Here is a 288,358-nt window from a genome sequence, read left to right on the forward strand (position 1 = left end):
CAGGGGGTGTTCAGACACAACTGTTTTGAACTGGACAAGATGTTACTACTGAGAGCGGTCTGTCAGTGATCAGCCATGACTGGGGGAGGTCACCGATCACAACACCTTGCCACGGTTAAAGACCTTCATCAACTCCGTCTTTGTGACAGTGTTCACTCCACCAGCTCCATTGCACCAGGCGCTAGCACGGCGCTGCGCAGTCAGACCACCAGCAGTCACTGCAGACACAGTTCTGTGACCGCCAGACTCCTGCCCAGACTACATTTGAACCTAGATATCGACAGCTGGCCGGGTGTACACCGGCGCCGAGCACTCTGATGTCCGTCTGGGGAGGTCAACGCAAAAAGACGGGTGACCAGACTGGCGACAGTGCAGCGAATTAAACAAGCTCCCGAGGTGTAACGCAGTTGATAAGTGCTGCATATTGGTTGATTTCTGCATTTTGTTTCTTCATTTTCGCAAAGCCTGACACCAAATGGATTAAGTCACCTCATCACCTGTGCTGAATCATCTTATAGATTTTACGCTATCATACATGTGTTCATATGTTAGTTGACTGTGTACATGAGCAAGCAATAATACAGAAATATGGTTGATGCCAATCCATACAACGTCAGGCCATTACACAACATGAACAGGTGCACTGCTAACCATGACATGGCAGTTCCTGGAGGGTGAGGGATAAGGAAAAAAATGTTTGAGATTCCACTGTAGTCCCAGCCAGTGCCCATGAAGAGGAGGAAGAACAGTTTTCACTATTTAGCTGTGGAGTGCTAAAGGCGCTCCAGTGTGTCACCATTCATGTATAATAAATTCATCAAATCGACACTGAACATGTGAGGAAACTGGCCAATGCTTCTCACAGAACTCAACAGAAGGAACAAATTTAAAAATCAAATCATTTCTTTTAAAATGCAAGCAAAGAAACTCAGCCTTGGCCACAAGATGCTCACATGACGTAAGTTGCAAGTTGAAGCAAGTCCGAACTGGCACTAGCACCAGCCCAGAGCTAACAAGTATAAGACTCCTAGCAGCACCCACCCGGCTCTATTTAATGTACCTTTGGTTATGTGGGTATAGCCTGTTAACCAATGGCTGGCTTCACATCAGACAATTATGTTAATTGTTTGCCTGTTGTCAATCAACAGGTATTGATGCAATTGATGAAACAATAGGTAGGTTTGAATTAGATTGAAGACAAGAAGCCCTTGAACATTTAACATTGTAACGATTAACAAAAACTAACTATTAATAAGCATTCAGTTTCTAGGGTGTCCTTCACATATGGGGTGTCCTTCAACATATTTCCATGTCCACAATCTGTGAACTCTATTTTATTTCTAAAAACATCAATGTGCTGACACACTTCTTTGATATTCAGACCTAATATTTTATTACTGTTGTATTATACGCATATTGTGAGGTTTTAATTACCACACAGCGTATGATTAAATGTGTTTTATTTTTATCAACCCCAAGGCTGAAGTGAAACGGCTTACAAGAAAAACTGCTGTCATCTCAAGGTCATATCAATACAATTATCATATAATTATCATAAGCAGACGAGATCGCATTATGTTCAGTGTGAGTGTCGTCTGAAGCTGCTTTTGTGCTGAGATTCCTGAATGCGCAAGAGGCAAGAGCAGAAGGATGGGGGTTCCGTCCCGGGCGACCGAGGCACGCGCGGCATCTCAATGAAGCGATTCGAGCCCCCAGGTCTCCGTCTCTCCGGCCGTTCGTGCCGCTACCCCGTGAGGTGCTCCCGCACAACCTTTCACCGGCTCCGGCCTGCATGCCCTGTCGTGCACCACCCGCAAAGTCAAGAATGGGTCACTCGCTCCAGCCACGCGGCGGGAACAATGACACATTTATCACACCCCCGCCGTGTCTTTCACTTCGCCACCGTCAGACCGCGGACGTGGGACAGAGCTCTCCCCCTGATCTGTATCTTTGTCTCTAATAAGCCTGTGGGGCTGCCACACTGACAGCATTGTTGGGCGAGATCTAGGGGTGATAGGGAGCCTCGGTTGGGATTCCTACAGGGGTTCATTAATGTAACACCCTCCGACGTCCATATCGACTCCCACCCCTGTATTATGTGTCTTTTTTTTTTTCTTTTTTTTTGTAGGGCACAGCATTTCAGTGCATTTTGGTCTGCACTCCTCATATCAACAGAATGCCTGGAGCAGTTAATTAAATATTTATTATCACTCTGAATAGAACAAGCAGAATGAACATTTGATCTCTTAAAGCAGCTAAGGAAAAGGCCGAGCAGAATAATAAGGAGTTCAGAAAAACAGTTCACTAGGAAAAATTCTGCAAAATGATGTTTATGGTGCTTACTGAGGAAAGGAGGCAAGGTAATTCTAGTTCCTGTTTTGGTTCTGTTGTCAGATGTTGAGAAAAAAAAAGAATTGTGAACACTGTTCACAATGTCCAGGTGTTTGAGTAAGACTTTCTTTGCATAGTTGAATAGTTTCTCTTTGCAAAACACCATAAGAAAGTATGATATTGTGCAAGAGTCATACCTCTCTGACTGTCAGAATCATGTCAGTCAAAGCAGTTTCACTTGCAAGATTCACAACCAAATTGCACTAGATTAAAATGAAAATAGGAAAAAACTTTATTTGTCCTTTTTTTGTGAATTTGCCCTTGCTGAACCAAAGCTAGAGTGAACACACAGGGGGAAGACACATTGCTGACTTTCTACACATGAACAACAAATGTTTAACCAATTTACAGAAGCATCAATGTTATTTACAAAATTTGACGAACAGGGGACAGGCTACACCCATTCTAGTCTTCCTTACAGCTCAGGAAGTGGTTGCTTGAAAGTATAAACAAATTGAGACCTCCTTTCCTGGAAGGAGGCGCAAAGCTGGCAGCCCTAAACACCAGCAGCCTGAGGGGGGATGCAAACGCTCCCTGTGCACAGCATCTGCAGGGCTGTTTACCTGCTTCCAGGCCAGGTTTAGAGCTTGCTGCAGTACCTGGAAAAGAAACACCTGCAGTTACGCTGTCTACCTTTACCGCTTGGTTCAATCTGTTAACTCCGAGCAGCATGAAAGAGCTGCTCACCTGTATTGAATGTTGAAGATCAAACACACGCTAAGATACAGCTCATCCCAGGGACTGCCATTCGGGTTTTACTCTATAAACCAGCAACTATCTCCTTTGTCTTTTTGTGTTGAGAGCTGTCTGTGTACCTTTGAGTAAAATGCTCTGTATCCTGAGTAGCTTTACTCATATTCTGTTAAAAGACCAACAAAGGCTGTGTTTGTTCACTGCTTTAGAGCTGTTATAGTAGTATTTTCAACACTGTTTACCTCTGTAGGCAACTAGTGGTTGTAGGCTGTTCCACATAGTGCTTCAAACATTTTTCTAGTACTGAAGCGAGTGCCACTGGTCTGTAATTGTTCATTTCTGTGTGTTCCAGTTTCAGTGGGATGTTTTTGAGGGGCTTGCTTTGTTTGGGGAATGCATGTTCATACTCTGAAATCAGAAAAACACAGGTGAACACAGGTGTTTGTAATGCTCCTATAACACAATACCCTAAAGGTGGTCTGTTCCCAGTGATTTGCATATATTTAGATGGGAGAAGGTATGCTTTGCATATTCATTTAGCAGCATAAACAGATTCCCATCTTTTACAATGCCAGGTACTGCCAAATTTTCCTCTCTTTTCAAATAACCTGTGTGACTCTTTTGAGGTTTGCCCATGGTGACCATGCACCTTGAAATTTGGAGCGAACTCCCAGGGTGAGAGGAGTTCGGCATCCGCAGAGTTTTTGGCACCCGGCCAAGGTGAGATGCCTTTTGAGATGCGGAACTAAAGACAAATTGGACATTGAAGTGTGTTGCACTGACATTGAACCAACAATTAAAGTACCAAATAAACACGCTCTATATTCACTGCACTTACTCATGTTGCAGTCCATTATCTCTGCACAATATTGGCAGTGAATGTAATAAAATGCTCATTTTCTGTCAGTCCTGAGATCATTACATCCATTCAGTTTTCCTCTATTGATTGTTCAAAGAAAGACAATATACTTTGGAATAAAATATATATTTTCTGACTAGTTTGACAGATTAAAACAGGTTCTGTTATGGCATGGTTGGACCACATATTAGGGTGACTGAGAACTTGCAACCTAATAGCATACAAACAGAAGGTTCAGGCACAACTTTCACGTGTCTTGGGAGAACACCCCAGCTCCCCTCTAAGCCATATGCTCCTAAACTATGAACAAAAGTGTAAAGGCCCAGTCAGCATACTGGCTGGTTTGGTTCTTTCTTTCATTTAGCTTTTAATGTTAGCCTGAGCCTGAGCCCCTCTCTCTCTCTCTCTCTCTCTCTCTCTCTCTCTTTCTCTCCCTCTCTCCCTCCCCCCCCCTCCTTCCTCTGTCACTGCCCATCCCCCATTCCTGGGGAGTCTCTGGAATCACTAGGGGGGTTGGGGGCAAAGCAGCAAGGGGGTCGTTGGGATCATCCCACACAGACGTCTGTTTGCATGTCTGTCTGAATTCAGCGGAGCATGTGATTGGCAAGCTGCCGCGCTGAAAGACAGAGAAAAAAGGGGTAACAATTCAGTGCCAAGAGTCATAGCATTTGTGACATCACTGGGACATGTTGTCACCATCTTTATATTGGATGGAAATATGAATATTTACAAAAATATGCTTTTATTGTATAATATGCTGTCTCTCAACAAATCTGGAAATCTGGGAAAGAAGGCAGGTGAAGAAAAACATGAGAATGGGTGGCTGTTGGCCCTTTTATTCATTAGGCTCGGTTTGCCACACATCATTAAAAATTGCTATTGATCCAAGCATAGTGAAAACATAATTTCCATGTTTAAGGTGCATCAAAAATTAAAATTATTTGTCTGAGGTTATCTCAAATATGGAAAATCAAATTCCAGATAAAACCAGAATTTGATGAAATGTTGCTGGGAATAATTGGCACCCAGACTGATGGCGTGAGATCTCGCCTGCACCCAATACACACATACGGACCTCAGAGCATTGCACATGCAGTCATGCCAAATGAGCCATGGGTAATCCTGCATTAAACTGTACAAACATAACAATGTATTATTATGTTTATTTTTATGTATTATTATGTATCTATGAAACTTGGCTTCTGTCCAATTTCATGTCAACAGGTTAAAACATGAAATCTATACAGGACCTTGATAAAGTCTCTGTTGTTGTCAAAATTGGGGATAGTATATGTTCTGGTATGTTTGAAAGTGTTAATATACTGTAAAAATTTATGTCAAGGTATTAAAAAATATAACGTGTGATACAAACCGAGTTGATTATATGAATGCGGGGCTATCGGGCAGGTAGATCTGTAGTTAGAATGTTTGCATGGTCTTAAGCTCAGGAAATGAAATAACACAGATCTAAAACTGTTTTGATTGATACAGAGGTTGACGTTTTCTAGTGATATAAAGCGACATTTTTAATGCCTCCTGCTAGCCAAACAAAATCAAAAGGTGTTAAATCAACTTCGAAGTAAGCACACAGGGCTTTCTGTAATTGCAGCATGAGACTTACATTTACACACTCCAGAACATGCACGTACAAGGGAAAGTAAACACTCCAGCAAGAGCGAGTGTGCTTGCACATCAGCAGCATTGTTGTGCTTGTGGTTTTAAAGAGCTTAGCCAATGGACCAAATAGACAAGCAACATTATTGCATTTTATTAAACTCGTGTAAACAGCACAAAATTACCTTGTAGATGGTACCCTGAATGGGGGTTTGAGTTTTGCTCCGAAGCAGTATATGCTAGATTGTTTTACTAATGTTAGATTCGGTGACCTGGATAAAAGAGATTTATTTAACAAAGAGGGCCGTACGAAGGCCAAACTGCCTTCCAAGATTGCAATACATAATCCACAAGATGCTTAAGAGTTACAGTTCAGCAAGCCACTAGGCTTAAGCCAGACTAGATTTAAATTGATGGTGAAGTTAAAGGTGACACTTGGTTTAGGTTACAAACGATTGTTTCTGGAGAGGTGGCGAACCTGCCAGTCGAGATTGATACTCCTCAAGGAGAGAGGACCTTCTCCTGCCCTGAGGGAGACCTAATTGAGGAGCACAGTTCTCTGGGAAAATCACTCCGTAATAAATAAAGAAAACAGTTCAGGAGTCAATTACGGGAATTACACCACATGGAGCTGCCTCGTTTTCTTGCCTTAAACCAGGCCTTTGATTGTGTTCTCATTACTTCGCCCATCTCTAGCTCACCCCTGGGTCATTCCTCTTGAAGCTAAGAAGGGCTTCTTTAAGCAAATGCTCTCACATGTTCTGAATTTTGTGGATATGCCAATGTGCCGAGGAAATTAGACCTTGGCCACAGAGTTCAACAAAGGCTGACAGGGGAAGTTATATTGGTCACAGACAAGCATCTAATTGAGTCAATACTGATTATTGTAATTTGATGTGTAAGGAAAAAAAAACGGTCTTGGGCTGTGTGTTTGCCTCCTTTGAATGTCGGGACAATTCCCTCACATTTCACTACAACAACTGGAATGCATGGATTAGGTCACCCCTTGAAAAACATTCCATGCTACCATGTGCACTGCAGAACAGACTACAATTTGTCCAGGGTGTTTTCTCAAAAGCCAGTAGTTCTAACAGAGATGCAAAGAGGGGAACTACAAAACTAAAATTCTGCAAACCTATACATGACATAAACATGACCTAAACACACTCTTGATCCTTGAAAACAGTCAGACCCTTTGTTTAAAGCTTTCATATAATTTTAGAATGGAAACCCCAAGAAGCAGAATTACCATTATGTAATTTAATGTAAATTGAACCAGATTCATTAGACACGCTAAGACCCTCCCCAGCAGTAAATCAAAGCTTTTCTTGCATTGTTCTCCCTGACTTCACAGTAGCCTTAATAAGCAGGCGCTCATCTGTTTGCTGATCTTGAGATACTGGCATGGCAATATCCTTGAGCTGCTGCATCTAACCTACCCTATCCATGATCTAGCATGTCCAATTGGTTGCTATGCATTATTGCACTGAATAAATTAATAATCAAATGGGGTGTTTTATTAGTTCAGCTTCTTAGCTAACAAGGGGGTTGAATTGTGAACAATAGTGTTGCCCTGGGCAATACAGATGGAATGAGAATGAACCAATGTCCTTGTGTCCTTCAACAGTGAGGTATTGTCCATTATTAAGGGTTTTCACTTCAGCATTTTTGAAAATTGAGAATGTACATATTTACACATATCTGTGTTGCTGAATACAATCAGAAACTATAGTGAGTATACCGAGCACTGTTTGTGAGGCAAAGTTCACAGTCATTACTATGCAGGATCTGAAAAAAGGTAACAACCTAAATCCACTTTGACATTTGGGGTTCCTTTAGAAACCTCAGCCGGAAGTGTCATGGGGAAAAGCACAGGCTTTGGTAAAGGAGCTGATGTGGAGCTTTAGAGCTGCACAGGGCCTCACACCAGGGCAGGGACCCACACGCAGGGAGCCCTGCATCACACACACACACAGAAAATGTCAGAGGAAGAGCTTCCAGTTAATATTGTTTTAAATCAGTGGGCGTTCAGACATCTGATGCAAAGTGACAGATTCCTCTTGTCAGTCTGCGTGATGATTCAAAAGCACTGTTGTGTGTATGTGTGTGTATCTGTAAGCACTGTATGTGTACACAAAATTGTAGTATATTTCTGTGTGGTGGGTTTCCTGATGTTCAATGAAGCCATTAAATGTTCACAAGGTGAAACTGTTGTGTCATGTGCACTTTGAAATATGAACCTCTTCTTATTTAAATGAGAAACAAAAGAAGTCTTTTTGCTTGTTGCCGTAGATTCAATATTTTTCCACTTATTATTGGTGGTTGTTGTTCAAAGTTGGGGTGGCTTGCTGTGTTGTAATGACTATTGAGACCTGAGTGATGTAATACTGTCCATCTTGAGACTGTAGCTCAACTAGCAAACAGGCTACCTGGTTTGACAGTGAAAACATGAAGTGGACAAAACAGAAGATTTTTTTTCTTTTTAATAAGAAATAGCTGTAGCCAGGATACATCTGTGATATGCAAACTAGGAAATGTTCATCTCTGGGAGATTCAAGACATTTTGCTTTCAAATTTTCAAATTTTCAGTAGTTTAAAAAAAAACTGAGACCCCCCCCCCCCCACCACCACCACCACTACCACCACTGAGGCTGAAACACAGAGCGAGTTATCTGGCTGACAAGTTTATCTATACTAGGAAGAAATATTTATGCTAGGCTCAAACTGTATGGCTGCATTGAGTGGCTTAGCTTTGACTTTATTAGCTAATATATGTAAAGCTACATATTAAGGAGACTTAGTGGTGGTTGGTCTTTTCATTGAAAACATTTGTGGGTGACAGATCCATGGGTTGATGTTTTACAAATAAAGTGGGATGAAAAGGGTACTGCTGCTGAACAAACTGATAGATTTTATTTTTCTATAGATAGTTATGCAAAAAGCTTTCAACACAACAAGCAATTCCTCCTCCAGCTGGCATTTAAGTTGTCAGCATTGAAATTGATTTCTAATGCAGCAGAACATGAAATATGTTTGTAGATGTACAGCATCTTTTCTGGCAATTTCGTTTTGACATGGGTGGTCGATATAGCATTTTAAATGCACCTAGTCTAGACTATGCACAATATCTAAGGAGCCCATCCTCCATAGTAAGACACAACTGCTCAAACTCAGTGACACAAATGCTCCACTCCTCCCTGCTGAACTGGATGGAGTGTTGCTTTTCTCCTGCTTTTGTCTGTGCTTTTGTTCAGGCAGTGTGCCGTCAAGAAAGCATTCACGCATTCTGTTCTGCAGCCAGCCAGCATTGCCCTGCTGGGGAATGCTGGGTAAGCATGCAGTCGCCTTTAGGCTAAGAAAAGACATTTTAAATCCTGGGATTTAAGATGTCTAGAAAACACTAAAACACTGAAAAGGTTTTCAGTTAATTTTCCCTCCTTTTCCCACTTTGGGAGAAGCTGGTGGCACGCTTTAGGGAGTTGGATGTACATATTTCTTTGCTTTAAGCAGTTTTGTAGGCTTTGCAATAAAACCTTTACTACAGCTTGTTGTATTAACATTTTTGCTGCTACCACCTTCTTTTCGGGTGGTGGCCAAGCATGGCTGGGAAGGGGTGTTAGAGGTTTTTATATATTAGCATTATGGTGTTAATGATAATATTTGCATACTTTTTGTGACACAACATACACTACACTCTGACCAAAAAAAATCACTATAAATATACTAGGAATTAATATTTAGATATACTTTACATAAAAGTCATAAATGATTGATTTCCTTGTAAAAAGGTTGTTATCTCTAAAATACAAATGAGCAAAATGCATTTTCATAATATTCTAAAATGTTATAATGTAAATCTCTTTACCCCAAAACAAGAATTTTGTCATTTAAGGATTTCTTTTCTCTCATTTTAAAGTTATTCCTTGGTGAGGGTCAAGAGGTACTGAGACTTTTTTCTGCAAGCTCAGAGATCAAGAGAGTTGAATTCATTTCACAGTCTGTAATCATGTATTAGCTGAGCTCAGAGAAAAATGACCAGACTTCTGTGTAATGAAATATGTATGCTGATACGAATGCACCCATCATGCTATTGAGGTCATCAATGCAAATGTTAATAAACGCTAAAATCGGGTTGTGCAAGCTGATGGCCTCAGCACATATATTGTTATTGATAAAATTATGGATTGGAATAAAGATTAAGATGTGTTTCATCAAATATGGCATTCAATCCCTAACTTTTTACATACATTGTAAATCCTGTGAATAAAATGGTTGTGTTCACATTTGGTCCTGCTCTCAAAACAATGTGGACAGTTAAAATTTTAATTGTGGCAGGAGTTAATGGAGTTAAGATATATTGCCCCTCTTCCCACAGCACTATCACTGGAGCTGGGCTCCAGGTGAAAAGGCAGCACTCTTAAACAACCTTTTCAGGCCCCACCCAGCCAGCCATTTAGTGGGTCTACACATGCCATTTATATCGGGGAAGCACCTCAAAACAGCAGTGAGTGAATATGAAACACTGGCCATTTCATCACTGTGTATGTGTGTATATATTCATGGGAAATACATGGGCCAGCACAAAACATGAAGCCTGCAGTAATAGCCTTTAGCTGCCACACTGAGACCGAAAAACTGACATTTTACATTTTTGAGTCCTATCCTATCAGCCTTTTTCAGTGGTAAAGCGAATTTGAAACATCAAGAAAGACATGATTAATGTGAAGCACATGAATTAATTCAGATAGTATTAATGATAATAAAACACAAGGTGTGGCAGTAACCAGTGGGATGAAAACATTAAATTATTTTGTAAGAGGAGAAAGCCCTTTAATATAATTAGATTAATATGGAAAGGCTTCCAGGCTCCACTGTTTCTGTGGTGGCGGAGATTGAATCTTGAAGCGTTTAGCTAGTAAATTAACATGGAGATGGATGGAGAACACTTGAGGAAAAGGTCCAATCACAAGCCTTTTTTTCACCAGTGTCAGCAGGAGACAATGTCTGCCACATGTGACTTTTAATGGAATAGTCACATAAATACAACCACAGCTCTGCCTAATATGCCACTAAACCCTTTCCTTGTTCAAACCTTCACGTGTGAGAAACAAATGTTTTTCTTCCACTGTTTGCAGATCTTACCGCTCTAGGGCATGTTTTTCTAGTATGCCCCCACCCCACCCATTCTCTCAGAACACACAGTATGAGTTTTGAAAATCATAAGCATGTGTAATGCCAGCATACCTGTGACCTTATATGAGTTGGCCAGTGTGGAATGATTGGTATCAGGGTTGACGTACCACGCAGAATCTGAGATCGGGTAGTCTTAGTCATATATGTCACCACTTCAGGAGACAGCAATGATTACTACTATGAGTCGCCTATTAGCAAACCTGCTGTATTTTATTGCTAACTTGATCAGAGGTATTTAACCACAGAATATAACTTGGGGGCATGGAAAACCATCTCTTATTTAAACCAAGGCAAACAGTATCTTTTAATAATCGTGCTTCCAGGGATTTTTACGGTATTTCTCCACAGAAGATCAAATATTTCACCCAAGGTCTCACCACAGCTTAGTCAGCTCCTCATCCCCTTGCCTCTGTCCACCACGTGCCTCTGCCTTACTGCTCCTTGGGTGGAGCTGTTGTGACTTTCGGCTTCTGCAGCTTTATCACCTCTGCTTGTTGTTGTTGGTTCTACAGGAAATAGCTTGTCGGAAGCAGCTGTTGGCACCCTACACCATTGAATTGTCATTTTTCATTGGCTGTTGGCAGTCTTTCATATTCATAGCTTACGAAACCTGACATTAAACATGATTCTGGCAAAAATGTAATTTAATTGTTCGTCAGAGATGTTAGAGATATTATCATATCTGGTAAACTCCTAAAAGATCTGCACTCCATTTATGATTTCTGTTTTCATATGATGAGACAGAGAACTAATTGTGGCAAATTCCCTAAAAACGTGGAAGGGCTATTGTTGGAGCTAAATCATTGCTAAAATCATACTGTGCTCTGAGCTCAAGGTTTATTATCTAACTAGTGCCTGCTTTCCCTAATGAAAGCCAGGAAATAAGGAACTCAGAACAGGAATTTTGAGTGAAAACAGAAGAACATCAGTATTGTATATAAGGCCTACCACAAATATCAGAGCATCCTGTTCAATCTGCATGCATTTAGCATAGAGATGTTGCAATGCTTCTGGGGCTGGCCTTCAGTAGTTTTGTTTTCCTGTTCTCCATCTAAACTCAATTTCCAATTTCCTGGTTTTCAGGTTTTAGTCGAATAAGCCATGCATATTGGATGCAGAACCCTAAGGAATAGAGTGGATAGTTTCTGGTTCCTTCTGAGAAATGTCGAGGTTTGGCAATTTCATTCAAGTAATCAGAATGTCAATGTCTCCCAGCATCTATTCATTCTGATTGTATCTTCATCTGTCAAGTGATGGAGTCACCCATGTCCACAGTGCTGGAAACCAGACTCAAAGCCCTGACTTGCAAAATGAAATGTGCGTATGTATGCTTATATGCTTATATAACATATCTTCATCCACAGGAACAAACCACTATACCGAGCATCCAGTCTTAATGCAGCAGATTCTGCAGGTTAAAAAAGCCAGGCTATGCTCCTAGAAGAGATGGCTTAAAGTAAATGCTATTGTTCTTTTTTGCAGAGAAAGAAAGGACACTGCGCCACTGATCCGGCCACATTGTTCGCTGACGTGCAGATCTGTCTTTTTCAGCGCTCACTGACGGTGTCTGCGTGTCACATAAAAGGGGGCTGTCCCTCAGAGAAAACCAGATGGACGAGCAGGCTCGAGCCATCACCAGGAAGGAGACAAATTCACTTTAGGCCTTCACATTAATATTCAGCTGAATCAGTGCCTCTGTGTAATCTAATCAGGGACCTCGAAGTATATGATGGGGTCTACTTAAGATTCAGCAAACGCACATACATATGCTAAGCTGCCAGCTGTGGCCTACACCCTCAATGCTGATGATGGTTCTTTGTGAATGAAGACTTCATCCACCCGGAGGCCAAATGTATTTTAATGCCTTCTAAGAAGGTGCCAGCCGCGGTGTCTCTGTGAAAATGATGCACCAGAGTGAATTTAGGGCTTGGCGGCATGTCGCCACCTTGCAACCTTGACACTCATCTCTGTGCGAGTTCAATAAAATCGTTTTCGTGGCGAATCTAAAAATGATTTGAAACTTCAATAAAGTCTCCATCACTTCCACACGTCTCGCTGCCTGTCACCTTTGAAGGCAATAAAGTAGCAAGTGAAAGTGTCACCGGCTCCTGAGTGTGACTGACATTCTTCCCATGTCTCACCTCTCATTCTTCACACGACGGCTTTCTCACATCCTCTCTGTCTGTCACTCAGTTACTCTCCTTCAACACAGAGCTTCAGATTTGAATTTAAAGTAGATATGGAGCTGTGTCTGAATTAAAATGTACAAACATTTTGTTTATTTTGAAAATTTGGGTCATCACCAGCAGAGATATGGGCTCATAAAAGGCATGAAATTTCACCTTTGAAGATGCTGACTGCAGACTGTTTGCCTTCTTGCTACTAAGTTTGTCTTCTGGCTTTATTGATGCTACGTTCGGTTGATCTGTTCTGTGACATTTCTGAATACTTCCAGTTTTATAACAAGACAAGACTGAGCCAGGCCCTCAGGACAACAGCAGTTTTCAGAGCATACAACCTATTCACAAAAGTTTGTATTCATGGAAAAATAAGTATTTCAACATTTACCTCAGGGGACGTTTTTAGTTCAATTTACCAAGTACAGACAAAGTTGAGGGCCCATACAAGGCTGATTTACAAAAATTCAGTACATGCAACCAACCTTTTCTGTGGGTTGTATATGACGGATCAAACCACTGGGAGAATCACACACTAACAGAACAGCAAGCAATCTTTTCAAAGCCACTCTTGAGCTAACCACATCTTCAGAAACTACTATTCTATTCTATGAGCTGCATGCATCAATTGCAAAAAAAAAAAAAATGTTTTTAGAAGATAAACAGGTTTGGGAATTATTTTTTTTTGTAAGTAGGTGATTCTGGTGTCCCATTTGAAATCTTGACCTAACTATTTTCCCATTCAGTCCAAACCACGAATCATCCTCGTTTCAATGTCCCTCAGCACTGGTGACTAATGGTCCTGGAGTGTGCGGTGGCAGTCATTCTGTGTCATACAATGAGAACATACCCCTAAGGACAGGAGACGGGAGCCACATCTGAGCACAAATCAAGGTCAGGACAAATATAGTTTAGGTCATATCTTAGTATTCCACAAAAGCAAGCCTCCGTATCATCTGGACTTATATCCCCCAGTACACACCAAGGCTTACGTTAGCTCAAAAGAGGCATGCATAGAACTGTGAGAGTAAATTATATTATTTCCACCAAATATTTTTCTTGTTTTCTATTTAGATTTACTTTTCTTAGCCTACAAGGAGTGCCTCATATCAGTGCAAGCCATTACCTTTATCATGGGTGCCTGCTAACTCATTGCTGTGCTAGGGTATGTTCATGTCTGGTTTATTGTGCCTCACTTGAATTTATCATTCACTTTAACCCTCAATTCAGCTAAGATGACTCTGGTTTCACCTCCATGTGCTGCGTGCCTACATTCACTTTGTCTCTTTTGCATGGACAGTGAAGGTTTCATTTACTAGAAACGGTTAATGCATGCACCTAAGGTCAATTTGATCTTGAACCATAAAAGACTGGGGGACAGCAGCATGACAAAAGGAAAGAGCAGTGGCCAGGACAGATGGCACAGGAGACTGGGGCAGACGACTCACGCGCCGTTGTCGGGGGGTTGGAGACACACCGTCCCGGCTGTCTAACAGGAATGAGGCTGATGGGGGAGGTTCCGCAGCACCACACATGCTGAGTGCAGAGACGGATGGAGCAGAAGCTGTCCACGCCCACCCCGACCCCCAGCCCCTCTTCTGCAGGGAGCCTCAGGCCTTAGACCTTTCTCCCAACCCTGAAGTATGAGTGGACGAGCCCATACTTCATGCAACGTCACGCAAGTACATACTTGAGGACGTATGGGAAGGGTGTTATTTGGTAGTGTATTTGGGACACACTCTGCTGTTGACATTCCAGCGCCTTCACTCATGATAGAACAAGAGCCATATCCCCCTCCCAGCCTGAAAACGAAAAAAAGAAACAAAACTTTATTGCTGTAAAATCTTTTTGTTTTGACTCTTGACAAATGCCACTTGATAACCGGAGAACTATCACAGTGATTCAGACTAGTTTGAGCCTTAAAATCCAGCTGCAAATTTGTCTCCCTGTTCACGTCTAATTAAATGGCAAAGGAATCACTGAGCCCAGCTTTACCAGTGTTTGTGTTTGTGTGTGAGAAACATTTGTACAGTAACATTCAATACCATCTGTGGTACATCTGGGTAAAAATATGGAGCTTTCGGTGCAGATGCACTCAAGCCTCATGCAAATGCACACAATTTGGTATAAAACCAAAGAAACCCAATATCACAAAACCAAAGTGAAGAAGTGTACATGAATGTGCACTCTTGGGAGAGGAGCAATCAAGGACCATTAAAGGTTTCTTATTCTCGTTTGGGACATCCTCAAACATGTGACGTGATGCCACTTTGAGGAGAAATGTTTAGAGCAAGTGAGCAAAAATGAACCAGCACTGATTCACCTATATCTATCCCCCAATTTAAAAAAAAATCTTTATGTCTTTTGTGAAACCTAAGCATTAATACACTTCTGTGGCCATTTCTTCAGAGTGTTAATGGCGCAATCCTTTGTTTCTTTTGTTTTTAGTTGTCATGAGGGAGAAAAACCCATGATTCCACTTTGTTTGTGAATTGTTTGCATTATTATGAGAGAGGATTACCATTAGCTAAGATGCCACTTCTTAGTGATAATTTACCTGGGTACAAGTGTAATGAAGAACATTCTGTATTAGTTAAGGGTACTGCATGATTTCTTATCCATATCTAATTTGGGCAAGTTGTGACATATTGTAGTTTCATTCCACTATATCCTGGAGTTTGTTTCCTGTTTCAGCTAAATTTTGAAATGAGCAGAACAGGGAGGGTAGTCACAGAAAAAGTAAATGTTTCCCAAAGTATTTCTGTCTGCAACAAACACTGCTTCACTTTGTTGTGCTGACAATCATCTGAGACTGGTTTGAAATCATCCATTCTCAGATACGCCATAAAATTGTGGCAATTTCTCAGATTCTGCCTCAGATTTGCCCATGGAAGCCTTTGTTTCTCAGTAACGGGCGCCACCGTGGATCTTAAATTTTCATTTGAGTTGTCATCCCACCGCATAATTTTTTAAAGACTGTTTACTTATCTGACAGAGTCCTCAAAATGAACTGTGTTTTTGGGCTGCCATACATTTATAAAAGCAAGCATCTGGTTCACTCGGGGACTGGGCTGAAAGTAAGAATGACGATAACCTGGTAACAGCAGCGGAGGCCTGTCAGTCTGCACCAACCCTCCATATGCGTGTGTGACATTATGTGGAGAATCCGCGGGCGCCAGGAGGAGACGCACTCTTCGCCTCGCGTATAATTAGATGTTCAACATAATTCTCGGGATTCATGCAGGGTCCTGGCGCAACGCTGGGCAAATATCAAGCGGAATCTGGGACACGCGACGCGCTGCGCATTTGCAGCAGGCTGCTCGGGACCGAGGGACGGCCCCGCCAAGCTGTTTATAGAATCCTCCGGAGGGAAGTGACTCAGAATCTGGACCTCTGCGGGAGCCGGGGATGCGGGGTCTCATCCCGAGACGGCGAGGCTGTCGTTACGGGCAGGAACTCGACATTGTCTCCAAGCTGCCGCCTGTCACTGCAGGAAAATGAACTGGTCACGGAACAGAAGCATGAGCAATCAATGCCATATTGTCTGAAGTCATATCTTTGTTGTTCTGTCCCTGCTTCTCTGTTATGGAAAATCAGTTATGGCCACTAAGGATAAGAATTGTTTCTTCAGTAGGACAGCATAGTACAGTAACATACACAGTACAGGACATGTTGTAAAACAGTCTTGTAAAGCTTAGTGCTGATTAGTGTGGTATAGTGTAGCACAGAATTATATACCATACTTTGGTATCGTATAGACCCAAATAGAATTGTATAGCATAACATAGAGTAATGTGTCATGTTATGGTATGGCACGGTACAGTATAGTATTATATTGTATAGTATTGTAGTGTGTTTTATAATTGTCTCAGGTAAAAAAAAAAAATATATATATATATATGTTATGTATGATTATATTGTTTTGTCACTTTGAACAGGATTATGATCCTTTATATGGGACAAAAATACTAATATTACATCTTGTGATTAAATAAAAAGTATCACTTTTATATTAATGTCACATTTTTATATTCCTCTGGGATAAATTTTGCAACCCAGTTTTTTATATTCCTGTGCTCAAAGGAGTAAAATGTTACATAGATGCTAGTATTGCTCTGTTGTTTGCCTTTTGGTATGCAGAGTGATGAACTTGAAACAATTTCAGGCCGAGGGGGTTCCAGTCCTCCCCAGTATCAACTCTCCTTTAGTGGTAGATATATTCAAATTACTGTCAGTCTGTACAGTGTAATACAGTGTACATTGCACAATCATATTCAATGCAGTGCTAAAAAAGTGGATCAGCTCCATGTTTTGGTCTCCAGAGTATACAATGAATTTTCTTCAAAACACTTCTTGTGTTTTACCAGAAATACATTTAAACTGTATTTGCACCAACACAAAGAGGTATCAGATGTTGCACACCCGGGAAATGAAATAATAGTCTTATATGGCCAGTTAGATATATTGTGTTGCATATGTGTTTATTTCAATAACCACTAACTCCTTACCCAAACTGGTGTTTAATTTCAGCTCACTTGCATCAAAATGGTATTTTCAATTACACTATGCAATCCATTTGTTCACTTTTGACCATGGATTTTTCTGAAGCATCTAAATGGAAGAACTAAGTGTTTTCTAAGTGTTGCCTTGCCTTATGTCATGAAAATTCATGTTTCATGCAAATGAAATATGGACAAAGTGGCCCATTTAGACATGTTTGCATGATATAGCCATGCTTAAGAGATCATCTTTTGGTAAGGAAGTAAGACATCACAAATGTAACACACTGGAATAAAAAAAATGACAGGCTGTTGCTTAAAGACACATCCACAGCACTGGACAGAAAGGTGGATCATGGCACATATGTGGTTTTTGTAATACCGCATTAGAGACTGAGCTTTGTATGTTGAAATTTAAAACCGAAATCACATGGATCAGTGGTTCTCAAACTGTGATGCACATTCCATTTCACAGCAAGGTTGTAGGTACTGTTTGTGCAAAATATTAACAAAAAAAAAAAAATCACAGAGGCCATTTTTAGCTGCTGCATTTTAGTGCACTGAACCAAGAACAGCAAGGCACATAAATTGATGAATTATCCAATACTGGTGCTTATATTTTATTTCAAATGGACTTTTAATGCATTTGAAGCAAACCCACGTGAAATACCATATCAATGTGCAAAGCAGTATAGGGAGAAATGGCTTGTCAGAACTTACAATGGGCTTTCCTTTCCTGTCATTTCACTTGTGTGCTGACCTTCTCTTTTAAGAAAATTATCATTGAAAAATATTCTCAAGTATATCGTCATGGGCATGAACATTTCATTTTAAAGAGATGCATTTTGGGATGCAGGCATTAGAGCTTTGGGGGGGATTTCTAATTCATGTTTTCATGGTTCTGTCTTGTATTTTGCTGTGCGTAGCGGGCCTCGTTTGTCACCACAGCATTCCAGCCCTAAGAGCTGTGATACCACTTCACTTCCCCCCACAGCCACGTTCTTTTGTCATCCTGTTTTCAATCCCCTAAGTCGTCTGAGCTCAGACATCCAAAATTAGGTGGTAATTGGAGCCAGATGTGACTCTGGAACTTGTGTCAAGCGTTGTGTGACAACCGACCGTCCAGCTCCCTTTTCGGCTCACGCGTTTCGGCTGTTGCTTTGTTTTTGTGTTTGTTTTGTTTTGTTTCTCTTCCAAAAAAATGAGGTTTTATTCATTTTTTATGAATGATATTGTTTACAGAAATGTGTCACATTTGGTTTGATGTTTGTATTACAGCAGAGAGAATGAAAGAGATAAAATAGGATATTGGCGGATACAGGAGTGTTCGATGCTGCTGTCATGGAGAAGTTGCTGTGGTAATACCAAGCACCCCCTGTAGCAGTGAGACACATCTAGATCTCACTGCCATTTGCTTTTTAAGAGACTGCATTTCAGCAGCTCTGGACATGTTAGCCTAGTCTTTTGTTTTTGGTCGTTTTCCCTTTTTGAGTTTTTGAAGAAACTTCTAGATCTATTATTATTATTATTATCATTATTATTATTATTATTATTGTTATTATTATTATTATTATAACAAAAACCTTTTCCTAGTTGCCATACAATAATTAGGACTTCCCAAAGATCCGTCTGGAAAATGTCTAAGGATTGTGGTCCAGCATTTCCCCAAAAGATGCTGCATTAAATAAAAACCTGCTGTGGAAACTAGGCAAAGGACTGAGGAAAGAAGATTATATAAACAACAAGATATCTCTGTTTGCCATTTCACTGTTGTTTTTTTTTTTTTTTGCTCGTTTGTTCTTGCAAACCAGCATGAATTCATCTTTCCACTGGGTAATTTAAAAGGTTTTAAAAGCCTTTCAAGGTCAAATGTTTATTTGTGAAAATGATTTTTTTGGATAACATCCTTGTTTATGAGTGCATCACCACCAATGAGAAATTTAGGATGCAACTTGATACATACAGTATATAACACACATATAATTTTTTTGTTTTTTTAACCTGGATGTAGTGGGGTCATTCTTTCTTAGATGCATGTGATGAGTGTCACGGTACTGGCTGATGGAACAAGAGGAGAGGAAGCTGTGAGGGGAGAAAGGTGTAAATGCAATAGAACATTGGGTCCCCTCTCCCTGTATGTAAAAACACATTTCCTGGAGTAGGACATTTCCTGGATAGGGGATCCAGAGCAGACACAGTTCAAAATTTCCTTGTAATTCCTTTTCATTTCCTTATGTTTTTAGTCTAGCATTAACTGATGTAGGAAAAAGGTTCAGTACAAGTTCGAAAATCTTTTCCTCTAGAGTTGTTTATTTGAAATGGCATAAGTTCACACTAGGCTTCGTGTTCTCTCACAAAATAAGAACATAAACTTAAAAAAACATGGTTATTTTGTTTTGATCTGACTGAACTCTGTCTTTGACGTATTCATATTCAGAGGTTTTGTCATCATTATCTAGCTGTTTTTGATGTTAAGTGCTTTTTTGCTTCCTAGCCAGGTCTGTGGTGTTCTTTTCTTAATCAAAAAGGGAGAATATTTTGGAAGGCCTACAGTTATGCATGGAATGACTTGTAAATGCTTCAACTACAGTGTTTTTCAGGTGATGACCTCTGGCTCTTATGGCATGCTATCTTTCATTTAATTATCATTCTATGATTGTTTATGGCTTTTTTCCCAAGAGAAATGACATGCAATAACCCTTTCAAAAAATACTGTATCTGTCACTTCTAATGTTGGGTCTGTTGTCTAGTGACTAGTCGCTATGGCGAATCAATTTTATTACACAATTATATAATTACATATTTACATTTACATTACTTTTTTGCTTATCAGGGGCTCGTATCCAGAGTGATATACAAAGTGAGTACATTTAACATAACGTTGATATTTTTTGACAACCAGCAGATGTTCTTATCCAGAGCAACTTCAGAGCGACGTCAAGCATCCGGCATGAAATGTTACACAAACAAGAACAGCACCATCCACACATGAACTATAAAAAATACCCACAGTGTATGAGTTTTACTCAGCTTAAATCAGTTAGATGTGCAGATAATATATACATCTTATATATAGTTGCTCCACAGACCCTTATTCAGACAGATCAGCACAGCTTATGTTTTTTTTTGTTTTAGCTATTATCCATTTACACAGCTGGATATTTATTGAAGCAATTTAAGTTCAGTGCCTTGCTCAAGGGTACAACAGCGGTGGGATTCAGTCCTGCAGTCTCTTGGGCTGGGTCCCTAACCGCTCTTTCGCACTGCTACCAATACCCAGTAATAAGTACAGATGGAAATATATTGTGTTTTACAAGTCAATGGAAAACTGCATTGCCCTTCACGCAATCATGGAGCAGAAGGGTGCAGAAGCCACCCAGAGCTCGCATCATTACATTTCAGACGCATTGCACCGGGGTGCAGCGCTGTGATTTTGCAACAATTATTCCTCCTGGCCACGAGCCTGGTCTCTCAGCGGTAATGATGTCTGCAGGGCAAAGTACATAAGTGTAAGAACGTAGCAGAGTTATCAGCACTTTGTGTTCAGTGGCAGACTGAGCGGAAAGTCTTAATTAAATACAAATGTTTATCTGCGGTACAGCCCCTGCAGTCTGCCTCCCTGGACTGGTGACAGTATAAACCGCCAAAGACTGATACAAGTCCTTAGTTTCATTACATTTCATTACAGGAAAACTCCTACATTCTCCCCTCCTCAAGCCATGGCAGACAGTCAAAGGGAGAGGGGGGAGAGGGGGGAGAGGGAGGGAGGGAGAGAGGGAGGGAGGCAGCAGAGAGGGAGAGAGAAAAGAGGGAAATCGTTTCACTGCCACACTTTGATCTCCTCTGGTTTATGTGCCTGCCTTACTTAATACAGACAAGTCATTCACTGGGCACACTTTAATAACTTTGTTTTTACAGACCTTCGTTTAAAGGACAAAACAGAAATTGCCTTTTAAAAAAACTCGCAGCCCTGAGCCATGAAAGGGGACCAATATAAGCTTTTAAATCTTTTTTAATTTTCGCCTTTTTCAACAACATGCCAGATACTCCACCCACTCGCAGCACTCCCCCTGGGATGGTCCTGCGCTGGAGGTTTTTAATGAGGTGCGAGACGTAACGAGAGTGACTTTAAACAGATACAACGCAGGCTTATCCACCCGGCCGCGGCTCAGGCCGGGGTCCTGGCTCGGTCCACACAAGCGGGGTCTTTCATAGCGCTGGAGCAATTACGGCATTCCACCACACCGCTGGCCAGCTCTCGGCAGCGGCCAGAGAAATTTGGATTGACGTGCAGAACATAGCTCCTCTCTGTGTGCTCTACCTGCACACCAGGTGGCTGTATCACAGCTTCACAGCTGTGAAAAAGGAACCCAATTAATCTGCATTAAAGGATGTGTTTCAAAAACGTGTTCTTTAAATACGCTCCGTGCTAACGCACTCTTACCAAAGGTGAACCATGATCATATCACCCAAGGGAGGCATTCATCACCAAAATGGACGCTGTGTCCTTAATCCTCACATTTTTGGGATTTCAGTGACTGCCAAGCTTACAAAGGCGTGTTAGTACAGAAGAAACCTAGCACTTGCTTATTTGTTGCTCAAAACAAAGCACCATAGTAGTTAGATTGAATTATACCCCAAGACTTGGGCTTTTATCCTGGAACCTTTTTATCCTTCATAAATCTGATTTTTTAAATTCACGTTCCATTCTGTCCTGTGCTTTTCCCCACTGCACAGCACTGTTCTGCTGGTGATAATATGATTATAAAATCCTTTGAAACTCACTTGCAATGTAGTTGTTCTTGGCCTTCAATGGAACTGTGGGTTTCTACCGGTATGGTATATGCACAGATGCTGAAGGTTTTTCATAAATTTCTACAAAATGTTTTCAGTGGCCTCAAGTGCCTTATTGAGAGTGTTTAATCCTCGGAATGATATAAGAGAATATTTGGGTGAAATATCACCCCACAAGTGACAACCACTCTGATTTATCAGGTGTCAGGCATTTTGTAGAAAGATTCAGTAAAGGGCTTGTTTGGTATGGTGAACTGGGGGCTTCCCTCAGATGAAAGAATTTGGGGTGTATTAAAATGGAAAGATGATGATGTTGAACCACGACAGCGAATGCTACATTGTCTATGAAGGGCCATAACAGGCCTCTCCACTGCATTTCAGAGAGATGTCTACCTCACTTTTCCTGTATCAATTCAGACACAAGGAGTCCTGTGTATAAAAATATGAGTATAGTGTGTTAAAACATTTGCACAGTACGTGAAGTGAACTTGCATATTATTTTTCTGGGTTCAGAGAGGGGGGTTACAGGATTGGACTCTTAAACAACTGCAATCAATATGGTATGATCAGAAAACTCAGCTAGTTAGAGAACTGTCTAAATATAGTCATTTGTAGTGCTCTTGATGCCATGATTGCCTTATAATAGTAACATTGACTGTATACGTGTAATTGCCATGGTTGTTTTCAGAAGCGACCATCACTTACATACTAATTGACTAAGCAGAATATCAATTTGGATGGTAATGAGTAGCTACCCAGTGGCATACATTTGGACTCTCTGGCAGTGCTTTGCCTCTCTGAAATAAGCATTTAAAGTTCCTTTCCATAAAAGGCTAAAAGTCCTAGAGACTATTGTATACAGAGGAGAACAGATGAGTTCAAATTTGTATTTGAAAGCATAAACACGTACTGCTTGTAGTTACTTGTAGTTCACATATTTAATAGAATTATATTTAAAAGATATTACTAGCACACCACATCTCCATTAAAGAAATGAATGGAAAATATTTCCTAAAGCCTGTATAACACATTTATTTTATCATATAGTTTTCATTAAGATTAATGATATCAAAAAAGATCCAAAGATCAAGATCTGACTCATCTAATGTCAAGCTTACAGGATAATGTTCTGGATTGTAGCAGAAGTGGGTGTTTCCAAGGATGGAAGTTCCATGTCTCCATGAATCTTCAGTATCAGGCCTCATGCAACAGATAGGTGTCGGGCTGATGCGTAATTTCAGCATGCATACACTAAATTTCATCAAGAACCACAGCAAACACAAAACAGCTATTACAATCTTGAAACCTAAAATTTTAATGTGTGCAACAAACATTACCCTGTTATTAAGTCCTGAGCTGACGTAGCCACCACGTTATGTGTCCACAGTGGTAAGTAGGTTTCATGATATCAAGTGGGCATTGAATTGATCTAGATCCTTAAATTGTGTAGTGTGTCACGTGCATATGAGGGATGATAATTGCTCTTGCAATCACCCACCAGCAAAGAGTGAATTTCTCACATACTTGAAATTTTCACTGATTCCTGTTCAGCATCACGTTCCACCAGCTGTGAGGGGACTGCCAACAGCCAATGAAAGAAGTTAACATTAAAGCACTTAATGTAGCAAAAAGAAACAGCTGCTTTCTGTGAACTGTTTGCTAAGGAAACACAGCACGAAGCAGCAGGGGGTAGGTAGGTATGGTAAGGCACTCAGAAAGGGTCGAATGCAAATAAATATTTTAGCATTGATGATTTATAGCCAGAGGTTATAAGGATGTTTTATTGTTGAATATGTGCAATTACAGTAGTATATTGGTACAATGGTGCTGGTCTTATTGCATGTCAGGTACTTACAAGCAACAGAAATTGCTCTTGTGAGAACCTACACACTTTTTAACATTTACAATGAGCTGCAAAATTTTCACCAGAATCAAATGTAGCGTCATCTTTCAAAAATAGAGCTGACAAGGATGACTAGCATCAATCAATGAAAAATGACCATTCAACAGCATAACGCTCCAACAACTGTTTTCTGCTGAATGGCAACAACTAAAGAACCACCAGAGAGCTACGGAAAAAGAAAGACATAATGGCAACAAGACGAAGGCATTAAGGCGAAAACATGTCGGACAGAAGTGGAAAATGAGGATCTCACTGAGCTGTGGTGAGAGCGCTTAGATTTATTTGATCTACTGTTTATTTGGTGGCACCGAATGGCTCGGAAACTGTAGCCACATCCTGAGGTGGCGACACTCACCACGACTCCCTGATTTTAGGTCTTGCAGCGGTGCATGTGTCAGCCCAGACTCCGGTGACTCCACAGGACTGCAGCCAGCTGCTGCTGTGACAGACGCGTGCTCTGTGCACTCGCTTATGACTTTTAAAAATCATACGATGCGATTGAGGATTTAGATTCCTTCTATTCTTGGATGCGTGGTTGCATGGCAACTCCAAGAAATCTCCATCATTTGTATTGCTTCAGTAGTTGTTTGTTTACAAACCAAGCCATGGAGAAATGTCCTTGCTGCTGATGTAAATTGCATTACCCGCTTTAAAAACCGTGGTACAGTGTTTACATACACGGAACATATAATCACAGGTTAGGAATCGATAATGTGCTGAATGAATTTGTAATTCTTGGAGGATTTTTTTCCCCTCTCAGCATTGCTGCACTCATAACCTCACTTACATACGCTTTCCAGATTTGTGCTTGATTTAACATGCACTTTATGAATATGTAATACGGCCTAATGGGATTTGTTTTGGTCCGCCGTGTTTAAATCACTTTAATTATTGTCACAACTTTTCAACACGATTTTCCACCCCTGCCAAACTCCCCAAGGGTGGAGGGGATCAGTGCGTTCTGACGTTTAGAGCTGCTGTGAAATCAAACATGCTGTCTTGCATGAGATTCTCCGCTCTTCCTCCTACCTCCAGAGAATGACGTGCCTGTGTCGCACGGTATAAATCAAACAGGGTTTCCTTGGGATCTTCTGATTTAATGGTGCTGACTTTGTTTTATGTATCTGTTAATAATATTTAGCTGTTACAGCGGTTATTACAGCCCTGAAAATTATACATCTGCAAGAAAAAAAAACTCTCTGTGAAAATTTTAATAATTGATTGCTTACATGAACCAGAAAATTCAAACACAGAATGGACTGGTTACAGCTGCATTACACTTTCTTGTTAGAGTGCAATTATATATTGTGCATAGGAAATAACTTTTGAATTTGTCTGTACCCTTGTTCTTTGTCTTTATGTAAATATGTTGATGGGTTTCCATGGTGATATAACATTCCAATGCGGTGGAGGTTTTAATCAGACAAACCCAAACTGGTCTATGTTATTCAATGCACATTATTATTATCGCTTGTTCAGGACAACATACATAACTTCCTTTTTATAAATTTCCCTTTACATAGCTGGATATTTATTAAAATGTAAAGATTAAGTACTTTACACATGGGTAGAATAGCAATGGATTTAGACCTAGTGACCTTTAAAAAAAAGAGATGGACAACTAAAGCAACTAAAATGGAACTAAACATGGCACTCAAATCCTTTCTAAAGAAGATGGCTTGGATCATATTCATACTAAATATAACCCACAAGACATTTTTCCACATGGCTCTTGGTGTCTTTAAGTGATCCGTAGGGAACTATCCATAAAAAAACATTTTTTTTCAATAGGGTCTGTATTTTTCTACTCTCTCATATGGAAAGCTCCAGCTAGTGGTAAGGCCATCTTGGGTCATGGAATGAAGAAGCAGGGCCAGGCTTACAGAATAGGCTTACAGGGGTTCACAATGCTCAGTCATGAGTGTAAGCACTTGATACATACCATAAAACATGAATTTTACATTTTTGAAGAGAGCTGCTGTTTAAGACTTCTACTAGATCGGTATGGATCCAAATTAGCCATGAGAATATAAGATGTAGTCAGTCCTCATTTTGGGGATGGGGGGTGGTCATAGACTGACCAACTAGGGTGCTCTAAGTGGGAGGCAACAAGTTCTCCTGGTCTCGGTTTGGCACTTCACCACACTAACCCGTAGAGCTGTGCCATGAGAAAAAGAGGTGAAAGTTCGCACAGGCTTCTGTCTGATTACGCTCCGCGGATATTCTCTCCGTTTGTTTGGACTGATAGATGAAGAGAACATGGAAGCACGTCATAGGGCAGACCCTCTCCTCTTGTTCCCTGGCATCCGTTGAGAGGCACTCCAGGAAGTACGCACTCTGTCGGAGGGGCTCCTCCAGTCGGCAGAGACGGCGGGCCGGGGGGGTGGGGGGTGTGGAGAGGTGACTGATGGTCTCAAGATCACTTCAAAGCAAGGAGCACCCTTGCACCTACATTGTCTTGCCTGTGACCTGCTCACGGCCGCTGCGGTTTCTGCTCCGCGACTCCTGAACTCCTGCGATCCAGACGCATTCTTCTCAGGTCGATAAGAGCCTGTGCTGTGCGGATGCCCCAGTCCACAGAATATTAATGTGGGCGTGAAGTCAGAGATATGAAACACACAATGCACGAAATACAATAACCGTTCCTTGAACCCATGAGCTGACCCCACAAGCAGCAAGTTGCCTGCTACACAACTACTCCAATAGAGAGTGAAGGATTCTCAATCTGAATGGTTTCCACCAAATGATCTTTTTATGTGTCTAGTCACTCACATACCAAGAGCAGGGTGTCTGCCAAGCAACAGCAACACCACCAAAAATATTCAACCTTCTATCTGCCCTTCAGAGGAAAAACTCTCAACTGCTGTTTTCTTAATTGTAAAACTCACACAGTAATGGGGCTCAGGGGTTTTCCTGTCTTTGAGACAGAGAAATCGAATGACTAGTTAAGAGAATCTCTTTCCAACCTCTGTCCACGACTCTCCTTTGAACTGCAGATCACTTACTGCAATCTCTTTCAGATTTATGGAAATGAGGATCCACACGGCTCCTTGATATTCTCTTTTAATTAACCGAGTTGGTGTAGTCTGATGCCACAGCTGCTCCTGCAACTGCTGGCATTTCTGAGTGCTTGGTCTTTTCTGCCCTTCGCTTGTCCTTCACCACCCCAGTCCTGTTTGCCTGCTTGCTTTACCATCTCAGATCTTTATTAAGATTTGTCCTTGTTTATCTCCACCACATGCTCTGGGTTCAATGGTGTTCAAGTTTGTCTGCCTTGGTTTGTCGTTTGTCTTTTTAGTACAGCAACAGCTGTGATGGGGCAGGGAGCAGTGGACAATAGTCAGAACGCTGTACATGCACACATGGTAACCATGTTACCACACACTACCTCACATGCTAATGTGCTATCAGACAATGTAATGTGCTTCAGCATGCAGTATCCACTTTGTAAACCTTGTTCCCTACAGGTAATGTGTAGTGTTTGCCCCAAAAGGTTAATAAGATTGCCATTTATGTGTTAAAAAAAGCAACAATCCGGACGTAGCTGTCAAAACAACCACACACCAGGATGACATTTTGATCTCTGTCTCCTGCAGGACTACCAAAGTCCACCACAGACAGCATTAAGCGCATGAGAGTATTTGCTGTATTAATATCAAGCGCAATCAGGCTAATCTTATGGCGCAATTCCTTCCAAGGCTAATTCATCACCTGGAAATCAACGCTCAGAACAGTGGAGACATGCTGCAATGGCAACAAAAGGCCTCAGGGCTGAGTCACTACAGAGATAACCCCTGCATTGACTACCTTACGTGACGATATTATCTCCGTCTCATCCTCAGAATGAACTGCAGAGATACTTTGAGAAATCCGCTAAACATCAAGGAGTGTTCTGAATGAAGCGGCATTGCTTTCTTCATCTCTCAGAATAGCCCATACCACCAGATTCAATAGCCCTCCAGCCTTCATACTCGCTGTTAATGCCATTGGAGCACCCGGAAAGAAAAATGATCTCAGCTAGCTGTGCTTTGAATCAAATGTTCATGCAGTAAAGTCATGCCTCAGACTATTTCTTCTGGTCATCATTCATGTTACTGTAAAAATCCATCACGCTATTGATCCCAGTTTTTTTTTTTTTTTGAGCCAGCTTTGCAGTCTTTGTAAACATTTCAAAGGCCAAAAACAGGAAGTTATAGTGCTGTAAATAACATTCCAGACGCTGGCGGGACAGAATGAAGGCAGTCAGTCACCAGACTGGAAGAGGGAGAGCAGATAAAGGCTGAGCTATTGCTAGGGGTGGATTGCTTTCTGGCAGGGAGCGCACAACAGCACAGGATGCCAGTCTGATGGGAAAGAAAAGGTCATGGCCCAGCCCAGCATCCGTGATAAAGATCACAGACAACCTCATGACGGGGAGATAAAAGCACTTCTTTCCAGACTACACATATTGCCTGTACCCACCTATTCTGTCTGTCTGTGCCACGCAAGCTCTGTATGAGTGTGTGTATATGTGTGTGCGAGTGTGTGTGTGTGTGTGTACGTGTGTGTGTGTACGTGTAAGCTTGTGTGTGTCTTCACATGCGCGTATTTGTGTGTGTACATGCATATATGCAAGCATGTGTGTGTGTGCGTGTGTGTGTATTTGCAAGTGTCTGAGCTTATTTGTGTATTTGTGTGTGTATTTATGTGTGAATGTGTACGTTCACACGTATGTGTCTGTCTATATGTGTGTGTGTGTTTGTACATATTTGTGTGTGTGCACATGTCTATATGTGTGTGTGTGTTTGTACATATTTGTGTGTGTGCACACGTCTATGTGTGTGTATGTGTGTTTATAGATGGGGTGTTTTCTTGACTCCCTGCTGCTCTCCTGTCAGACACTTTAATTAGATAAAAGACTGGGATTAAAGGAAGTTCCTAGAAGAAACTTCAATGTGGCTCCGTCGAAAATTGATTTATGGTGTATTAGCAGCAGCGGTGAGCAACATTTACTGCGGGAGACAGTATCCACCCCATCCCCCCTGCTGCTCTCCTTCCTGACACTAAAGTATAAAACAGGGTGAGGCAGGACCCTGCTGTCACCCGGGCCGACACGCAGACAGTCCGGCCCAGAGAGTCTACAGCAGGCCCCTCTACTCTCCACTCAAACTGGGTCTTTGATGGAGTCTCCACACCCCATCGCTGCTAAGTATTAAAATGAGAACTCGAGGACCCTTTCAGCTTTCTGTGCTCCGAGCGGGGGGATTTTTTTCCCTCGATTTCGGCTCATTGTGCAGGTGTTAATGGAGGGCTTTTGCTCTGACAGACGGACGGCAAGATTATGACCACCCACTTTGCAGAGGGCTCCCGAATTTAAGAGCCGCACGGCTAAGCCTGAGGACAAGATGCTCACTCCCTCTGATTAATTCATTTCTCTCCTCTGTGCTCAATATTCATGACTGTTAGCATGTAACCCTCAAAAACATATCTTCCCTCAGGAAAGGGTGAGCAGACCATGGATTTCGGGTTGAATTGGAAAGGATGGCCCGTTAACTTTTCCATCAAAATCAGGAAGAAATAAAATGGGTCTTCTCAGAAAACTCCCAGCCATGATAAATAAACTAGTGGCAAAAAATACTCATTGAAGTCAGAATAACAAACCTGAAGCCAGGCAATAAAAAAACTTTTTTGTGTGTATTAGTCACAAACTGAACTGAGTTGACTTTCATTAAGGCTGTGCAGCAGTCTGCTTTGAACAAGATGAAAGACATCAAGCCATCTTAATTTGTACAAGCTTCAGTTTTTAAATACAATAAGGCCTCCATTTACATGGTGAGCGCGTTTCTGAAAAACACTGCACAAACAGAAAACAAGTTAATAGATATTAAGGGTTCATGGGAATGGCTTAATAGACTATCTATTTAAGTTATCCCATTCAGGTTTTGTTTTTAAAGATTAGTTAAATGCAAACTTTGTACTGACCTTTACTGCTGTGATGAACGAAGGTGTTTTGTCGGTCATCCTTATGATGAAATCAAAACCCACTCATGTGGTGCCTACCCAGCATTTCTTTACACAGTATTTTTTCTGGTTCTTTACAATTGGTGTCTTTCTTTTTGAGATAGTTTCGAACTTCATTTTAAACAGTCATTAAAGGTGATAAAAATGAGGTAAAGGCAAGCACAACACACAAAGTTTATGGGATAGTATTGAATCATATAGGGCCAGTGTTTTTCATAGAGCCAATGTTGTCAGATCATGTTGGGCGTAAAGAAGGAGCTGGATTTGGGTGGTGTTTACATTCCTTCCATTATATGACTCACTCTGATTTTCTTTAGTATATTTCCCATTGCAATAAATATCCCACAACACATAAAATATGATGAAAAAAGCATTTCCTGAATAATAACATACTGGCAGCTGGATACCAAATTATTACAGAAAATAAAACTAAGAGTGAACAAGAAGTGCTGGTACTAGAAAACATACCGGAAAATGATTTTGAAAATTTTACTTGAAGATCATCACATTTCTATCGGAATTCCATTTAACAGTCTGATTACAATATAACGAAGGATGATGTACAAGGATGATGGACTCACTCCTTTGAATTGCGTGAACTATACATAGCTTGGGAGCAGTTAGTTTGGTCTGACAAAAGGCCAATCTTGAAATGGCAGATCACTTTTATGCATATTTTAAGCAAGGATTTAGGTTTTAGGAATGGTTTGAATGCATCTGTGTTTCTCATATGGACACGACCACTGGAATCAGTCCATTGTGGCACTAAAAGCTTTGATTTCTGTATAGAAAGTTGCAGAGAGCTTCACTTTGGGCAGATCCTGCGTTCCTGTTGCAAGGATTTTTGGAATCGTGGCCCATTAGCTCAATGTTAGACTCCCCACAGTCATTTTCTGCACTCCACAAAGAAATTCAGCAAAGTCAGCATTTCCCAAGCAGCAGTCTTGAAAAAGACCAGCAGCCAATTCCTAACCACTCCCCCTTCCAAAAAATATATAAATTTACCTCAAATTACCCACTAAAACCTCAACCCCCATCTGTATTTGAATATTTTATATAATGTTTGACTCTTTCTTGTGATTGTGCCGAGAGCCCTGTTTCCTTCCAAGGATTTTTTAAAACGTTGTGTTGAATACAGGGCCTGGAAGCACAGATATTGTATAATGAGTCACCAAGCATTTTCAGTTTTTGAATGTTACACTTCCATGAAAGAAATAAAAATTAGGAGATGTGAAATATGGCTCTAATCTGACACACAAATCTAACAAGGCATTGATATCGGACCCAGATTAACGCTTGAAGAAGATTAATCCATTTACAACCAATTAATTCCTCAGATCTCTGTTTTCATCATCACTGTACGGCGGCAGTTGTAGAATCTGTTTGGAATGTAAGGAGGAAAAGCCCTTTGCCTAATCTGCCTGAATAGAGCAGCACTTATAAAAATCAGATTCCATTTCTGCAAGGTTACTGTATTTCCTGTAGGAAACAAATATTAAGGGTCATGAGAAGGTTTTTAGAAACATATTGTGTTTTTAATGTCAGAAGGCCATTCTTTTTGTGGTTTGCTTCAAAGGTTTAATGTTTAGTATTGTGGTAGGTCTCACCTGACTTCAGGGCTCTTACCCCTGTGTAATTACTTTGAATTTGCAGATACCCAAAACTGCAATACAGAACTTAAGTAGTTTGTGTTTTTACACATGTGTAGGTTAGGGTCAGGCTAAGAACATAACCAGTAACAACACTAAGTAATCCCATGGAGGTGATTGCAGTTGTAATTACCTAGTAATGATCTCCCTACTGGATATTACAATTAGGAAGGTTTTTTTTTAATCCAGAACAAAGAAAACTCAAAATTTAAATCTGGTGTTCATAGTGTTCATAGCATTGTAAGAGGTCTGTCTATTTTATATCATTTTACAGAAAATAAATGACAAAACAAGCAGAAACAGACAGGACATATACATAGACTACACATGTATCCAAGTGCATATATACATATATATATCAGCTTCAACATCATTACACCTGTGAGAGCCGATAAGCAAACTCCACACACCCACCAAACTAATCAAGATGAGTGAGGAGGTGCAGCACCACTTGCATTTGCTCTGTAACTCATCTGCTTGTAGGATCAGAAAGCTGAGGAAGAAGAGACACACAGACACTTCTGGTCTAATTACAACTGTTTTCCATTCTGGAGGTGAGTGTGAGCCAGGACTACCCAAAGTCTGGCAGAGTTTACCAGCGTGGCACAGCTGACTTTCCATTACGTTATCCTCAAAACAGGCTGGTGTTCTGGTAAGCATGTTGCCATGTGTGGAGTGGACAGTAGGCACATGCAATCTTTCTGTCAACTTAAACACACTTTATTGGTGTACATCATGCAGTACAGCACAGACAAAACAACATCAATACTTGGTTCAACCAAACAAGCAAAACAAAGGAGAAATAACTCACAGAGGAAGGAGATTCAATATATATTTAATTTGCAGTTTACAAGTCAGCCTGCTCCATACTGATGTTCAAGAACTAACTCCCTTGGTTGCTTCCATAATTCCTAGCTGATTAAGTCGTAGTCTTATTACCCAGATTGCATCTCCTGTTGTGTTTACCTGTTTTTGTTTCTCTTTGCTCAACACAATTGAACTGAAATGTCACATGGGCAACACTGTGATGTGGGCATTCAAGGAGGCGGGAAGTGCCTATTAAAGTTGCACTGCTCTGCTTAGATGTTCTGAAAATTGCAAATGCTCTCCATGTGAGACACACACCTACCCAGCATAGTTGTAGTAAATTTCACTGGTCCCATTTCATAGGGCATAGCTAGCTAACCCTGCCTACATCCTGATTTAGGGGGTCCAGCGACACTGCTTGTGCGGAGGCTGCCCTCCCAGCCCATGACATGCACAAAAATGGAAAAGGGCATTAAGCTGACTTCAGAAACACTGCAATATACTGTGACATACTGATAGAATAAGTATTGAAATTCCACAGTGTTATTACAGTATAATCACTCATATTCAGGACAATTGCTGTTCAGTGGAACAAACCTGCCTATGTTTCATAACTACAGAATGCTGGGATTTCTCTGTGAATTGAAACTATGTAAAATGTTTGTAATACCACACACAAATGAGTTGCATGTATGATCCATACTGCTGTTTGAATATCCACAAAACATCTGCAATTTTTGTGGTTAAGTAGATGTTTGTGAGATAGGTGCTGACCTGATCCCTCTCATCTGTAAAAGGCCAGAAAAAAGATTAAAGACCTGCTTGTTTCCTCAAAGGTGCAGCAAATGGTCAGATTGCACATTAAGACATTGACTTCAAGACTGTCTCATGCAGAGATTCCAAAATTGTGAAATGCAAATGCCATGGTTTAGACAAGACAAATGAGCCATTCTAGATGGTAAAAGTCATTTAGCAAAATATTCAACAGAGTTGTGTAATACTGTGGAGATTTACAAGGCCATAAACACATTCATGTTTATTCCATTCAAGATTTGAAAGATTGAAAAAAAAAAACCTGCAAGGAAAACACCAGTGTCTCTTTGTAACTGAAGTGTGTGCATGCAGTGCATTGCAAGGGTCTTGTTTTCTATGCCTTCAAAAGTGTGTAATTAATGAGATTTATTGTAAAAGTTTAGGAGAAAAAAAACATTGCCTAACCCTGCTGGTTCTTTCTTGTGGGTTTAACGTTCTGTCTGGGAGATGCTGTGAGTTAAAGCAGTCATGCCCAAAGAGTAAGGAAGAATTCATATCTGAGCTGGGCGTGGGAGCTGTCCTATTTTTTATTATTCTAATGATTTGGCTTTTTGCTTTTTTGGAGAGAAGTCCCTTATTTCATATTATTAATGTGTGCTTTTTTTTCGGCTGGGGGACAGACTGAGAGCGTGTTATGTTAGGGTACATTGCCTTTGGTAACGTAACAGAAATGAGCTGGATTCGCAGTACGGAAGAGTGAGGCCTTGCCCAATGTAATTGAAGAAAAATATTGCAGAGAATATTCCATTTTGGGCTCCTCTCAGTTTACATTATTATTCTAATATGACTCCAGTTTAAAACGCATAAAGTATCTTGCAGACTCTCCAACCATGATTTAAATAAAGCGTGCTTTTTATCTTTTATTGACATGGAAACTTTGAGTTGACTGTTTTTTTGTCTCAGCTATCCCATATATAACACATATCATGGTGCTGTTCTACAAGAGCTCCAAAGAAAAAAAATCCTATCTCTTCATCACCCTTAAGTATGAAAATTAATAATATGACAGCCACAGCCAGCAAGCACAAACAGTTTCGTCTACATCACTGCTTTCTCTATAAGAGTAAACAGAACATTGTGGCTGGCCTAGCAATGCTGTGTAGGCTGACGTTTTCCTTAGTGACTAAATCTTTTTTAATATGAAAAAGAAGAAAAATAACAATGCCTTTGAAGGAATGCTGCTAATTTGGAAGTAAAAAAAAACTCATACCACAGATTCAAAGTCAGGTTTGGTGGTTGTTTAAACAATAGTCATGTTTCTGTTGCGCACTAACTCCACACGGCCCATCCATTATCAATGAGAGCCTCCCAGAATGAGTCATGGATGCGGTCTGGGTCCCCAGCCCCTGCACTTTCCTTTCCTGAGCGTTCCCAGAACAAACTGGAACAAACAAGCAGATTAACTGGGACTTTGGTAAGGGATTCCCCACTACCATTGTCCTTGACTGATTATAGCTCCACCCTCTGTCCTCTCACCACTTGAATGTGCCTACATCAGAAAGGGGAACAGCAGCAGGAAAAAACCCAACGACTGTCAAGCTTGCAGCTAGCTTCTGAATGTGTTGAGCACCATACCTCGTCATCCAAAATGTAACTTTCCATTATAAAGAAAAGTCAGACACCACTGACATACGTGGCTTTGAATAGCTAACTGAAATACCATAAACACAGAGCAGTGTGGAAGATGCCTTAGGATGCCCTCATACCTCAGTCCTCATCTTTTTTCACCAATTCTCAGTCCATCCTTAGGGCTTCTTTTTGATTGGTGTTCAGTTTAGAATGCTCAGTACAGAAGTGTCACCTGTATTTTCACATACATTTGAATGGCAAAATGGTCATTAGATGTGATACCTTACAACAAGGAAATGTGAAATGACTACAGGGGCGTGAACAATTCATTAATCCTCTGTTCAGGTTTTTGTCACAAACACAACCGCTTCATCTGTTACTATAATGAAGTGCAATATCTTTTGCCTAAGAGTCAATGGTTGAGTTATATGTCAGTCTTCACAAATTTGACAAATCCTGACCTGCTTTATTTTTGACAAAAAGCACAGGCATTGGATGCAGCTCATATTTGGCAGTGGTAGCTAAGTCATTAACAGTTCATCATTAATGAATTGGGTGAATAGTAAAACTGTAGACCATTTCATCAAATTCACACAATCTCATATGTTTGGTTAGCCATTTTCTTTTCATGCTGCAACTAGCTGACATGTCATCATTAACATTAACCCAGTGCAATGAATGGAAATTGTCTAGCAATGGTCTGTGATCATGAGGTCATGTTTGTAGTGAAATAATTTATCACTAATTGTTAATAATGCACGTCTTTCCAATGTGTTTTGAAGATGTAATTAATGTAGAGGATTTCTAACACTGCTTTCTGTATGTAAGTAGAAGGATGAATCTGTCAGAAAATTCTACTATCAACAAATGTGGAAATCAACAATAATTGAATGCAAACCACAATCAAGAAGTGATAGTTAAATGAAATGAGAACTTAAGCATGAGAATGCCCTAAAATGTCTTCTGTAGAGCAATCGCAAGGTTAGGAAAGGACTGCAAGCAGGCAAGGGAACAAGAGCATTGAAATAGTGGCAGTGCTCCCCTTCTGCCTGCACTCTGCACAGAAAGCTGGGTTCCCTACCCCCACCGCCACCCCGCCCCCACCTCCATTCCCCAACCCCCACTGACACGGAGCAGACAGACATAAAAGTGCCCACAGAGGAAGAGGGGGGCGGGGTAGGCTTTGCGTCTCCCGGAGATGTGTACTCGGTGTAAGACACTGGGAGCCATTTCCCCCTCCGATTTTCCCCAAAACACACACCCCTGTCCTCTCCCTGCCGCTAATCCCTCTTGCCCACAGCCCAGTGGTGACCCGGAGATCACTGTAATGGCCTGTTTGTTGAGACTCAAAGCGCCCACCCACCAGCCTTTGAATTGACACCATTGTGGTTTCCAGCGGGTGAGCAGGCAAAGGGAGAGGGGCCACGAGAGGAGAGGCAGAGCCCATTGCTGAGGGTTACTGCCCCTGTGGCTGCAGGGTTTGCTTCAGCACGCAGGGGAAAACCAGAGCCATCCACACAGCAACAAAATGGCTTGTGGACATGACAAAATGGACTTTCATGCCATTTTGCACTTCTTGTGGGCCTGCTTGACAAAATGTGTGACCTCACAATTTCAATGCTATATGAAGGACATCTGATTTGATACAAATTATCCTCTGAGATCCAGACATCAGCATTCAATTTGAGATTGATTGTAATACTTTTTGAGTTTTGTGATTGGCTGGCCAGCCAAACTGAAATGCTTCTTTCTCATTTCCTGCAGGTTGGTCCAGACAGGCCCCCACTGCGGCCAGCGTGCAGCAGGTTGACCCGGAGGAGCTCTGGCCCACTGTTTGTTTGGATAGTCTGCAGCCGCTCTGACCATGTTCACGTACGATCAACAGGCCCGACCGCAGCCTGAGCTGCGGGGGGAAGCCCGGCTCATTTATCATCCAATCATTCGTCAGGGACAAACGCCCTGGACGCCGGCCCATGGTCGCCCTGGGGGACGGGCTGGCACAGTGAGCCCAGAGCCACAGGCGGAGGGGGCGGCACGTCCCAAAGACGCCTCTCTCTTGTCCTGAGCCGCAGGGTGTGTTGTTTGACTGAGGTGAGACCGACACACCCCCCCCCTCCCCTTCCCCCCCAAACCCCAGTTTCTGCTGTTTCACTGAGGTGGTGCTTCCTGCCCTGGAGAGACTGCGGAGTCTGAGAACTCAACACAGAGCGCTTTCTCTCCGCATTCTGTCTCCTTGTGGTTACCCGCACGATAATGCCTCCAAACCTTTCAGCGTGGTTGCCATTAAGCAACTCTGACAGAAGATGGAACCGGAGCCAATTGTGTCAATGTGATTAAAAACATTCTGAACATTTTTCATTCAGCCTTTGAGAGCTGAGGAATAATTGTTAATGAGTTCCTACTTAATTGTCATCGAGTGCAATCTAAAATGATATTCACTGTTTAAGAAGGAAATGGTGTATAGACTATATATATATATATATATATATATATATTCCATATGTATGTATGGATATGGATATGTATCCCCTAAGCAGCAAATCAGATGAATTTTAAAGCCTTCTAGATTGTCTGAGGCATTTGTCCAGTAGTTACAGACTACTGGAAAAAGAATAATAATCAATGTATGTCATGCACTTTATGAGCAAAATAGCCATTATTTGTAAACTGACTTTTATTATCATCTCTGAATTGCATAACAGACAACCTGAAAGAAAACCAAGTCTAGTTCTTGTGTGTGTTTGTTTTAATAACCTTCCTGCACTGCCAGAAACAAATGCAGTTTGTGTGTTCACATTTTGTTGTGAATCATTTACATATTTGAAGCCATTCATTAGTGCCTTGCAGCTGATTGATGCAAATGCCCTGTGAAAGTGGTCAAGGAGTGACATTATTTCGGTTCCAGAGAGCAGACAAATGCATTTGGTTTGAGCCTTTCTTCGATTCACACGCAGCCATGGCTTCTGCCTTGATTACCCGGCCGCTGGCTGGTTTATCTGCATTAGTGGAGAGCCGGGATTACCCAGGGCAGGACGTCGCTGTAACCTTAATGCCTGCAAGTTGACTTGCCCTAGGACCTGTTACAGCTTTGTCACAGAGCAGGGGGAACAGGGCTCAGCATTTCAACTGTCTGCACCGCGGGATTAATGAGCAGAGTGCCGGTTTTAAACCACCGGTGCATTTCCTTACCTAGTTTCAAACTGGGGGACGGCTCTTGTCTGGGGTTGGCTGTGGAAGGTGTAAGCAGGACTTTGTGAATTTAGGTCTCTCGGACAGTGTGGACAAAGTAGGCTTATAGGTCTAATCCTGTGAGCAGACATCCACATGACAGGCAACAGGAGGAGGCCCAGCAGCAGTCTAGACATGGACAACATGGAGTAGGATTGTAGACACATCTACTCAGGAGAGCTCTGCGCCAATTACAGAATTGCAGCAAAGCCTTGTGTAAAGTTAAAGCAGTGGCGGCAACTTCCTTAGGAAAAAAAAAAAACGTGCTCTTCGTGAGTTTATAATGTTAGTGACAATGAACAGCACAGCCCTGAGGCCAAACTTTCTTTACAGGTTTATATCAGTACTCCCTGCCTGTCATCATGCATGTATGTCCACGTCCATGCAGAAGGGTGAATATTCCACCCAGAGTGCTCTCTTGCTGGCTGGTCCTGGTACTATCCTGGTGTAGTAGTGGGTTTCTCAATTGGCTTACTGCATTTATTCTATATTGTTCCCCCACCCCATCCCCCAACCTCCCACTCCCATCGAACAGATGCCAGGGAATGATACAAGTTTCCACATAATGGTGTTGCTGCTGGGTGTTTTTATGTCTGCAAGTTTGCTGACACAATTATCAGTTTATTCGGGGAGGTATTCCAATATGTAGTTCTTTATCAAATGAAATATAGATCATGAGGATTTTTAAATGTCTGGGAGCACAAAGTATAAAAAACAATGTGGAACAGGGGAAGATGATAGCACAGGAAATGTGAGATACCACAGGAATGACCTTCTACTGGGGCACCTCTGTGTCCGATGAACAGGAATGGTGCTGGGGACCCAGTAAGACACAGGGCAGAGGACAAGTCTTTCCCATAGAAAACAAAAGCTGAAATATTTCATTTCACAGCCAGGAGAGATATTGGTTTCACTGGAGTGCTCCACAGGAGTGCAACTTGATTATGAACACCTTCAAGATTATGGTCTTCCTCAGAGTAAATCACTGCACCACAACAATAAAACTCTTCATGCTGTGACTATCAACACTGAAGGACCTGTTGAAGTCATTTTAACTGTATCTGCTTTTTCCCAGAGAAGTTTGTCTAGCGTGTGTTTTGACTCTGGGAAAGACTACCATCGGTTAACATCACCATAAACAGACACAAACAGGTTTTCAACAGAAAACAACTAAAAGAAGCATATTTTGGTACAACCCTGCTGACTTCTTGAGGAACGAACTTCAGCCCTATTTTCCATTTTTCATTTAAATATATTACATCTAAATATATAAATAGGTGTACATATTTAGGTGTTAAACAAATTTTATACAGATTTTATTTTAAAAAAATCTCGATTTCACTGTGTGAACCCCCTACCTCTCCAAAGTCTCCAAGTAATTCCATCCCTTCCCTGCTTGAAGGAAAAAAATGGCATCTGTTTATAGTTGAGTGCCATTGTGGATGCATAGAGGGTTGTGCTTTCAGGGCCTTCTGAAGTTTTAAAGGCCTGTTGATTTTATAGGCTCCTGAATGCCATTATTATGGCTTCCTTCCTGTGATGTCAGAGCTTGTTAATGAGAGAGGAAGGAGAAAATATTCCCAAAATAGTTATTGCAAATAAGAGACGAGGAGCAGATGCGCAAAAAAACTGTGGTGTAGTCTGACTTAGGAAAAAGTGGTCTTTCTAAGTTTAGTTAAAGCCTGTTGTAATCTGAGAACATAATTACACAACGGGCACTCTCATCGAGTCAACCTGGCTTCAGACACAAAGGAACACACCTGGTTTAATTGATTATGGGAGTACAGTTGAAAATGCAGCTTTAGTGGCAGTTTAGACTGAAGGAAAATGATTAAACGTTTCTGATCATGCATAAAAAATCAGCATTTGTTTAGTTAGATTACAAATAAGAAAATTGTGCACAAATTTATTTTGCTCTCTTGTATTGCATAGTCCCACCCATTTTCATGCAAATGAAAAGGGAGAGTGGCATGCAAAATACAAATTAGCAATGCAGCCGACTTCCAACCATGAAATGGATTTCAGTTCTTTCAAGGCAGTTATAATGACATTAAAATACCTTAGTGTGACAATGATTGCAGGAATGGACGTAGTCTTCTCCCCTCTTTTTGATCAATTTCTTCAAGTTCAAAATTTGATATATGTTTGATTATCAATTTGATATCATGTTGATATATGTTTACGCTACCCCTGCATGCATATGTAACTGAAAAATTTCTTTCCCTTCTTAATGTTATGCCATGACTGTGGTAGAGCTGTATCAAATACTGATAACAATCAATTAATGAATGACAGATTTTGAAGTGGGTCATTCTTACAACATAAACTTACAAATTAAATCAACAGGTCTTTAGAGCAAATCTATTCCATGGTTACAGTTAATGGATGGTGCTTTTAGAAATAACCCCTAAAGTTCATTAAGGGTAGATAATTGAGTATTTCAGTTGGTTGCTTGTGTTTGATCAATCAATGGTAAATCAACTCCAAGAAGTTTACTTCTGAGTCAATGTCAATGGCTCAGCGTATTCATGAATGCAAAACAAACAAGACAATAATGTGAGAAACAGAAATGAAAGGACATCTACAACCACCAATTACCGGTAAGAAACGCTGTTGTTTTTGACTTTTTGATCTTGAACAAATCTTACAGATGAATATTTTCATTGTTGCCTTTATCAGAATGTGGGCCTGGTCACTGATCAAAGGACACAAAACGTGTATCTCTAAGTAGCAAAATTAAATATTTGTCACGGACGTTTAACAACCAAATTGTCTTCATATATTGAAATATTGATGAAAATTAGCATGGGTAGATAATGTACAAAAATCATCTTATGTTTATGCTTGTTATGCTATGTTCATTATGTTGTGGTGAAATACACAGTACTGTCTCAATTAATTGTTTTTGATTTCACAATAATACTTGTCTATAACTGTTATTTTAAAATGGACACATGCATTTACATTTGAATAAAGAGGAGGGGCTTTTAAGCTAGTGCTTACCTGACATCTAAAACAGTGACATAAAATTGCATGGTTTTGATTGTAACTTTTGCTTCTACCTCTCATCAGCTCAGCATCTGCATGACCTATCCTGTGAATACGGTCTGACAAGCACTACCAATCTACCAGCTACCAACATTACATTAATGTTTTCTTATTTTAAAGAAATGCAAAGATATATGTAATTTCTCACTGGTGTGTGATGTTTGACTTATACCTTTTCAATGCATAACCTGTATAGACAACCTGTTGTATGTAGAGACATGACACTTGGTAGTCAGTTGTCTGTCCTGTGAGGAGACTTTGGCTGCCGCAGACCAATAGTTTCGTTCTTAAATGGGAATATTGCAGTTTTTGCTATACTTCTTTGTGTGACATTGCTTGATGACACATGTCCTTACAGTAACTGTCCTTTCCATTGTTGTAACATGTACAATGGAACTAACGTCATCTTATGTCAATTAATTTCATCACTAAAGGGATCGTTTGATTAACATTTTGCTCACCGGAATCAAACTGTGATTGCAAGATATGAAAAGAAAATACAATTTAACAAGATGTAAAGTTAAAGTTTAAAGTTTAATAGAACATCAACTCCTTTTTAAAACATTCAACGGGGTGCCAGGACCGATAGAAAAAACACCAATCCTGTGTTTCTTTTAGTATTATTTTTTAATTTTGGCATTTCTTTGTTTGCATTTATATTAGGCAAAGTGCATCTTATTTTCTTTTTCTCATCAACACATTGCACAATACATAAATAATGATGCATATAAAACGTCTTCATATTTACAAGTAATAATATATTTATATATATAACATAAAATACAATTTCATTTTTTGTTTCACTTAGTTAAATCTTAGTCATTTATTAAACAGGTGATTGGGTTTGTCTTTTTTTTTTCTTACTTCTTCTTTTTGAACCCCCTCTCTCGAAAACCAACCATACAAAAACAGGGGTTAGTCCAAGTCCCTGGAGGAGGAAGGTCTGCTGCTATCGGTTATTGAAGATAACTTCTAGCCAGCAGGGGCAGCTACTTATGAACTGTCTGGTGTAGCATTGACCCCAGCCCTTGACGAAGCTGATCTGTACAGTGAAGCCAGTCCGGGGCTGCTGCGTGAACTCGTGGTCATTGGGCCGCTGCAGGCTGTTGGCCTTCTGGTAGTCGAAGGCCTTGATGGAGAATCCGGGGAACACCTTGTGCACGAGCAGCGTCCGCGAGTCGGGATTGTCCAGTGTGGCCGACTTGATGAAGATGGGGTAGCAGCTGCGGTTGTACACCCACACCCCGTCCCGCTCGCGCGTCAGCTGGATGCCGTAGCCGATCTTGCTGCGGACCATCTGCACCAGCTGGCTCTTGTTGTCGGAGCTGAGCTGCCCGAGGCAGAAGCCGTTCCCCTGAGGTAGGTCGTAGAAGATGTCCAGGGAGGGCTCCTGGACCGAGTAGAGGCGTCCCACGCGCGTCTTCTCCTCCCAGTACGCCACCACACACCAGTGTGCTCGCTCCCCTGAATCCTGGAGAGCTTGGGAATCTGAAGAGAAAGAGACAAGAGAGACAGCGAGGGTTAAATACTGACCGTACGCCCATGCCAAATGCACAAGATGTAAACACAATAAGTGCAATGAGTATCTTTGAAGGAGAGAGTTTACAAAAGACTGACAGAGATTGAAGCGCATAGCTACGCCATGGCGGCGGACGGACCCGCAAAGTTTTCAGCCTACTCATGTGCTAATGGCTGTGCATGACATCAGAGAAGACAGGTGAACGCAGGAATACTTTTTTAATCTCTTATCAGTATGGGAAAAATGGAAATCTGTTCCTTTTCACTGAGGATTCTTGCTGGGAACAATGCTGGAAGCAAAGACTGAAAATCTTTCTTTGAGGCGTGGGGCCATTCAATCTTCAGCAAGTACCCTTTAAAGACTTTTGATGTTTTAACACCTCGCCTATGTGGTCCAGCTTTCATTTCCTCACATATAAAGCGCACGGGAAGACCTTCTGCCTATCTGCGCAAACAACGCTCGCATCCTTAATTTTGCCATCCAAGAAAACAGCAGTGGAATTCCTGGAATCCTCACGAGAAAAGCAGGCCAAGACACCAGAAGGCAAACAGCCATCCAACCGTGTTTACATAAGCTTTAATGCTTATCTTCTGTCTGGCTTTTTTATTTTTGTTGTAGGCCCTGTTAACAATGTTCTGACGTCAAGCATGCTATAAATCTGTCCCAATCATTGTTTTATTGCAGGTCACCTCATTCTACAACAGGAAATTATAAGTAATAGTTTTAATATTTCAGAGAGGGGAGATGAGGGATTTTTCTTCTACTTTCTTCTTCGAAGGCAAGTAGAATTTGAAAAGGTTTTCTTGCCTTGTTACAATAGCTTTCAGTTTGAAAAAAGGAAGGGGAAGAAACTAACAGAACAGATGACAGCTTCAATGGTCAGGGCTGGATTTACCACAAAAAGCTTTAGAATCACGTCTGTCCGGAGTTCATATATCTGTCTGTATCAAAAGCTATAAGGAAAAGGCTTTGATTGCTAACCTACCAGTAAACAAAACAGGAGGTAAACCAGCACTCAAGAGGGAACCGGTACAAACAAGGACTCTGATACACAGAAAATCACAGAACCATAAACAAATTAAGCACACACCACGCAGTCTGCCTCATCTGGGTGTGTATGTCTGTTACAGACATAGCAATGTGCACAACAGATAAGAGTTTACCTTTTAACCTAAGTCCCTCCGTTTCCCTAAGCAATGTGAGTATGCTGGTGGTAGCCTCTTTCCTCCCCTTAGCGTGCCTCAAGTCTCCCTCCCTCCATATCTCTATCCCACAGAAATCTGGCTCTGTGCTCCGCAAATGAGACACAGAGAGAAAGGGGAGGGAGGGCAGGAAAGAGGGGGGGAGTGGGAAGGCGAGAGAGGGGACTTATAGACATTCGATCGGACTGCTTTTACATCTCAACTTCCCCTCTTCCTAAGCCTTTCTGGCTCCTAATACTGCAATGGCCTCAATAAGAATGCAAATAACAATTGCAATCTACAGAGAGAAAGGATACTTTTTCCAATTCAGAAATACCTCCCCCCTCCATTTAAGGTGTCCAGGAGAGAGCATGTGGAATGTCTGTTTTAAGCTGTTCAAGTATTTGCAATGTAGAGAAATATAATCGAGCAGGATCCCTCACTGTCATTTAGCTGGATTTTCCTTCCCCCCTGTCTTTGCCTCTTTCATGTTTATGGGACGCCAAGTACACCCAGTAATTTTGTAGACATCGGCAGAGGGAACTGTTCAGTTATGTTAATTGTGCAGTACCTCGGCAAGTCTCTTAAAGCTGCAGAGGCCTATTATTAAGGAAGGATCCTGCATTCATTAAAAGGTGGAAAAAAAGGGAACAAGATAACAAGAGCAAAAAAAATGTTTCTTTCCATAAAGCAACAGGCAGCGCCTTCGCTTTGAAGTCACCAAATACAGGGCCTGAAGAATTAACGCAAATCCATGCTCCCTGACTTTCAGAACAACCTTTGGCAAAGGTATTTCAATGAAAAAAAAGCCGCCTGAAAACACTAAAGCAAAAAAAGAAAAAACAAAACCCTTACACAAAGGAGAGGAGGCCGTTCATCTTTTTTTGCGTCAGCCCCGTTGCCGTAGCCTTAATATCCTCTTTGTTCCGGAGGCTTCCAGAGGCTGTTTCTCTGAGCTCACCTGCGCTGTTTGTTATTACTCAAGACTGAGGTGTCTTGGAGTCTGGGGTCATTACATGGCTACTTGTCGGGGCTTGCCGTAGGCAGCCTAAAGGCAGCGAGGTATTCGTCAACCAGCTCCGCCGTTCTGAGAACAAGAGCACCTAGCTCTTATGGAGCTCTGCCTCCCAGGTTGGTTCCCAAACCTCCCCCCCTCCAGACGCCAGCCGGAACGGCTAGGGCGCTCCAAACGTGGGCCCTCCGTCTGGGCTGCCTAGCTGGGTCACACGCCGTCTGGCGCTCTCGGTTTGCCGTGACGGGGGCAGCTGACAGAGACTATTTTCGCCCTGCTCGCCGCCAGCGTTTCTGACGACAGCAGCGCCGGAAAGCATTCCAGAGTAACTGTATTAGATAAGATTATTACTGAGGAAGGAGTCGGAGAGACAGACGGTCCTAAACGAGCTGTTTAGAGAGCCGCGAGCTGAGACGGGCAGGACTGATGGCTCGTTAAGGGGGCTGATTCGGCACACGCGTTCCACCAAATACTTGGGAAGAGCTGCACAACGGAGAGTGCAGGGAAACGGCCTTAAAGCATACACAGCCTCATCTGTGACACCCTCTGCTTCACAAAGAGTCTGTTCACAGCTTGTTCCGACAGCCAGCGTGGCCACATGAATTTCAGAAAATGGCACTGCACACAGAAACAGCTGGCCGCAACACGAGCCGAGCATCAATTACCTCGGTGCCAACTGCGGGACTGGACACACAGTGAATGAAAGGCACACAGCTAAAGAGGCCTGGAGCTCAGGGTCATAAAGAGCTCAGGCTAACATCTTTTTTACATGTTTGTTTCCCTCTCAGAAACACACCCAGCAACGAGATTCGGTCTCCCAGCGCCAGAATCAGCCAGCCCCGGTCTGCCAGCATTTCAGTCAGATAGCGCCTGGCGGCTGTACCTCGGTGCAGTCTGTGCATTCTCTCCCTGGAAAGCTGCAACTTCCTGCTGCAGGCTCTATTTTAGGTCCACCCCTTACATCCCCCCCCACCACCACCACCACCACGCTGCCTGTCTGTCACCCTCTCAGACAGTGTGACACCACGTTCCACCCCCTCGCATGTCGCCGAGAGTCTGGGCAGCCAGTGGAAAGGAGTTTCCATGTTACAGGAGGTAGGAGGGCACAGGCGGGTTCTGCAAAGCCACAGGAGGGGACTGGGCCTCAACGGCTGGTGTTAACAGTCCCTCACTCCAGCTACTGACGAGCCTCAGGCCTGAGGGCTGAATGTTCCAGCGTTTGAAATCCCGTCCAGCTGGCCACATCCAAACTCATTCTCTCACTAGCCACACACCTTCCCGCTCTCTTCCCAGAGCTGTTTGTGCTGTCACTGGTGTTGGCTCAATCGGGCCTGTGGGATGTTGTAGGAATGTGCCATAAAGAGTTCTCACTGACTCCCCAAACAGAGCACTCTGCAGATGAATTCCCATTTCAGACAGGCTTTAGTGGGAGGGAAGGAAAAAGAAACTCAATACTCTTAATGATACAAATACTCCCAACCTTTTCCTGCAGGCCCTTTCAGAACTGAGATTAGCTCGGGTACTGAGACCCATGACATCTGCTCCCCCAGCTCACTGCCTGTTGTGCTACGGGAGTTCGTTCCCATTCCACCTTGTTTTTCTCACGCAAGTGGCATCTGCCAATAGGTAACAACACTTTTTTTTTCACGCCCCGTCTCAAAATACAAGCGCTGGAAAAAACAGCACTTGACATTAGACAGTTCGTCAAAACACGGGAGCAAAAACATCACTCGGGAGAGCGGCCCGGCCTTGCGTCAGTTTGCCAAAGCCGCCCCATTATTGGGGAGCAAAAACAACATGCAGCCACACACCGAACACTACAAAACATGGTGAAGCGTGTCATGAGCGAAGATATAAATAACCGATGGTACAGGCTAGTCGCTAACCGACAACAGAACATCCTGTTGCTCGGCTTCACATAATGCATTTGTTTTGGCTTGAGGATCGTACTGACCCCATCCTCATGTTCCCGTTTACCAGCCCTGTTTACACGGGAGAAGATAGCACATCTTCCTCGTCTGAACACCACAGAGCCGCCACAGGAACTAAACCAGACTATACTCTGGGGCTACCTTCCACTATTCAGAAGTGCGCACTGCAAAAGAATGAATTCAAGAACTTCTTCATAAAAAAGGCTTGATGATCAAAGACAGCTAGGTATGGGAACTGAGCTCTCTAGAACTACTAGCACATGAATGGCAAAAAAGCAAAGGGCTTCTGACGTCTTTCAAATTTAACCACAGCTTATGGTATTTAAAGAAAAACAGCACAACAAACAAGGTCTACATTCAGATTCATTCCATTCTCTTGGCCTTTAATGGCTCCTCTCATCTTCATAAATTGTGTCCAAGCAGGCGGTGACAGCTAGGCAAGGGAGGGGCTAAAGGGGGGGTGGAGGGGGGTGCAGGACACCGTGCAACACTGGAGACAGCTAGTAGTCTGAAAAAGTTAATGATTACTACTGTCTGACTCTGATCGTTACTATTCCTGGAAACCCCCACACACAGGGCTAGACACAGACGTACTTATGCTCAGACACACACACACTCGCACGCACGCACACGCACAGAGGGACATTTTGTTCCTGTTCAACTTTCTTGATACTTCACAGCAACCCGAATACAGCTAACAATTTCCTCCCCCAGAGAGAGACAGGATGGAGTGTAAACGAACACAAATTATTGCTATGATTAACAGTAAACAGACCAGCATCCAGAGAATCATTGATCAGGTTTGTCCTGGTGGTCTCAACCGGAGGGGGTTCCAAGCAGCGTCACGTTTTCTCCCGGCTCTGCATTAAGGCAGACAGGCTGGAAATGGCTGCTCTCTGTCAGCCTCCCTCTCCTGCACTTCTACCCTCTCCTTCCTGCTCCCGCCTCTCCCTCCCTCTCCCTCTCCCTCTCTCTCGCTCATGAGCACTGGAAATGATAACTTTGGAGACGTCGTTGGGACCAGACTAATTGCAGCCCTGCTGCAGAAAACATGCATTTAGACGAGTTTTACACAGCGCGCTTGGAGTTTCCACACCCAATTCAGAGCAGGCAACTCCACTTCACGGGGTCAGGGGTCACGGAAAAAATCCCTTTTATTTCTGAAGCCGCGTCTCTGTATTTGAGCAACTCTTGTGCCATCCACAATAACAGCACACAGCTGTTTGGGAAGGTGTTGTTAACCGGGGCATGTGTAGAACACAAGCTGTATGGTTCAAATGACTGTAAAGACATTCAATGACTCAATATAACAAATCTTTGATTAACCCTAAGCAATGGTCTACACTTAAAATCTCACCTGAGCCATTAAATTTCATGTGTGTAATACATGCACTGGCAAAACATGTGAGGGATGCGAAGAAAAATCCATGTTAATATCTTGCAAAATTACCTTGTCGACCCATTCGAGGATCCCCTCTAAAAGAGGAGGGCATTTGGACTCCTCTCCTGTTGACTCTGTAGTTGAAAGCACAACTGCGAGTGTTTATGTGCAAAGGGGTGGAGCTCGGAGTTATTATCCCACTATAAATATTTCCCTTTTCCAAAGGCTTTCAGCGACTTTGACAGCATAATCTCGAGGAGCATTCCTCAGCAATTAGCAAAGGTAAACTCTGACAATCTAAACAGTCTGGCTGGTTTTGTCGTTCCTGTTAGCAGAGAAGCGGAGGAGGCTGCGGGAGCGTGCGTGACAGTACCGCTTTGTTGGAAGGGCCAGGTCCCTATAGGACGCCAGTGTGGGGGGAAGCCAGTTAATAAAGGAAATTGCTAATTAGGGAAGAGGCATTACATAAGGGGAAGATGTCAGCTCTTTTCCCCTTCAATTCAGCCACTCTAAACAAGCCTCCATTGCAGGAAGGGCTCGCACACCGAGGAAACAGTTAGCGTTTCTTTGGTTATTTACCTTTTCATTTAGATAATTGCAGAAAATACAAACATCATGTAAAAGTCATGCTCATGTCATTTTTTTATTAATCAATTATCACCCATGCTTAGCTAAAATCAATTCCGGTAATCTATGTAACTGTGATTAAAAATTACATAATTTACACAATTTCAGTGGCTAGCTTCCTTTATGGAGATATTCACTTTAATCGTATGTAAAAAAAAAAAAACACTATCATCTTCCATCTGGGGCTACATTCTCATTAGTAACAATCCCCCCAAGTGCAGGCATTTGACAACCTCCCATGAGCCTTGAATTTAACTGCTGCTCACCTCCTCCCTGTCCTGCCAGCCCAGAAGCAAACATGGCCCTGGAGCCAAGAAGGGAGTGGGCATGTAGCCTCCAACCAGAGCGGCCAGCCTTGTCATTACCTCGCTCACCACAAAGGTCACCAACGCACAACAATAACACCGCTCCGCCAATCAACCGCACGCTGCCCTGTGGCCGAGGCACCCCTGCCAATCACACTGCTTTCCGTCTCCGCCCCTCCCCCCTTCCAACCACCCCCTCGCTACTTCCCGAGTCGACGCCCCGAATCCTGGCGACCCGGGCCGGCAAGCGACCTTCCCTGCAGCCCCCCCCACACACACCGCCACAGTCCTCTCCAGCCTCCAAGACAAGTAAACTGCAAACAGAGCCGAGTCTCGGGCCCCTTCCTACCCCGACTGTGTTATTATTCTAACACTACATCATCCTGACCTGGGCCCTCAGGCCCCTGCTTTCCTCCTGAGCGACAGAGAAAACAAATACCAGGAAAAAAGAGAGAGAGAGAGAGAGAGAGAGAGAGAGAGAGAGGGAGGGAGGGAGAAAGAAGGACGGGCTGGTGATGTCATCGGTCCTACACGAAAACGGCGAGCGGCCCGCAGGGTCCGTGCTGTCAGCGCTGCCCGCGGTGGCGCATGGCGGCGCGGCCAGAACAACCGGCTGCATTGTTTTGCACCCTGGAGTGTCAGGGATCTTCGTGGGAACCACGAACGCGGGCGCTCTGGAAACAACCAGTGCGGCGGGTTCACGTACCCCCCCCCCCCCTCCGATGAATTCTTTTTTCAAAGCCGATATTAATTATGATGGGCCCTCATGACTGTCGCAAACCTGTCGTTTCTCAACGGGCAGAGGAACGCTAGACGGGACTGACTGGAAAACCACAACATGATGAAACAGTGACACACAACCGACTGACAAAGTCATTATAAGTCATTACCGTAACACAAGAGCACACGAAAAAAAACTGTGACTCCGGCACTCAGTTTGATTAAATTTTCATGCCCAGGTCGAGAGGAGACTGGAACTGGCAAAGCTAGTTGCATAAAAATCCTTTTGCCGTTGAAAAAAAAAGAGCAGGACATCAAGAATGTTCCCATCACTTTCGTTTGATCATTTTCATACAAAGGGTTCTGTGCAAGCCCCAGTACCTTGGAGGACTGGGGCAAAAACAATGGCAGCCTTGTTCTGAGCACGGCACAGCTCATGGCCCACCCTTCAGTCTGCCAGTAAGGTCTCAGTCCTCCTAGACCCTCTACTCTGTAAACTTTGGCTTCCTTTTAGCTCAGGAATCTAGCCTCACCGAGGGAATTTTGGGGGCTATTAATATTGTCAAGGTTCAGCAGACTCCTAGAGGAAACTTGTTTTATTTCCTGGGGGCTCAGCTCACATTTGTTGCAGTGTATCTGATCAAGACCCGAATATTTTCAGGCACACATAATCCTGCCTGGCCCTTTACGGTCAAAGCACTCTGTTTTTTTATGTATTTTTTTCATCCTCCTCTTTTTCTCTTTTGCTGTTTTGCAAAATTTCAAGCAACATAATGACAGTGGGTGGGGAGCCCGGGAATGGCCAAAACCAAAATTAACTCCCAGCCAAGAGCCTCGCTGGCTGCACATTCTGGAAAGGAAGGAGAAAGTAATGAAAGATCCTTGTGCAGTCAATTGAGCAACACGGCTGCGATAAAGTAAAAGAACTGCCATTGACCCTGTCGATTTTTACCCCTTTTTAACTAAGGATAAGAGGCTTTATTTGAAAAATGAAGCGGACCACAAGACAGACCAGGGGCTTTCTGAACTGCAGCCATCTCTCCAGTTTTTTTTTCCTTTTTCTTTTTTTTCCCTAATTGTCCTCTCAGTTTGTTTTCCGTTTAGAGGAGGCCACCACAGCTTCACTGTTCCGACCTTTTCCTCAAAGACATGATGTAATTTCCTCTGTTAACCTTCCCTTTTCTGTTAACCCAAATAACCCGAGAATGCGCGCACAATCGCTGCCAGCTTTGTTTGGTTTCACCTCCCGCTGAGAGAGCACGGGGCGACAGGGGCACATGGCGCGATGGGACGGGTGTCCCCTCAGGCTCAAAGCCGCCCCCAGGGGCACCGGCACCCCAGGCCTCCCTTTCAAAGGGAGGGAGACGGCCCCCTGTGGCGGCTCCAGCCTCGCAGCACGTGAAGCGGGGAGGGACTTGCGGCGACGCAGCACGGGCGCTGCGTGGCTGAAATCGCACGGGCGGAGAAATGCGGAGAATCCCGGGAAAGGTTACACAGCAAACCCAGCGTTAACACCGGCTCGAGTGACCGGGATGCAGGGGGTGCCGCCCCGAATGTGGCGGCCTGCGGTTAATAATACACCCCGGGCCTAAATTTAACCCACGGAGGAAGCGACTCTGTGACAGTGGGCTGGCGGCCAGGCCCCCGCGGTGGGGGTTATTCAATCCCGCCTGAGGACGGGGGTACGGGCAGCGAGCATCGGCCTCGCCATATTCTTTTACACTGGCACTCCAGGGTCACTCCGAGTCGGCACCAGCAGGCATTCCACCTCCTGCTTTGACGCCTCGCCGCCCCGGCGCGGAGCCGCGCGCCCGCAGATGAGATGACACACCAGCCCGCCCGCCCACCTGCGTGTCCTAGTATAGCAGGGCCCACAGCCCGCCGTCTTCCTTAAAGCTTCGCCCTGTCCAGCATTTCCACAGCCCACTGTGCTCAGAGAATCAGAATCACCAGAAATATGCCTGGATATAAAATAGGGTCCTCCTTCGGGAGTGGGAGAACGTAAACATGTTGCAAGGTAGATCCCCTTGGTCCACTACACATAGGAGTAAGTCAAAATGTTTACACAATCCAGTAAACGACAGAGGGGGGAGGGAGCTACGCAGGCCGCAGTTATGAGTAAGTGGATGGTAGGCATGTTATCCTCTACCGGGGGAAAAAACCTATCCAGGAAAATCAAACTCCCTCTTTTGAACTCATGCGTTGCATTTCGTGAGACACAGCCCAGCGCGCAGAAAAAAAGGGGCTGCCAAAAGAAGTTTTTGGGGGGAAAAAAGGAGAAAAAAATCGAGGGCCTCAAATCCATACTTGACAAATCAAAACATTTTTTTCTGAGAACTGCAATCCCACACCCTGGGTCCTTTTTAAGAGCCCTCCATCCCCTTGGCCCGTGGTGAGCGGCCCACGCTGGCGGGAGAAGAAAGCCGCTGCCAGGAAAGGCCAAGCGCAGGAGGAGGAACTGGAACACCGAGTCGGGGGCCAAAAGCTACAGGGAGACGCGGCCAAGTGGCCGTCTCCATCCATGGCTCTCAGGCCAGCGGCGCGCACTCCGCTCCAATCAGACGACGACGTGCGAGAGGCTTTAACGCTCCCAGTCTGGCAGGCAGCCTAGTTTGCATTAAAGCCCGTCACTGTCATATTTAGGTTAACTCTTAATAACCTGGCTTTCCAGGACAACGGCGAGGCCTACCAGAAAATAATCCAGTGCTGACCAGAGCGCCATTTCTGTGTTTACCCAAAGAGGAAAAAGGGGGGGAGGGGGTATAGCACTGTGAAGGCATCTATTGTTTATTTTATTTATTTTCTATTCAAAATATTTCATTCAAAACACTGCCAAAATACTGTTTAACTGAACTACTGTTACGTGTTTGCAACAGTCAGGCTGTTCCTGCAGTACGTAATTATGGACTGTTGCAGATGATTTAATTAATGGTTGCTATATCTGTTATTTCTGCTTCATAGGAAGGCAAATACTCGACTTGTGCTTTCATTTACAAAAGAGGTCCACTTTAATTTTGCTGGTATTTTCCAGAAGGCAGCAAGGCAACCTCTTTTTTTCCATACACTTCTGTTTGTTTACTTAAGAACAGGCAAAGCTCTGAAATAAACGAATGGAGCATTTCGTAAAGAAAGGTTTATGTTACATAAATGCGCCTCTCAACTTTTTGTTAATGTAAATACTTCACAAATCTCTACGTTATGGTACCTGCCTAGAACACAAAAAAGTTTTTTTTACTTGCACTGCCTGTCTGTATACAAAAATGAATGTTGACATTGATTGTGAGTGTGCGTGTGTGCATATGTGTGCGTGCGTGCGCGCGACCACCACTACCTTGCATTCTTGCTCTGGATCCCCCCACACCCTCCCCATCCCCTCCCCCCAACACCCCCCCCTCAGCCACCCTTCTGTAAATACGTCTAGAGAACAACATAAAAGGGCCAGAGTTAGTGGATTAAAAGGTCAACATAGTGCCTCCAGGAGGAGCATGCTTCTTTTGTGAGAGCCCCAGAGGGATTAAAGTTTTCTTCCCTTGCCAGAGAAATCAAGTCCCTGGCTCCAGGCAGCGGGCCTTCCTCCCTCCCCTCACGGAGCCCCATTCACGATTCCGGCTCACCGCGGCGCAGGCACAGCCAGGAAGGAACACAGGGGAGGGTGTGCATGTTTTTGGGGGGGCGAGCGGGAGGGGGGGGGGGGGGGCAGAGGGGGGGAGCGGGGGTTGGTTAGTTAGACTCCGGTCTACTATTTCATGGTTTGTGCTGGGTCTAAAATGTGTGCTTAGTTAAAAACTATGGACTTCAGACACCGGCCATTACAGGGCAGGGCTGCAGCAGATTGGGGCTGCTTTAGGTTAGGCCCGCAGACTTAATTTATGTGCCATTTTCTTGGCTCCCAATGATCCCATTTTTTCTCAACCCAGACAAAAGGTCTACCCAGCAAACACCACGAGGCATACTCAAACCAGTGCATAATCAGGGGTGCAGCTATTACTAAGAAATATAAAACACTGGACTGTACATACACTCTGACTGGCAAGCCAAATTAGCTTTATTTCCATTTAACTACACTGTTTTGTGTGTGTACCAGGTTTGCTGCGGGGATCTTTCGTCCCCCTGTCTCAGGCCAGATCTTAAAAGTCACAAACACCAGACTGCTAACCTCCCCCTGGAGCTACTGCCACTACCCCCTCTCCCCAACAAAAGAAAAAAATGGGTAGCACAAACCAACGGCCATAAAAAAAGAAAAAAAAACTTAAAAGCTCCAGTAATGAGAAACATCTGCGCAAGAACAGAGAGAGAGAGGGAGAGAGGGAGAGGGAGAGCTCTCCATTTTTCTTTTTGCTGCTTTTCCTCAACCGCCCCACACCATAAATACTGTTTTATCAGTCGCCTCAGAATCAAGTAACGGCATCGCAAGGAAGTAGCAGGGAGATAGTGAGGCAGGCCCAGTTACACCAGAGTTCCAAAACTTCTCCCCCTCGGGCTACACAATGTATCATCTCCAATAAAACCCGTTGTGAACAGTTCAGGTAACACGGCCACCCCCCACCACCACCACCACTCCACCTCCTCCTGAGCCGTGCTCTCTGATTGAGCTATGAATACCCCCAGTTTGGGGCCTCGGGCTCTCAGTCCCACAAGCGTTGAGCCATCCTCTCATTTTCCAAACAAGACCATTATGCTAAATCAAAAGTTTGCACTCCACAGCACAGGGAGCGATCCCTTAGCTTCTCTTTTGACGAGCTAACTTTGGATTTTGATCTTAGGATTTAAAGCAAGGCACTGAGATTCGCTCTCATGAAACGCCAGGGAATTGCACCCGAGCTCCCGTTTAATGCTATTATGCCGTCTCGCCTGATTCGAAGTCGCTGTGTCTGCCGTTTCTACTGTCTCTGCTCCGGGGTCGCAGCCAGTGTGTTGCATGCTAAAATTTAAATCCAATCAATTCACTTAAAAGTCATCTCTTTTTTCAAATAAACTTCCAAACTTTGATTTTCTGTTTTCTTTCATTCTAAAAAAAGGTGACTGGCTGTGGAGTGCAGAAGGTCTCAGTTACGCTGCCTTTGGACTTCCATGTACCAGGCACTTGTGTCTTGTCTTTTACGAGTTGACCAGAGAAACCCCAGACTAGACAAGCTTTAAAATGACAGCCATCGGGCAAATAAGTGCAACCAAAGGCCTGTGTGTGGTCAAAAATTATGTTAAAAAGGGAACAAAAACAGAAAGTTTGCAATCTGGAAAAGAGGAATAAAATATCAAAATGGAGTAATACATTTCCATCAGTAATGGTACCATGTTCCACCTATTTCCCTCCTACATTGTTGTTTGCCGAATACATCTCTTGTTATGTTTGTGTGATCATTCAATGTTCTTGTGGGGAAACAATATCTATGACGTATAAATACTGTAACATGCAGCACCAGTTATGTACACATACACTTACATTCAACTCTCAAGTTTATAACCAGACTCACAACCAGAGACTTTGAATGCACACAGATCAACCTCAGTGTGTACTCACAGCAACGCACTGTCCACAGCATCATGCTCCTAGCAAAAAAAAAAACCCTCTCTAAAATTTGGCCCAATATGCGGCGCACTCTAAAGTAAACATGACTTTTTCTGTTCGGTAAGCGTTACAAGGAAATGAGGAGAATACAAGAGCTCTGTTCCAAGGCCCCTGAGGAGTTTGAGAGGATCTTGACGATAAGAGCACGGCTCTGTTTTCCTGTGCTCTTTCTTGGGGGGGGGGGGGGGGGGGGGGGGGGCGGAATTGCCAGCGACAAGCAGGGGCCTGAGGTTGTGATGAACAGCAGGTCTGCTGAGCACGACTTACCTGAGAGCCCCACAGGGGCCGAGTAGTTAGTTCCCCCAGTTTCAGTGGAAGAAGGCACGGAGTCTGGAGAATCTGCAGGGAGCGAGAGGACAAACATCATTCAAGCAGCTGCAAGCCTCTTAATCACAGCACTATATCAACATTTCATGAGGATGCTGATTGTGGGAGTCAATCAACCATGTCCATGGCCCACTGCAACAGCAGAAATGGCAAAAAGCTTACCAAAAAAAAAAAAAAACAGCACTGACTCTTTCAAAGGAAAGAAAACATTGCTCATTCACTTCAAAATCTTAGTGAAATGGAAAAAATGCCTTCCACCAGTTTATTTTTCTCCGGAGGTTACGAGGGGATGTCGCGCGTTGACATTTAATAATAAAAGGCCAAGAGCTCAGGCTAAAAGCTGAAGGCCCGGGAAAGCCACCAGATAGGAAGACCATGTGGTCTTGGGGGAGGGGGGGAAGGGAATCCCACAACAATTTATCCTGGCAACCGTTCCCAAGGAAAATTCTTCTGACAAAAGACCACCGCATAAGAACATATGAAACCCTGCTATTGAGCGCCGTTCGCATCCCTGCCTACTCTCCAGAGGCGATGCAGGTCCTGAGAGAGTGGACAGAGAAGGACTCTTTTTCACCGGCTGGAACACTATAAATTTATCATTGCTCATCCACCACTCCCCACACAGAATGGGTGCTACAGACTGAGGTGATGTCCACAGATATAAAAAAAGAAAAATCGAACCATCCTGAAAACCGAAGGAAAAAAACAACTTGGACAATTGCATTCTCCCCTTTCTTGTCCCCACAAAGTGCAGTTCCGAATAAATAAACAGCTTCCAGAAAATGAGGGCCGAAAACATGCCTTACGGCCCTTATCAGCACAGCATGTCACCCGTAATAGGAATATACAGTTTAGCAGGATACACTTAATCAAACCAAAAACAATGAGAGAGACAGGAAATGGTCTCAGCCTTGAAAACTGTATACAGTAAATTTTCTTAATGGCATGCTAGTGGACAGAGGAAACTCTTTCCCCACTCGCTCCCTCTCTCTCCCCTGTGTTTAACCCTGTGTTCTCATTAGCTTTTATAGCAAAAACTAAGAACGACTGACCTCACACTTTGCCTCCTGAACTTGTCAGGAGGTAGGCTTAATACACTGGCGACAAATTCAACTGGCAATACCATGAGTATCAGTGCCAGTCAAAACACTATCATACTGCAAATTAATCAACAAGCCACCATTTTTGATAGTTTTTGCATTTCATTTTTATTAATACTTCACATTACTAAAACTTGTGCCTTTCAGATTGTGACTTTCCATAATTTTTCTCTTGAAATACCTTCATCCAGAAAAGGAGTCCCTTTGTCTGGCAAAAATATGTAGCTGAACATAAATTGACTCTATGGACATTACAGGTTTAAAAACGGCACTTTCTCCCCCCAAAAAAGTATTTCTTCCAAGTCTCAAACATCACCCCTGCCACCTTAAGGTTGTCGAATCATCTTGTTTCAAATGCTAGACAATGTATGGGTAACATTAATCTCTTTCTGTTTAAGTAGTCTTTTCATTTTTACTTTGTTCTAAGGTTCGGTACTCTGATCTGGTAGAAACTGCAATCCCCCAGCAGCTGTGACAGGCCCTGTGCTGTGGTCATCTTAACGAGATGCATGGTCAAGCTTACATCTCTTTCATTGGCTTCCAGGATGCAGCGCCGGTTTCCTGGGCATGATTCACAGACCACAGGCCTTAGCCAGGAAGCCCCAAGAAGGGTTAGCCGAGGAGAGCTGGGCTGCAGCTTCAAACACTTCATAATTCATTTTGCAGGGAGCTAAACCAAACGTGCATTGTATGACAGCTGCCGAGACCTGACCGTCTTCAGCTGTCCAGAGGGACAGACGGAGACGTACCCTCCGATGCCCATTTCTCTAAGTCTCACCCTGTTCCTATAACCACACTATCTGCCAGTTTACAGCAATAAGCCAGAAGAATGAATTCTCTGTTGTCCTGTTTCACCTCTGAGCCTGCAGCATATAATTAATCATAAGTATCTGAATGGACATGGAACTTTCCCTACCTTGTCAGGACTATAAATATTCCAAATGTAGAGAGTTTTCTATGCAAAAGCTTCCTACTACTTTGCACAAACTGCAATGAGAAGGACCTTTTGCGTCCCCTTTGGATATCGCAACACGACATCCTGCTGAACTTGCCAAGTACTGTGCTGTTTCACCTCCCGGGACTGTCCCAAAAATACATTTCCTAACACATTCCTGACACTGACCTGCCCAGGGGCTTGTCTTCATCAAGGTTATACCTGGCTAACACTTTTTTTTCATCAGGACTACAGGGAAAACAAGACAAATTACACATTCTCCAGCCAAAGCGGCAGCAGTCCCACATGCAACTCCCAAGAAAGCAACCCCTCCCCCTCAACGTAACCAGTGAAAAACAGGCCTCATGGAATGAAATTCCTCCAAATTTACCACGACCCAATCGACAATAACATGCAATTCAACACATTCTTCCAGACAGCTATTGGTATCCACAAAAATGTAAAAGGCTAAACTATTCTGACGCTTGACCTTTGCAGGGTCAAGATTTCAGCAAGCAAATTCTATTTTTTAATTAACGTTGTCGTATAACGTTGTCGTTGTGGATATTTGCGGGGCTAACTGCAGGCTAAGAGGGAAGGACACTGAATCAGCCATAATCAGATACCTTGCACGCACACTCCAGTTTAAGTGCACCTAAACATGAATTGTGGAGGCACGGCACGAAAAGGGGAGTCTCCCTGCTGATGAGCAGAGCCTGGTAACGGAGCCGCTGCGCTGTCGCACCCGGGGGAAACCCCCTTTCGCTCAGGCGAGGGCTGTGACGTCCGCGCTGCGGAGCAAATACGACAGCCGCCTTGATGATTTCCTCTTTCTCGGCACGCTCCATTGTCCTGCTGAAACGCCTTTCTCTCTCACTCCATTCTGTCTCCCCCCCCCCCCCCCCCCCCGCAGCAATGCATAGAGCAGTCTTCTCAGAATCGCGCAGATGCTGGGACAAATGACTTCCTTTCTGCAGACCAAAAGGAACTTTTCCTTTCTGAGTGCTTGTTGTTGGGAGTTTTTTTACGAGCTTTTTTTTTTGGTGTTCGCCAGCATTCCAGAAGCGCGGCATCAGGGATTTGGCACATCATTCCACATCACTCATTAGGAGCCCCGCTTCGAAAAAGTCTCCGGAAGAGCAGTAAACGGTTAATGGCGCCCTACAAGCATCCTTACAGGAAACAGCTTCCCAAAATATGTCTTCCTACGAAGCCAGAGCAGCCATGATGTCCCTATTCACTTTGTGAGGAGTCAGTCTCTAGGGCTAAGTTGAAAACCCCCAACACTGATTCATGATGCCGCTTGACTCACACACATGAAGCCATGCTCCAATATACTATGGAAATCCACTGGTGGTTATACCAACCCAACTGCAGGTTTCAGTCCAGTCATAAATACTACTAGATTCAACAGAATCCCAGTACATAGGAAATGTTAGAATTCTCACAGTCAAGCCTACAAAAAATTCACACCCACAGATTTTGACAACCTTTCATCATATTCCAAAATTCTCAGTAAAGGTGAGAATTAAGACAATTTGAAGTTAAACTTAAAACTGTCTAAATATATGGATCCAGAAAAATGTTTGCTTTTTATAATTATAACATGACATACTCTGGGTGTCATCAATCTTAAAACTGGGCTGTTACATTCTTATTTTCCTATAAAAAAAAAACTGAACATGGTAGGGTATTCCTATTTTTATAATCTACAACATATCTTATGACAGTTAACTATGCACTAAAAAAAATAAGTTAAAGTAAGGGAGACTACCTAAAGCCAGGTAAGATAACACCATAATCTCCACCATTAAGAATGTACATTAACGTCTCTGGATTAGTCATCCTAAATGTCTTTACTTTTTCATCTTCACTACACCCAAATTTCAAATGGAAACTTCAAAAGAACATGACTGCACTCATAAGCGTACACACACATACAGACGCACACACACACACTCCCCGAAGTGACACTCCCCAAGCCTCCACCATCTGCAGATTAATTCAACAGATAAAACACGGCTCCGAAAATCTTTCTGCCTCTCCCCTATGTGATCCACATTTCCGATTTCCTCTAAACCCACTCCCCCGCAACCCTCCCCCCCCCCCCCCCCCAATGCCCCCCCCCCCCACCCCGACAACAGCACTCCCCACCCCCTGGGCCCTGCACTCTGCGCTTCAGTGCCAATGCTGTTTATCTGCCTTGCCAGGTCACCCGCCAGCCAAAAGTTTGTGCAGACAACCACTACAGAGCTGGTGCCAGCCTGGAATGGGCTTCAGCCTTGGCTGCCACCCATTCTATTACAGGCCTCTGGCAGGCCACGAGGCATTCTGACTGCCATAAATCAAAACATCTGATGGAGGATCCCCATTTGACAGAAAATTGCAAAAAAAAAACCACACAGATGTACAGCAGCCTTCATTACAACACAGATAATGTGATTATAAAAATACACCACTATGGATCTGATCATATGAGTCTGAAATGTACCATGGTTGATGGGATATTAAACGGCACTTCAATTAATCAACACCTACTTTCTTGCAGGTTTGTAAATAAATGAAATAAGACGAATAAGCAATTCTACCCGTATGTATTTATCTAGCGTAAAAGTAATTACAGTGAAACAACAAAATAGGTTTTTCACGTTTCTAAAGTACTAACAATATTTAACTGAACACCATTAAGTTTCTGAAACTGTGTAATAAAACATACAGAAATGTGCATTCCGCCGTGCCATAACGTAAAAAACACAAGTTTCTGTTAAAAAAAAAACAGCTTAAAACTTACCAGGTGGTTTAAGAAAGTCCATGGGGTATCGGGAGTAAGGAGGGGGGGGGGACTCTGAAATGAAAAACGGCAGAGAAAAGACAGGACCATGAGAACAGGGGAGATAGAAACTTATGATAACAGTTGGCATTCTTTTAGAAAACTGTTTGTCTTAGCTGCAAGGGTTGGAGGCAGGGCAGCGAGGCGGCGATTGCCTTGATATTTAGCAGTGAGATAAACAAGGGGGGCGCCTGGCGCCAGTCTCCCGGCTATCTGCGACTCGGGCTGCGTGATACGGGCCTCTTTGGGCAGAACAGAGGACGCTCCAATCACACAGCTACCAGCTCGACCCAGATGGTTCATAATCCATGGGCCATTTTACATGTTGAACGTATAAAAAAATACCCGATAACACTTTACAAGCTCGTTATATCGCTTTGGTAAGACACTTCCCGATCCAAATTTCACGTCAAGCTCTTTATTCTTCTGAATTTATGTAGGGCCTACCTTTTACATCTCACAAGAAATAGGGTTTCGATAAACAACAGGCGTAAACCACAGAAAAGCTCTCTCTCTCCCTCATATATATATATATATAAATATACATATATCATATATATATAAACACACATACAAAACACCTTCCTGGACACTGACATATAGGTTAAAGCTTGAGATTGTACAGGTTTGAGAATGTACAAGGTGAGAACTACTTGTTAATTACTTGCACAAAAATTAAAAGAAAAATCGTAAAATTTGATCATCTAATTGGTTCAATTTTTTTTCGTGAACAGATGATCTCCACGTTGTTCATTCAATTCATAAATGTTGTGATTAATGTGTTCCCAGCTCTTTTGGTGATCGTTTTGTTTCTTCTGACTGCATTAGTTCAGGGTACACTCTTTCTTTTGCATTCTGTCAAAACTGTTGCCGCTAACACTGTCAACCGACCGATGTGCCACACGGATAAAGGTGTGAGACAAACAGTAGCATCAAGTTATGTTTTATGTTACATAAGAAGTTACACTTAACTGTCAAACGAAACATAAATATTAATGTCAGGAAAGAACAGCGCATACACATCAACTTACCTAATTCACAAAGTCTGCTCATGTGGTGCGGATTGCAGCAAACAAGTTCTGGGTTGATTTTCCCATAGGATTCACAGCAAGATAGCCTCTTTAATTCCGAGGAATGCCTGAGATCCGGCCACCTGAACACTTTGTAGAGCAGCAGAGGGAGGGAATAAGAGTGCTGACCCAATTTGGAGTCCACTTTGCTCGGAAGAAGAAGACAGGGAGTCCTGGCACCCCCCTTCGACTCCACCGCTTGCAAAAGCGCCTCTAATTGTTTCTCTTTGATTTTTTTCAGTATCGAATGGGTCAGTGCTTTCAATTCAGCCTCCGTTCCAGGGTTAGATTTGGAAACCTTAGTCGATTTCCCCATGCAGCAGCCCCCGGATCCATGCGTTCGAGTATCCGCCTCCCCGTCGCCCTCGACGGGCGCACGGCTCCTCCAGAGTCGCCGGACGAGCCCCGATCGTTTGGTCCTGAACATGCGGGACGAAAAGAGGGTTTCCCGGCTAAAAAACGAGCATGATGTCCGCAAATCATGAAGAATCCGGGATCCGAGTCCAGGCAATGACAAGCAGCCTGAAATAATGGTACGGAAAAACTGGGGATTGGAGCAGCAAACACAATCTCTAGCATACGCCAGTCTTTTATTTTAGAACTAAATCCCACAAAACGGAAAGAATCGATTAAAACGCGTCCTTTAGGAGTAATTCACGTTCACATTAGACGCAGCTATATTTTGGGGGTAGCAACAGAAATAATCAAACAGAGGGTAAACAGATAGCTTTCAGATGCTTAATATTCAGCTAAATGAAATGTGTACGTGTAAAATATAATTAAAGGCAACAGCAGCATACGGTGTAAGGAACACATTAGACTCCGGGACTGGTATTTTTATAGCTAATTATAACTATCTACAATGAGCGCTACATTCATTCATGCTGTTTCTACAGAATGGTTTGAAATAAACATTGCTATACTATACTATTATTTACGTATAATAAACTATAACATACAGTAAACGTTGGTAAAAATCTGTTAAGGAAAGTACTGGAAAAACGCAGACAGAATATATATCCATTCAAAGCCAAACTCGTCCTGGTTTTCTTAAATGTAATCCACACAATCCTTGATCCGATTGCAAATATAACCGGTCTAACAAAGGCTGCTGTCTTGTCTGTGTGTTCTTCCTCGTCTTCTTCCAAATATTATATCCGTCCGCCCGTCTTGTTATCATCGGCTTGCATTTGATCTAATATTTTGAAGAAACTACGAGGTTCTTTCCAAACAGATCCATAACGCTCCAGCAAAAAAACTGACCAGGAGAACTGCTGCAACAATAATCTGCCCGAACCGAACACTCGCGTTTCCAATGGGATACTGTGCAGACCTTTTCGATTTTGTCCTTTTCACGAGTATTGCATGTTTTATATGTCCTTGTTTTGAGTCTTATCCGACCTCTTCTTGCTGAAGTTTCCGTGCCTGGGAAAAAACAGCAAGTTGTACGTCTGCAACGAGGTGATGCGATCTTCAGGAGAGGTCTGAGAGTGACGTGAATTGCCCAAGCGCCTTGCCGTCTCTCGCTCGCTATCTCTCTCCCTCACTGTCTTTGCTCTTAGCTGTGTCTCCAGTGCGCATTGGCGCGCCCCGTCACGTGGGTGTCTAGACACCCTGTCGCTTTAAAAAAAAAAAAAGTGATTGTGTTGCGCAAACAAGAGATCAAGTAGCTAACAGCCAGAGAAATCGTTCTGGTGAAGAAAGTTACATTCTCCAAAAGTTGTAGTATAAAGTTACCAATAAGGAAAAGAATAGTTGACACGGGAAAGGAATACATTATCATATGTAATTATTTCTAACGAACAAAAACTACAGCTGACGGACACGAAAAAACTTTTCGTTTTATTGGTGGTAGACAGTGGTAGTGGGGGGTGTCTTACAGATGTTAAACTGTAAACATTTGTAACTATTGTTGGCTGTCGATGTTCCTCACATATATTTTAGTGTACAAAACTGAGAGATTATACTTTCCCTTTTAAATATAAGGGGAAGGACGTTATATGTCGACATTTTGATAAGGATTAGTGGTCAGAACAACAGTGCTAACACTACGACTACTACTATTAAAAAGTATAGTACTAACAATAATAATCGTAACATTAACAATCGTAATAATATTGTTTTTATATGTGAGCGCTGCCTTTCTCGAGATGTATGTTTTGCTGCCTCCTTCTGGATATAATAATATTCTGTGTGTTCATATTGAAATCTTTATGTTTGTACGTAGCTACAAGTTTCCCACATCTGTGCAGTTGACAGTTTGCTTATTCTGGCACATGTTGCGTTATCAAACATAGAATCAATACTTGCGTGCATGCCTCAGTGGTCGTCAGAGTCTGTTTCATTTGCATGGTGGCGTTTTCTTTGTGTTAGACTTCCTACCTTCTTGTGTCGGATAACACTGCTGACGGAAAAAGAGAACGATGGGGTGCTGGTAGTGCGTTGTACTGCGATAGACACAGTTGGAGCCAGCGTCCATTAACCTAATTGTTTCACTATAACAGCACCCGAGTGGGAGACAGAGACTCGGGAAGTTTCTCTGTAATAACAAACACTGTGACAACTTCAGCTTTGCTGGGTTGACTGATGTTTTGGACCCCTCTACTTATATGTATTATTGAGGTCAACAAATACATACCCAATGATTTATAACAAACACTAATTTTGCTTCTAAATTGCGACTCAGCGTTATAAAAACATGTAGGCTAACCTCAATTGGGCCATTCAGCACTGATTTTGAAGCTCATTGACTAGACCTCCAGTTTAACACAGAAGAAATATCCCACCTAAGAGGGTGGCCGACAGTACGCTTCAGAGCTACGTTATAGTTCATGACAGACGGAAAGGAAGAGAGGATCTGGATTACTTCTGGCCCTTTAAAAGGCTGCGGTGGACGGGCGGACAGAGATCTCTTGTATGACTGAAGAATACCGCTGTAGCCTAATTGTGTCCTAGACAGTAGGGGAGGCGCAGTATGTTAATGTGGGTGCCAGTCAGTGTCGCTGCAGGGCAGTGGGATGGATGATAATGATGATGGGATATGTGTGTTTGGGAGGCGCCGCCAGTCAATGGCTCGGTCCCATTGTTCCCAGATTCCCCACTGGCGCCGCACAAGAGCTGTGCTCAACTAGCAACCTCCGAGATTTAAGGTAGTCTGGCAATCGCTCGCTGCAGCAAAGGGAAACAACGTACTGTAGACTTTCGATGTTAAGCCGACTGGTTCAGCCGCTTGCGGTGTTTTTCTTAAACCAGGCGTTAGGCTTTTTTTTTTTTTTTTTTTGCATTGAACGAATCCAGATCTGGTCAATGTGTGCCTTTCTTTTCTTGATTACATTAGCGAGACCTCGATTTGAACTGAAAAGAAGTACAGAAATGTAGAAAATGTATTGCCTGTTTTTATATCTGCATAACTATATCGTTATGGCGTTATGTTGAGAGTCATCTGTACAAGATAGGCCTACTGATTTGTGAAGACAATTATTGCAGGACACTTAGCAAAGCGAAACAGAGGGATTATTGTAAGAAATTAAATACACGTGTAGTTAAATTACTTATTGACATAAGAAGTAGGCCTAGACTAACGCGTAACTGTGCTGTCTTCTTAAATTAAAGAACACATGGCAGAATTCTCCTTAAGACAAAGAGAAAAGTATGAAACAAGGAGAAAATAATGATAAAAAGAAGAATGTCAAAATTATAAGGCAGTGAACAACGACGGCGTTAATGATAATTCAATACTATGCCGTATTTTAAAAGAACGTGAACACTATAACACAGTTGCTTTATTACTGTAAATCCCATGGATGAAGGTATTGTTTCACTAAATGGGAGAAAAATTCAAACACGTCAGTGTCCATTTGGTTACTGCCTCATTTCCGTTAGAGCAAGTCCTGCTGCTCCTCATTGTGGCTGCTTGCAGAAGAACACAAGCTTTCTTACATCAGCTATATCCGAGTGCGCCCAAAATGTGCACCGGTGTCATTATAGTTGCCTAAATAGTACTCAGTCTTTCCAGACTCTGTCAGACAAAAGAAAATATATGTTACATTTGTATAATGAAATCACATGTTTCAGTTTGAATCTTTACCTTTTGAATCGTTTATCTTGAAATGAGCTACTAGTTTATTTTGATGTAAAAGAGCCATGTTTGCTGTTCCCATGATTACATTATGTTTGAAGCATTACTAGCTAGTGACATATTCTTAAGGCTGCCTATTTGTTACAGATCTCGCAGCTTACTCTGCTATATTGAGACGTTGCCGACTCAGTGGACCTTACAGTGTTTTCACATATAACCAGATATGTCACAGATTTGAGAAATTCGTTCGTTTTTAAACAATCCCTCAGATTCGTGACGTACATTTTATGTTGAACTACAGTTACCAGTGCGAATACGCCACACATACGAGTCTGAAATGCGGCAGTCAAATTAAAAAAAAAAAAAAAAACAGAGAATCGGCAGATCGTGTTGAACACACGCATGTTTTTCATGTGCGTGGGCCAGCAAGATGTTGGAGACTTTAAACCAATGACTTTCTAAAAATATCTACCTTTATTAATCCTTGAATGTCGTAAAAATAATCTACATTAGGAAATATTCTGCCAATTCTTTATTTTTCCCAGACCAAAAAAAAAAAAAAAAACCTTATAGAGCAGTGATTGTGACTGCTTACATCACACAGGCAACATTTCCCTGTCATAGGTTTAGCATTGATAACATTAGGACTAGACCTCAGAGGACTGAGAGGGAATGCTATGAAATTGTGTTCACATTTTCATATATTATCACTATTGCTCTGACATGGTAGGCCTGCATAATCTGTTGAACCAGCTCAATGGTAATATCCAGAGTAATTGCTGGGAATGATGAGAACTAGTCAGAATAGTCATATGCAATATACTAAAGTGTTATAAGCTTGATACATTTCAGTTTCTGTCCTAAGTAGTCAGCCAATACCCAATGGCTGAGCAAACGATGTGCTCTTGGAAATTGTGGATAGGTAGTCAGCTCATGATATAAATATTGATAGCTTGCAGGCTTATAATGAGAATGGATTTCAATAGTTAGTGCTAGCTAACAACATTGTCAATTGGTTTATGAGCAAGAAAATGTATAGAGAGATTCTCTAGAGAGCAAATGTTATCTTGGTAAAATTGGTTCATGAGGAAAACACAAAGATGAACATGTTCTGTCGGTTGCTGGGAAGTTGTAAGAATGTCAACATTACACTTTACTAGTGTATTGGCTCACACGTGACTATTTTTATTGAACAACAGGCTGGCTCAGAACAAGGGAAGGATACAGCCATGGATAATGAATTTTTGCGCTTTTACAAATAATCTTAGCAGCTATAAAATGTACATAATAAAGTTTATAATTGACTTGAACATTATATAAATATAGATATTGAGCTAGTCTCAATCTAGTATTACTGCTACCCTGGGAGACAAGATATGACTATAGCTAAAAAAAAAAGTACTTTTTTCAGGATGTCAACTGCAGCTGGAGTGCCAGACTTACAGTATCAAATGTAACTGTTGGTCTGGTTCAGTAGCTAGCTAGAGGAAACTGACCGTTACTGCCTGATTGGTTAAGGGTTTGTATCTACAAAGTGAGCTGTAAATCCACAGTTATCTGAGTGGAGTGGTTGAACTTTGGGGGTGGGACTGCATTTAACCAATTTCAGCATGACAGTCTTCAAAGTAATGCAGAGGAAAGGTTTTAAAATGACACAAAATAGACTGCTCTGCAGTCAGAATAGCTACCCAGCAAGGGTAAGGATAGTCCATTGTTATTATTTGTAAATGTACTGGCTTTTCACAGTATGTGACTGGACTGTGGTAGATAATACAGTACATTTGCATTTTGGGTAGTATTTCTGCTTCTCAATGTTTTACATGCCCTTTTTGAAGACTAATGCTGATTAATTAGCATGCTAAGTATACTAAGATAAAAAAGCAATTTCTGGATTCCTGAACATCAGACATAGGTAAGGCAGCTTAAAGCCCTATGCAAACCATGGGCTTAAGCTGTGACAGTGAGCACTTAGTCCAACAGCTGTACTTTCAATTTTACTTATATTCAGACATCAATTTCATAACAAAGCATATGTTCTGTGAAACTTTTTTTAAAATGTTTTTCCTTTTCAGGCAATGCTTTTTTGGAAGTGCCAGTTGTATACTGGACTCATCTCACTGGGATGAACCTCTGAATTTTCACAGGAGTGCTAAAGCATGACAAATGCAATCCTCTTACATGCACATAGGTGGCCAATGCCTTTTTCCGCAGTACAAGTCACACAGCGCACTACAGCGGAGTGGGTGCTCACTGGGGGATAGGCACTACTCCACCAACATCATTGACGAACTTGCCGATTCCCAATTTGCACAGTGCCTACTGTGAGACCCTGGTCATTGTCGACAAATGGCATGGTCAGTTTTGAACAAAGCAGCGCCTGCACTCAGAGTGAACGTCTTGCCCACTGAGCCACTCCACCCCTCCCTTGCATGAGACCTGTGTCAAAACTGGTGTTTATTTCCCTGTAGTATCACAGCAGGCTGGGGTATGCCAGAGCGCACCTTGCCCCAACTACATCTCCCAGAAGCCCAAGGGAGATTTATCACTAGCAGTATTCTGACATGCAAGGCTGTGATAGGTAAGGTGACCTTTTAAACAAGAAGCATGCCTTTTCCAAGATGCTCAGCCATCTGCCACCTCTGCGAAGGAGCTAATCCTTCATCAGGTGCCCCTGGGGACTTCAAAGAACCCACACATGAAGAAAAGCCACTAGCAAAGTTTTTTTTTTTCTTTCCAGGGCCAAAGCATCAGTTCCCTCATATTCAAAGTCTGATATTATTTACTAAACCAAGAAATTTGTAGTTGCAACCAAAGCCTCAGTTTTATTCTATTCCTTCTTCAAATCCACTGCATACCGTACAGCTCTCCTTTTGAACTCTACCACTGCCTGTTCACCACTGATACACTAAAGCTTATTGAAAAAGGTTACATTAGCTGCCAGAAGTCATTTGCATGGTTCTACCATAATAAATATACAATCCCGTTTAACGCAAGGTTGGAGAGAGGAGTGACTGCAATTGCAATACTTCAGAAATGGTTTCTAAAGAGCATCTGAGACATGAGAATACAGCTGAGATAAGAGTATACAGAGGCTTAGCAGGATTAGATGTTAATCAGTAAATGTGGGTACTTTCAGGAACTGATCATTCTGCAGAAAGTCTGGAGAAACAGCATCATTACTGAATTTTAAATTAAAGTTATTTACAGATGGGCATTGCCTGCATGATAAAAAGCAAGAAGTATCAGACTAAAATGCTAAAATATGAGAATCTGACGTTGCAACACTTTAAAGGTTGCAGCAATACTGGTGTACTGACATGAAAAAAAACCCTGTCATTTACTACAAATCATTAATTAATGCTAATTAAAATATTCAAACTATAGCATTTCACATAAGATACCAGACTCAACACATTTAATACTATCATTGCATTTAAATGGAAAGACATACCATCTTATAAAAACTGAAACCAATATGTTTAAGATATTTAGACTGAACTCTACTGTGGCTTGTAATAAACAGAAATGAGCACATAAATTTGTTTTATTAACTGTGTTATTACAAAAATAAATTATATCTTAAACCTTCCTGGTAAGGATCACTGCAGTAATAAGTAAAAGTGATCCTGTCTGGTCAAAAATAAGACAAAATAGACTTAACGTCCAATTGAGACTGGGACTGTGTTTAAAAAATGACAAAAACATCTTCAATGGGGTAGTTCACTTTTATAGCTGAAGGACAAATTTCTGGCACAAAAGAAAAATTTGAGGGTAGTGGAGTAGGCTTCAGAAGTACTTTTAATGCAAATCACCAAGTTAACTGAGTGTACAGGGAATTATGTACTGCATTTTGAGTCAATATCACTGACCTTTTTATGTGTGGTGTCAGAGGTTGACCTCATTGTCACCACATACCCAGCATTGTCACCTCTGCCCAGCAGATATTAAAGTCCACTGAATAAGCAATCCCTTTCCTTACTACTGTTTTTTTTTTACAAGCTGGTCTACGAAAGCAAAGTAAAAAATGGAGACGTTTCTTGTTTGTACCAACCAAGCAGACACACTAAGTAGGTATGTCAGTTATATAGGGGGTAACAGCAGGACTGCTTTACACGAGTGCAATACACCAAATGTCACATCCATAGATTCTCAAACTTCAGTGAAGCTCTTTTACAATATTGTTTCACATCAGTATTTTATTCTGACAAACAGTACCCTCGTTGTGTCATGCCATTTACTGTTAAACGGCCAGTTCCTCTCATGAAAGGCCTGCCACAAAGAGTGACAGAGGAACTCAAAGAGGAGAGTGAGCAACAATGCCGTAGATCATTTGCTTCTTTTCCTTCAGCGACTCCGATAGCCTGGAAAAATGACATTAACAATACCTACAAATCCAGCGTCTGAGTTTCAGTTCTGTTGATTCGATTGCCCCAAAAACTTTGACAAATAGCACATAACACAGCACATATCGATAAGCACGACGTCATGTATACATCACAGTCTGATTGCTGATCATCTGATCGATGATCGTAACATTTTTCATTGAACCTCCACTGAAAATCACGTTTTCAGATTGGAGAAGAGTTTCAGTATTGAAATAACAGAAACATAAAATTATGCATAGATATATATGCATATGTATATACAGACACACATACCTACATATACATGTGTATACATATATACTCACCTATAAATTGCTTTGTCTGTCTGTGAGATTAAAAAAAACCCTTACACATTCATTTAACATTGGTCTTTTTATTGGTATAGGTTTACATAGAAGAAAAGAAAACCATTGCATTGTAAGCAGGAAGAGGCTATGGGGATGGTATTCTCAAATCATCTCAAATGTAAGCCTAGTCTCTTTATTTGTAAAATATACGGTTTCTTCTAATTGTGTTACCTGAGAATAAAGTAACATTCTGGAGTTATCTCCTTACATGCAAACAACAGGGAAGCCATCTGTATTTTGTCTTTCTTCAGTTGCAGTGAGATTTAAAAAAAAAATAAAACCTTTTTTTCTTTAAAGAAGCATATTCATAAACACACCATCAAGGAAGAAAGTGGTCAGAAAGACTTGCTCGTCATCAGGTGTGCAGGGACCTTTATCTCTGTTGTGTAACAGCGATGTTTTCAACCCAGTATCAGAGTAGAATCTGCAGGTAACAGAAATCTCACATCCCATTTCCTCTTCACAGCATTTCAAACAAGTCTCACATTGTTATCTAAGGCGATGCACACATATAATATTGTACATAGTATACAATAACTGCAATGCACCCCTCTTTTCATTCGTTTTATGCAAAACAAGACCATAGAAAATAGCCAAAAATCACAAAAAAGGTCTCCCCAGATATTTAAGGAATTAACGGGACTATGCAACAAACATGCTGTCTGCAATTGTCTATACAATAACAATCATGCAATCCCTGATCTATGTGGTGTATGGATCGTTTAGAGGTCGAATGTACAGGTAAATGTTAAAAAGCTTCATTTTTGTATACATGTTCTGCCTTCCTATTTGCAGCTTTGCTTGTGGGGAAAAAAGAACTACACACATCATCTCCTGGTTGTCACCCTTTATCCTACCATGTCTAAGAAGGTCTATGTGAAAACTCTCATTTCTGCTTACGCTTACAGGATGTTGGTGCTATCGCTAGAATCCTGTTTGTTTGGGGTTCATACGTTACAATGCCTAAATGGAAATAAATAAATAAATAAAAAAAAATATATCAGATAAAAATTAACAAATTGAGTGAAAAAATTATGATTGTGCATGTCATAACACTGGGCTGACTTCATGTACATGTTGCAACCCTCTCTGCTAGCAGGCAATGGTGCAGAACAGTATGTTTTGGTTTGCAGCCATGCAATAATAATGATGAAATTAGCTCTTGAGACATACAATCATTGCCGAGTTACTGATGAAACCACCACTTGACTGATTGGAGCCAAAGGGTCAGAATTATCACCCCTCTTCCCCTGGCAGAAATTAAACTATTTTGTATCACTTATTGTTACTCCAGTGAGTTGGAAATGATGGAGAACAATAGCAAGGCCCTCAGTGGGAATCTTGTGAAATTCACAACTCACGAGTTTAGCTTCTGTCTAATGGATGTTCCTTGTTTATCTGACCTTTTAAGAATTCTCTCAACAATTCAGAGAGAGAAAACCAAATCGATTATCTCTCACACTGAGGTTATCTCAACTGAAATTCTGCGACAGTCTTCTGCCATCTGGAATCGGGAACATAAGGAGGAAAATCTTGCCTAAATACTGACTTATCCCTTGCAAGGTTATCATAACGTACCCAGAATTCAGTGCAGCTGCCGTTTTCACTATAAGCAAAATCCAAATGGCAGAACAGTGGAGGTGAGTTCTCTGCTTCACATACTCGCTTGTGATAAAGCCGAACGGTGAGGAAGCACGCGAAACAAGTCTGCTTGATATGAACTGGAGAAACTGTGTGAAGTAGTTCTTCTCTGAGGGAAGACGGACAAAGAACGCCAACAGAACCCCGGTAACTCCACTGTTTGGGCTGGGGTGGAGGCACTTTCAAAGCTACATACAGACACACTTGCATATCTTGGACATACACACGCACACACGCAAGCTTTTGGACACATTCATATACATAATATATGCGCTTTCTCAAACACACACAGGTAGACAAGTCTGGTGACACACGCGCACACATACACATTCACACTCACACTCACACTCACACTCGCACTCACACTCACACTCAGCCAGAGTCCATGCTGAAGAGCTCAATGCCCTGTGGGCTCCAGTGTAGGCCCACCCCGGAGTTGAAGACCAGAGACCAAACATAGGGGATGAAGAACTCTTCAGGCTGATCCTCCTCCACATACTTGAACTTCAGCTCTGGAAACTTCTGTGCAAGGAAACACAAGCGGGGTAGAAAACAGTTCAGATGCAATCACAGCAAAGCACAAGCGTCCAGGACAACAGTGAACAACACAGTGCTTTGCCTATTGTTGTGAGAGCAGTGCTAAATGCTGAGATGTAGCAGCATAAAGGTGAACAGCTGTGCCAACACAGCTGATACCAGACGGGGCATTTGGGGGTTGTGTTTGCTTTATGCTGCCATATGGCACATGCTTATGCCATGCATGCCATGCTGAACATGGTGGTGGTGCCTCCTGCTCTTTAAAGTGAGAGGATTCTCTCAGATGTTGTTTCTTGCCTTTAAATTCTCAGTGTTCTTGTGCTCACCCTTCATGAAATTATCTGCCTTTGCTCTACTCTCTTAAGAAAAAGAATTAATATCACAGGCGCACTTAACATGCACTCTGAATTTATCCCTTTATGGAGCCGTTCAGAAGCTGGAGTATTTTAACTAGAAAAAAATCTTTACATACAATTAATTTTTGTTCCTCTGTGGATGTGGAGGATGTCATGTGTCAGGTGCAGAGGAGAGCACAACTGAAATAAAAACAGCCAGCCCTAACAACAAAGTACTGAAAGCCCATTCAGTACTCTGCAGCTAGGCAGGTCATAAACCGTCTGAGCCATATGCTGAATTCTATTTGGAGGACTGTCAATACTTAAAAAAAAAAAAAAAAAAAAAAAAAACAATCTCTAACAGTTCACGGCATTCCTTCTTGGAGAAGAGAGAAACTGGATACCCTAAGCATCCAATTAAAGGCTCATTCAATCAGTGGAAATGGTAGTGAGTTTGGACACTCTGACACATTGTTATACCGTTAATTTCTGAAAGCTAAACCCCCATGGATCTGAGCTGATACCTGCCTCTGTACGTCAGCGCTCGTTTCTGTGGGCTCATTGTGTTCAGGTTCCAAATGAGCTTCCATGTTATCTGAGAGTGAGAAGCCTATTCGATTTGCCTGGTACTCCCCCCAGTGGGCCTGGAGCCACTCCTCTGTCTCTGGCTCAGTCCATTTCAAAGACATTCAGAAAGCGCACTGCCCATCTCATCTATACATCTGCGACCGGCTACTGCATTTGGTCAATAGTGGGGCAGCCAGTAAGGTCGAAACACACGAGTCGCGGTCACCCGTTTGAGAACAAGTTCAAAATGTAACTCGAGTTCCAACTCTGATTACTGGAGAGGTTTCGTAGAACGAGCGCAGGGGTAACAGGTGCCGAGGATGCTGGGATGTACCAGTCTCTTTTTGTGGGTGGGGGATGCTAGATTGTGAAATGAAAAACAGTGGGTGCGCACCCAGCACATGTCACCACCCTCTACCTCCCGTCCTGTCCTAAAGGGGAGTCGTCTTCCCGCGGAGATCTGCTGGAGATAAAACACAGGCCTCCGCTCTATTATTTATAAGCCACCGTTTGTAGCCAACAATATCCCGGTGCAGCCAGGCAGCGTGCGGGCAGACAGGAGGGAGATGGCCAGCCCCATCAATAATACAGCAATATCTCATCCTTTCCCCCATGCGCTCTACAGTGTCAAATGTTTGCCCCGAGGCCGGGCCAACAGAATCGCCGTCTTCCAAAAAAAAAAAAAAAAAAACCAAACAAAAAGATTCACCTCAAAAGCACATCTGTTCCCCTGCCTCCAATGGGACGGCGCATGGTCACATGCAATCCTCAGATGAGGCAAGCTGACACCGGGGTCCTGCGCCGTGGCGTGGCGGCTCGAAGCTCGCGTGCACCTAACAGACAAAGAGCCGCCCCCCGCCGGCCTCCCCCGCGCCTCCTGGGAAGCTGCCCCGGTCTCGCTCATCCCTGGCTGGGCTCCAAGGACGCCCTGCCCCTGCAGACAGGCTGGGCCCCCGCTGCCTGACAGCGCGTGCCCCTTTGCCCGGAGCCGAGGGCCGATACGCGCTCCCAGGATTCTCTGCTCCCAGTCTGCCTTTAAAAAGAGCGTGCCTTTTCAGACGTCAGGCAGACAGGGAGGAATGCGGCCGGCCGGCGACACACACGCACACACGCATGCGTACACACAGATAGCCTGTCTTGTGCAGAGAGATAGCATCTGCCCAGTCGAGATAGAGAGGCTGCCTCTTTATTTACCCCAAGCCACATGGCCTTGTGCTCCAGCCCGTCAGCTCCAGACTGCAGCGGGGATGGTAAACAATGCCTCTGCTTTGGTGCAGCCAGCCAGCACAGGAGCAGCACTGGCAAGGTGTGGACTTAAAGAGGCTTTTTCACTTAGACAGACCTAGGCAGACACCTCTCTGAAATCATTCCTGTTTGTGCGAGAGTTTTCTTGTTTTCACTGAATTAATGTATAAATACATCAGAGGAGGACTGCAAGGGGAGAGAACGGAGTACTGTATAGCATGCACATGTACTACAGTATGGATATAAAAAATACATGTGTTACTTTTTTCTCTGTTGACACCTACAGCTGGCTAGCAATTTGTAAAAGTAGGCAAACGGTGTTTACACATCCTGCTGTATTACTCCTAATAACACAAGTGTACCTATGATTTAGTCACATACTATTATTTTCATTATGAAATTGATTCAGCTATTGAGAATATATTGATGCAATATAGCTAGCTGGGGTTTTTAACCAACAGGTTTTTCATCTGACCCTGTAATTCTTAATTTACAAAGACCCTTCATGTTCCATAAATAATGTCCAGGCTAACTATAGCATACAACCCTGCAAACCTATCTAGCAAATATGTGATTCATGAACTCATTATGTTACCTGTGCAATTTGTTTTCTGAACCAATATCACCTTTTTGTGAGTATGGAACAACACCTTACTCAACATGTTTTCACTTTTAGACAGAGACTGAACCAGAATAAGATCCCTTATGTTGTTTGCCAGTCAATTTAAAAAAAAAAAAAACAATTCTCAATCACTTCAGACCAGACAGATGGTTCGAACTAACACACTGCAATTATGATCAGTTCTGAGCGTGCGGAGAAATGCAAGAACAGCACAATCCATTCAGGATGATTTCATTCTAACAAATGATTGATTCCTAAAAGCCAAATTACAAATGAACGGATGTTTGTTATGAATGGACATTTATTAAGAATTGTCTTTGGTTAAAATCTACAAATATAGAGCAAACACATCTGAAAATACAGATTTTTTTAAACAATCCTTCCTTGACTCATTTGTCAATGCTTTTGGAGTGTCACCATGCAAATTGCTGGTGCTATGTAGGCTACAAAGCAGTGGTGAGGTCAATGTCCTCAGCTACACATTAACAAAAATAAAACAATAAATTGACATATTAATTATTTTTGAGTATCTCTAATGGTTGCCAAGGCTACACTGTAGTGACAGTCAGTGACCACAAACTAGTCCGGGGTGGTTAAATGGTGCTTCAACAGGGCTTTGTCCATTTTGCATTTTTCTGCTGTTTCCTTTATTACTCTAACAATCTTAGGACAGTGCAGATTGTGGAATGCCCCATTTCTCAGCTGCATGCCTTTGTTGGTCTCAGGACACCTATCTACCGGAAAAGTACGGAATAGTAAAAGATGATTATGTATATTAGTTACACAGAGGAAACGTTTACTCAACTTCAATTCAAATTAATATGACAAATTTTCTGGCTAGTTTCTGACCAACTTTGGTGAAGTAGAGTTTTCTTTCATGCTTGTGGCAGATTAATCTGTGAAAGTCATCAAACATACTTTCACATAATTAGTTCTCTCACTTTAAGATCCGTAAATACCAATGTTATCATCTTCTGGTAGCTAATCCCAAACACACCTTAGAAACAAAAAACTGAATGGGAATGCAAACCAGACGTCCATCTAAGTAAAAGCATGAATACTACATCACCACATGAAATTACGAGTACAAGCAACCCATATTTTCTTGGCAAAGACCCTTGTCTGGGGTGAAATCTGACACTTCAGTTCTTACACTGTATGCATGTCATGGAACCCACCCATATAGCTCACTTTCTGTAAGGAAATTCAGGTGAAGTACCTTGTTAGAGTACCATTGCTGCATCTGGGATCAAGACCCCTTCTCTGTTCAGGACTTTAGTACCAAACGCATCACTCTAAACAATTTACGCAACCAGAATGCTGACTGTGCCACATAGTCAAACCAAACTATCTTAACTAATCTGCGAGTGCAAAAGCCCCAAAACAAAATGTCTACAGTACTTTTCAGCCAAAGGTTCCTGTAGAGGATGAAAAAGGAAAAACAAAAATGTGGAAGCCAACTCTCTGAACTTTTAAAACTGTAAGAACAATGGAAAATCAGACTGCAGTCCTGTGTGGTATTCTAATACGCTCTTAACCACATGATGCTGTGTTTTCCAGTCAAGGTTTCTGTAAATGCTGTACATTCCAATCCAGCCATGAGTAACTGCGTGATTAACGCCATGTTTAATTAGGGTGTTTTGACTGGACTGCTGCACCAAGATCACGACAGTATAGCTGAGTATGATGTCATGCCATCAACGAGTCTGCGCCAGAAAGTGAGAGATTCTTTAACTCATAAACTGTGACATTCACTAAATAATCAATCCTCACCAAACTATTTTTACTAGCACCAAAACCTAAAAATACCCAGGATATGAAGACTGCTATATGATATGAATGAACTCATAGCTTTTTTACAGTACTTGCATTTAGCAGATGCACTTAGGTTACAATTTTTTACATGTTACCCATTTATACAGCTTAATATTTACTGAGAAAATTATAGGTTAAGTACCTTGCCCAAGGGTCCAACAGCATTGCCCCAGCGGGGAATCAAACCAGCAACCTCTCGGATACATGTCCTGCTCCTTACCACTATGCAACACTGCCGCCCACTCAGGCAGACACATAGGAAGTTTGCACATCACTTGGTATTCTACTCTTTTGCATGATCATACCTACACTGTCTGAGATGAAGTTTCTAAGGTTAAGAATTTCTTAAAGAAAACCATGGGGTGAAATCTCCTCAAAACCTTTTTCACTGTGTCTGCAGCAAATGTCTGCCTTTGCTGCATTTAAAGCCTTTACTCTCGGTACAGTACCCCACTTTCACTGGACTCACTATAGCCGTAGAGGCAGACATTCCAGCCCTCCTGCAAACACACTGAATTCAGCTGCAACACTTACTCTTCAATTTGGAAAACCTGTACTGCTTCCTTCGCATTGTTGAAGATACACATTTGAAGAGGTCAACCCACCAAACAAAACAAACAAAAAAAAAAGTCACCGCATTTGCAACAAGAAGTATTTCATAATTTCAGTTATAGTGCCAAAACTATTTACATGCGCAGCTATTCATCTGGCAACCACTCTTTCCCAGAATGACTTACAAGTGTATTCAATGGGGTTAGGCAATTAGCTGCACAGACAATGAATCATTAGCACTACCCTTGAAATGTAGCGCAATTGTGGGAAACACTGACTCAAGAGGACTGAGTGCTGTCATAGGGCATACATCCTTTAATTATTACTGCCAATTTCCAACCACCAGGTTTGTATGTTGCTTTGCCATTTACCACTGAGCTTTTGTTGGTGTTTTTATCTTCTATGCTTAAACTGTGAAAGATAACAGTTGTAAATCTGCGTTAGTCAGGGAGGGGTCAGTGTTTAGAGAGCCTTGATGTAGTCTGAATATTTGTGTACTGAAAATTAAGTAACAAATTATTCAATTGAAAAATAAATACACAAGTATCTCTGGACTTTAAACATTCCAGCCTTCTCAACCACTCTCTCCAGATCCACTATATTCACAACCACGTACAAAGTTCCAGCCCTCTCACTCCCGACCCAACATAGAGTCAGCCTGTTTTCCACTGACCTGCTGCAGCGGTTTACATGATATATATTCATTTGATTTAGTAGTTTTACATACTGTTCATGTGCAGCTGACCCCAGACCATCATTAGAGCTGAACTCCCTGTATTTTGTTTGTTTGTGAATGAAGGAGAGTGAGATCTGTGGTGATGCTTGCTAACGATGCTTGCTATGATGGAGGAGGCAGTCCTGACACTCACGCATTTGTTATTTCTGTTGCTGAGAGATTGCAATGGAGAGACCACAACAAAAACATTTTGCTAAAAGATGCTCAGAAGGTCAACATTTTCTGGTGTGAAATATCAATATTGTGATCAAGATTGAACTAGCTAGCATGGAAAAAGTACTGAATAACACACATCTTCTGTGCTGTACACATAATACATGCACTTACATCTGACTGCCTCTCCTTGGCTCAGGGCCAAACTAATATCGCATCCTGATTTGGCCAACATACTGTCAGCATGAAATAGTTTGCTGTGGTAGCCGGTCTGGATCACCTGCTGTAGCTGACCTACTGATAAAACATCTCTCAAATCAAAAGTTTGCCTGCAGACAAGTAATTTAAGATTGTTGCATTCTGCTGCCAGAGCGGAATCGGGCAGCTCTGAAGATTTCAGAGGGCTGGTCCCTGTGTTGGTCCATGAAACTATGGAATAGATTTCCACCCTTGTAAAACTGCTGCGTGAAAGAGCGAAGACAAATAGTATGAGGCTGGTGGATGGCACAGAAAGTGGGAAAATTGCATGGCGTCAGCCGAGGCAGTATATAAGACACCACTGACTAATATGGAATGTGACTGTTTTTTTAGACCTCTGTGACAATTGCCCATTGGTGTAGAAGGCATGTGAAGCAAGTCAGTGGAAAAAAACAGCTAAAGACACTTAATTAATCAGACTTAGAAGTGTGAAAAGCACAAAACTATGTGTGAGACAATTTGGGAAGGGGGGTAGTTTCACATCAACTTCAAAAATTCCCTCTACTGTTAAAATCAAAACAGCACTTATGTTTTTCTATCAGCTTATTTTTTAGTCGGTAAACCATAGGGTTAACACAAAAAGTAGCAGAGCGCAGCCTATATTTAGTCTCTAATTCAAGATCTGAGTGGTTTTTAGGGCCGTAATTTGACATGGAGTTCAGGGCTCAAATGATTGCACATGAAGGGGAGGGAAAAGACACAAATGCTCAAAAATGCATGCAAATATACAAGCCAGTGTGGCAGTTCAGTCCTGAGATCTGCATCTCTGCTGACCCCACAAGCTGTAAGATAAAAAACAAAAAACAAACAAAAAAGAAAAATCTCCCTGACGACAGTAGAAATGTCTCTTTGTTAAGAGCTCACTGTGCACATGTTGGGGTGGGCGGGTGGAGGGGGGGTTAGGCGTCCATAGGCCTCTGGAGACCCGGCACAGAACGGACTCCTCTTCCAAGGAGCCAGACTGTCTATTGCTTATCACTACAGAACAAGGCAGCGCTGGCCAAACAATAAATTCCAGAAGCGCTGTTGCTAAAAGTCGTTGAGCCTGATAGCCCGAGTAACAACACGGGCCTGTCTCTGTTGATATTCAAATTGAAAGAGAGAGTGAATGGGCCGGGCTGCTGGCGGACAGGCTGGCTGGCTGGACCTGGGTGGTGCCATTGTCTCCGCCTGGGGGAGAGGGGTGACAGACAGAATAGGGGCAGTCTGGACTAGGCCACTGGGGAGGGAGAGCAGGCCTCCCCAGAGTATATCCACCTTCTGGTTAGCCTTTGTAACAACCACCTCTATAGACCCCAGTGCATTCCTCACTTATTTGTCAAGCTGCCTTTTTACGTATGACGTCTGTCTGCAGATCTGTTTGTTTACTGCGTTTTTAACGAAATAGAAGATAAGGCTTCATTAGCCTCTTCGTGTAACTGATTGTTTTACATTGACAGCAATAGAGAAAGAACAATAAATAAAATATTTTTAGATATTAGATATTTTTATGAAAACATTGCAGGGTGTTGCATGGAAGGTATAAAATGTAAAGAGGCATACAGTATTGACTTATATTCATTCTTCTAGTTAAATTTTATCATAATTATCTTCAGTCTAACCAAGTTTTAAATTCCTCTCAAATCATACTGCTTTACCTTGGTTAGCACTGATAACAGTCCATTTGGCAGGCATAATTCCAATGATTACTTTTTTATGCATGTCCCTTAATACTTTTCACAGGATGAAAAAAAAAATACAAACACAAAATGCCCATACTGCTATACACTGAAGGTTGCACATTAACATGAGATAATTTCCAGCCACCTACTGAATTATAACACGCACTATGGCCCTGTTCACACCTGACATTAACATGCGTCTTGGGTGATCCGATCACAAGAGGACAGCTCTAAATACATCTGTTCACATCTGGCATTAAAATGCGTCCCCACATGCGTCTCGAGTGACCACTTGTGATCGGATCTCACTTCCCCGCTCTATATGCAAATAAACACGTACATCATTTCCTTTTGCAAATGTAAGTTTACGCATCATTTAAAGGTCTGCTTGAGCGATTCTTGTTATGACTGTCACTATGCAGTAATGCGTGTTGTATCTGTAAATGAAAACCTAGTTGACTAGCAAGCTAGATTCCGTTCATCACTGAAATTAAATACCCTTAACTCAGCTGCAGCTGATCTTTTGTTAAATTCTGTTTATCGTTGGAAAAAGCAGAAACACTAGATTAGAACATTTTGAACTTCACTGTATTTGTCTGGCACCTTGCCAGTATGGTTGAATTAAATAGGGTAAGCAAGATATTATGTTTTCTTACGTTATTCACTGCAATGAAAATGTTTCATAATGTAGTTTAATATTAAGGGTGTTTGCTGGTTTGCTAGTGTTGTGAATACATCTATGAATTACTCTTCTTAAACCAATGCGCTCTTGTTATGGAAGAAGGGACATTCTAAAATGCTTAACGTGAAAGGGCTTAACGTGGCTTAATGTTCCAAAACGGCGATCAATGATCACCAAATTTCTCTCGGACATCTCTTGTCATAAACACTTCCACCTGTCAAAAAATCAAAACCGAAATCCTATGAGTATGGACGCTTTTTTGATAGGAAATGGTGTTTATGACATGAGATGTCAGACAAATTTGGTGATCATTGATCGCTTTTTGGGACATAAAGCCACGTTAAGCTTTTTCCTTATAATGGGCCTCAATGGAGAGGAAAACGTAGTGAGATAACGACCATACTCCTAGGATTTTGGTTTTGATTTTTTGACAGGAGGAAGTGTTTATGACAAGAGATGTCCGAGAGAAATTTGGTGATCATTGATCGCCATTTTGGAACATTAAGCCACGTTAAGCGTTTTAGAATGTCTCCTTGATATTCATGACATCGTAAATCTTGACTCCCACAATAGTCTACTAACATTTATTTGTAGAACTACAACACTTCACGTATTATTCATAATACCATTTTTCCATGTAATATATTGCATTACACCTTTGGGGCTTGGAAGCATCTCCAGATCATCGCACTTTAAAACCCTTTCGCACGCAGCTTATTTTTCATGCTATGTAGTGCACATGGTTCATTATGTTTTCATTAGCGTTATTTAGCTTCTCATAGTTTTCAGTTAGCGTTTCCTATTTTTTAACGTTAAATCGCTGTTTCCTCAAAGCTAAAATTAGCTAGATTTTTTTCCAATCTCGTCACTCGTGTTCTAATCACACCGGTTTTAGCTTACGCGCTAAACAGTTAATCACACCGGTGTGAACGCTGTTGGCGTGCGAATGACTATGTTCTTTCGCTTAAGCAGAGGACATCAGTTGAGTAGACGGTCCATCAATGTGGCCCAGGACGCATTTGCGTTCACACTGCTAAAAGAATGTGGCCATATGCGGCCCAGACCACCTCCGAATGTGGTCTGAGCGATCGGATCTCAATGCGTCCTCAATGCGCCTTGGGTGCGTTCACACCTGTACTTAGCGCTGTCCACTTGTGATCCGATCACCCAAGACGCACGTTAATACCAGGTGTGAACAGGGCCTATAATTCAAGACTGCAACAAAAAAGGCTGTATAACAAGGCCAGTGTCCTCCAAATTTTCACAAAGTTAGCACATAAATGATAGTCAATCCTTTATTTAGAGTGTGTATTGCAAGGCAGTCTTTTGTGCATAATGTTTGTATTAATAAACATGACACAAAATCCACATTAACCACGAGTCAGAGTCTGGGAAGTGAAAGTGAGGAGCAAGAGCAGCAGCGAAGTTAGAGAAGAAAAGAAAAAAAAAACAAAATAAGATAAATTAAAAGCAGCCAAGTTTTTGGGGAGATCTATGTTTGACTTCACCTTTCTTTCTTAGTTTGTTGTTTTTACTGAACTGGAAGAAGTCACCTGTCTGAAGACGAGAGTTTGCTTCTTACTGTTCTTTGTGTGCTGTCATTTCCAAACCGCCACATAATGTGTGTCATGATGCTGAATATTAAAAATGTAAATGTATATTCAAATGTACTGTTTGTTTCTTTTCTACCCCATGGTCAAGAACACACCACCCACTTATAACACTATGTCTATGGAAAAGTTAGATTCTATTCCTGATGATCCATTCCTGCGTCAGGATCAGATTTCCAGGAATAATGAGTTGTAAAAATGGTGGCTGCCTGTATTCATATTCCTTTGTTATACATTTAGCAAGCTGAAACTAAACAGCCAGCACCTGCTTGCTTTTTTATGGCACTCAGTGAAATGACAATTGTTGAATATCAATTTCTCATTACATTCATATCAATTACAAAAGGTAGTGAGCGAGGATACTGTTAAGTCTTCAATTCATTAGTCTCCATTTCATCATTATTCTCCTCCTTGGTGCGATGAGTGATTTATTGCTCACTTCCCAAATATAAGCCTGGCTGGCAGATTTTCATTTTGAAACTAATTAAAATGAGGAAATGAATAAAATAACAGTGTGATTATTGTCATGGATGAATTGCGTGAGTGTATGATTGACCTAGTTTCCCGCGGCTGGAGGATGCATTGTGAGGAAGAGAGAGAGCATCATCGCAGCTGAGCTCATTCAACGGAGGGGACAGCCGCGCCCCGGCCGGGCCCTTTCTTCCAGCTCTTATTCATACGCACTAAGATCAAAAGCAGCCGCATCAATCCGCTAGTGTAAAATAACAAAGCCAATTATGGAGCACAGACACTGCGCTAACTACATTTTCAATGGGAATGACCCCCCCTCAATTTTTTTTTTTGGTACTTTTTACAAAACGGCAGTTCCTTTCAAATCAAACCTACATATTAATTTCAGCTGTCTTGGTCCGATATGTGTAAAAATGAGCGCCATACTTAAGAACAAGGGAATGGTTACCGATTAGAACTGAAATGAGGATCAAAGGGAGATAAAAGAGTGCATGTATTTTGGAAACATCTCCCTGAATTCAGGTTTTATCAGGCAGACAAATATGGTAAGGGGAACTAAGACAATGAACACCCAACTCAATGGGAACCCAATCAATTGCATGCACTTGTCTGGGTGCTGAGCCGGTCAAGATCAGTCAAGCACCAAGGAAATGGCCTTACTACAGTCTTCTTGTTGGACGCTATCAGTTGTGACATTTCTGAGTTCCTGCTTCTAAAGGTTTAACTGGAAAGGTCAAGTTTTGGCAACATGGCTGTTACTGATGTCATCATGCTTATACTGCCAATAAGTGGAAAAAAATGACAAAATGACAAAACAAGGATGCAGTGTTTTACATTCTAATTGTCATGCTGCTCCTCACAATTCATATTTACATTATACTCATAAACATTCATCTCTGTGACACAAACAGTGAAGTATAATTATGCCCACAGCAAGGTCTCAAATTGCTATGTTCTGCGCATATTCTTAATTATCCTTCATTTTAACCGATATAATTCTTGGATGTGAGGCACATGCACTAAAGTTATAGCACAATGTTTACGAGTTGTGCACTCATAGCTCTATGTTAGCATAACCTTCTCTTATATTTAATATCTACAAATGCATTTTATACTAATTACATCTGATGTATTTTGGCGAGTCAAAGCCAACTCATCAGGGACTTTGAAAGCCTATTTTTACAAGACGCAAATTTAAGACGGGCTATAACTAACTTAATAACTGATAACTGAACTTATAACTAACTTGATAACTGAGGTCAGAGGAGAGTTCAGTAGTGGCTGGATGTTTTTAGGATTCTGACAGCTCTTCTGGTGAACCTGCTATCACGCTAGTGAAGACAATATCTGAGCCAGCCTCTCATTTGTGACAGCATCCCAGCAGTGGAGGCCTCCGCCAGTATTAGTTTGTTTGAACAAACATCAGAAGCAGGCCCACACATAGATGGAAACAGATCCTGCAGGATTGCGGTGATATTTTTTTTTGCCTAGCAGAAGGCAGCATTATTCACATGGGCTTACTACAATGTTCTACTCGCACTATGGAAACTGTCCACACTGGGGAAATGCTGAAATATGGCAGGATATTGCTGGCCATCACATTCAGATTCAGAGCGCGCAATGATTTTCGTTTTTTCCCTTTGATGTTCGCTTCGTGGTGCAGATTCCAAGTGTCATGCTACCGTGGGCCAAGCGGGCTGCCTGTGATTGAGAATTCCCGCAGAATTCAAATTTATATTGGGCTGCAGCACCGCGTGGACGCAGGCGGCTGCTATGAGCAGGGCCGGTGAAAAGGGAACGGCACTAGGCTCCAAATGGGGATTCATAAGCTGAATACAGGTCTTCACACACTTCTTAGAATTAAATATACCATTCATTTGCTGAACACAGCAGAAGCATGTGATTAGGCCTCACCAGCAGATATATGACCTGTGATGCCTGCAGATGTATATTTCACCACTGATTTATGGTTAGCTCTCCACTTACAGCGAGGTGGGGGGTGCAGGGAATTCTGGGTAATATAATCCGTCCGAGGATGCAATGGTAATAAGGTACTCATGGCAGATTTATTCCTCGCCAAGATCCCATGTTCCCATGACAAAGCGGCACAGCTCCGGCGCTCTCGGAGAAATCTCATTACCGGCGCATATTCGCTGGATGTGAAAGATGGCTGCGCGGGACCAGGGCAGCCATTAATACTAATGAAGACGTTGCCATCTTTAATTACCCTTTATCTTCTCCCAGCCCTCATTCTCCAGCCCAGGTAAGCCCGAAAAAAAAGAAAGCTCAGGCCATTCACCCTGATTGCTGCACCCTCAATTAGCCACTTTTCCAGGGGACACACAATACTATCACCTTGGCGTGAATAATACATGTTCTATTTGTGTTTAAGGCCGTAATCAATATTGGTAAGCTTGCATTTCTCTGCTTGTCTTAATTAAAGTGCAAACTCCTATCAAGTGAGAAACCAGTGTTAAAATTTCACAATTCTATTTCCCTCTCAAATTATCCACTCCATACCCTATTTGCTTTGCGTGGACGATTTGAGGGAATTCCATTTTTCGAAATGAACTAAATAAAAGAACGCAACAATAACATTAACAGATGAATTAGGTGATCATGAAAGTGACCCAGTTTCTATCAGCAAATGAGCATTCTGCTCATACAGTGAAGGAGTCCATGCTCTGTGTGGCTATGAGGGAAGCACTTGAGAAGGGGAAACTTGCTGACCACACATCAGAATCAACAGCCCTGAGTACCATTTAGGTCACTAATCTATGAACATCTCAGCAGGGATCAAAACTAGAGGTGGAAAACATTAGTCAGGTGCTAAAATGTGCATGCTAACTAAAGCAAGTGCAGTAGCCAGTAGCCTAGCACTAATTAGTTTTTTCACTTTTCCCCTTGCCATTTTAATAACAGTCTGAAAGCCTTTGGGGGGGAGGGGGGTAATGATTAATTACAAATTGGACCCTTGTCTTGTTTACGTAAGGAAATTATTCTTAGTTATAAATGAACTGAAATGAAAAAGTATCTTTTGAATCAAATCATCACAGAAAAAAGGTGAGCAAGTGTCATACAAGTTTAGTAGTGGTACATATTTCTCCAAGTAACAGCTGTCAGAGCTTTTGTTTTTATCTTGTGTTTTGTCCGCTACTGCTTTTTCAGAAGTAAAATCACTCACTTGTCCTGATTAATTTCATATGACAATATTGAAAGAAATTGCATCCAAACATCTGATACAATGGATTTGTTAATCTGAATTACAATAATCCACATACAATTTTCACCACAAAGTTTGTGAACAGAGTAATATACACTATCCCCTACTTGAGGATACTGTGATCATAATTATTATTTCATTATCTTGTATGGTCTGGGTTTCAGGAGTGGCTGCATTAATATTGTCATGTTTTGCCAAGCATCATCTTTAGTCCAGTTTGAATGGACTGTGTCCTTGGTTACAAAATATAATTCATTTTTTTGCTGTCCACCTCCACAGTTACCTCCATTTTGGTTTCAGAGAATGATTTTTCTCTTTCGATTTACTTGATTGTTCCTGCCTTCCCACAGGCCATACAGGCAGAGTTCTTTTATGTATTTTTTTCTTCCATGCTCAAGGGAATAAACCACACTCTTTCGGCTTGTTAGGGGTATTGTTTTATGGTAAGCTTCAAAGTGTGATCACTCATGCACAATATTTTGATCAATTGGTTTTGATACTGCAAACCTTCATACCCAAGTGAAACTCTTGATCTATAAATTTAATTTTATGCAACTCGCCATTCTTTGCCCAGACCTTGGAGGAGGAGAAAGGTGTCTAAGAGCGCTTCTGCCAAAGTGTGTGTGTGACATCTGAAAAACCATATAAGGAAATTCCAGTTTTGTATCTGGATTATATGAGGAATTGGATCTTGGACCCTGAACAGCAGTATTGACCTTGAGTATAAATGGCCCCTCTCATACTGTTTGCATCTGTGTTTTCCATTGTTATATTTTGCTTAGTAGTGCTTTGTTTAGATAGCTATGGAAATTGAAACATTAGTAAAGCTCAAAGGAGCTGGGACTTTATTTTCCTTTTTTTGAGAAATGTTGATTTTGGTGAGGTTATGATGTTGACAACTCTCGCAGAGTTGAGCAGCCCTCATTCTCACAGTATGAAGAGACTGATGATTTGTTGGCACTGGTGGTGCATATTTGAGCAATAATTACTTAATGATTTTTCTTTATTTTTGATATTTCTGGTCCTACATGTGTTATTACAGTTCATTCCACTCATTACTGAGGTCATGTTTATGTATATAAAAACCCAAACTTTTTTCTGTCGGATCAATTATCCTCTGGTTCCACAGTCCAGTGGAGTTTCACAGCCACCCCCAATGATAAAATGTGAGCACCTTGAGCATGTGGTCATCTGAATTACGGTATATTAATAATGTAATCAACAATGTACTTTAGAGCCTCAGATGAAAGGGAACGCCAAACCCGTAACACCTTCATGAATGAGACACACTTGCTGACGAATGTCACACCTTGAGCCGATCTTTGGGCAGAGCCACGGCCCCTTTCTTGATGACCTCCTGGACCCGCTCTACGGACAGGTCCGTCCCTGCCTGCTCCAGACGCCCGCTGAAGAATCCTATCACCTGTGGGGGACCAATGAAAGCATTAAACATTATCCTTAAAAGCTTCTATACAGTTTAGCATAACAAAAGAGCCAGCACTGTTCAAAGAGCCAGCACTGTTCAAATTATTTTTAGTGGAAACTCCATTTCGAAGTAGAAATTTTGTATTAAATTTTTGTCTGTCTATAAGACTTTTTTCAAAGCATTCATGTAATAACTGAACACTTTTAGATTACTACATAAGAGACCAATACTGTACCTTTTATTATTTTTAATTGCGGAATACCACAGAAACACTCAGTATATTAGCAAATAATTCATGCAGTAACCTAATTCTATTCCAACACAATCAATGTTTGAAGACTGAACAGAAAAAGCAAGTTGCTGAGTGACCACAGTGTTATAGCGTGTGTATATGTGCCTGCCTAGAGCCTTATTGCCTTATCGCAGACTGGGTCTATGAGACTAGACTACGAGACTAGGCAGTTAGGTCAACTGAAGAGCTGTGAGAGGTTAGCAAGCAACGTAATAAATAGTTTTTCAGTTTACAAAGTGATATTTATTAGGTAGCTAATAAATGGAGGATTAGTTGGCTCATTTCTAAAAGCTACTGTAAACAGCTGTGCATTGAAACACAATCCCTTTGAAAAAAAGTCAACAGTGTAGACAACTACCAGTATGAGAGCATAAGTGTGAGAAGCTACCTACTTAATAACTTTGCACACCTGCCAGATATCTATCTAAGCAGGCAAAGAGTAAAGCACTGCTACTTTTGTAGCTAGCAACTCTTCTACTAGATAGCAACATCATCTTACTACCTAGCTAGCATTACTAGCTGCATGACTAACAATGCCGAAACGGTAGATAATTGAGTCATATTATGTAGCTGGCATGCTTGTCATTAACTTTATTTTTTGTTTTACCTGTGTGGGATTAGGTGTGGAATGTGTTGCTAGTTTGTTTATATTGATGCTGTCTACTGAACTGACCTGGACAGTAACTACGGAAGTCTTACATCTTGTACTTTTCCAAACCAATGCATCAGTGCATCTTGGCAAGGACATTCCTTACTAACAGCACATGCAGACTGAATTCACACTTCCACTAATGTTAATGAATGGGAAAACCTAATTCAATAAATGACTCAGTGCACACCAGACCCACATTTGAACATGATATAGTAAGTATGTGAAGCTACTTGTATGTAGTTTAAAAGCTGGGGGAGACAAGAGCTGATTTATCATTGTAGAAAACCATAACTACAACCATGAGCATAAATAATCCTGACAGATAACAACAGTTTTAGCATGTTTCATAGGCAAGCTAATAAAATGACAAACTGAAACACTAAAAGGCATCAATTCATGTTCGAGAAAAGATGCAACATGCTACAGAAAATGAGGTATGAAATCATCAATTATAATAATGTATGGCTTCACAAAAAAAAAGTTAATTTCACACTGTAATCTACCCAGATGAATGAAAAGGTTGCAACCATATTTCATATTTGTAGTCTAAAGAAATTTTACATCACAATCCAACACTGCACTCACATGAGCTACTCACATACACCCCCCCCCACCACCACCACCACCACCACAAGACACTTCACCCCTTCTATCAAAGGCCACTCTCACGGGATTGCCCTGTCTGGAACATGGGGGCCACAGGACAAATTGCAGCCTTCCTGACTGTGACATGCATGACTATCTCTGCCCTGTGGGTTTCAGCCTGAGCAGAATGGGAGTGGTTTATCGGTTGGTGCCTGTTTGAAAACAATGTCTGTGTTGAACAGAACTTCCCCTGGTAGGTGGTTCCACTTCATAAGGTGCACTAATACTCAAATTGCTGGTTGATAGGTAACTGTCAGAGGATATGCAGTGACTATTCAACGATTGTAGTGGCTTGTTCCCAGTAATCTTCCACCCGCAATATTAGGCTATAGTTGATCGACACAACTGACTGCAAACTGGTCTCCTAGCAACCTGAATTACCAGCACTTCCAGTCATGATCACAAAAATACTGTGCTGGATGTGTATATAAGCACCATATCAGCACCATATTTTATTTCATGTCATTTATTTATCATTGCATCAACACCAGCAGGCATCAGTATTTCCTCATCAGTAGGCACAATTATCTTGACTTCCTCAAAATGTCAGAAACTGGTTGAAAGCATTCTTAAGAATTGTGAATGGAAGTCATTCATGCATGTGTCCCTTACGCATGCAAGATCTGTGTCAGTCTTTCAGTCACGACTTTAAAATTAGAGCAGCAGTGATTCAGTGAATATGTTCATCAGACAAACGCGAGGCGCTCTGCCCACTTAATTCTCCAAAGCCTAATGTGGGAAGGAAGGGTCGGGGGGGGCGTTATATGGAGCCTCTTCCAGCGTTTTGTGGGTGGGCACTCTGGAGTTTGTGTTCGGCACATCAGAGGTGTGCTGTATCACTGACCTCTACGACTGTTACCACGATTCCCATTGGTACCTAATTTAAGACCAAAAACAGCACAGCATCCACCACCACAGTGCTGCAGCATGAGGAATGAGCAAGGCACTGCAGAGAGAGACCGCTGTACTGCTGTCTCCCACACAGCATACGGTACAGTGACATACAGTGGAAAAACAACATCTAGGCGTTTCGCATGAATATTTTACTGACAGTGCTCCATGCAGTGGATTTATGCTTTTCATCAGAAAAGTTCACAGCCATTCTGGAAGCGCATCATTTATGTTCCTGGAGTAAGGTGGAAAAGGGGTGTCAGAGATAAAACCCTGTTAATTTTTGCAGGCTGACTTTAAAATGAAAAATCTTAAAGATGACAAGCAATTGACACAAGCTTTAAGAATTACACATACCGAATTAGAGAATACATAAGATTAAGATAAAACTGGAATATTCGGAAAACCGTACACAGATCCACAACTGATGTAATCTTTTAATTTCCTCTTACCCACGTTTGATCCACCTCACAAGCCTTTGCAGTTTATCACTCAAAATGGCTGTGAAATTGACATGACATGCATCTTTTATTGAATCCAGACAGGGGGAGGCTATGGAGATTGAGAGGGCTGTGCTCCTACAGTATACTTGTATTGATAGGTAGTTTATGATGAATTCATGTTAACAAATATTTTGTAATATATGAAACTTCTGGTGCAGTTGAATGATACTGTATTTTTTATATATTCGAGCTTCTGAAGGTCAGCCTCCTAGGAAGGCATTGGCATGCTACTGTTACAAGATGACAGTTCCCTGTCAAAGGTAATACCTGGCAGCCTGCTGGGGAAATCCAGCATTCCATTCTCTGCATTTACAGGGAATTTTTCAAAGGCTGAACAATATGAATGGCCAACCGGGCATGTGTGGTGTCAGCTGAGGCAAAAGTTCATTTTTCTTTTTTGTTTCTTAGATGGACCTCAGTGCACAGACTATTGGCATCAAAGATAGGATATTGTTAAAGAGGAAATGGAACTGCATCCTGATGTCCTTCAAGCCAACTGAAAAATTTAAAGCATTGACTGAGACAGTGGAGTGGGGGAGTAAAGATAAAGATAAAAACAGAAATTAAAGGAAAATTTTTACTATGATGATCCAAAGTGTAGTGTTCCTGACATATACTGTATATCATAAAGCAGGCTGTACTGGACTGTCTTTGTTGAAACTGGCTAATCAAGTTGGCTGATATAGATACTTGGCATTTTGGATCTTAAGATATTATTTCAGTTTCTCTATTAGGCTAAGCACAGAAACATAACCAATATGGCTGGCTGTTGGGCTGTGCAAAATTGTAAAAACAGCTGGTAGTCAGTTATTCTCATATAGATAATATAGCTGTAATAGTGAACACCGTTTTAAGAACTGTATGTAACTTTAGATACATATATGTGCATGTACATGTACATATATTTAATACACACACACACACACACACACGTTTACACACACACATTGACCATTGCCATCTTAACACCCCTACTGGCGAATGGACTATTGCTGTCTAATACTAAAGTTATACCCAAATTTGCTCTGTGATCCTTTCAAGAACAAGAGCTGCCATGAGTGTGGTACTGGCCTTAATAAGATTCAGAGGTGCCACAGCACTGGTACTGTACAGCAAAGCACATTCCCCTTTAAAAACAATGCAAATATTACCTAACAATCCGATCTACTGCCTTACGACATAACTACGGTGCAATGATATTTCTACACATTAGAGAATTACACATTACAGTTAATCCCTCACCCTTCTGCTACTCCATGCTCTATCCCTTACAACTAACTTGAGCCCAATCCTGCTATAAATCAAACATAATCCTTCATGTAATCACGTTATGTAAAAATGTGTATACAGCCTACTTTCTCCAAGATTACTTATGACTGTCCATCAAACCTGAATACCGAATAAGAAAAAAGCAAGAGTAAGAACCTCACTCTACATCCAATGCTCTCTGTGGTGGAAATAAGCTATTCCTTTGATGCAGACGGCAAAGACTCACTGTGTCGAGGTTCTGCATGATGTCTTGGAACGACGGGTGAGAGCGAAACTGCTCGAAGAGCTCCCTCTTGTAGAGCAGGGCGTAGACCAGGTTGGGGTTGTGGTGCAGCGAGTTGCAGAGGCAGGAGTTGATGATCTCCAGCATCATGCGGATCACCTCCTCAATCACATTCAGATCTTGGGCCTAGATGATAGAGACGACATAGTGCAGAAATTCAATCACTGGGGCGGGTCAGTGATTCATTTTTGGAATGGTGGTCTTGCAAAGCAAGTTTACTGTGCATCACCCTACTATACAATGCTCTTCCTTGTTGAAATTCTAGATCTGATCAGATCTGCCCTTTCGATTTATGTAGGCTCAAAATGAAATACAGCTTTCTGACTCCTCTCAGGCCCTGTGGCACAAGAGAAGCATGTTCCTCCATGGGATCCCTGAGATCCCTAATGGAACTGTCATGAAGCAGACCAATGTACGTATCCAACCAGGGACACTTCAGTAACAATATGAACTCACAGCTGTTACATGCAAAGTCACAAAATTGTTCTAAAAGTAGGTGGGCAGGTATTCTGAACGTTAACATTTTGACTGAGTGTCACGGGCACCCTGAAAGCTCTCAGTGATGATTCATATTCCCCCCAAAGACAATAGAAACTTTCACATTTATATTATGAATATCTCCCGAGCAATTTTGACATGGAGTCCCAAATCAACTCCCTGTACCTATTAGGTTGAGGAGAAAAAACAGGGGGGTTTCCAGAATGCATCCAATGTTTCCTTTTTCTGTTAGTTCCTTGTGAGGCAAAAAAAAAAAAAACGGCCTAGTTTCCAGTAGACCGCTGAATGAAAGAGAAGCTTAAAAATAACACAGGCTTTCTTTTCAGTGGCGACCTTCAGCCGGAGCCAAAGAGGAAGCCAGGGGCACATGGATGTCCGTCAGCGTGCGGGCGCGCGGCGCGTCTGTCATGTTGAGGGATAACCGGCTGTGAAATAGCCATAGAGATGTTATCTGGCCCGAATAGACTTTCTGGAGTCGCTCAGGTTAGATGAGACAACGCTCAGCAGTTCACTGTATGCAAAACAGACGCACATGACACCACTCTCCGTCTGAGAGCCCGGGAGGCTGGGAATTCCATCCATAGGGTGACTCGACCTGCCGCGTTCCCCCTTGGGCTGGCCTGTTAAAGCCACCTTCACCCAGATCCAGAGACGTGCGATCCAAAAAGGGGCACTCACCCCCCACACCGTTCCCATTACCTCATCGAGGATCTGGCCATGTGGCCGCGCAAGTGTTTGACTGCACTCCCTCATCTGTGGTACTAAAAGAGGGTGATTAAATCACTCCTTCAAAGTTGTTTTCCCATGTAATTTTCCCACGTAATAATCTTTCCCCTATTCTCTACACCAATGTTTCAGGTTGGCTTTACATCCACTGCACAAACTTCTTACACTAAACTACCTGAAACTTTGAACTATATTGTACGTGGACATTTGAGGTTCTGCTCAAGAAGTGTGCCTCACAGAAATGACCGACCCTTTCCGTCTAAATGTATGAAATACATCTGTAACATTGGAACACATTAAGGACCTTAAGGATACCGTAGAAGGATACTTTGCATATGGGGTTGTTGCAGGTTGATGTAACCCTCTGGACACTGTAGCTTTAAGCGCTCAAGCCCCCTTTGGTTTTCCCATTTCCACAACACAGGGGAAAAGCATATCTCTACCACTAGGAGCGCTGGACAACCTGGAGTCAAAACCCATGAGGCCGATGTTCTAAATCGGCCTGAACCACCAGCGGTGAGGCAGAGACTGCTAATGGAGTCTGCGCGCCGTGGTGGGGAGCCACTGCGGGGGCTGCCCTGGACAAACAGGAAGCCGGTGGGTGGAGGGCCTGTGGGACTCTGATAGAGTGACAGGGGGACCCGGGGGACCGGACCTGCAAGAGGACAGCCAGCGTCAGCCAGCCCCTGCTAATCGCGACAGACGGACGGACGGATGGGGGCTCGGGACACGTATCGCAGTTCTAATTAAAGAAGGCGTGCTGGAATGTTCTCACGGTGTTCTCAATGGACCAAGTTCATCATTTTTTGGGAAGGTCGTGTTTACAGCCACATCCTCTGGGTCCTTATTTCTCCTATTGTTATTACCTCATGCTATTGTTTGATATTATGAATGGACTTGGTGTTTCAGAAAAGCAAGGCTGAGTTATGGCATGATTAGAGACCATACCATTACATCTTTCTTTTTTCAAGTCAACTATGGATACAGGTAGAGAGTGTACCACAGCATCCAGGTAAAATGCACCTCACGAGACATATAAGCAATTCTGACACTGTACAAGAAACGTGCTTGGGGTTTGGGGTCATACAGAGCTCCAATGGCACAGTACCTCAGATCTGGAAGCTTCTCAGGCCTCAGTCCTGTGTTTGATTAATGGGAGCAAGCCCGAGTTCCACACAGAACAGGGGGTTGCTGAGGAGGCAGCGAGAGCAAAATTGATTGGGGTGAAGATCTCCCGAAGGTTCTGAGCAATCGCAGAGATCATCGAGATAGAGCAGGACAGCTTGATATTACATACTGCGTCTCACATGCTGACTCCATATCGCACGACTCCCAGCTGCCGCTCTGCTGGTGGCAGGTACGCTAAGTGTAACCGACAAGGGAGGGGAGAGATCAGTACAAAATTGGTCCGAGTGGTGAACTAGTTCTGCCAGCCTTCAAGCATCCCAGGCTGGTGATAAGATCTGACTGGGAGACAAAATAGAGGTGAAAATGCCCTCTGAGGCAGGGAGGCAGGCACGCACACCTCCAGATCCCGCCTGCAAACCAACACGGCGCGGCGTGGCACGGTGGCGTCTGGCGGTAACCCGCACAGCGACGGCCAAGCACAACAAAGCGGAAAAATAAATACAGGGCCCTAATAGCCCCGGAGAAAACCGCCACAGAGGACTCACAATGCCAGACGAAGGCAGTTGCGAGGGGGGGAATACGCACTCTCACTCAAAACGCTCGCGGCACACGCACACACGCAGACATACACACACACACACACACAAATAACCAATATCAGCAGGTGATCTGTGAGCAAACAAGTTACATCACTCACTGGGACTTGGCTGTTTGAAAAGGAACTGCTCAAAAACAACAATACAAGTCACCGAAAGGCCATCGTTAAATCGCAAGACTGTCTGACTGCTTGGAGGAAGTTGGCGCTGAGCATGTGGAGCCCAGATTAGGCTTGACGGGCAGGAGCTCAAATTTTTGTCCTTTTAAAGACGCTTCACAGATCTGAGGGTGCAGAGCGCCTCTGGGAGACATGCTGGCATATCAACAGATTCAAGCAAAATAAATCACAAACTAACCAAGAGTAACATAAAGCTGGTAAAGCAGCCATAATAATAGCAACACCTTTAAATAATTACCATCATGCCCCTCAGGCTGATGAGAATTAATGTACTGTTGGTCCACTCACCAGGAAGAAACTTTCCACCGGGCCAGGAAGGTTCACTCTTGACTAAAGATCTCTGAAGCATGGAGAAATTACTGAACACAAAGGTTCTCTCACCATAGGTGCATGTATTACAATAATGACAAGAATATAATATTAGTAAGGGACTATGATCAAAGTAATACATTTCCAATGAAGCATTCTTTCAGGGATACCACTCTTCAGATGCAGCTGTTCCTGTTTCATAACAATTGAGTTCAATATTTACTTGTGCAGTGATGTCTATGCCTGCCAGCCTTTAAGCAATAGCTTTATTTTGCTGATACATTCCTTAGCCTCATCTTAGCTCATATGGCCATTTATACAAAACTGAGCCTTCAGCAGTGGCTCCGAGAGCTCTCCATGCAATAGACTTATGCTGAGGTCAGTTTGGAAGGACAAGAGTGAGGTTGCTTTTAATTACCACCCCTCCCGTCAGGTGCTCTGGTGGGAACCTGCTGAAAACAGAAGGCACACTGACCCTAAAAGACTGACACATTTCATTTAGCTTTCCCAATATCATTGAAGGTGCTAAAATCTCTCATGCCTTTTCTCATATACGCACATGTACTACACAGCTACCAACCCTTATTATTGGTGGGTACATATCTTACTGTGAAGTCCCAGTCCAATGACAGAGTCAAAAAGTGGTGAAATACCTATATTTACAATTCGTACTGCAGGGATTTTAATAGTTGGAACCATTCTGAAACAGAAAATCTTCAGATTACAGCCTCGGTAGCAAACCCTAACTAACATTACCATTAAGTTTAAAGTGCTTTCAGGTGATTTCAAGTGGTGTTTATGAGACAGGTTTGACTTTAAGCAACATGGGTTTGTGCCTAAAAGGTTCTTCTGACAAGTTAAATTGCTCATCTGTTTGTAAACAGGTGGCTTGTTGATTTCAACTGGTTTCAAGACCGCTATGGAGGCTGAAAACAACAAGACTAAGAAGCCCTTTTTATCTAACCCGGGCAGATGACGGAAATATACACTCCATTTCATATCAGACAGTTACGAGCTAAAATTAGCTTTATCATTCGTTTTTATTATGGCCAATTGGTTAACAAGCACTAACTTCATTTTGCTTGCTTGTTTGGTTTTCTCTACACTTCTTCCTTTCAAGGTTCAGAGGTCCCATGCCATTACATCAAACCCACTTTCTCCTTGGACAGTACAAGCAGTTGTGGATGCTTACAAAATTGCTTACAACCAGGTCCAGCAGGTCTCACTGTGATCAGACTGAACCCATTTCAGGTGGATCTGGCATGAAGAGACTGTTAGACTCCACAAGACCATGTTACAGGTTTTTTCACAAAATACTTTCAGAAGTAATACCCAAGCACATGCATTTAGATTGCTCTTCAGGGCCCCATAAAGTCTCCCAAACTCAGCCCATTTGCTTGGTCTAATCCCGTGATCCACGCAGAATTACCCAGACTGGCTACTGATTACGCGTTGGCTATCTTCAGCAGGGCTGTCATTCATGCTAAAGGCGTGGGGAGCGGGGGGGGGGGGGGGGGGTTGACTCAGAGTGGGAACCTAGCTGAAAAAACTCTGTGGAGTCGTGAGCTTCAAAGCGGCTTACGGCGCTAATGAAATAAGCCCACTGGCAATCTGACCGCCGGAGCAATATGCAGCGGGCACCGCGCTCGGGGAATTCCAGCGCTCCGTTTCCATGGGCACCTATTCAAACCCTGTCTCAACCTGTGACGGGCCCCCTGCAGGGAATATTAGCCGTGTGGGAGTCTGTCGCCCCTCAATATTAACATCATTAGGAGGCCGATAAAGTATAGGTCCATTAAATTTCCGACAGTATTAGAATCTGTAAATAGAAGGTCTAGAATATCCCATTCCCCATTCGATTCCCCATCCCCATAAAGGGGTCTCACAGCACAAATTATCGTCTCCATGCCTTATACTGCACACACAGTCTCACCATAAGGATGGTTATTATCTGCTTGCTTCACAGAGCCCTATCTAAAGGAGGTTATAGCACATATAGCTTTACATGTTTCCTTATGCCTTCCAGGTTCTGGGGAGATTTTGCATAGAAGTGGAGCGCACACTCAACAGAAGTGTCCCACTGTGGTTTGCTTGGCCTCATCATGGCTACTCTGCACCTCCTTGCGAACACCTGCTGCCCAATTCATAACTGCAGGCTTCAGAATTAGGACACCGAGACGCAAGCAGAGGGTCTCCATCAGTGAGCGTCCAGAGCTGTGGAGATCCCATGCCATGGGCTGCCAGTCCCCGCCAGAGAACAAAAAGGACCCGGACCTTGATGGGAACGCGACCTTGGGACGGGCAGAGGCGGCCAGACCTTACCAGCCGAGCGGAGAGCCAACAAGAATCGATCAGCTGTTGATCAGGAGTTCTGGTGGACAAGGGGCGCAGGGAGAGAGGAGAGGGGGCGAGGGGCAGGAGCGGGGCTCCCAGAGAGCGAGGAGGTGATAATTAGTCTGGCTGACGGGGAGGGAGAACAAGGCCCGGTGCTCCAGGGCTCCCGGCTCCTGCCGCCCGCCGCCGCCGCCCTCGTGGCTTTGCCGCCACGTAATAAGATTAGCCTCAAAAAACTGCTGCACACAAGGGAATCCAGGTCAGATGCAAATGTGCGAGCGAGACGTCTGCGTGCGGGAGACAGGGTGGGCTGATTAAATGAGCGGTGCTCCCGTTTCCCCCTGGTGCGAGGCGCAGACCTCCCCCCTGCTCCTGCCCGCTCAAGTGCCTCCGCTGTCTGGCTTTTTCTCCCCTCCTCCTTTGTCTGCACTGCCTGGATCTTCCCACTCGCCGGGTAATTCAGACAGACCCACTGGTCCTTTACTAAGCAGCCCTGAAACTAGACTTTCAACACATGACCGTGATAATTATGAAAATGAACCAAAGGCATCTACAGCGGGAATCTTTACAAATGTATTCAAGTACCAGCAGTTTAAAGCTGTACAGTAGTAAACGCCATTCTTTTTGCATAAAAAGACATTTGTTTTATTATAATGAATCCTTTAGATGCCTATAGGGTGAATTTGGAAAAGGCGTGGAGGTCTCTGTGTAACTTCCCGATGCCATGTGAACCCAAAGGTGACAGTCAGAGATGGTGTGAGACAGAGTGGCTGGGCTGAGAGTGCGACTTCTTTGGTCACTTGAAGAGCAGAGTTTTTGGAATAGAGGTGAAGGGTGAGCGTTGCCTCGTTTGGTACTGCTTGGTCTTACCCTGAGCTGCTCTGTGTGTGTCTGGCCTGGGAGCCAAAAATAAAACAGAACAGCCTGCTGCTGATCCTCCAACCAGCGGAGGCACACACAAAAACAGAAATGGGGGGAGAGAGAGAGAGAGAGCATGGAGAAAGAGAGAGAGAGAGAGACAGAGACAGACACAGGGAGACAAAGAGATAGACAGAGAGGTAGACAGAGACAGAAACAGAGAAAGACAGAGAGAGAGAGGGAAAGAGAGACAGAAACAGAGAGAGGAGACAAAGCCAGGGTGAAAGAAAAGGAGAAAACAGAGAGAGACAGAGAGAGAGACAGACAGAGAGAGAAAAAAGCAGAGAACAGAAAGAGAGAGACTGAGCACTGGGACGGAAGTCAGCGGCCCACCTCTTGACATTTGGTGGCTGAAAGTATCTGGGAGCGTCCGCTTCTGCGCTCGGGGCCTGTTGTGCAATCTGTCTGCCATTACCTTATCACTTACAGATTAGAGCCCGTCTGGGATCGGGGCTGCTGATTAGCTAATGACACTGATTTCAATACAGGCTGGGCGGGGGCGCGCCGGGGGAGGAGGGCAGGAGGGGGAGGGGCTGCCGCTGAGGCCGCAGCGCCAGACTGCCATCCCCATGGAGGTCAGGGCGAGGGGCCAGACGACAGAGCGTACCGTACTCAGAACAAGCCGGGATAAGCAGGGGAGCCGGCGGTGCCAGGAACAGAAGCGCACAGCTTAAGGCTGCCTCTCGGCCAGTCGATACGCTCCCCGGCATATAGGACGAGAGACTGAACCCATTATCCGACAAGCTCTGACCCACCCCTGCTAATCATGAACCTAAGAGAAACCTAGTGCTATTCTCATGGGTGGCAAACATGCAGCAACCAAATGAACTGATGTATGCATTGATTTAATTATTTTACATTAGCTGGGTGGTCAAACATTTGTTTTATGTATAACTCTGCAACAGATCAGTGGGATCTAATTAGGGTGCCCCTGGTGCAATATTATGTAACATGTCAGTTGCTCTGAACCTGTGCACAATGATTAAAGGGACATCGTTGGTATTTGTAGTTTTTTTTTGTGGCAATCGAAACTGCAGTTCTTTTGGCCTGAGAGGAGAATGAGCCGCGCAGGACAGCACATGCGGCGTGACCGCTTTCTGCTCTCCGGGCGGAGTGTGTGACATAATCACTGAGGATCCTCTGAACAGGATCTGAGTCCCGCGGTGAACTACGGCAAGCAGCACAACAAGAACGAAAGGGTGAGGATTGGTGGTGGTGATCCTCTGGTCTGAGCGAGAACAAATCCGACCACCTGAATGCTTTCCAACCCCTCCGGAGGTTCTCACTGTGCTTTTTTTTCCCTAAAGCGTGTGTGTATGTGTGTATGTGTACGAGTGTATGTGTGTGTGTGTATGTGTACGAGTGTATGTGTGTGTGTGTGTCTGTGTGTGAGCGCCATGAAAAGCTGACACTGCCTATAGCTACGCGCCTGCGGTGATCCAGGCTTAGCAATATGACATTAATAATAATAAAAAAATTGAAATAAATCCCACTGAAGCAGGGACGGCAGCGAATAACAAGCAGCTTATCACCCGGCTTCTCCACATTGTGGGAGAGGATGTAGACTCCAAAATCCAAATTTGTCCAAACCACCCACATCATGTGTGAGCTTCCCACCAACAGCAACAACAAATCTGCCTCTGATATCTGCTGCATGGCACAGCCCACAATGGCTTCCCGCTTCGGAGGGGGGGAGAAGAACCTTACTCAGAGAGCGCCTTTTGGGAAGCTCTAAATGGGTCACTCTCTGACCCGCATTACGGGCGCAGATCGTTTCGTAATCGCGGCTTGCTTTTGTGGAGCGCCCCTTACCCCCTTGAGCCTCTCCTGCCAACGTCTCAATTTGACCGGATTAAAGGGGAAGAGGAGCCTTTCCACAATGGGAGATAGGATCCTGCCCTCCTGAAATCCAGACCCTCTTTATTCTCAGGGCACATACACACACTTCCTGTGGGATGAGGAAGCAATCAGTTACAGTGGAAAAAGAGGCACTTAGAGGTTGCTGTTTTCTCTGGCGTCCTCCACATTACAGGACACTGGCTCCATGCAATCAGTGTGAGGATGTTATCATCAAAAGCTGTGATCAATTCCGTTCCTACCCGCTCTATCCAAACAGCTTCTTTCAAATGACAAATTAATATGACTTCTGCGCTTCCAGTCTTGTCAAAAATCTTCCTGTGATTTAGTTTTTCTTTTTAAAAAGAAGATGACAGGGCCGCTGTATGATGTTGTTGGGGAACTGCTGGTTTGAACGTTTAGGTCATCATACTCACTGTGAAAACTACTCCACCTCCGTTTCAATAGAATTTGGCTGTTTAAATGGTTTCCAGAACGTTTAAGATGTAAGAAAAACGGTTAGAGCAGGAGGAGGGTGTTTGCTTAGCAGATAAATAATGTAACATAAAATAAATAAACCATGTAGCTGTCGACACGAGTCCAAGTGGGAACTTAATTAGAGCTCTTCCCATGTAATTACAGGAGCTTTGATATGTCCTTTGACATTGCTGCAGTGGAGAAAGGCTTTGAGATAGGGCTTTGGAAAAGCGGCTGAAGAGTTCAGACGACTGCCACTTGTGGTGAACACAGCTCTGTGTCACTTCTACAACCAGCTCATCTCTCCAGCTCACAAAAGCGCCCAGTTCAAACTTGGAATACACCAGAACCTTCCGACAGGGAAAAATTTCCTGTTCTCTTTCTTCTGAAACATACATTCAAAACCCTTGTTTTTCGGACACGAGGGAAAGTGTAACACAACACATTGCGTGGCTGAGTTCAAGGCTCTGGTTTAGGCATGAAACGGTCGATGCTAACAGGGCACCCTTAGATCAGCATCACAGAAGTGCAGAGTTCTTCTGATCCCCCAGAGGCCCGGGTTAATCTAACATATGGCTTACGGCAGATTAGATGCTGAGGTCCGGGCCTGTGACGCCAATGACCCCCTCTGGATCTGACAGCGCGTACGCCCGAGAGCCGCCATGATCGCATCGCCCGCAGTGTGTTTCAGGCCAGCCCGAGGCGCGCGCGTACCCACTTCCTGGTACAGAGACGCCAGCAGGCATGTGCACATCCGCTTCCTGGAAGAGGCCAGGCCGAAGATGAGCAAGGAAAAAAGTGAGGGATTGTCCTTCTTCATTGTCATTTCCTTTATCTACTACAAAATAACAAAAACAAGGCCAAAAACCCACATTTTTTTGTCAAGACTAAGAGGCATAAATGTTTCATGCCTGTAAGTGTTAATAATAATGGTCACAAGGTCACCTGATGCGAGATAGCCAGTTGAATGCCATCATCAAGAGAAAGACTGAAACTGCATATACAGAGATTGCTTGAACACAGTTAAGTGACTGATTTTTACACTTCAACAGTCTTCAAGACTAGTTTTCAAACATTTCTTGGTCAAAACAGCCTCTTTGCTTTGTAGTGTACCTGGAAACAACATGGAAGCTAACTGTCAATCTGCTTTGAATCTCTTCTGTTTTACATTTAAAGTTATGTTTTTCTAAAGAAATGTCTAATTCAATAAAGGAATAAAGTAAAAGGGACCAAAAAATATAAATATGACATGGACAAATATGAAACATTGAAGAAAAGGCCATGATATGCCTTTGGGGAAAAAAAAACAGATGGAATGTTGAAGAAAAACAAATATACTGCACTTAATAAGAGTCTATCAATGAGGTCTATATAGGTATGGATTTCTGGTCATGTAAGTTCACCATGCCATTAAAGTATCACTAGACATTACAATGGTTCATCTGCCACTGAGCCTCACCCAGCCATGCCTACAAACGATCCTTTTCAATGTCTGATATCCGTAAGAGGCTCGTCCTCACAGGCCCTGTTCACACCTGGTATTAACATGCGTCTTGGGTGATCCGATCACAAGTGGACAGCGCTAAGTACAGGTGTGAATGCACCCAAGGCGCACTGAGGACGCATTGAGATCTGATCGCTCAGACCACATACGGCCACATTCTTTTAGCAGTGTGAACGCAAATGTGCCCTGGGCCACACCGAAGGACTGCCTGCTCAACTGAGAACCTCTGCGTGAGTGGAAGTACATAATCATTCGCGTAACAACGGCGCCTTTTCGTGTACAGTCACACTGGTGTTATCAGCCGTTTAGTGCGTATGCTAAAACTGGTGCGATTAGACCACTAAATTGGAAAAATTCTAGCTAATTTTAGCTTTGAGGAAACAGCGATTTAACGTCAAAAAATACAGCAAATGCTAACTGAAAACTATGAGAAGCTTAATAATGCTAATGAAAACATAACAAACCATGTAACATAACACACGAGCTACATAGCTTGAAAAATAACGTTACGTGCGAAAGGGTTTTAAAGTGCGACAACGGGCAACAACAACTAGAGTTCGCGAGCTACCTCAAATGCTTCCAAGCCCCAAAGGTGTAATGCAATATATTACATGGAAAAATGGTATTATGAATAATATGTGAAGTGTTGTAGTTCTACAAATAAATGTTAGTAGACTACTGTGGGAATCATAACAAGATTTACGTTATCATGAATATCAGGTTACGTAGACTCTTAACTCTGAACAGGTCGCTCCTTAGGTAATGCATGCACTTCTTTCTTCGAATACCTTCTTCCATAACAAGCACACTTCGGTTTTAGAAAAGTAATTTATAAATGTATTCACAATACCAGCAAACACCCTCAATATTAAACTACATTATGAAACATTTTCATTGCAGTGAATAATGCAAGAAACTTTGGAAACATAATACCTTGCTTAGCCTATTTAATTCAACCATACTGGCAAGGTGCCAGACAAATACAGTGAAGTTCAAAATGTTCTAATCTAGCGTTTCTGCTTTTTCCAACGATAAACAGAATTTAACAAAAGATCAGCTGCGGCTGAGTTAAGGGTATTTAATTTCAGTGATGAACAGAATCTAGCTTGCTAGTCAACTAGGTTTTCATTTACAGGCATTACTGCATAGTGACAGTCATAACAAGCATCAAGCAGACCTTTAAATGATGCGTAAACTTACATTTGCAAACGGAAATGACATACGTGTTTATTTGCATATAGAGCGGGGAAGTGAGATCCGATCACAAGTGGTCACTCAAGACGCATGTGGAGACGCATTCTAATGCCACGTGTGAGCTGACATACTTAGAGCTGTCCACTTGTGATCGGATCACCCAAGACGCATGTTAATGTCAGGTGTGAACAGGGCCACAGTGTCTCTGCCTGTGTCTCTCTGCATAAAACTTTGTATACTTTGGAAGCAAAGAGCTACAGCACATTACTCTCCAATACATGAACTGAGTCAAAAATAACATTTTCTGAGGAATAAAAAAAGGATAATTGTTATTTTAATGTATTTGTCTTCCAAATTCCAAACGACAAATGTAGCAGCAAATCTGTCCCAAATGAATTAACACTTGTTTTAAAGGAAAGGAGAAGTAGGTAAATTCACTTCTGCAAATCTTTGACAGATTGCCCCTTAATATTAAATTCATTTATATGAAGTACTAAAAAGATTACATGATAATTATTACATGATACAATACAACTAATGATTAAAAATTTACAGTTCCCTAAATCTGTATCCCATTTATACAGCTGGATATTACTGGAGACACAGTATGTTACTCAGGGAGAAACAACTTCTTCATCCAGAATTCAAGCTAACAAACTTCAGCTTCCCACTCCACACAAATGCCCTTAGTTATTACTGTTGCTGAAAATCTCTTAAAGCATCCTCCTATCTCCCGCCGTTATCAAGTTATGAAAAGAAGAGTCCTCTCACGTTACATATGTATGTCAGGTTGTTAAAAATCGAATGCGGTCGCTGGGCATTAATTGTGTAGAACAGCATTTGGAAATAGCACTCAAAGGCCAGGGCGCAGCGGGGCTGTCTTAATTGCTGCCTGGCACCATGACGCTGACGAGCCCCGCAAGGCCCAGGAAGGCCTCCAAGCTGCGCGTCCCACAGCCGCCTGTGGCGAGGCCTCCGACTGAGGGCCGGCCCATCCTGACTCATCCCCCCCCCCCCAGACCGGCCCTCCACCGGATGACAGCTTAATGAAGGCATATGACAACAAAACGGGGGTTTGGGGGAGGGGGGGGGGGATGCGGCGGTGTGGACGCCGACCTGCTGGAGGCAAAATACCATCTTTTGAAAAACACAGCCAATTAGAATGGCTTAAATGAATTCCATTACCAGCCCTGAAAAACACACACACACATACACACACAAAACCCTCTGACTGCAGGCAAGGAAAGCTGTGGCCACAAGCTCTCGAAACACTACCGGTGTCGTGGTACAGTGTGAACGGAATTCTGCTTCACTCTTTTTCAGGTTGCATCTGTACAAATATTCAAACCAATGTTAATATCGCAGGGGCAGGAATAATAGTATATCTGCAATAAGCTGCTGCGTATTCTCACTGCAAAACACAAAGAGCGGATGTGGCCAGCAGTTTAATAAACACGTACGCAGAAGCACCATGTCTCCTTGGCTGAAACATGACAGGACGTCCCCTCGTCTGTTCGGGGGGGAGGGGGTGGGGGGTTAGAACGAACGGTCCAAAACAGCTAACAATAACCGCGCGGCATCGCGCGGGCAGCAAGAGACGGGGCCTCGGACTTGGTGACTGTGAACACTCCCGCAGCCCTGGCGGGGTCAGAGGGCAGATTCCACTGTTACTGTCCATTTCTCAAACCTGACAATCGGTTTAGCGAGCTGAGGGAGCATTTGCGCGGTGACCTGCGCCTGGCCCCATTTTTTTTACTCCCGTGTCTGTATCTCTGACCTGGGACCTGTGGCCGGAGGTGCTTGCCTATCGCTGCAGAGGGCCCTGAGCAAGTGCAGGAGCGTCACGTGGAAAGAGTGATATGAGACTGCTGTCGCCCTCCCCGGGCCTCCCCCTTCGTCCGGCCCTGATACTAACCAGCCGCAATTAAACAAACACCGAACTGGCGGGGTGAATGCGGGGGGAGTGGGGGATGGGGATTTGGGGGATGGGCACAAACACACAGGAAAAATGTCCCGCAGACAGAATTCACTGCGTTTCTTTTTAATATCCCTTTTCCTAAAAGGCCAATTACAGGTTCCCGACGAGCCCACATTAAACAAACATTAGCCTCTCTTTCCAGCTCCGCCGTGCCAAACTGCATTGTTTCCAGATGCCACTCACGCAGCCTCGCGGCCATCCCGGAGAGGGGCTTCTTTAAGTGACAGCTGGTTTCTATTGGACTTTTAAATCAGCTCTGGGCTTGAATGGGGCCGGAAAACCAGCCGAGGGAGAGACGAAGACAAAGGGAAGGAGGGAGGGGTTTCTGGGAGTGCTAACATTAAAGGTGATGCGATTCTGTGCAGCCTGCTGTCCAAGGTACAAACAACATGCAGCTCTGGGGACCAAGGTCACTCTTAGCAATGTGTATCTTCTGGCCACAGCTGCTAACTCCCTCCAATTTCACGCTGACAGACACCAGATACAATGAACACCGCTGATGAGAGATAACCTGTCTGAAACACAGCACAACAGACTGCTTGAGCTGTCTGGACTTACCAACGTGTTCATCCCTACTGCTTACCAACAGAAACACAAACCCACTCACACAGGCAAAGATTCCTCCCACATCCACAAGGGACACTATATTAGGCCCTGTACCACAGCGACTTAACCAGAACACTTCATAATACCTTCAAATGATCTGTGCAGATATCTCTGGTACCTTTGGTAGGGTGACCGCTGGCAGCTTCACCAACAGGATGTAGTGACCTACGAAGTACAGGTGCAATGGCAGCCCTGTATGAGCTTGACACGGGCCTTCAGGGCCTGCACAGCGGTAGTTGAGGAGTGGAAGATGCGTGCGTGTGTGTGTGTGTGTGTGCCCGCATGTGGCGGGGGGTGGGAGGGCGCAGGGGGAAACTGAACAGAATAATTAAACCCTCTCTACTTCAAACCAGCTGCTGGAATCCGTACCCTCTCAGCAGGATTTTACATTTTCCGATAAAGATAAGGTTCAACTAGCTAATTCTTCCACTTTAAAATCACCACAGAAACACCGGACGAGGAGAATAAGATGCACAGACTTGAGGTTGCGGAGCGATGAGCGCAATTCAAAACAGTGAGGTTCTTCACAAAGTCTCGCTACTGAAAATGCGCTCTGCAAGAGCGAGATTAAAAAACGAGATTAAAAATCGCTGACCACTTCCACACATAATCATCTAGTCTACAAAGGCCGTGAATGCTCCCACAGAGTAATGAGGTTCTTGTTTAGCATGTATGACGTTAAACCTTCAGATCTCCACATATCTGGAGCTGATTAACACAGGAACAGACCCAATTTCTGCTGGAACTTTTCCGGTTGGGGGCACCAGAAAACTTGAGGAGCATGTTGTTTTGGATTAGGCACCAGACCGCAGAAATGTGGCTTCTTTTCCTCATCAGAACTTAAGGGCATGAGCATCCTTTGTCATTTTCTTCCTGAACTCATACACACGTACAGTCGCATACGTGCACAGATACCCGCGCAGCATGAGCAATGGCAGAAGGTGCGAATGAGCACCTCTCCTGTCTGACAGTTAGGACAGCGGTGGGCTGTGTGGGAGTACAAGCACGGCCGATACGTGGGAGCTGCGGATAACGTGGCTGACAAGGCGTTGCGTCAAACTGCAGCCCCCTTCTGTGAGGCGAGTCATAGCTCGTGGGCTCGCACACACACACGCGCACACACACGCACACGCGGCTCCACGTCCACCTGGGTTAAAAAACCCATTTATTTCTCTCTGTTTACCCCAGCTCTCTCAGAGGATCTGCAGATGATGCAGTTATCATCTGTTTGCAAGCGATGTAAAAAAACATCCCCCGCATGTGTTTTTCGCTTGACTCCAGATCTAAAAATGACCCGAGAACAACTAATGGCAGGGAGATGTGAGGAGACAGTGAGAGAGAGAAAGAACACCAGGCCAGGTTAACCACTCAGAGCCCTGTCCTGACCAAGACTCAACTGCTTGTAGGTGGTCACTGGCTGGCCCAACCAAGGTTGAGCTCTCACAGCGCTTTAAACAAACCTACAGCTGCCTTCTATAAAAACACATGAAGGTGTCAAGCTGTGAACACGGTCCCAATTTCACACACTGAGGGGCTAAAATGTATTCTGAAAGTATCCACCTTTCACGTTATAAGGACCGATAAGCCCTGGTTCCGTGTGTCCCCAGGTAGCTGTTATGTGATGCACAGTGGGCAGGGAGAGGGTGCTCAGGGTGGTTGGGGATGTGGAGGCCCTGTTAGGCCCTTCTATCGGATGTGAAAGAGGACATTTTACACTTCCTGTGCCTGGACTGAGTGCTCTCTACACAGGGCGGGTGGGGAGGAGTGTGCAGAGGAACATTACCCCTGTGTAAGGACCACGGCGACCCCGTCACAGTAATGCAGAAAGACGGGTCCCCTGCCCGGCACTGGAGGTGGGCTGTCACCCCCACGCGGGAGAGTCAGGTCACATTATCGCCGCGTGGCACGCAGGCGTAATCTTTTCACCCCTACCCCTCACTGCTCGACGTCACAAGCAGCTGCCGTGCAGTAAAGGTGTGATGCTGCTCTGGCGGAGTTTGGCCACGGGCCTCAGACGGTAAAATGGAGGCTGTCACTCTCTCTTTGTCCAGCGTCTGCCTCCCCAAACTATGCTAACCTCTGCACCACGCCCAACCTCCTTCCCTGTTCTGTTCAAAGACATGTGGATAACATGTCTCCCCCACTTTAAACACGAGCTGATTCCAAGACGCCATATATTGGCATATTCTGAGACCGTACTAGCACTGCTGGAGATGGATCAGGGCTGCGGATGACTTCTATGGATTATTCCTACAGACAGATTATTATGTTCAGGGGGCAGGAGCCTCCTTTGTAGCAGTGCAATATAAGGTTCTTACCCTGTAAGGGAAACTCTATCCATGGGATCTGCAGATATATAGAGGAAAATAAAACATCTACACATGCTTAGTGGTATAGACAACGATACTCTATAGCTATCCTATTATATATTCCCCAATGACCTACAAAAAAAACAAAACAGTAAATAAGGCTCTCTTGTTTGGGTGAAGTGCTTGCCACTTTAAATGACACACCTAGCCCATGTTGTTCTACCAGCACCGAAGGCTGTATCAATAACTCCATCAGACATAACGAAGGACATTTCCCATTTCGCCTCATAAAGCCGCTGGAGCAAACTCCGAGCAGCCTGATTAAGTGGTGACATTTGCAATCACAAAAGCAGGAAAATCCAGCAAGACGAGAAACGCAAAGCAAACCGAAGTGGCGCAAGTGCGAGCTTCCTGTGCGTGTATCTGAGCGGCGCAATCAAGCTCAGTGGCTCCAGGGTGTTCGCTCGAGCCTGGGCGCTTCCTGCGGCCGGCCGCCCCCGTATCGCCCTCCATCTCGTCTCGCCCTCCTCGGGGCGCAGTACTCACATAGTCTGGCAGGGCGGCGCTGTCGTCCGATCCCAGCGGTCCCCTCAGCGACTGCGTGGCCTGCTCTAGGACCTTGTTGTGCTTCTTGGACAGCAGAGCAAACAGGCTGAGGGACGCCGTGAGGCAAGAGAGAGAAAAAACGACAGTTGGAGGCAAGCGTTAGAGTCGTGATGAAACCATGGCAACCAGAATGTCATCTATCTATACTTATCGTGCCTTTATTGAGTAATTGAGTAATTAAACATCTTTACACACACTGCAATATTCCAAAACGTAAAACTATGACTAAGGGGGAGGTCATTCATCATGTATTTTACAGCCAAAATGATCCCCTGGAGTGTTTTACAAGAGAATCATGTCAATAATCATTATTGTCGTTAAAATATACTATTTTAGCTGCCTGATATTTTCACAAGGTTGTGCCTGTAAAAATTCTGGAGAATTTTTAAGTTTTATATAGTACAGTTACTTTAAAGTCCTATTATTTTTGTCTGTGTTGGAAACGACGTCACTGTAGAAAATCTGAGGACACGTTGTTATAAAGCCTTCTTCTAGAGCTCAGACTCCTCTATCAACCCATCTGGGGTCAGGCTTTCTCAACTGACACCAAAGCCAAATTCTATACCACAAATTAGGATGCAAGTTTGTTTCAAGACAGTTCGCTTTATGTTCTGGAGATTTCTTTTGAAAACGTATTTCAATATCTCTGAAGTGATTCTTCAAATGAAATCTACTAAGATACCATTTGACACTGGCATTGTTAAGAGATGTTTAAGGCACATAGGACCCCTAACATAAAGGTTGCAACTCTGTTTTTATCCAACCAGTCAATTTACTGTCAGTGAACCATTCAAAAACAGAACCATAACATAAATAGCTAACACAGAACATGAAAACATGCATGTAAACCAACCAATATTAATGTTCAGAAAAGAATGAAACATATTTACGCAAAGGGGCTAGATATGACATCTTATATCCTTGGAGATCACTAAAGTGCGTTGGAGACAGCTACACACAGATGAAATGTAGTGTAATGACACTGTAGCCAACCTAACTAAACTTGCATGCTGTGCTAACCTCAGGCTCAAATTTGTCAAAGAGGGTGAAAATTAACAAAAAAGGACTATATGTGAACATACGTGTTTTACTGCAGAACAGGATTGCATGGTCACAGTGTACATTACATGTAAATGCATAAAGCAAACATAAAGCCTACATCAACATGGCATAGTGGCTGCATTAAACATTAATAATGAGGGACTCTGCATGACACATGATATGCTGTTATGCCATGCTTATGCAGGCTTTATGCATGTTTTATGTAGTGGCATACAATCTACAATGTGACTGGACTGCCGTATTCCTGAAAAGTTATTACTCACATGTTCTCTAAAGTGATCATTTGAATTCATGTGTCAGTATGCTCTACTGCAACATAAAGGCATCTCTCAAACCCACAAGAATGCAGACCTCCATACCCAAGGAGTGGATATCAATGGGTTAAACAATCTCTCTTTAAAGCTGATGGATTCTGCCATCACTTTTCACAAAGCATGGTGGGGCTGGGAGGGCTCTGACTCTTTTTATGCCTTTTGCTTGTACAATCTCAGATAACTATCCACAAGAGGAAAACTACTTTTCCAGCACACAAACATGCAATATCACTGGACCCGAAAACATAAATATTGGTTTTAAATACATGGATTCTTAGGCCTGGTTTTATACTGACATTTTGCACATTTTTCTTTATACTGATATGACATGGACACAAGAGAGTAGCTGTCTGTGAAATTAATTGTGAAAAACATTATACGCGCCAAAAGGCCGCACAAAGGCTTCTCTGGACTGCGCTGTTGTCTTTTTGATTCTGCTAACTACTTTCCCGAGCACCCCGTTTTTCTGTGTTCTTTCTCCCCAACGCTGTCCGCCACTTCCAAAAATAACAGTCTCATGTGGACGCCGAGGAAGGCATGGGGGGAGAGCAGCTTCTCACTCCCCTCCCAGAACTGGGGGGTTCAGCAGCGAGGCGGAGTTTGTTTTTCTCCTGGCCCTAAACCCCGGCGACGGATTCCGTTCACATGATAGCGCTTGTTGACTTTGACTCTCGAAATCTTTATGCGGATCAAACCGCATTTGTGTTCCAATAAAGCTTGATGAGGGGGTTCATTAGAGGTCATTACTCCGTTCAGATAACCACATCCGCTGTAAGCTTTCTCTCGCTCTCACTTGGGGGCTCTCAAGGACGAGCTACAACCTAGAACTCTGACTCCTTTCCACTGGAGGGACTTCACAGACTATCAGAGGCATCAAAGCCCACGCCACTCTCCAAGCTGCCTTCATTAAATAAATAAACTGGGAAATGAATTCCATTTATAGGTGTCAACACTCCAGGGTAATACACCTCACTCTTGCAATGCTGCTAACCAAGATGAGGATGCTTTCATAGGCAGAGAGTACAGGATAAAGGCAAACACATAGAAAACTATTCAAACTGACAGATTTATTCCCTACACAGCGATACATTTTCCTTTTAAAAGGCTTGAAGGCGTGCAGGTATATTGAACTGAAATTAATACTTCAGTTTCCCAAATCTCCCCCTTTGATGAACAATGGGACTGAACAGGAGCACTTGTGCTTTAAATAATCCAAATGCTATATCCATCCACCTTCTCAAGGTCTCCTGAGCTGGTCCTTGACTCAGTGTCAAGCGCGCGTAAATACCCACCTCACAGGATATGACTGCATCCACTCAAACTGACTCACAGCTCAGAAAGTACTTCAGGGTTCAAGTTTACTCTTAATCTGTTTTTAGACAGCTAAGTTAAGAAAAGGGATACAGAGAGACCTGATCAACTTGACCAAAATGAATATTTCTGTGTAATTTCTATGTACATAAATATGTAATTTCTAATGCTTTTATGGCCCTGAGTCTACTATTATGCATCTCTCACTAATTTAAAATAATGATTCCTGGCATTATTATGCGGGACATAACCTGGTCATCAAAAAACACCAAGAACTTCTCAAACTACCACACACTGACATCTTCATGATACACTATAAGATAAAGACACAAAGCAGACACTGTTCATTGCCTGCAATGGCCTTTCAGACCTCTGCTGCTAAAATGCCATGGTTGCTATGGCTGCTCCTTCAGCAAGTAAATCTCTTAGACTGCTTCTTCCCGGCAAAAACAAAAAGCAAACAAAAATGCATGCACACACGAATACTCTTATTGGTCAAATTAGATAAAACAGTTCAATAAATCAGTTCTTTTCCCAAACTATTTCTGTATACAACAGTGCTCACAACAATTCATGTTTTAACACTTAAATCAGCTTTTCATTAGATGCGCCCTGCCACACTGTACACATTGTTTGGGAATGGTTTGAGGAACATGATGAAGTGTTCAAGGTGTTTCCCTGGCCTCCAAATTCTCCAGATCTCAATCCAATAGAGCATCTGTGAGATGTGCTGGACCAACAAGTCCGATCCACGGCGGCTACACCTCGCAGCTTACAGGACTTGAAGGATCTACTGTTAATGTTTTGGTGCCAGATACCACAGGGCACCCTCAGGGATCTTGTAGAGTCCATGCCTTGGCGGGTCGGTACTGTTTTGGCGGCACACGGAAGACGAACAGTATATTAGGCAGGTGGTCATAATGTTTTGGCTAATCGGTATATATATATATATATATATATATATATATATATGCCCAAAGGTACAACATCAGTGCCCCAGTGGGGAACTGAACCAGCAACCTTTCGGTTACTAGCTTTGCTCCCCACCACTACACCTCACTGCACATCTATCGTTGCTGTTACCTTAATAACACTAAAAAAAGACAAACATGATCAAATAAAGACATCTCTGTATATGAATTTAGACAGGAATTTCAGTAGAATGCAAGATCTCCACCTGCTCATGGGTATCAGGATCACCAGCTGAAACTGGGAACTAGGAAGAGTGACTGAAAAGATTTAAGCCTCCACCCCCATGTTCTGTCCTAAAACATTCCACAACATTCCGCCTCAAATTAGATGTACCATAACGTTCAGTACTTAGCTCGGTACCATTTCCCTCTACACCAGATACCCTGAATCCCTAAAAGCTATGTATGGATTAAATTCTACTTTCACACTGGTGAGTCTTGATACATAGGCCTCATTACATTACATTATTGTCATTTAGCAGATGCTCTTATCCAGAGCAACTTACATATGTTACAACTGTTATACAGCTGGATATTTACTGAGGCAATTGTGGGTTAAGTACCTTTCCCAAGGGTACAGTAGCAGTGCCCCAGTGGGGAATTGAACCAGCAACCTTTTCGTTAAAAAAACTGTACTTTACCACTGTGCTACACTGCTGCCCAAAGGTGAGGTCTCCTCACCATTTTAAGACGGCCCTGGAAAGGCCTCTACCTGACTGCATGACCACCAGCTCAAGCAGATCATTATTAATCCAAAAGTTCTGTCAGCAAAACAAGAGAACATAGATGGAAAACAGGCAAATTTCAGGTAAATGAATGCACTGAGTACCTTAGAAGCACTTTTCAGTGGAGGCTGAGTCCCTCAGAGTATTCATGACCTGACTTGATACAGTGCTGGATAAATTCTAGACTACAGAAAAAAATGATGAGTCTAGGTTGGGTGAAAGGTCTGTTTTTGTCATTAACCTAAGAGTAAAACTTAATGGTTACACTTGAACTTACACAATTGTCTCCCAGCATTAACCTTTCAACCCAATAACCAAGAATTCACCCACGTCCCATCCTCAACTACAGCTGCTCTCTTCCTCAAAACACCAGTTTGTTTCGATACCATACAATTGGACTGGGACTTTAAGAACATCACAATTACCCCTTTTATGTAAACAGATCTCTACTTTAGTTTAGAATTCATTTGTTTCACAAATTTTAAAATATGTTACAAATTCACAATATATTAGTAATTGTGAAATATTTGGAAATACTGGCTTGCAGCAATTGCACCTTGAACAATAACTTCAGAGACCAACAACATCAATCATTATACTGAAAAAGAAAAGCACGCGTAGATTTTTATCTAGCCCCTTAAAAAAATCAGTAAAATCCCTGGTCTGAACTCTGTCTGCCACATGATGGAACACCAAGATTTTCATTCTTCTGTGGCTAAGCTGCAGTTGACACTGGCATAACTTAATCCTCTTACCACACTTTCTTAAACAAAAAAAACAACAGAAACAATAGAAACTTAAAATGTTTTGTTGTCTGCTTGAAATAAAATAATATGATTTTAGCTGGTTTAATCAGCAGGTTGGTAGTTTGGACACTTTCAAACTATTAGGCATATAAACATGATAGCAATAGGAAAAATAGGAAGTAATAGGAAACAGGTAATAGGAAATAGTAATAGGAAAGTAATAGGAAAAATCAGTTCCATTCATTTGAACAAAATATCAAATGTCAATGTTGGAAACACTACAGTCACAATGGTTAAAAGATAAACAAGAATGCCTCACAATCCAAGTCATAATTTCTTATGTTTTCCCCCCAACCAAAGAGTCCCCCAGATGAAGAACCCTTTGAAAATGTGTCAATTACCCACGTGGGTGATTAGGGCACAGGCTGTCACTCAGCGAAAAGGAACTGCAGTCGACTGTACTGTAGTTCACGTTTTGTTTTGTCTAGACACAGAGTTACTCAGTGTCACTAAGTGCCGGGCGGCTGTGTCAGGCCGACCTACTGAGAGAGCAGAAGGAACACAAACTGGCAGGCAATTGGTGAGCAAACATGCTCCCTGTCTGATGAGGGCCAGATTCTAGACACATTTAGATGAACATATATATGCTCAATAACAGAATCGGCATATTTCCATTCCAAGTAATAAAAGTAAGGGATTGCATTTAAGTAGCACCTTTCAGCCTTTCCAGGTTCTAAATACACTTTACAGCTGAGGGGTGGGCTGACATACTTATCTCCACCAGCACTATTGTGAAGCAGCCATTTTGCATTAGAAAGCTCACCACACATCAGCTGAGGTGCAGAGGGTGGGAATTATTTAGCTAATGAAACTGGGAGATTATCAGATGGCCAGACTGAAAGAGTCTGATTTGAAATTTAAAAATTTAAAAAACAAAATTTATCTCATCACTCTTAAAATACACCTCTATGTACCCCAGCGCTACTCCACAGAGGAAGAATGACATAATATTCAATGTTTCATCTAGACTTAAATGTACAGTTTCCTTAAGACTAATGAAGATGGCAAAATTTCTGCAGTACCATTTCATTGGATAGTTTATGATCCATGTAATACTTTGGATATTATCCAATGAAGGATGACGAATCTCTGCCCTTTTACAGAAGAAAAGTTGACTATCGGAAGTTGTAATGCCACTACATATTAGTCAGAGCCCCCGTGTTTAGCCTATCACATTTATTCACCTTTAATCCCCTTGAATCCAGCTAGCTAATCTACATACACTAACCCAGTTCAATTTCCATCACCTATGCTTTACATACAAAGCATATTTCATGGAAATGCATATACCATCTCATTACCAAGATACCAACAGGTATGGATTAGGGGAACTACTGACCACATCAGAAAGGTACAGTTTTCACTATCTCTCCTGCCTACAAAGTAATACGAAGGTGAGATGTATCAACTGGCCAATGGCCCCAACAGGTTAAACGCAGGCTATGTCCAAAGTAAACATGACAGTTGTCTTGACTGACTATAGGGCAAATTTCTATTATTGGGACTAGTATGAGTAGTATGAATTTCTGAACAAAAATAATATAATAATGCCACTGATTATGACGACATGTCCAAAAAACAAAGATGCATCACCAGCTGATCAAGTCATGCAAAGGTGTGTTAAAAGTATGACCTCACTCAATGGAAAAAAATTAAACAATAACAGAACATAACAATCATTGCAACACAAAGAGGATGCTAGGCAGGCCTGTGGGTGATAACGGTGTATGCTTGCAAATGTTCTGCACACTGTTTTAATGTTTAATCAGGAGTGGTGAACTGTAAACGACCCTGACCTGGAGAAACAGACTGGAGTATTATACTTGGGAGGTGTGGATAAGCCCCTTCATCTGCCTTTAAGACGCGACTGCCCTGCAATCACGATGATTCTGTTCAATTCTGGCTTCAGAGGCCCACGAATGTGGAGCCCTGCAGCTAGCTTCTGAAGTGTTCTGCCTGGCCGGTGCGAGTAATTGTTTCAGGTAAGGCGTCTTCAGAAGCGCACGGCCATGGACAAAATCTCTCAGTCTGTTCAATTAGGCTCGCGAGAGGAAATCGAGCACTGTACAAGTCATTTTCTCTGCCAGTGCCATCTAAGAGATACACATTAATTTGTATTCAAACTTCAGATTAGCCCGAGTAGTTTTTACTGTAACACTGGAAGGATAGACAATAGTTAAAATGGTTCAGCTCTTTTCGAATGGAGATACCATCAAGATAAAAAAAAGCTAACAACCAACAACTAATCCTTTTAAGAACAAAAAATATTTTTAAATCAAGAAATTGATTCAGTGCTTATGGTGACAGCACATGATAAAAAAAAAACAAACTAAAACCTGAACAGGAAGGGGCTTCAGAGAGGCACTTTGGGCAGGCACCACAAAAATAAGCATTTCTAATGTGCCATGAAGAGGACGCCTTTTGCAAAATAATTCAAATTATGGAGATTTAGTCATTAACTTCAGAAACATAAAGGATGTCATCCTAATCATATACACGTACATGTACTTTCTAACCATCCTTCTCTGGTCATTATAAGATCTAAGGATGCATCTATTGAACAATATTAAACCTTTACAAACACTCAAGATGTGAAAGAAGTGCTTGTACTGTACAATCCAGTGTTCTGCACTCAAAAAAGGGGAAAGAACCCCCCCACCACCACCTTGTATGTGAATAATAAGTGTATGTTTTAAGGCACACATCACAGAAGACCAATTACTATTCAATCACATCTGTCAGTAACACCATCCCATGTTACCCTTTGCTTTAACAGAAAATAAAACACAAAATTTCACCCAAACAGCAAAAAACACAAACAGGACATTAGTGATCTGCAAACTGTAACTAAAGAAGCAGGCTCTGCACTGCAGCTGCCATAACTATAACTGGCCACCTGACACACAGCTCACATACGACTTCAATCCTGGGAGCACTTCTTGGTTTGTGATACGATATGTTTTGTGACATAACAAAATTATTAATCATCAGTATATTGTACTACAATTAAACCACAGTAATAAGCACATTTGCTGTGGTACCTTACCGAGTAGAATCATGATGGACGTAAATGTGTCAGATAGCCGCTGATGGAAACCAGTCCCATCATGCTCTGCCTTACATGAAGCGGGGTCCTTTACAATGGCTTTGCTTCTTTTGAAACCTATGCCCTACCGCATGATGTAAGAACATGGTAATGACTGCCAGACCACAGAGCAGCATACACCATTCACCTCTGTGAATAACGTTAATGAATGAGGTACTATACACAAAGGACTAAAACACATTATAAAGAAAATGATTCATGACTCAGACCTAAAATGCTTCCATATATAGGTGAGTTGAAATTAATGTACACATCAGATTAAAGCAGAAAATGAAGCCACAGAGGTTAAGATTGTCTTGACCCTTCCACATAATGACTAACACAATGATATTTCACTCAATCCAGTCAACCCTGGGAACCATATCTCACAACATCAGTCACAACGACTCAATCAAAAGAAAAGTGGACTGTTTTGATAAACATGTTTAATGGTTTTATTGACATGCTTAATGGTCTGATTGACTGATTATACAATTAGCAATGCCTTCCTGGGAAGCATAATTGACCCCGCGAGAATGCGTTTCCTTTTTTAACTTGTGTATTAAAGGCCAATCAGTCACTATCCACCAGATAAGCAGCCCACCTGCTGTATTTAAGATGCCCTTTTGTTGGATGAGAAAAATGCCTACAACCAAAGTCTTGGGTTTTGACTTAAATGAAACCTTTTTATAGTTTTATATTCCTTTTAGCAATCATGTGTAGCCTGATCAACTGAGCCATGAAGTTCCATAAATTTAGTCATTTTTACTAACACAGAGACAGTTGATCAGCATGGTAGAATTACTGGGGCTTCACTTCAATTTCACATCCAGACTCCCCAAACCCTTTCCCCCTGCACCACCCCCCCCCCCCCCCCCCCCCCCACAGTGTTTAAACTGCTCGTTACGTAAATCTAAAAGCTGTCTTGTGTCTGAGAATTCCTGTTACCTTTCCTGCTACCACGCTAATTCTGGCAGTGATATAGAATGTTCTTCTTTCCAGTGGAGCTCATGTTATACATCCCAATGAAAAAGGTTTTTTCCTCACCATTCCAACACTGATGAGCTATGAGTGCTATTTTTCATGGAGTGTGTAAATTTATGTCCAAAGAACATATTTTAGTGGACTTTGCATGAATACCACTTGCTGTTATCTAACATATTCTCCAAACTGTAAGCAATCGCTTATTCACAATGAGCACCACAGTGTCAACAGTTTTACACTGACACAACCAGAGATTCATCCGATGTGACAGCGTAAATTTCAATGCCAAACCTTTGGCATGCAAATACCATTCATCAAGGTGAAAGAAGAATCCTGGTCCAAAATGAGAGGAAAAAAAAAATAAACAGGACGAATAAACAAAGACAGAGTGATGCGCTATCCCATCATGCAGTGGACAGAGGCAGTGCACATGCAGCAAGGCAGGAAGGAAGGAGGGCAGAGATGGTTAACCTGGAAGCATAGGACCTGAGAATGAACGAGCAAGTCAAGTGCGCAAGCTCCTCCCCCGCGTCGCCCACGGCGCCCAGCCAGTGCTCCAGCCGGCTGCAACTGGACCGAGGGAAATACATACTGTCCAGCACATACAAGTACCTCCGCATGTGGCGGCCGGTGTAACTGAAAGACAAAGGGCGGGGGAGGAGAGGAGGACACAAGGACAAAAAAGAGAGAAAACACCGTTTTCATTTCTCTCTCTTTTATTTTAACCACTGGGGGGTTCCGATTATCCTTTCACTGGAATAGGTTTTTATTTTCTGAGGCGTTCAGAAGAACTCTTTGAGAGGAAATGAAAGGCAGGTGAGGTGGCAGCCATCTCAGGTTATAAAGCCCATTGAAGCAACACTGAGGAACCCCTGCGCTAAGGTTAGATCAATCCAAGATAAGAGGTGCCCCACAAGCACTATGTACACATCGTTATATGAGATTGGTGAGTGCTGGCATTCTCACTGATGGCAGTTAGTACCATAGCGTTAGTCACAGACAGTCAAAGAAGATCTGCTCAGGCATGTCTTTTTTAACATGGAGGAAAGACAAACATGAGTAATAACTGCAGAAGAGCACACTGCAGGACAACACTTGCCCTATTTCTCCCCCTCATTCGCTCCTGCAGAACTGTCCTGGATACCTTCACCTTTAGAGTGTTCTTGCATTAGTGACGCTCTCAACGTGACGTGCTCAATGTTCATCTTTAGCCAATTTTCCTAGCGGTTAAATGTTACATCTGGATATGGAACTCATACATACATCAGTCATGCTCTCAGAACACAGGAGATCAGCACCTTAAAATAGGAGGTGAAGGCTAAGATTTTACTGGAGTTTGTACATGGGACTATATAGCTACGATGCACAGACACACAAGAAAATGTATTGCCTTGAAACAAAGGCACTGCCCTTGGGGAAGGGGAAAATATCCAGTGCCATCCTTACGTCGGGCGAGTGGAGTGCAAAGCATTTCCATCTTTCGTTGCTCATCCTGAGTGAATACCACAGATTACCTTCCTTGGGTCTAATTTGGTGCTCGTCCATTTTGCGGGATTAAAATCATCAAGGTGGCTTTTGTAGTCTTAGTGCATTTATCAGTGTATGAAGTCACTCCAGCCATATGTAAACCAAAACAAAAATGGTGCGTTACTCAAAACCGAGTCACCACCAAAAAAGCTGCACCCGAGGAAATGCTTGGTGATTATTATTTTTCCATCTTCCTCTCATAATAAAACGGCTCACAGTAATTGTGAACACTAAGGCAGCAGCCCCCGTCTGCTCATGTGTGGTCGTCCCCGGGCTGGACGTCCCGTGACAGCGTTCCGGCAGCACCGGCGAATCCGCACAGCACCGGATTGTGTGGTCTGGACCCAGCCCATCTCAAACAATAGCCTCTGCTGAGGAACAGAATTGACCATTCACATGTTCGTTCTTTTTTTTTCTTCAGAAGACCAGGGATTCTCTACAACAGCTTGTAGTCATTAAACTCCTTGACTGCCTGCCTGCTCCTACACTCAACTGGAGAGTTCCAGTTCCAGTTTTCGGGCAGAGTTTCCTTGCGGAATACCGTGATGTTTGTTTTCTTAACAGTTTAAAATAAGTTAAATGTGGTGAGTGACAAAGACTTGTAAAATGGTTAAAACTAAGCCAGTATTGGATGTGCAAAACGGGTCACTCCGATGACTAAACCCGTGATACAGTCCAGTGTTTGACTGGATGGTGGGTAAGCCTTCAAATCAGCCAACATAATCACTCTTTCCTGAGAGCCTTCAAATACGCCTCTGTGTCGAACAATCTCACGGATATCTTCTCTTCAGTTTCAAACTATAATCAAGTCCATTTACAACATGGACTTAAAGGCACTTGTGAACATACTTCAAACAAGAGCAAAGCTTTAGTTCACCATTTCCTGGCGATCCCTCGAGGAAAATTTAAAACTCCAAGATGTAGGTCTATTTCCATCAATCCCACAGAGAGACATGTTGGCATCCATTTATTCAAATTATAATAACTGAACAGCAGTCAAAGGGACTGTTCTCTAAAGTGCATTCCAAACTTGAAAACCTCATAATCATTTTGGGGTTACTGATCGTTTGAACAGAAAACTTGTGGAACTAAAACATGTAAATTGGCACACCATCTGGAATAATATTATTATTGCTCCCTGCAATCCCAACCATCAGATAACATTTCTTGTATGGGTTTTATTCAATACCCTGCTGGTAATTCCAGATAAAAGTCGCATCTTTGTCAAACGCGCCCTATGTTTTTGTTGTTGGCACTTCTACGCACATGAGGTGGGACTATCCTGAGGTTGCTACTTTACCCTGGCAGCTTTGCATCTCTCTACATACCTTCCACCTACGGAAAGGGATCCCTTGTTGCCCTGCTACGGAATGATGATTCTGCTTTTGGATGTACAAAACATACCGCAATAAAGGCCTTGGCTAGCTGATGTCAGCGCAGCAAACTACCATGACAGTCACATGATGGAACTGGAACCAGCGGTACATATGAAGGGAATGTGTTCTATTACTTCCTAGATATCACTTACCAAATAAAAAAGGATCAAACTGATGGCGCTTAAGGTAGCAACCACAGAAGCTTGGGGCTAAGTCTTAGAAAGGACAAGACCCATCATCCAAGATTTCAAAATCAAACCAAATCAACCAAATCTACTGGCACTTTCCTGGGTGGGGTTTGGAGGGGAGGGTGGTTGGAGGGGATTAGGCATTGGGCATTGAATCCGCCCGTTACAGGGTTAAAATTTGACCAAAGGTATTTTTTTATTATTTCAGATATAACAACCGATGAATCCTGCTGCTCAAAAAGTGCAGTAGTTCATATGGAGTCTGATGTGGCTGTCCACCAGAGACCATAACTCTAGTCTATTCCAGGATTAATCACTTATGAAAAGCTAAAAAAGAACTCTGCATGCTCAAGAGATCCTGACTCAGCCAGGAGCCCACACAGTCAGGCCTGCAATATATTTACGGACACCCACAGCAAATCATAGTGGAAAAAAATAAGCAATAACTGCTATTTATTACAACAGTGTTGGTGTATAAGCGAAGATTTCTGGACTACCAGAGGGCAGAGGGGACTGCACACCGACCAGCAGTAGGAGAGGGATTGCCTGGTTTCTCAGCTACTGTGTTCCAAGGGTTTCATCTCTAAAGTCCAAGGAGTGGGATCGGCACAGTACACTGCTCCCACTCTCACACTCTCCAGCCTTAAAAAAGCTCCCGATTACTTTACATATGGGGATACCGCGGCGATCACAGGAATTTTAAACAACTTGTGCACACTATCCCCTGCTCCTCTGCCAAGCACAACACCTAAGGGAAAGGGAAGCGAACGGCGGTAATGAGGTCTTTAACTGGCTTCCCCCTCACACTCGGCGGTGCAAACAATCCCTGTCGCTTGCGGTGTGGACGGATAATTACCCTGTAGAGATCTACGCTGCCCTCCTTTCCTTATACGCGTTGTCTGTTTCAGGATGTTCTTTGCCAAATGTAAATGAAGACATTTTGGGGACAAAAGGAGAAATGATGAGGGGGGTGGGAGCTCTAATGAACATGTTAGTGGTTCTGGGCAGAAGTAACTGATAGTCATAGTTAACGCATAGTCAAGAGGGAGAGAGTGCTGCTTACTGTAAAGCTTACTTTTGGTATTAACCATAAAATTGATAGAAATTTTGATGACTAACCAAGCCCTCTAGATTCATAGTTATTCAGACGTAACAGCAATCTTGAACAGCTTAATGCGTGGATTTCAGCATTAATATACAAATACCTAATTTATAAGGAAATGATGCTTTAATAAACATCTAAATAATAACTCAGGTTCTTCTAATTCTCCGAGGCGAAGCATCAACATCTGTATCAGCAGTTTCGTTGGCTGGGCTCCACCTTCATCTCTCTAGTTTCAGCTAGATTAAGGTATGACTAGATTAAAGTAGTTGACTTTTCAACAGACATCGGTACAACCTGACTTCCAAATTTTTTATATAAGCGAGTGCTACATTCCAGAAGATGGCCTAGTAATCTATTATTCTAATTAGTATGGGTTCAAGTAAAATATTGAGAAGGTACTGATACTGTTCAAATATTCGTATATTCCATCTACATATACATATAGAGTGTTACAGTGTAGACATTCGTCATTGTGACACAGTGCATGATGCTTCAGGACTGACAGGGCCCAGACACCAATGATAAAATTAATGGTCCTTCATCTTAGGTCCACTGTTACAAGTTGATGGACCTGGTTATTAAGATTTAAACCGTGAGCACCAACACAGGGACAATAACACTAACAAAGAGATGGCAAAAGTAGAGAACAGAAAACAACTGCTGAGCAAAACACACTGAAAATCTGATCTAATATTTTGATGATAGTGGTTTTAAAGACAACTAATTTTCACTATGTAACCTTTTGTGTCAGTGTACATTTTTAATAAGAGCAAGCAATCTCATTGGAAGTGCAATCTGGATATACATGGAAAAAAAAGACTCTAAAACAAAGCCCTTTCTCTGCCAAATTAAATCATGCAATTATCACAAACAACACTGAGTACTTTTCAATCATGATGAGACCAACATCAATATCTACTTGTGAAATTAAACCACACAATGGAATATATAACTCAAAGCCACACATGAAGGGGAGAGAGGATCAGCCAATTGCCAATTTTAATTAGTGACAGTAAAGTTCAATAGTCACAAATTGAATGAACTCTCCACAAAATTGGAGCTGTTGATCATAATGACAACCAGTAATCAGGAGTGCTCACACTTCTGAGCAATGTAGATGACTATAAACCCAGACAACTGTGCTCAGCTCTGCTCTCATGCGGTCTATTTTATCATACTGACAATAACAAGACAACAAAGCTAATAAAGTCTCCAAAACATTTCACTCAATTTCTTGCAGCCATATTAATATCAGCAGAAAGTTTAACTACTTCTCATCACAATAAGTAAATACACTAAAACATCACATTTTTGTTGCAATTGTATTATTACACATTATATCACTTCGGTATTTCTGGTATTTTTTTGTGCCCACCACAATTTCCCAGACCTGCTGCCTAAACCCTCACTGGCCAACTAGAGCTAAAAATCACCCATACTCAAAAAGGTCCACTGTAAATATGTAGAATCAAATACTTTGAACAATGAGCAGACTCCCAACAATATTACATGCTTAAGTAAATACAGCTCTTAAAATCTTCAAAACATCAACATCAAACGTGTTTTTGTGAGCCACAGGTTAAATGGGACATTCAAAACACCTTAATTAAAACACAGGGTAAGTAAATGTTTCTATGAAGATGTCCTTGTTAGAATAATCCTCAAGTCGTTTTAGAAGTAAACTTTTGTTATGAGTGGTGCGCTAAAAAGACATATCTAAAATCAATCTTTGAGAAAGCTGCATAGCACATTATATATGAATATTATAAGTGAAGAGGGCTTGTAAGGTGGCATGTTCTTTGGTGAGACTGTACCCTTGATCACAGTATAAAGTACTTGAACTGAACTGCTTCTTACAAATGTAACTTCATAAATGGATAATCTGAAAAATGTAAGATGTGTTATGTTGCCATGGATAAGGGCTTCTGCCATGCCAATAAATACTCATACAATAACAATAATAATATACTGACCTGTTATGCAATGCATTCGGTTGTATTATAGTAAGATGATTAGGGACATGTGGGTAGACAATAATACACAATAAGTGTACCTTTAACAGAACTCCACAAACACTGGACAGAGAAAAATAGACTCTAGTTCAGCTCAAAAGCCTTGAGAAATCAAACCCTGAGCAAACAGCACAATAAAATAAACAAAACTAAAAAAAAAAAAAGTATTATTTCCCCTCGCCTGGAAAATGCAATGGCAGAATAATCATTCAGATAACATGGACAGCACTGACCTTTATTTCGTCTACTTTGTACATTTTGTCTCCAATTCTTCACTGCACGTAACCAAACAAAATTGTCACTGGCACAAAAGGGAGAACAATGACATAACTAGCCTCAGTGCCAGTTTACCATTTAATTAAGTTCTGTTCATCTCTGCATAGAGCACTGTAATGCATGTAATTGGTTTGTCTGGAACTGGGTTCCTGGTCATTAAAACAGTTGCTACGGATGCCACGTAAACAATTTGTTACCATCCATATTCTCAAAATGTTCTCTAAGGCATTTAATACTAAATAAAATTCCAATAACCAACTAATTACTTCACTTCATGGAAAAAATAGCAGATATATATTAGCAACAAAGAGGAACACATATTACGAGTGAAATATAACCAGGACAACACCGAAGTGTAAAATCTGTAAAATCATGGCCCACAGATAGCAATACAAACATTTAGAATTTGCAGAAAACTTGTAATTAACTACACCATTAGTTTTAGTTGAAGTGTACCAAGAAAAAAAAAAAAATCATCATTTTGGGGAGAAAGGTTGATAATCATGGACAATATTTCATCTTCATGAATTATTCATATTTATTCACATCATGAGGTGACCCTGTAACATACAGTAGTCACACTGTGAGGTTTAGCTAGACTGTACAGTTGATTTTCCTTCAACAATGACATGATATTAACCACATATATTAGATACAATTAATAAAAACATACAAACAACATTTTGTATTTCAGCTACTATCTTTACTGGAGTAATATTCAATTCATGCTAAGATGAGGATCTCTCAAAGTAATATATTGGAATATCTTAAGTATATTACACTTCACAGATCAAAACCCCAGTCACAGCCACTTTGCCATAACTGAAAAAACCCACTGGTACAGACCTGGCTAAGTCATGTTTACCACAGTATTGAAGCTGTGGTGAAGCTAAGGTAGTGAGGCTGGTATTTTTAAAGCTCATTTTGTATTTATTCTGTACTTATTTGAAGTTATTAAGGAAATTATTTAATAAACACAACTGAAGTCATCACATTATTATGGAGCGATTTAGGCACAACTTACTTTACAATCCTCTGCTTACAAGGAATCCTTCGAAGCTGAGATCACTACACATAACCATAGTTGGGAAAGACGGCCTACATCCAGGAACGCACATCCTAGTCCAATAGCTGCTGAGGAAATTGTCTGATTGACATGTTTTGAGTATCCACCTGCTCACAGCCATTATGAACACTAATCAGCTCTATGGTGGGGTAGAGCCTTGCCTGACAACAGCATGCATTTAATGTCATGGTCATTTGGCACTTTTATTGGCAAACAAAAAAAAAAACGGTAAGAGAATTTGTAAGATACCGAAACACAGGTTATAAGTAAAGATGAACCTGGTTAATCTTGGTTAACTTTCCAACTCTCTTCATGTCACTTTTTTTCCCAAAACCACCTGCCACTTATTGGAGCTACATGTTAAATTGACTTTTAACAGTACAGAGAAACACATTTATTGTCTCCATCAGAACAGATAATTATGTCTTTTAAACCAAGATGTAACCAATACAATAGTAAACTGTGGACAACACTCCAGGGATATCATCAGACAAACTAACAGTGGTTAGCATGCTTGTCACAACTGGACAGAAAATGTATGTGGTTTAAAACTGAGTCTGGTTTTAAAACATACTTTGTTGTAGCAGATTTAATCTGACAAACTCCTTTGTTCTGTCCACCCCAAAGAGAGCAGCAATGAAAACAGCCAGCCATTCTTATATGGGACCAAACAAAGGTACACACTATTTACAGTGCTATCTAAGGCTAGTTGGAAGAAGGATGTTCAGGTTTGTATCAGGTGGTTTGTTTTACTCTCTTCTGCACTCCTCTGATCTCTTGGTGCTGGGCAATATGCTTAAAAAGCCCTAACCTCCTTCCTCTCCACCACGCCAGACCTCTGGCCCTCAGTCCTGCAACAGGTTGCTGCTGTGTGCCGAGTTAGCGCACTCCTCTGACAGACACCTGACAGCAAAGCACAAGGCCTCACCTGATGATCCGCTGGGCTGCGTACTGATGCAGGCAGCGGAACTGGGCTGACATGTTCGCCAGAGCTGCCAGGCAGTTGGTGTGGAGGTATTTGTCCTAAAAACGAGACAAAAAAGTAAGACCAACCATGATAATGATGGATCAGTTAGCAGTTAGTTGCTAAAATGTTCAAAAGGGCATCTTTGAATGGTGATGGAAAAAAGGAAATATACAATTTATTTAATATTTTTATTAAATTGTTTATACTTATTTCCATGATAAATACCCGTGATGGAAAAAAGAATGTCAAATTCTAATGGAATACAACACAATTTCAAGCGCAAAACAAGTAGAGAGGTATAAAACAGGATCAAAACACACAACAAAAACCAAGCTGTGAATACTGCTGGGAACGGTACAGGGGACTGATGGCCCTCGCACTCACCCGCGTCCGGGTCATGTTGAACTGGATGGTCCGGATTACCACCAGGATCAGCAAGCTCCCGAGGGAAATCTCAGTGAGACTACGCTCCGTGTACCAGGTGATGTTCTTCAACATCTGACAGTGACAGAGTGAGCAGAGTGAACACTTTCTGACTGCAGCATCCATGATGGAGGTGACTTTGAACAGATAAGGCTGTTTACTCCAAAAATAAAAACCTGGATGCAGTTTCTAGCAATGACCAAAGGCTAGTATCTCATATCTGCATATACTCATATCTCATACCAGTTTCACTCTAACTACACAGCAACCACAAGGCATGTTTGCTGGTGTTTTTGAAGTGGAAAAAACATGCCGACTTTGTATGGATGAGAATGGCTAGACATTGATGTTGAAGACTTTTGTTCTCTAAAACTTTAGAACTCAAAACTGGTAATTTAGATGTCAGATATTAATATGGGTTTGTGTGGGAGTTAGCACGACACATGATAATTTTGGCACACTAACACTAATTAATGTACTATAGAAAAGTTCAATTTAATGCCCATTTATCTATGGCAACCGTTCGGATGTTATTTATATGGCTTTTGGAAGGGAGGATTTTTTTTTTCTTCAGTCAAGTGACAGCACAGGAGGAGGCTTTAATGCTACAGGTGTATCATTTGATAATGCTACAGTTACGAATTCTACAGTTATTTCTTCCTGTCTTGCAGGTTACTTTGTCATGTAAAACTAACTAACAGTGTGAGGAGCATCACCTGTAAACACAGGTGCTTCCACAAGTGGAGTCCAGGTTAAAATACATTGCTAATCTGAACCTGTGGCCATGAGTCCAGAGCCAAATACTAAACCACATCACTTTCTGCTAAGGCTAACCTCTCAGAAATGCTAAATGAGAAGAATACAATGATGGTAGCTACTCTCAGAATGCAATACGTGAATTTTTCACTGCACTAACAAAAAGTAGTGCTGGACAGTAACAGTGAGGGGAGTGTTCCAGCAGGTGTAGCTGTGGATTGATTAGCAAGTAAACAAGGTAGAGATGGGTATGTGCATGTGGGAAACACATCCAATGTCTGCAATTTATCTACTGATCTCCTGCAGCAGGCCTCATTTTCCACACCATTCCATTGAGGTCTATACCGCTGGCTGTAGGACTAGTTATTACCATTGTATTTAAGGGTCAATCTCAGTAACATCTACCAAACACCCCCTGAAAGCAAAGGTTGATCATTGCCAAGAAAAATCAATGCCGTTATCCAAATATTCATATTCTGAGGAAGAAAAAAGGAACCAACAGAAACCTAAATACTTTGATCTGCAAATATTTAATATTCTGAAACACCTTTGAGGTATATTCATTTGTCCATTAATCAATTTCATGAAGAGTGTGATACCGATTCATGTGCTCCGTATTTGTGTGAGAACTGCTGTTGTCATTTTGTTCCCTCCATCTGAGAGAAATGAGAAGAAAAAATACTGAGCAGGAGTCTTTAGACAGCTTTACTACAGTGACAACTGCATGTTGATGAAGTCCCTGCAAAGGTAGAGAGGGGAATCTGCAGTGTCTGCAATAAGGTCATTTCAGAGGTCAAGGCTGTTTTGCATAACAATTTCCTCCATCACAAGTTAAAAGACCACTATGTATGAAGTGATGCACCAACAAATCCTGTGTTTTTAATAAGATTAAATGTAATTTTTTCTCAGTTTCTCAGCATTGCAGCAGTTACTGTATTCTGCTTTGTGAGTGCTGTATAGTTACAGTGAGACAGTGAGACAGGGAGGTGACAGGTGACCACAAGCAAACTGTAACAGGGGTGGAATAACTACTGTACAACTGGAATCTCACGAAAAAAGTATTGGCTCCACATACTGACATCAAATGGTGAGTACTGCATGCTTAAAAAAAATCATTCAAAACCATGAGCCCTGGTTTGGCCATGAACTGTCAGGCACAGACATTATTGAGTTTAAGGTCTCCCTTTTTTACAGGTCACAACCCAAAGTGACTGCTGACAGAGCGAATTAGCTGAACCCTGCTTCTTAGGTCAGGTTACTGAGGGAACCACTAGGTCATTAGCCTTAGGCTGTGATGACCCAGATGGCCCCTGAGAGACAATGCAGAGGAACCACAACTGGTTTTTCTTTATCCGTTTCTGCTTGTGCAACTAATCGATCGTATGTTGATCAACTGGACTGACAATCTGCATAAAACATGCTGCTAAACCTCATAGGGTGGGACAGCCTCAAATCTGTGTTGCTATTCTGCTGTGCCTCTAATCCCTCCCAGGTGAGGGTTCAGGTGTAATTAGGCCAACTGATGCCAGATCTGTTTTGCTGGGCTGGAGACACTGCTGTGGTCTACCTCAGTGGACTTGTTCTAGCTCGCCCGGAGAGGAAAACAGCTCAAGTCAAATGAGGTCTGGACTAAAAGACACCCCCTTTGGGCGCTTGTCACAGAGCAAGGTATTGTGGGTGTTTTTTTTCCCCTTGTAATGAGTTGAGGGTTTACTATACGCAGTGTCTACAGCCAATGTCCTTAGTCAAGGCCACTTTCTCTGGAAGTTTTAATTCTGTCGCCATACAATAATCCCAGGCAGCTGCAGTTCTCCTGCTAAAATGCCAGTATTGATACTGCTGTGTTGACAGGGTGCTTAGCAACTGTTTCAACGGCACACCATGTCAGGAGTGAGGAAACGGTTCAAAATGAAATCATTCGATTTTTTTGGCTCTGTGGACATACAAGACAGATTTTTCTTTTCTGAAAAACAACTCGAGGTACAGCAAGAAATGTCATCTACGTGGTTAAGTGGCATTTTACAGAAGTACTTCATTGTCAGTACATCAGATTTAATCATTTTGGTTTCACTCCTTGCTAAATCACTGTGGACTTTTTCAAGAAGGACTGCCATTCTGCCAGCGACAACTCTGCGGGAAGCGCTCCAAATTGCGAGGACGGTTTCCCTAAAACCAAGTCTTCCATGTGTAAACACCAGGGGTTTTCTCCTGCTGCATGCTCTATGATTTAGGAGCTATGTGAAAAGAAGTACACCGTATTGTTTGTGTTGCAAACGCACACACCCTAGCATATAGCACATGGATAATGGTGAAGTAAGGGGAATGTCATTAGCATCCAGCTACCACTAGCTACGGTATTGACTGACTTGTCAAGTCAATTTATCCGGTGCAACACTGAACTATGTCACAGTGACATGGCTGCTAAGCACTTGATGACAACAGCTGCAGCTGGCAGACAAAACATGATGAACTATGTAAGAACCGCGATGAGAAACATCCCTGTGCCATGTAATGCTATGCTCCCTTTCCCTGTAAGTTCCTACATCTGAATATTTAGAACTGCCAGGAGTTCACATGGGACTTTAAAATTAAAAGTTAAAAATAAATCCAGCTCAGTCATAATAAACATAAAGTTTCACCAATACATTAAATGTAGTTATTCTAAATTAGCCTAAGAAAACTAAATCCAAAGATGGTACAATGGAAATCAGTCTATGCTGATGAAAATGTACTGAAAGACAACATATACTAAGAGTAGTTATTGGCTATACTGATGGGACACAATTGGATAGTTTTATTTTGATGCTGTATCCACATGACATTATTTTATAATGTATTGCTATTAGAGAGTAACCTTTAGCTAGCAGTCATGAAATAGCAGAAAACTTTTAATTTTAATTGTTGTACTATATCTTTGATAAGACTGTAAGTTACCCAGCTACATAGTTACTGTGACATAACAATGCCGTTATGATATAGTACAATACAGAATATCATGGCGCACTCAGCTGACTACATACAAATGCCATCCACTGGGCTAATCTCCAGTTTGGCTCAGTTGACAAGGTGTGCGTCCTAAGTGCAGGCCGAGCCCGTGGCCTCAGTTCAACAAGACCGAGTCATCAGCCAACAATGATGGGTAACCCACAGTGGCGGAACACAATGGTTTCCTTCCACCAGGGACAGACGCGGGTAGGTCTGCCGAGACTTCCTCACCTCCCTGCTCTCAGATAACCCATTTGAGCCTACAGGTTGCTCAGGTGGCATTGATGGAATAGCATCTATCCTCCACCTGGCGCCAGCTACACTGTGGCTCTGTGTGACTTGGAGTCTGAAAAACAGTCATTGGCTGTGTGCGAAGGATTTCACTGTGTTCAACATCACTGCTGTGAGACAAGTTTACTTGGAAACTGGCAATTCCAAACAGCACTGCATAAAAAGGGAAAAAAGGTATAAAAATGTGGTCTGGCTCAAAAATGTAATCACTGACTGATTTCAGCCAGTGGGGTTGTTGCTATGTAATTGGCTAGGCCAGTGCATACCACATTAAACTGACCCCTCCTGATGACTACCAATCACGATTAATCTTGCTGATTTGTGGTGCCAACTCACAAAGGAAGTACTCCTAATGTGACCACTACTTAACACCCAGTTGAATACCTTCCAAAATGCCCTCATGACATTTGCAGAGAAATGAATTGGCCTATGTTTGTACCCATCTACTCTTACATGTCAAAATAAAAACAGCCTGAGAGCAATTCATTTTGATCTGACATGTGCTGAAATATTACATACAGTATCGGACTACTGAAGTCTGCATTTGTTGTGTGCCTTGGACTGACATTCAAACACTCTCTGATATGTGAGGGACCTCCATTTAGTGCTGACGGTAGAACAATAATAGCTGCAATGGGTCAAGTATGAATCGCAGAACAGGACAGATGGAGGGTCAGTCATTCGGTGTGTACTACTTACAGTACAGTAATCACAGCAATCAATCAAGCTTAGAACAGGGGTATAATAATAATTTCAACAACTGCTGACTTCTGCTTTATAATCCCTGTGTGCAGTGCTCAGGACAGCCCAGAGCAATGCTGTGTGAATTACAGTGGAGGTTACAGACCAGTGGCTGTGGAGCACAGTCACAAACACACCCTGCCTGTTCCCAGAATTACATAAACCGGAATGAAACTGCTGCTGCTGCAACCCGAAACTAAGAACGGAAAAATAAACATTCTTCTGCAGCTCGCAAAAAAAGCAAGCCTTCTTGAATCTCTCCAGCAAGATACAGAAGAACGGACTGAAAATGGATGTTCCCTCAAAAGCTTCCTCTTCTGCTGCGAGCGGATGTGTGGAAAACAGGCGGAATGCTTGGTGCCAGGCCAAGGGCTTACACAACAGAAAATGAAAAGAGCCTCAGACTTTGTGCTGAAGAGTGTGAAAGGCTATGAATGAAATAATAAATCCTGTAATAAAGTTGAAGGGGGGGGTCCACAATGCTCTGATTATGAAACATGGCTGTTCTTCACAGCCACTTTTAAGAAAAAAAAAAAAATCAGGACATTTAGCAAGGTTTGTGAAGCTGGCGCCCCAGAAAATGGCATTTACCTTTTGCAGCAAATCACCCTGACGTAATGTGACATGTGCTCAATAAAGAGTAGGGTGTGTTCATACGTACGTTCATGGTAGGACTCTGTCTTGTTTAGCACCTGTGCACCAATATTCACTTCACTTCCCAATAACTAGACAAACTCATTTGCACACCAACACTCACAGCACAGACCCTTACAGTAGTAAACTGTAGAGGCCTTTTGAACCCACGCAAGGCATGTTATGGATTGGCTGGCGCATAGCACCCCTGTTTCAGAATTCAATTCTGCAATCAATTTTCTAGTCTCATAAAAAACAGCTGAATTGATTTCTTTCAGCTTAAGTTTTTAAATCGTTACACATTATCAAAGACAAGGAAAATCAACCTCTAATGTTGAGATGTCCAAAGCATCAAAAATCCACAAACAACTGCTTGTCCAAGCAATTGTTGAACACTTCACTGAAAAAGTAGTCATCTTAAGAAGACATACAAAAATGATTTTTTCTGAAAGAATCTTTGAAAATGGTGCCCCTTGCATGAAGTCTGTCATTTGTCAGTGGAATTCACTGAAGGCACTGAAGTACAATCACTCAGTAAGCTTGTGTTAACACAGAGGTGGCAATTCCTTATTTAAATACCTATTTAAATGAATTTATTTAAAATGCGAGTAGCCAGTAACACAGACAGAGTTAGTCAATGGTCAAGCTTGATTTCCTATCATTCCATCAAATGGTGTTCCTATTTTTCTATTTGGGTACAGTGCATTCTTCTCCACAACAAAATGCTAATTTGAGAACAAACTGCACATAGTGATCAAAAACACTGAAAGAATCCTTCCCATATTAAAGCAGTTTAAAACGTTTTCAAGCAATCCACTCGTAAAAATTGACTTGGGCCCTCGAACAACATGGTAAAAATGGAGTGCAATGTTATGTAGTTAATGAAAAAAGCTGTTAGAATTTGAATACAGAGTACCTCTCATGTCGTGGCAATTCCCATCATCATCATCATCTCTTGTCAACTTGCTATGTGACACTGAGGACACAACTCCTTCAGTTACCCTTTTCTGTCGGGGCTAGTGCCCTAGCCTTTGACCTTGACTGGGTCGGGCTGCAAGGCAGCGGCACTATTTGACCCATAGCTGGAGTAGGGATTGGTATAGGGCCAGGGTGTGTCCACACACTGATGGGCCATGCGCCAAATACCTATTACGGGGTCCCTACTCCTCTGACTATTCCCATAGTACCAAGTATGTAAAATATTTTGAGAAGTGATGCAGTTTAGCTACATGCCTACATTTCAGTCAACTTGGCTAGAATAAGAACGAAACTTTCCTCAGATGAAAAATCCTGCCCTCTTCTGTCTGACTGCTGATGTGAGCACATGCCTTTGGTCTATAAGAGGCTCAGTGGAGTCATCGAGCTTCATTTGCAGAACATATGGAATGGAAAGTCTGCCATGCTGCACTGCATACAGTGAGACAAATTTCAAAATGACATCGCTTTTCCCCGTAACCTGACTCAACGCGACACCTTCCACCCCCACCACCCCTTCCATCATGGTGGCATCCACTGCACAAGAGTCTCACCACTTCATGGATGGAGCGGTTGAACGTGTCGTCCTCGGTGAGGATGAGGAGGATGATGAGGGCCATGTAGACGTGGTGGGAGTTCCTGTCCTCCACATGGTACAGGATCTCCAGGATGGGCATCACCTGTGGGAGGAGGGGGGGGGGGGTTACAGTGGGGAACATAACGGTCAGGCATGGTCTGCTTCTGCAGAAGATCAATGGACATAAATATAGGCTGGTAACTGCCTACAGACCTGCTATTCTGTGAGCGTGTGCATGTCGGTCTCTGTGAGGTGACTACCATAGGGGCAGTTTCCCTGCCATTATTTCTGTTGCAGTTATGCAATTTTTGTCCCAAGTATGCAGACGGCGCTGTCTGTTGTTGGTGGTATGTCGGCGGCTGTGTAGCATAGTGGTAAGGAGCAGGGCTCGAAACAGAAAGATTGTGGGTTCGATTCCCCACTGGAGCCCTGCCGTTGTACCCTTGGGCAAAGTACTCAACCCAAAACTGCCTCCGTAAACATCCAGCTGTATAAATGGATGACATGTAAATACTGTACCCTTTGTAAGTTGCTCTGGATAAGAGCATCTGCTAAATGACAATAGTGTGATATAAATGTAATGTTGCTTTGTCAAAGGGTGGACCACATGGCAGTGCCCGGCTGGATGGGGCGCGGCCACTCCGTCTGCGAATCTGACGCAGAGGAGCCAGGCGTCATGAATGCACAGAGGACTCCATTGTTCCGCTTTTAACCCCCCCCCCCCCCCCAAAATAGAATCAGTGGGACATGGGGGCTGCGAGCGAGTTTGTGGGTACACCCTGCCGCTGGTGTGCGGGAGAGCGGCTTTGCAGCGCCAAGAGGAGCTGATCCTCCGCCACAGGTGGGCCTGAGAACGCGTCGCTCCGGGGGAAGCTGCAGACGGCCTCCTTAATGCATTTAAAACCTGATAAGATCTCATCTGCCAGCACACAGGGCCAGATCAAGTGCCAGCTGTCTGCCATTTCCCACTATATCAGTGATAAACAATGAGGGCCAAAGACAAAGCGGATGACTAAGATTACCCTGAATAAATTTGCACCTTCCCCCTGGATTTGCTGGCCGCACCTCAGGATCCTTATGAACAGGGAGAACAGCGACCGGCCCAAAAGTGTTAGCCCATCTTTGCCTGTCCTGACGGGTCACGTGGTAACAGTTGCTTTTAAACCCTTGTTTCTGTCATTGAGTCATCAAGCACAGCAGTGAGAAAAAAGGCAATCAATTCCCTTTCCATGTGACGACACCTACTGTACCTACTACAGAGGAAACCTACAGCCATCACAGAATGATATATAATTTATGGTACTCACATACAAGAAGCGATCATGACTGCATCATGTGTTCATGGATCTACTATATGCATTTTGCTAAAAAAACATTAAGGAAATGATCCTGTCATTACGGAAAGGTAAAGCCATTTGACTAAAGGTCTATGCTGATAGAATATTACTCAAGGTACAATATATGGACAAAAGTATTTGGACACCTGACCATTACATTGTAATGACATGGTATTCAAAAACATATACTTTAATATGGAGTTGGTCCCCCTTTTGCAGCTATAACAGCTTCCACTCTTCTTGGAAGGCTTTCCACAACATTTTGGAGTGTTTCTGTGGGAATTTGTGCCCATTCATTCTGTAGAGCATTTATGAGGTCAGGCACTGATGTTGGACGAGAAGGCCTGGCTCGCAATCTCCGCTCCAGTTCATCCCAAAGGTGCTCGATGGGGTTGAGGTCAGGGCTCTGTGTGGGCCAGTCAAGTTCTTCCACACTGAACTCATCAAACCATGTCTTTATAGTCCTTGCTTTGTGCACTGGGGCACAGTCATGTTGGAATAGAAAAGGGCCTTCCCCAAACTGTTGCCACAAAGTTGGAAGCATAGCATTGTCCAAAATGTCTTGGTATGCTGAAGCATTAAGATTGCTCTTTACTGGAGATAAGGGGCCTAGCCCAAACCCTGAAAAACAGGTGTGGCCAAATACTTTTGTCCATATAGTGTATGCTTGATTGCTGAGCCTCCTAACCAGGGGGATCATGGGTTGTGCTGCAGGTGGGAGAGTGCGGTCATGCCCAGCTCAGTTTCTGAGGTAAAAATCCACATGTATAAAAGGAAGATAAAATATACAAATGCGAAGGCATTGTTGGCATTTTAATTATGATTTTCACTGCCATTGCCTAATATTCATTTACATGTAAAATCAAGTAAATTCAACATAATGAAATTCATAATAAAAAATACTGAAGGAGTCAGTGGGATTCTGCTTTGTATATACTAAATGAAAAAAAAGAAAAGTGAAATTAAAAAGGTGCCCTTTCGAAAAAGGTATCAAAGCTTTCTGAAGAAAATATGTTTCTGTTATATTAACTGGAAATGTCATCAAAAATGATGAGTATTCAAAGGTAAATAAATCAAATCCATGGAACACATTTCTGAATTACATTAATAAGCCTCTAATAAATTGGTAAACCTCAAGGAATATATTAAATTTGGGTAGACTACTGACATTTTGCTTCTGCGCTCCAATACAGTCACAGACACAATACAGGTACAGTCATATTTAAAAAAATATTCGGCTACGCAGAGCTGTCGGGTTGTTTTTTTTTCTTTCCAAACCAGACAGAATGTTCTGAATGATCACTAAGGACAAAGAACATTCTCACAATAATATTCTTCTGGTACATAGGTTGAACATGACCTGAGCAAAACATTTAAAAGCAAGAGGTTACAAACACACACACACAACTCCTTGTTATAACAACTACATGTGTACCATCGTAACATAAATATGTATAGAATTAATGCAAACCATACCTGCTGCATCCAATATGACAGACCAAATTAAAAAAAAACAGTAGACTGTTTAAATGATAAAACTGCAGAAAATGAGCCTATATTGTTACATTGGCGACAGTGAGAGCGTGGCTTGGTGAAAAGCGCATTAAGCCATTTCCAGCCCTGAGACGACTGTTGTGGTAAGATCAAAAACAGACTCCAAGGTAACAATCAAATAGCTTAAGAGCATGTAGCGCTTGTCCAACAACCAACTGTGCTATATACATACATTTCATATTATGTGTACTGCAATAATGTGCATCTGATGAGTTTGCATTTTACAAATTTAATATAAATTATACCAATAATAAGTTTATTTTTTGAAGATTCCATTATGATAAGGTGCCTCCCGCAAATGTGCCTAAATGCACATTCTGAACTGGTTTCAAGCTCACTACACACACCGATCTTACCTAACTGGAATTACAGTACTGCAGGATAAACTCCTGTCCAACTTTGGTCACAGACCGGGAGTCGAATTTGAAAGAACTTCTCAAAGCAGCCAGGTCTGATGGATGCAATTGCAGCCACTATGAGAAGGTTGATTCCACAATTTGCTGACATACGAAATCGTACCTTCAGAGCGTGCTTTGCGCTGAAGTGGAAACAGCGCATACCGTTACTGCAATGTATTTATACCTTACACGTTTTATACTTCACTGGTATTGAGCTGGTATTTGTGTGTGCTCTGCTGGTCTGGGGGGGACTAGGTGTAATGAAACAGAACAAGGAAGCAAAGGACTCAGAGGAGCAGTGCAGTGTAGAGCAGTGAACAGTGGCCGGTCGGGGTCAGAAAGCGGGGACCGGGGCGTAGGAGGAAGATGTGCGGCGGCGCACTCACCAGGTTCTCCATGTCGGTGCGCGACAGCACGTAGGTGCGCACGTTGGCGTTTTGGTGCAGCAGGGTGTAGAGGAGCAGCGTGGCCTGGTCTGACCGCTGCTGGTCGCACAGGGCCGTGTACAGGCTGTTGAAGTTGATCTGGAAGGTGTGGGGGTGCGGCGACGGAATGGAGGACGTGTCTGAAACACACGCGGCTGTCATTCACACGCATCGCCACGGTTACTCATCCAAAGGGGAGGAGCTCTACCAGAGCTGTTTATATGCGGCAGCCCTTTCTGAATTTTTTCAAAAAGTAAACACTTCAGATGGCAGCATTTTTGCTGTAGCATAATATATGCTGTAGTATAATATATATGGAGGCCAAAAGCAGGTCATCATAAAATATTTTTTCTTTCTGTTTTCTTTGGCCTCCACCTCTGTCTTTGTTTTGAAGGGCCTGCCAGTAAAAATGGCTTTCTTTCACACTATGCACAGGGTCTATGTGGGCTTCAATGTTGGCTTTGCTTTATGGCCTATTTTAATCACTGTCCAAAATACTCTGGAACAATAAACAACATTGTGACATATATTCAGCCAGAAAATGGGCTGGCGTGGCGTTTTCAAACGCCTGCAAACAGCAGACGTGAACAGACAGTGACGAAGGGCCAGCGAGGCTCCAAGGGTGGTGCTTGGCCCTGGGCCACCCACCCTGCGTGTTCTTGAAGGAGGTGATGGCCTGTCTGTAGGGGTTGGGGCAGTCCAGCCCATCCGTCAGGTTGGCCAGCACCAGCAGCAGCAGCAGGCTCTGATTGGACAGCGGCAGCGGGTGCTGCTCCTGGTCAGGGTTGGGCTTGCTGCCGGCCCCTCCCAGCGTGAACACGGTCCACAGCCCACCTGGAACGCAGAGGAGACCGTGAGAGTGGTGAGAGCGAGCTTTACACAGGCCCCACGGGGCCCAAAAACCAACGGCGAGGACGAGGGAGGGAACCACTGTAGGTGTTTGTGGTCGCTCAAAAATAATCACAGTGAATGTTGACATTGCGCACACCACACATTTTAAAAATACAATTCATGGAAAAAAAATACCAGACCACTGGATAATGAAACCTCACAAAAACACACGCTTTGTTGAGCGGTGCAGGGCAGACAAGGGTTACTCTGAACGCTTCACGTCCGTCTTTCTCTGTGCCTCCCTCTTGTGGTCAGAGAAGACAATAAACAAGGCCTTGAATCAACCCCTTCAGACCACCGCAGTCACAGTTCGGGGCAAGGAGTGGCCAGCGTTCCACATACGCACGGTCACAGAGGATAATGTCATACTGTTTTACTGGGCGACAGCGCCATCCATTACGGGCTAACGCAGCCCTTGGGAAACCCCAGTTATTTAATATCCATTCCCCCATTAGCCCTTCCAGTGGAAAATCGGTTACAGTTGATGTTCTAACGCAAGCCACAGTAATCACAGCGCGCCCGCCGAACATCTGAGACAATTCCTTTGTTTCCGTGAAGTGCACGCATGAATACGTTCAGGCAAATTACCCGGCGTGTGCGTTCAGAGCGGGGCACCGGTCTCCTGAGGGCTGGGGAACGCTGCCCCGCTCGGCCGGCTCTGCTTGCCCGACAGAGCGGCTCGTTTAGTCAGGCCGTAGGAAGCGGCTCTGCTCCCGCACCACGTCTGACGTGCCTGGCCTGGGGTGGGGGGGTATGGGGGCGGGGAGACGGAGAGACAGGGAGACAGCCGGCGGCGTCCTCCTCAGTGACGCGCTGCCGGACGCCGTGGGCCCGTGGGACGGAAACAGGACGGCCTCTTATCTCTGCGATTATACTCAAACAAACAGTAGCAAAAAGAAAAGGGGAACAAAAAAAACAACAAAAACAAAACAAAAAAGGGCCCAGTGGCTGTCCACCCCGCCTCCCCGGCGCATTTTTTGGCCCGCCGCTGCAGCCGGCGAGGGCGAGGCGTTTTTTTTTTTTTTTTCTCCCCAATCCCCACGGCAACAGCCCTGCTGCCCCAGCACAATTCCTAATTCCCGCTGTGGCGTCGGGCAGCGGCGGCGCGGAGGGGCGGCTGACAGGCCCGGTTAAGATAAGCGGATCTTGTGACTGACCCCTGCTCATCGCTGGCACCAGTGCGGCTAGACCGAAGCTCTCAGCCCCAGAGCCTTGGCATCACCACTTCCTGAGTGACTCGGCCTTTTCCCCTGCGGGCCTCCTCTTACCTCAGTGCTGTTTGTTATCCGTCTCGCCGGCTTCCCCACCCCACTCACCCCCCTCACACAGCCCCCCCCGTCCCCCCCCCCCCCAAAACAATAATGCAATATTTTTTTTCCCTCCTGACTGGCTGGGTATTACATAAAAGGTTAAACGGGAACACAGGCTATTCTTCGTGCAGCGCTGTTTCCTGGCTGCACATCCGACTCATCAATTAAGGGTCCTCGCCCCGCCACGCTCCCCGGCCTTCCGCGGTGCTGGGGCCGCCCGAGCCTCTCGTCATTACGCTCTCATACGTTCCCCCTCCCCCCCGTTAATTACGGCCTCCCGAATTCAAGCCCGCCAGATTTACACAAATGATAAATCGTGTGGGGGGAGAAAATTACAAACCGGCGCAGAGAATGTTCTCGGAGGTGAATCATCGGGATTCCTGAGATGCTTTCGAGCCGGGTTTGTCTGGCAGGGTGCGTGGGAAGTATCGCTCCCGAAACGAACAGAAGGGGCTCGGGGTGGGGGGGTTGGAGGCGAGGGAACCGGCTCCCCGAAGTTTCGCCATCAAATATCCTGTTACTACTGCACCGGTAGCTGACCCACGCTGCTGAAATACCACTGAATCACCAGCCGAGGCGGTCATGTCACATTTCACCCGTTCGAACCCGCAGAGGAATGCCCCGCGCCGTCGTCCGTCGCCTTCTCCCGCCCGGGTTAACGAGACGAGGGGAACAGCCGGGAGGCGCACATAAAGACAGGGGCAGCGGATTTCGTTTGCGTGCTTATCAGAGTGCAGACAAAAAAAAAAAAGAAAAAAAAAATTAATGAAGATATCGTGGCTCGTGGCCAAAGGCTCTGCAGACGCCGATAAGGTGGTGGAACAGTGACAAATATGCACGCAGCATGCCGTGGTGCGCAGTCAATAAATAAACGGCCCGGCGAGGACGACATGGTCCCATCTCTCAGCGGCAGACACAGGGGCCCCCTGACCCAGTGAGCGCTGGCTGGTGCCGTATCTGGTTGATTATTAATAGCCGTCGTTTGGAACGGGTTCAAGTATTACGACAAGGCTCTGACAGACATTCAAACTATGTGGAGCAAGAATACCGGACACCCATTTTTCAGGCTTCTTGGAAACAATACCAGATGGCCTGACACACGACGCGACCGCACTGTTCCAAATGCAACGACTAGGGCCAGATATGCCCAGAGTTCTTCATTTCAGAGGGACAGACTACAGCAAAAACACCACACACTCAAAACACTCCATTCAATCTAAGCACTGTCTTCTAAAATTTGGGAAACAAATTTAAGCAAGGCTTTGATCAATGTATAGCTCAAAAATCATGTAATGTTTTGTTAAATAGTTTCCAAGATTTTCAAAAAGGGTTAGCTCAAGGTTAAGCAAAACATAAATAAAACAGCACGGATCACACTGTGGACATGATAACTTTACAATACATCTGCTCGATACAGATACAATGATAATGAAGACCCAAGGTACCAAAGCAGAGTGTTAACACATCAACTGCGTCTTATTTCTAAAAGGGAACTGGATGATGAATCGGCTAATGTTAAAAAAATAAAAAATAAAAAGAATAAATTAATAATTATTATTATTATTAACCTTTAGGTGATTAAACTTCCAGTTCCATTATCATTATACGTGTTACAGACTGACAGACCCCCTTTCGTGGATTTGATGATGCACTATCAAACTGTATGGTTTGAGAAAGTTGAAAGACTGAAGACTTCTGGGAATGAATAAATGAGTGAAGCGGCTGCTGCTGACAGGGAAGACGCAGACACAGACGCGGGCACTCCTATCTCGCGCCTCCGTGCCCGCAGCACAGCTGGACGCCCGTCCCATCGAAAAAGGCCAGCGTCCAGCTCCGCGCAGACTGAGGATTGAGAGATCAGCAGCGCTGCCCTGCGACCGGAGCGTCATATTAATCGTCCTAATCTCCCGGCAGACGGCTGGCTGAGCGTCTGGGGCCTCCATGTGTTATTAACGGAGTCTGTTCCCAGCTCCGGCTCGAAATCGAAATCTCTCTCTCTCTCTCTCTCTCTCTCTCGCTCACGCAGTGAGGCTCCGGTTCCGGCCACGCGGTCCTCACCAGCCCTTGCTTCTGGACCCCCGTCCCCCCTGTCCCCCCCTGTCCCCCCATCTCCCCACCGCGTCTGCTGTGCCGTTTCTGCGCTTCTCCGTTTTCCACAGAGGAAGTGTAGCAGGTGGCACCACCTCCCTCAAGTCTGTCACCCCAGATTTGCCCATCACAAAAAAAATACACAATTAGATAGTGCTTCCCCGGGGCACAGCTTGGCCTATTCGGTTATAAATAAGTTGCAAGAACTTACAAGTACAGCTCCCTTGGACTTGACAGCTCTGTTGTTCCGTGCAGGCTAATTCTGACCAATTTTTCAGGCCAGCTTCCTGCAGACATCTTAATTTTGTCCCCCATGTTGTAATATTAATGTGAGAAGAACTGGTGGAAACTACAGCACAAAAGCTAATGAAAATTTGCATTGGCAAACGAACACACAAATATATATTTTGAATGTCTGATGTTACAGTTGTAACATTACAGAAATAGTTATAAGGCGTTGTGAGGCAGCAGCGTGACTGCCTCACTGAGCACCATAATACATAGGTCATTTTGACTACTATAAATGACAAGCACATTATTTGTGACAAGTATGAAATATAACCTTGAACTTGATTTTGGTAGTCGCTCTGGAAACCAGCCTCTGCTGGGTAACAAAAATGTGAATGTACTTACAACTTGCAAGCAGCGATGGATAAGAGCGTCGGCCAAATGACAAAAACAATTTTAAAAATTAAATGAGCTGTTTTTTGTTTCTCACATTCTCCCCCTACATAAGACCTGATACAGCCTGAACCCAGAACCCTCCTATCAGAATTTCCATTGGGTCTAAATGATGCAAACATTTGAAGATGATGGTGGTAACTGATGGCTCAAATAGTTCAATGTTTTTTTTTTTTTTTAACAAAGGGATGACCTTAAGAAATAAGCAAATTGAATTCTCAAATTTCTGACAGGGGGGTGAGACATTTAGTTTTGTTTTTTCGAGCATCCATAGCAACTTTGGGTAATTTGGGTTTTAGTACGGATGAGGCAGGGGAACACTGATATGACTCACATTACAGAACTGCAATATGACCTGCCCGTGTCCTGCTAACATCTATGCCTCTGTGAAAGAATGCTGTACGTGTCTGGAGAGTGTCAGAGACTGATAAAGTAGCTCTGTATCGGGCGCTTTGCCTTCAATTGGCATGCCCATCTTTTTCCATTAAACAGAGAGGCCTGGAGCGATCTCTGGCGTGCTCGTTTCAGCCAAGCATCTACCAAAAACGAGGCCCGTTTCCCTAAACGGATACCAGCTCTAATAACTACCTGACTGCAGCCTGTCCAGCAATAAGGTTAAGAAAATCTCAAAAAACCAAACAGGACTCTGATGGCTGTACCCCGCCCTTGGAGAATGTCGGATCGAGCCACAGCATTGCTGTGCAACACATCAATAGCGAGAGGCTGCCGTGAGGATTAAACCAACCTGCTGGTATCTAGGAATGCAGCAGTCTGACCTCATGCTGGTCCAGACTGCTGCCCTGCTGCCCACGCCCCACCCTACCCCCCGCCACAGTGATGTCACCCGTCTCCGCCCGGGCCCCCCCCCCCCCTAGCCGGCCTTGACTCCCGGTTATAATGCTGGTAATCCTTCCCCATTTTTTTTTTTTTTTTTTTTTTTTCAGGCCCTCGCGCGGGAGCTGGGAGAGCCGGGCGGCAGCCGCGACAGACTGGACGCTAATCCCCGCGGCAGACGCACTGTCAGCCAGCGGCAGTTTATCTTGAGACACTGAAATTGCAACAGAATTTTGTGTTTGTTTTATTGGGGGGGGGTGCGCTTTGTCCCGGTGTAGGCCGCGCTGGCGACCCGGCGGGGAGGCAGGGGGTACGCGCCACCCAGCCTGACAGTCTTCGGCTGCAAGAGGGGTGGGGGGCTGTGCCGAAACCACTGCCGGCACTAATCAGGGGGAACAGCCCCTTCATTCAAAACAGCACAGGAAAAAATTTAACTGCACAACTCTTATTACCTTAATGTCACAAAATGATAAACAATGAGAGTTATTGTGTCCTGGCTCCTTCATCATGACTGATCAAGTATTCCTCTGTAGGCCACAGGGATTATTAATAATTCATGCCAGGTTGTTTGTTTGCTGCTAAGTTCACCGCTCTCTGTGCTCTTTGGATAAGCCAGCAGTGTGCAGCTTGCTTGCGGTCGGGCTGGCCTTCTGAAGGGGTCCGTTGCTCTACCCTGTACCCCCTGCCAGCACTGAGGAAAAGGAATTCATTTCCAATGACACACAGCAACTGCAAAGAAGCAGCGCAGTGGAGAACATGACGAAGCAGAGGAAAGAAAACCCACTGCTTGATAATTCTGCTTCTTTTTACTTTGCCCAACTTATCTATACCGCCACGGCTGATCATTTTGTGCGTGTGCGTGGATGATGGAGGAGAGCTTTGAGGAACGGCTCGGACGCAGTGATTGATAATCTGTTTTGGGTAATCGCAGCACAGGGCCTAGACCACCATCTGGTGCATCTCTGCTGGAACCGCCGTTTGCGCGTCACGCTTTAGCCGCGGTGTCAGGGAACGCGGCCGTCCCTGACGACAGGAAGACAAGCGCTCTCAGCAGGGTTCCCCCCTGCCTAGGAATCTGCTTATTTGTCTCTGTCACGCTGCTGTATTGTATTTGCTTAAATGATGGTTTTCATAAGGCGCGTACAGCAGAGACGGCGTGACTGTGAATCATCCGCAATCTAAATAATGGGACAGCAGCTACCGCTCTATTACAGCCATACATCACGAGGGGGAATCCCTGTCGGCCAATGAGAGCCACGCCTAGCTGAGAGCCGCCCAACGGGGCGCCAAGGACCCGCACTACCTCACAAACGCTGGGGCAGTTTTCTTTCTCAGCCGAGGATATTGGCTTCACACCTACCAACCAAATAACGGGCGGCAGAAAGCATATTTATTTCTGGCCCAAAGATTTATTGAGTGCACGCCCAAATGGTGTTATTCTTCAGTATCCAAACAAGCTCTGTGTCAAGTAATGGAGATTTAAGGTTGTTTCAGTGCTGGGAAGGAAAAGTGAAGGGGGAAAAGGCTAGAGGTTGAGTTTCGGTTATGTAAGGTATAACAGTGCAGGGGAGCTGAGGAGTGAAACTGGAAAGAAAATAGCCAGTTGGCAGACCAGGAGCCAGAAAGTGCTCCTTCTCCCTTTTTTTTTTACAGCACTCTGACTTAGCGATCTAATGTGAGAGAGCAAAATACAAAAAAGGAGGGCAAAAATAATTTTCCAGTGATTCTTCTGTTAAAAACATAAAACTGTAAATCAACATTCATCTCATTCCTGGAGGTTATAAATGTAATTTTGTCATGAGGACATTGTATGTATTCATGTCCAGAGGAAGGGTTGTGCTAACAAGTATTTTTCATTAATAACCGAGAGCAGTGCAAAAGGGTGCCATTTGTTATCATTACGCCACGCGTGTTTCCTCTTGAGACGCAGAAAAAGATGTTACCGCTCTGTAATGGCATGTTTGTGATGGCAATGCATCTTACAAACTAATCATGGGTGACAAAGCGTTCCCAAATTACGCACGATACTGCGAGGGAACAAATGACTCCCTCCACCCAAAAGCTGCGTGACACTCGGGGGCGAACCGGTCTGGCAGAATTACGCCCCACCCGGAGACCGTGCTCCTCCTTCACGCTGCCGAGACGGCCGGCGTCATCATCAGAGAGGCCGTCGGCGGTGATTTATGGGAAGCAAGTGCGCTCGGGTCGCCCCGGCTCCTTCGGTGCGCCGAGACAAAGCCCACCCTGTCGAGTCCCCGCATACCGATCCGCTGAACGCTTCCGCGTCCCCGGCCTTCAGAGCGCAAAGGAGTCAGGCCCCGGCTGGAGCCTGGAGGAACACGGAATGTTCCCGGGAGGGCGGTTCGCATAACTGTGTGTCATTATTCTAGCACCCGAATCGTTTTTTATCAAGGCAAATGAAGCCATTTTCACACAGATATAACCAGCACACCCTCTCCGGGTTTCTCGCAGCGTTTAAACCTTTTAGTAATCATGCAGTTATGCAAGTGTCTGTGAATTTATCAGCAGGATCTTCGGATGCTGACGTTCTTTTACGTGCAATTAATGTAGCACTCCCTCACGCCTTAAGCCAGTTTATGCCTGCCTACCTCTTTCCATATCATCCAAAACTTAATTATGTTTGCGGTTCTGAAAACGGTTTGGAAACTGGAAGGCATAACCACTTGGGAAAGGAAAGAATGCATCACATTAATGAAGCAATATGTCTTCCAGCAGACAGGTCCTCTTATATAGAGTCAATGCCCTACATATTCCATGATTCAGATAGATTTACCACATATCTGAGCCGCACATGTTAATGAGCATAAATTAATGTTTCCAGTCTATACATGTTATCTTTTATGTGCAAGAGAAATGTCATTTGTCTCAATGCCAGCCAATCAAGTCCCCCTTTACAGGCTTATTAAAATTCGAGCTTCCACAGGGACTGAATTTTCTGAAATGCAGGCTGGGTCTTTTATGTACAGCAGTCGATGTTTGCCTGAACATCGCAAACGTGACCTCTCAGACGGGTTCCAACGTCGCGTCCATCGGCACATCGCAATTCCATTTAATAACACAAATCATCCCCCCCCCCCCCCCAAAAAAAAAGGAGGCCTTAGACGTTGCGACTCTCGGGGATTATGGAGAAAAACCGGAATAAATCAAGAGCAGCAATCACGGGGCGATCGCAGACAGCCCGGCTGCTGATGACTCGCTGATAGCTGTCTGCCACGAACAAAGAGCACTTATCCCTGGGAAAAAATACAGCGTAGCTCTAACGGATCCATAATGGACCACTTTTTAAATTTCTCCCTCTGTCTGTCTCAGCGCTGGTCATCTGCGAATGACTAGATGCACTCTAAATGTGCAAAAAAATTTAAAATAAATTTAAAAAAAGAAGAGCAAACAGGTCCGGTTCCATTTTTCCAATTCCATGTTCCCTCTCCGTTTCCTACTTTAAACCAATTCAGTCTGCAAACAAATCTTTCAATGACATTAACTTCCTTGGAGCCAAAAAAAAAGAGAGTGGAAAATTACACTTGGGAATTGATTCTGAAAAGGAACTGGAAACTAAACCTAAAATAGAAGCACTGCACACGGAATAAAACAGGAATATTCGTAACAGCGCAGTAAGAGAGAGGAACCAGAGAAAACGGCCTCCCTCAACAGCTCGGCCTCGGCCGCTCCGCTGCAGCCTTGCTTTCCAAGCTTTTCCTGTTCCCTGAAGGCATTTCCTTCCTGCTCCAATCACACACATTCATTTCACGGGGGAGAAGATGTGCAGGAAAGCAGGACCCCTGTGCCGAAAGAGCCCCACTGGAAACTTGCACAACTGTCAACCCAGTCGAAACGCTTTGAGTCGGATCCGCCCTCTGACATCACCACCCAGATTAGGTAGAGCCGAACTGTCCTGCGTCTCAACTGTTTACCTCAGGGGGTTTTCAAAAGAGAATGTCCATTGTCTGACCTAAGAATTTCATAACTGCCAGTCCCACACTGCAACAATGTTATTGTAGCCACGAACCTCAAGTGCACAGTATGTAATCATGGTGGTTGTGGAGGCTGTACCTGATTTTTACCGCAGTGCGATTATAGACCGGCAGAGGAGGAAGAAAACAAGGGAAAATGGCAAACACTGGGGAAAGAACCTACTGGCAGGAATGCTGGCTAAAGGCTTTTCGACCAGAGATGACTAGGTTGCACAGATAGAGCAGGTTTGCATACTGACTGCACAGCATTCTGCAGCCCTTTGAATATGAAACATTCAGCTATATGAAGACCTGGCTCTCACCCCAATCCCCACTGCTCTGTGCCCAACAACAACATTCTTCACCACCAAACCTTTGCAGCAAAGAGAAAAAAAAAAAACGACAGACATTCAAACCCAACCTCAGTTTGACCCCATCTTTGCCTTCTACTGTTTTTTTTTGTTTTTTTTGGGGGGGGGGGGGGGGCATCAGCTCAGAGGGCTAAAGTGAGTGAGACTGAACCAATGAGGAAGCGAGGAGACTTCTACAGCTGTTATTGACACTAACCCTGGCAAACCACAGCACCCCAAAATGCTCAGAAGGAGGAGAGGGTGGGTTTATGAGGCTCATGTCTGGGAGGCGTTGCCACGTGGACATGTGGGCATTCCCACCATCTGTAGCCTTGGGCCCCTGTGACATCCCTGGCAAAGCAGGTGATGTGTCAAACCCCAAGCTTGCCCACTGAAACCTTCAGTCCCCTGTTGCATCAGTAAGCCAACCCCCCCCACCCCCTAAATAATATGAAAATGGGGGTGGGGGTGGAGGTGCCCAGCCAGCATTGTTTTTCCTTTTAATTCTGATTTCTGCATGACAGAAGTAGACTTGTCTTGGTTTGTAACTGAGGGCACACTCAAGTCCTGAAGGTGGCGAGCACTCTCCTCAGCACTGCTGGGCAAACACAGAAAACACTGGCCAGATGTAGGCTTTGTGCTACATGGGAAGCAGGGGCAAGTAAACAGTAGTATGGCTGAGGAGAAAACAAAAACCTGGGATCTAAAATTATAAAAATCCCCCCACTCTCTCCTTCTCAACGTGAAAAAAGGAATATCATCTCAAATGTGTGAGTTTTAACTGAGTTTAAAAAGCAGACATTTCGGCTTATTACATCCCCGCAGTTAATGTCTTTCTCGTTAGCAGAGGAGACGCGGAGGAGAGGAGAAGAGAGGACGTCCCAGTGAGCCCTTAGCACGAGCATAAACTTGTGAAGTAATCCTGGGGTGCACACTGCTCATGACCCTGTTGGGTGTGGACTGTTTATTCACGCTGAATGTCCTGATTACTTGTCAAGCCACATGATTGCCCATCTGACGACCGGCAATGCTAATTGGCGCCTGGATGAACCCGATTCCAGTTCATTTCTGCAGACCTCAAGTGCCCTTTCGCTAAATGACGGTTGGGCAGCGCCGTTCCCACAAATCCATAATCCCTCGATCGCAGGCACAGGGAGCAGGCCCGGCCCTAGCAACGTATTTATTTCTGTTCCAGGCAGCGGCCCTGGAAAGTCAGAGCTTCAAGCTGCAGCCGAGATGAGCGGCTTCCCGGAGAATGCGCTCTCGAAGCGGAGCTGGCCGCGAGCCTCCCTCCGCCCCTGCAAAACAGCATGGCACCGGCTGTGGAAACGGGACGGCACCGCGTCACGCTTCGCTCGGCAAGCGCAACGCAATTAAAAAACGGAGCCTCGCCTCTCTTTAAGCGCGGCCTGGAAGATCCGCGGCACGCGTTTCTGCAAACGAGCCTGGCGCGAGCGGCAGAACCGCTAACGAACAGAACGCACGCACTCGTTCCGGCAGGTGGAGGGCGCGTGCGTTCTCTTCGTTAGCGTTCTACTGTGCGCTCTACGCCATGCATTTGTTGCGTGATTGGGCAGTTTCCTTCACCACACCAGCAACAGATTCGGATAAATAAAATACAGGGTATAGGTCAGGCAAATATGAGCCACCATTTTTCCATCACTAACATTGGGAGAAAAAGGAGGCATACAAATAGCCTCCTTTCCAGTTTTGATGCCCTATAGCCTGCCATTACATCCAACCATGAAACCGAATCGTTCAGTGTCACTGCATTATTGAAAGTGAACTGAAATCATAACAAATAAGTAGTTATAAAAGAAACATTTTCCATGTGGAAACTCAAAATAACCAAATTTCCAAAATAACTCTTTTGTACTGATGAGGTGTTTGTGCAGAGAAAAAAATCAGTAACAAACCATTGAGGGGAGCAAGAATAACACATTAAACATTGGTTCCCCTAGCAACATACAGTACTCCGCAGTGTGGGCATAGTGCACCATCCTCATTCTTTGTAAAGACCTCCTACTCTTACAATGGAAATCAATTCTGGATGATCTGTTAGGGGAACACTAGGACAAATAAAATCCCCTCCATCACTGTATCACTATGGGAGATCATAGCACACAATTTTAGCAAGACTGGGGGTGAGGGGGTTAAGTGGTTATGACCCGTTTCACTGTACACACGAAAAACACAAAATACACACACACACACACACACACACACACACACACACACACACAAAACCAACCAGGAAACAGTTAAATGTATGTTTTTAGAACTGTTAACAATCAGTGATTAGTGTCACCAAGTTGTTTTTATAATTAAAACTCTTTGGCAACCCCATGCAAACAAAAACACATTTGCAACTTTGAGCACTATTGCGCAACTGCTTTAACTGTATACACAGCTAACTAGGCAACCACTGAAAAGCTGAATCAAAATGTATATTAGATTAGGACATCCAAACACCACTATTTCCATCATTTACCTGTGTTAGGTGTGATCATAAATGTATTAATCCATTGCCTTCTGTGAAAAAACTTCAAGTACACAAAATATGCAGGTAACTTCTAGGAGTCAGGACATCAAACAGAAGAGTTCAATGTTTTATCAGAGAGGAGTTAAGAACATCCAGTTTGATTAAATGTGTAGGACACATTATGATTTGCTTGCCGTATTGTTGTTTTAGGATGTTACTTTTATTGTTGAAATCACAAGCAACACATTACCGAAATAAGGCCACTTTTCAGCTGATTTTTTGCAATGTACCTGACGTCACTTTCCTTCACTGAGCAACGCGGGGGGGGGGGGGCGAATATGTGTCAGACTAACTGAAGAGGTGGCTGGAAAAAATTCTGTTTCATGCCACAGTCTGTCACAGTTTGTTTTTACATTCAGACTTATAGGAAAACACAACCCAAGCCTGCTTCTTCGGTACATGCCGGAGGGGCTTAAGTGACTGGGGTCTATCTGGTGGTTCAAACCATGCTGAGGAGACAAGCCGGCATTGTCCTCAGACTAGTTTTATGACAGAGCACATCCAAATCATGAAGTGATCAAATAACAGAACAGTGTGACTTCAGGTGAGTGTCCTTTTCATACAGAAGGACTTTTTGATTCTGCTCAGCTCATGTCGATGCTACAACCTTTGACCTTTGACCTAAGTGATCACTCATAGACAATAACGGACTGACAAACAAGGTGGCCACAGTCTAGCATTTCTGATCAATTACTTAAGAGTTTGGAAATTAATCAAATCAAATACTTTTTCGATGTTTTGTGCCATTCCAATCTGCACGGGCTGGGTCAGTGTTCTGATCACCAAGGCCCGGTTCTGAGCGCAGAAGCAAGTGTATATTTCACTGAGTTCCCTCTGTAGAAGGAGGACTGGGAAAAAGTCCTCTCGCTGCGGCCGAGTTTCAGCGGCCTCTTCCAGCAACACAAAAATAAAGTAATGATTTCCAGCTCCTCGATGACACGGCGCAGGGCTCCGCAGGCTCCACAGCTCTATCCAACTAATTCGCGGAATGATGTCATTTCTTCCTGCCGCGAGGTCCAGAGCATCAGGTGTCTTCCAGAAATAGCAGCGACAGGAGGGAGACTACAGCTAATCACAAGCACAAACCTGACACCACCTGACGGCCTTAACGGCCTTCTCGCGTTTTTATGGAGCCAAAAAATGCGAACGCCTACCATGCATTTTTTATGCGCCTGCTTATCTGCGAAAGGGTCTGACATCTTTTTAGAGGATTTTTTAGAGGATTTTTTGAGGATTTGATTTGAGTAGAGGCCCTAAAGCAAAAACTGCCTCATTTGTGTGTGTGTGTTCGTGTAAGAGTGTGTCTTTCTCCACGCTGAGGGGTCATCTGTGTTACTTACTTGCCACTCCCGAGGCGAGCCCGTACAGCAGCCCCCCTCCCTCGGAGTGAGGTTCGAAGATGTGGGCGACCGGGGGCGGGCACTTCTCCTGCCTGATGAAGTTGTAGAGCAGGGTTTTCACCAGCCGGCTCGTCAGGGCCAAACTGCAGACAGGCGCACACATAACCAGCGTCAGCACGTCACACAGGCATCTCAGCAATGCGTAATCAGCCGCAGGGGTGGACACGGCACTGGACACGCGTTTAGTGTGTACGTCCGCACTGTGAACAGTGCCATTTACAAACTGTTAAGGAAACGCATGCTGTATCCTCCCGGTCTCCCTGCAGTATATGGAAATTTTGCTCTGCTGCACTTTGAAACAGGAAAAGAAGAAGGGTGAAGGGTCTCTACAGCCTTAACCCCATGACACTACATTACACACAGATTGCAGTTTGATGTTATTTTCTTTCTGAACTTAAATGACTGTGAGGGCACACTAGTGAGCGATTGCCCTCCAGACACTGATTTCTGTTATGACTAAAAATCAATTTTTTTTTATTTGCACAACCATTAATATACTTTTTTCATTAATGGAAGCTGGTTTCTGCTGCACAGAAGTATTACTGCTCTCATAAGAAGCAAGAACATAAAAATCTGTGTAGCAGAAGAGAGCGCCGCAGCGACTGAGCCCATTAGTTTCTTTCATGCCTTGTGGAAAAACGGTTAACTGCAAAATAGCTTTCTTAGAAAATCAGGGAAAATACCCAAGAAAAGCATTAGCAGGCTTCCGCTCGTTTTGTGTGAATATACACGCAACACATAAATGCTATTGTAACTGAAGGGAGCGCTGGTTCAAAAAGAGGCTTTAGACAAACATCTCGTGTCTGTTTTTCTGGGACGTGTTCTTGGCCGCCGCCGTCGAGGCCTTCCTGCGCGCCCCTGCTGGCCTCTCACCAGACTCCAGACGCACTGCGGCAGTGAGCTCGCAGACGGGGGATGCTGCAGGAACGTCGCGACAATGCTGCAACAACATTGCAACAACGTAGCAGCGCAGCCACTCCTCCGCCCTCGGGGGCTGCCGGGTGTCCGTCGTCCTCGCGCTGTGAGGAGCCGAGCGGAGGGCCATCTGCGCTCTGATTTCGACAGCCAGGAGCCGGGGCCAGGACTCGCCGGGCAGACACGGCCTGTTCCGCAGGGATGTCTTGGCAAGGCGGCTTTCGCGGGAGGCGGAGGGGATGTTATTCGGAAAGTCGTCTGCCCGGGGTTCATTCTCGCTGCCTCGGGCGTGACATTCACACAACGCCTATCACCTCCGAATACGCAAAAGCTGCCCCTTTCCTTCGCACTTCCTCAGTTTTGCTCAGTGGGCCAAGGGCAGGGAAATGGCGCTAAATATTTAATGCAAGGTTCAATCTATCCCAGACATTTTAAAAGGTGTCAGCAGCCCACAGTCACCCTCCCGGGTCCCCGTTAAACAGAGACAGCCGCTTCGACCCCACTCACCATCTCCCCTGCATCAGGTACTTGTAGATGACTCCGTCCCTCAGGATCTCCTTGTGGAAGAGCTGGTAGGACAGCAGGATGAGGAGCGAGGTCACGGCCTCAAACAGGATGCTGTAGGTGATGTCCCTGCAGACACAGAAACAGTGCTTACCACAGACATCATATGGCGGATGTGCATCAGCATGTAGAGCCCCACGGGCTACAGTTAGGCCCTCACACGTCGCTGCTCCAGCTACGATCAAAAACGGTTTGACCTTGGGTAAAGACGGCACACCTTCAAGACGGATTCCTTAACTCAAATAGGACGAGTGAAGAAACAGGCAAAAATGGGATTTTTTTTTTCCTCCTCAGGCAACGATATTGACCTTCTGCCTGAAATAACTACTTACAACCAACACTACAAAGTGTACACGTTACAAATGCCTCCCGGGGTGTACTGTGCAGCAAACCTTACGCAACAGAGGCTGGGGAGCATTAGTTTGGGGATATTCACAGTTCACTCTGCACCCGCCAATAAGAACATTACATCCCTGGACGTCCTGTGGCTCCTTGTCAATGAGGAAACACATTACAAAACGTTTCTGAGACAATGTACTATTCAAGTTAGAGCCGAATGCGGTACATAGAAGAAACAAAAGTTTTGGATCAGAAGGGCACTTAGTATTACAAACTTTTTAATGGTGATGTATGAGGGATAATGTATTAAAAATTATTACTCTAAATGGCTCTGCCATCTGAGGTGTTTTGATCAATTCAATTCCAAATAATGGGTACAGGCTATTCTGCAAGTAGAACACAAGTTACAGGCACTTCAATCACAGTCTGCAACACCAGCCAAATTGTTTGTTCGGCAAGTCACCACTCCAGGCTGGCGAGACAGAGGGGAGACCTGACACTGTGTATGTCCGTGTGTGTGTGTGTGTGTGTGTGTGTGTGTGTGTGTGTGTGTGTGTGCGCGCCGAGGGAATGCAGGGGGTGAGGGGGCACACTGTGACAAGGGACTTGCTGTGACAACATGACCTTCCTCCTCTGCTACTCAAGTAGAGACTGACCCCGCTACAGGCCGGGTTTGGCGTGCTCTCGGGAGCGAGGGTAGCTGGCTCTGAGCTCTCTTTCCTGCAGGTCGGGGCAGACGGCAGGGTCAGCACAGCTCATAGGCTGGGAGCGTGCAGCAGGTGGGGGAAGAGGGGGGAGAAAGCTGGGCGGCCTCCCAAGCTCCAGGGAGGGGGGATAGTCACCCTCTAGCGGGCCCTGCTGTCTCCACGCTGCTCTGCATTATTTCTGGTGCACAGGAGACCTCAACTGCACCATATAGCTGCTGCCCCCTGACCTAAGACCAGCCAGCCCTGCTGCCCAATATCACTTTTCTGTTTGCTGCTACTACTGAAACTGCACATGGATCAGTCGTGATAGCTGGAAGTGTCGATCCCTTAAGCACTGTCTGTACATCAGGAGAGGAAATGGGCGAGAGATTCAATCAGCTCTATTTTTACGTTACATTTGCTTAGCAGACGCAGACGCAGAGTGGCTTACATAGCTTGCAGTTTTGACACGCTATCCATTTATACAGCTGGATATTTACTGAGGCAGTTCAGGTTAAGTACTTTACTCAGGGCTACAACAGCAATACACCCTCACAGAAACTGAACTGACACCCTTTGGGTGACAGGTACTGGCAAGATTATTACCAAATAAAATGGTCCAAAATAATTTTCAGTGTTCATATTTGTTCAGAACTAAAAGAAGCCAGAATATGAGAAATAAACTGGCAAGCAGGGAACTTCAATGGGTAATTTAAATGCATTCTCTCAGCAGATGGGCACAGTCCTAACAGAAGCACAAGCAGTTTTTTTACCTTATTATATCCACAACTTTTGTTTTGTTTTTCTTACTGAATTCAGCTTTTGTAACCACTGCAGTGATTTCAAGCACAACTGTACCTGGCTTATGTACCAGACAGAACTGCGCTGCAATGCAGTGCAACAAATTTGTACACAAAAAAGAAAACTGTCAGTTTTAATATTTCCCCCCTCGTTTCCGGAGTTGTAAAACAGCACTGCGCCATGTACATGTAGGCCTGCAGTTACACGCGAGCTGATGTCATTCCTCTTTATGTGCCACGCATTAACTCCAAGTAACATTCCGTTCCCTGTGACCCTGGGCCGCCGCTGAAACGTGCCACCTCGGTCTCCCGGCCTCGGTGGAAACCCGGCCGTGCTGCCACGCTGAGCGCTGTTCCCCCTCGCAGGGCTCCCTATTGTTCTTCCCTTCCATTTCCGGCCGGTGGCCGAGCGGCCGTTTCCGTGCCCCGCGCTCTCACTTGGCACCGGCTCCTTTCACTTTCTAAAATGCATGGGGGGGGGGGGGGGGGGGGGTCTATTTTTACCGCCATTTCTCACTTCTCCAGGCCCAGCTGCTGACGGCCTGGTCTCTGTGGAACAGGGGTACTCTGGCCCTCCTCCTTGCATCCCGCACCCTCTCCACAGCACCGGCAGTCAGGTTTTTATGTTCTCTACACTGTTCCTCCGCTACGCTTTTCCACTGTCACGTAGCTTAATAGTGGATCATAGCGGAAATGTAATCTTTAAACACAACCATGGTGGAAATGTGCATTTTAACTGACGGTCCGTTTTTGCTTTCAGAGCTTTAGATTCCTTATACTGTAACTGTCTTTTAGTGCACTAACTTTTCCAGAAGTGGACAATGAATGCAACTTCCTTGTTTTGTTTTGTTTCGCGTCTTTTTTTCCGCTGCTTCCCCCAGTGCTGGGGAAAGGGCACGGAACCTTCAGTGACACCCCCCCAGTGGCATTTCCACATCCAGGGGTCTCCCGAGGTTATCGCTCCCCGTGCTGCGAGATCCGTCCGCCAGCCACGCTGATGTCACTCCGCAGCACGCGCCGGGGCAGGCACCGGGGGGGGCATAGGCGCTCAGAGCACACAGGAAGCAGGCCTTCCTCACAGGCCGAGCGCGGCGACGCAGGGGTGCACGGGATGCTTGGCTAATCCGCGTCCCGATCTGACAGGCTGTCATAGACGGGAGATGCTGCAGGATGTGGCGTAGGGAGAAGACGCCACGCTAGCCATGGACATGTACACTTTGTACAGACAGAGACGCTGCTCTGGTCCAAGAACTCTCAAATCTCTTCTCTTAACGTCAGACTCCAGTGCTGTTTTTTTTTCTCTCCATTGTTCTGGGCATAATATTGGAACTGAGTTTGGTTTGGAAGCAACATACAGCTTCATACCAAAACATTTTTATACTAACGGCCCCGAAAATCAGAAAAAGCTTAAAGAATGTTTCCTGCTTAAAACAGGTTTTGTACGTATTTACTCAATTCCAGTTACAGCACAATTAACACTGTCTATACTGCTGGCCAGGTCATATTAAGCAGACACACATGCTGAAGAACAAACTAATGACCGAGTGCTCTAGGAATGAGTTTAAAAAATGATCAATAGGAAATAGCTAAGCCCAATGTTTGTATTTTTGATAATCAGCAACCCATTCTTTAAAGATTTCTTTCTAATCACAACAATATTGGTCAGAGACTCTGGTTTCTAAAGTGTTTAGTGCCGCTGAAGCTGGCCACTGAAGTGTTCTGTGTTGATGGTCTCAATACTTGCTGTTGATGAAGCACCTTCACCAGCTCAAGCTGAAGATAAGACCTTTTCCCCAGATAATCTTTGATTAGACTTAAAATGGGAAATAGAGCATTGCATTCTGCATACAAATAGGAAAGTGCAAGTAATCTTGATGGCTTGTGTGAGAATCGGTTTAATTAATATTCAAAATTTAAAGTAATGCAGGCAACATCTCACCACCCAATGGCAGGTGAAACGCTAATTCAAATTGAGTTCATTTCAGATGCAGCTTCCAATCAAAAAAGTTAATGGCTGACTGCCTGAACTGAGGAAATTATCCAGCTCAGCCTGACATAAAGGGACCAGTAAGAGATGAAAATATGAAAATATGCATAATGAATTTTTACTGCCATAATATGTAGCTGAATCACCCCCAATCCCTCTCACGTATCAGGCAAAGAAGAAATTACACTAGATGTAGCCAACTGTAACCCTACAGGATTACCTATGGTATTTTCCGCTTTTGGTTACAACCTTTCATTTTAAAGACGATATGCCAAGTGAAATGTGTACATTAGATGATATGAACATAAGAAATCCATAAGTAAAAGGCCTTTCTTTACACAACCCCAACAATTTTTCTGTGCGTCTCATTTTAAAAACGATTCAACTGAATACAGCGCGGACCTTGCCAATGTTACCACTTTAGACATAACAATCACATCAGTTTGTTTTTTTAATACTAACCGTTAAATGAGATTAACAGGTTGTTTTGGGGAAGAATATGAAGCTTGGTGGATTAAGATAAAAAGATTTCGCTCTTTCACTACAGGAGCTGCAAAAAACCCCTCTCGATCCATTCAAACACCCAGGGCAAATCTCTCAGCTTTTCGGATTAATAATTAAATTAAATTCGTTGTATGCCAGACTCGACCAAGCTCTTATTTTGATTTACAGCGCACGTAGGTAGGAAACCGGGGCAACAACAATAAAGCAGGAATGTGAGGAAACTCGAAGGGCTGCAACAATGGGGGCCGAGCTCGGCCCCTCTAGACGGTTACACAACAGGGCCGAGGCTGGAGCCAGGAGGAAATAATAGCCCAGAGAGCACAAACTCCTCAGGACTTCTCCAACATAGAGACCGTTACCACTCTGCCTGGGGAGAGGGGGAAAAACAAGTCACTTTCAACCTTAAACAACCTTTACAAGCGCGTTTCTCCCCTCTTTCTACCTGATCAGCTCTCCATCTTCCTTCAAAACAAAACATTCAGCCTCAGACCTGACCGAAATGACAGAAACACGTGCAGGTGATGTACTCGTTGTGTGGGGAAATCCTGTGTCACCCACCAATCCAACACGCCTCAGTACTCATCAAGACTTAATGTTCTAGGGACGAAAAGTGGGACACGAGGTTATCTGGGGTACGTCTGACAGACATGTGCATCACATGGCCTGTGAGCGTCTGGAAGGCAATCCCCGCTGTGTGACAACACTTACAGGCCGCAGAGGGTGGGGAAAATCTCTCACACATGCTCTGTTGGGCTTTATGGAAATGCACTGAAGTGCTGGTCCTTAATGACAATCCAGCGCAGGGTTAACTCTCAAAACAGAGCTGAGAACACTTATCCTCACTTTAGACTAGAGAAAGACTGGACTCCAATCTCCGCTATAGAGTACAGAAAGAGTGGACTCTTACCCTCACTGTAGACTACTGAAAGACTGGACTCGCCACCTGGACTTGACTGCTGTCAGAGCACGTACATACCAGTGTCTGACAGAGGAGCGATCCCCATAATAAACTGCGCACGCTGATCTTTTCAAACGGGAAAGTGAGAAGCTGCTGTTGCACCCGGGTCCACACTGGGGATGAGGAGATGGTATCTGGGGTGAATTACACCTGCTGCGTCTGATGAGGGTGTCATGTCATAGAAGCTCCTCGGCGTCGGTTTCCCCCAGCCTGGCCTCGGGTCAAAAATTGCAACCCTGTCACGCCACGAGCGGATATAGAGACACAGGGAGGCAGCTCTTGCAAGCTCAGACTGGCTCGGCCAGCTTGACCCCAAGGGCAAATGCAAAGGCTATGACTAAAAGTGTAAATTCTCTGTGTACTAGTTATCTTTTAATTTCAGGTCAATGTTAATGGTATACTGTATACAGCACGGCAGACTTTCCCTGGTTAATTTTTTTTAGGACTTACTCCCTGGATTTACAGTGTGCAGTCAGAGTTGTATAATGTAGATTTAAGGTCTGACATAAACAGAATTTTTTTTTACAGAGGGCTCCAGTGCAAGGCAGCCTTGTTGGTCAACATGACCAATCTAAACTGCACACCAAAACAGCCCTGCATATTTACAGACAATGAATGTGGCAATGATGACTCGGTTTAAAAGTGCTCATGATCATAAGCCGCTGATGCAGAACAGTAGATTCTTGTGAGTTTCAACAGGTAAAGTGACTTATCGATGTAATACCACTAGCAAGAACTAAGATGGCATGAAAGAAAATGTGGTGGCATTGTAATTTATAATCTACATTAACACTATCCAGTGAATATTACATTACATTACAATATGAGTAGCCAATATGAGATACTGCCAAAAACAACATGGTCATTAATATAACATATTAATTCATTATAAGGCAATGAAGAGGCTGAGAACGCATTCCACAAATATCTTAGCAACTGTCCATCACAGTCCAGCAGGGGTCATTGAAATGGGAATAAGAACTCAGTAACTCAGATATGGGGTTTCCTAACTGGCTATTCTTGAAAGCAGAAGGGTTACCTGAAGACGGCAGATAATAGACGATGAGGCAGCAGTCATTTGCATAAATCTGTCATCTTGTTGTCACAAACTGTAATCTATGAGGTCAAAATGATCAGGATAGGGGAAAAATGACCAAAAGTGTAAGGTGAACCCCGTTTTTGCCACATGTCCAGGGCTCTGAGGCAGAACCCCGGTTCCACCTTAACGGCGAGCCAGGGGAGGTTGAGTGAGATGTGGGTGCGGGCGTCAGTCGGATGCACCTGGGCCGCGCCCGGGAGGACAAAGGCGGGCAACGGGCAGGGCGAGGAGGGGGCAGAGAATGCCTTTGAAATGGACACCGGCAATGGGCCAGATCCAGGCTGGCTCGCCGAGCATGGCGCCGCGGCATCCGACAAAAGCCGCCGGGGGGCGGCGGGACGTGCCCGATTCGGCAGGGGGAGACAAGGGGAGAGGCGGACCACGGGCCCTCTCTCCCTCTTCTCCTCCTCCTCCCCCCTGTGGCTTTGATTCCCCCGGCCCGGTCCGGGTGCGGACTTGCCTAATCCAGGTGGGGGGACGGGGGGGTGACGGGGGGGTGACGGGGGGGTGACGGTGGGGAGGGGGGGGACTTCTCTCCTTACAGCTTCGCCTCTCCCCTTGAACCCGCGAGCAGATGGCGGATGATTCCCCCTTGCAATCGGAACCCCCGGGCTCCTGTCAGCACCTCCTCTGTACCTCTGCCAGAAATCTATATCTGATAGGCGGCGATGAGAGCGGGTGGAGCAGGAAAAGAGAGTGGGCCGATAAAGGGGAGAGAGACGGCTGGCACATACGCTGCCCGCGGGAGACGTCTGAAGTCGCGGGCCGGGAGTGACTGCTCGCGGCACCTGACGAAGCCCGCCTTCCCCGGCTTTTAGCACGACAGGGGTGAATTCGCTCACCACTGCACTTGGCGTTTCTGACCCGTTTTTTTCTGCCTGGGAATGCAAGAGGACCAATCATTTTACACAGGTCTCGGGTCCGAATGAGAACAACAACAGAAGTGAGGGGAAAAACTGTGTTTTGACAGAAATTATACGAGTTGCACTTCTCAGCCTAATAGTTTGAGGACAGAGGAGGAAGAAGTTTTACACAAACTTTTATACACATGAATCTACAAACTCAACATGAAGATTCATGTGATGTAGATATCTGTGTGCTCTATGTATACACTTGCTTTCTAGAAAAGTAGAAAAGCAGTTTTCTAAAATATAAATGGAAATTACTGTTTTCTGTTATCCTTCAAAGAAATGTTTCCATGTCTCTCCAGCACCCATACCCCGCTGCTATAAGTTATAAGTCTGCTGGGCTCTGATGGAGTGGTCTTTAACAGCAGGCAGATCACTGCAGGAGTCCCAGCACTCAGACCAAGCCAGTCTTTCATCTGTTCCACGGTGCCCATTAAAGCCAGCAGGTTGCCTAGTGCAGCTGACTCTGGGGCCACAGGGGGGCGCTCTGCCCCCGGCGGGATACTCACAGCAGGGGCACCTCCACGATCAGATGCACCAGGTTGCAGATCGTCTCCTCCAGCAGGTCTTCGCTCCCGGACTCTGTGGGCAGAGAAGACAACGTTAGCTCGTTAGCTCTTCTGCATTCGCCCGTCTTTCAATTAGTGCTGCTGCCGCTAACTCCAGGAGCACAAAGACCACCTTGTGTTGGGTCAGGCCAGACAGGAGCTGCGGTGGGGGCTTAGCCTTCGAGGCAAACAGATACACATGAAAGGGGAACTGGGCATGCACAAAGGCTCCGGTGGAACGAGAACCGCCTTTCAGACCGAAGCGTTTTTCTGCTGCCAAGTCGGCAGAGACGGAGCCTACAGTCTAAAAAGGTCCTTTCTTTGAACCAGAATGAGTGCTGTTCTTTCAATTAAACACACCGCAAAACTTCAAAGCTTTTTAAGAAATACCTACACAGCATAGAGTGCAGATCAGAGTCAAAGCGCTGTTACAGGTGACACCCATACCCTGACATATTCATTTCATAAACTTAAATTGTACAAAGTTTCACACAAGAAGATTTTTTTCTGTGTGCCCCCCCCCCCCCCCCCCCCCCTCCCCACAGTTCTGGAGCAGCTTTGGAGTGTCTGTTTCCTTCTACAACATGGTAGTGTTAGTCACTGGAGTAAAAAAAACCTCAATAATTTCTGGTTTTCCTCAGTACAACCACCAGAACAAACTTTCCCAGTGAAATCCCCTCCCTTTTTTCCCCCTCAGGCTGAGGGAGTCTTCACCTAGCGAAGACAGGCTGCTGGCTTCGCCTGCTACCCCATCTACTGCAATTTCCAATTAGGCATGTTTCCGATCGGCGCTCACTTCCGTGAGCACCGGACCGTTTGTTCCAAAAACGGAATGAGAGGCCATTATTCGAAAGACTCCGTGGCGTGATCTGCTTTTTCCACATTTTTTTTCTCTGTTTTTTGTTTTCTTAGTCGAATTAGTCATTTTTCAAGGCCGGGTGTTCCGGCAGAGACGATAAATGGTTTAGGAAATGGAGGGGTTGGTGACAGTGGGATAGAGAGATGATGAGACTGAGGAGAAATGCAGATGTCTCCAGCTCCATGCTGCCGGCTGTTGACTCTCGTTAGCAAAAAGCAATTGAAAGGCGGGCCATAGTGGACCCCACTCCTCCGCCACAAAGCAGATCCAAATGGTCACCAATCTCCTCCCATTATTATGCTCAACAGCTGTGACCCTTTCAGATGTGCTCCTCTGCTAACTTCCGAAATAAATATTAAAGCAGAGAAATATGTACACACGGGCTCATGACAGCCACAAACATGGGCCAGTTAAGGACTAATTCAATGAGACTGATTCTGATTGCTGAAAGCACAGCACTACAGAAAGGTGACAGTTTTCCGCATGCCCAACCTTTGTATTTTAATTCTGAATCCTCCTGCATGTGCAATATTATGCTAGCAGAAGAGTCAAATCATAAATGAAGGGACACTGCCTCTTGCCTCATGTTAAGACTCAATATCGACAGCAGAGTTGGAAAGATGACAGAAAATGGTTCAGGCTTAAGTAAATTCATAGGCTAAAATACAAATTACCCATTTATATACAACTGCATCAATGGTCCAAAAGCAAGTACAGCAAGGTTTAAACAACAGTTCCCATGCTGTCTTGCTCCACAGAGGGCAGGCAATGGCATTGTTCTTTGTAAGATGGAATGCTAACTAACCTCACTCCTTTTGTCGTTTCATTTTCCAATGTACTTGCTAAAGACACGAAATGATTACAGAGTGGATTTTGGACTCAGATGACTGTTTAAAGACATGCAGATGTTCAAACTGTACCCATATATGACCCCACGCTACATTAAGTTGTCACCCCTAATTGGGACAGAAAGGCGGTTTTTAATTTCCCAGCTAATTAAGAGGGACCACCATGCCAATCTGTCAATTAGATTAAAAAAGTACATTTTAAAAACTGTGTCAATGTTAACCTTTGACCTCAGTTAAATCAGAACGCACAGCCTTGAATTTAACTGTCCATTTTTCAATGATGTGCCGAGGTGAGGCGGCCATGTTTTTTCGTGTTCTCGCTGCTCTTGCACAGAAGGCCCGTTTCTCCGCAGCCGCTCACTCCGCAGCCCTCGCTGCTCTCCCAGCCTGCAATGTCAAGCACTCCTGGCACTCGGCCGGTGCGGAGCACAGGCACTTACCGCAAGATCCTGGCGCCCTCTCCTGGTAGGAGAACTGCGACTGCAGCTCGTCCTCGCTCATCTCCCGGACGAAGACTTTGAGCAGGCACCGGATCATGAAGAGGGCGTTGTGGGCCTGCCAGATGAACAGCTGACTGCAATGACAAAGGAGGCCAGAGACAGCGTGACAAACAGGGTGAAACAGTGAGCGCATTTCATTACCACACACAACCACCTCAAACACACCTGCACGTCGGCAGCCATTTTCACTCCCAGTTTAGATGCCTATTATACTCATTTTATCAGTATTTATAGAACAAGATCATCTCAGTTTGAGTTGAGCACTGAACAAATTTTCCCCTAGAGTTCAGAAGCAGCAGGGGAGTGAGAGGGACGGCACCACCAGTCTTTCAGATGATGGTGGGGCGATGCCTCTGCAGAGCTACGAAAACATCCACCCCTGTGCGAGTCCGGCGTGAGAGTTTGGGTTCGGAGCAGCGCAGAGTGAAAAGTCAGCCTACAGGCTCAGAAACGCATCCGGTGCGGGGAGAGGAACCTTGACTCCCACTGAGGAGCCTGCTCTCACACACACACGCGCTCATACACACACACACACGCACGCACACACACACACATGCGCTGCAGGAAGGAAGGATGAGCCGCTGACTGCAGGCCTGCACGTGGAGGGTCAGGCAAACTCACACTCACACAGACTCCCGTGCGTGCTGCTTCTGCACGCCTGCAGACATACACACACCCAACAGCATGCATCCAAACGAGCACAACACACACACACACAAAAACATGCACACACACACACACATACGGAGGCCGATGCAAAAAAATGTCTTCACAAAGGAGATCAGGTAGCATGAGCACCTGCGCCCCCCCCACACACATACACACATGGCCACAGACAGACACAGACACACAAAGGCTATAACACACACACATATATAGATATACAAACACACACACAACCACCCACACACACACACACACATACCCACATACTCCCAATTACACACACACATACACGCAGGCACACACCCACCCACACAAACACACCCACACACATATACCCACACACACAGAGCTCCTTCTCACACAGAGACCTAGATAACACTGCCAGAGTGTATCCTTCCCATCTCTCCTGGAGACAGGGACATCTGCGGTGCCACATTTAGCCCCAACTTTGACCCACCCGCACAGCACTAATTACAATCCTGGTACCGCTGGCGGCTTTCTTGTCTTGCCAGAGGTTGTGCTGCTTCGATCCCAGAGGGCACCCGTCATCAGAACCAGGGCTGAGGGTTCTCATTAGCAGCTGGGTCAAGGGTTCAATTTGGTCACGACTCCAAGCGGAGCGCCGCGCAGGAGACGAGACTTCAAGCTGTGCAACAGAATAATGAAGCTCCCAGCTGAAGTGAAAGTCATTTGCTTTTAGCCAGCATCACTGAAAGCGATACTGAATTCAGCCCACACACTGAGAGTGGACAAATGCTGTTTTCCAAACTGGGCTGCCAAAATGCCCCTTTCCATCTTTATCTTTTGACCTAAAGAGAAAAAGATACAGAGTTAATGTGAAAGGGGAGGAGGGGAGATGGGGATTGAGTTACTGGATGCGCAAACACGCCGTGTCACTTCCACTCTGTCTCGCTCCATGCAGCAAGAGTGCAGCCTCTGGTGCCACGGCCTCGGGACCGAGTACTTTCTCAGGCTGTGCGGAGTCAGTCTCCACGGCTTGGACTTCCAGAGAGAGGCTGATATTTAAGACAGAAAGGACATCTGGGTGTTTCACTGCACTTGAACATGACATGCAGGAGTGAGGCTGTGCTGTGCTGGGAGCCTCCCGCGCGTGAGAGCAGACTCCACAACACCCTCCCCCCACTTGTGACCCCCCCCCCCCCAGCCTCGCTCCCGTTTGTTTTCTCATACTCACTCTTGGCATTCTGTGGATATTTTCAACTCTTTGGTTCGTCCGAGGAAAACTCTCACAAGGGCTCCAAAGTTTCCTGTTCTGGGATTGTTCTCGACTGAATACACAGTGCAGACATCGAGCCGGAGATGGGGAGGCCAGTGCAGGGGTAGGGGGGGGACAAAAATGAGAGAGGTGGGGGGGTTAGAGAGTATTACCAAACCAAAGGAAGGCGTCAGTCCTTAACATCAACAATGGTCCTCAGCTAGCTAATGGAGTAAAGCACTGTTAAGCAAGCTGCAGCGCTCTGATAAATATCATCAGTCGGAAAGCTGCTGTGAAAGCCAGCGGCTCCAGACATTCTGCAGATAAAGGCCATTACTTCACCTTCACTCGTGCTGAATTTAAAGTTTCTCTGATCATTTGTGTTTGACACCGTGAGACAGAAAAGGCCAAGGACACATGGATAAAGCTTTAACCTACATCAAGCCTCCCCAAAATTAAAAGGCTCCAATGGGTGCTTTCTGGGGTTTCCCTTTGTGTGACTTTATTTAGATTTCGATGCCACGCAGCTGTGACCGGGGGTGACAACGTGTAATGACTGGGGATGAGTGCGCAGGCAGCAAAAGGCGCAATAAATAAACGCATGTGCAGAAACGTACTGAGGATCTTGGCGAGAGGGATGACAGCTTCTTCCAAAAGTTTGGAGTCCCCACTGAAACAGAGAAAAAGAAATGAGAAGTCATCATCGTCACCTCGCCCACCCATGTCACCAAAGCGTCCCTTGATCTGGCTGGGCTGCGCTTTGCGCCGCAACACACAGAGAGCTTTGATGCAGGAAATTCACACGTGAGAATGAGGGATGTTTCAGAATCATTACATCACATTAATATAGCAGATGCTCTTATCCAGAGCGACTTCCAGCACAAAAGAACAGAAGTGTCTCCATTCAAGTTGAATGAGCAACAGTATCAGACAAGGCTAACGGCACTCCAAGACCAGTGAGTGTGAACATAACACTATTCAAGCCCTACCACAAGGCAACTTGTGCAACCTGACTACACAGCCTAGAAACAAGTGCACACGCTACCGCACATCACAGTCACTAGATCACAGAATCCATAACACACTGTGATACTACACGTAAAGTAAACTGCACGTAATACAAATATTACAAGTAGCAAGAGTTAGGGGGTGGTGACTGAGGTGGAACTGATTTGTCTTAAGAGGTGGGTCTTCAGTATGCGTTGGAAAATGGCCAGTGATTCTGCTGTCTTGACACCCATGGGAAGTTCATCACCTCAGTCATACATGCCTCCTCCTGTGAGACCTGAACTTTAGCACTTGTGACACACGGGACCTTACTCAAATGGCTCATAAACTGCAGTAAATAAGTTACCAAATTTAGCTTGGATTTAGCCTAAAGGTGATTCCCATGCATGTGTTTTTTATCTTTAGACAGCAGAGAAATGCTGTGAAAATCCTGATGGCAACATACCGTTTCTGCAGCCTAGAGACATCTTTCACAGCTGTAACAAGTTCACATGCATTCGAAGTGTGGAACAGATTTTCTTGGTTGGCAGCACAAGACCCTTTGCTCTTCTTGGAGGGTGTTCACAAATCTGCGGTCTCTGAACACCTCACACACAAGCTTAGATGAAAAGGCAATGTACTTTGCTGTTAAATTTTCCCAGGACCAGAAGAACCAACACAACTACGGTTCTACTGCGCCCCCTGCTGTCAAGCCCGCTGAACATCACTGTGCAGGGCTTAGCTAATTTTCTACACACACACTACACACACAATTGGTCATACGACTAAATATTTTCCTGTTCCTTTTCAACGGCCCAAAGGGAAAGTCTTCGGTTGGATGCACGATGCATTTTTGATCAGCCTTCCCAGAGAACAGCCTCAAATATGCAGATTCAGCTTTAAACTTTAAACCTACAGTGACCAGCATTGTTGATCTCTCAGTTACAGAAATAATCAGTCTTTATGAACAGAAATTTGACTGCTACTAATACATCTAAAACCTAGTGTTCACATCTGTAATTCACATTTAGAATTAATATCAGATTAAGATCATTAAGATCAGATAAATAAGTCACTGGCAGACATACACCTAAATCTGTGAGAAATCTTTCATATTTTCATCTTGAGTCACCAAGCATTTTGGACAGAAATATGGTTGACAAGAATGTTTAAATTAGTAAATATGCTTAACTGGTCTGCTGCAAGGCAGTATGTTTACACATCAATGGTTGCCGACAGTCTAGTGGAGCTCAAAGGTAAAGGAAATAACTCATTTCTCTATTTTACAGAAAAACCGTAATTAAAAATGACCTTTTACAGGCTCTATCAAGGGCTTCTCTCAGTGTTTTGCCCATCCCAGCTTCTCTGACACGTCACTGGCTAAACGGTCAGTGGTGTCTGTATGGACACATGGCTACACAAATCTGCCAGATTCGCAATCAGTAGCAAGTCCAATTGCCAGCAGTGTCCTTTCAACAGCCAAATGGCCCTGACGATCATTTGACTACAATAATTTTCATTGAGGAAAGCATCGCTCCTGTGAAAGAGACGCTAAAGACATTTGGGTAAACAGAGCACAACAACAGAAGAGCGGATGTAGCGCTTCTCCTCACTATCAATAAACATTTCTTTGTTGCTTCACACCAGCTGTTAAACAGACATGTGGATCCCTGTTGCAGTGGATTACAAAGTCTTTTCCCATTAAAAATGTATGTTGAGGTCTACAAACACCACTATTTGATTTAAAGGCAGGCTCGAGGAACCACACCTTGGATAGTGTTTACAGACCGTGCCCCACCCTGTCAGCTTATTCCCATGACTGAAGAGAGTGGTTTGGCAGGATTGTTACAGCTTCTGGCTGGTAAGAGAAATAATCACAGTGACAGCCAATAAAGCAAGAACTGGTCTGTAATATAAATTATTGATGGAAATATATTACAACAGATCTCAGATTATGACATCTAAGCTAATTATTATACAGCTGAAGTTGCTGTGGACAGACTAAATGAGCAAGGCCTTTCCCCAACAATTTGCTCACCTCTGTTCACCGACTCCAAACATAATGTCACATGACAATTCCCAGACATTCTTTCAATTTTACAAATTTTACTAATTCTTCCCGGGTTAACATCACTTAAACAGCCAGAATTAGCCGATAAGTGTTCTCAGTAGCCCCTTAATGTTAATGTTGAGGATCTGTCAACTGCCATTCATCCGGCACCTTCTGTGCCAATGGAGGACTCACCTGTTGGTGGGGCTGGTGAAGGTGAAGGAGATGAGCTGGTTCCAGAAGGGGTCATTCTCGGATATGGACTCAGTGCCAATCAGGGTTCTGAGGCTCTCGTTCTCGGACAGGTCGCTGACCTGGCTGGTGTTGGCTCCCATCTCCTGATCCCAGACGAGCCCCTCTCACAGCCTCATCTCCTACTGGCACCAGGCCCTGCTGCACACAGAGAGGGGAGCCATGATGAGGGGAGACAGTCTGGTCTTTCCATGTCATGACTGCCACCCAGTGGCTCAGGCTTATCCACGGAGCATGACTGTTTTGGTTTGGGTCTAACACTGTCACGACCAGGAGCAAATCCAAAAACAGCCATACAAAATTTTTTTCCATGTCTTCTTTCCTAAGTTACATTCCACATATGCATTCACACAACTGGACACCACTGTGCAGTATCTTAACAGTGCGAGAACTTGTATAACAATCTTATTATGAAATGTCTATACTAAACAGAACATGCAGGCAAGGGGGCAGGAAATCCAAAAGTCACTTTAACACTGCCCTTAAAAAAATAATATATACAACTAAAATTTGTGCCCTCAATTTTTCTACAGCAGTATTTAGCTGTCACTTGGAGATGGTTGATGATAAACTCTTCAATCTTCAATCAAATGCTTTGCCATTCTGTCAGTACTAATTAAACCTTGGTGAATATCTATTAATATTCCTACATAGAGACTGTAGAACTGGACAAAAGCAGAAACTCTATTCTACACAAAACTAAATATTGCTGCCACAAATACTGAATTTATATTTAAAGTACCATTATTCACCTGACCTATCAAATATGGTTTAACTCAGCTAGATATGAGCCTAGCAAAATACTGAAGCTGCTCTAGATCCCATACACAAGTGCGAAGCAGGGCATTACAAGAGAACATGTATGTGACTTATAAACTGAACTGCACACTGTACTAACTTGCTACCTTCAGGTAAGTTCGTTCCTGTAGCTAACCAATAAAGACCTGAACACAGTGTGCGAGAGGGCAAACAAAAAGAGAACCAAAAAAAGCAAACCGCATCCTACCCCTGGAGTGTACCAAAAATTTAATATTTTATTAAGTAAATACCCTCTTAGGTCAAAAGCATCCAATATGCAGAATTAAGGGCACTCGAAGTGAAGACTGAAATCTTCCCGTCATACAGCAGTAGGCCTGTAAGGAACTGTTCTCACCTTCATTTTTAATAAGTCTGGTTTTGCCTCTCCCTGTGGCGCCTTATCGTCAGCGCAACCTGGGCCACCCTGCAGTGTCTTTCCATGTAAATGAGGACCTTGTTAAGCTCCACACACATTGGGACACACACAGAACCCGGGGAGGGGCAGTCTCACCATCGGCTCCTCTGTCATATCAGTTATCAGGTTAATTAGCTGTGCTCTACAATACTGCAGCATGAGGTCTGTGTGTGTGTGTGGGGGTGGGAGAGAGACTGGCGGCACCGCGAGTTAATTATCAAGAGTCTGACAGAGCAGAGGGATATTAAATGGAAGTGACAGCCAGACAGGAACTATCCATCAACTGACAAGTAGGTCACCGACTTCCTGGTAGGACCAGGATGTAGACGCCGGGCAGCTCTGCGAGACGCCCTGGAGGAACTGCCGCCCTGCCCCCTGCTCACGCGCACGACTGCTGTCACAGACAAAGCACCGAATGACCCAGGGCCCACTTCAGACCGAGCCACAGCTGCACACAGAACAGAGGGGAGGTATATAGCACACCACAGTTTCCTGCTGCTGTATACATATTCAACAGCACATACATGACATAATGGCCGACACACCAGGTTAGTCAAACTGCATTTTTCTGCCATATGTGAGCTCACTGCTCTGTCAAGAGCATTGCCCGCACCTTCATAAGGGATATATGATCAATGGAAATTTAAATATAAGTGAGGACTGGATGTAGATTTTTTTTTCCCTTCTGGCCTTGATGAAAGTATACCATCTTAAAGCAGCATGAGAAACTGCAAGTTCATGATGAAAGACAATTAAAGTGTTAACAGGAAAGGGATTTTGACTCTGAAGTCTGTACCTATTCAAGGGGAAAAGGTGATCAAAATACTGCTCCCCATGGAGCCTGGATGAAGGAAATTAACATATTTAGCCAATTTATTCACATTACATCGTGAGATAGTGAAGGTATATTATTATAAAGTGTCCTCTGCGTCCTCTGCTCTCCTGGCATGGTGCTGGCTGCAGTGTACCTTCATGAGGTGGAGCCACAGTATGAAACAGAGATGAAAGCCCTGGTGAACAGGCTGCAAGCTCTTAAGGCAAATAACTGGCGAGTAATTGGCCTTCCATAACCCAATAACAGGAGAAAAGCTGCGTATGGCCACAGCAATGAGATGAACAATCAATGGGTTGAGTGTTTTTCAAGGGCTTTCTATGAAAAGGATCAAAACCTTTCCTCAATCTGAAATGCTGCTTTGCTCTACTAAAATGGAGGACCGGAAGACACACTCATTCAACTCGGCAGCAGCTTTAACATGAGCGAAAACCACTGTGGCCACAAGACTACTGTATCTGACCGTTCAAAATGGTGGCAGCCAACGTTTATAGCACTGGTGTTTATAACACTAACTCAAAAAACAATGCACATCAATTTCATTGTTGTGGCTAGAAGAACCCAGCTTTAACCCACAGTATTAATGAACAGATTTATTTATATTACACATTTATTGTTGTATTCTATGAATTTGTTGAATTACTGAAGATTGGCTTTAATCTGACATCAAAACCTTCCGGATCATGCTCAAAATAGACAACTATTTAATCAATTACAACAAAGATGAAATGTTGTAATTTGGTCCAAGTATTTGCCTTAATAGTGGATGTATGCATTCCACAGGATTGTGTCAAAGAAGACCACCAATTTACCACTGACCTTCCCTTTACATTCCCAAGTTCCACAACATCCTCACCCCTTGGACATTACAAACAGGAAATGGTATCCTGGAATTCAGTTTTTTTAAACTTAGTCAAAAATAGTCACAGCAACCTTTCGTGTCATGGCAGCATTTTTTGATTTTGGAAAACTTGGAATCTGTCATTTTGGCACAAGATAGCCATTGTATTTGTCAGAAGTGCTACGCAGCAACACTGTACAGAGGTTTGTTCTGTGTATTTACCTAGTGAAGTCAGTTCACAGTGGCTATTTGATATGGTTTTAAATAACCAATGTATACTGAAATTTGCAAGCCATTTTATTTTTCTTCATTTCCAGTGCTTTTTCTCCTGTCCTTCAAATATTTATCTAGCCTTGTAACAGGCTAGCCTTGTAGACTATTATGCAGTTGATGCAAGAATGAGAATTAGACATGGAAGAGCTTTCACTTTTTGGAAAGGAGTTTGTTATGAAAACACAACAGGCCTGCCAGTCTCACCGTGACTTCAAAATACATTTTCACCAGAATGCCTGAATAAAAGCAACAAGAATGTCAGGCAGAGTGTGTTCTATGCAAGCAGTCAGGAATGCACTCTCTCAGTACTTCTATTCGCTAAAAATATTAAATGGCCGCTCTGTTTAATGAAATTAGAATAACCCGTCTAAACTGAAAGCAACTTGAGATTTTACAGCAGTGATTTTATTGAAAGAACAAAAAGGAATCATATAACTTACTTATCTCCTGCTCTGAAAATGAAGCATTGAATGAATGTCTTAATATTTATATACTACCTCAGTATTAACTGTGTATTTCTAGAGATCATTTATTATTAGTTCATCATGCACTGTTCCTTCCTTCCAGTTCTGACTTGAATGATGAATGCAATGTGTGGTTAACTAGATCAATATCTTGTTAGTCTACAGGACGTTTAGTATTTCATTAATACAGGTGTGCAGCTGAAACCAGGTTTATATTTTCCCTGATTCAAGCCATTTTTATGTGAACATGCTTGTTGAAAATCAAATGGGGGGAAGTTTTCTGAGGCATTACTATCACTATTATGCTTGCATGGACACACAGTTGCATGTGCTATTGCTACAGGACAGCAGTCACCAATGGCTTTTGGTGGCAGGCAGAACAAGTCAGTGACCTAGCCAATTTGCAACCAATATCAGCACTTTGACATTGCTAGACTCGATAATAAAGCCAGTGAGCTGGAATGAAGGATGGATGGCATTTCATGGGCGATTTGCAATGAATCACAGAAACCCAGTGATACAGAGTGCTCAAAGGTCACTTCCAGTTGTTCTGGACATCCTGGCATATCTCTGAGAGGGAAGGATTTCCCCCTGGATTTAAAAACAGTAAATTGTAGGGAGATTCAGAAACCTTACTTTCTATTACTTTGTAACACTAAATGCATTAAAAACCATCTCCTGCAGATGATTTAATTTAATGGGCCACAACATGCTAATGTGTAGTGTTGTGTAATATAGGAGTAGGACACAGGTGCCACACTGAAAACCCCATATTCTTTTAGCAACATCCATGAAGAATTAGGGCAAGGCAGAGCAGTATTACCTCTGAGCAGGAGAATGTTCTAATGAATAATGGAAGACCCTTCAACCTTAATATATTTCACAGTGTAACACTGGGTACATCTGGCTCTCAGTGTACAGATCTGTGCAGACTCTTCAAACCCTTCACAGAAAATGGTGTGCAAGCTGAAGAGGTTTCACACTATTCATTTTAGCCATCACTGAAGGATGAGAGCAATTTCAGACTATGGTTATGGTTTATGGAGGCTTGTGCTAGATTTCAGTAACAGAAGTTAATCAATAAATTTCAATGAGACAGTAAAATATTCTCCAACACAGATGCCTTGAATAAACCCATAACTTCTTTCAAAAATTAAAAGGTAATACAAATAGTAGGCTGTACTACTTTCATTTGACTAAAAAGGAACATCTTCACTAATGCAATGCAGGCAAAGCTCCTCTAAGTATCTCCTCTAAGATAAGCGACAATTACATACAACATACAATCATTTTATGTTTTTTAAAAGGGTTATGCTGCCTGGCTTACCAATGGAAAAACATTTAAAGGTTTTCATTTTAGATTGAGTGACACATCACGTCAGGCTGTTACTCTAGAAGCGTCTTCCATTGAATCAAAAAAAATTCAGCGAGTGTTTTTAACAGGGGTCCAATATTATGTGGTGATGCTACCATGTGAGAAAACAAAGTGTTTTAATGTCATTATTTATGCATTTCACAGTTCGTCTAAAACAAATGTTATAGCCTACTCCTATTAATGTATAACATGGCATATTACCACTTAAATCAAATGTTTTCAATAATCACACAGCATGCTGCATGGCATTTATCCAAAATGAATTATTTTCTCAATGTAGCAAGCTAGAAGATCAGAGCAACAAACAGCATACATAACACTATGTTATAGTAAAATAAAGATGATAAGAAATTAACTACAACCCTTAAAAAAGAATGAGGCATAATTTTAGCTATGCTGTTTAGTTTTCTCATTTTTGTATTTTAAAATATTTTACATTTTTAAAGATAACCAAAACAAAAGTCTAGGAATGCCAATGTGCATTCAGAACTGTTCTCTCGAGGAACAGAACTTTAGAGTTGGAACCTTTCCAAGTTAAATCCAAGCAACACTTGTTCACTGAATGTGTCAAACGTTTTCCTCATCAACAGTGAACCCAGCACTTCTGGCTGACACACCCAGTGATGCAACCAGTAGAACAGTTTCAGCCTCAGCAAGCTAGTAACATCTGCAGCAACTTAGCGTTAGCTGGTGGCAGTTTAGACAGATGATACAACATGGAATGTCTTGGCAAGCTTCTAAATCAAGTGACCATTAGCTTAAGTTTGAACAAAGTCCAAAAACTGCACATTTTGTACTGCTCTGAGTTGAATGGACGCACAGACATTTTCGGCACAGTCACGACAAGCTTGCCAGCTAGTGTGTTTGTTTGACTGCATATATTCCCGTAGAGTTACTTCACAACACTACCCTAACGACTATAATATCTACAAGAATCCACATCATATATGTAATACACTACATAGCATTTAAACTACTGTTATCTTTAATTGCTTTAACTGCTACTTAAATAACATATATAACAACATAATCTAGAGACAGACAACAATTCCTCTTCCCCAATTTATTTTTGATAGATTGTCTATACTGGGTTCATACCAATACTACAAATCAAGACAGCAGGATGACAACCACTCCCTTTACAGTAAGGTTGGCCTTAGTGATAGCACCAGAATTTGCCTGTCCAGTTGGTACAATGCTTAAATTATAAGACAGTTCCAGACACGGTCCTGCAAGATTAAGAGACTTTCCACTTCAGCGTCTTATTTGCACATTGTGGATAAATATCTCAGATTTAAATGCATGCATCAATGCATTTAGATTAGACAACTGCCTGAATCAGAGACGGCAGTGTGCCTGCAGGGAATTAAGCTGGCAAACTTTCAGTTCTTAGCCCTGCTCCTTAAAACTATGCAACACTGCCACCCTATCACATCTAGACCAGGCAATATAACAACACAGGGACCGACCTCCACAGAACGCTGCCCTGCTGATCATTACTGCAAAAGTACAAATAGGTCTTTTAAGTGTTATTTGACATCTACCATATCATCAGGTGCAGAATGAAGTTAACAAACTTGCACTACAGCACTGCAGACGTTTTATTTGCTTTCATTTAAGACGTGACTAAGGATGGAAGCACAGTATCTGCTCTTGTGTCATGCATCCAGTGCAGAGACTTCCATCCAAAACAAAATGGTTCTAAAAAGCAAGCAAGCTCTGCATAGATTCCATTTTTCACAGCATTATCAGCACAATCACACAAAAAAACCTCAGGGCAAACAGCTGGATACTCCTTGAAACACCTATGGGTGACCACCACACCTTCAATGCATTTACAAATTCAGAATGCATTTACTCTTAGAGCAGATGAGAATGTGCATTTTTATTAGCACTTAAGCTGTGTTTAAAAAGTCACAAAAGACATCTCATGAAAGAACTGGATGCTTGACAAACAACTTAAACGCCATAAAAGTATAGTAAGCTCAATGTTTAAACCCTTCGCAGACCACTTAAACATGTGAGTAGACCAGTGTTTTATACAGCAAGTCCCACACTTTGATCTTTATGGCTCCATACCAGCTGACTGTCTACATATATTACACAGCATCCCATTTTAGCTCATTTCAGGCCTGCAAGGAAATGAGAGCATCCAGGTCAATCTGCCCTGTCAGCTGGAAACTGACAGGGCAGATTCCTCAAACACTCACAGTGTCTTCTCGAGCTGACCCACTTAAAGTCACTGCATTTATTCAGAATCGGGACAATACTGTTACCGAGACTGAACCTACGTTTCAGCTGGTATTACAGAGGGTGGACTAGGGTCCGACACCCCAAGTGTGAGGTTTACACTAACGCTTACCATGGCACATATTCGTCATAGCCACGACCAAACAATATGTGATGTCAACACACATGTGATGTCAAGATGTCAACACACTACACCGGTTGGTGGACACTGGCGCAAATATGTCGATTAACATTAATTAACTCATTCCCTTCTATGTTGCATGCCCTCAACTTGCATGCAGGTAAATAGCTAGCTAGCCGACTAACTGTATTGTGCATTAATTTCTTTAAGTCTAACTGATTAACATGATCAGTCCGCTGAAGTAGACCATTTCATTACCTAGCTACTACGCTGAAGTGCTAAATAAGGAAAACAAACTTTCTTTCGACAGTGAAACCACTCTGCAATATACAAACAGTAAATAGAAGGTGGGCTAAAACCTGGCAAAGTAACTTTGTGAATGTAGCATGGCTAGTCAACACGCACGAACATTTAGTTGCGTTAGCCAGCAATTGGCTAACACTAAAGGTGTAAGAAATGCAACTACTATCGCAATCTGCAGCAGACTGCGCGGCTTTCCCTATCAGCCAGGTAGATGGCTTGCTAGCCAGCTGGTTTCACTGAGTGCACGTTTTTAGCTAGCAACTTATAATACTAAGCCTATCTACTTGTCCGTTTAGAAACCAAATGGACTGCAGTAACAACCGACTAGCATGCTAATTTAGCCAAAGAGTAAACAGACAGGTTGCAGAAAAATACCTACCTAGATAAGACAACAATTACAGTAGCTCGTTTAGTCTAGGTGCAAGCAACCTCAGCCAGTTCATCAGCACTGGCATGATGGAGACAACATGAGTTGGAAAAAGAATAGCTAGCTGCCTATCATATAGCGTAAGTCTGACTATCTAGCCATATATATTCTCTTACAACTAGCTACAGTTATCTACCTAAGCGTTTTCGTAACACATCTATGGGTAGTTCGCCTAATTAGCCAAATAGCTGATCGCTAGCTAGCTTGCTAGCCACATACCTGATAATTTATCTGACTTGTCGATACGACAGTGACACCTTTTCCTCACAAGTGTTTTCGTCCCGGATGTTCTGCGAGTCTTCCTCCCCTTTTGATCGATAAGACGCCGCCTTAATAATGATTAACTACTTTCAATATCACCGATGGCTTCCAATTACTGTTTCATTCCTCCATGTTTCCACGTCGCCAGCGACAGATACGTCTACTCGTCGACATCAGGTTAAAAGGTTAGCAGGATGGCTAGCTATACGGAAGACTAGAGGTTGGTGGGAGTTGTAGTTTTGATGATCACAACAAGACTTTTCCCTCACTCGGGAAGCACAGTGCTGGGAACAAGCACCATCGGTAACAAAAATATGCGGCCCGATGGTATGTATTTTAAATCTTTGTTATATGAAATATACACCAGTCATTGAGTCAGAAAACCTCATTTCCAAAAGATCATACTTTTTACTTGCACCTGCACATTTTACACAGCTTGTCGCCTTTGACCTGTTTGCCAAAATAGATGACAAACAAGACTTGTCAGAAAATTACATTAACCATAGTGATATATATGTGCATATAATAAGGCAGATTAACACTAAGAAAAAGAATAATTCATAGCACAACCAACATTAGGGCATTGCATAACACAATGCTGCAATCAACTGAATGTTATTTACAAGGGCCACAGTGATAAGGGGACTACGTTGCACAAATGCACCAAATATGTGAGTGGTATAATAGCAATCACAAGGTGTGTGAGTAATCAAGGTCCTACAGTATGAGGATTTAAGAACTAAGCAAGAGGAGAGTCTGGGATGACATGCAACACCAATAACTGTAGGATGCCCCTCACTGTTGCCAGCAAAGTGGATAGTTTTATCAAGTAGCTCATAGATAGGTTAATGGACATTTTTTATTATGCACAGCAACACTCTTGAAGGAAAATGAATGCAAAAAAAAAAAAAAAAAAAACTGAGGAGTTAGTACACAGTCTATGCTTTAATGATTCAGCCTCTGGCTGTAGTTCACCAGTAATAGGATTACCTTTTTTAGCCATGGTCCAGTTACAACAGCTAAATTTCCTTGTGTCTGTGTCTTTCCCCACCCTTTCCCAGAGACATGTGATTGACAGGGCAATAATCAATGAGACAACTTGTGCTGAAAACAAGTACAGAATGTGAAACATTAAATAAATCAGCAAGACACTTTTGTGGCAGAGCTGTCTTGACATATGACATGGTGGATGCTAGCAAATAATAGAAAAATGGAAAATAATGGAACCTTGCTTACAAATACAGAATGAACAGAACAAAAGCCATTAGGTACAACAAAACAACTTAAGGGGTCACATAGTTAAATTTTTTGTGGTAACTATTTTATAACTTTGGTAATCCTAAAAAATTATAACATGATCAGAAATAAACTATTTAAGCATTTTGTATAAAAGTATACATTTATTCTATGATATTGTTAAGGGAAAAGTGCATACCTTTCTTCTTTGATCTAATATTTCAAGATGCTAAATGCCAATTAATGTTAACAAAATTATTACTTCAGCAGGAAATTCCTTTAGAAAGAGTAGCTGTATAACAAAACTTTGTCAAATCTGAATACTGGAGTAAGAAGAATGTGGATTTAAAGGTGAAAAGATAGTAAAATCATGTATTCTGAAACTTCTCTGTAAAAAATGCTATACATTTGTAAAAATACATGTGAATGTTACATACTACTGTACATTCATGTAGTATGGACAAAAGCAAAATGCAGAAGAAGTGTAAACAGATTCCAGATGTTTACCTATTTGATTCAACCTTAATTGCTAGTTGTAAGTCACTGTTACTTTGCCCCTTTGATACAAGCAGACAGGAAGACATACCGAGCCAAATGCAATAACCTCAGGTCCACGGTGATGACAGGAAAACTACTCCCGCCTTCACTACAAGCATGTTTTTCCTCAGACAGTGGTCTCATCCTGCTGTCTTGTCCTCAAACAATGGCACACGAATAGCAGTGCAGATCTACAATAAAATCCAGCAATGCCTATTTCTCTTCTTTGCAAAGTACTACATATAACATTGTTATATCTGTTTTCTTCAGAACTTGATGGGCCTAATGTGTTTCCATGCAAAAAAATAACAGTTGACATTCAATCCATGTCAGATTCTAACTTGCTTGGCACCAAGATGAACATTAAAGGACAAAAGACAGACACTGAAGAAATACGAACAATGAAATTACATTTTAGCATTTATTTTTCTACTGTGTCCTTTGTTAAAATCAACTTAAGAAATACACAGGGAATATCGATATCTATAGTTTAGGAATATGTTAGGAATATCAAAGAAAATACAGTCAAAAGAAAAATATTACAGGTTGGTTTACAGAAACGGACTAATAATGTCTGAGGTGACATAATGCATGAAAGATCTGAAGCTAGCAAATCAATAATATATTAAATATTTTTTTAATTACATCACAATTTAAAATTTCATATATTCTGAACATGTAAAAAACATGTAGTGATGCAAAATGAGGTTTAATGTTTCTAGATGCTCCTCTAAAGTTTTTTTATTTTCTAAAGGTATTTATTTTATACAAACATGGCAATGTTCTAATTTGCACCATTTATGCATCGCAAAATATTTTCCATCATTATGTACAATCCAGATAGTCAGCAACATGGATAAATCTGTGTTGCTTCCGATGTTGTCCTATGCAGTGTTAGTCTGTCTTTTTGTCAGAAACTGTGGTTGGTCCATTGACGGTAGAACTCTTGATGCTCCCGTTGCATTCCATCTGGAAAGAAACATTCCCTCATTAGTAAACACAGAAGACCATTCTGCTATGTGGAGGATGACTGTCAATGAAAGCAAATTGTACTGAATTACCATGGAGAACAAAAATTACATCCTAACAACGATGAACACCACATACATATAGAATTTATGAACTTGTTCCCATTCCTATCACAGGTTATCCAGGACTGACTCCATGTGAATTGATCTAAGGAGAGGAGGTTTCCATACCAACCTTCTCAGAACTTTCTGTCATTGTATTAAATGGTATAAAGGGATGAAAGAGTCAACCCCCACCTATTTTTGTGTTTGAATATAGGTAAATTTCTACAAGGCAAGCACAAATATGAGTCATAGTTTTGAGACAGCTGATTCTTACAAAAAACGTCAGAATCAAAGACGGCCGACATAGTCAGTATTAACGTACTTTATCCATGCAACCATTAAACATTAAACCATTAAACCCATAGGCATATGTAAAGCTATGTGTAATTTGTTATTGTTATTGTGTGTGACTTGCTATTGTTCACCTTAATGGCTGAATGTGAAAACTTACAGCATTTTGGAGACATGAAAGGGTTAACTGTCTCCAAGTCTATGTAAAGTTTATTTACCTTACATGTCCCATTGCATTCATCAGCTCCTGCATTGCCTTTTCCACTTTCCTGCACAGCTTTCTTAGGCCAGAATCGGTTTATGATCGGAGAGATGAAAGGGTACACGATGGGTTCGAGGAATCTCTTATAAACCCAGAGCAGGACCGGAATGACGATGCAGGGTATGCAAACCATGGCTGGAGCCTAATTCCAAGGTTCTAGAAGGAAGCCAGTAACATACACATGCACGTTATATAACAAGGATAAAGTGTTCCATTGTTAGTAGTATAATCATCAAATAATAAAATTAAGTAGTTTAGTAAGGTGTGCTCTGGATGTTTCACGACACAAGACGCTTAATCGTTGATAAAACGTGACGAAACAAGCCCCCAAAGCACCTGTAATGTTAGATGAAGTGCAATATCTTCATTTTATGACGAGATGATAGTAAGTTTGACCAAATTCATGGATGGATATGACAACACAACGCATGGCTGCCAGCCACTTTAGCTGGCTAGCTACCTACATCTTATGAACCTGAACTAACGCGAAGTTAGGTTAGCCTACTAAATAACTAAACGTTTCACCATTTGTACTATTTCTTAACATCCCCATTTTGAAAACAGCACTGCTAACCTCAGCTATATTAAAATCTTAATAGTAGTTAGCTAGCTAACAAACTACTGCCGACTCACAACCATTTCCCTTTTCCCATCTACTTCACTCCCTTAGCACAATTAGCAAACCAGCAAGCCAGAGAACTAGATTATCTTTACTCCAGGGAGAAAGAGTGACATGCTAAACAATGGTTTCCATTCTAACCAAATTAAATTTCACATCTGAAATTAACCATTTTGACAAATCCAAACATATAGCTAACGTTATAATTGCGGTCTAAAGGCAAGCAGATACTTACTGATTCCAAACAGTTACTGCTCCAATTATAGCTAGCCAGCTACCGTAAGAGAAGACTTGCTATATTTTCTCGAAAGTACGAATGGAAACTGGGCTGTCGTTGATGTTACTTCCGGTTTATTCAACACAATTGCGTTGTTTTAATCAGCGCGTTGACTTTCAGCCAATGGTTTCAATTTACCATCCATGACCTGCCCATACCCGTCTTCTGTCAACTTTAAGGCCTCTAATTCCAAATACATTTGCATTGCCGCCCCCTGTCGTTGCGGAGTGTCCCACTATCGGGGAATAAATAAATCTGTTATATCCTCAGTTTCGTGAACGAAGTGCAATGCTGAATGCATTGCGTGGCACGAGAGTGGACATATGAGGCGCTGTTTGTACCCTTTGTAATTTCGGCACCATGAAACAAAATGACAATGCACACATATTCGTTGATCTAAAATAATCACATTCCACGTAATAAATGTTAGTTGGTACAAAGTAATAATTAATCTTACACAGGATACAAAGCATTTAAAACAGAAATGCAATTACCGCGCTAGCTCCAAGAGTGGCTTGGTCGCTTCATCAATTCAATCATTCTGATTGCATCTGTCTCCCGAGAATGACGCAATCATTTCTCCCAACCTGGCCATGAGGAGTTATTAAGCGCTGCTAAAAATGAACAGTAATGATGCTGATGCACAGGCGCAAGTTCAGCATGCGTATGTTGTAATGGTGTCCATATTACAACAGAACACCTGTACAATAATATAAAAAAGAAACTGCTCCCTGCATCGCGCTACCTCATCGCAACAGAACCAGTCAGCCAGTGTAACATTCACCCGGATTAAGTACTTTATTTTGAGGAGTTATAGTGCAATATTAGGAATTTATGTGTTCCGATACACGTGTTTCCTTTATTTGCCTGCATCTGGAGCACTACACATGTTGAAATGGAAATCAATTTAATATACAGTTTAATGCAGTTCAATTAAAACAAATTGATGACTATATCTGCTAGGGCAATGATTATAAGCAAGAAAAAAAACATTAGCTGCAAGAACATAAAGGCTATTTAAATGAAAGACATCAAAAGACTAAACAAGAAAGATCTGGTAAAACGCAGCGTGTACATGTAGGCCTACGTTAGTGTCCTTGGAAAATGCAAGCTGCTTGATGTAAACGTTAGAGGGCAGTTCCAGACCAACAACGACAGAAGGGAGCGAGATCATCTCTGATGACTAACCAGAAAATTATAATTAGTTTTAGGACTATTTCAAATATTCTGTCAACCATTTAGCTTATTTTTGAACATATTAGCCTATTTGAAAAAAAAAATCTCGTTATACCACATAAAAGTGTGCACGTTAACATTGCTTACGAGATGTCGAGAGCGCATTTTGAAGAAGGGCTCAGGAATGTATATCGGATTAGTATTAATATGAATCAAGGCTCCAGAGTGAATCACTCTAAGACCTCCGGGTGTTGTGTGCTTAATGGTGGAGTGCTTTTTCTTCACAACCACAATGTTTTATTTTCGCATATTTCAAGAAAAAATCAGTGATGACTCCTAGTTGTTTGTTTAGTGTTACTGTAACGATGTAGTATTTCAACACCCAACATTTCACAGCGCATTTCCTCCTGACACCACCAGATGACCTCCGTGCTACAATAATATCATTGATTTGTTTATTTCTTGCATAATTTTACAGATCACGTTGGAAAATGTGTATATGTGAATTGATATGAGTTATGTTTAAGGGTGCAACTGATGTTTCCATGGATATACTACTTACACATACATAAAAAGTTTGCCAGTATTGTAATGATTAAGTTTACTGGGGGATGGAGAACTCGTGAATAGGATATAAATAATTTATAATCGCTGTTTTTATATAAACTGTATCGTTAGCATATAAAAATATTTTTATGGTCTGTAGATTTCGCCCAACGTCTCACTAGCTGTATATTTCAAAACAACCACCTGCTTAATCTCTTTAAAATATCGGGAATTACAATAATCTAACATCTCACGTTTAAGAATTGGACACGTGTAAAATTTTCACCATTCCTAATAACACATCTGTACAAAGAGAAGGCATTTCGATTCCATGGTTTGTTCTTAAAATATAAATAGAAAAGGAAAATGGAACAGTCTGTGCTACAAGTTCTGGAAATGAAGTGAGTTTCTGTGCCTCGGTTTTGTAACTGCTATTGGCAAAATATGTTTTTTTAAATATAGGAAGGTAAATTACTCAAAAGAACGTTATTGTACCAGCCATAATAGTTATGCCAGTTATGATTGTGTTCTTTTTCCTTGAAAAAAGCCATCATTTTCATCCTTCAGGTGTAACTTTAGCGGCCTGCACTCTGAACACTTCAATCAGGCCGTTCGTTGTAAGCGGGTCGTGTTTGGAACCCCAGATAGCCAATAGCGCTGCGCGTTATTGAATTCGGTCCTGTCTGTTGCCGCACCCCAGTGTGAGGGTGAGAGAGGGGCGGAGCGATACAAGACAACTAGCCTGAGCAGACCTTTTGAAAACAGCGGGGTTGTGGATAAAAATAGTGAAAATTCCGAGCTAGACCCCATCGAAGAGGAGCTGTCCAGTAGTCTGTTGCAGTCTTTACCAGGGTAAGATTTAATTACAGTAACTTTCATTGCTACATTTAACATTTGGTAGCCCGACCGTGATTATGAATTATTGAAGTGTTTTTGCTCCCATCATAGCTACTATGTATCTAGCTGGCTCGTAACATTAGCTACGGTGTTAGTTACTACGATTAGCCTAGGCTCTGCCAATCCAGTGGACTCTGCAGAGGGGCGTGTGTGCGGCAATTGTTTTTGTTTTTTTGTTGATGGCCCTTCTGAGGATATTTGAAATTTGCAGTGTTGAATTTTTGTTTAGCTACACCGCTGTGTTCTCCCGAAGTCTTGAAACGTGAAGGGGTGAGACCGCCGTTGTGTCTGAAAAGGGATAACCGAGGCCACAGTATTTGCTGTGTCAATCGTGCGCTGTTTGAACTATTGCAGCTGGCTTTAAGTGCACGACTGCATTCTGTCGGACGCCACAATGACTCGAAGCTTGCAAGCTATAGATCGTACAGATGATAAATCGCATAAAAGGCATTGCACTGAATGTAGTTGCGGATGTCGCTTGCTAGTCGGATATGGCGTTCTTAAACCCATTGGTTCATATGTATGCTAACTCCTAGGCGTACCTGTAAACCTATAGGCTATATGATGTCTCATGAAAGTTTGGCTAGATCTTTCACATCAGAATGTTGTCAGAAATGTCCTAGTTTTATACACGACACATAACAGACAGTTGTTGGTTTGATGGTCGTCAGCATTCAAATAAATTTTGTCATTACAAAGTAATCAAAGGAGGATGTAACGTCTGTCGGTGTTCGATGTTATCCCACTGCCTCTCGAAAATAGAAAAATAGCCGATTGACTGTTTACTGGAATTAGCAAATTGGTGGATCATATTTAGAATATATTAATCGTTTTATGTAAATAATTGCAAAGTAAAATAAGCATTATGTGAAAAAGAGCAGTTTTAGGTGTACAAATATATGCAACTAGCGAATGACTAAGGTAGGCTACAGCATGAAGGGGGAGAGCGTTCCCCTTGCAGGGGTGTTGCACGCTGCATGAAGTAATTGGTTGCACAGTAGTGAATTGTACTAGATATCAACAGCTGGTTCAACACAAACTTCGATTTGCTTTTTATACATTAGTCAGTTTGAAAAGACAAACCATTATCTCAGGCGATATAGCTAAGGCCATAACAAAGCTAAAATGCCAACTAAATATTTCAAGGTACTTTTAAGGAGTGTATAAGGGTAGTTGTCTCATTGGAGTTGGTAATGAGATCCATTTAATAAGCATGTTTTAATGCTAATGTTTTTTGCCACTGAGGTCAGTTTATCCTTTGGATTTTGTAGCTTTTTTTAAAAAAAGACTGGCTTGGGCGTATTAGGCCTGCTTTTAGCAGGCAGCTGGGTATTGTGTTCTGCAAGTGAAAACATACAAATTACTGTTGTTGTGCAAGCTCTTCCTTCCTCTCTTGTTATTATTCTGTTGACCCACTGCATATTTTCTCAGAGCAGGATGTTAAAGCTTGTGCAAATATACTACCGCGCCCACAGATTTCTACCTCTTAATCCCTTTTTAGTTCATAGTATTTGTGAATTTTAATTATAGACCTTCAGAAATGGAGAAAATGTCTATGGGGAATGCATGTGTGTTCTTTGCTGTTCCACCGTTGAAAGATTCTATTTAGTTGCATTATCAAAATGCTTAGACAAGATAATGCTAGCTTATTACATTGCTACAATGTCACAGAAGTGATGCAGTAGCTTTGTTTGCTCAAAAATTGCACCCATTATGTCAAAATTATTTTTTATTTTTTATTGACATTGTGGACCAGAAGAATTACCACAGTAAGCGGTTATAAATGTGAGATATCACCTTATTATTCTTGTTCATCTTCATAGCTAGCATTAACTAGCAGAGTAATTCAGTAGCATGCAACTGACACTTTTGAATGTAGAAAAATGCACACCTATCCAGTTTTCTAACCATGCAAGATTTTAGTTATTCAACTGGAGTCTTAATCTTTGGATAAAAATCTCTCTATTGATGTTGTAAAATGAATTTAAATATGACATTATGTTTGTAGGCTTGTATTTTGCATTTACTTCTATCATGCCTGCAAGCACTGATTGACACACAGTGCATTTGTGTGCTGTTTTTATGTGGCATTCTGATTCTAGCATGCTGGGAGCTGCAGCTGAACCATTAGGCCATATTTCCTGCAGCAGTCAAACTGTTCAGTACTGTTTTGAAACAAGGCGTATGCATTTGAATTGTTTTTTAGTTAACATATCTCTCAAAATAATGTTCACTCTTAATTAGAGATTTTAGCAGTGTTTGAATTTACAGAATCCAAGTCTAGGCTATGTGCCAAATTTCAAGAAATTCTGAGATCTTGTGAAAGTCAGGCCCATTTCACCCAAATGATGACTCATTGCAAAAAGATCTGTGTTCACTTGCACATTCTGGCAGGGAAATGGATAAAGTTGTTTTATGCAGGGTTCTTAGGCTCTCCTTCATGAATATTCATGAGGAAGAATAAAACAGATTTTTCTTAATATCTGAATGTTCTTCAAAGAAATAGTGATTTCATGCTCTATCATAACATCCCTATTTCTATCTTGTCTTGTCACATAGGCCTCCTGTATGTGTATTTTTAAAGCCATTTGAAGATACAGTTTGTCTCCAATATCACATTCTTTAGATGTTCAGAATGTATGGGAGTGGTGTGGGATTCTTACATATGTTATTTGAATAACTTGCAAAAATTCCTCTCCATCATTCTTTGGACAGCCATGAGTAGTTCTAAGCATTGCAGTGCCTTAGTATAGCGGTTCTTCATTACTTGTACGGGTTCAATTGCTTATCTAGCTAAAATACAGGGGTTGAAAGTAACAAATGTTGCCACAATTCTGTAGATGACATGATATCAGGGTTATTATTCATCATTTCCAATACCTGAAAGGTCATAGGAAAATCAGTTCCTGTGGGAATGGTAAAATTCTGGCCATTTGGCATCAACTGCTGGATAATAAAAGTGAACCCACAAGATAAACTGGAAAAAAATCATCAGTTCACTGTATCGTATGCTGATAAGTTTTTTTTTTTTTTTTTTTTTTTTTTTTTTTTAATTTCCTTACAACTACGGAAGAAGTTTTCCATACAAAACTTGGGGAACAGGTTTGTTAAGATGTACCTAGCATACACCAACAAGACAAACCTTTCAGGGTTGATTATTCTTGGTGCAATTAACCAGGGTCTTCTGCTGAGTTTAATTGTTTTCCCAAGGAGTCTTAAGTGCCCTTTAAGGCAGGTAACTTCAGAACCATGCAGCTCAGCACACTTGCTTTCTTTTCAAATCAAAAGCTCTGGTGAGATTAATGGAGGTTGTGACACAGTCAGAAGCATGCCTTTTTGAAAAAGAGATTGGGGGATACTTTTCTGAACGTAGGAGCCAGCAGAAGATTGCTTTTGCTCTTGCTTTTACATTGCATTAGTGTGTAGTGCTCTTGGGCTCTAGGCTATGACTCATCACCAACTCTCAACTTTCAAGAGGTCTAAAGGTCTCAAGCTCGATTTGTTCATTTATGCTCTTGCTACATTGTTGTTTATGTGTACAGTAATTGTTTTAAAGGAACACTGACTGGCATGAAGATGTGATTACAGTTGTTCCAAGAGTGAATCCATTTTACAATGACAAAATCTGACAAGCCTGACGAGCCAGACAAGTCTCTCCAAGATGGTAGTATGTGTCAGCCACTAAGGACAGTAAACAGTTTTAACTTTTTTAACTAAGTGTTTTTACCACGTTTAAAAGATTTACTGTTCCTCACAAGATCTCATAATATCATAATAATGTAAAGTTTTCATCACTTTTCTGTTTGATTTTACACAGACATGTGGTTAATAGGGACAATTGAATTCCCCTGTTGATGATGTTGCCTTAAAGGGGACAGAAAAGGTGGTGGTTCTTTTGAGGCCACAGTTCCAAAGAGAGGCTTGGTGGAGCTGTTGGCAGGAAGATACTTCGTCAGATTTGCTTTGTATTTTGTTTGGATTATTTTGTTCTTTTTTTTAGTTGATTGTAGTGGTTAGAAAAAGTAAACAAAGACAGGAAGTCTTTTTGAAACTCTTTTAAAATACTAAAAAAAGGAACTGCTTCTGTGCTGTGGAGGTTATTGGTGGTCCAGTTCTAAAAACAATCTAATTATTTTTGTCTTATTTAAGTACCATGGACTGATGACTGCCCAAGACAGAGAATTGTTTGACCTAGCTGATTTTGCACACCCACCCATGTTAACCAAAATGTGATACCTGGAGTCAGTTTTATAATGTAGCCTAATACTGTATCTGTGACCGTGTCTAGCAAATGAAATGTTTCTCCAGTCAAGCTTTGGGATTCCTCACCACAACTAATATAGACTGTCAATGAGATTCGGTAAAGTATGTGACCACCATCGCATCTGGTGCCTATATTAATCATTGAATGAGTCACCAATCGGATCGTGCAGAAAATGGACTCAGTTTCTGAGCCTGGATGGCTGATGCCGTTGGGACCTCTCTTGGTTTCTGTTGTGAGGCAGCTGAATGTACAGTTAAACCTTCATCTGTCTTGGGACTATTAGGCCAGTTCCTCTGCTGTTTGTCAAGTTCAGCTAAGAGGGACCGGAGGCCCTTTCTGAAGGGTCTGAATGGTCTGTAGCATGATGTCTTTTATCACATACACTTCTGATGGTACTGTAACTGCTTTTGTTGATTGTGTCTATTGTTACAGCTGATCTCAGTTGCAGTCTCTGTGTGACCTGCATGACTGACATTGGGTTGGAATATTAAGCTTGGTGTATGCCTCATAGTTACTGAAATTATTGCACTGTCAGCTTGCACCCTTTGATTTTCACCATTAAACTGAAGCCCTCTGCTGTTGCATGGTTTCATTCATGGTTTCAGATGGTCTGACATTCAGGAAAACCTCCTTTTCAAGAGAGCTTACTGTCCAAGGGAGAACTTATCTGTCACTGTAGTCCTGTGGTATTTTGTGGCATACTCCTTTCATGTTTAGGGTTAATTCTTCATGTTGTTTTTTTTTTTTTTTTGGATCGCTGTTGACCAAAAGCTGAATTGTTTGTTCCACAGACCTTGCAGGCCTTGTGGCTTTCCTGGTCCTTGCAGGCCAGCTCTCTTGACTGTAGATTCCATTTTAACCACAGGCCTCAGTCAGTAATGGGATCACTGTCGTGGTTTGGAAGCCTGCCAGTTCCACAGTGTGGGGAACGTGGTGTTGTTACCTTCATCTGCGTCATCTCAGACCTCAGACCACGTACACTGGCCCAGAAGGACCTTGGAACTGCGCCATGTTCAGAATCTTAACTATAAGCTCCATCCCTAACATAGCTCCCAAATGTAAGATTACTTGCACGATTCGTAATTAACGCCCCATGTTTGCATTATACATCAATACCAGAATCGTAGTGCACTGATGATTTCGGAGGAGGTCGCTTGGTTAGTTCATAAGTACTGTGAACGGTAGAAATTTCCAAGTGATGTGACCAAACTCCAACAAAGCTGGGTGATCACATATCAGGAAGACAGTTACATGGTGACAGTAGTGGCAATGTGAGAAAACTCCATTGGTTCTAATGGAATATGACTAAAAAAGGAATAAGTGAAAGTGGATGACATCCATTTCTGGGAAAGCCCTGTAAGGTTTAGAAGGCCCAATGAATCTTCCCCTGGCTTTACAATTTAACTGATTGTTAGCCTTTTAATCAGTGTGCATTTCATGATGTTGCTTCCTGTTTGTCACAATCAAAAATGGGCTGTAAAATGAAAGGGGACACAATCCAGTGAATAAAGTGCAGTTTGAAAATCCCAGCGTGACTTTGACAACCTTTGGATTATCATTTCAGCTCAGTGTTTTTGTTGGCTCTGAAAACATCAGGGTGGTGTCATTCTGAAAAGCACATGGGTAGCACAGGCAATGAACTGCCAGAAGATGCTCGTTTCACCATTTTGTTGAAATATGATTTGATAATAATCAATGATGAATTAAAATGGATGATACAGATGATGAAATTAGCAGCTGTTAATCACCTTTGGTGAAGACAAACTCGCATCCGTTTCTCATGGAGCTTCACCATTAGAAGGTGCTTGGATAATATGGAAGCTTCCCTTTAACACAAATCACCCTTTATTAAATCATCTAAACATGGTTGCCTTGCCGTTCAGCATTGTGTAGGTTTGGCAGGGAGTCATCGGGCAGTGACAGCTGTAAAAGACATGGTAAGAGCATTAGCGTCAGATGATGAAAATGCCGTCCGCGCTGTCCTAATGTATGTACTCGGCTCTGGCAGATTTGCGTTGATTTCAGGTCAGCGCCGGAGTGCGGATCCGCTGGACGCTGGAGCTGCCTCTGCTCTCTGTTTTTTTTTTTAATTTCGTGTACGCCCATGCCCCTCCCCCCTTCCCCCTTCCATGAGGATTAGAGAGGCTAAAAGCCCGTAAAGATAACTGTGTGGGGGTAACTCCCTGGATTTCGGGATTCTTTAGGAGTGAGACCAGCACCCACAGGACCGGTCGCACTCCCAGCCTGGCTGCGTGCGTCCAAACGTTTTCTCTGCGTTTGCTCCAGTTTTCAGTCTGTGTTTGCATTCACGCTGGACCCACACCCACACCCCTGACCTCGCCAGAAGACAGATGAAAATGTGTTTCTCATTCTGAGGTTTTTTTTTTTTCCCCTTCCTTCCTTTCACCCAGTGAAGCCTGTGTAGGCAGTGTTGTCAGAATTTGTATTTGAAAATCTGTGTGCTACACGCAGGAAAGATTACTCATAAAACACCAAATGATGTGTTTTGTTAACCATAAAACACAGCAAATAAGGAATGTTTTCTGAGATTTAATCAGGCACACGCATTACAAATTACATGGAGACAGATTTTGTCTTGGACTTCAACAATTACATTAAACTGTGTATGTGGAGGAAAAAAGTCTAGATGCAGCAGTCATTTTTTTGGTGTGTTTTTTCTAAATGTGAAGAAACTGAACGCTTTCCCCTATTAGGCCTTAATTGAAAATATTGACACAGAGTTTAGCAAATTCAGAGAGCAGATTACCACACAGTTCTGTATTCTGCTGGGTGTGTGATGTTGTGCACTCGACAGTGAGTGTTGTCCTGTGTGACCCTCTGCTGAGGAATTAGGACGTGGGTGGTGTTGTGCTGAATACTGTAGACCCACATCGATAGATCTCCAGCACAGGAGGTGCTCTACGCAGGTGCTATTTATCTGCTTTTGTACCAGTATTTCACAATGGGGACAGCATTATTATATTATGATGGGCGGCAATGTAGCATACTGGTAAGGAGCAGGACTTGTAACTGAAAGGTTGCTGGTTTGATTCTCCACTGGGACACTGCTGTTGTACCCTTGTCCAAGGTACTTAAGCTAGAATTACCTCCATAAATATCCAGCTGTATAAATGGGTAACATGTTAAAAAAACGACTGTAACCTATGTAAGTTGCTCTGGATAAGAACATCTGCTAAATGCCAATAATGTAATGTAATGTGAGGATGGCTCCAGGCCTACAACCCTGGCTGGGAGGCAGTGCCATAACCACAGCTCCATCTGGCCATGATAAACCTCTGGGAGGGTGGAGAACCCAAAGAGGACGGTCCTGCGTGGCTTGAATTGGGTGTCACCAGAGACACGGATCTGCTGTCCCTGTCATGTTTGAAGTGTGACGCCAAGATAAAGACAGCTTTGTGAGTTCTGTCATTGCCTACAACCCGGCAAAACAGCTCAGCAACATTCATTAGATAACAGCCTAGTGGGGTAGCTGGGCCAGCATATGACTGCATTTTTCTAGATCTCTCATGTGTATGTCCTTTTGTAGAACACCCTTACATTGGATTTTCACATCAGTTTTCTTTGTTCTGGAAGAAGCTAAGCATGGAATGTTTGAGCTGAGCTTGCAGAATGTGAAAAGAATCTCTACATTACTACTGTAATGTCACTTTGAACATTGTTGTGACTAAAGGGGTATTCATGTGCAGTTTCCAGTAATGATATTACACAAATGGAACAATTTCATTACTTATGTCAGTATTGTTCTAGCACGCAAACACTGGTTTACTGCTACTGCAAAGTAGAATTTGTTTGTGTGAAATGAATTGTTTGTGTTGTATGTGTTATACTTTATTGATATGAGCTCAACAGATGCTGAGGATACAGAAGACAGTAGCCATAATATTTGTGTAAATGTGGTCAGTTTTTCCAGTCTTTTGGTCATTCTGTAGGAAGTCATTCTATGTGAGCAGGCAGTTATGTTCCAGTTGAGCATGCTACATGCTGGACACTCACTTCTGCTCAATCCTGCAGAACGATTGGCCACCATCTGCTCAGCATAAACAGTGCTCTGGCATGCTATATCCAGCAGGTGCTAAAAGGACTCAGGATTTATGTGGGACAGAATTTCAAGTCTTGTGAAATGCACCTCTGTCCCACCCAGATGCTGGTAGCTCAAGTTCAGTGTCTTGCCATGTGAAAATCTTGTTGCTTTTTGAGTTTTTCAGTCACATTTCACCTTGGTTTTTCACTTTGATTTAGAGCAAGAAAACAGATTTTGCTATGCTGTAAAACTATGTCCTGAATGGTTTACTTCATTTAATGTTGGTTACAGATTTTTAATGTAGCTCTGTGTGTAAATGGTAGATTTTAGGGTCATTAATAAAAAAAATGGCTGTTGGCTTCAGACCATCCCATTGAGGTTTAAATAAAGTTTAAGGATTGATTAAACTATAGTCACAAATTAGCATCATATTTCAGGTAGCCAGTGGAATAGTCCATGTAAACAGTCATGCTTTAGCTTAATCAGGCTAAAAACAGTGAGAGCTAAGCAGTTTTTGCACCATAACTGAAAATATCCAGAATTACCCAGGCATTGTTTTTATGTAAACAGAATTATCCTAATTTACTGCACCAGTAGGTGGATGTGTGATATTTTGCAGCTGTCAGAGAAAAGCCTCAGACTACAGTGTTCTGTACAAAAAAGGTGAGTGAAAAAACATATTTAGAAGTAAAAAAGAAAGACAAGATGTTTAAAAATCTGTGATCTGTTGAATCTAGTCTTAATGTATACTTAATTCAGTTTAAAATATATGTTTGAAAGATTTAGCTGATGGGATCACAGTTGATTTTTCAAATGTTTGTCTTTATCTAGCAACGTAGTGAAGGCATCTCCCTTCAACATTCTCAAACAAAATCATTTTGCTGTTACATTTTTAAAATAGTTGGAAGCTGTAGGTGGATATTTCTCGAAAAATAGCTCTCCCTGGCATAATTCAATGTAATGGTCCTGTCATCTTGGCTAAATCAAGTTGCTCTATCCTGAAAGATATTGACAAATTGTGACATCACTGGAAAGTTGAATTAGGCTATTGATGTTTTTTCTTTTAACTGGGCAGCTGTTTAAATTATGAGACAATAAAAAATTAGAAGTACAACCATTCAGAAGCCATTCAGAAGTCTTTGTTTTGAAGTTTTTGTGTTTCACTGACAGCTTTGACTGTGTCATTACCAGCCGCAGTTGGAATTTCCTGTGCATTTTAACATTCGTTTTTTTATCTGTGCCTTAATGCTATGCAGATAAAGGGAGTAAAGCAGAATGGGAAAGCAGGATGTTTTGATGGTATATGCACATATCATTGTTATCTCACTGATATACCCTGCTTATGTTCCTCAAATTGAACAACAGGACTGAATCACCCTCTGTTGTCCTTAAAAATGCCCGGGATCTGTCCATCCTTGGGCCTTGCATAAAGGTTATGCAGACTCCCTTTTAGAAGTTTCTCTCTTTTAGATGGGCTATCTATTAATAGCTACAAAAGATTTGGTGCATGCTAGGCTGGCCTGTTTGTCTGCTGCAGTGTGCTGTATTATGATAGTAAGGTCTACCGATTACCATATCTTTTGTAGTTTTATTTTTGACTGTCATTTTGCCGACTGTTGTTGGAAAAACGTGGGCTGGGCTGTTGACACCATGGTTTCTGTCTAAGCTGGATCAGTCTGTTTGAAATTGGGAGTAACATTGTCTTTCCATTTTTTTTTTCTTTCTCAATTTCCACCACCTAATTTGGATACAGTTTAGGACCAACATATGTCTCCTGTTCAAGCACAGCCGTAAAAGAATAGGTCTAAATTCCCAAGCCAGTGTTGTAACAAAGTCCTAACTGATCGCTTGGAGTAGGACTCTATCGACCGCTTTTGTCACTGTCCTTTTTAGGGGGATTTACCTGAACTGAGGAGGTTACAGGCACAGAAACACTTGGTCTTGTTTCATTGAGTAGGACGTTTATCATTTCAATTTAGTTTGAATCCAGTTGTCACCATTTTATTTCACGGATGCTGGTTGTTCTACAGAATAACTGACTTGCTCTAAAATATCCATGTCAGTATGTATTTAACGTAATTCATTTTGCTGCATTCATAAATGAAATTGGAAATATGGTGAGACCCTTCAGTCAGCATCACGCACTGTACCACTCCAGCCATGTGCCAGCTTATGCTATGGCATGCTTTCATCCAGTGAGTTATTAAAGTATGCCATTGGTCTTGCTCAGCAGGTTGCCAGAGAGCTAAGTGCACTTCCTGTATGCCGCTGACCTCAGGACACACATGCACTTCCTCCAAGCTCAGCGGGATCCTGGAGCCCCTGGGTGGGAGGGCTTTTCACAGACTTTCAGCGGAGCTCTGGAGTGAATGTTTAAAGAGGGCGGCTTGGAGCCAGCTCAGTCTTTTATCTCAACACTTTTCATAAACTAAGTTGACTTGAATAAATAGATTGTGTACAGAATGATGCTTTAAATGAAGTTAAAATATAGTATAGTTAAAGTATGTTATAATTAGGATGTTTATGTTTGGGGGGATTTTAATTGACTCCGCAATAGCTAAATTTATGTTTGAACAAAAAAAGTATGGATTTAAATTCCAAGTATGCAGAGAGGCATAGAATCATTTGGAACTTTGTTTTAGATTACTTTTTGTGGACATGCCCAAATTCATGCTGTACAGATCGACAGCCTACAAAGGTAGTAACAGTAAGCCTCTCAATTACATTGCTTCTGCCCAGTCAAAGGGGGTTAAAGTTTAGGGCTAGCCAGTGATGTGTCCACCTTGGCGAGGCACCTCCCCTTGCACTGTGTCTGGAGTCCAGCTGTTGCGAGACTTTCAGGGGCACAGATTTTCATCCAGAGCTGCTTCCTCGTTTGCCTGGGCGTGCTCTTATTTTTAGTTGCATGTTTAGTGTCATTTCATTGTAAGTAGTTATTTATTTATTGCATGTTGGCACAGATGTGCAATGTGTACCAATCCATGCAGCTTTTTTGTGGAAGTTAACTAACAAGGTTGAGCACCATCACAGCTTGACAATTTGGGAAAAACACCCCTGATATGATGCATTAATAGATAAAAAACCAAAAATATAGAATCTAGTTAAAATTCAGAATTTCTGTAGGGGTTTGTGAGAGGCTTTTCTTTTGTATTTATGTTTGAGCCTTGTGTAACTTGTCTTTAAGTGATCTACTGTCACTAGTTATAGTTGGATTAAATAGCTAGATTTAAGCAGAGGTTTTGGAGGACTGGGAAAGTTTTCTGGAAGTATCGGAATTTGGAAACCTCTGGTAAATCATAATCAGTGTAATGCATTTTGGTCAAACATGGATGCACCCTTATTAATGACAGATTGCTTTGCAGTAAAGGGATTTGGTTTGTAATGGAGCAGCATTGTTGCAATATTATGTAATCTGGTTGGCCGTTCCCAGGTTTCCATGGAATGTGCTTGGTTTCCATAGTGACAGTTAAAGCTGCAAAGCTACAAACCTGGATAATTGCTCACTCGAAACTTGAATGCACGGTTTATAAAAGGGCTTTTTTTGGACTCTGGCAATTATGTGATTGTACTCCAGAATGTTACACCTAACATTTAATTACACATAGAGTCATAATTACACATAGAGCTTAACTGTAGCATTAACCTTTGTCTAAATATCTGCACAAAGCTACAGTCCATTTCTCTTGGAAAAAATCTTTCTCATAAGCCCAGGCTGAATAAATCTCTCCAAGTTTTTAACTTTTTGATTTGTTATTTATTTCTTTGCAATTGCTAGGTGTTGTAGAGTGCCACATTTAAGTGTTTTGAGTTTTTTGTCAGCCCACTTTTGCATTGCTACAGTATGGGAAACATGTAAGAGCACATGAATGTAATTTATAGCACTTTTAAAGATCCATAATGAATATTTTACAAGCCTGAATGGTGGAGTGCTAAGATTAAAACTCAGAGAAGCGGGTGTCTGGTCTCTCAGGCATTTTGAGCTAACCTTCTAAGTTTGGTTTGTCTTTGTAAAAATGGCTTTATAATGCTTTGTTGTTATGCTGCTGTTGATCTGAGTTGTTGCATTTGAGGGAAAGCACAAATGCAAGACCACAGTCTATTCTTTGAGGACTTAATGAATACTGCCACATTACATACGTGCAGTGATGTGGTGTATTCTATATAATGTCATAAGTGTCATTACATATCTCATCTTACAGTACATTTCCATTTTACATGATTGAGACATCCTTTGCAAAGGCCTCGGTGCATTGGTGTCAAAGACGAGATGGCACAGAATGCTAATGTGGGACCGGTCACGTCTGCCTGCTTGCATAGTGAGTGAAGGGGCCATCTCATCTCTGTGCCAATGGGCATGATGCAACGGATCCCTCATGTCATGGCGGGGGATGTTGGGCAAATAGGGCTGCAGGGGGACAATGTGGGGACATGTCCAGTTTGGTGGCAGGGTCAGAGGAGGGCAGTGTGGGAGGTGCTGGAGAGTCAGAGAGAGAGGCGTGCGAGCCTCTCTGTGAACAGGAAACCAGAATGGCTGAGAGCCATTTGTTTGAAGTATGCATGTATGCGTGCGTGTACGGTACTGATGTGTGGGTGGCGTTCTAGTGTGTGCCTCACTCTGATTCATGTGCATGAAGAGCTTACCTTATTGTTCTACAGCATGTCTAGCAAGAGAACATCTCAATCATCTTAAACCTTAGTTTGAAACAGCAATGCGGTACTAAGGATTCACAGTGTTACCATTTTTAAGGACCGTGAAGTAGAATCCAATATATGTAAGTCTGACATGTATGCGTGAAGCACAAGGAGATGAAATACGAAGGATTCAAGAAACTCGGAGAAAGAGAAACACCTTTATGTCTTTGCTGATCATTTCAGTCAGACGAGATACTGTAAAGGTGACTGCTCACAGTGTGGTTTACAGCAGTCATGCCTGCGGGGGAAATATGCATTGCCTGGAAAAAGCTTTCAGTATGATCCGATGGGTGCGTCTGTCTCAGTCCATTAGCACACAGTATGGATCGGGAGCAAATGACTGATGCGGTGGATGAAATATCCTGATTGTGTCTTCACTTTCCCGATGATGTTTGGGTTTTAAAATGTCTGTAAATGTGACTGATCTTTTTTTTACAGTTGTGAGTGAGTGGGTGATGCGAGTGAGTACGCTCCTTTGTGGTGGGTGCATTTGCCTTTTGCTGTGGTTTGTGTGTGGGCATTTGTGTGTGCTGGAGTATGTCATCCTCTTATTGTGGCTGTTTCTGTCTGTGATTGTGGTGTAGTGTGTGAGTGTAGTGTGTGAGTGTAGTGTGTGGTGTGTAGTGTGTGTGTGTGATTGTGGTGTGTGTAGTGTGTGTGGTGTGTGTAGTGTGTGTGTGTTTGTGTGTGTGTGGTGTGTGTGAGTGATTGTGGTGTGTGTGTGGTGTGTGTAGTGTGTGTGTGTGGTGTTTGTTGGCATGCATTCGGATCAAGCAGTGTTAGAATGCTGCTGACTGACAGTGCATGGTGTGAAACTCGGGCTTCAGACTAAAGGCCAGATTGAGAGTAACCTGAGCCATCCCGTTCATCAGCTGAGGAGTAACCTGTAAACTAAAAAAGGCGTCACATCCCAGATCTGTACATCATCTGTACATCATGTGGTTCTGTGTCCATCTGCACAGCTGCTCTGAATGCTTAGTGTACCAAGCAGGATGAAGAGCACGGGTTGGAGACCAGACATTAACATTAACAAAAGTCTGAGCATTACAACTGTCAAGTCTTTTTACCACCCCTTCACTGGTGAAAATACGTCTTCATGAAAAAGCCAAGAGGTAGAGAAATCAAGGAAGTCAGTCCAAGCCGAAGAGCTTCTGTTGCTGGAGGAAATTTTATGGCTGCTGCTTGCCAGTCCAGTCACGGACTTTCTTCAGTGCAATTGATGGTCGCTTCATAGGGTCTGGCCTGGTCCCACAATGTCACATTAGCAACTGACACAGAGAGGCGTATTTTGCATCTCCTAATAGAGAGGCAAAACAAAATGAAAATCTATAGGGTTCATTGGAGTCTGCTGTGTGAAAATTCTCTGAAAATTTTAAGTGTCATACTGTTGTCAATCACATTGTTATTCATGGTAGAAACGGCTTGTGCTGGAACGAGACGATCAGTGAATGCTGATATGGGGAACTGCCCCTAGAATAAGTCAACCTTGCTGTCACGGTGAATAAGCAGGCCTGCACTTTGTTTCGTCTTTAGAGGGATGGGTCGATGTGTGCCTGCTTTCTTTATTTCTGTCTTCACTGAACTGAAAACCATCGGACTGTGCAAAGCCACAAATTCTGGACTTGGCGCATGTGATACACAAGCTTCTTGAATGACTATTGCATTGTCTCCATGAGACCGAGGAATGTGTTCATAGAATTCTAGAATTCAGAATTAGAAATGAATGAGAAAGTCAGAAAGCTTTGCTAGTGTCAGTCTAGCTCATATACTGTTGGTGGGTGCCCTCTGGAATCCCAGATCCGGGAGGCTGTCCCCAGTACTCCAAGGACATGTGTTCTGTTTCCATGGTAATGGCCACCAGGGCTGCGTATTTGCTCACTTGACGCTTGGATGCAAATTCAGAATTTGAAGGTGTGAAACTTGCCCTTACTCATGATACCAAATAAAAATCACACTATATAGCATCGCACTAATCATTATGTTAGTTTTATATTAGACTGCCAGAAGTTGTTGATCGTTTACAAAGAGCAATTCTTGTAATTGTAAATCTATTTTAAAAAACCTTTACATGCCACCAAAGTGCTATAAAGCAGTTTAGTTTTTCCTCTCCAAAAAGCTGTTGCAGTATTACGCTGCAGCTGCCTAAAGGGAGATACTATTACACAATGCTTCAGTTATTTCCTGGTCTTTTGTGCAGGGCTAGGGGAGGTGGTCCACATTACGTTTGACTGCTTCGCTGCTTTTTATTAACTGTATGAGTTGTAAACAGTTTCTAGTGTGTTTTGTGGTACATTGCACTAGTCTGTCACATATATAACTATACATATAGTAAAGTATGTGTGTGTGTAACATGTATGTATATTGTAATATATTGTATTTTATATTATATATACTATAGAAGATCTACATTAAATGTTAGCCTGGTTTTATCTGTGGAGATTGCTACTAGGTTTTGTGTATGTACTTGGATTTCAGCTGCAGTGGTCTCACCAGGACCACAACATTAACAAAGGGCACTAAACAGTCAAAAGTGCTGAGTCAGTGCTGTCCACCGAGCACTAAGAGAGAGTGGCCATTAAAACCTTCTCAGCTGAGATTTCCATGCTTCACGACTGGCTGCTCGTCTCCCAGCTGAATGCAAGAGAAAGCTGCCACAAAATAGTGGAGGATCTGCAAAGTGAAAGTGGATCTGCACGGACAGTGCAGCATTATGTCACTGGGTAAATACTGGCAATGCTGGACACAGTTGTATTAATCACAGCGGAAAGATTAGAGGTTCCGTTTCCTAATGAGGGTCTGGTGAATGAGCTGGTGTAATTACCACAAAGTTGTTCCTCATCTCACACGTATTCTAATCTCTCCCTCCCTAAAAAATATTCACATCAGAAACCGTGCCTGTGGTGCTTTGAATGTAACAGTGCCCTAACAGATTTTTGCCCTATTTGTTTTTGGAAGGGGTAATTTGGGGAAAAGCTGGTTTTCCGCTTTAAAATGATGCTGCGTTCTGTTATTTTTGTTACCGCCCCATCCTATTCACAGTCTCCCCAAACTCTCTGGGGTTTTGCGATTTGGCTCCTCTGTGCCGTGAACCCAGGATAGTTTCAGAGCGCTGTGCTGTTGTTATAGCAGCGGTGCCCGCAGTTTTGGAAGAGGTGCGCCGCTGAAGACGGATGGCTTTGAGAAGCGGAGCTGCTTTCCGATGCGTCCGTCACACTGGCCCAGCGGAGTCCCCACCCTCCTGCAGTGCAGTTCTAATGGACTCTTTGTTTTCTGAGGCATCGTGGCACAGTTAATGGACACTCTGAAAGCACATTATCTTTGTGCATGCACTTGCTGACCTTGCGTATTAACAAACAGGCTTTTATCAATCGGAAACCCCCTCAATTCCTGTGTCTGAGTTTGTGAGAGTCGCCTTTGGTAAACTGTACGGTCACTTATCAGTAATGGGAGAGTTCGTCTTATAACAGGAGGAGAGCATCGCACTTGTGTAAAATGAAATCAAAATGTTTGAAATCAGAGTTAATAAACAGGCATCTTGGCATTTACAGGGTTCGTTTCATAACCAGCTGTGGCGATATCCCCCCTCCCCACCTGACTTTACTCAGGCAGAACCGCTCTCTTCCTGCAGGCTTTGGCCCACGCCCTGCTAACATTTGGGGCTGCAAGTCTCCAGAGAGGTGTGCTGCTACAAACCAAACCAGTAATAACCCGACATCTGGCTGGCTGTGTCAGCCATACGAGGAAGAAAAAGCACCGCAGAGGGTTAAAAGAAGGCTTTTCACTCTGGTGGCAATTCGTTTTGTTTGTCATTAAATTATAACATAGATGGAGCAAGAGGAAATGCAGAAGAAATCAATTGAGCGTTTGGTCTTGTGAGGAGGCAGAGATAATTGAATGGTACATGACTGTAAGACTGTTTAACAACAGTATGACATTTTTTCCGGCAGCAGCAGTTAGTGACTTGCCACGAGAGGTCCGAAGCCCCATAAATGGCACCACCCTAAAATTTCTCCCTCTCTCGTTCCTCAGGAGTTGAGACCACGATGAACGGTGACTCGAGCGCCGGGGTGGTGACAGCCCCGCCACCCACCACGGCCCCGCACAAGGAGCGCTACTTTGACCGTGTGGACGAGAGCAGCGCAGAGTACCAGCGTGAGAGGAACATGGCCCCCGACCTGCGGCAGGACTTCAACATGATGGAACAGAGGAAGAGAGTGTCCATGATCCTGCAGAGTCCGGTCAGTCAGGGATGCTAATGTATTCATGCGCACGCACGCACACACATAGACATAAGACATCCACGACACAGCCAAAAATACCTACGCAGCATACATACATACATACACAACAGACTCACACATGTAACACACAAAAAACAGTCACTCAAACTGATATACAACACACACACAACATATATACATAGCACACATGCACACACGCACATATAACACAATACACTGTACTCAATCACTCAAACTCACTTAACACATACACACAACACACAGTACCATCTAGCCTGGCCTTTAAAGTAAAGACCACAAGTTTGCAGTGAAAGATACATGGAGTCAGATCAATTCAGTCACTGTGACTTCTCTTATTTGAATGTATTCAAATATTAAACATTTAAAAATGGAGATGAATGGTCAGATAAAACCTTACCAGAATTATCAAGATGGACGAAATTGAATCAAGGAAAACTGTGTGTTGCACTGTGGTTCCTGTTCATCAATGCGTCCCTTCTCTCCAGTGGTACATGGTATAAATGCCCTCTCTGATCAGCAGTGTCTCTGTGTCTGGCTATGGCCTAATGAAGGCACGTGCAGTGTTTTAGGGTCAATGTGAGCACAATAAAGCAGTGTTTACAAACCATTCCTGTCAGTGACACGAGAGAGGTGGCCCTTATGTCTGTGTGTGGTGACACACAGCGCTGGAGAGCAGGAGGAGGAGGCTGGCAGGGGGCCGGTGCTGAGGCGAACAGCCTCAGGACTGGGCAGGAACGGGTAAAGATGCTGGCCTGGATATGAGAAAAGGAGGTCTTGCTCCCCCCCCCCCCCCCGCCTTTGTCACATTGCAGTCACACTGCAGGACAAGCGGAGAGAAAACTGTACAAACCAGTAAATACCAACCAAAGACAGGTCTTAACCTTTTTTGGAAGATTTTGATTGAGTCTCAGATTTCTTGCAAATGAAGCTTCCTCAATGGGATACTTAACATTAGAAGGGTAATGACATAACTGAAGAAAGGCAGCATGAAACCATCCTCAAAGCTCTTGTAAATCTTAGGAATATGATCCATATTTCTGTCTTTAGATCCAAGAAAAGGCTGTATTGAAGTGTATATGCATTTCATACAAGAAGAGAAATATATTAAAGTAGTCTTTTAATCCAAGAATGATGGTTTAAAATGTGTAAGACTTTTAATCCAATAATAGAGTTGTTCTGTAAAAACTTTAGGGTGGTTACTGTAGGAGAAGAGACTTCAGCTCTGTTAATTGAGATCTGGCTGTTCAACAGCACTTTGACTCCTGCTGTCTTGTAATTGCAGGCCTTCTGTGAAGAGCTGGAGACAATGATCCAGGACCAGCTGAAGAAGGGGAAAAACCCCACCAGCTTGCTTGCCCTACAGCAGATTGCCGACTACATGACCACCAGCATCCCCACCATGTACCCAGCAACACCTCAGGGGGGCATGGCTGCCCTCAATATGAGTGAGTCTGACCCTATCCCATCTCCACTCTGAGCCCTTAAACATGAGTCATTGTGGCCCTATCCAGTGTACCTTTGAATATTCCTCAGCGTGTGCCTGTCCCATAGTAGGGACACCCTGCAGGGTGTTAAATGTGCCGTGCCCTCAGACAGTGGTGTCATGGCGGCTGTCTTCCAGGCCTGGGCATGGTGACCCCGGTGAACGATCTCCGCGGCTCAGACTCCATTGCTTACGAGAAGGGCGAGAAACTGCTGCGCTGCAAGCTGGCTGCCTTCTACCGCCTCACCGACCTCTTCAGCTGGTCACAACTCATCTACAACCACTTAACAGTAAGCCTCTCTAACATGACAGGATCACTGAGCATTACTCAGGCTTTTTCAGCTTTAGTTTTCCTCAACTTAAAACAGGCCTTCCTGGACATGGTCCATAACAAACTCAAAAAACAACCTCGCTATTGGTAGATTTATCGGCTGTTTTAGCAAGGGACTATTCACATGCTTCTGTTCAAAGGTTATATAATTAAATGCCTGGAGCCTAATGTTGGAAACTAAATGGCTGGCTTTTCTTTAATTACAGTGAAATGTAGATGCGAGAGTAATAATGAAATATTTTTTGAGACCGATTTTCATGGAGATTCACTGCTCTTGGCTGGAGTGAGTTGTGTACATTCCCCTGCTCAGCTTTTCTGTAATTACTTTAGGTGCACCAATGGGCATGATTACTACCTGGAAGCTGACAGGTCAAATGGACAGAATGATAGAGAATGAGGCAGGGGGATATTGGATGTTGGAGGCATTTAGTGATTGAATAAGCCTGTCCAAATCCAATAAATCTGCTTTCAGATCAAGCTGGCAGTTGAACATACAACCACATTTAATCATTTCCTGGTTTCTCTGACTCATATTATTTTATGTTGATGCTTGACCGCAAAATGTCTATTTCTCTGCTCCACAGAAGCTTTTGGTGTGGTTTCCGTGATGAGCAGATTTGAACACCAGACCTGTGTGACAGTGTCCTTTGCTGTAATGCCCATGTGTGCTGGCTGCTGTTAGACATAGTGGAGTGATTATTTCGCTCACATCTTATCCGCCTGGCTTATCTCGCAGGTCAGACTGAACTCGGAGCAGGAGCGTTTCCTGATTGTCCCCTTCGGCCTCCTGTACAGCGAGGTCTCTGCATCCAGTCTGGTAAGAGCCCTCCTCAGCAGTGACTCAGCTGTGAAATAACCTCTTATTCCAGTCACAACCACAGCTGTCTTGTCCTCCAGCATTTAGAAGTGGGGTGCTCTTTATTGGGAATTCCATTCATTCATGCAATGGGAATTTATGAAGAATAATTTCAGAACTTGTCTGTGTTCAGACCATTACGTATGCAAGTGAGAGTTGCAAATAATGTTACTAGTTTCATTTTTGGTAACATGATGCAGAGTTTGCTGATACCATAATCTTCCTGTCGGAAGGGGAAGTGTGAACTCCTGACTGATAAGGTCATTTTGGCATCAGGCTACACGGACAACACTTAAGCCCTTTAGTCTGCCAAGCTTGGGGATGATGTTTGTTTGGTCTGGTGAAGGTGGTGATGTAAGATGTCTGCACTTGCTCAGTTACACTTTAATCTTGAAGGTACAGTAACTTGCGTGTGTGTGTGTGTGTGTGTGTGTGTGTGTGTGTGTGTGTGTGAGAGAGAGAGAGAGAGAGAGAGAGAGAGAGTGAGAGAGAGAGAGAGTGAGAGAGTGAGAGAGTGAGAGAGTGAGAGAGAGAGTGAGAGAGTGAGAGAGTGAAAGGACTTAAGAAATCATATGCGTCTCCATTGGTTTTCTACCATGTGTTTGCATTAGAAATCTCTTTTTTGATAGTGGCTTTGAATGAAGAGGTGCCGTTTTAAATTGAGTGCAATGATCTGTTCCAATTTACTTTGTTTCTAATTGGCTCCTCTTCAGCTTTGACCTGTTTTGGTTGTGGCTTAAAAATGTACCTAAATTGAGTATGTACCCTGGTGAACATTAATATTTACAGCATTTTAGATAAAAGTACATGAATGTGTCAGAGCATCAAAGGTTCAGTTTTGCAACCATTTTGTTTTGTCTAATGCAAATTCAGCTTGCTGTGTATTGAGTATTTCTATATTGTTCTAGCTGAATTTGGCTTTCAGAGATGGGATATAGCCTATTCAGCCAAGATTCAAAGTTTACTGTCCTTCAAAGCAAGACATGTGTCTCCACAGCTCAGCATTAATTCACAAAATGAAAGAGAACAGAGTGCACTACAAGTCATTAGTGGATAAAGTTGCATGGCTTTATTGAGATGCTGGATAGCCGTAGGAATGAAATTCTTGACAATATGTGCTTTGTTTGTCATAGACTGTGCTCAATCAGGTCAGATTAATAATCATTCAAACTCATTTCAGGTGAAAATCAATCTTCAAGGGGAGATTGTGGACCGAGGGAGCACCAATCTGGGGGTGAACCAGGCCGGATTCACACTCCACTCAGCCATTTACGCGGCTCGGCCCGATGTCAAGTGCATCGTGCACGTCCACACCCCCGCCGGAGCTGCGGTACGTGCTCATCTGTCTGTTCTGGCAGCAGAACTTCCTGTCAGCAAAGCACGGGCTGTCCAATCAGATGGTCTCCATCCCCTGCAATTTCTACAGTTGTGCAGAATCTTTGAATTCTTTTACAGATATACTATACTTAGTGGGCATGCTTATTTGGTCCATAATTTCACCACAAATGCATTGAACAAGTAACTTCTGTCACATTTCAAAGCAGGCCGAAAGCCTGTTCCAGACACTCAGTCTCAAATATGCAACTTGAACTCGAACTTTCAAAGTACAGCTAGAAATATGAGATGTGGATTTTACATGAAAGCAGACTAATTTTTTTAAATGGCTGTTTGAGTCAAAGCAATGTGTATTGGGTCAGTCACCCCTTGGTATTTACAGATAGCTCCAAATGCAAGTTGCTGTAAGAAGAAAAGTTTTCTAGCGAGTGACGTGCAGGTCAAGACAAAAGCGTTTTGGGTCACACTTGACTTAAAACATTCATACAGTGATTATTTCTGTATAAAAGTTATACTTTAACAAATAACATCAAAAATAAATAAAGGAACCGGCCTCCTTCTGAAAATATTTTGAGATAAATACAACATGGTATTGTATTTACGTATTTACGTACGTATATGGTATTGGAATTACAGGGAAAAAACAGCAAATAAATCTGTTTTTGTGTGTTCTACATACAAACAAGATGTTAAATGCTGGAGTGAGTTTCTGGTTACCTTTATACTTTAGTGGTGCTGAAAAAAGATCACTTCTATATGTTAACAAGGTGTAGCTATTTCTGGTATTTACAGGTTTTAAAGATGCAGTTTCTGACTAAATAAGCAGTAATGTTATTGGTTACCTAATTAAGGGGCTCTGGTGGTGGTTTGAAGGTTTGGTTTAGCTAGGGTGGATACCAGATCTTTGTGGGTCCTAAGACAGGGGTGTCCAAACCTCTCCTGGAGAGCCACTTGTCCTGCATGTTTTAGATCTCTCCCTGCTCCAACACAGCTGATTCAAATGATCAACTCGTTATGGACTCCTGAAGCTGCTGAATAACAAACTGATCATTTGAAGCAGCTGTGTTGGAGCAGGGAGAGATCTAAAACATGCAGGACAAGTGGCCCTCCAGGAGAGGTTTGGACACCCCTGTCCTAAGAAGACCTGCACAAGATGCCAGCTCAGAGCTGCAACCCAATAACATCAACAGAAATGCACAGAAGGAAGTGGAGCGCAAAGGATGGGGGATTTTCTGCATAACAGTTGTAGCGCATTATCACATTATTTAACGTAGCAGAGTGAAGTAACCCTAAATTCACAGCGCCCCCTGTCTGTCGGCTGTCTCAGGTGTCGGCCATGAAATGCGGCCTGCTGCCCATCTCTCCAGAGGCGCTGTCCCTCGGGGAAGTGGCCTACCATGACTACCACGGAATCCTTGTGGACGAGGAGGAGAATGTGCTGATACAGAAGAATCTGGGTCCCACAAGCAAGGTATGATTTGAGGAGGGATCCTCCTGTTCTCAGTTTCACATAGGACAGACATGTACAGGGTGCTGATCTGTACTGTGCATTTCCAGGTTCTTATACTGAGAAACCATGGACTGGTGGCCGTTGGGGAGACTGTGGAGGAAGCCTTTTACTACATTCATAACCTGGTCACTGCTTGCGAAATTCAGGTACGGTTACAAATATTTTGTTTCACAGTACCCCGAATGATGCTTACTAATTTGTTTCACTGTGTCTTTCTGAAAGAGGGTTTGAATAAAGAAATGAAAGCCCCTGGGAAAAAATTAGTAAAGGTTAATGCAAACCCATATTGACAGCTTTTCTTCTGGCCTGCTCTGTGTAACAGTGTCCGTCTTGTTCTGGCAGGTGCGCACTATGGCCAGCGCGGGGGGTCCTGAGAACCTGGTCATGCTGGACCCAGGGAAGTACAAGGCCCGGCCCCGCTGCTCCGAGCCCGTCGGCGATGGCACCAGCTCCCATCCCAAGTGGCAGGTCGGGGAGCAGGAGTTTGAGGCACTCATGAGGATGCTGGATAACCTGGTAGGAATGCTGGGACATCAGTGCCCCTTGCTGTCTGTCCTTCAAGTGACCATTATAAGAGGGACATGTGAACTTGCACTGGTGGTATTTTCAACTTTCTCAGGGCTTTTTTTCCTTTGGTACCAAGGTCAATTCCAGTCCAGCCATATCCATGTGTTTTGTGTCTGTAGGCCCCATATTTGAAAAGATGTCCCCACAACCTCCCATCCCTACTCACTTACGCAAAATCAACTGCTACAAAATCATTTTTCAATCAAATTTTTCTTGTCTCCCCAGGGGTACAGAACAGGATACCCCTACCGGTGCCCTGCGCTGCGTGACAAAGCTAAAAAGTACAGTGACGTAGAGATCCCCCCGTCCGCCACGGGGTACTCCTATGCGGAGGACAGTGAGTCAGGCGCGCGCTCTCCTCTCAAGCACAGCTTTCAGAGGCAGCAGCGCGAGAAGACTCGGTGGCTCAACTCGGGCCGGCCCGACGAGGCCTATGAAGAAGGCCCGGACGGCGGCAGCCCCAAGGCGAAGACTAAGGTGTGGACGAACATTACACACGATCACGTGAAACCCTTGCTGCAGTCTCTCTCGTCCGGTGTCTGCGTGCCAAGCTGTATTACCAACTGCTTGGTCTGTGCCTACCTTATTGTTCATAGTTAGATGTACAGCTACTTGGGGCAGCTGGTTGGCACCTGAAAGGCTCTGGGGACAGTACCCACCCTAGCTTCTGTAAAACTAACCCCGATGCCACTGTCTGATTCTAGAAACTTCTACTGTCTCCTTATTCTTCCTCTTAACATTTGCTTGCTCTACTGTATCTTTAAAGAGGTGCTTAATTCTGCTTTCTGACCCTTGTTACCTTTCATCTCTAGCAAGTCCAAACTAAAAATGTTCTTAAAACTGCTTAAGACAGCATTGCATTCTAATGAAGATGTTAATGTGTGATTGCAAAGCCCATAGAGGATTGCAGTAATATAAATTCAAGGCAGTGTTTGATATATTAATTTGCCTCATTTCTGAAAGAACTTTTTGCTCCCTTTCTCTCTAAATTCTCTCTTAAGCAGTTGACTCTGCCTCCTTGCTGTTATTTACTGCTCAGGCACGCCCCTTTCCTCTGGTTCCCCAAAGCCTTAGGGTCTCTGCCTACCAGCTGCCCAGTGCATGTTGTGTTGCATGTGTTCAGATGCATTGTGGGTGCTCTCCTGGAGGTCCGGCAGGGCGTGGCACAACAGATGTGTCCTCAGCCCAAAGTGGGCGTGGCTCGATGGTACTGCTAACCACTGCTGCTTCAGATTTATTTGTTGTTGCAGTTCTTGTTGTTGTCTGTGCTATTTCTAACACTAATGCCGCTTTGCACAGTTAATGGAAGATACAGATTATGTAGGAAGATTACATAAGCAGTCATCATATAAGCTCTTATCTAGGGCTAATTACATTGGTCACATTTCAGTATTTATACAACTGGATATTGTACTTGAGACCTTCTGGTTAAGAACTTTTTTCAGTAGTACAGGACCCCTTTATGAAAGTAATATACTTACATGACACGCCATTTAAAGATTTACATGAAGTATTTAGATCGCTATGCGGTTTTCCTAGAATTGCACTCAGTTACTGCAAAGATAATCGCGTTTAAAACTTGACTATAGACTAGTTCTGTTGTAATGCTAGTACAACTATACAGAAGTGTAGTTCATATTCAAAAGCAATGGCATTACTTGCCCTTTCTCGATAACTCATATGTGAATTAGATTCATGCCTAAAATGATTTATCTGTACCATGACAAGTTAAATGATTGTTGTGACCAGATGATTCAGCGAAAGTGCTATAGTGCTATTTTTGAAATCCATAGCACACTGAAGGCAGTATGTTTACACCTTCTTTGTTTCCGGAGTAAAGCACAGAGAGCTGAAATCATGGCAAAAGCTGTACTGCCTTACCTGTTTTATGGATTTTGACTTTTGATTGCTTTCTTGCCATGCTTCGGTAGTTTGTTCAAGCAGAATCCCCTCTGATAAGTCACGACAGCAGACAATGAGTACGGTTTCTGGAATGACGCAGTGCCTCAGCAAGCATGTGTTGACTTACTGCATTGTTTGACCTCCCTCTGGACGTTACTGCTTATTCTTGTAGCTGTTCCTTCAATCATTCACCTCTGAATCTCTCACTGTAGTGTGAATGTGGAGGGAAAGAGGCTCAAGATCGCTATCGGTATGGAACTGAACTCGGAGAGTCATAGCCTGCTTTTTATGACTCCAACTTCCCCTCCCCTAACTGCCCTCTGGCTATATGAGTTACTTTGTCGTTTCCTCATAAGTTTTATTTGGTAAAAAAAGGAAATCCTTGAAGTGTTCCGAGGCATGAGCAAGTTGTTTAAAAAGTCTTACATCTTTTAATTCTCAATGATTATCTCTTGTGGAAGAGTGGAAAGTGGGCGAGTTGTGTTGTGAGGGATTAAACGTAATCAGTGAGTATTTCATGTCTACATGTCCATCCCATTGACCTTCCTCTTGCCCCATTTGGAAAACCCTCCTTCATTTAACTTTTGATTTTGCACTTTACTTCTGTGCTGCAGCATTTTAAGAAAGGAATGATCCCCATAGCACATGCCACTTTGTCCAGGCCTTCTTTTACCTCCATTTGCTTCCTAGAAAAAGGACATCCACAAAAAGGACTCTCAGATTTGTGAATTTGTGAGAAAGGTAAAGAGGGAAAATGTTCACATAAGTACTTCTAGTTCATTGAAACATCAGTGTGTGAGAATCAAATGAAAGCTTAATGTGTAACTTTTAAGTCATCAATTAAAGCAGCTGTTAGATTTTTTTCATTCTTACACAGTATCTTGAGTAGTAGATATTAGTTACTCTTGAATGATATAACAGCTACTTAAGTGCTTAACCCCAAATAAGGACAATAGGCCAACTGTTGGAATGAATACCCCCGCACAAAGTTTATTTATTTAGGTATTTATTTTTACTGGGCTGAGCACATTACATGTGTTAACATTTGCACAAATTGAGTATTCATCAAATGTGCCTGTTGCCTTCATGTTATATCGTGTTTTATTACAGAAGATAGTTGGCATACGTTAACATTACTGTTCCTGTGTTGTCTTAAATACCATTGTTTCCATAGATATGTGTAATATGTATTTTGTATGTGTATTAGATGTAAAGATGGATCAAAGTTGGATCATTTGCAGCCCTTTCTTTGGACAGAACTCACAACAGAGACCTTTTATGTAACAACTCCGAGATTAAGCATATGGAGCACGAGAGCTTTTGTCACAGTTGTGAGCAAGTGTTTTGTCTCTCCCCTCCGGTCCTGTCCATAGCCTGAGAAACGACTTTGGTGATGCCCACTCATGCTGTGCTGTGATTGGCTCGTTCACTAAGCTTTGCAAGCCAGTGTCATCACCCCACCTCCCATTTCATTTTGTGACGCTTTCAGTTTGCCCTTGGTGTCGAACATCCAACAGCGTATCAATGATGATAGTACTGTTGCCTAAACCTATTTGTAAGTCCTCCTCCAACGGAGGTTTTACCTTCAATCATCGCTATTCTGCCATTGTATTTTCAGTTGTCACGCTAAACCTCAGCAAGCGACATATGGCCCAAACTTGATGTAAAATATATATTTTTTTTGTGTTGAAAAAGATTTTATATAGGGGCAGTGACAGATGCCTATCATCTGTCTCTCCAACCGTGGTTCTAAACATCTTCAAAAGAAGTACTTAGCCCTTCCTACATGACACCCTATTAATACTTGGGAGAACAGAGTAAAGTGAATTATTTTAGATTTCTGTGAAAAGGCACATTAATTTTGTATGTAACTATCTGTAAACATCAAGGAATCCAGTACAAGTTTGACAGCTGCAGCAAATGGATTTCCCAGTGGCTTATGTTGTCAGTCTTTCAGCTGAGTCATTTTATCATCTTCGAAAAAGAAAATAGAACTGAAATAATGATAAGCTTAATTCCAAAGCCTCTTTTTTTCTCAGCAAACACAAAAGAATAGAATGTATTTTAGACTCGTGGGTAATATTTATTCTCTCCTCAGAGTAAAAACAAAAGATGCAAGGAGAATTCAAACTATATACTGACGGGCCTATGAATCACTCAAAGTTATGTGGTATAATTTGATATAATATTGGAACGTATATGTCATTTTTATTCATTGATATCATGCCCTGTTTTTAGATGTGAAATACTAACTCAGACCTGTCCAACCTGAAACTGCATCATCATTGGTTCACTGCTTCCTAATTTTACACTTTTATTTTTTTACTATTCTTTTTTTATCTGAAATGCATGACCAGTTGTTGTATTTCTGTTTTTATTTTCGTGTTTGTTGGTGTTCTCTTTATTTATACCTGTTGTGCATTGCGCATTAACTTCTGCCATGGTGATTACAGTGGACTAAGGAGGAGGGGCTTCGACAGGCTGCGGTGGCCAATCAGTTTGTCCCCCTGAACACAAACCCCAAAGAGGTCCAGGAGATGAGGAACAAGGTCTGTTATCATCGCCAACCTCAGCTGTTTCTTAGTGTCTCTCCACCTTTCATGGGATCGCTCCTCTTCTTCTCCTTTGTTTTGTAACTTAAATATTAGATGTCTTCATGCATTGAAACTATCCACGGATAAAAAAGTAGTCTGTTACCAACACCTTGGCTTGCTTAAAACAGTGGTTTAATGTGCCATTTTGTCTGGTTGTAGAGTGTGTTCAATCTTAGCACAGTGTAGTGCTGTACTTTGCCCTCATACCCATAGAGAAACTGACAGGATGAATAACTGCAGTGGCACTGAGATGAGACCGATTGTTACGCAGCAGTTTCGCCCTGGTTGCAGTTGGCTTGTAACCCCTGAGGATCTTGGATGGAGATGTGTCGCTCTACTCTGAAGACAGGTGGTGGCTCTCAGAAGGTGTGCAGGACTCTGCGTGACCCCCCCCCGCTCTCATTTTCCATTCCTCTCCGTGCAGATCCGAGAACAGAACCTTCAGGACATCAAAACGGCGGGGCCCCAGTCCCAGGTGCTGTGCGGAGCCGTGGTGGACCGCTCCTTTGTGCAGGTGAGCCCCCCCCCCCCCCCCCCCACTCATCCAGCGATACTGAAACATGTGCTCACTCTCCTCCTGGCCACACCCCTGACCAGTAACTATGGCGTTATTCTTTGACCACAGAGAGTTACGGTGTGGCAGGTAAGCAGCAGAGGTGCTGTGTCACCTCGGGTGCCAGGTCGTGTTGTTTTTTTCTGTTTCGTTGGTGTTGTGTACTCAGTTATTTTTGATTTATTTTTTTAATTAAATCCGCTTCAGTGCAGCAGATGCAGAAGTGCATAATTGCTTCTCTTCAACCTGACTTTTGAGTTTGCATGTCTTACATTCTGCTTTTCTGTCCCCCAACTTCTCTTCATTTTGATTCCTTTTTTAAAAGCCACTCATTACTAAGCAGACTTGTGCTCACGTTCATGACTGTGAGTTGGGGGAACCGCAGTGGCTGGTGTTTGGAGTGCTTTTTGCACAGTGTTCATACTGATCCATGAAGTGCCTTTGTTCTCCCGAGTGGTCATGCATTACATCTGCAGTGCAGATGACCTTATCCCAGTCAATGTAGCTTGCATTTAGTATCTTACTCATTTCTACTAAAGGGTATTTACTGGTATAATGGAGACACGGTAATGTGCTCAAGGGTACAAGTGCCCCAAGAGATGCAAATCCTCAGACTGGTTTGGTTTCTTGACCCTCACGCCACACTGCTGCAACTGGTCATCATCGCCTTGTTGAGAGCATGACATATGACGAGTCGATCATTAATAATGCAAATAATGCAAACTTAATAGTATTCTTGAATTTAACTGACTCCTTGCATACACATGACTAGGTTATTATACTGGAAGGTTACAAAGAGCATCAATGAAAGTAGCCCATTTTCCTTGGTTGGTGCTACTACAATGTTTCCCATTGAAAAGGACAGTGTCATACAGTTGGGCTATATCTGCGATTCATATTGTATTACCTCAGGAACAGGAAGGAAAAACGTATGAGCAAACTGCCAGTGCACAACAGGTTTTCCTTTCATTGACAGTGTGATACAGCAATTGGAGTATTAAAAAAAATCTGCCCGTTTGCACTGCTTTTTTTTAGACCGTAGTCCATCTGTCTCAAACACAGGGCCCCTAGTTTTCTGTGATAATAGATTTGCAGACAGACTCCTGGAATTAGGTATGGGATTTCCCCTTGGACATTTAAGAAAGGTTTTGCAGTTTATCCAGTTATGTAATGCTCTTAAATAGTGATATTGGATTGAAAGAGTGATAGGATGCCACTCTTCACTTACCTTTCCAATACATTAGGGAGATGGTCTATAAATTGATTACTTGTCTAAATAACACAATAAAACAATTGTCTAACATTAGCAAGAGAACTCACTAGGTCTCTGCTGGGACCTCATACACATTCTTGCAGCAAGTTTTGTCCATGGTCAGTACTGATGGATAGTTTCTAAGTTTTAGTAGAAACAGTTTGCATTATTAATCCTCCTTGAACATTTCAATGAGTTTTGACTGCTTGTCTCTCATGCTGAGTAACACTGCCAGCTAGCAATGAGAGCAACTGCCAGCTAGCTAACATCATTAGCTAAATTAACTCATTAGCCCCCATTCAATTCGGCTAGCTAGATAGCTACGTAGCTGGTAAAATGGAACAATAGTTGTGTTTGAGCGATTACAGTATCGTCCTCCATCATGTCGTCTACTGCTAGATGGTTGGTGGCTCTCATAGTTGCCATGTTTTGCCATTTTCATTCACTAGCTGCCTCATGTACGCACACAAAAAAGACCCCAGAGTGGATAGAATGAAAACATGTTCTCCCCCTTCTCCCACTCAGCAAAGGCTGTCTCTTTCTAGCTGGATGTGTTCTCTGTTTATTTTATAAATAATTTCTTTGTGCAGGACATTGTGCCTTTTAGTTGCCTTTGTGCCAGACTAGTTCCTAGTTACATAAGGACACCTGCTGTATCTCACCTCACATACAGCTGACAGTGAATGGAAATGGCCAGACGAGCACGGGTACATTCTGCTGCACCTGGACAGGTGTGAGTGGAAATGAGCCTAAAGACTGGAACGAGCAGTCTTTTTTTTCTTTTTTTTTCTTCATGTAAAAACCTATGTTCCCTGTAAGCAGCTGTTTTACACCTTATTTTAATAGATTATAAATTGGGCTTGGATCTTTTCAATTTTGACCGGTAATGACCAAAGCCAAATTTGGGGGACACGGGCTTTCAGCTGTTCCTCACACAGAACCTTGTTTGCAACGTGCCTTTGTGTACCATGTGTCGTCATGGTGTGCAACACTGTATTGTTTTTGTTTTTTTGTTGTTTGTGGCCCAATCTGGTTAGCACTAATGTGCAGCACACCCCCAAAATCAAGTTAGCTAAAGTTTAACAGTATTTTAAACAAAAAGTGTTGCACTGATTGTTTTTTTTTTGTAATGGGATTGAATGTTAATAAACATGAAAAAGAAATAAAATACATTTTAAAAAATGCTAGTCCCAATTCAAAATTTAGTAAAATGTGAGATAGCAATAAGAAAAGAAATTAAAACTGAAACAGTGAATAAAATGCAAATTCTGCTTTAAAGGCTGAATTTGCTATTCTTGTAAAGCAGAATTTGCATTTTTAGGATTGCAAACCTGAGGGGCCCTGCTAATAAGTCAAGGTTTAATGCCACATTTAGTATGCAAATCACTAAGTACACTAACAACCTTCTGAGACCTTCTCCATCAACAGTATGAAGTAAAGCACGTAGCTGAAAATGGAGCTGCCGTGTTTCAAAACCACAAGTGGTTTGACTAGTAGCAGACATTACTCATTTAGCCTGGTGCTTGAGCGCATGACACTGGACCATCTGTGTTACTCTGGCTTTTTTGGAATGCTCTCTGCATGGTGTGTTTATGTGTGTGTGTCTATGTGCGTGTGTGTGCGCGTGTGTGTGTGCGCGTGTGTGTGTGCGCGTGTGTGTGTGCGTGCGTGTGTGTGCGTGCGTGTGTGTGCGTGCACGTGTAGAATACCTTGTTTTTGTGTCTTTGGATAGATGTGGATGACAGGGCCTGGGTTTTGCACTGTTCACCGAGTTTACTATTGCAGGACGCTCCTCTGTCTGACTGTACGGACACTATTGATGGCCTCGATCTCTCAGAGCAGGCCAAAAGCCCTGCTAAGTCTTTTAGAAAGGTACTTACTGTCATAACCCTGCACTGCTTGCCTCTCTCTGATCCATTCCTCTATGTGAATTTGTCCATAACCTTCCTTCTCCTTTGCCCTTCAGTCTAAGTAGCCTGGCAGCATTAGCTAAGCCAGGAAGTAGTCTAGCAGCATTGGGCTTGCAGGAGGAAATAGCTGTGTGATTTGAACAACAGGGGGCATGCTTTTCTCTGACAGTTCAATAAATATTTTGGCAGTTGTGTTTTCCAGTTAATTGCAGTGGGGTCATTTTATGCATGAATGAAGGTCTGAAGTACAGACTGAGTCCATGTGGCTTTATGAGCTGTTTCACTGATTTAGGCTAGAACAAGGCTTGTGATAAAATAAAAAAAAAATCTTATGGGTAAAAAGTGTATTGGTAAGATGATATACAGAGTGAGAGGATACAGATTTGTTCATAATTGTCACGTACTCAAGTTTGCCACCTGGATATCACCTTGGAAACTGTTTAACTGTTCTGGTGATGGGAAACCATGGAGGCAGACTGAGGAAAGAATGGTAGCTGCTGAAACTCTTCCTCTGTGTTTTGCAGAAGTTGACTCCTTTAATCTCACCCTTAGGACAGATGGGTTTTATAACCACAATTTTATAACCTGGTTTATTATAAGCTGAAGTAAAACTGAAATCAATTTAATTGTCCTGTTCAATGTTTTTCTGTGTACAGATTTACATGATTTTCACATTGCATGCACACACAAGCACAGATTTGATTTCAAGTTCCAATTGACTTTGAGTTCCAAATTTTAGTTGAGATTTTTTTTTTCTTACAGACCATTTTTCTGGATTTAATTTTAGTGACCAGCTAACTAAGGGTGTACCTCCCCTTTGTGTTACTGTCTTAGCTAAGGGACGGTGCATGGAACACTTTCTTAAAGTATTTACTCAGTGTTAAGGACAGTGTGCATTGCAGGTGGATGGAATCTGGGCCATTAGATTTTCATGAAGTCTAAACACAGCAAGGTTTAAAATGTCCTTTTCTTAGTTCTTTTGTGGCCTGATAAGTAATATGTTAGTGGCGTTTGTAGATTTTATTACATATAGATGTTACATGAAGAGGAGTGCTGTGCTGCTCTTTTGTTGATGAATGTGGATGTAAATATTTACATCACATATCAATGAAAATTCATGTTTCCATCTGCCTCTGCCAATGAAATTACACAATCTTCTGGCATGCTCTCTAAACCAGACTGGTTGTTCTCAACTCGTTTATCAGTATGGTTGGCACTTTTATACAATGATTTATAACTTAAACATTCTGATTTGATAGCAGATGTATATAGCTTATGACTGTTTTCTCCACTTTGGATACTGTCAGGCTACAGCTCTGCTAATTGTACTGCAGTATTTTAGTATTTTAAAGTTAAAGTTTTATTTTTCTCGGTCAGATAATGCATTAGTGGATTGTGCTGTCCTATTCAGCACAACATTGTTTGACATGAAACATAAAACCTCTTGAGAGAATGTATCTATGGAGGTGTAAATTTGTGTGTGAGTTCAGTATGGGAGAGAACAGTCTAGTGCTTTATGTGAAGGTTATCTCATGACGGCAGATGGAAACAAGGCAATTTACTGCTGGAATCCCCAATGCTAGTCCTGGTCAGCTGTTGCTCAAGTGCTCTAGTTATCTGCAAAAAGTAACAGTCCTATATCTTGTGTATTTTTTCTACTGAGATGAGTGCACCATATGAACTGGTGCATATGTGGACCATGTGTTGACACTTGCAGAATAGGGCAATTTGATTGAGACCAATTTGAATTTTTTTTTATTCAGGTGATTTTAAATTGTGTTTCAAAGAATTGTAAGCCCCACAGATTTATGTTACTGTTTTCACCATGTAGGGGGAGCTGGTGACAGCGTCCAAAGCCATCATCGAGAAGGAGTACCAGCCCCGCGTCATCGTCAGCAAGACCGGACCAAACCCTTTCAACAAGCTGACTGACCAGGAGCTGGAGGAGTACCGCAGGGAAGTGGAGCTCAAACAGAGGGGTCAAGAAGGTATGACGCTCTATAGGGAACACTCAAACTCTGAGAATATGGTGCGCCAAACACCGACAACCTCGCCTACACACTCACAGATGTGGGTCAACTCCCAGATGAATCATCCCCAGTCTCGGAGTGATAAATATAATCTGATAGTCTAGATCGGATCTTAGCCTTTACCATTTGGCTGCCTTTATTATGTGGGTATGACGTTTTCATAGCTCAGTCGTATGAGCATGCATTAGCGTCTTTTTATTGCAGTTCCTTTTGCTTTGCAAAGTGACAGACTATTAGATGATAACTGTGCTTCAGAGAAATTACATGGATTTTTTGTGCATTTACTATGGTGGAAAAATATTCTTGTTCCAAATGTCATCTTTTAGCCACTTTCTGTAAATATGATTTTATTTAAAGAAATTAAATTGACCTTTGTTAACGATGACTTGCTCTTTTTAGCTTGTTGCGAGCATAGGGTTTTTTGCTGAACATTGTTCACTGTGCTGCATTTATAACCACAGACAGTATAATGCGTCAGTGCCTTTGAGCCCTGGAGTTTGAGCCCCAAGCTTCATATTGCAAGCCAAGTTCTTGAAGATTTGAGTTGGACATTTGAATCAAATTTTTCTGACGTGATTAAATGTCGGAGAAATTCGGTCAAGATGCAGGCCAAGTGATGGTCTCATCAGGCTAAGAGGTAATACCTGGCCAGCAGTATTATAGGAGAATCCTTGTACCTGCTGCTGCTCGCAGTGCCATTGGACAGCTGAGGCAGCCCTAGGACCTGCAGTGGGCATGGAGGGAAACTGTTGTGTTGCATTCAGCACAGGGGGAAGAGGCCTGCACCACGTACCTCTCTTGCCCCTCAGAAGTGCCCACACTGACCCTCAGTCAAGACGAGGGCGAGGAGCTTCCTGTCTTTGAACCCCCTGCCGCCCCCTGCTCCTCTGCTAACTCCATCCAGGGCACGAGGGCGGAGTCCGGCCAGGGCAGCACGGCCTCTAGGACGCCCATGCCGGGCGAGGGGGACACGCTGGACTCGCCCCACAAGGAGTTTCACATTGCCGTCCTGCGTGCACTGAGCACCAACTCGGAGCTCATGAGCGAGGCTCCAGGTACTGCAGAGGGCGCTGTGTCCTGCATACTGGAGTCGCCGGGGTTGAGCCTGCACCCATCCCTCCCATCCCCCCCCCTCACAAAACTCCCACTGTCTGTCCTCTCCAATAATCTGCCCTGGCTTCTGACCCCCCTCCCCCTCCCGGTGTACCCCTTCGGCGATCCGATCTTACTGCTTAACCATGGGATCCTGATGGTGATTGTGTTCTCAACGGGATGTTTCTCTGAGATTGAAAAGGACACAATCATGCTGCTGTGGGGGCAAAACAAGGCCTGTCCTCCTAATATGGATCATTGTCTTCTGGGGTTTGTTTGTGAAACCTTACTAATAAACTCCCTGTAATCTTCGATCAGAGTCCTCTCCGAGCTCCACTGACAGTCTGAGTGGTTCTTTGGGGCAGTGGTGAACTGAGTCTTGGCATGTGGGGTTAACTTGATTTTCTGCCCTCTAATCAAAGCCCGTGTTCTCTTCTGTGCGGTGTGCCCTGTGTTTCAACTCTTTACTCAATGCTGAGGTAGGGCAATACTCAGCACTTCAGTTGTTCCTTTTACAGAGTCCAGTAAGATGAATGCTCCTTGAATATGTACTTGAATATATGTGTATCTCTGCCGCATCGCTACAACTTCATGCTCTAGGCAGATGTGTGGTATGATAAAAATGAAGCTGCATTTTGGTTCCAATGTAAATCTTATAAACAAAACATTTCATCTAACAGGGTTGTGTTTCATGAAGCCAAATTACTGAAATCAAAATATCTATCTAGGCATGATTTCAGGTCATTGACACCTGTCATGTGTTGTATCCTCAGACCAGTTACAGGACACTGTGGAAGAGGTGAAAGGTCAGAGCCCGACCTGCACCCCACCCAGCACCCCAGTCAGAGCAGAGGAAGGTATGTCACTCCAGGTTGTTTGGGTCACTGCAAGCATGGCTTCTACTACAGTGTGCCCCAAGGGTCAATATAAGGAATGCCTTGATACCTGTCTGTGTCTCTCTGACAACTATTCCTTAACAATTGTAAGTGGTTGGTACCCTTTGTGTGTAATAATAGGCCAAGAGGTGTTCAGTTTATTTTTTATTTTACTCATTATTGGGTGTTATAGACATATTGCATTGGTATTTTCAGATACATATAAATAAATATTGCTTCTTATGTTATGTATAAATTTAAGTGAAATAGGCATTTTATTGCCATTGTAATAGTGATAGTAATAGTAATAGTTGTGTATTTGAGAAACCCCAATCAAAAGTAATGAGTGTTTAAGGTATTCTGATTATGTTTTGCACAGATGGAACATGCATAGACACATAGATACATGATGCACATCAATATTTCTGGCATACACATTTATTTGTTTATAAGGTGTCAGGGCTCGGGCAGGGACTTAAGCGCAGACTGGAAGGCAGGATGCAAAAGCGAGTTTATTTAATCCAAAAAAACGAAGTCCAGAAAACGAGGTCCAAAAACAGGCAATGTCAAAAATCCAGCAAAACACAGCAAATCATACCAAATCGAAACCAAAAAACGTGGTCAGGAAAAATAGGCAGGCAGGCAGAACAGGAAAAACGGTTTGTAGCGACACAGACGAACTTAGACGAACTAGCAACGAGACATGAAACAAACGGGGAATATACAGGGCAAGGCTAATGAGGAGATGGGATGCAGGTGTGCAGGCAGGCAGGTGGAGCCGGTCAGGTAATCGGGTAGGCGGAGACAGGGCGGAGAGCAGGGCAGGGCTGGAACACAGGGAAAAACAAAAGCACATGGACAGGGAAAACAAAAACAAACCCGGCTAAGAAGCTGCAGTCCTGACGTAAGGAGGGCTATATACAACTATATATTACATTACATTACACTGCCTTATTTTCTCCTCTTGGGCTTTATTACATTTGGATTACACCTATACTTTTGAATATGGGTATATTTTAGAATACAAAATGTGTTTATGGCATAAATATTACCATTTAAGCCTTATGTTAAAGTAAACCAAATATAGTATGGTTTACCTTGCCATAGCTGATACAGAAATGGAGGATCACCAAACAAGTGTGTTAGGCCTCTTTATTGACAAAATGTAATTTAAAGATCTGTTTCCAAATTTCATTACATAGACCTCAAATTAGGAAATTGCCTCCTTAATTGAATTGGTGTAAAATCAAACAGACAGTATGGATTTTCTTTTGAAGTTTAATGTTCCTTGAAGAGGACTGTAGTCATGCTGGTCACAGTCCTTTTTGGGTAATTGCAGATACTCAAAACAACTTGCCTCAATAGCATTTCATTTCTCTAAGGCCTTGTGCTTTCATGACTGCATTAGCCATGGCAAGAACTGTATGCAAGGGGTCGCCTTGTAAAGAAGGGGAGGGGAACTGTAATCTGGTTGAATCAGTCGATTTCTAAAAGCCAGGTGTAATCTAATCTCAGACTGTCTTATGAGGTTGTATCACTTGTCTTTTATCTTTCCCATTCACCTCTCCATTCTCATTTCTGGGGTCTTGTGAGAATGGCCTTTGTCCATTCTCTTTTTTTCCTGGTGTTTTATTTTCTTTTGTTTTAACACGGTGGCTGTGATTGACCTGCATAGACATTTTTTTCTACTTGTGCTTTTTCTTCTTTGTGGCTGCGTTACAATCAGGAGATGGAAATGCAAAAGAGTACCTGTTGCCATAGTAAGTACTGTTCCACATCCCATGCCTGTGTTCTGTTCCTATCTCCTGCTCGCATGGCTTCACTCTCCTGCATTTCTGTGGCCTAACTTGTCAGCTGGGGCTCTCTCTCTCTGTCTCTTTCACACTGGACTTCTCTTCCTTCCTACTTCCTTTTGGTGACAGGTGCTATTTCAGAAGTCTTTTCAATCAGCAGACGTCCTTCAGTTCTCACACATTTGAAATTGGAATCAAAATCAGCCGCAGTTCTGGATCCTGTCTTCAAGATCAGAATATGCTAGACAAATAAAACGAGAAAACCAGTGTTGTTGCAAAATGAGAACTGTCGCAAACTGTATTACAGTCAGGTTCGTTGAGGATGCAAAGATGTCAATGTGTTTGTATCCAAAATTGTATCTCAGCACAGTGTGACCCCAGGTGGTCATGGTTTAACATTTTAGCACAGCTCACTGTGTGCAAGGCTGATCATGAGTCATTTATGCTAAACCGTTCATCTTTGATTCAGAGGTATGAAAAATAAAGACAAAGGGATTGAAATACTCTGAGATAGACCTAGCAGCAAATATCTGTACAGTAACCTCTGTTCTTTCTTTTTCCCCTCTCTGGAGTTAACAATCCTTCAAAGACATCTACAGTTTTCAGTAAAAACATAATAAAAAGTGTAAAATCTTTAGTCTTTCACGTAGAATTGTCCCATGACTTACAATCACAGGTAATGTATTAAAATGCTGACTTGTATTTTTATATCCAGAGGAGACCCATATCAGGTATAACATTTTCCTCATTTTATTGTTTGGAGTGTGGCTCTTTCTAGAATAAATGCTTTATTGATGCTTTGCGGATGAAAGCTTGCCTTAACCTAGCATTACATTACAATTTTCAGTATCATTCAGGGTCCCGGTTTGTCCCTTCCATTGCTCCTAGCCTGGAAATATATAATATACTTTTATGGAAAGGGAGCCAAAACCTGCAGAAAGTGAATGTAGTTAGAAGATGGTCAGTGTTTGACATGTAGATGTCTGTAAGAGAGTTAGATGTTTGTAAGAGATCTGTTACTGAGTAGTAGAACTAATTAAGCTGACACCCTTTTATACTAGCAGGAATCAGACAGCAGAAAATACAAAACTGTTGTTGCAAAAAACATTGAAATATATGCAGTTATATTCAGCTCAGAACAGCAGTTCAGTACTGCAACTGTGGCAGATAGGCCCCAGAGGCATTAGTTTCAGAACACTACTGGGTGAATCACACTCTCAGCCAATAAATAGCTGCAGTGCCTCTGTGCAAAGTTACCATTGCCACATCATAAATAAATGATGAATATGTTCTGCAAGGTTTTCAGCCCTCTGTGCATTAGGAAAATCCCTACTGCTCTCTGCTTCCCCCTGCTGGCCAGTAGGGCATTGGCAGCAGTACACTGTGAAGAGATAGTTGAACACACGATGAAATGAATACATATTTGAAAACCCTAATACAGAGATTATTCTAATTGACCTCTTCTCCTGTGGGATACAGTTCTGGGACCAGTAGATGGTCTGTTCTGTAATAATGTTTCTGTGGAACTTCTGGTAGACAAAAGTAAGACTCGGATGACTGTAGGTACATCAGCCCTGACAATAATTTAAATGACACTTTTGGAATTCCTTCATTATGAAGAACGTTATGCTTGAGCGCTGTTTGGCTAAATGGAGCTTTGAGTTGGTAGAATGGCTGGTTTGTGTTTTATGTAAGGATTGTGGTTAGGGGACAACCTCTGTGAAACCATGAGATTTGTTGTGTGATGGATATGGGAATGTCCCCAACACTTAGACCTTGTGCCCTCATATAGATTGTTTTTCTCAGGTATAAACTACAGGGTGGTGGAGTATCGTACAGCAGGAGAATGTCATCAAAAAATGTAGTTGTAGTCTTGGGCAGAATTATATCCATTACTTTGGCTCCTTTTTAATACTGAGTCAGAGATTAATAACCAAGCATCTGTCTCTCCCTTGTTGAGCCATCTGTGTAAACAGAACTCTTATAAAACAGAGGTATCTCCTGCAACAATCATCCTTACACTGAAATGCCTCTAAACTAATGAATGCAATAGCATCATCTGGAAATGTAGTGACATATCATGAAGCTGGAATGACCCCAGAAGATTTTAGATAATTGTGTGACCTTTCAAGACGGGAAATACTTACTAACAAAAGTTATCCCGTGTCACCCCGCAAAGAATGCCAGTTTAGTCACATCTCTTTATAAAGCACTGGTTTTGTTTTCCTCCTCCTGGTGAAATAGAGCAAACAGAGCACTGTATTGTTGGTTTATCCTTAAGTCGACCTTGTGTTTCGCTGCAAATACAACAGCAGTTACCAAAACTGACTCCTCCTCCTCCTCCTCCTCCTCCCACCTCCACAGAATCCCAGCAGGAGCAGACTTACAAGGATGAGAGTGACGCCGCCACTTTAAGACAGACGCTCCCTGACCTGACCCCGGACGAACCCTCTGAAGCCCCCGCCTTCCCCCCTGATGAAGCCCCTGCCCCCAGTGAGACTGAGCAGCCGCCCCAGCCCGAGGACCAGGAGCCCCCGGCTGCCTCCGATGCGCCCGACGCACCGGAGGCGCCCGAGGTACCCGAGGCGCCTGAGGTGCCCGAGGACACCGCGGCGGCGGCCGACCAGGGCAGCGACGAATCGCCCAGCAAGTCCCCATCCAAAAAGAAAAAGAAGTTCCGCACTCCCTCCTTCCTGAAGAAGAACAAGAAGAAGTCCGAGTCCTAAAGCTCTATCTCTGGGGGCAACAGGCCACACCTTTGAATTTTGATTATTTTACTCGTTTGGCTTATCTAGTGTTCACCTCTAGTGTGTGCCAATTTTTAAAAAAGGGTCAGATTGCCTAAGATTTTAACACAGTCGCTTTTAGTGGTGAATGACTGCATTATGTCTGGTCAAGTGCAGTTCTGTGGCTTGTTACGCATGTCTATTTAGGTCCACACTTGAAGTGAGCAGTAGAGTTTTATTTACATTATTTTGAGTATTACTAAACCCAATTAACCACTAGTATGTCTTGGGATTGTATCAAAAGTGTCTTTTTAAACAAGGAATGCAAAAAAAGCTTTTATTATGTCATTTACCTGGTGATGATCTATGATCTTAAAACTATAGACAAAATGCACGGTGCTAATTCTTGATGTCCAATAGCATTGAACCTTTTCGTTCTGGCACTAAAGGTGATTTAGGGGTCCAAGGAAGGCTTTCCTTCTCTATATAAAAATATAGGATATCATGGCCATGGCCTAGTTAGACTACCATTTATACTCCATATTTATATACTCCAATGTATTACTTCAGACTTAAATACACTTAAATTAAAACATTTTATGGATATGTTCCGAATTGGAAAAGCACTGAGTCAGTAAATTTAAATGACATCTCCCAAAGGTATACCAAGAATAGTCATCGTGAAAGATGGTTTCTATGGCCCTGCTTGCCAGGAAACCAGGGGTGTGGCAGCAATATTTTATCCTTCTTTCCCATCTATCAGTGATAGTTTTAATGCTAGAGATGCTTAAGTCTCAGAAACAACATAGTTTTCTCTTTGCCCTCCTGCAGGAAAAGCATCTATAGGAATACAAACCTGCAACTAATGTATTTCTTGTTTTCTCTTTTGTTTTGTATTTCTTTTTATTTACTAAGGTAGGTTCATAATCGGTTTGACTTGTGTGGAGCTATTGTGTTGCCTATATTGCGTCCTGAGCCATCATGTCAACACATTGGAAGTCTTGCTGAAATCATCTATAATCATAAGTATTAAGGCGGAGGTGTGTTTTCACAGCGTTTCCAAAAACCACTGGTTTCTGAAACCAAGGAACAGATACGTTCATCTTTAGGAGGCGTATACATAAAGCTAGCTGCACAAAAAATGGGGAGAGCGACATTAGACTTTTGTAAAGAATAACATGTGGTGCCTTCCTGTGACTGCAAGTCCAGCCCGTATCTGTTTATCAGTTTTTCTCCATCTTGTATGGCTGTGCATTTGAAGCCAGAGCAAGACATGGCTGAATACTGCACACATCAGATATGTGCTAGCCTCTGTTGTTTGGCCCCACCCTTTTCTGATGTGTCATTGAATGACTGACAAAAAGAGCCCATCCTGGGGGTGGAGAGAACGGAATCGCATATCTCGGCTTGGACGTCTTTCATTCAAATAAGAGTTTTTCCCCCTCCCTTTGGAAGATTTAAGGAACCATGTATACACACGAGGAGACAAGGCAGCAAAGGTGATCTGTGAACACTAGATAAGTAGGTATTCTTCATCATTAATGTAAAGATAGTCTAGAGATAAATAAAACATTTCTTCTCATACAGAAGAAATGCTACATATATGGTGAAGCAGCATAGTTTCATCCTGTTACATTTTCCGTCTTCCCATTTCTTTGGTTATGTCTCTTCCATCACGACTTAATGCATTGTCCGGAAGACGATAGAAACAGGAAGTTTATATAACAAGAAAAAAGGGACATTTTCAATCTGTACCATGGAGTGAGTTCACATGGTCACTGATGCAATCTCATACTGTCCTTTTTTATGCTCCTCAAAAAGCATTTGGGATCTTGCTTAGTTGCTGTGAGTTTTTTTTTCTGTGAAAGCATGTTGAAGCACCTAAAATACCACTGCCTGGCATTTTTAAAAAAATTACACTTTGGCTTTGAAAAGCAAACTGAGGCTAAAATAGGATTCTAGACAATGATGCCTCACGCAAGCTGAACTGCTGCCCCACCACGCCACCTAAAAGTTTCTAATGAATCCTGAAATGATAAACTTGAAAGAGGTCCATTTTAATCACTCTGACACAATGACATTAACAACAGTAACAAGTAACAGCTGAGGCAAAGTAACACTATGGCATATAGAAATTGGGCAGACATTGATACTAGATCAGTGTCAATCACATTTGGTCTGTGTGAAGCTTGGTAAAAAACCACTATAAATCTGTTCTATAATTTTTTGCAAAACAGTAACAGAAAACGTGTTTCTTGAAGGACTGCATGGCATAAAAAGGCTTTGAGCTTGTATAGTTTGTCTTCTGTACATTAAGATTGTAACCCTCTTTCCTTTGCTATATTGTGCTTAATTGACATGTTTAAGTAATAACAGTACTAAGACATCTGTCAAATTTCAGTTGTCACTTAGATGTTGAGTTCTGTTTTACAAATGCAGTTACTTTAAATCTCTTACTTGTACTCTCTGCACTATTTTCAGTACCTCTGTGTTACACAGTACCATCTCTGTCACAGCGCTTTTTTTCATGGCACTGTTATTTCATCCATGAATAAAAAAATCTTCAATTAAAACCATGTTTGATTTAATGTGAGCTTGGTTGGGCTGATGGGATTATTACAGGAGAGGGGAGAGGAAGCCACCTGATTTATAATATCTCTCAGAAAAAGGTTTGTTCTGAAATTAAATGATTACTATATATAAAATAGTATTAGTAAAATGTGCAAAAATGATGCTATGGTACAGTACTCTGCTTGTGCGTTTGGCTTTCATTGATCTTGTGTCCTTCATGATGATTATTTCTGAAGTGTGCCAAAAAATTGAATCTTTTGCACATAATCTGTCATTTGTCATAATCAGAACAGGTATGCATGCACAGTGTTTACCTGAACATTTTGGTTCAGCGAGTGACAGCCCTGCAGAACATGACCCATCAGTAATGGAAAAATGAGAGCATCCTTTTCTTGTAGAAAAGCATACAGGAATATTTGTCCTGTGGCATAGGTCGTCAGACAAAATGCCCCAACAACACATAGAGCTAGAGAGCAGGATGCAAGCGAATGAAGAAGAAAGGCTTATGGGTGCATATGACACGCTTCTGTGTTGGTTTCTTAAGAGATGCATGGAACCTCACCATTTGTGTCTGTGACTGTAAGAGGAATCTCTTAAATATTTGGGGCATTTGTTGACTAACTCACTGAATGAGTAGCAACTGCAGTAAATACGTTTTACCAATTAAGACATTAGGGCACCAGAATTCTTAATAGTGCCTATGCAGCACAGTGGATTTGTGATGAACTGATTTAAAATAAAATATTTGCTGTGCTTCATGAAGGTGAGTGCAGAAGTGAACTACTCACTCTGCCGCGCTCTCAGATGCTGATGCAGATATTGTCCACAGGAGAAAATTGAGCATATAATACTCCCATACCGTAATGCTACAGCTATCAAGAAAATCTCAGCAGCCCCAGCTGGGTGGATCCAACACATAATTCCAGTAAATGTGGATGGCAAATCCTTTCAGATAGCCAACACCTTTATTCCATGTTGATTATCAGCCTTTCAGATCTTTGTTTTGGCTTACCCTACTTTTAAAGCACTGTTGTTATTGGATGCGTTTGAAACATACACCAGGGCTGGCCCATGCCCAAGAATGTGTTCAAACATGCCTTCTTATTTTATTGTTGGAACACTAATTTCATTCTGATGCGCCACCATTGTCGAGCTTCATAGCAGTTTTCTTTAGATCTTATTTCCTTGTTGTTAAATGAAATACTTGACACAGCCATGCCAAATGAATCGCAAGGAACAGCTGACTTACTGCTCTGTCACATAATGCTACATGATAAAGGATCTGAAGAAAAAACAGAATGGGATGACGGAGTTCATTGGATGACCACCACTAGATGGCAGTAAGAAAAGGACATCATAACTGATTGAAAAATGTCTTGCTTCTTGTTGAACTCTGACCCCGATCCTCAAACATGTTTTTACTGACATGGCCCGGCAACGTGGGTCAACCTGATCGTCCCCATGTTATTTTAAACATTATTTATCCTTATTATATGGCTTAATTAAGCTACAGCAGTGATATATTTTGTTTATTCGAGCTTCGGCCGTTACAGGTAAGCTTTCCATTATTTTGCAAAATGGGTTGCTAGCTAACTAGCTGTTTCTTCATATATGCTGGCAAGCAAGTTAGGAAGCAAATGTTGCTTTGCTAAAATGTTGAATGCTGGCTACTGGCTAGCTGACAGAGTGACTAGCTGCACAAGACAACTAGCTACTTTGTGCTGTTGGTAGCTAGCGATCAGTATCTACTTGTGTGCTTATTACTCTGTGCTGGACATGAGTGTAGCTAACTAGCTTGGTTAGGTGCATGGTTGCAGCTTGTGAGAACTCCAGTCCTGCTAGCTAGCAGCTCGCTAATGGTATTTAAAAAACTATTGATCTGTTTGGCTTTATTCTAGCTAGCTAGCTTGCCAGTAAGAAAACATAGCAGCATTTCATGTGCTTTTTGACGGTCCTTTGTGGGTGCTTTGCTGAAGTGGGTCCTCCTGTCCTCCTTACATGTATGAGTACATTTTGAGTCCTGGGCAGTTTGAGGGGTTTGTTTTGCTTGCTAACTAAATTGGGTATTTTTATGCCTGTTCTTAGATGCACATAAATAAACATGCCTAGCTAGGTAATGATTGCCAGCGGAGCATTTCACTGTGTCCGATTTTGTTATGGATCCTTAGGAAATTACAGATGGGGAAGCCACAGAAAAAGAACAGTCTGTCGGATAAAGTCCGCCGGACAAAAACTTCCACGGAGATCAAGAACAACCCCTTCGAGGTGAAGATCAACAGAAAGAAGTTTGACATTCTTGGTCGGAAGAGCAAGCACGATGTTGGTCTTCCAGGAGTGTCCAGGTCGAAGGCCATTAAAAAGGTACGTCACAAATTAACAATGTGCATCTTCAATTATCCATTTACTCCTTTAATTCAGTTACTCATTAGAGCACTCCATTTACTCATTTAATTAAGGTGAAAATGAGAAGATGCAGGTTAACTTTGAAATACCATTGATCTGTCCAGTTCATTCCATGACTGTAATCATTGAATGATTTTGGTTAAATTGTTACTGTAGTGTTTTTCACGTGGTTTACAAACTCTTTTTTTCCTCCCCCTCCAGCGCAAAGAAACCTTACTGAAGGAATACAAACAGAAAGACAAGTCTAATAAGTTCATTGACAGGCGGTTTGGTGAATATGATACTAAAATGGCTCCAGAAGACAAAATCTTGAAGAGGTTTGCCATGGAGAGACAGGTATGTCATTGTGTTATTCCTGACGCCATATGAATGTGAATGTGCCATTAGATGCATGTGTTGTAAAGGTATAGTCAGAGTGATGCTAAAGCAGAATTAATTTCCAGGTACTGTGGTGTAACTGGCTTTTTTCTTAATCATGCCCATGGTTTCCACTCACCCTACAATTTGTCTGGTAAAACACATAATTCAAATCATCTGTTGAACGTGTTCTGTTTGTTGTCATTGGTTGTTAGCGTGTACATGAGAAGAAGGACATCTACAACTTGAATGAAGAAGAGGAGCTGACCCATTATGGCCAGTCCCTGGCGGAAATTGAGAAGCTCAATGATGTGTTGGACTCAGACAGTGAATCTGAGGAAAAAGGCCTGCTTTCTGGTATTTTTTTTACCTCTTTACCCCATTCATTTTTGTTCCTTGACTCACAGGAATTGTATTGAAAACATAGTATTTAAAGGTAGTAGTAATGCTCTTAAGTTGATATTTGGGTCTTTTAGTCTTTTGGTGTTTTTTGTCAATACCATTTTGGGGTCACAAGATGTCATTGTGCCATTGCTGAACTAAAGTCAATTATTGGAGGAACTGCTCTTTATTCTAGCTGTCTTTTTCTCTCTTGCACAAAGGTTAGCTAGATGGTATTTTGATAATGAGACTTCGTAGGATTTTTTTGGCCTTCTTACATGATGGTGCTTGCCTTTTTTTAGCGGAGCTCACTGCGTCGCACTTTGGTGGGGGAGGGGGCCTGCTGAGAAAGAAGACTCCAGGAGAGAAAGATGATGAGGGAAGCCAAAAGCCAAAGTCCCGCCAGGAGCTGATTGAGGAGCTGATCATGAAGTCCAAGCAGGAGAAGGTGAGGGCACCTCAATTCAAAATGCTTGGATAAATGACCAAGCCTTCTAAAACCCACTGAATTTAGCTGCTCTTCCAGTTAAGCAAGATTTATTTGTGTTTATTGTGAGCTTGAGGTGTTTAATGAGGAGTCAGGTATGTAGTAATGTTTAGGTCTCTATGCCAAGTGATTGTTGGTTGTAATTCCTTGAGCCAGGTGCCCTACCAGCAGTAAAATGATACTGTTCCATCTGATTCTCAGAGAGAACGGCAGAACCAGAAGGAAGAAGCTCAGGAGCTGACGGAGAAGCTGGACCAAGAGTGGAAGTCCATCCAGGGTCTTTTGTCCCACAAAGTCCCCAAATCAGAGCGCAAGGAGGATGAACAGAAGCCCAAGGTGAAATGGGGAGAAATGTGACCGCTCATTTTCATAGCTGGCAAGATATAAAATGGTTTAATTTTCTATAACTGTAATGATTAGGAAAAACACATTCTGTCCAACTTTGCATTTCCCCCCAATCAGTGGAATGTATAACATGGGGATTTATGAATGTAGACTTGGCGGAGTAATGGTGATCTTTACATGTTGCAAAAATGTACAATTTCTAGAGTTAGTTACCTTTCCGTTAAGTTGATGGCTGTGACAGTTCTGATGATACGCATGGTAGATCTGACATTACTTGTCAAAAGTTCTAGCAAGTAAAATTCATTCTTTTTCTTGCTTTTCATTTTGTTCATGAACTGAATGGGTTGTTTTACAATCAAGGGCATACTTCTTTGCTCTCAATCAGACTGTAAATGGTAACATTTAAACCAGCCACAGGGGGAGGCGAGACCAGGGGACCTCCCCCTACAGGACATGTCTTATGTGTGCATTTCTCTTTTTCCTCCAGCTGGATGAGTACGATGTGATGGTGCGGGAGCTGGGCTTTGAGATGAAGGCTCAGCCCTCGGAGAAGATGAAGACCCCGGAGGAGGTGGCGCGGGAGGAGAGGGAGCGGCTGCAGAAGCTGGAGGTGCGGGGGGGGGGGGGGGGGGGGGGTTTGCTCCCTGATGCTGCCAGTCCCTGTTGCAGCTGCGAGCGGGGTCTGGATTCACCTCGATTTTCCCTTTGAACCGAAGCCCTTCCTCTGTGCTGACAATGTGCTTTTTCCACCCAGGCTGATCGGCTGCGCAGGATGCAAGGCGACTTTGAGGAGGAAGGTGCCAAGAAGGTGGCTCACCTGTCTGCTGACGACCTGAACGACGGTTTCATCCTGGACAAGGAAGACAAGCACATGCTCTCCTATCAGGTAAGAGACTAAATGTGGAATGACCATCACTTGTTTGTTCGTTCATCCGTCCATCCATTCATTCAGTCATTTATGAATTCGCTTATTCAAGCATTCACTTATTCTCTGTTGATGGCCCATATCTATCTCATTCCTCTCTTGCCTTTCCCAGGATGGGAGGTGGAATATAGAGGAGGAGATGGAGAAGGAGGAAGGGGAGGAAGATGATGGTGAGGAAGGAGAGAGCAGTCAGGAGGAGGAGGAGGAGGAAGAGGAGGAGGGGGAGTCAGATGCAGAGAGTGAGGATGAGGAGGAGGAGGAGGGCAGCGATGAAGAGGACAGCCACTCCGACCTGGACTCTGAGGAAGAGAGTGAGCATGAGGGAGAGGAGGCAGAGGAGCCAGCAGGAAAGGAGACTCCAGCCAAACCTTCCGTCTCTCTGAGCGAGGAGGAGAAACGCGCTCAGCAGGAGGCCGCCAAAGCAGAGCTCCCATATACCTTTGCAGGTAAGAGTGGCAGTGCCCCAAAGCAGAGCTCCCAGACACCTGAATGATTTTAAATGTTTGCATTTTCAGCTAAAGGAGATTTCATTTGTTTTCTGCACTGAATATATTAAAAAAAAGTTACATTCATGATTTAAGTCCTGGAATGGTATGTAATCAAAGGGTTTTTAACAAATTTGTGCACACCCATTAGTGATTAATGCATTGCATATTTTGAATTGCAAGCAACCACTTTGCTGTGTAAACATGGTCAGGCAGTCAGACCAATACTAGATACTGAGTACTGCCCTCTAGTTGTCGTGGCAGAGAGAAGCTACATTTAGCTCAATGCGTATATGCATATAAGCTCAATATGCTTTGGTGGTTGTGTTTTCTTGCAAACTGCTTATGTTTCTCTTTCTCTCACAGCTCCAGAGAGCTATAGTGACTTGAAGTCTCTAATCCATGAACATTCGCCTGAGAAACAGTGCCTCATTGTGGAGAGAATACAGAAGTGCAATCACCCAAGTCTAGCAGTTGGCAACAAGCTCAAACTACAGGTGAGGGCCAAGCTGTGGTTTGGACACACACGTAGTTGTATAGGCAGTTGAACGATTACGTATGGGAGCAGTTTTCTGAATGAAATTAGTTGAGAATCAGTTAAGAAATTAAGAAAATAGTTAGGAATGAAAATTTATTTATTTATTTATTTTTAACGGATTGCTTTTTGTTTATTTTGCAGAAATTATTTGGGTTCCTTCTGGAGTATATGGGAGAGCTGGCTACCAGCAGTCCTCCTAAACTTACTACAATCAGTAAACTCATCCCGTAAGTACCGGGCTCCTCCTCCTTTCTCTCCTTACATTCATTGGCGTCACCTGCAGTACACCTGATATCTTTTCCAAAGCTGAATGGAATTAATGATGGTGTGTAATTTGATAGCCTGTCAAAATGGAGTGTTTGGCCCCGTTATGATTGGAGTGTTTGTGCCCAAAGGGTGTAATGGAGCTTCGGTGACTTATACTTCACTGCCATGTATTTGACACAGCCAAGCATGAAGGGACTGGGCGAGGACAGAAATGGTCCATTTGGGACAGGGCCCTTTATATATGAAATGTTCATGGCCCAGATATCATCGGACAATCTGTTTCCTCCTGTTTTACTCAGATGTCTGTCTGTTCCCCTCAGGCAGTTATATGGCCTCTGCCAGCTGTTCCCGGACGCTGCATGCAAGGCCATGCAGACCGTGCTGAATGACAGTGCTCATGAAATGGAAGAGGCTATAGAGGTCAAAGGTCGTGCGGCTTTCCCAGGCCTAGACATGGTACTTGCTGTTCATTAACTGTTTGGGTTAAATCCTCATGACTTTAATAGCATTATAAAGGCCAGATTGTTCTATATGTGGAACTGTTTTTCCTTTGAAATGAAAATTGGAAGATGTCTCAGTAGGCAAGGCAAATTAGAAAAGGGCGTTGTCTGTCCAACACTCTGAGTGTGAACAATATGGAGGCTGAGGAGTTTGTCTTATCTTTCAGCTGGTTTACCTGAAGATCACTGCTCTTCTGTTCCCCACCTCTGATTTCCGACACCCTGTTGTCACCCCGGCAATGGTGTACCTAATCCAGGCGCTCAGTAAGGTCAGCATTTATGTAACAGTCTGGATGTTTGAGCACAGCATGTGGTACAGTATGTGACTTGCCCTGACATCAACTCCAACTCTTCCCTTCTAAAAGAACCATGTGATCACTGAGGCAGACTGGACACGTTGTACGTGTTTTAATTTGCCCTGGTTAGGGACATGTGCTAAGCAGATGACAAATAACTTGTAATAAACTCTGTGGTAAAGTGGCTGTCTGTATGAAAAAACATGTCATTTGAGCATCCAGTGTTGAGCAGAATTCAGGGAGTTGGATGACCTTTCCGTGCTGTAGATATCTCTGATGTGTTATAAGCCTCATTGGAAAACATCTTTCATGGGATTTCATCATCTTGTGTGCTGATTGCAGCTGGAAATGCCACTGGGTGTGTTCCCTCTCTGTGGACTTTTAAAGGCACCTAGGGTAGTTTGATGAGAAGAGAAAACTCAGGGAAAGTTTTGGCATCAGCACACCAATCCATTTTAACTCTGCCTTGTATTGGCATTTTAGGTTGCCTCATTCAACTAAAGACAAACTGAGGTCATTTTCACAATTGTCGACATTTAACAGAAAACCTTCTGAGAAATACCCCTGGGCAATGTATTAAACCTAGAATTCCCTCAGTAAATATCTAGCTGTATAAATAATATTGCAAATAATAATATTGTAAACTTTGTAAGTCGTTCTGGATAAGAGCGTCTGCTAAATGACAGTAATGTAATGTAAAATCAGTTTCATCAGCTGGTGACTAGCTCCAGTTATAGATATATAGCACAAGTGTAAAGCAAACTTATTTTGCAGAACTGAATTGTGGGTTACCCTTTGCCTCTCTACTTTCCCTCCAGCTGGACAAAAATGAAAGGATACTGGTGCTCTGTGTGTATCACATGTTTTTTGAAGGCTGGCTTCCTCCCACACGCTGCATCTCGTGCATGTTTCCTTGCAGTGTCCCGTGACCTCGCTGGAGGATGTGACCTCAGGGCTGGTGCTGTGTTGCCTGGCGCTGGAGTACGTCGCCCTCTCCCAGCGATTCGTCCCCGAGCTCATTAACTTCCTCCTGGGCGTGCTGCACCTGGCTGTTCCTGACAAACGATCGCTGGGTACGGTCATGTGACCGCTGCTTCCCTCCCCCTGGTCGTCACTGTTGCATTCCCCTTGGTCTGTGTTGTTTTTCAGTACAGCACCGCACAGTAAATGCAGCGTGTGAATGCCTGCGCAGTATGCTTTTGATCATATGCGCTCTACTGTATAAGCAATGGAGATGGCACAGATGTTACACTCATGAGACCACAGTACAGATTGAGGTTTTAGAAATCTGTTGTCAAATCCTCTTCTCCAGGCATGCTGTCCTCTGTTCAAACCTCACTGCTAAGCTTCAGTAATAAAATGCCATGTGAAGTAGCTGAGACTTTAATGAAAACCCGTATAAATAGCCCCTGCAATGTATGCCACTACTGTTATTACCTCCAATGGTGCCAACATGAAGTCAGTGCAAAGAAAGGGCTTCTAGCAGTGACAGAGGCTGGTGAAATGCCTTCATTGCACTGTCATTTCCCCCATTCGCAGCTGGGGAAATCTGAAAGGAATCCCTGCCAGCACATATCTCACCACTTCCAATTTTATAACTTTTCCACTGATATGAAACTGAATGTAATAAACATTGGGCAGTAGGTTTATGCGTGGTACAGTGACTAGAACACACCTGAGAGCTTTTTTCACTTTGTATGAGTCTCTGTAGGCTGCTCTCAAGCACTTTGTTTGAAGTGTTTAAATGGGAATTTTGGGGGACATTCTGGAAAGAGACTAGATTGAAAGATGTGGAACTGACTGAGAGAAACTCTCAATTTTAAGAATCTTTGATGGATTTCTTCTTAAAAGTGTCCACATGATTGTAAGATGCTTACTTTTCCTTAAACATTATTTTAAAGGGCACCCTCCTAAAATGATCAGTTGTATACTTTACAGTTATAACTGCATATGTCATTCGAGTTTGAAGTCTATAGTAAGCGCTCTGGAAAATTAACCCCAGGGAAAGTGTTGAATGCCACACAGGCCCAGCTTCTATTTCAAGGACAAATTATGAATGCACATTACATAAAGCCATACCTTTTCCTGTTGTTGTTGTTTTTTTTTGTTGCTTTTTGCATTGTTCACTTACTTCACAGTAGATGAACAGTAAATTCATATTTAATATAAGTGTTGTTCCTCTTCAACTGTGGTGCCCCCTGGGATCCCCCGGCTTTAACATGATGTTTAGCTCCTATTAGCTAACTAGCCCTCATGAGAAGTCAATAGCATACAGAACAGCAAGTTTGCAGTATACCCCTTTGCTCTCTCTCCCCCCACAGGTTTGGCATCTCCAGGCCTGTTTTTCCCACCTCCACCCTATTAATAAACAGGTGTATCATTGTCTGTCTCACCTGCTGCGTTTCAGGCTACCCCGTGGTGCCGCCCTTCAGGGCTGCGGGGAAAAGCTGTGACCTGCTGGTGCTGAGTAACGCGGAGGCGGCAGAGTCATGGAGCAGGACGCCGCTGCCGCTGTCCAGCGTCAGGGGCCTCAAACTACAGGACGAGCCAGAGAGAGACCGTTACAGGTAAGAGAGAGACCAGTACAGCTGGGGGAATCCATCTGCAGTGTGTCAGAGGAGATGCGATGGGAGAAATTACTGTGCTCCATACCTGTTAGTCAAAACAGCCAACTAAAATGGCTATAAAACTTTTTATATCATGTGGGTCATCATCATTGGGTCATGACGTAGACATGATATTGTGGTTAGATAATGCATCATTGCCCAGTGTTAGATGGCATTGTGTCTGGCATGTAGACAATGCAACACTCAACATAGCAGTTTCACCACAGCAATAAAATCAAGGAGACAGTAATGTTAAGCTTTTTTGAAAATGGCTTACATGACCTTATTTGGTCTGTTTGTAAAGGCACATTGGATCTAGTCTAGAAAGCTGACCATTGACTTGCAGTATCAGTCTTTAGCTGGAGTCTGCTGTTTGAAGATGAAGATACACAGGGGTACAAAGCAGGACACACCATTGTTCCTGAAAAGAGGGAAAAATAAATAGGAGCCTAAACTGGCCATTGTTATTGTCCCCCTCTCTGGCCTTTTCTCACAGCGGTGATACGCTATTCTGACACCAGTCCCACATGCCGCTTGCCCAAAGGAGCTCAATGGGGAAAATGACCTTTGGTTTTCGCATGGGGGTGTATAGCAGCATCCTAATTGTGAAGATTCTTCTCAGACTACCAGAGAGGAATGCTAGCCTGCACGCGCGTGTGTGAAGTGTCTGAAAGCACTGATAATTAGCACAGCAGTGCGAGCCCTGGAGGAGGGCAAGAACACCCCCATAGGGCCAAACACAGTGGTAGAGCGGAGGCTTGAGGGCTGTGGCAAAGCAGGAGGTGGTCTGCTTGTCTTCTCAACCCCAGTAATTTGTCAAATATCTTTCTTTACCCCTCATTTAGTCAAGTTTATGAACACAGCACAGAAGATCACTGTCACAGGCATTGGTAGTGCCGTTCTACAGTAGTGCCCTCACAAAGCGTTTGGCTGCGGAGATTGACCCTAGCGTTCCTGTCATAGGTTGTCAATGCTGGCTACCTGCCTGGACCTGGTGAAAAGGTGTGCCTCGCTGTATAAATCCCTCCCTTCCTTCAGCCCAATCTTCCAGCCCATCAGAACCCTGCTAACTAAACATCTGGCTGTAGAAAGCCACCCTGCACAAATCAAGGTGAGTGTTGCATGCTGTGCTTATCAAAGGATTAACATGTCAATGCTGTTGTTAACACTCAGCTTGAAAATAGAATTGGTAGTATGCTTAATAGGATTTACAAGTTGTGAGTAATATGCCAGAAACCACTTACTATCCTCTACCATTACTGTTAGTACATTATTGGCATAGGATGTTCCCCTTTTCAGCACAAACAATTGCTTACATTTACGTGGGTTTTCCTGTAGTTCCTGTAGTAATGACAAATATTTATCTCTCATAAAATGCATCACAGTCCCTTGTGTCATACATATGACTAAACTATCGATCTGTGAAAGACGACAGGAATTTAAGCGGTGGAGTGCTGTTGCCCCTCGGAGTTTATGATGCCTGTATACAGCATGTGTTGCCATGTGAGCGGGTTTAAAGAGGCGTCCCCTGCTCCCAGTAGGCAGATTTATGGGTTTCGATAGAAGGCGCCAGGCCCTTCAAATAGCTCCTGAAGGGGTGCCCTGATGTGGTGGCCTGGGTAAGCATTATGGCCCTTCAGGAGACTGACCTCCCTGACTGCCAAGTTCCCTGCTTTCCATGGGCGCGGTGCGCTCTTTCAGATATGTGTCACCTCCCTCCAGTACCCAGAGCTGTGGGAGTCGTTCAGCTCCGCGGCCCAAGATGATGTGCCTGAACGGTATTGCCAGAATTTAAAATGATGGCCTCTACATAGCTTTGATGGAAGAGATTAATTAATTAGTTTTTATATGTTTGCCCTAAGATGAGAATTCAGTCTGGGCAACCGCCAGCCCCCTTAAAACAACGCTTAAGCCAGAACGATGACAGTGGAGTTGGAAGTGTTTTTAATGTACGTGGAAAATTTGGAAATGTTTAGACATTTACTCACTGCATGCTTTCTGTTTTTTTAAAGGATCTCCACAGGGAAATAGTGGAGATATTATCAGGTGTATCGGTGTCACATCCTCCCCTTGTGTTTGATAAAAAGAAGCCCATTCCTTTAAAACTGTTTACGCCCAAAATTGTGGAAGTGTAAGTAAAACGACTTCACATCAATGGTTTCCTTATTTTCATAGTTTTTTTGTTGTCCGGCTTGCCAGGATGCATTTTGTGTTAAATGTTGTTTTTTGCCTTTGTTAAAACAAAAAATGTAACTGACCCTAGTAAAACTGTGCTTAAACTTGTTGATGTTCCCTTGGTGTTTATCATAATGAGGAAAAAAAACAAGGTGGAAATCCCCAGCAGGAAAATTACTGGCCCAGCCCTCAGTGTGCGTGGTTTAGCTAGTGAGGTTTAAGTCTCTTAGTTAATTCTCGAGCAAGCTATGTGAATAAGGAAAATGTTACTAGCTAGCCCTATAGTACTCAAACTGACTAATTCTACTGGAAGGTTGTAGCTGGCTACCATAAGACTTGCCCTACTGTTTTAGTTACTGGAATTTGCCAAGCTAGCTATCATATGCTAGCTTTCCAAATCAAGTGTTTCCAAGCTATTGATTTTGGCATAAGATCATACTGTACATGTCTAACTTTGTAACGGTAAATATTGAAAATATATGCTGGAAATAAGCATTTATCTGTTGAAACTGGGGAAAAAAATCAGATGGCATGCCTGTTTGCAGTGTGTTAAAAGCTCAGATGGTATTGCGCTAAGGACTGATAGGAAGAAATGTTTGACAAACATTTTTACTTCCTGAAATGCCCTTTAGCCGTTTTGCCTAACAGTCGTTCTTTTGCTGGTGTCCGCAGACTGGACTACGGGAAGAAGCGCGGAAGCTCGAAGCAGGAGCGAGAGAGAGAGAGGCTGAAGCACAAATACAAGAAGGAGTTCAAAGGCGCTCTGCGGGAGATCCGCAAGGACACCAAGTTCCTGGCCAGGGAGAAGTTGACAGAAATCATGAGCCGGTATGAATACTGCTAAATTCCCCTCAGTCTGTAGCTAGCAGAGCCTGCAGCTACGGTCCGCTTTTCATGTGCAGTTTATCATTTTTTGGAGGAAAGTCAGGGTAGTTATTCATGTGAATGAAAAGGGCATCTGTGTTCTGCATGCCATGGAAGTGTTTTCACAAGGTCTGGTTCTATTACTGTTAGCACACCAAGTGCCACATGTGCTGTTTGTGAGGAGCAGTTATCTGACCTTTGATGTAAAGCTGTGGTATCTCAACAGTAAATGGACTGTTTTGCTGTATGTCTTTGCTGCATTTTTCAGGGATGCGGAAAGGAAGAGGAAGGTGAAGGAGCTGTTTGGCAGCCTGGCAACGCAGGAGGGAGAGTGGAAAGCCTTGAAAAGGAGAAAGAAGAAGTGAGACGGCTTTGCACAGATGGAGAATCTATTTTCTCTGACAAGGAGCAAGTGCAGAGAATACAGGACAGTTGAGCAGCTGGGCATCAGTCATTCTGTACTCTGCAGGGGCTTTCATGCCTTAGTTTTCAATAATCAATTATTTTTTGTATCCCAACTAAATTGGACTCCTTTTCTGTTTTCTATTATGGAGAATTTTTTAAACATCAGTGAAAATATAAATGCCAAGCAGAAATCATTTCCATAAAACCAGAACTAAACTGGTTTAGAGTCTTTTTTTCCCCCACAATGGTCTGTACCTCAATATGCACCCAAGCCGGTATCCAGTGTCTTATTCTGTTGTGATACATGTCAAAGTTAAAGACACGGCATCAGTGTTCACATCAACTGATGATATGCGAGTGTAGACATGTATTACTTTACTGATTATTTCTTTTCAACTGTTAAGAGAGGAATAAAATCTTTTCATTTCTGCTCATGTACATTTTTTTTCAATACAGAAGGCTCTTTTATATATTGAACAGCTGACTGACCATTTTCATTTCATTCAACCTTCAGGCCTTCTCACCAAGGCCTTGGCCACTGCAATACAATAAAAGTTAAATTATGAATTTTGTCCATTCATAGCTTTTCAACCCATTTTGCCATGTTTCCATTGACTTTAAACCTTGGTTCAAGTTGGGTGAAAAAATGATTTTTAAATGAGTCGTATTTGTGGGTCAAATCTGGTCTACATATTATATAACATTTCACATACAAGGGTTGTGTCAGGAATATATGACAGTTTGATTCAGTGGGCCCGGTTTTCATGGGAAATGTGGTGTGCTGTTGTGTAACATCACTATATAGGCACGGTTAAGTAGTTGGCTAACCAAACATGCCGTTTTCTTGTGGTCGTCTGGTTGCATCTAACATCTTGAAGTGCTCTCAGAAAGCAGGTTTCATATTCACAAACACCCCAAAATATATTCTGTGGAATTACTATAACTGTTTTGTGCTGAGAAACAGACGTTTTGGCTGGCTGTGGACACAAACAACATTGTGTTAGGCTGAAAGTACTCTTTGAGTGTGAAGTTGATGAAACTTCAAAAGCTTGTCCACTTCCCATCTCCGTGTCACACAATGCAAAACACTTCTTCGGAAGTGGCAGTTGGGTATTGATGATGTTTCTTTTTTTGGTGTTAATGCTGTGTTTGAAATGGCACTGATATATTCCTCTCCATTAGCACTTAACACTGGAAAATCGGGGGCAATAATTTAAGGTCATGTTAAGACACCGAACATACCTTGAACAACTAGACTTTACACAAGTGTGTAGTAATGGCAAGGGAATAGCAGTCACATGATTTCAAGAGCAAGAACAAACCAGGATGACTGCATGTGCTCAAGTCCAAGCTTTATTAAGAGGCTACACTTTAGTACATGTAAACTTCATTGGTTACATTAGGGTGGGGTCAGGGAACATAGAAGTGGGTTTTGGGCTGGTTCACAGGAGGCCGGTGTTAACCATAGCATTGCAGGAAATGGGCACTCCTAGTCGAAGGGTTGGGGTTGGTGGCCTTCTTAGGACAGGGCGTGATGGAGGGTGCATCAGGCAGGTAGTCTGGAAGCTGTGTGAGTCTCCACACTGCGGGACACCGAGGTGGTGCGCTCCTCTGTGACTGAACCAATAGCTACAAGGAAGGAATGTTAATTTGGAGGTGGGAGGACTTCAAACACAAACTCTCCTGCTCACACGGCACCAGGCATATTTGATGTTCTGAAAATCAGTACAAATCTGCTGCTTTGGATTGCCATGCTGTTGCAAGATGGGTACAGCACGTGGAAGGAGCCATGCATTGTTAACACTGAATAGCATTATATGTTATATGCTATGAAATATTTACCAGCCTGACTGAACAAATATGATTTCTTTATACTTAATTTTGGAAAATGGAGCTTTTTACATTTATTCTGTATTATATTTATTTCACTGATACTATGAGAAATGCTGACCTAACAAGTGTTAAAATTTGTACTGTAATAGTCAGCCTTTTGGAAGAACTGCAGATAAATAGTTGGCTGCATAAACAATGCAAGGAAACATTCAGAAGGGAACATGGTTTGGGGCATGAACACCTTGAGATGCTAATTATTCACCTGACATTATTCACCTGACACGCCCTCTGAGGAAATGCCCAGCCTCTTCTCCTCGCCCTCCAGGAGCTTCCTGTAGGTGGCGATCTCAGCGTCCAGCTTCAGCTTGATGTGGAGCAGCTCCTGGTAGTCTTGCAGATACTTGCTCATCTCGATCTTGGTCTCACAGAGCTGGTTCTCCAGTTGGGCGATGATGCGCTCCAGGCCGGCCACCTTGTCCAGGTGACCCATCTCCATGTCCTCCAGCTGCTGCTCCAGGGCGGCGTTTCGGGCGCGGAGCCCGTCAATCTGGTTCTGCAGGTCAGTCACCTGGTTGTGGTAGGAGGTAATCTCTTCCTTCATGGTCTTCATCTGTTCCTCGTGCTTGCTGGCGTGCTCCTTCAGCGTGTCGAATTTGCCCTTGTACCACTTCTCGGCCTCCTGCACGTTGCGGGCAGCCACCTGCTCAATCTCGGCCCGCATGCTGCGCAAGTAGGCAGCCAGGTCCGGCCGGTCCACGTCCAGCTCCGCCGTCACCTTGGAGTCCTCGATCTGCTTCATGAGGTCGGCCACCTCCTCGTCGTGCAGCTTCTTCAGGAACTCAATCTCCGCCACCAGCTGCTCCACCCTCTTCTCAAGGTCTGCCTTCTGCAGAGTGGCGTTGTCCACGTCCTGACGGAACTCTCTCAGGATCATTTCTGCCTCAGCTGGAGTGCAGGGGAAGGAGAGAGATGAGGGAGTGATTGATTAACTCAACAATCTTGCATGCAATGTTCTATGACTCATTCTGTAAAATAATGATTCTCTGACCATTTTGCAAATTTATTTCAGCTGGAGATGTGTGAGAAGGATCTCAACAAATTATACTTTAATTTAGGATTTTAATTTGTTCAATTATGTATCAGAACATTTATCATTTCAGTGGATTTCCTAATATATTTACATTTCCACTTAGTCATTTAGCAGACACTCTTACCAGAAAGACTTATAAAAGTGTATGCAAGAAGGTTAGGCTAATGGCAGAGATGACAGTAGATCGTGAGTGGGACAATCTGATAGTAGGTGTCATTATGTAACATGCCATATTCTGTCAAGAATCATAGGAGGTGTGAGAGGAAGTTAAAAAAAAATCTAAATGTTACTAATGGCTAACTAATAACTTATAGCTGCTAGCTCTGACTAAAACTAATAGCTGTTAGAGTATGGTTCATAACTGCAAAACTTGCAGTGATTACGTCGCTGTCCTCACTAGACCTCACCTTTGAGTGCCAGCTCCTCCTCCAGTTTGAGCCTCCAAATCTCGACCTCCTCCTCGATGTAGCCCCTCTCGATGTCGGCCGCTCCCTTCTCATTAGTCAGCCTCTCGATAAGGTCTCTCATTTCTTTGAACTTGAGCTCGTACTCTTCGGCGATGCCCGTGGGGCCCCCCTTGTAGCGGCTCTTCAGGGCCTCCAGCTCGGCCTGCAGTGCCGCGTTCCTCTGCTCCAGGGCCTGCACCTTCTCGATGTAGCTGGCGAAGCGGACGTTCAGCTCCTGCATCTCCTCCTTCTCGTTGGCGCGGATCTGGTGTATCTCCGTGCCCACCTCCACGGCGGCGCCCTGGTAGCCCGTGCGTCCCCGGGTGTACGAGGCGGCCCTGCAGCGCGACGGCGAGGGGCTCTGTACCCGCATCTTGCTGGAGCCGCAGACTGTCAGGGTTTTCTGAGAATAAGACGAGCCCCTCATGTTTCGGCAAAGGTTTGAACCACTTTTGCTTCTTCCTTTAGAATAGTCCTGTGGAGGTGCGGCAAAGCCCTGTATTCTTTTCTCCCAGCAGGCCAACCCTGGAACTGGCCTTCCTGGCAGTTGCTGCAGGCTTTTATGGACCCGCAAAGAATTTTACAGACACCCTTGAAACTCTCACATGTTTTAGACATACTTCAAATCGGGATTATGACACTCTACAAAGACCAGCGCAGCACGCCTCATTAGGTAGCGCTGCATTGTTATGAGAGGCGTTGAGTCTGACCACCTTTCGCGCCCCAGTGCCACATAGCATTGCGAGCATGTATGCCGCTATTTTGCACCGTCCTCCCACTTTGGTCAGAGCGGCAGGGAGAAGGGCATTTTGCACCTGAAAAGATACCGATTGTATCTTAGTAACAGTTTTCCGAAAGAATGGTCTATTCCTTCGAATTGCTTACACAGGAATCAAGACGGGCCAGTTAGGATAGGAGGCATCCTTTGAACAATAAGCCCTTTCCAAAAACAACGAGAGGCTTCCTCTAAGAGGATTTTGTTCATGGGAAAGAGACAGCGTTGGAAATCATTGTGTTTGTTTTTGTAATGGCTCACTCTGTCATACTTAATAACTTATTCATCCCAAAGAGTATTTTAAATGTTTTATGAAGTCTTTTGTGGAAACTGTCATTTCTATTAAAGTAACCCCTTTGTTACAACACAGTTCAGTGGTTTGTTCAGTGTTGAAAACTGTTACAAGGTCTCAAAACTGTTTAAAAAACTGTTACAAGGTAGACAAGATAGTCTGTCTTATTGTGGACATTCAACACATTTCTGCTACAAACACCCCACCCTATGAATTAATGAAATATATTTCACATAATCTTCTGGTAAAACACCATTAAAACACACAAGTAGCGATTCCATGTGCTGCAAGCCACATATGTTTACTATAATAATTTATAATAATACCTTTAACATTCTAAAAAGACCTCAGCCTTTTAACAGTTATATAGATATATTTTATAGAATTTTTCTCAGCAGAATGAACACACTTTTCACGTCACATTTAGTATTCTTTTCAGGATAAATGTGGAGTGATGACCAGCCCCAGGCTGACTGTCAGGGTCTGTGACTGGTGATGACGTCCTCGCTGCTGAGCTGTGACCATCTCTAAGGCACGTGTTAATTATCGAGGAGGCCTCAGATGTGATAGTTTTATGAGTCCATTTTATTCCTCAGACATCACTGGGGATCCAGACACTGACCTGGCATTCCCATGAGCTCATGAGAGCCAGCTACCGGCATTCATAGCATCATGGCGAGCTGAGTCCCAACTTTTTCATCTTTTTCATTTGTATGGTAATTGTAGCATCGTGCGCTCTAGTTAGGAGCATTTGTTTCCTTTTAGCAAGGCACTGTTTATACATGTTCATCCACCAGGTGCCACTGGCTATAACACCCCATGCCAAGGATCCAGGACTCGCTGTAGAACAAAGCTCTTGGAGCTCCCAGATTGAAAGATTGAAATCAGCACCAAGAGAGGGGAGGCTTGTTCTTTAAATATGCTTTGATTTTGCAGATGTCGAATGTTGCATCCTTGCTGCGTGCATGCAGGATATTTCTGGTAGCTGCAGTGTGAACCGGTGTGAGGTCAGATGAGCTATGCAGAGTAGCTGAGGCTGGGGCACAAGAGTTAAAGGAGGGGTCACTGCTGGGCTGGGGAGCCGGGATCGCGTGAGGACGCCTCTGGCATGACATGTCTTTGGTGAAAACAGATTTCGCCTGTTTAAGGTCATATTCACTTTGAACGCATTTCTTACTTTCTGAGAGCTTTTGAGCAGCATATGGATACATGTTACAAAATGATCATGACAAAGCAAATATTTTATTATTCTAAACAACCCCTGTTCTCATGTTTTTAATTTCAAATACATGTGTTGCACACAATACAGAGCACACTTATAAGAAGAATATAAGAAGTACAAGAGAAAAGAACTGGTTGGCATATAGATTTTACTGAAAGAGAACACAAGGTTGGTGTGTTGTATTCTCCCCTTCATATGAAGACTTAGATCAGTGAATACCAATCTGGAACAGAATTAAAGGGTTTTACAGAGCTGTGACTGGGTATATAGGAGAGAGGGGAAACCCTGGATGTTGAATATGCATAAATAAAGTAACGACGAAGTTGTTTTCACAAGCCCAGAATATACCAGATAAACCAGGTTCCACATTTAATAAACATGTCCATGAAGATAATATACGTTCAGTGTAAGATGTAGATGTATATCTTCCTTGTCAACTATGTCAGTTAAAAGACACAGAGATAACTATATGTATAGTGTATGTTCAGTATGTATACAGCATGTATGGCAGGCTTGGCACCAGGAGAAAATACAGAGGGGTGCAATTGCAATCCACAGGGGGCACAAAAATCATAAATACTATGTAGACATATAATGAGACAACTGGGGGTGCACTGAGGTCCATCTGGTGTTGCCAATGCACCTCTAAGCACCCCCATAGCGCCGGGCCTGATGTATGGTATTGTCATCACAGAACTAAATGCAAAATGTAAAATTGACAGTACAAGTGACTTTTTCAATATTTAATATATATATATTTCATATTATTGAATTCACTCTGTAGTCCCGGCAGCACTATCCATTACCATACACTGTCAGCATACACATACCGTGAAGGACACACATACAATTTCCCTTTATTTGCTGCTGTCTGCTTCACGTTTGTAATAAGTGTGAATATCTCCTGGTGCTAAACTGGAAAGAGCCAACTTTACTGTGTTGATGTACATCACATAACATTCAGAACCTCTCTTCACATAAAAAAAGTTTCAACTAATGTATTCTGAATCAAACATCAGTGTAGTCCCTCTTCTCCTCTGCTCTCACCATGACGCTGTAACAGGATCGTTTTGGCTTGTTGGTCATCAAACACTCCTCTGGGACTGGAAACAGACACTGACACTACTCCGCGATTACAAACTTTGAAAACACCTCCCTCTAGGGAACAAATTGACACAACACTACAGCGCCTACAATAATGTGGTCTGTATTGGCCCAGATGATATTCACTTTAATAACTAATCATATACATAATCAAATCTCATCATTCAGCAGGAACTGGTACTTCACTTTGATCAGTGTATACTTCAAAGTTTGTTCAATGTGTATTTGGGTCTCCATTGAATATTGTTTTCCGCTACATAAGTCAAACAATTACTTGTCCATGCATATTGCAGAGCTTGAGATAATTTGTACTTTCCTGTATGGCACTAACCTAGCTGATTCACACTGAGCATAACTGATTTCACCAACAGTAGAAATGTTGATTTGTAGAAATGCAAATACACATTTATTACTGTAATCTGATATACTTGATATGGTTTCATTCGTTTTTTATTGCATTGTTTTACAGTCTCTGTGGAAATACTATGCTGAGTGTTACACTGAACAAAATACAACTTGCTTCTTAAATTCTTAATTTACATGACCAAATACAATTTGTAAAAGAGAATGCACTCACATACCAATGATGTGGTTGAATTAAATATAACACTTGAATAAAATTACAGATGTTATGGTTGGTAACATTTCAGTAAGCTGATGGCAAACGTACTATCAGATATGTGTAAACTGTAATTCAACATATTCTACTTTTGCTTCTGTGCCTGAGTGTTTCTGTAAATTACAACTGTTGTCAAGTCTGATGTTGAGATGTTTTGCCATCCGCTTTCTCTGACTGGTACAGTTTATTACTGCCAGCACCTGCAGAGACTGCTCATCTGACACCCCTGTGTATACTGTATCATATACCCAGTTTCTTTCTCCATAACTGTGTCATGTATGTCTCTGTAGACTATAGATAGAAACAACACCAACAAGACAAAACGCTGTGCATATTTTTTTTTTTTATTGAGCTAATATACTATTTATATTCAATAGTAATTAAACAATGCCACAGCTGGTTAATATGCATGACTCCATGCTTAATTAAATGTACACAACTTTGTTTGAAAAACACTGCCCAATTATTTGAACATACAAAACAAAACATACAAAACAAAAAACTGAGGTACACGTATACTCCAGTACTGCATTCAATCAGCCACAGTGACAAATCACAGACAAAAATATTTCATTTTTAATTCTTTTTTCACTGGATACAATTTTAGACACTTAGGTGTTGTTGTTTTTAATTAAATTGCTCTTTCAGTATTTATCTTAAAGCCACAAAGTCCACAGAACACACAGTACCCCCCGGACCAGGTGGCCATCCCAGTGGGAGGGAATCACATGACATGGCAGCCAGTCCAGGAGGGCACAGGAACTCCACTCACAGCTGACAGAAGACTGTGACACACTACACATAGCACAGACTTTAGAGACAACCGAGGCTGGGCATAGTGTGATCTTGCACGACATGGAATGTTTCGGTCATTGATTTTTTAATTTTGTCGTTGGTTTGTTGCACTGGGTCTGCTACCCTTAAGAATCATCCTGAAATGGAGAAAAGAGAAAAACAAATTCATAAAGGCAATCATTATATCACATCTATATTTAGTCCTTCAGCAGATGCTCTAATCCAGAGAGACCAACAAAGCATTTATAATGAGGCCAAATGAACAACAGTATGTACAACAATCACTAGATGATGCCTGGTCATGGGTCACATAGTGCTAAAGCCAGAATCACCCTTGGGAGCCACAGGGTCTGTGCTCTGTTACAGGGACAAAGCTAGCCATTATCTAGAGAATGTACACTAATTTGTTTTCATGTTGTAATTTCAAATGACTAATTTTACTGAAAGTTTAGTGGATCAGTATGAATAACACATGTTATACTTGGAAGCAGCAGATTAACTAATTATGCTCTCATTGCACAACACTCCTGCTGAAGACCAGAAATGGCTGAGTGTTTGCATGGTACTGCTGTGGCAGTGTTGGTTCATGTCCTTTTACAGATTACTTTTCTGATATGCAAATTACAAAGGATGACAACATCTTTGACAACAAATGCCAACGGAACAATAAAACCTCTGATTTTATGCATATTCTCCATTGTCTTTATGAAAACAGCTGTACACAATATAAAGATAAAGGCTAATGCTGGGAGATCATCTGCAAAAATGTCAACTTCCATTTTCGTAATTATTTTCTTACACACATCCTGACAATTAAACACTTTATACTAAGTTGTACGTCCCCTTTCTACATCATGACTATTGACATTCAATGCTCACCATATCTGGAATGTGGTACATCCATTATAATTCTTTTGTTGTTAAAATATATTGTTGATATTACAAGTGAATAAATTTGACATCTTAGACACACACACACACACACACACACACACACACACACACACATGTCCTCCATTTTAGATGAGGATAGGATAAGTGCTAATTATCTGGCCAGACTGCTGCGTTCCTGTGTGATGCTGTGTGTACCTGAGTTGCAGAGTTGTTGTCAGGGTCCACCTGTGAGTCTCCTGTGCTCTCAGCAGGGTTGTCCTGAGATGTCTCACCTTCATCCTAGTTAAGAGATAGCAAGTCCAATTTTAGAGGACACATTACAAATTTCAAAAGGAAAAGCAGGGTAAATTTCTGTGTTAAGTACTTTGTGTAGTTTATTTATTTATAAATCATTTTCCAATTGTGATGAACATTTGTATCTGACAACTGTTCAGTTATGAATACAGCAAATTATTTAGTCTTAAGTATTATTTATTATTTATTAATCAAGTACAAATGAAAAAAATTCTCCCCACTGAGCCTTTTTTTCAAAGAGATTGCTAATAGGTTGAACTGGGGTATCTGCACATTCAATGAAGCAATCTTATATAAAGCTGTGAATGCATGTAAAATGTTTTAGTTGTCTTGTAGACTGACATGATCTAGGTTTTGCTGTCTTAAAAAATGAGAATTACAAGCCCCTTGTCAAATTTGAAATAAAGGTTATATTGCTGAGACACACTTTATATGTCTGTTACTAAGAAAGTTCTGCAGTAATTCAAAGTTCTTGAATAAAGTTCTCAGCCCAGTCAAACTTAACTTCCTCTAGAATGCAGGTTTAGTCATAAGAGAAGAACTTTCCAAATAGCTGTGCTTGTGTGGGTCATTTATAGCACCATTCTGCCTTAATCTGGTGAAGTGACAATGACTGTGCATAGTTTGAGTAGGGCAGGTGGCAGGAGCCTTGCTTTCATTACGTGATGTCACTCACAGCCGACGGCTTCAGCGGGCTCTTACACGTGCCTTCTTGGTGCTTCACTCCATTTAACATTGCCCACACACTTCCCATCTGTTCACACTGAGGCCTGTAATCACTTTGGCAAGGGTGGCACAATGCCCCAAGAATGCATCACTTCATTGTGGCGTCCTCAGACCTATAACCTGATACAATTGTGGTATTACTGTTTCCTTGTGCATGTGGAAAACTGTTACTTCTCAACAACCTTCACCACTGGTAGAACTGGGAGTGTAAGCGATCTTGAGGTATGGTTGAGAGACAAGTGAAGTAGTAGTAAGAGGCAGCCCTCTGTCTGCATTAAGGGTTCTTTTGCACCACCCCAATCCTCTCTTTTTGCAGTATGCGTGTATTAATTGGCATACATATAAGTGTTGGGTTCATCAGCTTACATAGAGAAATTATAATAATAAGAAGAAATTATTATTTAGAAAATGTAGTGATGAATTCCCTCTCTGAATATACATCCAATAGGTTCGCTTGGTTCCAAAACAATTTGTTCCCATGTCATTTCTCTTCAATTTTTCTCAGAGCAAGGAAAAGCAATGCCATCTTTAAGAGTAAAGCCAAGGCTGCGATAGCCTTGTGCTGGTTCCAAAATTATTTGTCCATTTGTCCAGGTTTACATCTTTCATGAAACACATTTCTGGAAAAACTGAAATTTGGTCTCAGATTGCTTTTGTGAAATAAGGCTGTCAGTTATTCTGGCTGCTTTCCTGCTTTAAATCGTAATTTACAACAGAGGAGGTGGACATTTGGTGCACATTGCTGATTCAATGATACATGTACTACAAGGTGCCCATTTAAAAGCTGTAAAGGGAAGAAAGTTACCCAGATGGTAATGTGGTAATAATCAGTATGAGTACAGACTATTTCCTTGGGTAGATGAGGTGTCAGTGAAATCACATCATGAATCACAAATTCCATCTCTGACAAATGAAACTTTCTTTTGACCAAGCTCCAATAATCATGTTGTTTGCCTACAAAGGTCCTTTAAAAAGGAATAATTTGGATTTATGGCATCATGAACAACTTCTGCATCTAACCTGTGCTATCTATGCTATGCACATTGTGTTATGTACAAAACTACAATATAAAAAGATCACCACACTGGGATTGTAACATTGTTAACAGCCCCACTGTAAGTCAGACAGAGTTCAATTGAACGAGTTCCTGGTGCTCTGAAATCCATTTAGCAGAGCCTGTTTTTCAAACGGGATTGCTTCACCACATCTGACAGACCATCCCTCAGATTGTTTAATTGACGACTGTGCGGATTCAAGATGAAAGGATTGATTGAACTGCAGTCTCGCCTGCTGCTCCGAGGATGGAAATAAACACACAGGAGCCCCAGCTCAGAGGCCTTTTGATGGATTTTAATGCAGCCCTTTTAATTTAAGTCAATATCAATGACACGTAATGAGTGGATCTCAAGATACAAGCATGTGTTTTGGCAGCCTCTAAATGAGAGAAATCCAATTCTTTGCACAGTCTTATATCCTTCCAAGCTGGAGATGTGATTATATGAGTTAGAAGATGAGTTTCTATGAGTTTGTAAATTAAGGACATCAGGCAAAACCTCAGGAGCCATTTCTAAATGATTAGGCTTAATCGTTAACCCTTTGGTGTCTAAGATGTCGTAGCATCTTTTACACTCATCCAATATGGTTGCTAACATCTTTGCCATTTTAAATGAAAACATGTGATGTGGATCACACAGAACAGGAGACTATGAGATTTCCTATTATATACCTCTAACATGATTCGGGATTTTAAATTTAAGACAATTTGAATGAACAGGAAATAATACATTACTTTTCCCTTGTATGTTCTGAGTATCACAAATGCATAAAAAGTTTGTGAACAGTTCTTATCAGTAGTGGCAACACAGCATTGCAGAGCATATAAAGCACAAATTTACTGAGAAGAAATATACGGCCTTTTAAGAACATCATTTAAATCCTCCTTCTTATTAAGTATTAAATGTATATGTAACCTCTGTGACTGTGAAGCAATTTGTAAGAATGCAAAAAAAGAAGAAAGTGGCTATGGCCTCACAGGGACAAATAAGAGCAACAAGAGCGTTATAAGGAATACATTTAAAGGCTTGAACAGAATTTTTTTGATGGCAACATCAGCATCACTGTCCATCTTCTGGTTCATAGCTGATATTATTTTGTCAATCTCAATGTTCTATTTTTGCCTACTTAATAATAATTAACAACAATTCTTTTGTACCCCTTGGTTCAATTCATTCAACTTAACAGTCTCTTCATTTGCTAACATCTACAGCTGAGAATATGGCTTGAACCAGATCTTTCACACCATTCTTTTACTGTGCAAACACAGATTCAATACCTAACCACCCTGATTCTGCAGGCTGTCACTCTAAATGAGACATTAGTTCCCAGTTGACCTTTCTGGTCAAATAAAAGCTGTCTTTGGAGATTCTGTAACCTAAGGTCCTGTGCAGTGTTTAGACCGAAAGAATGACGTTCACTTTTGATTTTCCACAAAGCTGGAGATTGCCTGTCAGTGCACAGGGATTTATCGGCTGCTGTGTTTGAAATTGTCTTTCTACTCTGAGAACTTTGAAAGGTATTGTTAAGACCAGCAGCACGGAAGGCTTAGAAATGAAAATTCTTATTTACAGTAGACTCAAGGATAAATTTAAACTGAGATGTGTGGAAATGCAGAACTTAACAGATCTTCCTCTCACCTGCTTGGCTGTGCCCTTGCCCAATCCGGTTGCTGCAACAATATTACCAGCTCCTTCCACAGTCTTTTGGGCGACGGTTGTCACACCAGTTACAACAGCTCCACCCACCTGAGACACCCCGGACACGGTTTTCTCGGCAACTGTAGAAGAACAGCACAGAGATGTGCTACAGCAGCTTCACAAGTGCTGTATTGTCTGTGCCTGGGTGAGGTCAAAGGTAACAGTATGCAGCGATGACAAAGGAACTGATGACAAATGACTCATGTTTACAAACACTCTTGAAGAAGGTATGTTAACCTCCTTGAAAAATATTGATTAAGCAAATTAATGAAATGTCAAAAAGAATCTACCAATGTCATTCATGGTAAGGAAAAGTATTTTTCTCCATCTTCCCTTTGTCACAGAAGCCAATATAGTTTAAAATGTTTAATACAGATATAAAAAGATTACCATTTTGCATATCCACAGTTACTGTAAATCCAAGTTTCATATTAGGCCCAGAGAACAAATGTACTCTTGGAAATGTGTGAAATGTGTGAAATGTGTGCTTAGGAGATTGTACTTTTTTTTTTCTAAATAATTAAAGCTTAACCAATGAATCTGGCTAAAAATCATTTCCTGCCAATGATGTATGCTGCTGACCACCCATATTGTATAATACACTAAGTAGATACTGGTTATCCAATAAAGAACTGTCTGCCTGTTCCCAAATTTTCACGTAAGGTTGCAGCACCACACTTCTCCCAGAGAGGAGCTTCTCAGCAGCACACCCTAATCGGATTGAACCCTTGCCTTAGGGCTGCCTCCTTAGTGTCTTGTCACTGAAACAAGAATGCAGCTCTTCAGCCTAAACAGAAGTTCATCCAGTGGAGGCCATGTCAGAAGGCCAGATTTAACTGACATACTTTGCCTATTTATTTATTTATTGTATTTGAACTTTAACAAAGAGGCATTTTAAGACAATTATCAATTATTAGTTATATTACTAACACATGGCTGAATGTTTTTTTCTGATTCAAAAAATGCCTGCACTCCCAAGACAGCCTTTTCTGACACTACCTCTTCCTATCACTATCTCTCACCACTTCACTGCCTTGTTCTGTGATCTTCACAGATGAAGAAAATCTACCTCCATTGAATATTTTGGGGGTAATCCCTGAACTACAAGAAAGATTACCTTAAATGTTGTTGTGTCTCACATTTACCTCCTCTGTAATGTGTTCTCAGTGTGTATTGAATGCAATTGACTCAGGTCCTTTTCATGAAATTCACACTGATTTCTTGCACATTGCTCACAGTTGGCCTTGAATTTTCCTACTGGCAATTTGGCCTTTCATTCTGGAGCATGACTGTGGAGGTGTAGTGGTGAGGTCTGCTGTTCTGAGGTCTGCATCTTTAATTTTTTTTTTTAAATCCTAATCCTCCTCCATCATTCTAGGAAGCTCAAACTGTGCAAGACTGGTATAATTTAAGAATCTTGACAAGGATCCAATAGATGATCCCGTCAGAAACAAACAAAAAAAAAAACTCACAAATGTTATACCCCAATGAAGACACAGTCAAATATAGGACCACAGAAAGCGTACAAGGCACAAACTGTCCCAGAGTAAACAAACAAAAAATAGGCAGTTGCCTATTTAGTGAAATATCAATTTAAGAAATACCTGAAAGCAAGTAATGGATAACAGAAGATCCTGTCAGTAAACTCTGTAACTATTTTCAAACTTCACTAAAGGTTGCTTCTGTCTATGTGCCATCACTGGTGCCAGCAAAACAAAATGACTGATAGTATTACTTGTTATATGACCATAGCTTCTACTTCTTTCCTGCTTGTTGTTGAGTGATGTGGTGAAGCCAACCTATTTTCTGCCTACACCAGCTCAACAGCCTGGAGGGAGAGTGAGGGTGATTGCCTCCCTGCCCTGTTGTTGCTGCAGGCCAAACTCAGTTTCAGGATTTGTTCTCATCTGCATTATCATAGTCACAGAAAATGTACTGTTTTTTTCAGTTCTTGCAAGGTTTTATGCTGGAACAATGTATCTATGAAGGACACAAAATATACAAACAATGGCAAAAACATACCAGTAGTAACTCCATCCATTGTTTTGGTGCCTAAGGAATATAAAGATGAGAAACAAATTAGAAAATGACAGCTGGACTTAAGTTAAATATATAAACCCAAAGCGCAGTTGTTAATAGCGACCAGATGTGTATAGCAATAAGTAATTCTCTCGGTAAAATAACGACATTAATTTAAAAACACAGATGAAGATTTCTGGAACCAACATTGTTTACACCCACTGCTACAAAAATGACCTGCTCTGAAACAGAACTGAAATATAATGATACCGTGTAAAAGGAACCTGTCGGGATTCGTCGTTTTTTTTTTTTTTGTCATTATATGCATAATATGTAACAAGTCTTTACATCGAAAAGCGTTAAAAATCAACATGTACACAATGTCAGTGCAAATTATAAGTTTTATAACGAGTCATCTGAAGCAACAAAGACAACTGGGCGCTACAGTTGGGTTTCTCTGTAATTGCAAACAGTATGAATAATTCATTCCAGTAAACGTAACTATACCTCCGTAGTCTTCAAAAATGTATAGATACTCCTGAACATAAAAGTACACATACAAAACACACTTACCGACAAAAATAACTCCATCTTTCGTTTTCTCAGCAGCGCCAGTGACTCCTTGCTTTGTCTTTTCTGCCGCTGCCACAACCCCGTCCTTGGCTTTCGAGAATCCTTTAAATAGTGCGTCCATGTTCGTCCCGATTGTTCACTAAATGCTGTGAAGATGGTTAAATAGGTGCTGTCATGGTTTAGGTTCACTATCCGATCATGCCAACACCCACCTTTTTTGGTAGGTCGGGTTTATCAGGTTTGACACTTGCTGTAAAATTCCGCTCCACATACAACACAAAAGTATGACAGAAACGAGTATTTCCAGTTTAAAACGTTAACATATCGTATACCAAACACCTGTTTACCGGGAACCCAGAGTCTCTTCTACGAATGAAGCGTTTACATACACATTGTTCTGTATAGGCAATATAAGTAGACTATTTTATTTTCCCTAAGGCATAAAAGATATGATAGCCGAAAGTAAAAGTATTCAGACATGTACACAGTTACTGCTAGCTATCCAAATATCAGAAACACGTTTTAAGACAGCATCAAAGGAACATTTCAATATTTAAAAGCTCACTAGCTGCCATACCCTGGTCGAAATACGAACGGGGAATACGATATTTTCAACCTGTGGATCGTTGTTGACGCACCTGTTCTTTGTCTCCCGGTTGTCTCTTTTCTTTATAGGTAATATATATTTAATACTGTTATTTGATTATGTTTATAACGAAATGTTTCTTTGTTCAATCTGAAACAAGTCCAAAGCCTTCGTTAGTTCGCAACTGCCATTTAAATTCTTAAGGTTTGTTTCGGAGACCGGTTTCTTCCGACTGATGTAGCGTCAGCTACCACAGAGCATCCGTGGTGATGATGCTGGAGCAGCTGGAGACGTGACGGTTAGTTTAACGTCTGCATCCTAGCGTGTGTCCCTGAGCTTACTGTCTGATTTGTTGATTCATCCCTTGAGCACACCACACCCATCTCCTGAAAGACAAAAATCTTATTTGCTCCTTGCAATTTTCTTGGCCCGGTGAAGTTACACTCGACAACATTACAAGTCATTTAAATTCATGTGATTGAAGAGGACAAATATGCAATGACATCCTGCTACTTAATGTCTACAGAACGATGTCTTGCAAGCTTTAACGTTAAATAAATAGGATTTTGCATGTAGTGCTGGGAACAATGTGATCAAATGTAGTATCATTAATTGCTCAGTGTTTGATGGGTTATTCATTCTTGATGTAAATTTAGGTCTCCAGTCCTGTACAGCCATATCCATGTAAAATTTGTCCAGTGCTGTCATCACTCTAGTGTCCGAAAATAAGAAATTTTATGCTACCAACACAGACCAGTAAGGAGGAGAATTCAAGTGTATCTTGTCACCAGTGGCTGTGAGACCAGTGGTTTGGGAGGAAACTGTAAAGTGAAGAAAAAAGCTGACAATCTCTATAACAAAGTCATATCTTCAGAATACAAAGTGTCATAAAAGTACCATACCAATGTGGCATTCATGGCTACATGACAAAGAAGAAGCCTCTTCTGAGGGCAAAAGGCAGACAATAAATAAGAAAAAAGAAAAGAATCAGTTTATAGCACTGCAATTGTTCACAGCCAGGGATGCAGAAATGAAACATGTGGTTACTCAGAAGCAATATAATTTAATAGTCTAGTGATCTAGTAATCTAGTGCTAGAGAACAAATTGAGAAGGTCCTGTTTGTTTTTATCTCCTAATACATCTGCAGTGTGTTGGAAGCTAGCAACCTTAAGCAGCTGTGTATTGATGCATCATTTCCATGTATAAAGTCAGTGGAAAAATTAATGATAACATAACTATCCAATAATATAGCTTACCTATCTAATAATGACTCATTACCTACTGGTGTGTAAAAATAGTGAGGCAGCAATTCGTAGTACGCCAAGTTGGGTATATCGTAGTAAGCATGTGGAATGACATGTATGTAGCTTCAGGATTGTCAGAGCAGTAGTTTCATATTTACACTATGAACTAATGAACATGTTCCAAATACATTACACATTTTCATATACTGTACATATGCAAGATCATTTTACGCACTTGTCCATATATTCCCCTAAACTCCAGATTCATTCAACTCAAAATAGGAACTGATAAATTGTTCTGATGGATTATGATCTATGAATTTTTGTTGCCCTGAAGTGAATCAAACAATGGAGTCAATCAAATGGAGTAATGAAGAAAATTTTTACAAAATGAACATCACATAAAGTCAGCAGTAAGCAGGAAACAGGAAGGCCACTGCAGTTCAGGACAGAGCAGAGTCATGAAAACAAACAGAATTGTCCTCTCTGAGTAGCTGAGCTCTGGCAGCTTGTAGAGGCAGGAGGACAATGTGGAGATGTGACATGGTGTTGTCCTACTGATGCTGTGGAAGGATAGATATTTATTCGCACACCTTTTTCTAGCGTCTGCCCTGAGAAGAGCTGTTGGCCTAGTTGATGGTACACATTCCTCAGGGAAATCAATAAAGACACAGGCATCACAGTGTTACATCAGGAGAATTTACCTCTAAGTAACAGATCAGCCTGGGAGGTCATTTGAACTCCTCCTCAAGCTAAAAAAAGGTTTATGAAGGACACGGTTCCAGGGTAACAGCTGGGCATCACAGATGACTTTATCCAGCAGAGCAACTGTCAGTGGGACTCAAAGAGAGAGCAGTTTAAAAGACATCAGCTGGAGTGAGGACAATAGAGAGCGCTCTTGCCAAGTAGAGATAAACTGGAGACCTTAGCTCTAACCAGAAACAGAGGATTGTGTTGCATATTTGTTTATGTCAGATATACCGCTCTACAGTTTCAACACCCATCGGCCAAGAGCAGAAGAGGCTCCAACAATGACTCTGCATAAGCTATAACTCGATGTCAGTGTTTTTGCCACATGGCGGCAGAGCACTTGAACATAATGAGGCCCACCCATACATACATAAACATGCTTCTCACTCTAAAAAGAAATGCACACACCCTCATTCAATAACAAGTATTATTTACAGCTGTGGGAAGCTGCCAAAGAAAGCTTGAAACCGGGTGCTCCGCAATTATTTGTTCAGCTTACAAGGGAGAGCAGCTCTAAGCTTTTATATATTAGATGTAAACGTGCAGTTGCAATGCAACCTAATTGTTGTCTTCATTTGCTTTCTTTTTAGTCATTGTTGTGTCATTGTGGAAGACTGGGTAACCTAGTCTTCTGAGCTGGATGTCTTTGAAGTGCTCAGTCAGGCCATTCATTCCCGCTGCTTTTCATGTTTATATTCAATATGTAGAATTTATTGTGCAGATCAACCCCTTATGATCATATGTGTTGGCAAAGTTAATGTTAAGCAATATCCATACAGCAAAACATACAACGAGATATGCTGTCTGGGTCAGGAGATAATGCTGTACAGCTTGGTGTCTTGCACAATGAGTTATTACCAGTGGCTGCAACAATGGGAAGTGCATCCATGTTTTTCCGTGAAGCAGGCCAAATGAAGTATGTCAATAAGCTTTGTTAAAAAGCTTCACAGCATTGATATTAATTGTTGAAAAAGGAACACTGTATTTCCCCCAGACTAAGTGCTCAACCATGAGCCCCAAATAGCTTGTGTCGTGTACTTGAGCTGCAGGGTGCATTGGGCCACAGACATCACGGTGTCAGCTCATCAATCCCACACGCCTAATGCAGTTTCCAAACATAGCCCCGAGTGTTGCATGCATGGATGTAGGCGGCGTGGAGGAGCGGGAAGCAAAGGCTCCATAAATAAGGAGAGCTGCTGTTCATCGCGCTGGCCAAGCTGTGGAGAACGCCTCGGAGGGAAATGCGTACATGTGTGTGTGTGTGCCTCACAGGCTGTGAAGCAGCATGATCTAGGATCATTTGATTGTGAATCCATGATGGGACGGCAGTTGGAGGGGAGTCCGGGTCAGGGACGAATGTGTTTTGGCCCCAGACTTGCTGCATCATATAAGGGGGTAGGAATGGGCAGCAGGTTTGGCAGGTTGTAGGCCCTATGTGACTGCCGCTATGTGATGGGCCGCTGCTGAGAGACAGATAGAAGCACTCTGTGTCTGAACAGCATGCTACTGACCAAAGCTAGTCCCATGGCAGTTTTCTGTTTTGAATAGCACTTGCCATTTGGCAGTCATGTGTTAAGTAATATATAAAGGGCTTGCAAAAACACAGACACAGACACAGACACATGCACTCACACACAGACATGGACGGACACAGACACACACACACACACACACACACACACACAATGTCCTGGTATTTACGACAATGGTGCTTTAAAATCAAACTCTCTTAATTTCTCACGCGCAAAGAGTAGTTTGGTATTTGCAAAGTGCTCAGATCTGTTTGAGGACTTGTGTAAGCAGCAATAAAGGAATGCTTGCAACAAAGAGAGCCATTCATGTAAAGGTTACTGCATTTTTAGTTAATTATCCGAATGAACCCATTCCCATTAGGTAAATATATTTATGTAAATGATATGCCATTACATGATGTACTAAAGGATCCACCAGCCCAATATTTGAGAAACCATTCTGTAACTGATAGTTCCTTATTCCTGCTTGAGTTTTTCCATCTTATACACAACTGGGCAAAAGTGGGATAAAATCTATTTTTCCTCTCAGAGTATTACCTGTTTTGCTTATCACTGGGTCTGTCTGGACTGGAGATGGGTGTAGCAAGATTCCATATTTGCCTGTCCACAGAGAGTGAGAACAATTAAACCCTAATAAGATTTTGTCAGCAGCAGCGGAAATTGTGCTTATGAAAGTGTGTGAATTAAATGTGTCACTTGTGATAGCATGGAGAATATTGCCCATTGCAATTAGACTGAAGTGACACATGTGAACTGTAGTTCTTGAATTTACCATGAGAAACATATTAATAATCCATTTATTTTTGTGCCTTGGTCATCTGGTTTTGAGGCACCACACATGTGAAGTGCATTAATAAATACTGCTCAAATCTGAAAGATTTTCAAATTTCACGTATACCCCAACTGAGCCTCACATTTAATTTTAACAGAATAAAAGTAACCATATGCAATCCTGGAGACAGGAAAGGAGATGCCAGGTTTATTATCATGTTAAGGGGCAGAATTAGCTGCAGGGATGCCTGCAATGCATCCCTCAGCCTTGCGTTACAGGAAGAGATCCCTTACAGCTACTGGCTGTGCATCTTTTATTTAGATAAAATTAGCTTCTCTACTCTTGCTCTCCATGGTCACATCCACACCCACATGCTAGTGTTTGCAAGTATCAGAGCCAGATATGGAGCTTGTTATTCCCTCTCACCATCTGTCTTAAATTATTTAGCATGCACATCTTTGTCCTCCTACAGACATGCTAATACACCAAACTGACACACTGTAACTGGGTACTAAGTACTGGCTAGCAGTTCTTGCTTTTATTATCATCTTTTCAAACCCTTACATTACAAAAGCAAAATGTATTGGGTTGGTTTGGAAAAGCCAACTTACTATTCTTCTTCATATTTCTATTTCTTCTTTTTATTCCATCTGATTTCTGTACCGCTACATTCACGAAAATTGGATAATTCCTTCAGCTAACATGAGATTGCCTTACTTATGCTTTTTGTGTAAAAGCCTAAAATAATTGTTCGGATTTTTAGAAATTTACACTGAAAAATTGACTAACTTGGATAGAATGTTCAGAATCAGCTGATGTCACAACACACTGATGTTACAGATACACACGGTCTCTCAAGGAAAGCTTCTAACTACTAGCTCCTACCATGCTAGGCCTTTTTAAGCTGTTAAACTTCACATTTTAGTTAAGCATGATTACTTTTGCTGTTCCAGTTTGACGTGTACCAGTTTTTAAACTATAGTATTCATCAGAGAAAATGAAAATGATTGCAGACTGTTTCACCTGGGAGTAAGACCTGGAGGATTGTATTTGGGAGGCATCTGCTGCAGGTAAACTGTGGACACAAAGTTGAGGACCAGTAAGGAAAAAAAGCCTTTTTAATTTCTGATAGGATTCCTTGTTTATCAACCCATCAAATGCTGTGGAATTTTCCAGACCTTATTCATAACCGGTTTCCCAGACTAAACATACCAGGCCAGCTTCCTCACCTAGGACACCTAGGGCATTTGTTCTCTGTATTGTTTTACTTTGTGATTAACATATGCTTCTCACTGCTGTTCTGCAGAATGGTGAGCTGAATTATTTTGCTATGCTGCTAGTGCTATCTCATGGTGACTGCACACTTTCACATTGATGAGTGATGATTGATGAGTGCAGTGTGATGGAAATCTTATTGTGGTCATTGTATTTAGGCATTGTATTTAGTCTAAGGGCCTTTATCATATAAAATAATGAATATTAAATATGCATAACATGTAAAACATATTTGGACACATTTGAATATTCATAGCTGAAAAATAACTAAGGAAATGTTAGAAGGGCATAGTTATTTTGGTATACTGAAATTCAACACAAAATGTTGAGTATTTGTAAAGCATTCCTGTTAAATGATGTCTGTATGTCTGGTATGTTCTTGTGTTCATTTTCCAGGAATAATTAACACAGTTAATTTCATTTAGCATTTTATTTCCTGAAATTCACAAACTCTGAGGTTTTTGTGAGGATATTCCACATCCCCCTAATTTCAATATATGCTGTTGTTGTAATTGTGTATTTGGAAATTTCTTCTGAATGGCTTGTGAGTGTATTCTTGGAAAGTGACACATTGTGTTAAACAAATCAAAATTCACAGATAACACGTAATTAAAAAATTAAGTATGTTTTTGTTAATTAGGATCACATCTGCAATGCATTCATGTGTACCCCTTTGAAATTCAAGTGAATTTATTATTTATTATTTTTTGTGTGGCAGGCTATCATGGTCATTATCATGAAACTGAGTCATGTTCATGTGCTGTCGGATGCCCCATGACCCATGGTGTCCCCAACTGCAGAAATATCCACCCAGCCCACCCGAAATGCAAGGACACAGTATCTGTCAGGGTCGCTGCCCCAGGGTTAAGCTCAACTCTCCCCACTAGTCCTGCTTGTCTGTCATGTCAGAACTCCGCTCCAGGCAACTCATCCGAACCTCACCATTGTATTTCAGTAGGTGCTCCTGCCTGTAACAGTTATGTGCAAATTGTTTTGTATCCATGGACATTTTGGAGCTGTACAACTTCTGAAAAAAAAAGTAGAAATGCCAATGCAAAGTTGAAAACTTTGCTGCTGTACTCAATCTCAGATGATTCTGAGGTTAAATTATTTTTCCTTTCATCATTGCTCTCTGCATTTGGTTAATGTTTCATTTATTAAGCTTTACACAGACATATTAGCAGCTTGTGCAAAAAAAAAGGATAGCAATGGCAGCTGTGTGTAAAAGGAGATATCACAACATGAGTTTAAGAGCATATAAAATACTTATATAATGTGATTGAAGAGATTGTGTAAACACTACAGCTGATCACCATGCATGCCCACATGGTCCTCAGCCTACTCACTGGACACATTTTTTGATGGTATGCTGGACTGATTAAGCATGTGACTGTTTTCCTCCATATCCATCATTCTCTGTGAGTCATGCCGTTCAGAGCGGACGGGAAGAGAAGAAATCCTCTCTCCCGTCTCGTCTTTAATCATTCTGCCCTGGTCTTCTTCAGACCAGGGTCCTTCCTCCACTCTCTCTCTGGTGATTAATATTCTTATCACGGCTACGGCGGTCTGAAACCTTGCACAGTCTGTGGAAACATCTCCCTCTGTCGTTGTCTTCTCCTTGTCTGGCAACAGGAGCTCACAGCTCGCAAGCTGTGCAGTTTTATCTTTGTCTGCTGTTAAATGTAAAATGCGTGACTATAAAATTGTGCTCTTGTACTGATTAAAACAGAAATTCCAATCAATCAGCATGGTGACATTTATGTTTTGAACATTTCATGATACTCAAAACTGTATCCTATTAATACAATGTGCACATATGGCACACTGCTGAAAATATATCCAGCCTTTGTTATCCATTCTGAGATTTAGCATACAGTAAGTGTCAACCCAAATACTAATATGTAAATTGAAACTATTCAAGGAAAGATCTGTCTATATATGAAGGTGCAGCTCAGTTATATTTGTTCCAAGTTCTAAAAATGCTTAATTCCAAAAAAATGAAAGCTGTGAGATTTTTTCTCAGTGAAACAAAATAATATTGAGCATTAATTCAAACATGTCATAAATATCCATGTCACTGACTACAGTAGGCATAATTGAGTTTTTGTGATTTTCCTACAATAATGTTCTTTCCAGATCTTGAACAGAAAGGGACAGCAACGACTTGGCCACGGAAATGTATCGGAACAACATGTGAAAACAGAGCCTGTACAATGTGTGAACTGCAGGAACTGGTGTCTGATAGAGACTGGAGTTTGACATGGGGAGTGTGATGACAACAGTTCTGAAACTGCCTTGCTTGTTCTCATTAAAGGAGCAGAGAGAAGGATGTAATCTGGTAGTGTGTGTGTCAGGCCAGGTGAGTTCCAAATAGTTTAGATATTACTTGATAAATTTTATTAGTTTTCCATAGAAAAAACTAATCTGTGCTAGATTGAAAATTTTGACTGCAATCTCTCATACACACAGGTACAGTTAAATTCACATACTGTCTAATGCAGTGTTTCTCAACCCTCTCCTGGAGGACCCCCTGCCCTGCATGTTTTAGATCTCTCCTTGCTCCAACACAGCTGATTCAAATGATCAACTCGTTATGGACTCCTGAAGCTGCTGAATAACAAACTGATCATTTGAATCAGCTGTGTTGGAGCAGGGAGAGATCTAAAACATGCAGGGCAGGGGGTCCTCCAGGAGAGGGTTGAGAAACACTGCATTAGCCAGTATGTGAATTTAACTGTACCTGTGTGTATGAGAGATTGCAGTCAAAATTTTCACTGGTCTAATGCATCTCCACCCCTCACACACACACACACACACACACACACACACACGCACACACACACACATATTGTGTTTCTCCCTCTCCCTATCCCTTACTATGCCAGACAGGCCCTGATATTTCTTCCCTTGCCTACTGTGACACCACAGAAAGTAGGTCACTGTGAAAGGCTCGGAATGCACGGTCATATGCAGTCAACCCCAACAAATGGGGTCCCCACAGTCATACCTGTAGGCATTTATACAATGTAAAGAAACAAAGATACACCTATACAGGTATTGTGGAATAGACAAGAAAACAAAAAAAGAACCATCTCCCCTGAAGCCTAACTGACATAGGCAGTCGTCCCTGATACGTGCTCTGGACTACCAAGCTCAGACACACAGGTAGGGATAAACCAAACAGCACTTGTGGAACAGGCACAGGTCAAGCACGCATAACAGGTGGTCATCCAGTAAAAAAAAAAAATCACAGCATTTCCTTGATGCAAAAGATTTTTCACAGGTATTTCCCAACCTCACAGCAAGCTTGAGCTTCTCCTATTTCACACACTCCATACATGTGCCAGAGATCCTTTTATGAAGCTTTAACAAGCACCTATTGAGAACAGGTGTGGCTCATTGCTTAGTTGCTGCGCTCCTCTGGACGACTAGCCAATGGTGCGTAAGTACTGCCCCTCTATGACATCACCTCAGCTGCATCACACTACCCTATCAATGCTTACTCTATAACACTTTAAAGTACAAAGCGCACTTAAGGGACCAACACAATTACATAGTATCAAATCAACTTGAAGTGACAAGACCATGCCCAACACCATATTTAAACACACAGACATAGTTCTTCTTTTATTTTACCTTGCCCTACTGTGATACTGTAATGATTGCAGTGCTTGATATATGCAGCCGGTCACAGTTCCATGTAATCTGATCCAGGTCCCTGTTATTAGATCCAGGTCTGTGTTATCAGACCCAAGGTGGTTGGCACTGCAGACACCGTGGAGTAAAAAAGCAGTATGCTGTAGTATCCCATTTACACAGGACAGCTGTGTGAGTCTCGTCTCTTTGAGATTTACAGTGTGTTAAATGTCTGTTCCTCTGAGTTAGACATTATGGACTTGGAATAATGGTGTGTTTAGAGCAGGGAATAAAAGCAGTATTTTTTCCCCTACCAGTTTATTACAAATTTATTTATATTTATTTATTATTATTTAAATATTTATTTTATTTCTGTTCATTATGATCTGGACACAAATGAATGCTTCTAACCATAAATTAATGGTCAGTGCCTTTTATACTGCTTTTTTAACATTGCATGTACCATGTCTATATCTCTGTGTTGCCTAATACTGTTAAGCTAACCTGGAATATACCTATATACTGTCAACATACAAAAAAAGCAAAGATGAAAGATGATCTACATTAATTATTATTTTAATGATACACTGTATTCACTCTATTTGCTATTAAAATATTAATGAGTTTATATAGTTAGTGAGTTTTTAAATACATCATTACACTTCTATAGAAAGTACAAATACCATGCTCCTACAGATACTGAAAGCGTTACTTAGCATGCAGAATGAATCCCACCTGTCACCAAAATTAATCTCACCATCGCCTATAAAGAATGGAAGAGTTGTCCTTGGATTCTGAGGCTCCTATTGTCGACTCCAAGGAGTGGACAAATCAATACCTAGAAGCAATATCTTAGCACATCACTTTAATTCAGTCAAAATGATTTTGTTCAAGCTCAACCACTGGTCACATATTAGAAATGACAGTTGATGTAGCATGCCAGATGTCAGACGATCAAGCCAAGAGCCAGACAATCAAGCCAGGTGAACGTTTCTGCTGCTGGAACATATGAAATGGAGCACTAAGGCCTCAACTTGGGTCCTGCAGAGCCACAGTAGCTGGTTTTGATTAAATCAACAATCTTAAATACCTGATATACTCCTTGTCCATTAGAATCTTGGTTTAACCTTTTTAATGCCTCTTCCCAGCTCTGAAAAAAAACACTGGTGCTTATTGACAGCTGGAACCTCTGAGAGACTGCAGCGCTGCAAGATGAGAGTTGAGAAATTGGAATTGTGGTTAAGCGTGTGGGCTTACTTCTGGGAGGCTGTGGGTTCCATTTCAAACTAAGTTGATGCTAAAATATTGCATGTGAATTTTATTCATCCAAGAATCCTTTTAGTGATATCATCCAAGGGCAAATTGAAACAGAACATGATGTAGGAAACTATTGCTCAACTCCATCCTCTGTACAGTACAACATGTTATGTTTTGCTATTCAAACCAACATGACAAAAGATGACCTTGTCCTTAAGCAAACAAAGAAAAAGGTTTTCTTGGTCTGGGGTCTCCTCTGTGACTCAGGGCCTCAGTCACAGAAATGGAAATGAAAACAGCAGCCCACCTAAGCTGGGGTCTGTCCTAGGTGATAATGTCAGGGAACAAACCCCAGCGTTTCTGTGGATGCAGGAGGTCCTGTCCGTTGGGAGCTGAGGACAGGGGTCTCTGGGACGTCAAAGTCTTTGATGATGGCTTGTGACCCAAGATGATGGCTATGTCCAAGTATCTGAGTGACCAACTGCAGACCAGGGTGCATGTGGGATTCACTGCCTCAGCTAGAGGAGATTCAGGTCTGATCAAAATCTATCATATGACATAACAAATGACTGCGGTTATGATTGGGAAAAGTTCTGAAACAATGTAGGAGATCCAGAGTGTCATCCTCCAATTACTAGCACAAACAATAGGTTTTTTTTGCAACTCAGCGACTAATGAAGACTATAACACCACAACTCAAAAGCATGACATTTAACTTCTCTGGCAAATCCCAAGAATAAATCCCATCTGAAAGCAAGCTTAACTCAAAATGTACGGACATGAACAGACTGGTATGAGACCTTGCTGCCAACACTTTTTTGACCTATAAGGGTACATTTTGGCTAAAAGGAAGTGCCTACTTTGTAAAATGTTTTGCCAAAATTTGTGCAGTTTCTTGACCCAAATACAACCACACATTCCAAAAGCCTTCCAGGAAGAAAACCACACCCCCCTCTATGAGTTACTGCAGCTCAAATCCAAGCTGTTGAGGTTCTTTACCCTGCAAAGTCCTGCTGTTTACTTAAAATCTGCTCTCTGTCAGCATATTCATATATGCCTTCAGAGACAGATCCAAGAGCTATAACTAACACCAGAGCTTACTGAACTTATTCTATACAACAGGTTTGTACGGGATAAACGCTACTAACATGCACACCCAGAGATGGTTTTGGCAATTCCTTTCCTGGATGAGGGGCGGTTTATTAGTAATATCAGCAAAAACATCCCCATCTGTATATTCATAAATGTCTTAGTCTGACATCTCCATACAGGATATTAAAAATGGCCAATATATCTAGGCTGATCTGTCGTTTTTTTTCCCTATACTGGCATGTCAGATCAGTAAAAGCATTTTTATTCACATAGAGCAGTGCACATCTTTTTTTCCACTATAGCCGAAATTGCCAATACTTGTTGGAGGCGTATCTGTTCGATATGTCACCATGTAACATATAGATAAATATCCAAGTAATCCTGATTGTATGGAGTAGAGATGTTTAGTGTCACATGATTCAAATTCAAAAATTTAATTAGCACCCCGATGACATCATTTCCTTGGCTGCAAGAACTGATTGTGCAGAAGAATGTGTGCTCCCTCCAAACACAAATAGCTTCTCATTAGAGGAGAATAAATAAAGCAAATCAGATATTCAGGGGATTGCTGCTTCAAAAGCAGTAAAACATAGCCATCATTATTTGTTATAAAATTTACTTATTTTTTATTCTGAAATGGCAACATTTTCTGTCAGAGAAACATTTTTATGATATTATTATGTAAAACTTGTTGTCAAACAGCTTCAACATGGTAAAATAACCTACCAAACATTTCTGAGTCACACTAAATGTAAATGTAATGTATTCATCCTCTTTCTACTGCAGCATGGGAAATTACATTTAGGGAGATGTGCGGCAGCTTTTTACACAAAACACAATTATGTATTTATGTCATACTTCTGATTAAATAGGAGTAAAAATATGTAATATTAATTGTGCATAATGACTTGTGTAATGACTTTCTAATGGCTTGTAATGTCATGTAATGCTACTAAGATTAAACTTAGTAGTTAATAATAGTTCAATATAATTTTTTTCAGCATGTTTTTTGTTCCAATTTAATCATAGTCATTATATAAATATGGAGGGCAATGGAAAGTGTAAAAGATTCAAGAAAATTTAAGAAAACAACCATGAAAAAGTTTTCTCTTGAACAAGTCACAATGCTTAAAAACTGTCCATGGGAGGATGGTGGTTGGCTGGGAAAGGTACTGCTTATCTAAGCCCCAAAACTGGATGACCTGTAATGCAATTATTGCATTAGATGTGAATACCACAAGACATTAAAAATAATGGTAATTTCAATATAAAGTAAACCCTAACACACAGTGTGAACATTCACATTGGTTTTCCTCAATGACACATTGTGACATATGACACAGGTCATATAGTTAAAGAACTGAGTTGTTAGTAAAGCACACAGCACACAGCATACAGTTGAACTGCAAAAAGGAAAGATATACTATGTAACCACTGGAGGGCTCACCAACACTTCTAATGCCAGGCTGTTCCTATTGCCTCTAGGGAAAACAACTCAGTTTGTTAAATAGGTCTTTCCAAATGACCTGGGTTGAGTTCAGGGGGAAAAGGGTTATGTAATGCTTCTCAGATGGGATGTGAAATCCGGCGCTAGAAGAACCCTCAGAGACAGTCCATTAGGACAGAACAGTTAAAGAAGAGTGAATGAAGCTTGTTTGAATTACATGTCATGTAGATATAAATTTGGGCTGAATATCTATCTATCTATCTATCTATATATATATATATATATATATATATATATATATATATATATATATAGAGAGAGAGAGAGAGAGAGAGATTATAAAAAACATTGTGTTGTTTTGAAAAAGTAAGATGTTAATATCAGGGCCTAAAAGGGAACTTATAATTATATTTTTGTCACAAAACAAACTTCTTTCCCAGTGATTGTGAGTACTTTAACAGTTCTACCTCCCATCTTTTGCACAGTTTGAATATCCATTTTGAATGGAGAATGCTTTTGTATTGCAAATGATCTCAGTACCCTGCCTACCCTCAATCTTACTTGCTTGTCAGAATACAATGAATTTGATTGCCATTATATTTAATTTCAGGTTTCACATTTAGTAACGCAGATGATAGACTTGGATCAGCCAAGGAAACATTGTTTTTGAACCAAACTGTCAAAATGTATTAGCCAATCCACAACAGTACATGATAGCTCCACTCATTAATACTGATACTATTTCTACTACCTATATGTATCAATAGTTGGCCTTACTATTTTGATATTATGAGGCATAGCTTAAAACAAACATTTCCTACGGTACCAAATGTTCCTAAACATCCGGATGTTCAAAGCATTCACATACACGCCATACACGTGGACCATACATGACAATCATTTTACAAAAGATTCACTGACACTTGCTTCATACAATTAAAAACTTTGGGTTGTAATTTTATTGCTGAACAAGTCTGGTTGTCTTTGAAAGTGATTCATGATGGCCCGGGGCTTGGGCCATAGATGTGCGCATTTGTATCTGCGTAGTCTTCAGGCGTGGTCCCCTCTTTGTATTGAATGAGAACTTCGGAGAGGATGTGGGGGTTGCTGCTCTGCAAGGGCGAGCACACCAATCGGGATCAATCTGGTTCTTTAAAGTGGGACCACACCCAAGCATTACGCAAATGCAAGATAAATTCTGCAATCAAAACTCATAATATATTCATGAAGAAAAAGAAAATCTGCTTTTCAATCCCACAGTTCAATAGAAACCTACAATCAGTTTAGCGGAGTTGATATAATTAAGCAAGTGTTCTTTGACTCATTTGCTTTAGACATGTTTTTGGAAAACTTCCATAATGAAACAGCTTGCACAATTTCTTGTTTTATGGTCTTTAAGATTAAAATATGTGATCCCACCTGTTGAACTGTATCTTCTATGAGATTATATTTGATAGTGAGTAGCTGCTAATTTCAAAGAACAGACTTATGTTCACAGCATTTACTTATTTATTACAGTAGTAAATAACAGGAAAAATGTATGGCGCTTATTGCCACACACCCCACTGCAGAGTATTAATATTCATAATTGTAATAGTGCCTGTAGAGTAATATATTATCATAACCCATAAATATGCTCTCTGGAATGCTGTCACCAGACAGCTGGAATGTCTCTTAAGGGTGTGCATATAAAAAGTTTCTATGCACATCCACCTGAAATAAAGTTGCTGTCAAGAAAGCAGTTGGCACTTCAGATGAAATGAATAGACCACATTCATAAGCAACAGCACACTATGGGATTCTGTTTGTGTTCTCATTCTTTTCTTGTAAATTAGGCCAGCAAGGGCATACATTCTAATCAATTCCATTGCTGTGTGGGGATTATAACACTCTTGAGAATTGCACCAAAAATGGCATTGATAAGGTTTTAGTTAACAGTCTTACATATATGAGTAAAAATATTTTATTCTCTAAAACCACAACTGACTCAGCATCTGTAACATCATGGCAAGTGACAGGGAGGTGCAGGGGTTTTGCAGCAGGATTCTACACTTAGGACAGATTCTGGACAGTCTGTTTTTGGAGACATTTAATCAAGGACACAGCTGTTCAGGAATGCAAAAAGAGTTCATGAATTTTGGCTGACCAGAAGCAGAGTAAGAAATCGTGTTAAGTATCTTTAATACTTTCAAAATATGATTCATCATTTTACTGCAGATAAGGTTCTATGGTTCCCATGTCCTGGACCAGAAATCAAATTTACATCAATGTGAGATATCTTTGAGATTCTTCAGAGAGCGAGATCTCACATACCTCCTAAAAATGATACAGCTATCCACAGATAGAGTATAACCATCACATAATAAAATCTGCATTTTCAGTGTAATTTAACATTACAAACAGGCAGCAGACATATACCACAGTACCATGAAGTGGTTTATCACAAAAGATTCATTGTTCACATATTTTATCCCCATTGCAGTACTCCTGGATGTAGGAGGCTGGCAGTGGTCCTTGACCACATCATATAATCCATGGATCTTAATTTTTGGATGCCGGTAGACTGTCTTGTCTGCCAAGTCCTGTATCAATGGACCATGCTGTTACCATTAAAGATGTTTTCCCTCCTCAATCCTGGTTCTGTAGCAGGTTTGGTGTCAGAAAGAGACCATAAAGTTGACAGGCTCAAAGCAGCTGTGAGAGGACGGCATACTGGTCCGGTCGTTTTTTTCAGCCAGGGAAGATTAATTTTTTCCAGACTTAGTTCTGGGTGTTGCACAGAAGGGATATAGTTTAGTTCATGTAGGATGGTGAATTTCCTTTTGAGCCTACATTCTGGGAACACAAAACTTAATATTGACATACTGTGGTATCAAATCCCTGAAGCAGGTTCCTCTCGGAATTTCCCGAATCTTTATCGTGGGAGCCACAGGCAAAACAAAAGTCCAACAAATGATCAAATCCACTCCCAACATTTTTTAATTTCCCATCATCTCTTCTTGTTTTAAGTCCCTCTAAATGAATTGATAGGGATGTCAGAAGTCCATTAACTGCCATGGTAACCTGTGGTACCTCATTCATCTTCAGTATTCGTTAACAGCTGTGAGCTCGGCCCAACATGGCAAACACAATTGAAACCAAATGATACATTCCAGACCCATATGTGCTCTGATAGGTGTATAATTTCCACTAATTTTGCTCTGCATGACATTGACTGGCTGCACACTTTCTTTCAGGCCTCTCTGAGATTGTGTTCTGATCTGAGGTCTGTTAATATAGGATTATATTACACATCACACCACCAGGGCTGTGTAAACAAGATGCAAAGTCCATAATAGTTAGCAACATCAGTAACCACCACAAACACCATGAAACATTTGATGATTTTCTCATAAAGTGCCAAAAACAACTGAATGATTTCGCCTTGGAATGGACATGCTGATCTACTTGAATTATTTCTCTTAATATGTGACATTCAGCGATTATTGCAGTGACATGGAATGTTAGCGTCAACCGACAGATTCCAGTTTTACTGCTCTGGAGTAATTTCTTTTGCGTACTTGGTTGACAAAGGCAGGATATTTATGTCACGCTTTGCAGATCTGTCTCAAAGAAAAAAAAACACTCTGACATCAGAGCAACCCTGGGACGTGGGGAGATTTATGTCTGAACACGGTGGAAAGATTTCTGCATACACCCAGAGCTGTGACGTCACAGGTGTCTCCTCTGGGTTTGTGGCTCGATCGAGAAAATAAAGGGGTGTAGTATTGCTGTTGGAGCTGAGCCAGGTTCAGAGATGGCTCAACGTTTGTTTGTCCTGAGAGGCCATTCAGTCTCTGGGTCCGCAGTGACCATAATGAGTGTGTAAGGCACAGTGTTAATGGTAGTGAACGAGTTGCCCTTGCAGTGGCCTTAACCTCTTTATTACCTAAATTGAAACCAGAAAACACCACTGGAATGATATGTAATTGTGTTACCCCTGTAGTGGAAAGTTGATGGCGTCAGAGTTACGAAATTACAACGACAGTAATTAAAAAAACGAACCCAGGAGGGCCACCCCGATCCCACCTGCCAGCAGTACTATGGCACTATAGCAACAACAACAACAAGGGAACCCTGCCAAGGAGTTCCTCCGGAATGCGAGGCTTAAGTCAGCACAGGTGTTTGTAGATCCTGGAATGAGGTTGCTATGGCGACCCGGCAGCGGTGCGAGGGAAGCCCCTCATTTGCTGACAGTGCAGGTTGGATTGTCAGAGTGCAAAGGTAGGCCCACACCTTGCGTAGGAGTTGGGCCGTGGCATGCACGTAACCAAGGGAATGCTCTGGTGTTTGGAAGGAAGAAGACCATATATAGACCTGAGAAGGGAAAGTCCCATAGCCCCAGGTCAGGTTACAGGTTCTGACACTGTCACAGACCTACTTTTGTGAATGAGCTACCGTGAGTTTATCTCTGGAGTGGGGTGAAAGAGGCAGAGGGCTGGACTTTAGACTTGTAACACAAGCAAGGAACGCCATTGCGAAATGCTAATAGGTTTTTTTATTATGGTTTCAGACGTCATTTAGGGCTGTGTGTGTGATAAATTCAGACAGTTCTCCTTTGACATCAATGAGGCTATTTCCATTTGAAGGTTGTAGGGAATGTAGGAAAGTCTGTGTGAGAGGTAAGAGGCAGAATGTAACAATGACAATAATGACTACTATGTTGTTCATTTATTTAAAATATTATGCCCCTAATAATTACAGAAAAAAACAAAGCAACTGCCACTTACATGTTGCATGTATCTGGCAGCTAGTTAAATATCTAATTCTTTGTGTTGTATACATGCAGTTCAAAACCATTAATCCATGTGTGTTAGGATGATTTATTTTTAGTGTAAAGAGGTTTGGTATCTGTGCAGTGCAGTCACCTTATCTGAAATTTTAAAAGCAGCCAGTATTTTCCGGCCATTTAATGTCTAAGTTAAGTCTTAAGTGTTAAGTCTTTTTCTTTCCTTTGAAATTGTTTCATAGCTGGAAGGTGCTGCTGCAGCTACACAGAAAAACTATGAAAACACTCTTTCTCTTATATTAGCTGTTATTACTACTGTATATAAAATATCTTATAATGTAACATTAACATGGCATTGTCAAAAGTTGGTCAAAACTGTAATTCCTCTCATTCTGAGAATTTGTAAGCAATTCCTTTCTTATATTAACAATATTTTTTGATTATTATTAAAACACTCGAAAAAGTGTTCAATGCTTTACCTTGGTCACACATGGCCTCTCCCAAACCCAAACATGGCTGCACCTGCCCGCATGACTGAAAGCACAGCACTGTGACAAGCCCAGAACCTGCATGATGCAGGAGGGCTGCGTTTGCCTGGGGATGACATTAATGAAGTCCAAATACAGATTTAGCCGTGATAAACGGCTAAATCTGAATATGCCGTAGATGCTACAAATTCCTCACAACAGGTCAGCTGCCAAAGGGCTGAGTCTGTAAGAAAACTGTCTCCAGTGTGAATGAGGCGAGGCAGCGGCCTGGCGGTTGTGGTCCGTGACTGTCAGCCAGCACAGCGAGGGGCTTGCACAGGGGCTTCTGATGCCCTTCACGTCTGACACGCGAAATACGTAAAAGCGAGCAGAAAACAAAGAGAGAAAAGAAGCAGGGAGGACTTATATATCTCTGCACGTTACAGAGGAGATATCAAAACACATGTTTGATATGTCCGGGCAGGACTCCTGCAGGATGTGATACTGCTGCCAGGATATAAGATTGTTCCAAGAGAAAGACTTTAATTGTTTTGTCACATTGGGAGATTGCTATTTGAGGCTGTAGAAGAGTGTGCATAGGAGCAATATGCCTTTCAACATTAAAAGGGAGTCAAAATTATGCTCTGTAGCATAACATATTTGTGATTGGTCCCAGTGCAAATATTTTTTCTTGGCCCCTCCACCCAAAACACAAGCGTACACTCGTGCGCACACACACACACACAGGGACACACACACAACCACTCCAGACAACTGCAAAGCAGACAATTGCTATGTCACCATGGAGAGGCTCACCGTGCAACTCCATCCTGCAAACCAGCCTTTGATCAGCGATATACACAAGTGTTATACACAAGGTGGGAAGGTGGTATATATAGCTATCACAATTAATTGAATGGTTACTTTGAAGACTGTGTGAAATGGTCAATGTGCAAGAAGTGCAAAAAGTGCATTTTAACCAAATAAACTGTTATAAAGAGAGCCCAGTTTAGCACTCATCCATCAATAGAACAGAGTTTTATAAGATATAAAGACCTAATGCCTGTTACAGTCTTTGTACTGTATGTACACATCACACTGTAATTCTGGAGCATTACCATCTTCCTCCAGCAGGGGGCAAAGACAATGAAAACACAACTGGAAAATTAAATAATTTTCAACAGTAGAGATATGCTGACCCCTATTATTATGATTACCAACAGGTATTTTCATGGAACATAAAAGAAATGTACATGAGCCACAATAGAGACATACAAGTATTGCAGCACATTTAGCTGCTTTGATATTCAGAAACTCAAGTGTAATACATTACATACTTAAAGGGCCAAATATGGAAATCATACATATCTTTACCACCTGGAGGTTTGCAAAAAAAAATAGGGGTAAAAGGGCTCTATATAGTTGCAAATCATACAGTAGATGAAGCTCAAATCTAAACATGATTTAAACATTGTACATAAAAATAAGCATAATCTGTAATAATCCATCTACAGCCATTGATAATCTATACCTCTAATCAATAATAAAGTATGTCTAGTTAACAAATGGCTGGTTAATATGACATTGGAGCAGTCAATCAAAAATATTGTTCAAACAATCAATCAAAATGTATTTGTTATAGTGAATTTTTATAAACTGCAGGACAGAGAATGTTGCCCAGAGGCAATAAAAATGCAGAACAGAAAAACCACACAATTAGAGAAAGATATTATTCCCTGACCCCCAGAAAGGGTGATTGAGAAAAGGCTCAGAAAAACAGTGGAAAAGAAAACAAACAGTCGAATAGAAACACAAGCGCTTGTAAATGAAAATATCCATGAGCTCAAAACAGTCAGTCCAACAAATGAGCAGTGGCCATTGGTGGTATATGGTGGTCTATAGGTGGGGTCTTCCCATCCAATAGTGGCTGGGGGGAGTGATGCTGGGGTCTTCCTATCCAACAGTGGCCTGGCCTTACTATCTGATAATGCAGAGTGATACAATTATACAGGCTAAATGCTGGCCATGGTAAACTATTTGTACCTCTGGGTTGGCCTGCAGGTGTACTTTGCGTGGACTGCATGAGGAAGAAAGAGAAAGAGAGACAGACACAAGAGAGTGAAATGGGTGTGTCAGTGTCAAAGCAATGACCAGGTGATGTACTGATAACTGCAGACAAAATATGCAATATTTATGTAAAATGTAATGCTTCTGGCCCTGGTAGCAATCAAACTGCTTGGCATGTCATTGCTCTTTTGATTGCTTGTACTATTAGACGTAATTGCCAGATTGCAGCTTTCTTTGGTACGTGACAGTTTTTCATCACATCGGCACTTTGTTTCTCTCTTTTGCTTTGGTTACTGGGTGAGGGAACATTAAAACACTGTCAGCTGGGAGCAGGGCTGCTACACTGATGTTTGGGGTGTTAGAACCGCCATTGAAGAGCGCTAAACTGTGAAGTGCTCCCCTCCCTTACTTTGTCTACCCACATGGTAGACAAAGTAAATACTTGTCTCCGTATTATTAGGCATTTTGTTTAGAATTTTCCACTCTGCAATATGCAGGCTTTACAGAAATCGCATCTCTGGCCTGGCTATAAATCTGCATCCTGAAAATGTAGATGCTGGGGCCCTGTGGTGGTATGCAGCTCTCAAACAAATTATTTTGCCGGAAACTTCTCAGTGTTCTGTATGTGTGGGGAGTCACAATTCCTAAGCCGTTTGTTCTTTTTTCCTTTCTGTCAGGTAGCCCCAAATAACTCCATGTCACCCAATAGAAAACCTTTAAAAATGGGAATAATAGCACATGGAGAAAAACAATTACAGTGGTACAGGCTGTTGTCCTAGCAGTGTATCAGAAGTGCAGTGCACATAGAGTACCCACAGGCACAGAAAAATTCGTCAAAATCAGTACTCTGAGCCAGAACAAACACAGAGCCAGTGACTTTTCACCACTCTCCTGCTGGCAGCCAGCAACTACGCAATTCAAGCTCTGTGTGATAATTGTGCATTAGCTACGATACAAAAAAACCCAGCCCCATCACTGTAATGGCACACTATCACCCAGTCAGTGAGTCACTCTGTGGTCAGAGAGAAAAAAAACACACTGAATGAACTGAATGAACTGAACAAAATGCACATAGCCATATTCTGAAAGAACCTGACAACCTGCCCGTACAAGAGCAACTGAACAAATCAATGAGTCAGCGTGCCAGATCTTTGTACTGACCCAAAGGAAATGTTTTGGTTGGGTTCGGTTTTTAGTTCGGTAAAACACGCTGAATCGCCCACCCGTCCAACCCTATAGTGGGAATTTAGAGCCAATGGCTCCCAAAGGCCCGACCCGGTTCTTTTAGGATGTGGGAGTGGGTGGTCAGGGGATGAGACGGTGGAATTATACAGTTCAAAACAAAAGAAGGGGGATGTTTTGAAATGTGATGAATTGAGTATGTGCTGAACAAAGAACTAACTTTTTGCTTGTCATTGCCAGTCAGCTAAAAAAAAAAAAATGAAGTGAGACAATTGAAAAAGGAGGAACAACAGTCACTCAAAAAACAGTAGGAATATTTTCAGAGGAATTTCCCCCTGTCTGACATACCACAGTCAAACCATTGGATTTATGAGCTGTTCAACAACTGCTCATTCTCTATAGCAGTGGGCACATGGCAAATAAGTTCTATGTCCAGACATGTTTATTTTTCCATCTTGGTAAAATGCCTTGCGCTAACTGTATGCAGATCATGCATCGTAAAAATGACCATTAACTAATTCTGGAACCCTCTCTGTGGTTTCTTGTTGATTGCTGCAAAAGGTGAAAACAGAAGACTCTCTTCATTGGCCAGGGATATGCTAAAATCCACAACGACTGTGCTGTACTGTTAATTAACCTATGCGCATAGGGAATTTGTTCCTGACAGACATAAACACATTTAATATAACATAATAATGCAATAAACAAGTGATTGATATGTGTATTTATGTAATAATGCATTACAGGCACACATCAGATAATGAAGTCTCTGAGAACTAAGCTCCATTATTATGAAGTAAACATTTTCTATGATTAAACATGTTAGATTTGTTTAAAAATCTAAAGAAATCACAGGAAGGAATTTTAAATTGTAAAAGTGCACTTGCAAATTAAAAGTTGTGGTAACATTACCTTACATCACCCAAGGTCACAATAAAGAGGTTTTGTCTTTTAAATACATACAGTACATACAGTGGTGGCAGTGTGGCATAGTGGTAAGGTGCGGGGCTCGTAACCAAAAGGTTCAAGGTTTGAAGGTTCAATTCCCCACTAGGGCACTGCTGTTGTACTCTTGGGCAAGGCACTTAACCTAGATTGCCTCAGTAAATATCCAGTTCTATACATGGATAATAAAACTGTAACCTATTTAAGTCACATCGGTTTTTTCTGCTAAATGATTAGTAATGTAAGCAAACTCTTTAAATGAATGTGAAGGGACAGAGTGGCATCCAAATAGCAATCCGTTACATCTATGAATGGCATCCTGGGCATAAAGAAATAAAACAAATCAATTAATGTGGATACTAAAATGCAGACCAGGTGCATGATAGAATGTAAGTAGAAAGGAATAATTCAATGTTAAGTGGTGCCTTTGTCTGAGTTAGCACAGCCTGCATTGAAAGCAATTTCAAACCAATGAGAAAAGGCAAAAACCATGGGCTGGTATGCTATTGGCATTAAAAAGTAGAAATCAGGCAATGGTGATTACACTTCTAGCTCCATCAAAATGTTTATGCATCTTAATGACTAAGTTCAGATAATTTTATGAAATGAGTGTATTTTTATGATAAAGGTGATAATATTTCTTTGGTAATTAACTATTTTACTGATTACCACTATTACCACTGTTACTAATTACACAGTCACCACTGTTTTCTGAAATCTAGGAACACATCCCTGTCTGCATGACTGCAGCAACGAAACTCTAAATAAAAAGTGACCTCATGGAATACATATTTATTTAATACCTGAAAACATGTGTAATATACCAAATAAATATAGGAACACTGGGGTTGTTAGGGCAGTATGTGGCCCATGAACAGAGAATGAAGCCAGGAAGAGGATGTGATGCCTAGCACAAATGTACTAAACTATGAATGGGGAATCCATGAATGGCAAGGGTCTCCAGACATAAAATTTATTCAGATCTAAAAACTTAGTCTGGACTTGTCACACATGGTGACATACGGACGTGGATATAATTTCAAATTCACAAATCAGAATCTATCTAATGATGCTAAACTGTAAGCTAGAAGATGAATAGCCTTAATGGGATCAGAAAGAATTTAGATGTGCTTAGATTTAGGTAGCATTTAGATGTGTTTCCTTTCATAAACAAAGGAGCAATGAAGACACAATGAACCATGTGGCTCCACTCAGCTGGAACTTCATGGGATTAAGCTTTGTTCTCAGATCAACAGTACATTGTTTTACACACATGCTGACATGCTGGCAAATGTGCCTGAGAGTCATTTTTCATTTGTGTATTTTTTGATGTATGTCAAAAATGAGAAAAATTAGTGATGGTTTCAATGGAGCGCTTTATTTTCCCAACTATAAAGTGCCTTTATTTTTATTTCACTGTAAACATACTCTGACTCCTTTAATGCACTCCCTTGACACAGAAACGTAATCTTATATTGCATATGAACCAAACAAAATGCTATTTGAAAGCCTTATCAACATAATCAGACATACATACAAAAGCCCATATCAAATTTAACAGAAGGGTACAGTGATGTTCACATTTCAATACCTAAAGGAAAAAAAGGGGTCCGGCTCAGAGACAAAGAGCCTGTATAGTTATCATTTATTTTGGAGCCCTTCCAAAAGGCATCGAAAGGTCCAAAGGGTCTTTTGCATGAAACAAGCAAACTAACAACACTCGCCATTTGATTTTCAGTAGCTAGCTGTGGCTACGCTTTTATATGACGACCTCATTGCATGTGCATGCACTCTCAATCATGAGTGCTGGCCCATGCAGAACTGAAACTGGAATTCTGTAGTATGTTCTTCATTTCTAGAGTTGTCTTTCTGATTTACACGGCAACAGTTAACATAATTATCCGGATGGGGATGAGACATTCTTCTGGAATCAACTGTAATAGTAGCTCCCCAGACAGCAGCACAATTTGCCTGCTACCCAGCTATCGAAGATAGAACAAAAGGTCTTATAATTTGGCTGACGGTGCAAAATGCATGAAATCCCTCAGCTCTGAAGTGGAAGGGTTCGGTGGTGAAAACCATTCTAAAGCATCCTCATGCAGTACAAAAAGACTGGAGCCACTGAAATCCTGTTTTGAGTTATGCAGTGGGACGACCACAAAGTGCTCTTATACGTGTCCTCAGAAATGGTTAAACCTCATAGCACAACACAGTAGGCCTCTGCTGAAGTAGTCAAGGTATACTTCTTGGAAATTCCATAGTAGGGAGAGAAGATTAAATACCACCTTTAGTGAAGATAAAGAAAACTATTTCATTAGGGTTAACTGCATTTGTTACAGCAGCAACGACAATGACAATGACAATAATATAAACAGAAAAGTAGTTGTAAAATAGAATATAAATAACTGCCAGTCTGCTATTGGTTTAAATTCCCTCCATGAAAAGATGTTTATCTTGGTTTTTACCCACCAGAGGCGGTCTGACCAGTTTTTTTTACTAATGGCCATAAAGTTTCTTTAAGCCTCAAACCCTCAAATTTAAGCACATAAATCTGAGAAGCATATTACTCTATGTTCCATGGCAACAAGGGCAGCTGTCATGAAAAAAACACAGTGTCTTCCCTTAAAAGAAGAAATTTATAGATCTAGGAATGTTGTGAAATAACCATGGAATCTGCAAATTGGTAGTTCTTTTTTAAACTCCATAATATTCTGCAAAGCATACTCTTGCATTCAGCATAGTTAAAACAGTGCCATTTTAAAATCTCAAGAGCTGGCACAAATACCCCACCAGCTGTTCTGCATATTACACATTTTTGAAAGGTGTAGCTGAAACATTTCTAACTCCATCTCAGCTGGAGTGTTTAATTGTGAATTGCTTGCTAATTCAAGACTAGCGGTAAGCTATTTAAAATCTTTGGCAGTATGTGACTATGTGGCAGTGGTGGCAGCATACAGAGATCAGTGAAGGTTTGGGCTTTCCTTCTAACTCAGGAATCCTAATCTTAATTATACATTTTACATTCCTCATGATGTAAAGAATCTGATGTAGGTTTCATGGCTACATAGGCCACAGCTACATTTGGGAGAAATGAAACAGGCAGAAGTAAGACAGTAGCCATTTGTAAAAAGTATATTTAAAAGGCATAATTTCAAGAAATGTTAACTTCGTTGTAAAGATTTGTTCATAGAGGCTTTGTTAAACAACATTTACCTGTGCATTTCCACATTTTACTTGTAGTGAGTTAGTTGTGTTATCATTGGTTGCTTTTGTAGAGTGCCCACTCCAATGTGAGCAACACTACAGTTGTTGTTTTTTTAAATTAGCTTCTAAATAAATTAATCTATTCCTACAGTTATTTGTATGTAAGCCAACCAAGTTTTGACTGATGGTGTGAGCTCATCAAATAGCAAGGTAAAGTATACTGTGAAATATCGCCTGGATCCCTAAGGTCCATACATAATTCCATAAAGCCTTCCTGTGTGGTTTCTTCCTGACTCAGATCACGTAGGGTCAGGGTGAACACTCCCCCATGACTGTAAATTAATTATCTACCCATTTCTGTGATCAGCATTGGGCCAAAGTCATCAAGTTAGGTCGTTAAAGTATTCATACTGTTGTGTGATTCTTATTACCGTTGCCAAGTTTCAGGAGAATGGAAAATCAGTGATTAACAGTTTACTGGATGACCTCCTTGTCATCTTAACCAATAAGCATGCAGTACTGTTATGCAATTTATAATACACATGTATCAACATGAAAATGTAAACATGGATCATATATATGCTCCAACTGATGCCTTTCATTTAAGTTTTGGGAGGTACATTTTCAGACTGTCCCTTACACTGTCACCTCAACCAGCTTAACAGGTTTTCTCCACAGGCATAAAAAAAGGCATTCTCCAATACCCTCTTGTGTCAGCTGTTTCCGGTATTCCTCACCCAACCTCTCCTTTTTTTTCATTTGGCCACAATTTCCCTGGGGGGGGGGGTCAACAGCATCAACGTAACAGTCAGGTGTGATCCCTACATCAGACTCCAAGCCCACCATAAAAGTGTTTATCAAATCCAGTATGAAATAAAAAAGACACTCAATTCATCTTCCTACTGAAAAGTTCACTTAAGTACTGCTGCATTGTACTTGTTTGATCATTGCTAGAAAATAACATCAATCAGAATATGCCAGATACCTCAGATGACACAATTCTCTCTCTGGCACATTGACTACCATGAGACTAAACATCTTTTATATTTCACATGTGCATCTGTTCAGTGTTGCAGGCTGGCTTTTGATTGTTTCTTTGCCTTATAGCTCTAGGATCCTGTTAAGTCCAAAGCGGATGGACTTAAACTGGATTCCAAGGAGACTGGGTAGACAATGTTTACTTTACTCGGTATATTTATTTTTCTCAGATGGCATCAGGTTGTTTGAAATGCTTCGGCAACCACCCTGCAAGCATTTTTAAAAATATCTGTAGCATCGGCCAGTACGAAACTGCCCTGTCAGGTTTGACTAGTAGCACAACTCTGAAAATGACTAACACAAGAAAAGTGAGTGTTCTGTCTGATTCTCTTTGACCCCCTGCCACAGTTTAAGCAATCATTTTAGTCACACCCTGGTAAGCCTAAGCTAGTCTATTTTGTGACTTGTCGTTTAGTTGAGCGGACATCAAATGAGTCACGGAGAGCTGTGTGTTTGTTAAGAATTCTATGAATATAAGAGTAAAGAATTCTATGAAGAGAATGTTTAAGAGTGTGTGATAGGGCAAAGCCTGTGACACAATTGCACACATTGCTTTGACTTCACATTCAAGTTATCCTTTTGCTCACACCTGCCATTTTATCACAATAGTTTCAGAACACGAGTAAGGCTAAACTGACATTCATGCTTCTCAAAAGAAGAAATGGCAGATTTCTCCAGCATGTCTCTGAATACAAATTCTGTTTATCCATGAGATGTTGTACTTTTAATTATTGTATTAAGTATTAATGTACTTACTGAACTATCAGTAGAAACCAGTTAGACTAATGTACACATTGGTTATCATTCTAACCCAACACATCTCAAATATCCTCCCTGAAAACTTCCCCAAACCTTGGAGATCAGCAAATGTAAATTGAAGGAAAAGCTACAGTCTCTGCATGGATACATTATATTACAGTTAGTTTTATATCAGTACTTAGTAAATGCTCTGTCTCAGTTTACATTAGTTCTGTGCACCTTAATTATTGTTTTGCCCCCTAGCTGGGCAGACTATGTACCATTGACCGCTCATACTTTTTTCCCATAGAGGTTCAATTGAATTTAGGTCCCTACTTTCATCTGGTCTGTTGACTTTAAAGTGGAGTTACACTATAATTCTGGTTTGCAACATGAACAAAAGTGGCAGAAGCTTTGTTGTACTAAAGTCAAAGAGGGTACAGAATTATAGATCTCAAAATTTATTTCTTACTATCTCGTCCTTTTCTTCTGGCTTCTCCTATAAAACTCGTTTCCTGAACAGATCGACTTCTCCCCAATCAAAAGAGCATAAAATTTAGGCGAAGTAAACATGTCGGTTTTATGATTGCCCCTTTCATATAACATCGTCCATATAATTGAAAAGTCTTTAGTTACTATTTTTGGATACTAGTGGGAACTTTGGGTAAGAAATCCCAACAAGATGGAGGGGGAAATGAACTACATTTTCCCATCAACTTTTCAATCACAGCTCTGCCTTTTGCTGGTATCTGCAATGTTTTTTTTTTCCATCTTCTTCTCAAGTATCAACTTGTTGCATTAATAAGGTGCATTGAGTGCAATTTACTCGCAGTGGTTAGAATTTCTATGTCTTCAAATGTTTCAGTGACCTGAAAAGTAAAGAGATTAAAATTTAAAACTTAGAAAAACATGTGAAACCAAAATGTAAAAATAAGGAGTCTAAGGACCAATTCTTCCCGATTCTCACTGAAGCAATCCATGTACACACACTGACACACTCACACACACACACACACACACACACACACACACACACACACACACACACACACACACTCACACACATATAGATTGAGCACTGACTAACATTAAAACACAACGAATGATCTTTGCAAAATTTCTCCAGTGTATATATTGTTATCATAAATCATCAATACAATTATATTTATTTCATTACCTGACAATCAATTTACCAAATCTGACCAAAAAGTCACTTATGTCTGTATTTGTAACACACCATATAGACCCATGTGCAAGTATAATTGTGGATGTGATTTGTTGGTACATTTTCCTGTATGGTGAGTGCAAAAAGCCTAGGAAGAGTAATTATAGCAAAAAGAAATATGAAACCACTTCCTCAGCTTTTAACGGCAGAGTTTGGCATGCACCAGTAAACAATAACACATCTGCAGTCATGATACATTAGGGTGGGTAATGGCCAGGGCATACAGCACCTTCTCCTTAGATAACATTGTGCAAATAACCCTTCATCTGTTTCTGAAATGTATTTACCTGAACCCAGTTACTCACACAAAAACACAAAGATGCTTTAACAAGACTCAGACTTCAGTTTTGTTTTTATGATAAGCACCTGACAATAATGTCAGCCAACCAAGTCCAAAACATCAAGTGTTTTATCAGACAATGTCTAATAAAATTTCTTTAACGCTCAGATCAGCTGCTTTTAAAACTGCTCCATACTCCCTCACCACTGAAAACCCACAAGCCGAAATTAATACACTCTCAACGCGACTCAGAGTTCAAACACACTGAAATATCTGGAGTCAGCGTCTTTTCATCGCCCCAGCATATGCAATACTCCATGTCTTAATCATTTCTAATTATACAGTCAGCTCAGGGTTAGTATTTTGTGCTTTGTCCCACATATGGGTGGCATGGAGGACAGTAGGAAGCCATGCCTTTAAAGCTAGACAGTTTCCTATAATTACATCAGGACATAGAGCCACGATTAAATGCGTGAGCTAAAGGAATGACCCTGGAAAGTTTATCTTTAACCACTCTGATTTACACCGGTATTTGGTTTAAAATAAGGGTCGTGCTTCCTATCAAAAATGGCATCCATAGTGCATCAGAAATGGTGGTTAGTCTCACCGGTAAAATGAATGTATAAAACAACCACTGTATCCTCACTGTAGACATATTTTTACTATGCTCAACATAGGCTCAAAATAAGCAGACATCACATATGAAAGTTTTTAATATATGGTAATGATTTAATTACTTGTCATAAAACTATAGCACATAGCCTCAACATAGAGGATGTGAGAAACTTAAAAGAAAAAATGCTCAAATCCTTTTCAAGTGATCCATACCCAATAACAATACCACATCACACACTAGTTGCGCTCTATGTCTATTTAGCATTAGCCTTTAAAAACATGTACATACTGCATGTTGTATGATTTTTTTTAAACTTAACTGTGCCTCTATTGTAGCATTTTCCAGAGGAATACAATATACTCATATAGTATAACCAACAATAATATATAATATCATTTAAGACCATTTTGTGGATAAGTGAAACATAAATCCCCAGGTTACTGCAAAAGAGGAGAAAAAAACATGCAAATACACATATATTTACATGTACATACACAAATGTATATGCATAAACAATAACATTTGACTAAAAAGACAAGGATTTTCTTCCAGCTTTTCCATGCCTTTCAAGTTAATCATGGCATATGGCATATGTTGTCTGCCTTTTTTTCTCTCTTTACTTTAGCATGATGTTGGACACGGATCAGCACTCACCACTGCACCCTTAATTACTGTTGTACCTTGCAGACCTCAGCAAAATACAGCTGGGGATCTATGCATTTACACATGTTCGACTTCTTTTAAAATGATCTGTGATGCATGAGATTTTACTGTAATTGTGGCAAGACTGAGTAACCTAGAATTTGTTAAAAGCAGCTTTGATGTTGCCACTGAAGTCAGAGTATTCTTTGATACAGTCATTTGAGAATTTAATATCATTTAAGAATGCTTACTGCATTGATGGAGTTTACTCTAAGATTCAAACTCACTAGAATAGGAATCTGAGAAAAAAATGACATGGAAGTCCTAAAAATGAACCATCCCTCCATGGCTATCCTGAGGATCAAAGACACCCAGAAAACAGGTTAACCCAGAGACATCAGGTTTCAGCTATTAATGGTCTGTTTCTGAGGAAATGCAAGACTGCAAAATGCACTGCCCTCATTTTAGTGACATTATACACTCATTGAGCACTTTATTAGGAACACTATACTAATACCGGGTAGGGCCTCCCTTTGCTCTCAAAACAGCCTCAATTCTTCGTGGCGTGGATTCCAGAAGATGTTGGAAACATTCCTTTGAGATTCTGGTCCATGTTGACATGATTGCATCGCGCAATTTCTGCAGATTTGTCAGCTGCGCATTCATGCTGCGAATGTCCCGTTCTACCACATCCCAAAGGTGTTCTATTGGACTGGGAAGGCCACTGAAGGACACTCATTGTCATGCTCATGAAACCAGTGTGAGATGACTTTTGTGTTCCAGCATTATCATGCTGGAAGTAGCCATTAGAAGATGGGTAAATTGTGGCCATGAAGGGATGCACATGGTCAGCAACAGTACTCAAATAGCCTGTGGCATTCAAGTGATGATTGATTGGTATTAACGGGTCAAAAGTGTGCCAAGAAAACATTCCCCACACCATTACACCACTGCTACCAGCCTGGACTGTTGACACAAGGCAGGTTGGATCCATGGATTCACGCTGCTGGTGCCAAATTCTGACCCTACCATCTGTGTGCCTCAGCAGAAATTGAGATTCATCAGACCAGGCTACGTTTTTCCAGTCTTCAACTGTCCAGTTTTGGTGAGCCTGTGCCCACTGCAGCTTCAGTTGTGCATTCTGAAATGCTTTTCTGCTCATCACAATTGTACAGAGTGGTTATCTGAGTTACTGTAGCCTTTCTGTCAGCTTGAACCAGTCTGGCCATTCTCCGTTGACCTCTCTCATCAACAAGACATTTCCGTCCGCAAAACTGCCGCTCACTGGATGTTTTTTGTTTTTGGTACCATTCTGAATAAACTCTAAAGACTGTTGTGCGTGAAAATCCCAGGAGATCAGCAGTTACAGAAATCTTCAAACCAGCCAGTCTGGCACCAAAAATCATGCCACAGTCGAAATCACTGCGATCACTTTTTTTCCCCATTCTGATGGTTGATGTGAACATTAACTGAAGCTCCTGACCCGTATGTGTATGATTTTATTCATTGCACTGCTGCCACATGGCTCATTAGTTAATTGCATGAATAAGTAGGTGTACAGGTGTTCCTAATAAAGTGCTCAGTGGGTGTAGTAGATATGTATTTTTGTCTTTTTTGGCTTGTTAGGGCAAAACAACATGCTGTTTGAATGTAAGCAGCCACTGTGCTGCCAATGGGTGCAGTGACCTGCGTAAAGGTAAAAGGTGGCAAATTTCATCACCAAGATGGAGGAGAATCCACTCTATCAAACAAAAGCCAAAAAAGCAGGGCT

The 288,358-nt window shown here is 42.4% G+C and overlaps 7 protein-coding genes across 15 annotated transcripts; 2 read left to right on the forward strand and 5 right to left on the reverse strand.

Moving 5' to 3' along the window:
* Positions 1–41,811: 41,811 nt before the first annotated feature.
* Positions 41,812–63,444, reverse strand: smad7 (SMAD family member 7). Its single transcript, XM_036528322.1, has 4 exons — positions 61,702–63,444; positions 60,632–60,685; positions 55,747–55,818; positions 41,812–42,725 (listed from the first exon to the last, which is right to left on the reverse strand). The coding sequence occupies exons 1-4, from the start codon at positions 62,165–62,167 to the stop codon at positions 42,187–42,189; spliced, it is 1,131 nt and encodes a 376-aa protein (XP_036384215.1). The 5' UTR covers positions 62,168–63,444; the 3' UTR covers positions 41,812–42,186.
* Positions 63,445–72,528: 9,084 nt separating this feature from the next.
* dym (dymeclin) lies at positions 72,529–177,958 on the reverse strand. Of its 2 annotated transcripts, XM_036529569.1 has the most exons (18): positions 177,759–177,958; positions 169,384–169,581; positions 166,769–166,821; positions 166,131–166,224; positions 164,210–164,343; positions 162,024–162,096; positions 154,177–154,302; positions 152,695–152,837; positions 139,336–139,521; positions 138,649–138,827; positions 134,951–135,076; positions 127,977–128,090; positions 127,554–127,648; positions 119,547–119,711; positions 109,758–109,863; positions 92,563–92,745; positions 87,968–88,081; positions 72,529–72,713 (listed from the first exon to the last, which is right to left on the reverse strand). In XM_036529569.1, exons 2-18 carry the CDS (start codon positions 169,521–169,523, stop codon positions 72,564–72,566), a joined length of 2,181 nt encoding a protein of 726 aa, XP_036385462.1. In that variant the 5' UTR covers positions 169,524–169,581; positions 177,759–177,958; the 3' UTR covers positions 72,529–72,563. The 2 variants fall into 2 exon arrangements, with proteins under 2 accessions (XP_036385462.1, XP_036385461.1); XM_036529568.1 differs by lacking the exon at positions 119,547–119,711.
* Positions 177,959–180,297: 2,339 nt separating this feature from the next.
* LOC118778518 (UPF0729 protein C18orf32 homolog) lies at positions 180,298–182,134 on the reverse strand. Of its 2 annotated transcripts, none has more exons than XM_036530072.1 (3): positions 182,054–182,134; positions 181,156–181,355; positions 180,298–180,542 (listed from the first exon to the last, which is right to left on the reverse strand). In XM_036530072.1, exons 2-3 carry the CDS (start codon positions 181,330–181,332, stop codon positions 180,468–180,470), a joined length of 252 nt encoding a protein of 83 aa, XP_036385965.1. In that variant the 5' UTR covers positions 181,333–181,355; positions 182,054–182,134; the 3' UTR covers positions 180,298–180,467. The 2 variants fall into 2 exon arrangements, with proteins under 2 accessions (XP_036385965.1, XP_036385966.1); XM_036530073.1 differs by having other exon boundaries at positions 181,156–181,367.
* Positions 182,135–184,538: 2,404 nt separating this feature from the next.
* Positions 184,539–227,356, forward strand: add1 (adducin 1 (alpha)). 7 transcript variants are annotated; one of them, XM_036529294.1, is made up of 18 exons: positions 184,539–184,669; positions 201,742–201,950; positions 203,257–203,419; positions 203,596–203,747; positions 204,525–204,605; positions 205,825–205,974; positions 207,307–207,450; positions 207,537–207,635; positions 207,832–208,005; positions 208,282–208,626; positions 212,412–212,507; positions 212,977–213,066; positions 213,178–213,195; positions 216,143–216,229; positions 218,099–218,255; positions 219,062–219,352; positions 220,163–220,246; positions 224,422–227,356. In XM_036529294.1, the coding sequence occupies exons 2-18, from the start codon at positions 201,756–201,758 to the stop codon at positions 224,781–224,783; spliced, it is 2,688 nt and encodes an 895-aa protein (XP_036385187.1). In that variant the 5' UTR covers positions 184,539–184,669; positions 201,742–201,755; the 3' UTR covers positions 224,784–227,356. The 7 variants fall into 7 exon arrangements, with proteins under 7 accessions (XP_036385187.1, XP_036385185.1, XP_036385182.1 ...); XM_036529292.1 differs by lacking the exons at positions 213,178–213,195; positions 216,143–216,229 and adding an exon at positions 221,991–222,024 and having other exon boundaries at positions 224,422–224,500; XM_036529289.1 differs by lacking the exons at positions 213,178–213,195; positions 216,143–216,229.
* Positions 227,357–228,781: 1,425 nt separating this feature from the next.
* On the forward strand, positions 228,782–240,925 carry nop14 (NOP14 nucleolar protein homolog (yeast)). The gene is made up of 19 exons (XM_036529288.1): positions 228,782–228,907; positions 229,523–229,715; positions 229,959–230,093; positions 230,330–230,471; positions 230,798–230,943; positions 231,184–231,318; positions 231,815–231,937; positions 232,082–232,213; positions 232,365–232,698; positions 233,104–233,234; positions 233,417–233,502; positions 233,863–233,998; positions 234,210–234,311; positions 235,258–235,411; positions 236,746–236,905; positions 237,908–238,055; positions 238,957–239,075; positions 239,792–239,947; positions 240,252–240,925. The coding sequence occupies exons 2-19, from the start codon at positions 229,533–229,535 to the stop codon at positions 240,346–240,348; spliced, it is 2,619 nt and encodes an 872-aa protein (XP_036385181.1). The 5' UTR covers positions 228,782–228,907; positions 229,523–229,532; the 3' UTR covers positions 240,349–240,925.
* Positions 240,926–241,934: 1,009 nt separating this feature from the next.
* LOC118777641 (desmin) lies at positions 241,935–244,184 on the reverse strand. The gene is made up of 3 exons (XM_036528747.1): positions 243,719–244,184; positions 242,498–243,166; positions 241,935–241,999 (listed from the first exon to the last, which is right to left on the reverse strand). The coding sequence occupies exons 1-3, from the start codon at positions 244,182–244,184 to the stop codon at positions 241,935–241,937; spliced, it is 1,200 nt and encodes a 399-aa protein (XP_036384640.1).
* A 3,916-nt stretch (positions 244,185–248,100) lies between these two features.
* LOC118778006 (alpha-synuclein-like) lies at positions 248,101–256,721 on the reverse strand. The gene is made up of 6 exons (XM_036529305.1): positions 256,462–256,721; positions 255,824–255,969; positions 255,254–255,283; positions 253,172–253,311; positions 249,654–249,737; positions 248,101–248,701 (listed from the first exon to the last, which is right to left on the reverse strand). Exons 2-6 carry the CDS (start codon positions 255,942–255,944, stop codon positions 248,690–248,692), a joined length of 387 nt encoding a protein of 128 aa, XP_036385198.1. The 5' UTR covers positions 255,945–255,969; positions 256,462–256,721; the 3' UTR covers positions 248,101–248,689.
* Between the last annotated feature and the right edge of the window lie 31,637 nt (positions 256,722–288,358).

The sequence above is a fragment of the Megalops cyprinoides genome, chromosome 5 (genome assembly GCF_013368585.1).
Source record: "Megalops cyprinoides isolate fMegCyp1 chromosome 5, fMegCyp1.pri, whole genome shotgun sequence".
Classification (NCBI taxonomy): Eukaryota; Metazoa; Chordata; class Actinopteri; order Elopiformes; family Megalopidae; genus Megalops; species Megalops cyprinoides.

Excerpts from the sequence above, each read along its gene's own strand:
- add1 (XM_036529294.1), top strand. The coding sequence starts at position 201,756 with ATGAACGGTGACTCGAGCGCCGGGGTGGTGACAGCCCCGCCACCCACC. Across the intron at positions 203,420-203,595 it reads CATGGCTGCCCTCAATATGA|GCCTGGGCATGGTGACCCCG; the intron begins GTGAGTCTGACC and ends GCTGTCTTCCAG. Across the intron at positions 219,353-220,162 it reads GCTCATGAGCGAGGCTCCAG|ACCAGTTACAGGACACTGTG; the intron begins GTACTGCAGAGG and ends TTGTATCCTCAG.
- LOC118778006 (XM_036529305.1), bottom strand. The coding sequence starts at position 255,944 with ATGGACGCACTATTTAAAGGATTCTCGAAAGCCAAGGACGGGGTTGTG. Across the intron at positions 253,312-255,253 it reads AATGGATGGAGTTACTACTG|TTGCCGAGAAAACCGTGTCC; the intron begins GTATGTTTTTGC and ends GTTCTTCTACAG. Across the intron at positions 249,738-253,171 it reads GCAAGGGCACAGCCAAGCAG|GATGAAGGTGAGACATCTCA; the intron begins GTGAGAGGAAGA and ends TCTCTTAACTAG.
- dym (XM_036529569.1), bottom strand. The coding sequence starts at position 169,523 with ATGGGAGCCAACACCAGCCAGGTCAGCGACCTGTCCGAGAACGAGAGC. Across the intron at positions 152,838-154,176 it reads TACCTGATGCAGGGGAGATG|TTTGGCCCTGACGAGCCGGC; the intron begins GTGAGTGGGGTC and ends GCCTGTCTGCAG. Across the intron at positions 109,864-119,546 it reads CTCAGGTCCTATGCTTCCAG|CCTGTTTGCTCTGCTGTCCA; the intron begins GTTAACCATCTC and ends GGCGTCCCTCAG.
- nop14 (XM_036529288.1), top strand. The coding sequence starts at position 229,533 with ATGGGGAAGCCACAGAAAAAGAACAGTCTGTCGGATAAAGTCCGCCGG. Across the intron at positions 230,094-230,329 it reads GGTTTGCCATGGAGAGACAG|CGTGTACATGAGAAGAAGGA; the intron begins GTATGTCATTGT and ends ATTGGTTGTTAG. Across the intron at positions 230,944-231,183 it reads TGAAGTCCAAGCAGGAGAAG|AGAGAACGGCAGAACCAGAA; the intron begins GTGAGGGCACCT and ends TCTGATTCTCAG.
- smad7 (XM_036528322.1), bottom strand. The coding sequence starts at position 62,167 with ATGTTCAGGACCAAACGATCGGGGCTCGTCCGGCGACTCTGGAGGAGC. Across the intron at positions 60,686-61,701 it reads GAGCAGACTTTGTGAATTAG|AGTCCCCCCCCCCTCCTTAC; the intron begins GTAAGTTGATGT and ends TTTTCATTTCAG. Across the intron at positions 42,726-55,746 it reads GGCCCCTGTGGGGCTCTCAG|ATTCCCAAGCTCTCCAGGAT; the intron begins GTAAGTCGTGCT and ends CTTTCTCTTCAG.
- LOC118777641 (XM_036528747.1), bottom strand. The coding sequence starts at position 244,184 with ATGAGGGGCTCGTCTTATTCTCAGAAAACCCTGACAGTCTGCGGCTCC. Across the intron at positions 243,167-243,718 it reads GGAGGAGCTGGCACTCAAAG|CTGAGGCAGAAATGATCCTG; the intron begins GTGAGGTCTAGT and ends CCTGCACTCCAG. Across the intron at positions 242,000-242,497 it reads TTCCTCAGAGGGCGTGTCAG|AGGAGCGCACCACCTCGGTG; the intron begins GTGAATAATGTC and ends GTTCAGTCACAG.
- LOC118778518 (XM_036530072.1), bottom strand. The coding sequence starts at position 181,332 with ATGGTTTGCATACCCTGCATCGTCATTCCGGTCCTGCTCTGGGTTTAT. Across the intron at positions 180,543-181,155 it reads AATGCAATGGGACATGTAAG|ATGGAATGCAACGGGAGCAT; the intron begins GTAAATAAACTT and ends GTTTCTTTCCAG.